The sequence below is a fragment of the Lepidochelys olivacea genome (assembly GCF_965140295.1).
Source record: "Lepidochelys olivacea isolate rLepOli2 genome assembly, chromosome: 24".
NCBI lineage: Eukaryota > Metazoa > Chordata > Testudines > Cheloniidae > Lepidochelys > Lepidochelys olivacea.
In genome coordinates this window covers 19,136,348-19,384,800 of record NC_140434.1, presented here as the reverse complement: position 1 = coordinate 19,384,800, position 248,453 = coordinate 19,136,348, and the positions used below count along the sequence as shown (strand labels likewise).

At 52.6% G+C, this 248,453-nt stretch overlaps 12 protein-coding genes and 1 long non-coding RNA gene across 18 annotated transcripts; 4 read left to right on the top strand and 9 right to left on the bottom strand.

Annotated features, from left to right (window-relative positions):
- Window positions 1-25,278: 25,278 nt before the first annotated feature.
- On the bottom strand, window positions 25,279-97,651 carry LOC311512780. 2 transcript variants are annotated; one of them, XR_014709561.1, is made up of 3 exons: window positions 97,437-97,651; window positions 91,845-91,998; window positions 25,279-27,114 (listed from the first exon to the last, which is right to left on the bottom strand). It is a non-coding gene; the product is annotated as an uncharacterized lncRNA (long non-coding RNA). The 2 variants fall into 2 exon arrangements; XR_014709562.1 differs by lacking the exon at window positions 25,279-27,114 and adding an exon at window positions 46,746-46,894.
- On the top strand, window positions 39,067-40,654 carry LOC311512291 (C-X-C chemokine receptor type 3-like; the record flags this gene model as incomplete). Its single annotated transcript, XM_084613431.1, has 2 exons — window positions 39,067-39,120; window positions 39,557-40,654. The coding sequence occupies 2 exons, from the start codon at window positions 39,067-39,069 to the stop codon at window positions 40,652-40,654; spliced, it is 1,152 nt and encodes a 383-aa protein (XP_084469557.1).
- On the top strand, window positions 50,993-56,364 carry LOC311512799 (C-X-C chemokine receptor type 3-like; the record flags this gene model as incomplete). The annotated part of the gene is made up of 2 exons (XM_084614165.1): window positions 50,993-51,076; window positions 55,297-56,364. The coding sequence occupies 2 exons, from the start codon at window positions 50,993-50,995 to the stop codon at window positions 56,362-56,364; spliced, it is 1,152 nt and encodes a 383-aa protein (XP_084470291.1).
- LOC311512779 (trypsin-2-like) lies at window positions 90,216-97,014 on the top strand. Its single transcript, XM_084614151.1, has 5 exons — window positions 90,216-90,332; window positions 93,888-94,044; window positions 94,182-94,441; window positions 95,379-95,515; window positions 95,689-97,014. The coding sequence occupies exons 1-5, from the start codon at window positions 90,284-90,286 to the stop codon at window positions 95,836-95,838; spliced, it is 753 nt and encodes a 250-aa protein (XP_084470277.1). The 5' UTR covers window positions 90,216-90,283; the 3' UTR covers window positions 95,839-97,014.
- Window positions 97,652-103,251: 5,600 nt separating the features above from the next.
- On the bottom strand, window positions 103,252-108,554 carry LOC311512628 (trypsin-2-like). Its single transcript, XM_084613965.1, has 5 exons — window positions 108,431-108,554; window positions 106,567-106,723; window positions 106,170-106,429; window positions 105,096-105,232; window positions 103,252-104,922 (listed from the first exon to the last, which is right to left on the bottom strand). The coding sequence occupies exons 1-5, from the start codon at window positions 108,477-108,479 to the stop codon at window positions 104,773-104,775; spliced, it is 753 nt and encodes a 250-aa protein (XP_084470091.1). The 5' UTR covers window positions 108,480-108,554; the 3' UTR covers window positions 103,252-104,772.
- A 14,658-nt stretch (window positions 108,555-123,212) lies between these two features.
- Window positions 123,213-126,336, bottom strand: LOC311512435 (serine protease 1-like). The gene is made up of 5 exons (XM_084613642.1): window positions 126,195-126,336; window positions 125,946-126,111; window positions 124,890-125,149; window positions 124,534-124,670; window positions 123,213-123,514 (listed from the first exon to the last, which is right to left on the bottom strand). The coding sequence occupies exons 1-5, from the start codon at window positions 126,232-126,234 to the stop codon at window positions 123,365-123,367; spliced, it is 753 nt and encodes a 250-aa protein (XP_084469768.1). The 5' UTR covers window positions 126,235-126,336; the 3' UTR covers window positions 123,213-123,364.
- A 4,058-nt stretch (window positions 126,337-130,394) lies between these two features.
- APOC2 (apolipoprotein C2) lies at window positions 130,395-136,276 on the bottom strand. Its single transcript, XM_084613885.1, has 5 exons — window positions 136,172-136,276; window positions 135,821-135,871; window positions 134,613-134,678; window positions 132,626-132,755; window positions 130,395-130,650 (listed from the first exon to the last, which is right to left on the bottom strand). Exons 3-5 carry the CDS (start codon window positions 134,671-134,673, stop codon window positions 130,560-130,562), a joined length of 282 nt encoding a protein of 93 aa, XP_084470011.1. The 5' UTR covers window positions 134,674-134,678; window positions 135,821-135,871; window positions 136,172-136,276; the 3' UTR covers window positions 130,395-130,559.
- Window positions 136,277-143,828: 7,552 nt separating this feature from the next.
- APOC1 (apolipoprotein C1) lies at window positions 143,829-147,454 on the bottom strand. The gene is made up of 4 exons (XM_084614173.1): window positions 147,318-147,454; window positions 146,278-146,354; window positions 145,112-145,262; window positions 143,829-144,068 (listed from the first exon to the last, which is right to left on the bottom strand). The coding sequence occupies exons 2-4, from the start codon at window positions 146,330-146,332 to the stop codon at window positions 143,993-143,995; spliced, it is 282 nt and encodes a 93-aa protein (XP_084470299.1). The 5' UTR covers window positions 146,333-146,354; window positions 147,318-147,454; the 3' UTR covers window positions 143,829-143,992.
- A 6,189-nt stretch (window positions 147,455-153,643) lies between these two features.
- LOC311512392 (uncharacterized protein) lies at window positions 153,644-169,710 on the top strand. Its single transcript, XM_084613605.1, has 4 exons — window positions 153,644-153,731; window positions 164,977-165,037; window positions 168,492-168,630; window positions 169,127-169,710. The coding sequence occupies exons 2-4, from the start codon at window positions 164,998-165,000 to the stop codon at window positions 169,605-169,607; spliced, it is 660 nt and encodes a 219-aa protein (XP_084469731.1). The 5' UTR covers window positions 153,644-153,731; window positions 164,977-164,997; the 3' UTR covers window positions 169,608-169,710.
- On the bottom strand, window positions 154,957-158,554 carry APOE (apolipoprotein E). 2 transcript variants are annotated; one of them, XM_084613427.1, is made up of 4 exons: window positions 158,456-158,554; window positions 158,003-158,059; window positions 156,529-156,679; window positions 154,957-156,087 (listed from the first exon to the last, which is right to left on the bottom strand). In XM_084613427.1, the coding sequence occupies exons 2-4, from the start codon at window positions 158,043-158,045 to the stop codon at window positions 155,454-155,456; spliced, it is 828 nt and encodes a 275-aa protein (XP_084469553.1). In that variant the 5' UTR covers window positions 158,046-158,059; window positions 158,456-158,554; the 3' UTR covers window positions 154,957-155,453. The 2 variants fall into 2 exon arrangements, with proteins under 2 accessions (XP_084469553.1, XP_084469552.1); XM_084613426.1 differs by lacking the exons at window positions 158,003-158,059; window positions 158,456-158,554 and having other exon boundaries at window positions 156,529-156,797.
- Window positions 169,711-172,847: 3,137 nt separating the features above from the next.
- LOC311512676 (uncharacterized protein) lies at window positions 172,848-181,863 on the bottom strand (the record flags this gene model as incomplete). The annotated part of the gene is made up of 5 exons (XM_084614021.1): window positions 180,438-181,863; window positions 175,813-175,872; window positions 174,801-174,864; window positions 173,924-174,071; window positions 172,848-173,436 (listed from the first exon to the last, which is right to left on the bottom strand). The coding sequence occupies exons 3-5, from the start codon at window positions 174,841-174,843 to the stop codon at window positions 172,848-172,850; spliced, it is 780 nt and encodes a 259-aa protein (XP_084470147.1). The 5' UTR covers window positions 174,844-174,864; window positions 175,813-175,872; window positions 180,438-181,863.
- A 1,796-nt stretch (window positions 181,864-183,659) lies between these two features.
- Window positions 183,660-190,480, bottom strand: TOMM40 (translocase of outer mitochondrial membrane 40). 2 transcript variants are annotated; one of them, XM_084613101.1, is made up of 10 exons: window positions 190,405-190,480; window positions 188,235-188,445; window positions 187,890-187,957; window positions 186,947-187,039; window positions 186,587-186,688; window positions 185,157-185,262; window positions 184,817-184,939; window positions 184,543-184,619; window positions 184,021-184,123; window positions 183,660-183,936 (listed from the first exon to the last, which is right to left on the bottom strand). In XM_084613101.1, the coding sequence occupies exons 2-10, from the start codon at window positions 188,434-188,436 to the stop codon at window positions 183,797-183,799; spliced, it is 1,014 nt and encodes a 337-aa protein (XP_084469227.1). In that variant the 5' UTR covers window positions 188,437-188,445; window positions 190,405-190,480; the 3' UTR covers window positions 183,660-183,796. The 2 variants fall into 2 exon arrangements, with proteins under 2 accessions (XP_084469227.1, XP_084469226.1); XM_084613100.1 differs by having other exon boundaries at window positions 190,319-190,474.
- Window positions 190,481-192,629: 2,149 nt separating this feature from the next.
- Window positions 192,630-240,219, bottom strand: NECTIN2 (nectin cell adhesion molecule 2). 3 transcript variants are annotated; one of them, XM_084614067.1, is made up of 9 exons: window positions 240,008-240,219; window positions 216,439-216,789; window positions 215,548-215,841; window positions 215,177-215,294; window positions 213,636-213,784; window positions 202,469-202,613; window positions 200,072-200,135; window positions 194,931-195,020; window positions 192,630-194,379 (listed from the first exon to the last, which is right to left on the bottom strand). In XM_084614067.1, the coding sequence occupies exons 1-9, from the start codon at window positions 240,198-240,200 to the stop codon at window positions 194,200-194,202; spliced, it is 1,584 nt and encodes a 527-aa protein (XP_084470193.1). In that variant the 5' UTR covers window positions 240,201-240,219; the 3' UTR covers window positions 192,630-194,199. The 3 variants fall into 3 exon arrangements, with proteins under 3 accessions (XP_084470193.1, XP_084470195.1, XP_084470194.1); XM_084614069.1 differs by lacking the exon at window positions 194,931-195,020; XM_084614068.1 differs by lacking the exons at window positions 192,630-194,379; window positions 194,931-195,020; window positions 200,072-200,135; window positions 202,469-202,613 and adding an exon at window positions 210,729-212,085.
- Window positions 240,220-248,453: the final 8,234 nt, after the last annotated feature.

The window sequence follows — 248,453 nt, the reverse complement described above, 5'->3', positions numbered from 1 at the left end:
CACTAACCCTAAACCCTAACCCTAACCCTAAACCCTAACCCCAACCCTAAACCCTAACTTTAACCCTAACCCTAACCCCTAACCCTAACCCTAAACCCTAACCCCTAACCCTAACCCCCTAACCCTAACCCCTAACCCAAAACCTAACCCTAACCCTACCTGTACCCCTGCCACTACCCCTAACCATACCCCTACCCCTACCCCTAACCCTATCCCTAACCCTAAACCGTAACCCTAACCCTACCTGTACCCCTGCCCCTACCCCTAACCCCTAACCCTAACCCTAAAACCTAACCCTAACCCTAACCCTAACCCTAGCCCTAGCCCTAGGCCTAGCCCTAACCCTAACCCTAAACCGTAACCCTAACCCTAAACCCTAACCCTATCCCTAACCCCTAACCCCCTAAACCCTAAGAAACTTTTTAATAACCTTGTTTTTGCTTTATCTAAAGCAGTGAGTTGGACTGAAGTGTGTGTGTGAATCCTAATTCAACAGCAAAAAGCTGTTGCATATTCCTCTCCAGATTGAAGGAGGGGTGGAGAATTTTTTCAGTTTACACTGTAGAGTTTCCTGTGAAGCGCAAACGGTATAATTCTGGGTTTACACTCCAGAGGGGGTGCATGCCTGAGGAGCTGGGAATCGCCTCCCATACAGGGGCTGAGTGCTTGCTTGTAACGGCAGCTGGGTGTGCCCCTACCTGTATGTATGCTGGTGAAATTGCAGACTGGAGGGTTTTACAGCTTTTCACAGCAGTACAGGGTGAGAGGGAGCCCAGGCTGGTGGGTCAGGGGGCTCAGCGGAATCTGATCTCCAGGTCGCACCCCAGCAGGAACCTGTCACACCTAGCCTAACTCTAAACCATAACCCCAAACCCAGCCCCTCACCCAAACCCCCAACCCTAAACCCCATCCTAACCCCTAAATCCTCACCCTAACCCCCAATGCTCAGCCTACCCTTCACCCTACCCCTTACCGTCACCCTAACCCCTACTTCAACTCTTAACCTTATCACCCTTGTCATCAGATGTTTGGCTGCATTTGTGTGTTCTCCCTGTGTGCTTCCCCAGCTTTGCGCAGACAGCTGGCACAGCAGACACTGAATAAACTGCCCAATGACCACAAGATCCATTAAGGTTCGAAGGCACCCAGACAGATTTACTGTCAACAAAGCACGGGCCTAACTCCCTGGATCAATGTGTACAGTTATACTAGCACATGTATGCCCATGACAATGGACTCAGCTCAGTGAATGGTAGGACTTTCCATTCCCCCCTCGGCTGGCCAAAGACACTTCCTCTGAGATACATCTTTATACAGCAGTACAAACAAGTTAAGTATTGCCTCTGACGTATCAAGGTGCCACCCATTGCCTTGTACACGTTGGTTTGATCAAAACATTTCTATTCATCTTGTTGTCATCCTGACCTTATCTTTAGGATGCTGCCATGGGATAAGAGGGAAGATCCCCTCATGGTTTGGTAACTTATTAAAAAATAGAAAACAAAGGCTAGGAATAAATGGTCAGTTAAGAGAGAGGTAAATAGTGGAATCATAGAATATCAGGGTTGGAAGGGACCTCAGGAGGTCGCCTAGTCCATCCCCCTGCTCAAAGCAGGACCAATCCTCTGCTAAATCATCCCAGCCAGGGCTTTTTCAAGCCTGACCTTAAAAACTTCTAAGGAAGGAGATTTCATCACCTCCCTAGGTAGCCTATTCCAGTGCTTCACCACCCTCCTAGTGAAAAAGCTTTTCCTAATATCCAACCTAAACCTCACCCACTGCAACTTGAGACCATTACTCCTCGTTCTGTCATCCGCTACCACTGAGAACAGTCTAGAGCCATCCTCTTGGGGACCCCCTTTCAGGGAGTTGAAAGCAGCTATCAAATCCCCCCTCATTCTTCTCTTCCGCAGACTAAACAATCCCAGTTCCCTCAGCCTCTCCTCATAAGTCATGTGTTCCAGTCCCCTAATCATTTTCGTTGCCCTCCGCTGGACGTTTTCCAATTTTTCCACATCCTTTTTGTAGTGTGGGGCCCAAAACTGGACACAGTACTCCAGATGAGGCCTCACCAATGTCAAATAGAGGGGAACGATCACGTCCCTCAATCTGCTGGCAATGCCCCTACTTATACAGCCCAAAATGCCATTGGCCTTCTTGGCAACAAGGGCGCACTGTTGACTCGTATCCAGCTTCTCGTCCACTGTAACCCCTAGGTCCTTTTCTGCAGAACTGCTGCCTAGCCATTCGGTCCCTAGTCTGTAGTGGTGCATGGGATTCTTCCGTCCTAAGTGCAGGACTCTGCACTTGTCCTTGTTGAACCTCATCAGATTTCTTTTGGCCCAATCCTCTAATTTGTCTAGGGCCCTCTGTATCCTATCCCTAACCCTCCAGCGTATCTACCTCTCCTCCCAGTTTAGTGACATCTGCAGACTTGCTGAGGGTGCAATCCACGCCATCCTCCAGATCATTTATGAAGATATTGAACAAAACAGGCCTGAGGACCGACCCCTGGGGCACTCCACTTGATACCGGCTGCCAACTAGAAATGGAGCCATTGATCACTCCCCGTTGAGCCCGACAATCTAGCCAGCTTTCTATCCACCTTATCATCCATTCATCCAGCCCATACTTCTTTAACTTACTGGCAAGAATACTGTGGGAGACCGTGTCAAAAGCTTTGCTAAAGTCAAGGAACAACATGTCCACTGCTTTCCCCTCATCCACAGAGTCAGTTATCGCATCATAGAAGGCAATTAGATTAGTCAGGCATGACTTGCCCTTGGTGAATCCATGCTGACTCTTCCTGATCACTTTCCTCTCGGCTAAGTACTTCAGAATTGATTCCTTGAGGATCTGCTCCATGTTTTTTCCACAGACTGAGGTGAGGCTGACTGGCCTGTAGTTCCCAGGATCCTCCTTCTTCCCTTTTTTAAAGATGGGCACTACATTAGCCTTTTTCCAGTCATCCGGGACCTCCCCCGATCGCCATGAGTTTTCAAAGATAATGGCCAATGGCTCTGCAATCAGATCCGCCAACTCCTTTAGCACTCTCGGATGCAGCGCATCTGGCCCCATGGACTTGTGCCTGTCCAGCTTTTCTAAATAGTCCCGAACCACTTTTCTCTCCATAGAGGGCTAGTCACCTCCTCCCCATGCTGTGCTGCCCAGTGCAGTAGTCTGGGAGTTGACCTTGTTTGTGAAGACAGAGGCAAAAAAAGCATTGAGTACATTAGCTTTTTCCACATCCTCTGTCACTAGGTTGTCTCCCTCATTCAGTAAGGGGCCCACACTTTCCTTGACTTTCTTCTTGTTGCTAACATACCTGAAGAAACCCTTCTTGTAACTCTTAACATCTCATGCTAGCTGCAACTCCAGGTGTGATTTGGCCTTCCTGATTTCACTCCTGCATGCCTGAGCAATATTTTTATACTCTTCCCTGGTCGAGGGACGTGATCGTTCCCCTCTATTTGACATTGGTGAGGCCTCATCTGGAGTACTGTGTCCAGTTTTGGGCCCCACACTACAAGAAGGATGTGGAAAAATTGGAAAACGTCCAGCGGAGGGCAACGAAAATGATTAGGGGACTGGAACACATGACTTATGAGGAGAGGCTGAGGGAACTGGGATTGTTTAGTCTGCGGAAGAGAAGAATGAGGGGGGATTTGATAGCTGCTTTCAACTCCCTGAAAGGGGGTCCCCAAGAGGGTGGATCTAGACTGTTCTCAGTGGTAGCGGATGACAGAACGAGGAGTAATGGTCTCAAGTTGCAGTGGGTGAGGTTTAGGTTGGATATTAGGAAAAACTTTTTCACCAGGTGTAGCCAGACAGCCAGCCCCTCCCTCTCAGACCAGCATTGCTGGAAACACAGGAGGAAGCCGGAACAGGGCACTTAACATATATTCCAGCACAGCCTTTGAAGCTGTGAAAGCACAGGTGTGCTGCTACAATGTGCCTCTGGGAACAGATACAAGGATTAAGCTCACAGCAGGCAGAGGCCCTGTGACAGACATGGCTCTTAGCCCCTACTAAATAGCGTGATGCACACACACCAACATCCTAGGTGGGAAAATATTTACCCTGATAAAAGAAGTGTCCAGTAGTCGAAACTTATTGTTTCTCTCCCTTGCAAGTGTAAACTACTCTTGCGAAAGCTGGCGACACCCCGACAGACCAGCCTCAATTTGGCATAAGAAAGGAGAAAGAGAATAAAGGAGTACAGAGGTATAAGTAAGGGACCTACAGCACCATGATTTTTGAGTGCTTTTCACTATCTATCTGCTGGTCAGATAAGTGACAGCCTCCCAAGGCTTCTGCAGCTAAGAGGGTCCCTACGCCTTGTCCCTTATTCGTCTTTCCGCGGAATTGAGTGACCGATCCTGGCTTGGCACCGCTGGAATCGAGAGATGCAAGGAGGGTAAGAAGCACCCACACCTGATCTCCTATCTTTAGTGTACACATATTTTGAAATAGAGCTCTATACTTTGTTTTCTTTCTTTGGGATTGTGGCTTCAGTTTTGTAACTTGTTTGTGTGTGTAACATCTCTACATTTAAATAAGTAGGCACTAGCAATTTTGTAACCACATGATTAGAATCTAGCTTAATAAATTTTGGTAACCATTTGTGCATAAGCCTGACTTGTTTTCTCTGGTTTACTGTAAAGCAGCCAACACAATTAAAGAACCTCAGCCGTTTTGGCTCTAAAGCCTGGCCATTAGGTGAGAGTACTAAGAGCCTAGCGTTGAGTTGTGCCGCCTCCACGGGGCAAACTCTTGGGGCACCTGTCAGTCAATCCTGGCTGCCCGCTGCGAAGGAGCTCTGAGCTCTAGCAGTTAAAGTCACGGATGTGGAGAGGCTCTTAGTGCTGCCATTGGGGCACCTGTCAGTCAGTATTGACTGCCCACTGCGAAGGAGCTCTGAGCTCCAGCAGTTAAAGTCACAGGTGGTTAGGACCTTGGGGCATCCGTCAGCCTAGCCTGGGCTGCCCGCCGCGAAGGGACAGTGCATCCTAGCGGTTAAAGTCACGGATGGTATAAACGGGCATAGCTGGCACCTCACCAAACATCCTTGGCCGTCGGCTAACACCAGGAGGGTGGTGAAGCACTGGAATGGGTTACCTGGGGAGGTGGTGAAATCTCCTTCCTTAGAAGTTTTTAAGGTCAGGCTTGACAAAGCCCTGGCTGGGATGATTTAGCAGGGGATTGGTCCTGCTTTGAGCAGGGGGTTGAACTAGTTGACCTCCTGAGGTCCCTTCCAACCCTGATATTCTACGATTCTATAACTCCAATCCTCACTCTCCTCTAGGTTTAGGGCTGGGGCAGGGTTTAGGGGTAAGGGTTTGTTAAGGTTTAGGAATTAATGTTAGGTTTAGTGTTTTTTAGGCATTAGTAATTAGGGGGTCAGGGTCAGCAGCACATGTTAGTCTCTAAGGTGCCACAAGTACTCCTTTTCTCCTTTTCTTTTTGTGGATACAGACTAACATGGCTGCTACTCTGAAACCTTTAAGAAATAGGCTGATTCTAAGAAGTTATTTGGGTACCTGCTCATCTATTTTGCAGATTAAATTCTCTGAACTACCATCTCTGCTGTCTTACTGCAGTGACACATCAGTTAACCCCTGGGTGTGAGTGTAGCTGAGTACACACAATCCAGAACAGGTTATATAACCTAACTTCCTGAACAAAACAAGCAGATTCTATCTATCAGCAGCAGCACCATGTCACGTGGTTCAGGAATCACCACTGAGCAAGCATAAGGAGAAGTAAAACAGACCCAGCAAATGTGATGCCGCCTTTACTCAAGCAAAGCTGACACAGAAGTCCAAAGTTTTTCTCCCTGGGATGCAATATTGGGACCTTGAAAATAATGGTTTGGGCCACATAACACAATGAGGCAGGCATACTGCAGCCCTAGCATCTATCCCTCAAATGCTGTTTAAAACATGCCACTTGGGGAAAGTTTACCTTTGATTAAGTGTGTTAGAGAGTTAAGCACAGGGAAGGGAGTGGAAGGTTAGAAATCAGATTTGTTTGGGTTGTAAAAATCCCACTGGAATTTATGACTGTGATTGCAATGTTAGTACCAAGGTGCATTTACTGAGCTTGTTATTGATATGTTATTGAGCAGCTCACAGCACGAGTTTGCCTGGGAGTTCGCCTGGAATGAGCCCAGCGAGGCTTACGTCTTGCAAACTGCTCTGAGGAAGCTCATAGTAGGAAGGTGATATGGAAGGGGGGGGTTCAGCTGTTGTGACCTGCACTGGATGTGCCATGTTTGTCTTTCTTCCACAGGACAGAAGCGACTTTGTCTGTACAAAGTGCAAGCTGGTCTCCATATTGGAAGAGAAGATTGAAGGTCTGGAGCAACAGATAACGACCCTGCGTTGCATACGAGAAACTGAGGATTTTCTGGACAAAACTCAGGATAGGCTTCTAGGGGCACAAAGCTCTAAAGATATAGAGCAGGTTGCACAGAGGAGCCAAGAGGCCAGTGAAGAAGCTTGGCAACATGTGACCTCCAGAAGAGGTAAGCGGAATGTCCGGGTTCCAGTAACACAGACACAGGTAACTAACCGCTTTCATGTTCTCTCCACAGGTACTGTTGCGGAGAGTGGACCAGATGATATGTCTGGGGCGAGAAAGCAGAAGGAGACTCCGCTGGTTGGAAGGCATGAGATGCGATGTCCTGAGGTTGGGGGTTCCACGACCACCACTCCCAAGAGGAGAAGGCGGGTGGTAGTGGTCGGGGACTCTCTCCTCCGGGGGACTGAGTCATCTATCTGCCGCCCTGACCAGGAAAACCGAGAAGTCTGCTGCTTGCCAGGGGCTAAGATTCGCGATGTGACGGAGAGACTGCCGAGACTCATCAAGCCCTCGGATCGCTACCCCTTCCTGCTTCTCCACGTGGGCACCAATGATACTGCCAAGAATGACCTTGAGCGGCTCACTGAGGACTACGTGGCTCTGGGAAGAAGGATAAAGGAATTGGAGGCGCAAGTGGTGTTCTCGTCCATCCTCCCCGTGGAAGGAAAAGGCCTGGATAGGGACCGTCGAATCGTGGAAGTCAACGATTGGCTACGCAGGTGGTGTTGGAGAGAAGGCTTTGGATTCTTGGACCATGGGATGGTGTTCCATGAAGGAGGAGTGCTGGGCAGAGACGGGCTCCATCTTACGAAGAGAGGGAAGAGCATCTTTGCCAGCAGGCTGGCTAACCTAGTGAGGAGGGCTTTAAACTAGGTTCACCAGGGGAAGGAGACCAAAGCCCTGAGGTAAGTGGGAAAGCGGGATACCGGGAGGAAGCACAGGCAGGAATGTCTGTGAGGGGAGGGCTCCTGCCTCATACTGAGAATGAGGGGTGATCAGCAGGTTATCTCAAGTGCTTATATACAAATGCACAAAGCCTTGGAAACAAGCAGGGAGAACTGGAGGTCCTGGTGATGTCAAGGAACTATGACGTGATCGGAATAACAGAGACTTGGTGGGATAACTCACATGACTGGAGTACTGTCATGGATGGTTATAAACTGTTCAGGAAGGACAGGCAGGGCAGAAAAGGTGGGGGAGTAGCACTGTATGTAAGGGAGCAGTATGACTGCTCAGAGCTCCGGTACGAAACTGCAGAAAAACCTGAGTGTCTCTGGATTAAGTTTAGAAGTGTGTGCAACAAGAGTGATGTAGTGGTGGGAGTCTGCTATAGACCACCGGACCAGGGGGATGAGGTGGATGAGGCTTTCTTCCGGCAGCTCACGGAAGCTACTAGATCGCATGCCCTGATTCTCATGGGTGACTTTAATTTTCCTGATATCTGCTGGGAGAGCAATACAGCGGTGCATAGACAATCCAGGAAGTTTTTGGAAAGCGTAGGGGACAATTTCCTGGCGCAAGTGCTAGAGGAGCCAACTAGGGGGGGGTGCTTTTCTTGACCTGCTGCTCACAAACCGGGTAGAATTAGTGGGGGAAGCAAAAGTGGATGGGAATCTGGGAGGCAGTGACCATGAGTTGGTTGAGTTCAGGATCCTGACGCAGGGAACAAAGGTAAGCAGCAGGATACGGACCCTGGACTTCAGGAAAGCAGACTTCGACTCCCTCAGGGAACGGATGGCCAGGATCCCCTGGGGGACTAACTTGAAGGGGAAAGGAGTCCAGGAGAGCTGGCTGTATTTCAAGGAATCCCTGTTGAGGTTACAGGGACAAACCATCCCGATGAGTCGAAAGAATAGTAAATATGGCAGGCGACCAACTTGGCTTAATGGTGAAATCCTAGCGGATCTTAAACATAAAAAAGAAGCTTACAAGAAGTGTAAGGTTGGACATATGACCAGGGAAGAGTATAAAAATATTGCTCGGGCATGTAGGAATGTTATCAGGAGGGCCAAATCGCACCTGGAGCTGCAGCTAGCAAGAGATGTCAAGAGTAACAAGAAGGGTTTCTTCAGGTATGTTGGCAACAAGAAGAAAGCCAAGGAATGTGTGGGCCCCTTACTGAATGAGGGAGGCAACCTAGTGACAGAGGATGTGGAAAAAGCTAATGTACTCAATGCTTTTTTTGCCTCTGTTTTCACTAACAAGGTCAGCTCCCAGACTGCTGCGCTGGGCATCACAAAATGCGGAAGAGATGGCCAGCCCTCTGTGGAGATAGAGGCGGTTAGGGACTATTTAGAAAAGCTGGACGTGCACAAGTCCATGGGGCCGGACGAGTTGCATCCGAGAGTGCTGAAGGAATTGGCGGCTGTGATTGCAGAGCCACTGGCCATTATCTTTGAAAACTCGTGGCGAACCGGGGAAGTCCCGGATGACTGGAAAAAAGCTAATGTAGTGCCAATCTTTAAAAAAGGGAAGAAGGAAGATCCTGGGAACTACAGGCCAGTCAGCCTCACCTCAGTCCCTGGAAAAATCATGGAGCAGGTCCTCAAAGAATCAATCCTGAAGCACTTGCATGAGAGGAAAGTGATCAGGAACAGCCAGCATGGATTCACCAAGGGAAGGTCATGCCTGACTAATCTAATCGCCTTTTATGATGAGATTACTGGTTCTGTGGATGAAGGGAAAGCAGTGGATGTATTGTTTCTTGACTTTAGCAAAGCTTTTGACACGGTCTCCCATAGTATTCTTGTCAGCAAGTTAAGGAAGTATGGGCTGGATGAATGCACTATAAGGTGGGTAGAAAGCTGGCTAAATTGTCGGGCTCAACGGGTAGTGATCAATGGCTCCATGTCTAGTTGGCAGCCGGTATCAAGTGGAGTGCCCCAAGGGTCGGTCCTGGGGCCGGTTTTATTCAATATCTTCATAAATGATCTGGAGGATGGTGTAGATTGCACTCTCAGCAAATTTGCGGATGATACTAAACTGGGAGGAGTGGTAGATACGCTGGAGGGGAGGGATAGGATACAGAAGGACCTAGACCAATTGGAAGATTGGGCCAAAAGGAATCTGATGAGGTTCAATAAGGATAAGTGCAGGGTCCTGCACTTAGGACGGAAGAACCCAATGCACCGCTACAGACTAGGGACCGAATGGCTAGGCAGCAGTTCTGCAGAAAAGGACCTAGGGGTGACAGTGGACGAGAAGCTGGATATGAGTCAGCAGTGTGCCCTTGTTGCCAAGAAGGCCAATGGCATTTTGGGATGTATAAGTAGGGGCATAGCGAGCAGATCGAGGGACGTGATCGTTCCCCTCTATTCGACATTGGTGAGGCCTCATCTGGAGTACTGTGTCCAGTTTTGGGCCCCACACTTCAAGAAGGATGTGGATAAATTGGAGAGAGTCCAGCGAAGGGCAACAAAAATGATTAGGGGACTGGAACACATGAGTTATGAGGAGAGGCTGAGGGCTGGGATTGTTTAGCCTGCAGAAGAGAAGAATGAGGGGGGATTTGATAGCTGCTTTCAACTACCTGAAAGGGGGTTCCAAAGAGGATGGCTCTAGACTGTTCTCAATGGTAGCAGATGACAGAACGAGGAGTAATGGTCTCAAGTTGCAGTGGGGGAGGTTTAGATTGGATATTAGGAAAAACTTTTTCACTAAGAGGGTGGTGAAACACTGGAATGCGTTACCTAGGGAGGTGGTAGAATCTCCTTCCTTAGAGGTTTTTAAGGTCAGGCTTGACAAAGCCCTGGCTGGGATGATTTAACTGGGAATTGGTCCTGCTTTGAGCAGGGGGTTGGACTAGATGACCTTCTGGGGTCCCTTCCAACCCTGATATTCTATGATTCTATGATTCTATGACAGGCAGGGCAGAAAAGGTGGGGGAGTAGCCCTGTATGTAAGGGAGCAGTATGACTGCTCAGAGCTCCGGTACGAAACTGCAGAAAAACCTGAGTGTCTCTGGATTAAGTTTAGAAGTGTGTGCAACAAGAGTGATGTAGTGGTGGGAGTCTGCTATAGACCACCGGACCAGGGGGATGAGGTAGATGAGGCTTTCTTCCGGCAGCTCACGGAAGCTACTAGATCGCATGCCCTGATTCTCATGGGTGACTTTAATTTTCCTGATATCTGCTGGGAGAGCAATACAGCGGTGCATAGACAATCCAGGAAGTTTTTGGAAAGCGTAGGGGACAATTTCCTGGTGCAAGTGCTAGAGGAGCCAACTAGGGGGGGCGCTTTTCTTGACCTGCTGCTCACAAACCGGGTAGAATTAGTGGGGGAAGCAAAAGTGGATGGGAATCTGGGAGGCAGTGACCATGAGTTGGTTGAGTTCAGGATCCTGACGCAGGGAACAAAGGTAAGCAGCAGGATACGGACCCTGGACTTCAGGAAAGCAGACTTCGACTCCCTCAGGGAACAGATGGCCAGGATCCCCTGGGGGCCTAACTTGAAGGGGAAAGGAGTCCAGGAGAGCTGGCTGTATTTCAAGGAATCCCTGTTGAGGTTACAGGGACAAACCATCCCGATGAGTCGAAAGAATAGTAAATATGGCAGGCGACCAGCTTGGCTTAATAGTGAAATCCTAGCGGATCTTAAACATAAAAAAGAAGCTTACAAGAAGTGTAAGGTTGGACATATGACCAGGGAAGAGTATAAAAATATTGCTCGGGCATGTAGGAATGATATCAGGAGGGCCAAATCGCACCTGGAGCTGCAGCTAGCAAGAGATGTCAAGAGTAACAAGAAGGGTTTCTTCAGGTATGTTGGCAACAAGAAGAAAGCCAAGGAAAGTGTGGGCCCCTTACTGAATGAGGGAGGCAACCTAGTGACAGAGGATGTGGAAAAAGCTAATGTACTCAATGCTTTTTTTGCCTCTGTCTTCATTAAGAAGGTCAGCTCCCAGACTGCTGCGCTGGGCATCACAAAATGGGGAAGAGATGGCCAGCCCTCTGTGGAGAAAGAGGTGGTTAGGGACTATTTAGAAAAGCTGGACGTGCACAAGTCCATGGGGCCGGACGAGTTGCATCCGAGAGTGCTGAAGGAATTGGCGGCTGTGATTGCAGAGCCATTGGCCATTATCTTTGAAAACTCGTGGCGAACCGGGGAAGTCCCGGATGACTGGAAAAAGGCTAATGTAGTGCCAATCTTTAAAAAAGGGAAGAAGGAGGATCCTGGGAACTACAAGCCAGTCAGCCTCACCTCAGTCCCTGGAAAAATCATGGAGCAGGTCCTCAAAGAATCAATCCTGATGCACTTGCATGAGAGGAAAGTGATCAGGAACAGCCAGCATGGATTCACCAAGGGAAGGTCATGCCTGACTAATCTAATCGCCTTTTATGATGAGATTACTGGTTCTGTGGATGAAGGGAAAGCAGTGGATGTATTGTTTCTTGACTTTAGCAAAGCTTTTGACACGGTCTCCCACAGTATTCTTGTCAGCAAGTTAAGGAAGTATGGGCTGGATGAATGCACTATAAGGTGGGTAGAAAGCTGGCTAGATTGTCGGGCTCAACGGGTAGTGATCAATGGCTCCAAGTCTAGTTGGCAGCCGGTATCAAGTGGAGTGCCCCAAGGGTCGGTCCTGGGGCCGGTTTTTTTCAATATCTTCATAAATGATCTGGAGGATGGTGTGGATTGCACTCTCAGCAAATTTGCAGATGATACTATACTGGGAGGAGTGGTAGATACGCTGGAGGGGAGGGATAGGATACAGAAGGACCTAGACAAATTGGAGGATTGGGCCAAAAGAAATCTGATGAGGTTCAATAAGGATAAGTTCAGGGTCCTGCACTTAGGATGGAAGAATCCAATGCACCGCTACAGACTAGGGACCGAATGGCTAGGCAGCAGTTCTGTGGAAAAGGACCTAGGGGTGACAGTGGACAAGAAGCTGGATATGAGTCAGCAGTGTGCCCTTGTTGCCAAGAAGGCCAATGGCATTTTGGGATGTATAAGTAGGGGCATAGCGAGCAGATCGAGGGACGTGATCGTTCCCCTCTATTCGACATTGGTGAGGCCTCATCTGGAGTACTGTGTCCAGTTTTGGGCCCCACACTACAAGAAGGATGTGGATAAATTGGAGAGAGTCCAGCGAAGGGCAACAAAAATGATTAGGGGTCTAGAACACATGACTTATGAGGAGAGGCTGAGGGAGCTGGGATTGTTTAGCCTGCAGAAGAGAAGAATGAGGGGGGATTTGATAGCTGCTTTCAACTACCTGAAAGGGGGTTCCAAAGAGGATGGCTCTAGACTGTTCTCAATGGTAGCAGATGACAGAACGAGGAGTAATGGTCTCAAGTTGCAGTGGGGGAGGTTTAGATTGGATATTAGGAAAAACTTTTTCACTAGGAGGGTGGTGAAACACTGGAATGCGTTACCTAGGGAGGTGGTAGAATCTCCTTCCTTAGAGGTTTTTAAGGTCAGGCTTGACAAAGCCATGGCTGGGATGGTTTAACTGGGAATTGGTCCTGCTTCGAGCAGGGGGTTGGACTAGATGACCTTCAGCGGTCCCTTCCAACCCTGATATTCTATGATTCTATGTACAACAATGTGCTGCTCTCAGCCCTGGGCTCACCTGCAAGATCATCAGCAGAAACCAGAGCCAGTCAGGAAATGACCATTTCACTATGTGAAAAATAAAGTGAAAAACTTTCACATTTGTCAAAATCCTTTCTCAAAATTTTGGGGATATTCTTCAATTTTCAACAAAAATTTTAAAAATTGATGAAAACAAGAATTTTTGCCACAAACATTTTTCCTTTTATCAAAAAGCCATTTTCTGTCTAAAAGAGTTCTAATGGAGCATTTTTACCCATCTCTAGCATTTGGGCCTTTGGGGAGTATAATATATTACTCAGCAAACTGCCCATCCATGTTAGTAACTGCTTGCTCACACATTCTGTATTGCAATGCAATGTTCTCTTCTTTGATGTCTGTCATTGAAGTGACAATACTACTGACCTGACAGTGAGCATGTTGGGATATTAGTGTAGCTGGGATGTAGCAGTATGACACTAGCAGACTAACCGGATTCATGGTGGGTGTCAGAGGTTTATAATGTTCTTGCATTTTAGTATTTGCATTGTTGTGAAGAACTGGTAAGGTTTGTGGGTGCATGTGGGTAATCTTACTACACATTCCATATAGTGATTATTGCTAACTGACAATAGACCATAATAGACCATGCTTTCTCCTGCCCCAGTGTAAACAGAAACAGTCACCTGAAGCCAGTTGGGAAATTGTCAAACTACATACGTGTTTACCAGCCATTTGTGACTTTGAAAATCTCCCCAACAGGGATATTGCAGCTTTACAACATTGCACCTCAAAGCAGAATTTGGCCGACCATAACAGTGAATCAAACATCCAGGTGCTGCACATATTAAAGCAAAGAGCTGCCCTCCTTCAGATCCTTCCTTAAAACTCTCTTCTGCAAAAACAGCTACAAAACATTCAACCCAGTAAAACAACTGAGGAGCTGAGACCACTGCCCATCATGCTGACCAGTTCCCTTGTGCTCCCCCATCTGTCTGTCTGTATTTATCTGCTGTCTCTTAGATTGAAAGCTTTCTGGGGCAAGGATTGTATTTTTATTCTGTGTTTGGACAGCACCTAGTACAATGGGATCCTGGTCCAGGGCTGGTGCCTCTCGCTATGAAAATAATGAATAATCTTCGAGTATTTACTTATACATCCCAAAGGAACATTCATTAAATGAATCACTGATGTAACAGTCTGCATGTCCTGGCAAAGACTATTCATTCTGTAACCCAGACAAGTCCATCATTCATGTAACTAAAGCTATAGTTAACTTTACTTATCAATTACAAACCTGCTTGAGACAAGAGATTTGAGAGACTCACAGGCCTAGCAGGGATGATGGAGTTTTGTGTCTCCAAGGCAATTCTACACAGAAAACTGAGCATCCAACCCAGTGGTACCATCCCCAGTCTCAGGTTCCCTCAATGCTACCCCTTTGCTAGGCAAAGGGTTCTGGCTGTGTCTGGTCTGCAAGCAAGTGTATTACAAATATTTTATTCACATTTTTGTCTTCCCTGAATCACTAGCAGCAATTTAGAAGAGGGAAGTGGCTAACAGTCCTGGCCTGGTGTTTTTTTATGGTATGCTGGTGTTGCCACAGCTCACTTCTTTGTCATTTAGCAGATAGTGAAACACAAATCACAAACCACAAAGAGGAAAAAACAAAAGCTCAGCAGCCGTGTCTGCACAAAGGTGTGAAAATAATACTAGTAAACCTGCTCTGCAGCTTTCCTGCTGAGTGCGGGCTACTGGAAAGGAGGCCTCAACAGGTGCTAAGATGAGATGATAACAAGCCACATATCGATAAAGTAAAAACATTTCACACTCTGAGGTTAGAGTCAGCGCCTCTGACTCTGCTGCCAGCAGTGTTCCCATTATTAGTGAGTTCTAGCACTGGGAGATGGTGCTTTTTGGCAGTTAAGTAAGGCCAACCCAAGCTCTGTGTCAGGGCTGATCTTAGACACTGTCAACCCGAAACTTACATAGCTACCTCAATACTGATACTGACTCAAGCTACCAGTAGCAGCTGCAACCCTCAAAACTGAAAGGAGTTTATAAAACTCTCCACCATTTTACATCGTGACTGCCCATTTCTTTCTAGGTTTCAGAGTAACAGCCGTGTTAGTCTGTATTCACAAAAAGAAAAGGAGTACTTGTGGAGAAAAGGAGTACTTTCTTTCTAAAAGATCTGCTCTCGCTCAACCACAGTTATTGGGCTGAATGTAGAAATTGCTGGCTGTGATGCTCTGGCCTGGGTTATGATGGTCTACTGATTAGATGGGCAGAATGGTCCCTTCTGGCCTTAAAATCTAGAGGAAATTATTTCTGTAGATTTTTGGTCTACTCCTTTGCCCATGGCCCATCTTTTAGTTTCATTTACTTACTTTCAGACTCTGTAAACCACCAATGCAGTGCAGACTGGATGCCTCTCCCCCACTCAATACAGTGCCATCATTGCCCTCTAGTTTACTGTACTTCCGTCCACATAACACCTCAAGACTGGACATCTTTATAAAAGCATATTGCACCACAGCCACAACCGTGCAGGATGCAGGAATCATTGGGTGAGAGTCACTGGGCTGGGCAATGCATGAAGTCAGGTTAGATGATGCTAATGGTCGCGTCTGGTCTTAATATCTGGTCTTAATATCTATCTTAATATTCCAAACCTGTCTGACTCATTTTGACAGTGGACATTTCCTGAGACACTATTCACATGAAGATTTCTACATTTTGAGACCAGAAGGGATCGTACAACCATCTAGGCTGATCTCCTTTGTAACCCAGGCCAGAGAACCCCACCCAGCACCATCTGCAACCAGTTCAATAATTAATGGTTTAACTCAAACATGTCTTGTAACAAGAGACATCCAATCTGGATTTAGAAACTGAGTGTTGCAGAATCCACTGCTGACCTGGATAATAACTGAAGTGCTTTATTATCCTCCCTGTTAACAATCTGCATTTCATTTCCACTTTCCTCTTTGCTCACTTCAACTCCTGTCTGTGAGGTCTCACACTGCCTTTGTCTACGAGAGTAAAGAGCCCGCTGCTCTCCCCATGTCAGTATAAATGGGGGTAAAGTCAGCTCTGAACCATCTCACTGAAAAACTAGATGATAATCTACTGTCTTATACCTCATCTGTAAATTCCTGGGGCAAGGGCTGTTTTTTAGGAGGGGGAGGAAGTGCATACCATAATAGGGCCCTGACTTCTGTTTGCTGCTGCTAGGTGCTACTATTAGTCAAATTAATAACAACTGGGCTAAGAGGCGTGGTCCCAAGACCTTGAATCATCACTCTCATTATAAGATTTATTACAATCCCAAGAGATGTCTGTAGCATGTTCTCTTCAGTCACTAATGCTTAATTCATACCATTGCCTCTGATTCACTATCCCCGGGCAAGGGACAGAAGTAATAGCAGTTTGGGCCAAGTCCTGCCTTTACAGCACAGCCATGAGACAGTGGAGGCTGGGGGGGAGGGGGCCTGCACCACTCTATGGGAGAAGGCAGGGTTACGGTTAGGGTTAAGGTGGGGGCAGTCCCTGTAGTCAGGAATGTGCAGTGACTGCAAATGTGGCTATGCAAGGCGGAGACAGGCTCAGGAGGGGAGGTGGTAGTGGTGAAGGTTCCTTCCTCCTTCTGCTCCTTCTCCCCACATACTAACTAAAAGCAGCTACACTCCGTCCCCAAACTAGCCTTTGTGCAAGGCTGGACAATGAGGGGAGGCTCCTCATCTATTTGTAAGAGCTGTCTGCAGGCATCTGTGCAGAAGTTTAGGATGAAGATTGGGAAATATCCCCTGGCAGCAAGAGGTATCAGGCTGGCAGCAGGGAGTTCTGGGAGCCTCATTGCTTTGGACACTTGAACAAAGCACTAATAAATCCACATGAAGGAACAAACTTCACTGCTCCCTGGGAGGCTACTTAGAAGGGACCCAACAGCTACCTCCCAAGATCTTGTGCTTCTACAACTCACACAAAATTCAGTCAATCACTCTGCCCCGCCCCTCACATTTCAAACAGAAAGTGCCTTCTGTACCATAGGTAGCTTGCATGTTCCTTAGCCCTGGAAACGCCATCATGACAGCTAGGAAATGCTAACTCTCAAGCAATAGTCATGGTGCCACTGGCTCTGCAGATACCGTCCTGGAAACCTAGTGAACAACTTGTGAATACTTGTGGCACCTTAGAGACTAACAAATTTTCTTTTTGTGAATACAGCCTAACACAGCTGCTACGCTGAAACTTCACTAGAGGGGCTCTTAGAGCGGTGATTTAGTTAGTCACCCAGCAACAATTACGCAGCTGACTAAGGAAGAGAAACCTGTGCTTCACAGAAATGGCATTTCATCTCCCTTCAAATTAAGAGTCTTATCCTGTTGCTAAATTATATAATCAACTGCTTGGCCACACCTTGGTTCGTTATGAAATATATTCAAGAGACCAAATAACCAATGTCAGCCAAGTTTACTGCTTTAAGTCATTAATAATAATAACGTATAGGGAAAAGGTTCAATATGATACCAGTCTCTGAGGAGCTGTCCCGGGCAGCATTGTTACATTCCCCTTACACAGAAGGTGTGGTCCCAAAGTTATGCCCCTAAAGCCATCTGTTTATACCCTACCTGTTTATAAGAACAAGGAATGGTGTAAGTTATCTGAAATTACATTTTACAAATCAGATTTCTACCATGGTGAACACCTTATCACTGTGTTCTGAACATATGCATTCCAAATACCAAGGGGTGTAAGGGTACCTCCTGGGTTTGTATGAAGGTAGAGCAATCCTATGTCTTGTCCTCTTCCTTAGAGACATTCCAGTACTGGCCTGGGAGAAGAATTCCCTAGCTGTTGCGATGATAAAATAATCATATGGCCTAATCCTGACATCTTTCCTATCTACTTCAGATAAAACTTAATTCAGATAATTCAAGGGATTATGGGACACTTATCATAAGTAAACAGGATTATTAATCAAGTTGTAGTCCAGTTTAGGCTCTACAACTGCTATAAGTTGTGATTAATGCTATTTGTACTTAATGCATACTAATATGTATAAGTGTGGATAATACAAATTTTATATAAATATAAATGTGCATTATCCACACCTATACATATTAGCCCCATTGGCCCCAGTACCAGGCCAAGCTGCAAACACCTTCCCCCACCCCAAGCACCGGGCCAGCCCCAGCGCCGGGCCGAGCCGGCAGCCCCCCTTCCTCTGAAGGTCCTCCCCTGCCTGAGCCGCTGCCCCCACCGTCAGCAGTGGGCCGAGCTGCCGGCCCCGCAAGCACCAGGCCGGCCCGGCGCCAGGTCAGACCCTCTCCCACCAGCCCCTCCTGCCCCTGAAGCGCCTCCCCTGGATGAGCTGCTGGCCACCAGTGCTGGGCCAAGCCACCGGCCCCCCGAGCCGCCAGCCCCCCGACCCTGAAGGCCCTCTCCTGGCAGGGCCGCTGCCTCCTCCACCCAGCACCGGGAGCACCCGCTCCTTCCACTCTTGAAGGCCCCACCCACCCCGCCGAGCCGCCAGCCCCAGAGCACCTGGACGAGCCTCCTCACTCCGCCAGCCGCTGGCTCTCCCTGTCCCAAGGAGGAGGGATGTGGCAACCAGCAGGGACCGGGGGGGGGGGGGCGGGGTGGAGTGCAGGAGGCGGTGGGGGTCTTGTGGAAGGGGCGGGGCTACCTTGCCAGCGGCTCAGCGGCAGCACCAGGGAGGGCTAAAGCTAAGCCTTCCCTGGCCTATTATACCCTATTATATAGACATCCCTAGGAAAGACCCAACATGCATTGTATGGAATTCAATTTATGACAAATTTAGGCCCCAATCCTGCAAACAACTGATGCACGTTTCACGTTATGTACACGACCACCATCCACTCCAATAAAATGCACTGGAACATTCATGGGTACAGCAGGGTCTGCAGAATTCATGGCTTTGCCATTCTCCAGACTGACATCTGTCTCTTTAGTCTCTTTTCTCTCTGTGATGGAACATTAGACTGTATTATACGGTTCTGCCACTATGGGGCGCTGTGTAAAATATGCTCAAATAAATTTGTTAGTCTCTAAGGTGCCACAAGTACTCCTTTTCTTTTTGCGAATACAGACTAACACGGCTACTACTCTGAAACCTGTGTAAAATAATGTATTTAAAACTAATTTAGCAATACCTGGCAGAGCACTAAAGGATCTTACAATGAACACATTTGGTGTGTGTATAAGCAACCTCTGTGGCCAGTCCATAGCTGGTACAGCAGTATATGATACGCCAAGACATGATCTATTGTTTTAGCCTCTCTTGCTCAGTGGGGGTCCAGAAGCATGACCCCATTTGGTAAATCTGGGTTTGCCTCTGAGTTTGTCACATCACCTCACACCCCAGAGTTGCCTCTTCTGCCCCTGGCAAAAACGTTCCACCAAGTAGCAGAGAAACCAGCTTAAAGCAAAAGAGTATCTCATTCCCCTCCCAGCCAGGTCAGGAAAAGAGAACAGCTTTGATGATTTAACTGGGAATTGGTCCTGCTTCGAGCAGGGGGTTGGACTAGATGACCTTCAGGGGTCCCTTCCAACCCTGATATTCTATGATTCTATGATTCTATGATTCCCAAGCCTTGGCAGGTCTTGTTCAACCAGGAGCAAAGTTTAATTGTCGTTAAGGTCCAAACTCTGCTCTGGATGAAGTCAGTGGGGTTACAGAGTGGGTGGACTGATTTAAATCACTGATTTTAATCATGCTTTAAATCAGTCAGCTGGAAACTTTGATTTAAATCACGGCATTTAATTTTGTTTTCCATTTGTACTTTTAATTATTTTCCTCAAAAAGTCATTGATTGGTAACCATTAAAATATGTTGATTTCCAAGTAAATATAGCCTTTTCACTAAATTTAATACTTCTTTGGGGCTGATAGTCTAGGCCATACAATGCCCAGGTGAAGTTGCAGGTCTGGCAATAGGGCAGAGAAATAAAGCCAAACCCAGTGTGTTAGATAACCTGGCAGCTGAGGTCTGATGCATGGGACTCCACTGGGTTACATCAGGCCCCTCCCAGCTGTCCCTCCCCACTGTAGGGGGCGTTGCAAAGGATGCTGCATTTTGGCAATCCCCAACCAGCGTAACAGTCCATAGGCTACTCTAGACCAGCAGTTCTCAAACTGGGGTCTGCGGACCCAAGGGTACTCCAGTGGGTCCGCGAGTTGTGTCTGGGGCCACCGGCCCTGCTGATCAACTCCTCCCACTCCCTCCCAGTGCCTCCTGCATACTGTGGAACAGCTGTTCAGTGGCGTACAGGAGGCGCTGGGAGGGAGGGGGAGGAGCAGGGACGGGGCATGCTTGGGGGGGGAGGGGGCAGAAAGAGGCAGGGAAGAGGAGAGGCAGGGGTGAAGCAGAAGCAGGAAAAGGTGGGGCAGGGGTGGGGCCTTGGGGGAAGGGGTGGAGTGGGGGCGAGGCCTGGGGTTGAGTAGGCTTTGAGCACCCCCGGAGAAAATTAGAAGCCGGTTTGGGTGTCCACGAAAAATTTAAAAACAAAATGGGGGTTCTCGGTTTACTAAAATTTGAGAACCACTGCTCTAGACTATACAGGGGCCAAACCTGGGAATGGGGGGGGGGGTGGCTTAAAGCAATATCCTCAGCCTTCTGACTCACCTTCCCAAAGCTCCAGGTCTATCTGTGAAAGCCTCCACGTGAGCCTTAACATAAACCTGGGTGAATGTACTTCTTAAGAAGACTAAATGCCACAGCCTGTGCTACTTGTGGGGATGAACCTTTGCTTCAGTGTTGGGTCATAAACAGCGTTGCTTCCAATGGAAAACCAGGGGGCTGCAGTTGTTACAGAGTACAGGAGCTCGGGGTTATTTTGCACAATACCACTTGCTATATTTGTGCATTTCCAGAGACTCTAGAGCAGGGGTGGACAAACTTTTTGGGCCGAGGGCCACATGTGGGTGGGGAAATTGTATGCAGGGCCAGGGCAGAGGGTTGGGGTGCTGGAGGGAGTGTGGGGTGTGGGAGGGGGGTGCCTTGTGCAGGAATGGGCTCAGGGCAAGGGATTGGGGCAGAGGAGGGGTGCGGGGTGTATGAGGGGGCTCAGGGAAGGGGGTTGGGGTGCAGGAGGGGTGTGGAGTGCAGGAGGGGGCTCAGGGCAGAGGTGCAGGAGGGGTGTGGACTGCAGGAGGGAGCTCAGGGCAGGGGGTTGGGGTGCACAGGGGTGCAGGGTGCAACAGGGGGCTCAGGGCAGGGGGTTGGGAGCCAGGGGGCAAGAGGAGTTTGGGCTCCAGCCCAGCACTGCTTACCTAAAGCAGCTCCAGGGTGGCAGCGGCATGCACCGGGGCCAGGGCAGGCTCCCTGCATTCCTGCCCTGGCCCCACGCCGTGCTGCTCCGGGAAGCAGCAGAACCACATCCCGTGGGGGGCGGTGCCTGGAGGCAAGGGCAACCCACAGAGCCCTCCCCCCCACCCCACCACCACCCCGGGGCCCCAGGGACATGGTACTGGCGCAGGGCCTGCGGCACCACGGGGGGCAATCCTGCAGGCCGGATCCAAACCCTGAGGCAAGCACAGAGCTGTGGATTGTCTGTGATAAATGGCCATGCCCATATTTCCGAGTACACCTCAGCAAGGGGCTTGATGTATAACTAATGTATGGACTGCAGTGATCGCAGAGAGTGTCATTGACCATACTGCTGAGACTTGCTGGGACATTCCTTTGCCTCTCCCTAGCACCTCACCATGCACTGAAAGGAAGGAAATACAGTTCAAAGTCAAAGCCCCATCACAACTGATGCTGCATTTGCATTAAAATTACAACTTCCAGTATTGTATTTTTGCTTCTGATATCCTTCCAAGCACAGGCTCTGATGCAGGCAGACCAGATGGCAGCTCATTCCAAGCCCCCTAGGTCTCAACTGAACAGTGACAAATACAAATCTGGAACCAGTCTGGCTCACCAGTGTGTTAGTATTGTTAAAATAGGTATTAAAGTTATAAAAATGTACTTAGTCTTTAAACTTTATGGAATGCTTGTAAGTAGCGACATGCATTAATCTCATAGACTTTAAGGTCAGCAGGGACCATCATGATCATCTAGTCCATGGGTGGGCAAACTTTTTGGCCAAGGGCCACATCTGGATATGGAAATTGTATGGCGGGCCAGAAATACTCACAAAATTGGGGGTTGGGGAGGGGGTGAGGGCTCCAGCTGGGGCTGCAGGCTTGGGGGTGGGACCAGAAATGAGGAGTTCAGGGTACGGGTGGGGACTCCAGGCTGGGGCAGGGGTGCGGGGGGAGTGAGGGCTTCGGCTAGAGGTGCGAGCTCTGGGTTGGGGCTGGGGATAAGGGATTTCGTGTGCAGGAGGGTGCTCTGGGCTGGGACCAAGGGGTTCGGAGGGTGGGAGGGGGATCAGAGTGTTGGGGTGCAGGAGGAGGTCAGCGGTGCAGGCTCTTTGAGGTGCTTACCTCAAGCAGCTCCCGGAAGCAGCGGCATGTCCCCCCCCTCAGTTCCTATGCAGAGGCACAGTACCGGCCAGGCAACTCTGCACACTGCCCCGCCCCTGCAGCTCCCATTGGCCATGGTTCCCGGCCAATGGGAGCTGTGAGGGCAGTGCTTGGGGCGGGGGCAGCTTGTGGAGCCCCCCGGCTGTCCCTACACGTAGGAGCTGGAGTGGGGACATGGTGCTGCTTCGAGGAGTCATGCGCCATAGTGGGGAAGTTCCAGACCCTGCTCTCCAGTGGAAGCTAGAGGGCTGGATTAAAATGTTTGACAGGCTGGATGTGGCCCACAAGCTGTAGTTTGCCCACCCCTGATCTAATCTGACCTCCTGCATATTGCAGGCCACAGAACCTCACCCTCCCACTCCTGTAATAAAACCATAACCTCTGGCTGAGTTACTGAAGTCCTCAAATCATGATTTAAAGACTCCAAATGACAGAGAATCCACCATTTACACTAATTTAAACCTGCAATTGACCCGTGCCCCATGCTGCAGAGGAAGGTGAAAAAACCCCAGGGTCTCTGCCAATCTGACCTGAGGGAAAATTCCTTCCCAACCCCAAATATGGCAATCAGTTAGACCCTGAGCATGTAGGCAAGACCTACTAGCCAGACACCTGGGGAAAAAATTCTCTGTAGTAACTCAGAGCCCTCCCCATCTAGTGTCCCATCACCAGCCACTGGAGATATTTGCAGCTAGCAATTGTAGGTCAGCTACATGCCATTGTATGCAATCTCATCACACCATCCTCTCCACAAATTTATCAAGCTCAATCTGAAGCCAGTTTTGTTTTTTGCCCCCACTGCTCCCCTTGGGAGGCTGTTCCAGAATTTCACTCCTCTGATGGTTAGAAAGCCAAAACATAGTCCTGGTCTACACTATGAGTTTAGGTAGAATTTAGCAGTGTTAGATCGATTTAACCCTGCACCCATCCACACAACAAAGCCATTTTTGTCGACTTAATGGGCTCTTAAAATCAATTTCTGTACTCCTCCCCTGCGAGGGGATTAGCTCTGAAATCAACATCACCGAGTCAAATTTGGGTTAGTGTGGATGCAATTTGACGGTATTGGCCTCTGGGAGCTATCCCACAGTGCTCCACTGTGACCGTTCTGGACAGCACTCTGAACTCGGATGCACTGGCCAGGTAGATAGGAAAAGCCCAGTGAACTTTTGAATTTAATTTCCTGTTTGGCCAGTGTGGCAAGCTCATCAGCAGAGGTGACCATACAGAGCTCATCAGCAGAGGTGACCATGGAGTCCCAGAATCGCAAAAGAGCTCCAGCATGGACCGAACAGGAGGTACTGGATCTGATCGCTGTACGGGGAGACGAATCCGTTCTATCAGAACTCCGTTCCAAAAGACAAAATTCCAAAATATTTGAAAAACGTCTCCAAGGGCATGAAGGACAGAGACTATCACAGGGACCTGCAGCAGTGCCACGTGAAACTTAAGGAGTGTAGGCAAGCCTACCAAAAAACCCAAGAGGCAAACACCTGCTTGGGGTCAGAGCCCCAAACATATCGCTTCTATGATGAGCTGCATGCAATTCTAGGGGGTGCTCCTACCACTGCCCCACCCCTGTACGTGGACTCCTGCAAGGGGGGAGTCTCACGCAACAGGGATGAGGATTTTGGGGACGAGGAAGATGATGGGGAGGGGGAGGTTGAAGATAGCGCACACCAGGCAAGAGGAGAAACCGTTCTCCCTGACAGCCAGGAACTGTTTATCACCCTGGATCCAATACCCTCCCAAGCTGGGCTCCCGGACCTTGAAGGTGGACCAGGCAGCTCTGGTGAGTGTACCTTTGTAAATATAATACACAGTTTAAAAGCAAGTGTGTTTAATGATTAATTTGCCCTGAAGACTTGGGATGCATTCATGGCCAGTACAGCTACTGGAAAAGTCTGTTAACGTGTCTGGGGATGGGGGCGGAAATCCTCCAGGGACATCTCAATGAAATTATCCTGGAGGTCCTCCCACAGCCTTTGCAAAAGGTTTCTGGGAGGGCAGCCTTATTGTGTCCTCCATGGTAGGACACTTTACCACAGCAGGCCAGTAGCACGTAGTCTGGAATCCTTGCATAAGAAAGCATGGCAGCATGTGGTCCCGGTGTTTGCTGGCATTCTAGCAACATCCATTCTTTATCTCTCTGTGTTATCCTCAGGCAAGTGATATCATTCATGGTCACCTGGTTTAAATGGCCAAGGTGTCTTTTTCAATTTTAATCTCCCTTTTTTTCCTCCCGCAGTTGCAAATGTTTCAACGCTGCGACTAGCATCTCCATCCCAGAGGCTAGTGCAGATAAGAAGGTGAAAAAAACACACTCACGATGAAATATTCTCTGAGCTCATGCTGTCCACACAAACTGAAAGAGCCCAGAAGAATGTGTGGAGGCAGACAATGGCAGAGTCCAGGAAAGAACAAAATGAATGCAAGGACAGGAGGGACGTGTGAGAGGATAGATGGCTGGAGCAACAGAAGAGGTGGCAGCAGCATGATGAAAGCTGCAGGATGCAATGCTGAGGATACTGGAGGATCAAAGTGATATGCTCCAGCGTATGGGTGAGGTTCAGGAAAGGCACAGAGCACCACTGCAGCCCCTGTGTAATCAACTGCCCTCCTCCCCAAGTTCCATAGCCTCCTCACCCAGATGTCCAAGAATGCAGGGGAGTGGGGACCCTCCGGGCACCCAACCACTCCACCCCAGAGGACTGCCCAAGCAACAGAAGGCTGGCATTCAATAAGTTTTGAAGTGTGGCCTTGAACTTTCCTCCTCCCCTCATCCACCATCCCAGCCAGTGCTTCCCTCCTTCTGCACCCCTCCTGGGCTACCTTGGCAGTTATCCCCCTATTTGTGTGACGAATTAATAAAGAATGCATGAATTTGAAACAACAATGACTTTATTGCCTCGGCAAGTGGTGATCGAAGGCGGGAGGGAAGGGCAGTTGGCTTACAGGGAAGTAGAGTGAACCGAGGGGGCAGGTTTTCACCAAGGAGAAACAAACAGAACTGTCACACTGTAGCCTGATCAGCCATAAAACTGGTTTTCAAAGCTTCTCTGATACGCAGCGCACCCTGCTGTGCTCTTCTAACTGCTCTGGTGTCTGGCTGCATGTAATCAGCGGCCAGGCGATTTGCATCAACTTCCCACCCCACTATAAACGTCTTCCCCTTACTCTCACAGATATTGTGGAGCACACAGCAAGCAGTAATAACAATGGGAATATTGGTTTCACTGAGGTCTAACCTAGTCAGTAAACTGCGCCAGTGAGCTTTTAAATGTCCAAATGCACATTCTACCACCATTCTGCACTTGCTCAGCCTACAGATGAACTGCTCCTTACTACTGTCCAGGGTGCCTGTGTATGGCTTCATAAGCCATGGCATTAAGGGGTAGGCTGGGTCCCCAAGGATAACAATAGGCATTTCAACATCCCCAATGGTTATTTTCTGGTCTGGAAAGTAAGTCCCCTGCTGCAGCTGTTCATACAGACCAGAGTTCCTGAAGATACGAGCGTCATGTACCTTTCCCAGCCATCCCATGTTGATGTTGGTGAAATGTCCCTTGTGATCCACCAGTGCTTGCAGCACCTTTGAAAAGTACCCCTTTAGGTTTATGTACTCGCCGGCTTGGTGGTCCGTTCCCAAGATAGGAATATGCATTCTGTCTATCACCCCACCCCAGTTTAGGGAATCCCACTGCAGCAAAGCCATCCACTATGACCTGCACATTTCCCAGAGTCACTACCCTTGATAGCAGCAGCTCAGTGATTGCGTTAGCTACTTGGATCACAGCAGCCCCCACAGTAGATTTGCCCACTCCAAATTGATTCCCGACTGACCGGTAGCTGTCTGGCGTTGCAAGCTTCCAGAGGTCTATCACCACTCGCTCGTGAACTGTGAGGGCTGCTCTCATCTTGGTATTCTTGCATTTCAGGGGGGGGGAAAGCACGTCACAAAGCTCCATGAAAGCGCCCTTACGCATGCGAAAGTTTCGCAGCCACTGGAAATCATCCCAGACCTGCAAAACTATGCGGTCCCACCAGTATGTGCTTGTTTCATGGGCCCAGAATCAGCGTTCCATGGCATGAGCCTGCCCCATTGCCACCAGGATGGCCAAATTGTCGGGGACTGTGCTTTGAGAGAAGTCTGTGTCCATGTCCTCATCACTCTCGTCACCGCGCTGCCAACGTCTCCTCACCTGCTTTTGCAGGTTCTGGTTCTGCATATACTGCATGATAATGCGCGAGGTGTTTACAATGCCCATAACTGCCGCAGTGATCTGAGCAGGCTCCATGCTTGCAGTATGGCGTCTACAGGAGAGCAGGAGAGCAGAGTGACAGTGGTAGTCCAATGACAATGGTTTGCAGACCTACTGCACCGTCTGCTGCCAGGACACAACAGCGGAGCGGGTTGCATGTTTGCCATGTTATGGCGAGACAAGAGCCGCCAAGCAGAGTTGCAGCGGAAGTGGTCCTGCAAGACCACCAGGAGAGCAGGAGAGCACAGTGGCAGTGGAAGCGGTGGCTGACGACCTGCGAGGTGGATTCATGAGAGCAGGAGAGCAGAGCTGCAGCAGAAGCAGGAGCCCATGACAGACAACATGGAGAAATTTGCTATCGAGACAAGAGCAGGAGAGCAGAGTGGCAGTGGAAGTGGTGGTTCGATGACGACAGTTAGCAGTCCTACTGCTCCGTCTGCTGAAAGCAGTATGGCACCTGCGCGGAAAAAAGGCACAAAACAATTGTCTGACGTTGCTTTCACGGAGGGAGGGGCGACTGATGACATGTACCCAAAACCACCTGTGACAATATTTTTGCCCCATCAGGCATTGGGAGCTTGACCCAGAATTCCAATGGGCAGCGGAGACTGCGGGAACTGTGGGATAGCTACCCACAGTGCAACGCTCTGAAAGTGGACGCTAGCCTCGGTACTGTGGATGCACTCTGCCGACTTAATGTGCTTAGTGGGAACACACACAATCAACTGTATAAAATTGCTTTCTAAAAATCGACTTCTATAAATTCAACCTAATTTCGTAGTGTAGACATACCCTTGGTGATGGCCGGTTTATATCCATTTGTTCTTGTGTCCACATTGGCACTTAACTTAAATAACTCCTCTCTGTCCCTGATATTTATCCCTCTGATGTATTTATAGAGAGCAATCATATCTCCCCTCAGCCTTCATTTGATTAGGCTAAACAAGCCAAGCTCTTTGAATCTCCTCTCATAAGGTAGGTTTTCCATTCCTCGGATCATCCTAGTAGCCCTTTCTCTGCACCTGTTCCAGTTTGAATTAATTTTTCTTAAATATGGGAGATCAGAATTGCACACATTATTCCACACGAGGTCTTACCAGAGCCTTGTATAACAGTGCTAACACTTCCCTGTTTCTACTGGAAATACCTCACCTGATGCATCATAGGACTGCATTAGCCTTTTTACACCCCCTCACATTGGTGGCTCAAATACGTTGTGAGGTTGAGCAATGCCCACAGCTGGCCTTTCAGGAGCGACAAAGGGGCAACCATCACTGGCCAGACAGGTACTGATGGCCCATTATGAAGAATCCATTCTCCCACGGGCTCCTTAGAGAGGACATGTACACAATGGGGACTGCCTGACCCCCCACGTCACAACAAGGATCTTTCTAGAAGCTGGAAGAAAGAATAAAAGAGGAACAGTGACATCATCACTTGGCCCCTCTCTCCCCCCCATCTCAACACTTGGAAGATTGTCTGGAAGACAAAGACTTTGAACTAGAGAGATTGGTCCCAGGCTGGAAGGCAGTTCAGCCTAAGGCCCTGTCTACACTGGCAAGTTTCTGCGCAGTAAAGCAGCTTTCAGCACTGTAACTCCCGAGGTGTACACACTGCCAAGCCACTTACTGCGCAGAAACTCCACAGATGCAGTGCCTTAAAATACCACCTCGCTGAGAGGCGTAGAGCTTTCTGCACCGGCGCTACAGTGCTGTGGTGCCAGTGTAGACACCGTGGTGATTACAGTGCTGCGATTGGCCTCCAGGAGGCGTCCCACAATACTTGTTCTCACCTCTCTGGTCATCGGTTTGAACTCTACTGCCCTGCCCTAAGGTGACCAACTGTCAGCCCCACCTCGGACATTCCTTTGCAAATTTGAAAATCCCCTTCCTGTTTGCTTGGTGATGTGTGCAGTGGTCTCAGTGCATCTTTCCAGGTGGCCATGCCTGATCCATGCACCAGGCATTGGAGCAACGCCAAGCTGCTGGATCTCATCGGCATTTGGGGAGAGGAGGCTGTCCAGTCCCAGCCATCGGAATTATGATAGCTATGGACAGATTTCTATATGCATGATAGAAAAGGGCTATGACCGGAACACACTGCAGTGCAGGATCAAACTGAAGGAGCTGCGGAACACCTACCACAAGGTGCGGGAGGCAAACCGCCACTCCAGTGCTGCACCCATGAGCTGCTGGTTCTACAAAGAGCTGGATGAGATACTTGGTGGTGACCCCACCTCCACTGTAAAGGTCCCTGTGGATACTTCGTTGGCACACATGCCAGTCGAGAGTGGACCAAGCCAGGAGGAGGCAATCTTGGATGAAGAGGGGGAGGGGAAACCAGAGAAAGAGGATGATTCAGAGGCCAGAGATGCATGCGGTCAGGAGCTCTTTTCTACCCCGGAGGAGCCTAGCCAACCACAGCAGTTGGATCTTGGCGAAGCGCAAACAGGAGAGGAGGCCCATGGTAAGTGGATCTGATTTTGGGAATTGCTGAAGAGAGTTGTTGGGGGCAGGAGGGTTGCAGAAAGCAGGCTTGTCTCCCACCTCATGCCTAGTTTGAGCAGTGGAACAGGATATTGATACACTCCCTCACTTCATGGGAATCTCCCTCAGAGATCTCCAGGAAACTTTCATGGAGATACTGGGCAATCTGCTGCCGCAGGTTCCTCAGCGGGGCTTTGTTTCTTGACCCATTAACGGTAACTTTCCCACGCCACTGTGATGTCGTGGAGCGGGGCGAGGACCATTGCTGCACACAGGCTAGCCGCATAGGGGCCAGGGCGGAAGCTGCAGGCTTGGAGAAGACCCTCCCTTGATTCCCTGCTCACCGTCAGCAGCGAGATATCTTCCATAATGATCACCTCCTGTGGAAAGTGTGGGGACAGGAATGATTATCAGGCCCACCTTACAGTGCTTGCTCTTCCCAAGTGCCCAAGAGCCATGTGCCCAGTGTACAGCAGGGTCCGGGAACAGTGATTTACCCTGCCCCCGTGGCCACTCACCATTTGGGGGGTCTTGTGGTTTATGTGTGGTTTCCTGAGGTCAGCCAGTTAGTGACAGGTGTGTGAGTACTGGCTGTGTTTTAAAGCACTGAAACAGTGTTGTCTGTGTTGCAAACAATACTGCTTCTGTAAAATGTTGCATTTAAACTTCACAGAGATGACCTTGGGAGCACAACCTCCCTCTTTGTTATCGGCGGCAGAACGGTTGCGAAGAATTAGGAAGCGTCCAAGAAGAACTAAGGAGGACTTTATGCATGAGGTTATGATGCACTCCACCACTGAGAAAAAGGAATTGAAGGAGTGGGGGGACAGCGAGAAGAGGGAACAAAAGGAGAACACGGCACACCAGAAAGAAACCGTGGAGCGGCTCTTAACGGTTATGGAGTGCCAAGCAGACACGCTCCGGGCAATACTAGCTCTTCAAACCAAGAAGCTCTGCACCCACCCTCCCCTGCAGCCACTGTCACAAAACTCTTTCCGATGTGCCCCCCCCACACACACACACAATGCCAACACACTCTTATCAACCTCCTGGCTCTACTCTCTACCTGCAGCATTCCATTCCTCCCTCCTCACAGTCCAGCAGTGTGGACTCCCACTACCCACTGCACTCAGCATCCATCCATCTGCAGTTTGGCCCTGCTGAAGTATAGCACTCGCTGCATTGTACTCCAAGGGAGAAGGTTGGGTATAATCCCTGGACATACACAAATCTATAGCTGTCCTGGGACCCCTCCTCCTCCTGAGACCTTCCATTCCCCCATCCCCCATCCCACTGATGATTTTTTTCGTTTGACTCTCTCCTCTGGTTGTTGTCTTTCAATAAAAGAATTGTGTTCGTTTGAAATCAATCTTTATTCTATTAAGTGAAAGCAAAAAGAGCACTGCAAAGCAACATACAATTATGTTAAGGCCCCTTCTTGCATCATGTGCACCAATCACCTCCTAGCATGACAAGCACTGCAATCCCGAGCATAGCAACAAATATTAGTGGCTTTCAGCTTCAAATTGCTGCCTCAAAGCATCCCTGATCCTTATGGCCCTGTGCTGTGACCCTCTAATAGCCCTGGACTTTGGCTGTTCAAACTCAGCCTCCAGGCACTGAGCATCTGCAGTCCAGCCCTGAGTGAAGCTTTCACCCTTCCCTTAACAAATGTTATGGAGCATACAGCATGCGGCTATATGCATAGGAATATTGTCATCGGCCTTGTCCAGCTTCCCATAGAGGCATCACCAGCGGGCTTTTAAACGGCCAAATGCACACTCCACAGTCATTCCGCACTTGCTCAGCCTGTTGTTGAACCACTCCTTGCTGCTGTCAAGTTGCCCCGTGTATGGCTTCATGAGCCATGGCATTAAGGGGTAGGCGGGGTCTCCCAGGATCACAGTGGGCATTTCGACTTCCCTTACAGTGATCTTCTGGTCCAGGAAGAAAGTCCCTATTTGCAGCTTCTTGAACAGGCCAGTGTTCCGAAAGATGCATGCATCATGCACCTTTCTGGACCAGCCTACATTAATGTCTGTGAAATGCCCAGGGTGATCCACAAGCACCTGGAAAACCATTGAGAAATACCCCTTGCGTTTAATGTACACGGTGGCTAGGTGATCTGGTGCCAGAATTGGAATGTGCGTGCCATCTATCGCCCCTCTGCAGTTAGGGAAACCCATTTGTGCAAAGCCATCCAAAATCTCACGCATGTTGCCCAGAGTCATGGTCTTTTGGAACAGGATTCTATTAATGGCCCTGTACCCTTCCATCAACACGACTCCAACAGTCGACCTTCCCACTCCGAACTGGTTAATGACCGATTGGTAGCAGTCTGGAGTAGCCAGCTTCCAGAATGCAATCAGCACACGCTTCTCCAGCTACAGGGCAGCTCTCATTCTCGTGTCCTTGCGCTGCAGGGCTGGGGCGAGCTCATCACACAGTCCCATGAATGTGGCTTTCCTCAAGTGAAAGTTCTGCAGCCACTGCTCATCATCCCAGACGTGCACCACGATGTGATCCCACCATTCGGTGCTTGTTTCCTGAGCCCAAAAGTGGCACTCCACTGTGGTCAGCACCTCTGTGAATGCCACAAGCATTCTCGTGTTGTAGCTAGTATGCATGGTGAGATCAATGTCTCACTCCTCTTGTCTTTGTAGTTTAAGGAATAACTCCACTGCCACTCGTGACGTGTTGGTCAGTGCGAGCAGCATTCTGGTCAACAGCTTGGGATCCGTTCCTGCAGCCAGAAAGAGGCAGGGCAGGGCGCGCAGTACACAAACCGTTGAAAGATGGCACCAAATGTGGAAGGTTTCAGAGTAACAGCCCTGTTAGTCTGTATCCGCAAAAAGAAAAGGAGTACTTGTGGCACCTTAGAGACTAACCAATTTATTTGAGCATGAGCTTTCGTGAGCTACAGCTCACTTCATCGGATGCATGTGGAAGGAAGCACAGGGATTGCTGGGATGCGAAGCAATGCATCACGGGGCACTTGGACAGGACCCAGGATGCCGCGCGACCCCTTCCGCCTTCCCACGAGTCTTAGCGGCAAAAGAGAAAGAGGTGCTCTGTGGGATATCTGCCCAGAGTGCAGTGCTCCCAATGGCTCCGCAAGTGCCACAAGTCTGAACACGCTATTGCACAGGCAGCTGTCAGTGTGAACACACAACAGCAGTTTTTCTTCGGTGCTCTCTGAGCGGTGCTGCAACTGCCGGCGCTGTAACTTTGCACATGTAGATGTGCCCTAAGTATTGAGATCTGTGAGTTGCCTGTAACATCTTAGGCTGCGAGTTTCTTCTTATTTCTTATGTAACCAACTCTGAACTCTATGCCTGCTATATATAATTGCTTCAAATCCATCTTTCTGTAGTTAATAAATCTGTTTTATATTTTACCTAAAAGAGTGTGTTTTTGTTGAAGTGCTTGGGGAATCTCAGCTGAGGTTAACAAGGACTGTTTTACGTCCACTATTCTTTTGTCAGAGTGGTGAACTAATGAATGAGCTTGCACTGTCCAAGGAAGTCTTGAGCAGTGTAAGACAGTATATTTCTGGGGTGCGAGGCTGGAGACTGGGGGGATTTGCTGGTGCCTCTCTCTGCATGACTAATGAGTGGCTCAGGGAGCATTCATGCAATTTAGCTGGGTGTGGGGCTCCACATGCTGTTGGCTGAGTGATTACAGCACCTGGAGGTAATCTGCTTATCACTGGCATAGCATTGTGTGAGACAAACCAGGCTGGAGAGGTAAGTGAGCACAGTAGTCCAACAGTTCCAGGTTGTACCCCGGGGATCCGGTCACAGCCACAGTAGGTGTTATCTCCTGCTCAACTAAAGAAATCCCATCAACAAACAAACAATTGTGGAACATCAGAGGACAAAAGACTTTGTCAACTGCTCTCTTTCCCCTGGGCCCCATGAGAGGAGATGCGCAACTGAATTCCTCCCAACTGTTGAATTTGCAACTTGAAGCAGAATTGGGGGGAAGGAACAAAAAACCCTAAACAAGGAGAAACTATACCTTTTATGGTGCTTGGACTCTGAGGGGCAAGAATTACTAAGCATAAGCAAAAGATCCTTAGGGCTTGGCCCGGTTAACCCTAAAAGACATATAAAGCTTGCTTATCAAAGAAGCTTCTATTACTTTTTGAAACTTAAGATTGGAATCTTGGCATATATATACACTTGTATATGGGTGGGTTTCTAGACTAGGAAGGGACACTTCTGGGGGCCAGCAGACATGTCAAGTCTCACATTTTGGGTGAGTCTCCCTCATTAGCACGCTATCTCACTCTCATACACATTCCTAAGCTTCTCTCACTCATTTTGAGAAAACATATAAAGTTTTAAAATATTTTTACTCAGGTGCTGAAATAGACAACAATATATCCAGGGCCTCACCCATGGGGCTTAGAGCTTGGAAAGCCGCTTCCCAAGCTTTTGTTCTGTGGTACCCATGGAGATTACAGGCCCGCATTCTATATGCTCATGATAGATATGAGGGCTTTTTTTGTGTGTGTCTGAATACTTGACAGTCAAAAAAAATATGAGTTTGCTTGATTGAAAGTTTGCAGGTTCTGCAAAATACAGTTCAAAATTAGAACCATACTGGACAAATTCATGGCCCTTCATTGTCCGGATAGCAGACATGACTTCTTCTTTCAAATATATGCTGTGTTGTTGGGAGCTGTCCTAGTTTGCTTTGCATAGAGAATTCTCACATGCCCTAGACTTTAGACTGAATTAGGACATTTAAGTGTTGCATATGCAATATTAAGCAGTGTACATTTTAAAACAAACTATTAAGTGCTGGTTGGATTAAATACCTGGACTACTGGATGTCACCAAGGACCAAAGAGGAGAGACCCTGTGTTAAGCAATGACTAACACACCACCTGGAAAGTCTCACTCTTTGGCCTTGAATCTCACTCTTTGGGTCTGTAAATTTTACTTTTGAGGATGGCCAACCCTTGGAATCTCTGGGCCAGTGCAATTGGAATTTACATGGGCTGCTGTCCATCTTATTCCTCTGTGGTGGAGAGAAAGCCCCCATGCTTCTTGACCATCAATCCAGCAATCTTTCCGAGCACTACAAATGCTATGTCCAGCACCAACTACCCAAGAGCTTGAAAGCACTTTAGCAATGCTAACAATCCACCCTGGCAGTTCTTATCCCAGGCATGCTATGGCACAAGGAGCAGCGGCCCATCTCAGCCAGGGTATGCATCACAGAGCAGGGCAGAAACCCCAGCTCTCTGGATGGTCACTTCTGAGCTCGTCTACATCTGTCACTGAACAGCAGAGACACTGAGAATGAGTATGCTGCTTCCTTCCAGACACTCCGAGAAAAAGAGACTGTGTCACTCAAACTTCAAACCACAGATACTTGAAGTCTACGCAGAATCAAAGACCACTTCAGTTCTCTCAGGAGCCCGACACATCCAGCACTTTATGCTAGGAAGGTGCCACATCCCCAACTATGACTGACTGGGTGAGTTTCCATTTGATAAAATCATTGGGAAGGTCTTTATTTTATTTACAAAAGGGGGGAGGGGGACAGGGGGCAATTTAAAATTGAAAGGAATTTGGAGGGGCTTGTACTAGGGGAGACACTTGTGTCAGAAATGTTGTGTTATGTCAAGTTATCAGTAAGATTCATTCAAAAAAGGCTAATTACAAAAGTGAAAACTTATATTTAAAATCCTTATCTTCAGATAAATAACAAAATATAAGCACCTAGAGTAGATAATCTAATCTAACCTAATCAAGATTTGATTACACAGACGGGTCAATTAAGTGTTGGAATTAACTTTTGAATATATCCCAAATTAAGGTTATTACAAAAGTGAATGAAATCCTTTAAAACCATGCATCCTTGGCGTGGTTGGAAATATTAACATTCATATATAGAAGAAAAATGTTCTTAATTCATTTCATTCTTCTAAACATTAATTTTGAGCTACTGATATATCTGAACAGAGAAGTTAAAGTTAAAGAAAGGCATAAATGGGAGAAAAAGCAAAGATTTTAACCCCATTTTTCACTGACTTGTGAGAAAGTTTCCTTTCAGGCTGAAATTTTCTATGCTTGTTGTCAGATCAAATTTGGGGTGGTTTTTTGTTTTGTTTTGCTTTTTGAAAGTTTGAGGAAAATCCCTTTGCTGTTTCTGAATTATGAAATGAGAAATTAAATTTCTCAATCCTTCAAAAAATGAATTTAACTCATTCTCTGTACCTCAAAGCAGATGAACCTCTAAAGTTCAACCACAGTAGGTAAAATGACCCCAGTCTAGAAAGGAAATCACTTTAGCTATGGGCAGTTTGAATTGTAGATGTTCGGAACATCTGAAAGTGCCTTAACCAAGCACAAGACACAGCGTCAGTTCGGCTCACCCCTGTGCTGCGAGGCAGCGCAAGGACTGCGCTTGGGGCCACGTACATCCTTGCTGGTAAAGTCAGTGAGACATCCGACTCCGATAGCACTTAGGTGCGTTTGAAAAGCGACAAGTCCAAGGGCACAAAGGGAGGCTGTGTGGCAGAGCTGGGAACTAAACCCCAGGCTAGCATACCAGCACTCCTTGACAGAGTCACCGTGGACAAAAGGGCTTTGGATTCAGCATTCTCTTTCCCATCTTACGGGTCAAACGTATGCGAGGACAGGGCTGGGAGGGGCGCTTGTGCTGTCACCGGCCAGGCTGCAGATGAACCCAGGGCTCTCAATCCGGTACCTTTCAGGAGCACTGTATTTGCATTAGTTCCTGCAGGATGAAATGCCCGCGGCTGCACGAATGCAAAGGCTAAGTGAAGGCTCTCCCATCGCACTGACATAATAATAAACATTAGCTGCTGGGCAGGCACCACGAGCCATGCAAATGAATGACGGTCCCAGTGCCAGCAGAACAACCTGGGCTTTTACATTCCTGCAGCCTCCACCTTGCAGGGTATCTGCCGCAACGTGTCCCCGTGGCGAATTGGCGTCAGACTATTATACCCAGACATGCACATTGCTCTTTAATAGCAATAAAAGCAGGTATTTCTGCAAAGACACACAGCTCTGTGCAACCCAACTCAGGCAGCACCAGCATTCCCGCCAAGCAGGGTATTCCCTCACCGTCTGCTTCCAGCTCATTCTCCCAGGGAATGCTTTGCACACTCGGGGACACTGCGTAAGAGACACGGGCTGTAACCTGGGCTCATTATGAGCCAAGAGAAACTCTCTGGAGTTATAAACACAGCACCCGGGCTTTGGGGTGACCCTGCACACTCATCAGAAAGGAGAGACAGCTAGGACTGAACTCAAACCATGGCGGGGGGAGCAGGACTGAGCAGCATCTCTATGGGGGTGGGGGGCAGTAAAGAGATCTGCTGATTTGGGTCAGGTATCAGGCTGTGTCAAGACAATAATAGTTAATCCAGCCCAGGGATGTTCTGCAGGGTGCCTGGAGGCTTGGGGGTCCTGCAGTTAAAGATAATAGCTCATCCGATGAAGTGAGCTGTAGCTCACGAAAGCTTATGCTCTAATAAATTGGTTAGTCTCTAAGGTGCCACAAGTCCTCCTTTTCTTTTTGCGAATACAGACGAAAACGGCTGTTACTCTGAAACAGCTCATCTTAAGTGATCACTCTCCTTACAGTGTGTATGGTAACACCTCATGTTCTCTATGTATATAAATCTCCCCACTGTATTGTCCATGGAATGCATCCGACGAAGTGAGCTGTAGCTCAGGAAAGCTCATGCTCAAATAAATCGGTTAGTCTCTAAGGTGCCACAAGTCCTCCTTTTCTTTTTGCGAATACAGACTAACACGGCTGCTACTCTGAAACCTGCAGTTAAAGAGGGAATTTGTTGAAGTGTGTGGCGAATAAGGACATTGCCTCTCCCACTGAAACCAAATGTGCAGGGGGGGAAGCATTCAGGGCTCCAAAAAGAAAAGGAGTACTTGTGGCACCTTAGAGACTAACCCATTTATTTGAGCATAAGCTTTCGTGAGCTACAGCTCACTTCATCGGATGCATAAAGTGGAAAATACAGGGAGGAGATTTATATACACACAGAACATGAAGTGAGCTGTAGCTCACGAAAGCTCATGCTCAAATAAATTGGTTAGTCTCTAAGGTGCCACAAGTCCTCCTTTTCTTTTTGCGAATACAGACGAACACGGCTGTTACTCTGAAACCATTCAGGGCTCCGTGTTACTGACATGGGGTGATTTAGAGGGGAATGGAGCTAGAGTTCTGGGATGCAAAGGTCAGTGACAAACAGCACCCTGAAGGAGGAGAGCTTGGCTACAGAGTCCATCCAAGACCTGGTCCCATCATTAATAATCGCTTCCCTCAGTGACTCGGCTTTAAGAGGAAGTGTCATTCTGAGAAGTTAAATCACTGGGATCTGAGCCATCAAAGTCAATGCAGACTTGACTAATCCTGGGGAAGAGCTCAAGGTGCTGGTTTTCACACCATGTGCCAGAGTAGCGACTGCCCAACCTCACCAGCTGAGAGAAAAACAAACATCTGGGGTCAGATTTTCCAAAGTGCTCTGCACGCAGCAGTTCCCAGCGGGGCAAGAGAGCAGCTAGTGGGGTAAGAACTGCCTGGCTCTCACAGGGGCAGGGATGGGAACTCTCCCCAGATCTCAACTGGAGATGAGGCAATGGGAGAGAATTCTGTCCTGCTCTCACTGGGAATGCTGGGTGCTAACATCTCTTTGTGTCTATAGAAAAGAAAATACCACCTCGTTTAGACAAACACAAGGCAACAGCACAGATTATGCCCTCCACTGCCCCTGGGGCACGCATGTGCGTGCATGCATGCGCATAATGCAACCAACTTAAAGTGGGCAGCATTTAGATGCTCCCCAGGGGCTGGTTTTCCATCACCTTTGCAACCGGAATTTCCATTTTGCAGAACCGTCTGACTTTCTGAATCTGAACCAAAAGCTGAAATGTCACCATTTCTTATTAAACAAAAATTTATGAAAAAATCCATTTGGGACCGTCAGCATGGTTTGTATGATATTAACATATTAAATATTATACGCCTATGTAATATTTTAATACAAGAATCAAAACAAAATATTTAGACTTTTTCCTGTCAAAAATAATTCATGGAAATCAACAGGTTCCTGCGACACCTTTAGATTTTAATGAAACTGCATTTTTGACAGCAACCGTTCCATCAGAAAAACACTTTACCCTGTCTCAAGGAACCCATCCAACTCACAGCGACACCACTGGCCAAACTCCCACTGAGAGCAGGACTGGCCCCTGAGTTTACAGCCCCATAACCCTCTCTCCCTGTAACCCTTTCCCCAACCCCCACCCAAGCAATTCTTACCCCCTTCCACACTAGTCACACAATTAGAATTACATTGCTGGCCTCCCCACCCCCTGCAGGCTCTGTGGCCCTGGAAAAATAATAAACACAATAACAACATGTTTCAGAGTAACAGCCGTGTTAGTCTGTATTCGCAGAAAGAAAAGGAGTACTTGTGGCACCTTAGAGACTAACCAATTTATTTGAGCATGAGCTTTCGTGAGCTACAGCTCACTTCATCGGATGCATACTGTGGAAACTGCAGAAGACATTATATACACAGAGACCATGAAACAATACCTCCTCCCACCCCACTCTCCTGCTGGTAATAGCTTATCTAAAGTGATCATCAAGTTGGGCCATTTCCAGCACAAATCCAGGTTTTCTCACCCTCCGCCCCCCCCCACCCACACACACACACAAACTCACTCTCCTGCTGGTAATAGCCCATCCAAAGTGGGCTATTACACAACATGCTTTGTGTCATTACATCCAGCATGTAATTTGAACACCTTACTGGGCACACACCTGAGACTGAATGCAAACATCTCTCTGTGAATAGTTCATTCCCCTAACACTGCAAGTGGGATTCTTACACTGACAGGGGTAATGTTATGGTAGCAGCAAGAGGCCCTGACAGAGATGGGGGCAACCAGGCACTGCACCGAGTGAGATGGTTGCTGCCCCAAAGAACTTACAAGCTTCACAGCAAGGCAGGGAAAGGGCAGTAGGGGAAGCAGAAGCTGACAGAGGGGGATTTGATTTGCCCAAGGTCCAGCAGGAAGTCAATGGCAGACTGGAAATAGAACCCAGGAGTCCTGCTCCCAGTCCACTGTCTGATCAATTGGACGTCATTGCACAGATAATGTTAAGTGGTACTTGTACACCAGGAGCACTGCAGATTTCACTTTTTCCCAGTGTGCCCAGGGAATAAGCTGAGTATCCCAAAGGCTGCAGCCCTAAAGGATCCTACCCCTCGCATACCAGCTGCAGAGAAGAAAGCTGCTGTAGGCAGCCCAAGACACCCCCACCCAGTAACAGAGTAACCAAGGGTGCAGAGTGAGAATAACCCTTTGATTTTCACATGTCCCCTTTGCTGTCTAGATTATCTTCAGTGGAGATGATGTCTCCTACCTGATGGAGAACACCAGCTTCTACCCTGACTACTACAACGAGAGTGACACCTGCTGCTCTGTCCCACCCTGCACCTCCAAGAGTATCCAAGCCTTTGACAGGGTCTTCCTGCCAGTCCTCTACAGCCTGCTGTTCCCGCTGGGGCTATGCGGGAACTGCATGGTGATGGCTGTGCTACTGCAGTGCAAGAGGCCCCTGGCTGGGACCGACATGTTCATCCTCAACCTGGCACTCGCCGACGTACTGCTGGTGGTGACACTCCCCTTCTGGGCAGTGCAGGCTGTGCACGGCTGGGTCTTCAGCACGGGCACCTGCAAGCTGGTCGGCTCCATCTTCAAGATCAATTTCTACTCCAGCATCTTCTTCCTGGTGTGCATCAGCTTCGACCGGTACCTCTCCATCGTCCACGCCGTGCACATGTACAAGAGGAACAAGTCTCATCTGATGGTGGCCAGCTGCCTGGTGGTCTGGGGCGTCTGCATCCTCTTGACCATGCCGGATTTCCTGTACCTGGAAGTCAAGAAGGACTATCGCCTCAACACCACTTTGTGCTCCCACAACTTCTCCATCAACACCTCCCTGTACTGGAAAACGGCCCTGCGCATCTGCTACCACATGTTGGGCTTCTTCCTGCCTCTGGCAGCCATGCTGTACTGCTACACCTGCATTATCCACACTCTGATGCACTCCCAGGGCTTCCACAAGCACAAGGCCATGCGGGTCATCCTGACGGTGGTGGTCGTTTTCTTTTTGTGCTGGACACCCTACCACCTGGCCCTGCTGGCAAACACGCTGATTGACCTGCAGGTGGTGGGGCGGGACTGTGGCAGGGAGGCCAGCCTGGACATCACCATGTCTGTCACTGCCAGCCTAGGCTACTTCCACTGCTGCCTCAACCCCCTGCTCTACGCCTTTCTTGGCATCAAGTTCCGCAACAAGTTCTTGGAGCTGCTGGGCCGCGTGGGCTGTGTGAGCCGCGAGTTCCTGCACAGACACATACAGACACCGAGCCAGCGCAAGGATTCCACCTGGTCGGAGACCACTGAGGCCTCCTACTCAGGGCTCTAGGGGGGAGATGGGGCTGCAAGGGGCGAACCCCTCCCCAAAGGGGTGTGGGGGAGCTGAGGCTGCAAGGGGCAAACAGCTCCCCAAGGGGGCAAGGAAGGGGAGACGGGGCTGCAAGGGGGAAGCCCTTCCCCAAGGGGCAAGGAAGGGGAAAAGGGTGGCAAGGGGTGAAACGCTCCCCCAGGGGCAGGGAAGGGGAGACAAGGAATCACTATAATCATAGCCAGACACAGCCAGACACCTGTGGTTACCCAGCCTCCTGTGCAGCTCACCACAAGCAGGAGTCCAGGAGCTGTGAGACTCAGAATGAGCTGGGAAGAAACGGTAACAGATTTCTGACAGGCTGGTGCAATCGTCGAATCTCTGTGGATCCTAGGTGCAGGTGCCAGAGGTTGTACACGTGGTTTCCAAGCAGGCCATGGGTCCGTTCTTTCCCCTAAGTCAGTTACCAGGTGCCAAGTGCTGAGCCGTTTCAGTCAATGCAGCGAGGCTGCAATTTCAGGGGCTTCAGACCATCATAACAAGAGAGTCTGGAGGTTTCCTACTGAGGACATTAGTCTGACTGGGTCAGACGGGGCCAGGTCCTGCAGCAGGGCAGGCCAATGCTGCAATGTAACAGCCCCGGTACATACTGGCTGCACACAACAAAGGGACTCACCGACCTCCCGCAAAACCAGTGCTTGGATCCAGGGCCGGCTCTAGGCACCAGAAAACCAAGCTCATGCTTGGGGCAGCACTTTTCAAGGGGCAGCACTCTGCTCCCCCCCCCCTTTTTTTTTTTTTTGCTTCGGCGGCACTCCGTTTTATTTTTATTTTTTTTGCGCTTGGGGCAGCAAAAAACCTAGAGCCGGCTCTGCTTGGATCAGAGTCTCTGACTCTCAGCCCAGTGCTCACTCCTCCAACACCCTCCCTGCTCTCTGCACCCCTTATGCTTACAATGATAGCCCCATTATTTTTCTGACTGTAGCATCTAGGAGTTCTAACCATGGACGAGGCCCGCATCAAGCAAGGCACTGTACAAACACAGAAGAAAAACAGCCCCTGCCCCACCGGCCAATCACTTTCCTCTTCCAGTTCAAGTCCTTGCTGAGATACTCACAACCAAACACACACCCAGCCCTACATAACCTCCCCCAAACACACACACTCCTGACAGCCCCCCACCTCCCCCAAACACACGCATCTCCCCCAACTCCCACTGCCCCCAACACACACACCCAAATAACGGCAAGGGGCAATCCCCATGCTGCTTGGTAGGGCGACAGCCCCTGGTGCTTCAGACCCATCCTGTCTGAGAGGGTGAGCTCTGTGGAGCCATAACACTTTCTGCATTTGTGCCCCCCTCCAGCCCCTCAATCAAGGTGTCTTGGCGCAGCCTCCCCAGACTTCTCCGCTTCCAGCAATTGCTCTCCTGCATTAACAGTTCAGCGAAGCTTTTTGCTGCGAGACTAGTCCGTGTTCTCTAGCCAAACTGAGCGGTACTGAGAGAACACCCTGCACCATTCCCTTCTCTGTCCCTCGTCCCATGAGGCAGGGTCACTCTGCTCAGGCCCCTAGCAGTAGAAGCATCGGCTTCTAGCCCAGGCAACAGTGACTTTGCTCCCAGTTCAGACTGTGTTTGTATTTCATTGACAAATGCAAACAGGCTTCAGCCTGTGCTGAGCAAAGGAGCCCCTGCTGGTGACTCCCTCCTGCCCGCCCCTGGGGTGAACAGGGATGATGCTCACTGGCTGTTTGCCCAGTCTTAGGAAGGATACCTATGGGCAGATAAAGATGACTCAGGGCTGCCATTCTGTGCAATCTTCTCCAGCTGTGAGGAAAGGATCCAGGAATGGCAAGTGTCAGGGACTCTGCATCTCTCAGGGATGCGGGAACACTCCAGGAGAAAATGATGCTGCAATAGCATGAACACAGACACATTAGCAATGTAAGGAGATCAGTGGGGTGAAGCAGCATAAGAAACTCCGCAGCCACCCAAAGCCCAGCAGGAGTCCCCTCTCCTACCAGGGGCAATCACTTTATAGTCTAGCGCTTTATAGCATTTGCTCCTGCTTGAAAAGGTTATTTCGTATGACTCTTATGTTGCACTTTCACAGAGGTTTATATTTTCTTGTGCATTTTATTCCTAATAAAAATTAATAACCATTCTCACCTGAGACAGAGATTGTTTGTTTTCTAAAACACATTTACCAACCAACTTGGCTGAGCAATGTAAGGAGCAATGGTCTACAGGTGCTTTCAGGCAGGAAAGAGTGAGTTATCCTGTTTCCCATTTAGGGGTTACACCTCTGTGTGCTGCTGGAATAGAAACAAGAGCTTGCACCTTTACTTTGGCTGGCAGACCTCCCTCCCGTACCGGGTAAGGCCAGGTGACAGAGTGGCTAAAACACTGGCAGCCCCCTGGAGCTGTCTCAACCCACATTCCCAGCAGTGTTATCAGGAACAATGCTGAGCTGTGGTATCAATGGGGGGCAACTTTAGACAAGAAAGTCATAGAGAGAGCAAAAAGAAAAGGAGTACTTGTGGCACCTTAGAGACTAACCAATTTATTTGAGCATAAGCTTTCATGAGCTACAGCTCACTTCATCGGATGCATACTGTGGAAAGTGTAGAAGATCTTTTTATATACACACAAAGCATGAAAAAATACCTCCTCCCACCCCACTCTCCTGCTGGTAATAGCTTATCTAAAGTGATCACTCTCCTTACAATGTGTATGATAATCAAGTTGGGCCATTTCCAGCACAAATCCAGGTTTTCTCTCACACACACACACACCCCCCTGCCTCCCCCCCCACACACAAACCCACTCTTCTGCTGGTAATAGCTTATCTAAAGTGACCACTCTCCTTACAATGTGTATGATAATCAAGGTGGGCCATTTCCAGCACAAATCCAGGATTTAACAAGAACGTCTGAAGAGGGGGGGAGGTAGGAAAAAACAAGGGGAAATAGGTTACCTTGCATAATGACTTGGCCACTCCCAGTCTCTATTCAAGCCTAAGTTAATTGTATCCAATTTGCAAATGAATTCCAATTCAACAGTTTCTCGCTGGAGTCTGGATTTGAAGTTTTTTTGTTGTAATATAGCAACTTTCATGTCTGTAATCGCGTGACCAGAGAGATTGAAGTGTTCTCCAACTGGTTTATGAATGTTATAATTCTTGACATCTGATTTGTGTCCATTTATTCTTTTATGTAGAGACTGTCCAGTTTGACCAATGTACATGGCAGAGGGGCATTGCTGGCACATGATCACATAGATCACATGTGATGGTGTCCCCTGAATAGATATGTGGGCACAGTTGGCACAGTTGGCAACGGGCTTTGTTGCAAGGATAGGTTCCTGGGTTAGTGGTTCTGTTGTGTGGTTTGTGGTTGCTGGTGAGTATTTGCTTCAGGTTGGGGGGCTGTCTGTAGGCAAGGACTGGCCTGTCTCCCAAGCCCCCAACTAAAACCCCTCCAACGCATTATTAAGGATCTACAACCTATCCTGAAGGATGACCCAACACTCTCACAAATCTTGGGAGACAGGCCAGTCCTTGCCTACAGACAGCCCCCCAACCTGAAGCAAATACTCACCAGCAACCACATACCACACAACAGAACCACTAACCCAGGAACCTATCCTTGCAACAAAGCCCGTTGCCAACTGTGCCCACATATCTATTCAGGAGACACCATCACAGGGCCTAATCACATCAGCCACACCATCAGAGGCTCGTTCACCTGCACATCCACCAATGTGATCTATGCCATCATGTGCCAGCAATGCCCCTCTGCCATGTACATTGGTCAAACTGGACAGTCTCTACATAAAAGAATAAATGGACACAAATCAGATGTCAAGAATTATAACATTCATAAACCAGTCGGAGAACACTTCAATCTCTCTGGTCACGCGATTACAGACATGAAAGTTGCTATATTACAACAAAAAAACTTCAAATCCAGACTCCAGCGAGAAACTGTTGAATTGGAATTCATTTGCAAATTGGATACAATTAACTTAGGCTTGAATAGAGACTGGGAGTGGCCAAGTCATTATGCAAGGTAACCTATTTCCCCTTGTTTTTTCCTACCTCCCCCCCCTTCAGACGTTCTTGTTAAATCCTGGATTTGTGCTGGAAATGGCCCACCTTGATTATCATACACATTGTAAGGAGAGTGGTCACTTTAGATAAGCTATTACCAGCAGAAGAGTGGGTTTGTGTGTGGGGGGGAGGCGGGGGGGGGGGGTGAGAAAACCTGGATTTGTGCTGGAAATGGCCCAACTTGATTATCATACACATTGTAAGGAGAGTGATCACTTTAGATAAGCTATTACCAGCAGGAGAGTGGGGTGGGAGGAGGTATTTTTTCATTCTTTGTATGTATATAAAAAGATCTTCTACACTTTCCACAGTATGCATCCGATGAAGTCAGCTGTAGCTCACGAAAGCTTATGCTCAAATAAATTGGTTAGTCTCTAAGGTGCCACAAGTACTCCTTTTCTTTTTGCGAATACAGACTAACATGGCTGTTACTCTGAAACCGGTCATAGAGAGAGCAGTGACCCTGAGCTGCAGCTTGTCTCCCCAGTTCTTCCCCTGCTCAGGAACCAGCACAAACTCTGGCCAGATATTCCTCAATTCCCAAATTGCTCCTGAAGAGAGTCAACAAGAGCCAGGATTAGCCCCAGTGTTAACCCCATTATGGCAGGCAGGGATCAGAGACAGGCCTCCTTTTCCGGGCTACTTTAGCACCATCTTATGGGCCGCATCAGGCACTGCCAGTCCCCAAGCCATATTATCTATCGTGTCTCCTAGGCGCCTGCGGTGCTCTGCAAAAAGAGGAAACCACTGTCCGCTCCAGAGAGGTTTCAGCAGTACATCAGTATGTGCTGCACATGTCAAAGTGCATTACTGACAGGAGTGCCTTGAGACTCAAAACCACAGACGGCCCCAGGGGGAGGAGCCCATCAGGACAGCAGCCGTTTTGGTAGGTAACAGCAGGAACTTTATGGTTTGTTTCAGGTTTTTAATTGAAGTTTTAACAGATTCATTAAAAATGTGAAAATAAACCATGGGCAGCCTGGCTGAGCAGTGCATGCTGGAGCCAACGGCCGGGTCTGTGGGGCAGACAGGGGTCCATGGGCTGTGAGACACGGTGGGGTGAGTGGGGTCTGTAGGGTACAGGACCCAGAAGTGGGTAGGGTGGAAGTGAGGTCCGCAAGGCACAGGATCCAGAGATGAGCATCAGGTGGGAAGCAGGGTCCATGGGGCACAGAACACTGAGACAGGTTGGGGGCAGGGGGAGGGGTCCATATAACATTCTCCCCTGAGCTTTTGACAGTCCCTCTGGGTGACCAGTTTGTGACTTCATAGGAGGGTGGCAGCGCAGCCAGCTGGGGGGCCAAGCTGATGAGACAGGGAGGAGTTTGGGCACACTCTTCCCCACCTTGGTAACATTAACCACATGATCCAGGCCCACCACCCTGGAGTGTGGAATGGGGACCAACAGCCCCTGAGCTCGTGCATCTGCAGGCACAGACAGCAGGCTCCTGACAGCTTTGTACCTTCCCTAGTGGGCAGGACGGTGGCAGAAAGTGACAAGTGAAGCCAGCAAAGACTCAAACATGCTCCAGCACACTATCGCTAAACCGTTCACAAGCGATATTTGCACCTGGAAGCATCCTGAAAACTGATGTAAATGGCTCTTGCTAGCATGCATGAGCTAACTAGCTGACCACGCCAGCCACAACTAGCTGACTGTTCTATAGTTAACTCCCTGCCTGTGTGCCTCACATTTTCCCCCAGAGAACAGTGAGATGGTCACATTGTGACCATGTCGGCATGAACATTTCCTCTCCCACGGTTTAAACCTGTCAACAAAGGACCAAGCCTGGAGTGGGGGGAAGGGAGAGGAGCAGGTTATCACTCCACGTTCTCTTCGGGGTAAACTCTGAAACAGGAACTAGTGGGGAAACAGCAGCAAAGACAGAGAAAAGCCACAATATATCAGCTTGAGGGGAAAGTGAGTGCAGGGCAGAGAAGCGACATCCCATGTAGACTAGGGGCCAGGATTTCACTTACAGGCCAGGGACCTGGATGCAGCCGGCAGCTCACTAGCCACCTGGGACACGTGCAGTACCTGGACGCTACGGGAAGCCTGCGATGGGCCAGCAGGCTACACAGGGCATGGAGATCCTCAGGCTGGTGCCTCGTCCTAATTCCTATGAGTTCCCCTAAGATAAGGTCCAACCTGGAAAAGACGTATGTACATGAGCAGCGTCCCCAAAGGAAACCATCCTGACAAACTCACTGCAACTGCCTCATGTGTGAGCAGCATCCTCAATGGGCCATTTCTGCCCAGCCTGCCACCTCCGTGGTGGGGCTCTTCCCACTCAACCTACCATGTCCCAAACAGGGCCTTTCCACTGATCCCAACATGGCCTTGATGACACATGAGCAGCATCCCCAATGGGGCCTTCCCACCAATCCCAGCACATCCCCAACTACTCGCCAGCAGCATCCCCAAGGGGGCCTTCTTGCTTAACCCAACACATCCCTAATGGGCTCTTCACACTGAATCTAACACACTCACTATGATGTGCAAGCAGTATCCCCAGTGGGCTTTCCCACCAAACCCAGCGATGCACACAAGTAACAATATTCACATGCACAAACCTTTGCAAGCTCTTTGGGGCAGGGACTGTCTCACTCTGTGTCTGTGCAGCACCCAGCACAACGGGACCCCAATCTGTGCTGGAGCCCACACAACAATCTGCAATGCCCTCCTCCCCCATCTCAGTGTTTGTACGGTGCCTGGCACAATGTGGGCCCGATCTCACCAGGGGTTTCTGCAGCACTCAGTGCAATTTCCCCTTCCCCACTTCAATCTCAGCATCTATGTGGTGCCCAATGCAGTAGGGGGTCCTGGTACTGGGTTGGTACTGGGACCCTCGAGGCACTTCCATAACCCAAATTATTAAATCCCAAATCGATCCAGCCCTGGATCTACCCAGCCTAGCGCTGCATTGTCCCACAGGGAGGAAAGTGGATCTGTGCACAGCAAGGATGATGTGCCTTCCAGGGACATGCTGACAAGGAGGGTGCGCTCAGGGCTGATTGCTTGTAAAACAAAAGCAAACCACAGTTTCGGAATTAGTGCTGCTCGGTGTTCAGGCTGGCATTTTTGACAATTACACTGACACACACTGAGGCAAAGCCAAGTTCAGTCAGTGGTGAGTGATATTACACTGATGGCTCAGGAATTCCCACCAGCGGCCTTCAGTGGCAGCACGCTGCAAATCCCATTTTGGGACTTGCTCCCTTGCTGACCCACAGAGACCTTCCTACCAAGACTACAAAGAGAAGGATTCTGGGTGGACTCCTCCTGAAGGTCGAAACAGCAGACTGGACTTCTACATAGAGTGCTTCCGCCGACGTGCATGGGCTGAAATTGTGGAAAAGCAGCATCACTTGCCCCATAACCTCAGCCGTGCAGAACACAATGCCATCCACAGCCTCAGAAACAACTCTGACATCATAATCAAAAAGGCTGACAAAGCAGGTGCTGTCGTCATCATGAATAGGTCGAAATATGAACAAGAGGCTGCTCAGCAGCTGTCCAACACCACTTTCTACAAGCCATTACCCTCTGATCCCACTGAGGGTTACCAAAAGAAACTACACCATTTGCTCAAGAAACTCCCTGAAAAAGCACAAGAAGAAATCCGCACAGACACACCCCTGGAACCCCGACCTGGGGTATTCTATCTGCTACCCAAGATCCATAAACCTGGAAATCCTGGATGCCCCATCATCTCAGGCATTGGCACCCTGACAGCAGGATTGTCTGGCTATGTAGACTCCTTCCTCAGGCCCTACGCTATCAGCACTTCTAGCTATCTTCGAGACACCACTGACTTCCTGAGGAAACTACAATCCATCGGTGATCTTCCTGAAAACACCATCCTGGCCACTGTGGATGTAGAAGCCCTCTACACCAACATTCCACACAAAGATGGACTACAAGCCGTCAAGAACACTATCCCCGATAATGTCACAGCAAACCTGGTAGCTGAACTTTCTGACTTTGTCCTCACCCATAACTATTTCACATTTGGGGACAATGTATACCTTCAAATCAGCAGCACTGCTATGGGTACCCGCATGGTCCCACAGTATGCCAATATTTTTATGACTGACTTAGAACAACACTTCCTCAGCTCTCGTCCCCTAATGCCCCTACTCTACTTGTGCTACATTGATGACATCTTCATCATCTGGACCCATGGAAAAGAAGCCCTTGAGGAATTCCACCATGATTTCAACAATTTCCATCCCACCATCAACCTCAACCTGGACCAGTCCACACAAGAGATCCACTTCCTGGACACTACGATGCTAATAAGCGATGGTCACATAAACACCACCCTATACCGGAAACCTACTGACCGCTATTCCTACCTACATGCCTTCAGCTTTCATCCAGACCACACCACACGATCCACTGTCTACAGCCAAGCTCTATGATACAACCGTATTTGCTCCAACCCCAAAGACAGAGACAAACACCTACAAGATCTCTATCAAGCGTTCTTACAACTACAATACCCACCTGCTGAAGTGAAGAAACAGATTGACAGAGCCCGAAGAGTTCCCAGAAGTCACCTACTACAGGACAGGCCCAACAAAGAAAATAACAGAATGCCACTAGCCATCACCTTCAGCCCCCAACTAAAACCTCTCCAACGCATCATCAAGGATCTACAAGCTATCCTGAAGGACGACCCATCAGTCTCACAGATCTTGGGAGACAGGCCAGTCCTTGCTTACAGACAGCCCCCCAACCTGAAGCAAATACTCACCAGCAACCACACACCACACAACAGAACCACTAACCCAGGAACCTATCCTTGCAACAAAGCCCGTTGCCAACTGTGTCCACATATCTATTCAGGGGACACCATCTTAGGGCCTAATCACATCAGCCACACTATCAGAGGCTCGTTCACCTGCACATCTACTAATGTGATATATGCCATCATGTGCCAGCAATGCCCCTCTGCCATGTACATTGGTCAAACCGGACAGTCTCTACGTCAAAGAATAAATGGACACAAATCGACGTCAAGAATTATAACATTCAAAAACCAGTCGGAGAACACTTCAGTCTCTTTGGTCACTCGATTACAGACCTAAAAGTGGCAGTTCTTCAACAACAAAACTTCAAAAACAGACTCCAACGAGAGACTGCTGAATTAGAATTAATTTGCAAACTGGATACAATTAACTTAGGCTTGAATAAAGACTGTGAGTGGATGGGTCATTACACAAAGTAAAACTATTTCCCCATGTTTATTATCCCCACACGCCCCCTCCCCCCCCAGTTCCTCACACATGCTTGTCAACTGCTGGACATGGCCCACCTTGATTATCACTACAAAAGGTTCCCCCCACCCCCCGCTCTCCTACTGGTAATAGCTCACCTTAAGTGATCACTCTTGTTACAGTGTGTATGGTAACACCCATTGTTTCATGTTCTCTATGTATATAAATCTCCCCACTGTATTTTCCACTTAATGCATCCGATGAAGTGAGCTGTAGCTCACAAATGCTTATGCTCAAATAAATGTGTTAGTCTCTAAGGTGCCACAAGTCCTCCTTTTCTTTTTGCTATTGAATGATCATCAGTAAGGTCAAGTCTTTCCTTATGTGCCCTAAAGACAGCCAGGTGGCCCATACCTCTAGCTCCACAGCCCTGCAATGGAGGCGTCTGCCCCATTCAGACAAGAAAACAAACAACTGCTGGCAGCACATCGGAAATGCACATCATCAGGAATCACAGCTGCAGCTCCCATTCCCACCAGAGCAGCAGGGCTCCCAGAGTGCATCAAACTGCACAAAGGGCTGCTTTTTGGGGAGAACAGGTTATAGTCTGTTGTTCAACGCATGCCACCTCCAAGCACAGACACCCCAGATCAAATCTTTCCTCCCTCTCCACCTAGCACAGCCTCGCAAATTAAAGCTTTCCTGTCCCTCTTCCCTTCCTCCAAAACAGTCATGGGGCATCCAGGACTCTGGGAGTCAACCTCACCCACATGGACTAGAGATTTAATCATTTACCAGACACACAGACTCTGGTGAAAGTTGTGGGGAACAGAAGGCATTCCCTAAAATCTTTGCAACAGGGGGGCTCTGCTAGTCTGCACCCAGCCTCATGGTTCTACCTATCAGTAGTTTCTTTCCCTAACACAAACAGTTCTTTCATCACCGGAAGCTTTTCTATTAGCTACAAGATTACTTGCTGGACAGTTCTGCTTTTTGCTATGGGTCTCACCTTTAGTTTCAGTGCATGGTCAGGGAGGGTCTGGCCAGCAGCAGAATCAAGTCCATTGGAAACATGGGTCTCACCACAGTGTATGATGATTTCTCTGAGGTAAGTGTCTTCCAGAGCTCAATTTACTGTCTATAAATTTGTCACAAGCTGCGGGTCTGTAACAGAATGTACCCCACGCCCGTGCCCTATACACTATTGTAATAATATGTGTACAAGGTATGTCTTGTAAGATATCATTTGAAAACTCATAATTTGCTGGTCAATATTATCCTGATAAAATGTATGTGGCAACCTTGGATGTGAAGTTATACGATTTCGCTGTATGATATTATTAACACGTGTACCAAACTGAGGTTTGTCTCAAACAAAGGAATGTGTCCTGTGCTTAATTTGCATATAAGCAGTAAACAGAGTCATCAAGCACAAAGGGAGACAAAGGGAGTTCAAGCAGTTGGGAAAACCAGCAGGGAACATCCTTACATATGGGCACGCTCTTCTGAATCTCAGCTGGAAATGTTTTCCAAGAGGAAGGCTGACACTTTAAAAAGGGGGACAAACACCACAAAAAACCTCCTCCTCCCTCTCTCTCTGTCCATCGATTCATTGCACAAGAAGGGACAAAGGAAGAAGCCATTAAACAGAAGAAGGGGTCCTGGTCCAAGAAGTTTGGTCAGTAAGAGTGTTGAGGATATGTGGTGAGAAAAACTTTGCTTTGAATTTAACATAGTTTGTTACGTGAGGCACCAGTTGCATTTTTTATCTTTATTTTTCTTGTAACCATTTCTGACTTTTATGCCTCATGACTTGTATTCACTTACAATCTCTCTCTTTACAGTTAATAAATTTATTTTACTGATTTATTGAATCCTGTGGCTGTAAATGGAAGTGTCTGAAGAACTCTGAAATAATATGCTGGCATATGATTATATTAAAGAAATAAAAGACTTAACATACTTGCATTGTCCAGGAGAGGGCTGAGCAGTACAGGACCAAGATTTCTAGAGAAAAATCTGAGAGTGGGTTGGGATCTGGTACTATAACCAAGGCTGGTGAGAGCCCGGGGTGGTTGGCTGACTGCAGCACGCACAGACATAGCTGGGAGTGACTTGCAGGTTGGAGGCTGTTTGTGAGCAGTCCGGGCTGGAGGCTACAGCAACCAAGCAATGTAAAGGGCACCATAGGTCAGAGGGCAGGGGTGACACAGCTATTCATTGGTCTGAATTGTACAGGGTCACTGGGAGAAAGAATGCTGGAATCCTAATGTATCATTTCTGAACCAGGGGGGTTAATGGCATTAGTAATGGCCATTCACCCAGGAAGTCAGACGGTGTCATCGGTGTGATGGCCACGGAGGCCAGACTCTGACCGGGGGCATGGGGGGCTTGTATTAGACACATTTGCCCCAGTGTGATATTTAACCTTTGGGGAATGCTAATTGAGCTGACCGGCAGTTTGGGGGCTGGCTTCCAGGCTAAATTCTTCAAACCTGACCCTAGTGTGTTTAATAGTAAGTGAAGACACGTTCCTGCTGCGCAGTGAGTGAGACTGATCATTACTCATTTGAAGCTGATAAAGGTAGCCTTGGGGCCTTGGAGGGTAGGGATAGGATACAGAGGGACCTAGACAAATTAGAGGATTGGACCAAAAGAAATCTGATGAGGTTCAACAAGGACAAGTGCAGAGTCCTGCACTTAGGACAGAAGAATCCCATGCACCGTTACAGACTAGGGACCGAATGGCTAGGCAGCAGTTCTGCAGAAAAGGACCTAGAGGGTTACAGTGGACGCAAAGCTGGATATGAGTCAACAGTGTGCCATTGTTGCCAAGAAGGCCAGTGGCATTTTGGGCTGTATAAGTAGGAGCATTGCCAGTAGATTGAGTGGTGTGATCATTCCCCTCTATTTGGCATTGGTGAGGCCTCATCTGGAGTACTGTGTCCAGTTTTGGGCCCCACACTACAAGAAGGATGTGGAAAAATTGGAAAGAGTCCAGCAGAGGGCAACAAAAATTATTAGGGGACGGGAACACATGATTTATGAGGAGAGACTGCGGGAACTGGGATTATTTAGTCTGCAGAAGAGAAGAATGAGGGGGGATTTGATAGCTGCTTTCAACTACCTGAAAGGGGGTTCCCAAGAGGATGGATCTAGACTGCTCTCAGTGGTAGCAGATGACAGAACAAGGAGTAATGGTCTCAAGTTGCAGTGGGGGAGGTTTAGGTTGGATATTAGGAAAAGCTTTTTCACTAGGAGGGTGGTGAAGCACTGGAATGCGTTACCTAGGGTGGTGGTGGAATCTCCTTCCTTAGAGGTTTTTAAGGCCTGGCTTGACAAAGCCCTGGCTGGGATGATTTAGTTGGGGATTGGTCCTGCTTTGAGCAGGGGGTTGGACTAGATGACCTCCTGAGGTCCCTTCCAACCCTGATATTCTATGATTCTATGATTTATGGCCCATCACTTACAGCCAGAATGAGAAGGCAACAGATGTGCACTGAAAAGCCAAAATGACTGTGCAACGCTCCAGAGATGTTTTAAACAGGACAGTAACTGAAACACACCGATCTTTCACATTTAAAGCAGCAAGAACGAAGGGCAGATGTATCCTATAGGGGCCCTACCATAATACCAGCAGCATATGCCCCATAGGTAAAACTTTCGCCAACACCTGAGTGATTTACGAACCAAAGTGCTGTTTTCAAGGGTCTCAAATCCCCACATCTCTTGAAAATGGGATTTAGGAGGCTAAGGCACTGGAACTTCTGAAACTTCTACCCATCGTCCATTTCCATTTCTGTGGGTGTGGCCTCAACAGGGCCTGTCATAAATATAAAGGGAAGGGTAAACCCCTTTGAAATCCTTCCTGGCCAGGGGAAAGCTCCTCTCACCTGTAAAGGGTTAAGAAGCTAAAGGTAACCTCACTGGCACCTGACCAAAATGACCAATGAGGAGACAAGATACTTTCAAAAGCTGGGAGGAGGGAGAGAAACAAAGGGTCTGTGTGTCTGTCTATATGCTGGTCTTTACCGGGGATAGACCAGGAATGGAGTCTTAGAACTTTTAGTAAGTAATCTAGCTAGGTATGTGTTAGATTATGATTTCTTTAAATGGCTGAGAAAAGAATTGTGCTGAATAGAATAACTGTTTCTGTCTGTGTATCTTTTTTGTAACTTAAGGTTTTGCCTAGAGGGGTTCTCTATGTTTTTGAATCTAAATTACCCTGCAAGATATCTACCATCCTGATTTTACAGGGGGGATTTCTTCATTTCTATTTACTTCTATTTTTATTAAAAGTCTTCTTGTAAGAAACTGAATGCTTTTTCATTGTTCTTAGATCCAAGGGTTTGGGTCTGTGGTCACCTATGCAAATTGGTGAGGCTTTTTATCCAACATTTCCCAGGAAAGGGGGGGTGCAAGTGTTGGGAGGATTGTTCATTGTTCTTAAGATCCAAGGGTCTGGGTCTGTAGTCACCTATGCAAATTGGTGAGGCTTTTTATCCAACATTTCCCAGGAAGTGGGGTGCAAGGTTTTGGGAAGTATTTTGGGGGGAAGGACGCGTCCAAACAGCTCTTCCCCAGTAACCAGTATTAGTTTGGTGGTGGTAGCGGCCAGTCCAAGGACAACGGGTGGAATATTTTGTACCTTGGGGAAGTTTTGACCTAAACTGGTAAAGATAAGCTTAGGAGGTTTTTCATGCAGGTCCCCACATCTGTACCCTAGAGTTCAGAGTGGGGGAGGAACCTTGACAGGGCCCATGCAAGGCCTGGGGCCCCATTGTGCTGGGGGCTGTACAGGAGTCCCTGCTAGGGTGACCAGATAGCAAGGGTGAAAAATCAGGACAGGGGCTGGGGGATAATAGGCACCTATATAAGAAAAAGCCCCAAATACCAGGACTGTCCCTATAAAATCGGGACATCTGGTCACCCTAGTCCCTGCTCGCAAATACTGAGGTAACAGATCGGGAAGGCCAAGGGAACAAGAAGACTATCATGATGTTTGATTACTAATGCTGCCAGCTGCCCCCATGCCACAACCAGGTGCAAATCATTATTATTCAGCCCACTCTCCAGCATCCGCCTCCCATGGCGAGCACATAGGAAAAAATAAAAGCTGTCCACAGAGAGCCCCACCCCACATGGCTCAGCAAGGCTTGGCAGGCGATGTCACCGGTATGTCTGTCATTCCCCTCTAATTCCCCCTTCTGGGTTATGCTGGTGTCAGCCTAGGCGCCCCTGCCTGGCACAGTCACAAAGGCTACGGATGGCACGGGCGACTCTCTCTGGCATCCCCTCTAAGCCCTCCTCTCTGTCTCTCCCTCCCAGGACTACACCAGCTACCCAGACATCAGTGAGGACACTGCCCCCTGCAGGCTGGATGCGGTCGGTGCGTTTGGACGGTACTTCATCCCCCCTGTCTTCGCCGTGGTCTTTGTGGTGGGGCTGGCGGGGAATGGGCTGGTGTTGGTGCTGCTGGGGCGGCGACGATGCCCCTGGCACCTGGCGGACAGGTATCTCTTCCAGCTGGCGCTGGCTGACATACTGCTGGTGCTGGGGCTCCCCTTCTGGGCTACGCAGTTTGCCCATGGCTGGGTGTTTGGGGAGGTGCTCTGCAAACTGGTGGGGGCGCTGTCGACTGTGAACAGCTACAGCAGCATCCTGCTCCTCGCTGGCATCAGCATCAACCGGTATCTGGCCATTGTGCATGCCATGCAGCTGTTCCGGCGTCTGCGAGCCCTGCACCTGCACCTGGCCTGCGCCCTCCTCTGGGCCATCTGCCTGGCCCTCTCCGTCCCGGAGCTGTACTTCCGCACTGTGCCCTTCCAGCCCCAGGGCCGTGCCTCCATCTGCCACCGGGGCTTCAGAGCTCATGAAGCCCAGGCCTGGCGGGTGGGGCTATGCCTCACCTCCTTCTTCCTAGGCTTCCTGTTGCCGCTGCTGGTGATGCTCTTCTGCTATGGCCGCATTTTCTGCACACTGGATCGGGCACAGCTGCTGGCCAGGCACCGCCCACTGCGGCTGGTGCTGCTGCTGCTGGCACTCTTTGTGCTTTGCTGGACCCCCTTCCACGTCTTCCTGCTGCTGGACAGTCTGCAACGCCTGGGCTATGTTGGCCGCCACTGCGCCCTGGAGCGGGTGTTGGACTTCGGGCTGCTGGTGACTGAGGTGCTTGGCCTGCTGCACTGCTGCCTTAACCCCCTGGTGTATGCCTTTGCTGGTGTCAAGTTCCGCAGGGAGCTCTCCCAGCTGTGCTGGAAGGGACCGCGCCACAGCCAGGGCTCGAGCCAAAGACAGATCCTCTCCATCCGGGAGCAGAGCCACCATAGAGGGGGAACGTCAGTGCACAGCACCCCAGAGGGGGACACAGACCATGACTACTCAGTCATGCTGTGAGAGTGGCTGAGGACAGTGCGCGCCCTGCTCCAAAAGGCTGGGACAGGGCCTCTCTGCTCAGGATCATACCGATCAGGGGCACCAGTGAGGACACTGCACACCCCGTGCATTGCACCCAGTCCAGACTCCCATCCCTCCCTCCCCCAGGGACACTGGAACTGGCTCCTGCACAGAGAGACCCTTTCATCTGTGGTTCCCACCCCACACCAGCCCCTTACAAGAAAGGATGAGGGGTGTTGCAACAGCCCCAGCTGGTTACAAAATGCCGAGGATGTAACATCCTGCCCTGCTGCACATTTGACTGGGAGCAACTGGGATCTACCCTCCAGGGTTCATCTGTCTGTCTGGGCTCCAAGCTGAGTCCCGGGGCCAAGGCCCCAAGCACAAACAGACACCGAACCACCAGCTCCACCCGCAGGGTGCTTGCATGGAGAGCTCTGGAGTCAGCTGCCGAAAGAGCTACCCCTTGGAGAACATGGCTCCTTTCAGCTCAGAGACCAAGCCAGTAAGGGCCCTGCCACTCTAGGTGCAGCATTTCATAACTGAACAGTGAGATCATTTATCCTCAACCCTTAAAGGCTAAAAGCCCTATAGAACAAAAACACAGGAAAGTACAGGGGTAATTCCTCTGTTTTGCCTGCAATCAGCAAGGATATTTGTAAAAGGAAGGGATATTTTAAGCAATAATCTGCCACCCCAAAAGGGGTAGAAAAATGTTCTTTTTGTCTTTCAGAACTTCAGGAAAAGCTGGTACCATCTGAAGAGCAACCCGGAATACCAAGAATCTACCTTCACGACAAAAATTGTGTTTTGTGTTTTAAGTTTTGTCTTGTGTTGTTTGTCTTGTTGCTAGCATTATTGTGTATTGTGTTACAAAAAAAACCAAACCCTACTGCATTAGGCAGAAAAGGATTAATAAGCATTTTAACTGTATTTACAGAAACCAGTGTTGCAGAATGGCGGAGGTCAAGGAATGCCAGTCTATTAATAGGGTTTTGGAGCAGAGATTATGAATACTGTAGACCTGGTGGTAATTAAGAATAAGTTAAGTTCCTTGTCACAACTGCAAGATAGTCTCATTCACAAGCAGGCAGATACTACTGTGGACTTGGTACAAATAGAGCTAGGAAACCTAAAACCAACACGGAATATATGGTGGTGGTTGAACACCACCACGTGGCTGCTGTATAAACAACAACTAGAATTAGGGAATAAAACTGCCTTAGCTGTAGGATGTACTGAGACACAAATTCTTAGTTTAGCATCACTTGAACATGAAATGTTTTGAGTAATATCTGGGAATGTTAGGGTATTAACACATCTTTTAAAACAACGGAATAGGTCCTAGTTCAACACCTACGAATATGAATGGATGCAATATGTTTCCAGCATGTTTAAGCCTGATTTGCTATTAGGTGAAATTATTGTTAAAATTGCTCACCGACAGTCTGTGGAGACAGAAATATGGAAAGTGAGCCCACTCCCAAAACTGACCATAGGATCCTTTTGGTTACCCCGGGTTATGAGTCAGTGGGCTGGGAAAGAGGAGAAATTATTGTATACCCAAGGGTGTACGGAGTGGAGCCCTCAGAAATGGGTGTGCTTTTCCCTACCTGTCACCACAGAACCATGTAGTAGGGATACATCCTTGGGAACACGTGTGTGGGATGAACTAGAAAATGTTATGCGTGCTTTGTACAACGGACATTGTGTATGTGTTACATCCCGGGAAACAGTATTTTGGGAAGAGGCAAGTATCAGCCAACCCCCAGTGGATGAATATAGATGTAATGCCAGCGTATTATATACTAGCAATCACATGTACAATTTACCAAAGATAGAAAAAGCACAGAGCACTATAACTGCTACCCTGGTTAATTTCTCTGTTACCCTTGGTCTGGACTCGCACGATTTAATTGATCACTTGTTGTCAGAAACCAAGGTGACTCCGTTTTTACAACAGACACAGAGGGTATGTCTACAATACAAAATTGGGATATAGGGAAGCGTGTCATTCAAATATTACATGCAAATGGACACATGCTAAAAATTGCTAGGTCTGAAAAAGAACGAACAGCCTATCATTGGTATGATGTTTTTACAGGCTGGTCCCCGACTTCTAAGGGCATATTGTTTATCATGTTTCACCCATTGCTAGTTGTGTTAATATTGTCCTGTGTTTGCTTGCTAGGAGTGTGTTGTATGTGCTGTTGGACAAAAAGAATGTTTGTTAAATTACAAGCTCAAATGGCCTCTCAGTATATTGCTATGAAACAGTTGTATAAAATAAGACCCACTTAAGAATTGTTCTTGAGGGGTCAAAAGGGAGATATGTAGTAGTAGGATTTTATGTTTGTATTTTGTATAATTTAGAATAAAGGATAAAGAATAATAATGTAGCATGCATTAAATGTATTGATGTATGATTTGATCATATTCTGCCAACCACCCTTTCTGAAAGCAGAAATGAATGGCCTAGTGTGCCATTGGTAAAGATGCATCAGCCAGAATCTTGTGTCTGAAGCTGATTTCAAGGCAGTGACAGACCTTTAGAGTCACCATTTTGTTGTAGGTTTAGCATTTTTGAAGTAAATAAAAGAATGTAATGATTGTTTTCTTTTGCATTGCAACTTGATGTTCCTGTTCAAATGCTTTGTGTAAAATCAATCCTGTTTTGTGTGTGAATGAGGAATGTGTATGTTAGAAGATAAGTGTGAAGGCCATCACCGGATGTAAAGGCGACAGGAGATTGCAACATGCCCCTATTGAGATGTCAGAGGATGGCAGATTGACAACTCTAAAAGATGTGGCAGGCACCCATCAATGGGGACAAGATAGCTGTGATCAAAACTAGCATGGGGTAACTCCCTGAGAGACTGATGAAAGAACAAGATAAAGGATGAGAAAAACAATTTAAGAAAACAAGCACTCCAGCAATTGGTTACAGCATGACGGTGCAAAACTCATGGGTCCCAATGAAGGAAAATCACAATATAAACAGGGGGCCTTGCCATGAAACGTTGGTTTCATCCTGCCAAGACTTCCCCGGAGCATCTTGTTGTGACCGACGGAACCCGGCTCCTCCCTACCCGTGATCAATCTAGCTGGCCACTAGATTGATCCGGACTCTGGACTGGTAACTATAACATCAACTGGCAGGACAGTGTGTGTGTGTGTGATTGAATGCATATGCTAATTGTTGTATCTCCAATAATCGGGGCGTGTTGCCTTTTCCCCTCAAAAAGATCCCGTGTGTTTCTTATAAGCATAACATTTTTGGTGGAGAATTGCAAAAGGGGGAAGACATGCACTGTGATTGTTGAAAATATTGCTAAAAGGTATACCATATGTATAAAGTGATTGATCATTCAGGTGTGCACACTCCTGGTCGTAGAAGTGCCGGGCAATAGGGGGAGGATTAGATTCCTTGCTCCTACCCGTCTATCAGGGAAAAATTGCATAGGTGAATATACCCTCGGTCGTAGCAGGATTGAGCCCAAAAGGTACGGGACTTAGCTTTCCCCCCCTCCAGCTCTGTCAGGCAGAGTTTTTAGTGGGTATAGACTTTTTGTGTTTTGTAAATCCCAGCACAAAGTGTGGGCAAATTAGGAGTAGATTTCTGTAAGACCTCACTCTGAAGGATATAGGAGTGTGGGATATTGTTGTGATTTCACAATTTTAAGAAAAATGTTTAAGAAAAGGGACTAGGAGGGGTGGGGGCTAGTTGAGGAGCCCACCTTCCTTGCTAAATGGTTAGTGGGACAAAGCCAGTGCCCACAGGAAGGGACAGTTCAGCGAGGAAAGCAGGATCGGGCCCAAACAAGTAGGCAGGCAACAGATAAAGAGATTGGAAAACTGGTTGGGAGCCTTGAGGGACATAGTGGCAGGAGTAAAGGAAGCAGTAAGCACAGGCAAGGGGATTTCAGATCCCTGGGACAATACGTGGAATGGTAAAATCTGAGATGATGAAGGTGTCATTTTGGGAGATAAGCAAGTGATTTAAGGAAAGAGAGTGAGAAGTTAACTCTGCAGAGGCTGGAGAGAATTAAGCAGCTCAATGTTGTAAAAATGTTAAAAAGGAAAAGTGTTATAGAAAGATAATTCTTGGTTTCTTTGCAGCCATTCTGAAGGAAAAATGTCTGTAAATAAATGAGGCAAAGAGAGAGTCTGATTTAAATCATTTGACTATGAACAATTTAGTCAAATTCGCTAAAAGAACATAAGAGGCTTCTATTGGAACTTACCTGCCCCCAAATGTATACAAATGTAATCTACGTACAGCTGTGTAAAAATTAAAGCAGAGCAAGGGATGTTAAGAAAAAAAGAATGTGTGTATAAATATATTGTGTAAATATCTGGAGTGTTTATAACCTAATCCAACACTCCTGGTTTCCCCTTAAAGACTAACAGATTTATTTTGGCATAAGCTTTTGTGGGTAAAAAACCCACTTCTTCAGAAGCAGGAAGTGAAAATTACAGATGCAGGCATTATTATATTGACACATGAAGACAAGGAAGTTTCCTAACAAATGGAGAACCAGTGTTGGCTAACACTGTTTCTCCACTTGTTAGGTAACTCCCTTCTCTTCATGTGTCCAACACTGGTTTTCCGCTTGTTAGGTAACTCCCTTCTCTTCATGTGTCAGTATAATAATAATAAGGTGCCACCGGACTCCTCGTTGTTTTTGTGGATACAGACTAACATGGCTACCTCCTGATACTTGACTCCTGGTTTGTAAAACTCTTGTTTTGTAGGTTTAAGATAAATTGGTTTTGTTTTGTTTTTAAATAACACCACTAAAATCCATTTGAATCTTTCATTCAAAGTTGCAAAACTGAGTAATGCTTTTTGCCAGACACAGGTAACGAGTGTTGTTTGGCTTTGGTATTTAGCATTTAACCCTTAAGGTACCTTAGCCCTGGTCTACACTAGGACTTTAGGTCGAATTTAGCAGCGTTAAATCGATGTAAACCTGCACCCGTCCACACGATGAAGCCCTTTATTTCGACTTAACAGGCTCTTAAAATCGATTTCCTTACTCCACCCCTGACAAGTGGATTAGCGCTTAAATCGGCCTTGCCGGGTCGAATTTGGGGTACTGTGGACACAATTCGACGGTACTGGCCTCCAGGAGCTATCCCAGAGTGCTCCATTGTGACCACTCTGGACAGCACTCTCAACTCAGATGCACTGGCCAGGTAGACAGGAAAAGAACCGCGAATTTTTGAATCTCATTTCCCGTTTGGCCAGTGTGGCAAGCTGCAGGTGACCATGATGGAGTCCCAGAATCACAAAAGAGCTCCAGCATGGAGTGAACGGGAGGTACGGGATCTGATCAGTGTATGGGGAGAGGAATCCGTGCTATCAGAACTCTGTTTCAGTTTTCAAAATGCCAAAACCTTTGTCAAAATCTCCCAGGGCATGAAGGACAGAGGCCATAACAGGGACCCGAAGCAGTGCCGTGTGAAACTTAAGGAGCTGAGGCAAGCCTACCAGAAAACCAGAGAGGCAAATGGCCGCTCCAGGTCAGAGCCCCAAACATGCCGCTTCTATGATGAGCTGCATGCCATTTTAGGGGGTTCAGCCACCACTACCCCAGCCGTGTTGTTTGACTCCTTCAATGGAGATGGAGGCAACACGGAAGCAGGTTTTGGGGACGAAGAAGATGATGATGATGATGATGATGATGAGGTTGTAGATAGCTCACAGCAAGCAAGCGGAGAAACCGGTTTTCCCGACAGCCAGGAACTGTTTCTCACCCTGGACCTGGAGCCAGTACCCCCCGAATCCACCCAAGGCTGCCTCCTGGACGCGGTAGGTGGAGAAGGGACCTCCGGTGAGTGTACCTTTTAAAATACTATACATGGTTTAAAAGCAAGCATGTGAAAGGATTCATTTGCCCTGGCATTCGTGGCTCTCCTGGATGTACTCCCAAAGCCTTTGCAAAAGGGTTCTGGGGAGGGCAGCCTTATTGCGTCCTTCATGGTAGGACACTTTACCACTCCAGGCCAGTAACATACTCGGGAATCATTGTACAACAAAGCATTGCAGTGTATGTTTGCTGGCATTCAAAGAACATCCATTCTTTATCTCTCTGTGTTATCCTCAGGAGAGTGAGATATCATTCATGGTCACCTGGTTGAAATAGGGTGCTTTTCTTCAGGGGACACTCAGAGGAGCCCATTCCTGCTGGGCTGTTTGCCTGTGGCTGAACAGAAATGTTCCCCGCTGTTAGCCACAGTGAGGGGGGAAGGTTGAGGGGGTAGCCACGCGGTGAGGGGAGGCAAAATGCGACCTTGTAACGAAAGCACATGTGCTACGTATGTAATGTTAACAGCAAGGTTTACCCTGAAAGACTGTAGCGACTGTTTTATAAAATGTGTCTTTTTAAATACCGCTGTCCCTTTTTTTTTTCTCCACCAGCTGCATGTGTTTCAATGATCACAGGATCTTCTCCTTCCCAGAGGCTAGTGAAGCTTAGAAAGAAAAAAAAACGCACTCGCGATGAAATGTTCTCCGAGCTCATGCTGTCCTCCCACACTGACAGAGCACAGATGAATGCGTGGAGGCAAATAATGTCAGAGTGCAGGAAAGCACAAAATGACCGGGAGGAGAGGTGGCGGGCTGAAGAGAGTAAGTGGCGGGCTGAAGACAGGGCTGAAGCTCAAATGTGGCGGCAGCGTGATGAAAGGAGGCAGGATTCAATGCTGAGGCTGCTGGAGGATCAAACCAGTATGCTCCAGTGTATGGTTGAGCTGCAGCAAAGGCAGCTGGAGCACAGACTGCCACTACAGCCCCTATGTAACCAACTGCCCTCCTCCCCAAGTTCCATAGCCTCCACACCCAGATGCCCAAGAACGCGGTGGGGGGGCCACCAGCCAACCAGCCACTCCACCACAGAGGATTGCCCCAAAAAAAAGAAGGCTGGCATTTAATAAATTTTAAAGTTGTAAACTTTTAAAGTGCTGTGTGGCATTTTCCTTCCCTCCTCCACCACCTCTCCTGGGCTACCTTGGTAGTCATCCCCCTATTTGTGTGATGAATGAATAAAGAATGCATGAATGTGAAGCAACAATGACTTTATTGCCTCTGCAAGCGGTGATCGAAGGGAGGAGGGGAGGGTGGTTCGCTTACAGGGAAGTAGAGTGAACCAAGGGGTGGGGGGTTTCATCAAGGAGAAACAAAGAGAACTTTCACACCGTAGCCTGGCCAGTCATGAAACTGGTTTTCAAAGCTTCTCTGATGCGTACCGCGCCCTCCTGTGCTCTTCTAACCGCCCTGGTGTCTGGCTGCGCGTAACCAGCAGCCAGGCGATTTGCCTCAACCTCCCACCCCGCCATAAATGTCTCCCCCTTACTCTCACAGATATTGTGGAGCGCACAGCAAGCAGTAATAACAGTGGGAATATTGGTTTCGCTGAGGTCTAAGCGAGTCAGTAAACTGCACCAGCACACCTTTAAATGGTACCAGTACTGTACTGTCTGCTGCCAGAAGGCAAGGGGTTGCTGCTGCTGTGTAGCAATGCCGTACCGCGTCTGCCAGCACCCAGGAGACATACGGTGACAGTGAGCTGAGCGGGCTCCATGCTTGCCGTGGTATGGCGTCTGCACAGGTAACTCAGGAAAAAAGGCGCGAAACGGTTGTCTGCCCTTACTTTCACGGAGGGAGGGAGGGAACGGGGGCCTGACGATATGTACCCAGAACCACCCGCGACAATGTTTTAGCCCCATCAGAGTGCTCCATTGTGACTGCTCTGGACAGCACTCTCAACTCAGATGCACGATTGTTTGCAGTTGCTCTGACGCAGGGAGGGGCGACTAATGACACGGCTTACAGGCTTGGCTTCAGGGAGCTAAAATCAACAAAGGGGGTGGCTTTACATCAATGAGTATTTCAGGCAGGACTTCACGGAGGGTTCCAATAAGAAATGGTACACCTAAGTTATTGTTCTTATTGGAACAAGGAGGTTAGTCTGGCCTCTGATTGATACATGGCTAGATTTACCTCGCTGCACCTTCTCTGTGAGTGACTGCAGTGTGACCCAGAGGAATGAGTCCCCTAGACGGGGGGCAGCTTTGCAAATGAGTACAAAACAAATTTGGTCTATTTCTTGTTTTGATCCACTCCATCTATCTTTTACATCTTTGGCTGGCAGCAGACGGTGCAGAAGGACTGCATGCCATCCACATCTCATGGCTGCCCGGCAGAAGATGATGCAATAGGACTGCTAGCAATCCATATCGCCTGCCTGCTCACCATAAGATGGTTCAATAGGACTGACTGCAGGACTAAAGAGAGTGACTTGATCAAGTCACTCCAACTTTAGTTCCTGCGCCCATGTCTGCCCAGGCGCTCCTGATCGACCTCACACAGGCGACCAGGAGCACCTCGGACATGACAATGACGGCTACCAGTCCTATTGCACTGTCTGCTGCCACAAGGCAAGGGGTTGCTGCTGCTGTGTAGCAATGCAGTACCATGTCTGCCAGCACCCAGGAGACATACGGTGACAATGAGCTGAGCGGGCTCCATGCTTGCCGTGGTATGGCGTCTGCACAGGTAACTCAGAAAAAAAGGCGCGAAACGATTGTCTGCCCTTGCTTTCATGAAGGGAGGGAGGGAACGGGGGCCTGACGATATGTACCCAGAACCACCCGTGACAATGTTTTTTGCCCCATCAGGCATTGGGATCTCAACCCAAAATTCCAATTGGCAGCAGAGACTGCGGGAACTGTGGGATAGCTCCGGAAGTCGACTCCGGAAGTCGACGCTAGCCTCGGTACTGTGGAAGCACTCCGCTAAGTTAATGCACTTAATGCACTTAGAGCATTTTCTGTGGGGACACACACACTCGAATATAGAAAACCGATTTCTAAAAAACCGAATTCTATAAATTCGACCTAATTTCGTAGTGTAGACATACCCTTACTGCTTTATAAGTTCAATATCTTTTTAAAGACCAAAGCCATGGCTGCAGCAAGGCAGTCAAAACCAGGAGAATGGGAAGAGATTCTGGATTTGTTTTTTGGTAACAAAATAGCAGATAAGAGTGTAGTAAAAAAATAAGAAATTAAAAAAAAAAAAGACAGTGCCCCACACTGAGCCTTAAGGTGGCTCTGTGTAATCAAACTGTCACTTTAATAAGGGTACATAAAAACTCTGTGAGCACAAAAGAAACAGCTACTCCCTATATAAAAATTTATATGGCTAATCTTATAGAAGTTAAACTATGGAAGCAATGTGCATTTTCCCCAAAACGTGTGCAGTGTATATTGTAGAAGGGGTAAAAGAAATGTGAAAACATACCATACTACTTAATTAAAATCCTATTAGGGATCCAAAGGGAGACACAATAGGTTGTGTTTTCTTTTTCAAATCGCTGTATGTTTTGGAAGCAGAAGTTAAAAGTGGAAAGAAATCAAAACTCTGTTGGAAGTTACTTGTGTCCCTTTTAAGACAGAGTCTCTGAGGTGCTGATGGCTTTGGATTGAAAAGTAAGCCAGAAAGCCTCTGTGTTAATGCAAATTACCTAACTGATACAGGAAGAAAAGAACTGCCCATAAATGGCAGCACAAAGGAGTCAAACTAAAGAATAAGAGAGGGACAGGTTAACCCTAAGTAGAAAACATATACTAATTTTTGTGTGTATGAAGTGCTGAAATCTGAAGACAGGTACAAAAGGGGTCTGTTTATATGCATGACACCCCTACCTTTTAATTCACCTAAACCCCAAGGATATAATTAAATTTAAAAGCCTGTACAAGGAATTTCAAGAGAACACTGAACACACTGGCCTCAAAAACAAATTTTCTAAATAAAAAACATGGGATAACAAGATACTTTTAATAGATTTGATGTTAATATTAAGTTTATCCCAATGTTTAATGTTACCTTTAAGGTCATATGGTAATGATGCTTCTCAGCTATTACCTGTGAATAAACTTAAAGCTTAGCACAGCAGAAAAAAAAAGCATTACAAACTTGGTCTTCTGTATAAAAAAGGGAAATTGAGGCACAATCTCAAACACTAATGAAAAAAGTTTTGGCACTAATTCAGGAAACAGGGTTTAAAGTCGCCTTAGATAAGGCTCAGTTGGTGCTACCTCAGGCTACATACCTTGGCATAGTCGCTGGACAAGAAGGGAGACAGGTAGATCAGAGGAAGGTAAGGGCACTGGTAGAAATGCTGGCCCTTACCGTCACCCATTCTTTAAGAGTACTGTTAGGAGGATTCAATTTTCTTAGACCACACATTTATAAATATGCTGAAATAACTCACCCATTGTGGAAACTGCTAAAGAAAAAGACAGAATGGGAAGGGGGGAAAGGGCAGGACTCCGCTTTAACCCTGTTAAACAAAAGGTTCTCACAGCCCCAGCCCTGTGTTTCCCTGATGAATCTCAGCCTTTTGTTATTCGTTTGGCAGCCAGTAATATGGCCTTCACTGCCACACTGTTACAAAATAATGAAGAGGGAAAGCTAGTGCCAGTAGCAAATGAATCCAGGAAATTACAAGGAGCAGAAATAAATTTTGATCCCTGTGAATGTGAGTGTCTAGCAGCTATCTAGGCAGTACAATCTTTTGAGCCCCTCAAAGGAATGGCCCCTATTACTATCCAAAGCACCCACACTCCTCTCAAGTACATTTTGTCAGGGAGATTAATGGGAGGTAAAGCCTCAAACACCCGAACCGCTCAATGAATGCTTATTTTAGTTAACATAGGGGTGACCACAGAAAGAGTGTCCAAGCCAGACATGCTAACACATGCCCTTATTGAAAAAGGAAACTGACATGAATGTCCAGAGGTCACTCTGGAGCAAAGAATTGCCTTGGTAGAGGCACCCCCACTGGAAGAATTAAATACCATGGGTCAAGAAAAGCACATCTGATTTACTGATGGGAATGCAATGGGAGTAAAAGGGAAAAGATGTGTAAAATACGCTGCTGTTAACTTACAAGAGGAAGTCATTCAGGGACATTTAGACCATGGATCGGCTCAGCATGCCAAGCTCCATGCAATTTATCAGGTTTTAAGGCAATACGAAAATTCCCCACGGCCCATGTATATTTATGCTGACAGTGATTTTTGTGTGAAGGGGATACAGTTTTGGATACATGATTGATATCGGAACAAGTGGAAAGCAGAAGATGGAAAGGATATTGCATATTCAGAGGAATGGAAATGGATTTACCAGTGGGTAACAAAGAAGGTGCGACATGTAAAGGCACACAATAAAGGAACGGGTATGGAGGCCACCTGGAATAACCGGGTGAATACAATAGCCCGACAGCATGACATAGCAGTTGTAACCAGAGGTCAGAAAGGAAAATCTGTGCTGACACATCTGAGCCAACAGATGGCACTACAACCCACCCTAACCGAGTTCCAGGAATAATAGAAAGACGGAAGTTACTTCACGTAGCCCATCCGTTGATGCATGAAGGAGTGGTAGGGACTTTAAGAAGGCTAAAGCAAGTAGCAGAATGGGAGTGTATGGAAGATGATGTTAAAATATGGGTGCGAAATTGTGTGCGGTGCGCTCAGGACAAGGCTCATCCTCCACACTGAGAACCCATGATGCACCAACAAAGGCTTGGGCTGTGGCACAAGGTTCAAATTGATTTTACTGATAGGAATAAGGAAGGATTCCAGTATTTATTGGTGATAATTGATTTCTTTTCAGGATGGGTGGAGGCAGTTCCTACTAAAGATAATAGCACCAGGGTAGTGGCCAAAAAGTTTTTTAATGAGGTAGTATATAGATATGGCACCCCTGAAATAATAGATTCTGACAATGGGGGAGCCTTTGTAGGAGAAATTTTTACAGCAATGATACAAGCCTTGGGAATTAAACAAAAGCTCCATATACCATACCGGCCTCAGTCCCCAGGCCAAGTTGAGTGGATGAACCGCGCTATTAAGGAAGCTCTCCGGAAGGTAGTAAATCACACCGGGAAAGACTGGCTGAATAAACTGCCTCTGATTTTGGCTGCCATCCGCAGCAGTAATAGACTAAGAACAAAAATTCAACCCTTCCAAATTCGGTTTGGACATCCAATGCGCCTAATGATTGATCCTAGTTACCTGGTACAGGGTCAAGAAGAGAGCTCTAATATAACCCATTTGTTAGTCTCTAGGGTGCCATAAGTACTCCTTTTCTTTTTGCAGACACAGACTAACACGGCTGCTACTCTGAAACCCAGCATGATTATTTTCAATGGTTCAAACAGTTACAAGAAGATAAAACCACCCTCCAGTATCAGGTTAATCAGGCCATCGATCACATGAACAACAAAATTCAGAAACAAAGGCCCACAAAGGCAGCCCTGTGGGAAACAGGGGACCAAGTCATGTACCTTAACATGGGGAAAAGGGACAGCTCACTGGAATCAAAGTGGATAGGTTCTTACTCCATAGTGGACCACCTTAGCCCACTGGTATACCGCACTGAAAAAGATGGAAAACTGAAATGGGTACATATTTCACAAATTGAGCTGTTTACATAAATAATGATGTTTGGATTCTTTGCAGAAAAGGACATCCCAGAACCTGCGCACGAGGTGCTGCTATAACCTCCATAAGTCTAATCCACAGAGAATGAGACTCCAGTGTAAGGTCTGGCTTTACCTGCTTCTGGGAACTTTTAGTTGGGGCCAGGTGACACCTTCTGCCTGGGAAACTGGACAAAGGCTGGAGGAAGAGCTGGGAAGTGTGGTTGGGTGAGACGGTGGGAGGGGGTTTCAATTTTTGAGCTGGCTGGGGAAACAGAGGGAGGTCCAGCACCGGGGTCTGGGCTCCCTGCCACCCAAGATGGACCGGACTGAGGGGTCCTGGTTTCTGTACCTACAAGCTCTGTTTTGGGCTGTGTTCCTGTCGTCTAATAAACCTTCTGTTTTACTCACTGGCTGAAAGTCTCAGTGAATAGCAGGAAGTGGGGGGTGCAGGGCCCTGACTCCCCCACACTCCGTGACAACTGGTGGGAGAGATGGGATGTACTGCACCCCGTGGATGGCACTTCCTGCTGTAAGTGACTGGGGAGCAGTAAAATGAAGGGGTATTAACGAGGACCAGGTGTGCTGAAGGCTCAGAGAGGAGCAGTTTCGAGGGAAGGAGAAGCTACTCTTAACCCCTGGGAGGGTGTGACCAACAAGAAGGACTGTTGAAGTAACAGGGTCCCCCAGGGATTGCGGTGAGCAGTTCCAGGGTGGAGGAGTCTGCAGCTTGACCCTGGGAGAGAGAAGGACTGTTGCAGGAACGGGGTCCCCCTGGTGACCAGGGGCAGAGGAGTCTGCGGCTTGACCCTGGGAGAGAGGTGGTGACCTGGATAAGGGCTGGCACAATAGGGGTTTTTCCTGGAAACCATGGGGAGCTGAGAGCACACAGGCCTGTGACTCCACAGCCACTTGGGAACAGCGAGAAGATGTATAACCATCACCTTCAGAGGGACCTGGTCGAGCCATGCAAGCAGAGAGGCCTGGGCTTTGGGAAGCTCACCAAAGAACAGCTGATTGCCCAGCTGGAGGAGGAAGATCGCGCAGAAGAGCCAATCCCTGTCTCTGAGGGGAGCAGCCCGACAGATGCAGCGTGGGCACTGGTGTCTGTCCCGGCTGGGAGGGGTCAGACTGCTGCCGAGAGTGCTCCAAGGGCCCTCCTACCTATGGCTATGGGAGGGGCTGGAAGGAGCCTGGTGAACCCCAGGGGCACCATGACCCTTGTGGCCAGCTCCTTACTGGACCCTTACGGCGGAGCTCCCCATTCCTGGAGCTGAGGTGGCTGGAATGGGAGAGGGAGATAAAACTGAAAGAGCTGGAAGATCAGGAGAAACAGCGGCAGCATGAACTGGAGTTGGCAAGGCTGAGGAGCAGAGAGCCCCCTGCTGCGTTGAGTGAGGGGGGGACCCTCATTGTAGTGCCAATCTTTAAAAAAGGGAAGAAGGAGGATCCTGGGAACTACAGGCCAGTCAGCCTCACTTCAGTCCCTGGAAAAATCATGGAGCAGGTCCTCAAAGAATCAATCCTGAAGCACTTGCATGAGAGGAAAGTGATCAGGAACAGCCAGCATGGATTCACCAAGGGAAGGTCATGCCTGACTAATCTAATCGCCTTTTATGATGAGATTACTGGTTCTGTGGATGAAGGGAAAGCAGTGGATGTATTGTTTCTTGACTTTAGCAAAGCTTTTGACACGGTCTCCCACAGTATTCTTGTCAGCAAGTTAAGGAAGTATGGGCTGGATGAATGCACTACAAGGTGGGTAGAAAGCTGGCTAGATTGTCGGGCTCAACGGGTAGTGATCAATGGCTCCATATCTAGTTGGCAGCCAGTATCAAGTGGAGTACTCCAGGGGTCGGTCCTGGGGCCAGTTTTGTTCAATATCTTCATAAATGATCTGGAGGATGGTGTGGATTGCACTCTCAGCAAATTTGCGGATGATACTAAACTGGGAGGAGTGGTAGATATGCTGGAGGGGAGGGATAGGATACAGAAAGACCTAGACAAATTGGAGGATTGGGCCAAAAGAAATCTGATGAGGTTCAATAAGGATAAGTGCAGGGTCCTGCACTTAGGACGGAAGAACCCAATGCACCGCTACAGACTAGGGACCGAATGGCTAGGCAGCAGTTCTGCGGGAAAGGACCTAGGGGTGACAGTGGACGAGAAGCTGGATATGAGTCAGCAGTGTGCCCTTGTTGCCAAGAAGGCCAATGGCATTTTGGGATGTATAAGTAGGGGCATAGCGAGCAGATCGAGGGACGTGATCGTCCCCCTCTATTCGACATTGGTGAGGCCTCATCTGGAGTACTGTGTCCAGTTTTGGGCCCCACACTTCAAGAAGGATGTGGATAAATTGGAGAGAGTCCAGCGAAGGGCAACAAAAATTATTAGGGGACTGGAACACATGAGTTATGAGGAGAGGCTGAGGGAGCTGGGATTGTTTAGCCTGCAGAAGAGAAGAATGAGGGGGGATTTGATAGCTGCTTTCAACTACCTGAAAGGGGGTTCCAAAGAGGATGGCTCTAGACTGTTCTCAATGGTAGCAGATGACAGAACGAGGAGTAATGGTCTCAAGTTGCAGTGGGGGAGGTTTAGATTGGATATTAGGAAAAACTTTTTCACTAGGAGGGTGGTGAAACACTGGAATGCGTTACCTAGGGAGGTGGTAGAATCTCCTTCCTTAGAGGTTTTTAAGGTCAGGCTTGACAAAGCCCTGGCTGGGATGATTTAACTGGGAATTGGTCCTGCTTTGAGCAGGGGGTTGGACTAGATGACCTTCTGGGGTCCCTTCCAACCCTGATATTCTATGATTCTATGATTCTATGATTCTATGACCCAGGACAGCATGGAGCTTTGATAAGCGCATCCTGTCCAAGTTTAAGGAAGGGGAGGACATAGATGAATTCCTGATTGCCTTTGAGAAGGCCTGTGAGCTGCACAGGTTTGACCCTGCAGACAGGCTCTGGTTTCTCACCCCCTTACTGGACCCCAAAGCCATAGGGATATACAGCCAAATGGAAGGGGTGGAGGCAGGGGACTATGAACTGTTCCAAAAGGCCCTGTTACACAAATTTGGGATGACTCCCGAGGCATACCGGAAAGAGCTCCGGAGTCAGCGTAAAACCCCTGAGGTCATATATCTGGAACTGATCCTCTGAATGGAGGGTTATGTCCACAAGTGGGCGGATGGGGCCCAGACTAAGGAAGACATGGTTAAACTGATTGTACTGGAGCACCTGTATGAACACTGCCCATCCGACTTGAGGCTGTGGTTGGTGGACAAAAAGCCAGAGGACCTGCAGAGCGCAGGTCTGGCTGATGAGTTTGTGGACAGCCGGTCAGGAGGTGGAAAGGAGGAGTCCCAAAAGAATAAGCCCACCATGATGCAAAGAAAGAAACACCCTGGGACCCCCCAAAGGGGGAATGTGGAGAATCGCCTCCCAAAGGGAACAACCGGCATCAGAACCAACTGCCCGGCTCGAGAGGACCAATGGGTCATGCGCTGCTATTACTGTGGCCAAAGAGGCCACATATGGACCCAATGCCCCAAGCTCAAGGACAGACTGAGCAAACCGAACCAGCACAGGGTTAACTGGGTAGGGACCCAGCTGGAGAAGGGGCAGGCTTCCCAGGAAGAAGGGGCTGGTCCAACTGCTCAGGAGGGAGGAGTTCCCCAGGCCAGCTCCTGTGGGGGGCTGGATGGTCCGGACTCAAGCTTCTCAGTTTACTGGGTGGGTATAGGGCTGTCCCTGTGGAGCGAGTGCCTTGTTCCCCTGGAGGTGGATGGGAGGAAGGTGAATGGATACTGGGATACAGGTGCAGAGGAGACGCTCCCGGCCTGAGGTGGTGGCCCCAGATCGGGTGGTGCCCAACACCTACCTGACCCTGACGGGTGTGGGTGGGACCCCATTCAAGATGCCCGTGGCAAGGGTACATCTGAAATGGGGAGCCAAGGAGGGCCCGTTGATGGGGGGCAACCTAGAGGACTGGCCAAGCAACCCCCAGAACACCCTAGTTGTGACCCAGAGCCAGCAAGGGCACTAGGCCCTGACATCGGGGAGAGTACCTCACAGGAGGTACAGGACCCTACCCCAGTGGGGAGAGAGTGCCCAGGGACAAGGCTCAGAGGGGTGACGCCTTCCCCAACTGCCAAGTTCCAGGCCGAGTTTCAGAAAGACCCCTCTTTGTGGAAGCTCAGGGACCTGGCTGGCCTCAGTGCGGCACAGACCCTAGGGAAAGGCTGCCAAGAGAGGTTCCTGTGGGAGAAGGGGTTCCTGTACCAAGAATGGGCTCCCCCAGGGGAAGTGGAGTCGTGTGGGATCAGGAGGCAGCTGGTGGTCCCCCAGAAGTATCACCCAAAACTACTGTACCTAGCCCATGACATCCCCCTCTCAGGGCACCAGGGAATCCGGTGCACCTGGCAGAGGCTGCTACAGAACTTTTACTGACCTGGGGTCTTTACTATTCTCGAACAGTATTGCTGATCCTGTGCCCCCTGTCAGAGGGTGGGGAAGGCCCGGGACAAGGGAAAAGCGGCTTTGAAACCTTTGCCCATCATAGAGGAGCCTTTCCAGAAGGTGGCTATGGACATCGTGGGGCCTCTCAGAAAGACGACCCGGTCGGGGAAAAAATACATTCTGGGAGTGGTAGATTTCGCTACCCACTACCCCAAGGCAGTGGCCTTGTCTTCTATCGAAGCAGACACCGTGGCAGATGCACTGCTGACGATTTTCAGCCGAGTGGGGTACCCCAAGAACGTCTTGACAGACCAAGGCTCCAACTTCATGTTGGCCCTGCTCCGGTGCTTGTGGGAGAAATGTGGGGTCCGGCACAACTGGGCCTCAGCTTATCACCCCCAGTCCAATGGGCTGGTGGAGAGGTTCAATGGAACTCTAAAGATGATGTTGAAAACCTCTATGAGCCAGCACGTGCAGGATTGGGACAAGTATTTACCTCACCTGCTGTTTGCGTACAGGGAGGTGCCCCAGGAGTCTACCGGGTTTTCGCCTTTTGAACTGTTATATGGAAGAAGGATAAGGGGGCCCTTGGACCTGATGAGAGATGAATGGGAGGGCAAGGCCTTTCCCGATGAAGAATCAGTGATGGAGTATGTCTTGACCTTCGAAGAAAGACTTGCTGAGCTCATGGGCTTAGCCAAGGAGAATCTGGCCAGAGCCCAGAGGAAGCAGAAGGTCTGGTATGACCTCACAGTGCAGGCCCACGCCTACGCCACCGGAGACCAGGTGATGGTTCTCATCCCCATGAGAAGAAACAAACTACAAGCCGCCTGGGAAGGCCCTTTCAAGGTTGTCAAGCAACTAAGTGAGGTAAACTATGTGGTGGAGCTGTCTAAGCAGGCACACCACCACCGGGTGTACCATGTTAATATGATGAAGCCATATTATGACAGGGGGAATATGGTGTTGGCTGTGTGTGGACATTGGGAGGAGCAGGGACATAACCCTTTAGTAGATCTATTCCCTGAGACAGGAGCTGGCTCCTCCCTGGAACCAATTCTTCTCTCTGATCAGCCCAGCCCAGCCCTGCCGAGCAAGCTGAGGTCAGGGGGGTGCTGCATCCGTAGCGACAGCTGTTTTCCAACCAGCCTGGACTCACTAATCTGACTGTTCACTGGGTGGAGACAGGGTCGCACCCATCTATAAGATGCTCCTCCTTTCAAGTCACGGGGAAACTGCTCAGGACCTGGAAAGAGAGGTCCGTGACATGCTGGCTTTGGGGGTGATCCAGCCATCTTCCAGACCTTGGGCCTCGCCTGTGGTGCTGGCCCAAAAAGAACGGGTCGATCCAGTTGTGTGTGGACTATTGGAAGCTTAATGCCATCTCCGTGTCTGATGCCTACCCCATGCCCAGGCCTGACGAGCTCCTAGAGAAGCTGGGAGGAGCTTGGTACCTTACCACCATGGACCCTACAAAGGGCTACTGGCAAGTGCCGCTGGATGCAGATGCCCGGCTGAAATCGGCCTTTATCACCCCTCTGGGGCTCTATGAGTTTCTGACCCGGCCTTTCAGCCTCAAGGGGGCACCAGCCACCTTCCAGTGCCTGGTGAATCAGCTCCTGAGGGGGATGGAGAGTTTTGCCGTGGCGTATATTGATGACATCTGTGTCTTTAGCCAGACCTGGGAGGACCACGTGTCCCAGGTTAGACAAGTGCTGGACCGGCTCCAGGGGGCTGGGCTGACTGTAAAAGCAGAGAAGTGCAAGGTGGGGATGGCGGAAGTATCTTACCTGGGCCACCGGGTGGGGAACGGCTGCCTAAAGCCAGAACCAGCCAAGGTGGAGGCGATCAGAGACTGGCCCGCTCCCCACACCAAAAAGCACAACCAAGCCCTTTTTGGGATGGCTGGGTATTATCGAAGATTTGTGCCACACTTTAGCTCCATAGCTGCCCCCAACACTGAGCTATGTGTAACCCTTCTGCCCGTCAGAGTTGGCAGCAACAAGGGCCAGGTTCAGTATCTAGGGGATCCATTCCAATAACACAATGCAAAACTGGCTCGAGCCCCCACCCAGTGACCTGGGACAACTATATACCACCCCTGCTGGGCGCCTCTAAGAGGCAATACTTCCCCTCTCGCAAGCACAGTCTGAGAGTAGCAAAAGCCTTTTAATAACAGAGAGAAACAATGTGGCATTTTGTTGGGGAAACACCACCAACAGGATTCATAACACAACCCATGAGCAAAACCCATCCCAAGCAAATTGGGCTGTGTCCTTTCCCTTTGGTTCTTGAGTCCAGCAACCCAAAAGTCACCCAAAGTCCCAAAAGTCCAACAACCCAGAAGTTTCTGCCCCTGGTCAGTGCAGCCCCAGAGTTCGAAAGTTTATCTGCAGAGTTTTACCTCCCAACCTGGGTGGAAATGGGAGGGTTAAGGGGCACCTTACGGCTCTGCTCCGCTCCACCAGCCGTCCCACAAATCGCTCTGCTCTGCCAGCCCCCACCCATGAGCTGCTCCAGCCACACCGCTCTGCCAGCCATCCCGCAGCAAGTCCCACAAACTGCTGCTCCGCAATATATCTTCAGGCTCCCCCAGTACTTAACACAACACTCAGTGATCTTAACTCTTAGTAATTTAGGTCTTTTGCAATTTCAGCTTGTAGTAGGGGACCCTCAGTGCTGGTACACCATTGGCTCAAAGTGAATTCAGCTCAGCAACCTGTAACTAGACTCCTAATGGAATCAAAATTAGCTCTGACATTCCACAGTAGAGGAAGAAAGTGCAATTAACATGTATAGCCCTCACCAGGGGCCCATACCACCAGGTATTCTATCCCCAGCCTCTCTCCAGTCACTGAGTTTGGAACCCATATCCCTTGCCTAGCAAGTGCTCCTGAGAAGATGGCGAGTCCCTCCATCATAACAAAAGGCCAAGTACAGTTCCACTGTCCTTGATTCACATAATCAGGATAATAATTTATTCTTCCTGCCCCAATAACAGAGAAACTGGGGATCCCACAGCAGCCAAAGTGACCATTTGGGCAGCCATGGCTCATGCTAGGAGGGGTGGGTGTGCCTATGCAAATGAGATCAGCCCCTGAAGTTCTTTTCCACAACTTGCCACACCTCACAACCAGATGTCAGGGTGGAGCTCATCCTGACTCAGCTTACATATGGAAGAAAGGGAAGCAAGACAAGGTGGTCTGGACCGAGCAGTGCCAGAGGGCTCTCTGTGCGCTGAAGGAGGCTCTGGTCAGTGCCCCAGGTCTGATAAATCCAGACTTTGACAAGCCCTTTATGGTGTTCACTGATGCCTCAGACACGGGGCTGGGTGCGGTGTTAATGCAGGCTGATGAAAAGGGGGAGAGACACCCCATCGTGTACTTGAGCAAGAAGTTGTTACCTTGGGAGCAAAACTATGGAGCCATCAAGAAGGAGTGCCTGCCTATGGTATGGGCCCTTCAGAAACTAGAGCCCTATCTCTTCGGGCGACACTTCACCGTCTACACCAACCACTCTCCCCTGACCTGGCTGCACCAGATGAAAGGAGCCAACGCCAAGCTCTTGAGGTGGAGCCTGCTCCTGCAGGATTACGACATGGACGTGGTCCACGTGAAGGGAAGTGCCAACGTGATAGCGGATGCGCTGTCCCGGAGAGGGGGCCCCGAACTTCCCCAGGTCACTGGTTAGATTGTCTCTGCTCAGTTCAGTCTCGAAGGGAGGAGAGATGGGACGCAGCAGGGAGTGGGGAGTACTGACCTGGTAATGTTGTGTGGGAGTTTTACTGGTACTGTCTGCAGTGGTGGTGGGATATCAGGGTGTGACTTCACTTGAGGAATGATCAGAGGTGAAAGTAAGCCGGTATGCCCCAGTACAGCGTACTGGCAAGAGCTGGTGTGCCATACTGGGGCAGCCCAGCTTCCCCAGGGGGCAATTTAAAGGGCCTGGGGCTCCCAGCAGTGCCCCTCTGCTGGAGCCCTGGGCTAGCAGCTGTGGGGCTCCGGCGGCTATTTAAAGGGCCTGGGGCTCCCCTGCTTCTACCACCCCAGCCCTTTAAATAGCTGCCGGAGCCCCGCCACCGCTACTCCAGGGCTCCGGGGGCTACTTAAAGGGCCGGGGCTCCAGCTGCCTCTGACGCCCCGGTCCTTTAAATAGCCCCCGGAGCCCCAGGCTGCTGCTGCTACTCCAGTGGGGGAGGGGGAAAGGAGGAAGAGGAGATGGGGGGGGCACTTACCTTACAGGGTGGGCTGGGGCTGGCTCTGACCCCCTCAGCCCCGCCCTTCCGCCCTAGGCCCTGCACCTTCCGGGGGCCAGCGCTGGCCCCAGTGTACCGGTAAGTCACTCGACTTACTTTCACCCCTGGGGATGATACTTGAGCCTGTTACCTCAGCCCAGGAGGGGGCTGGGGCCAGGTGACACCTTCTGCCCGGGAAGCTGGACAAAGGCTGGAGGAGGAGCTGGGCTGTGGTGGGGTGAGACGGCGGGAGGGGGTTTCAGTTTTCGAGCTGGCTGGTGAAACAGCGGGTGGTCCAGCACCGGGGTCTGGGCTCCCTGCCCCCTAAGATGGACAGGACAGAGGGGTCCTGGTTTCTGTACCTACAAGAACCTGTTTGTACTTGGTTTGGGCTGTGTTCCTGTCATCCAATAAACCTCTGTTTTACTGGCTGGCTGAGAGTCTCAGTGAATCGCAGGAAGTGGGGGGTGCAGGGTGTGACATCCTCCTCATCCCCCAACCCCCCATCCCATCCCACCAATCTACCTATCCCTCTCCTCATCCCCCCCGCCCCCATCCCTTCCCACCCATCTATCCTGCCTCCTCAAGCCACCATCCCCCATCTCTTCCCACCAACCTGCCTATCCCCCTCCTCCTCCCCCCAATCTTCCCATCCCTCCACACAGACATTATGACCACCCCTCTCCCCAGACACACATCCCTCCAACCCAAGCACCCCTCCACACACATGCAGCTCCTCCATCCCACCCCATCCACCCAAATCCCCTCTTCCATACCTCCATACACACGGGGTCAGATGCAGAGAAGGTGTGTGTGTGTGGGGGGGGGAATAGGAAGGTCTGTTGCTCCACACTCAGCTGGGACAAGTGGCCCCTTGCCAGCACATCCTGCTCTCCCAGCAGTCCAGCTCCTGTCTCCTAGCCCATGAGGAGGAGGGGCACAGACTGAAAGCCTGTCCCTCACTGCCAATAGCACCACTAGTTAAACACTAGGAAAGATGGACTGTAATTCACTGCTGGGACAGCTCTGCCCAAGGCAGCAGGAGAGTACAGGGCTCAGGTTACTGTACCATCGGAATGGCTGACTTTCCGAGTCTGGGGTCGGGGCCTGTCATAAATATAAAGGGAAGGGTAAACCCCTTTGAAATCCCTCCTGGCCAGGGGAAAGCTCCTCTCACCTGTAAAGGGTTAAGAAGCTAAAGGTAACCTTGCTGGCACCTGACCAAAATGACCAATGAGGAGACAAGATACTTTCAAAAGCTGGGAGGAGGGAGAGAAACAAAGGGTCTGTGTCTGTCTGTAGTCGTCTTGGCCGGGGACAGAACAGGAATGGAGTCTTAGAACTTTTAGTAAGTAATCTAGCTAGGTATGTGTTAGATTATGATTTCTTTAAATGGCTGAGAAAAGAATTGTGCTGAATAGAATAACTATTTCTGTCTGTGTATCTTTTTTGTAACTTAAGGTTTTGCCTAGAGGGGTTCTCTATGTTTTTGAATCTAATTACCCTGTAAGATATCTACCATCCTGATTTTACAGGGGGGATTTCTTTATTTCTATTTACTTCTATTTTTTATTAAAAGTCTTCTTGTAAAACACTGAATGTTTTTTCATTGTTTTCAGATCCAAGGGTTTGGGTCTGTGGTCACCTATGCAAATTGGTGAGGCTTTTTACCAAACCTAGTCCAGGAAGTGGGGTGCAAGGTTTTGGGAAGTATTTTGGGGGGAAGGACACGTCCAAACAGCTCTTCCCCAGTAACCAGTATTAGTTTGGTGGTGGTAGCGGCCAGTCCAAGGATAACGGGGGGAATATTTTGTACCTTGGGGAAGTTTTGACCTAAGCTGGTAAAGATAAGCTTAGGAGGTTTTTCATGCAGGTCCCCACATCTGTACCCTCGAGTTCAGAGTGGGGGAGGAACCGTGACATGGTGGCACAGTGGTGGGATTAACCTGAAATCATTTTGAGATCCAGTTGAGATTTTTTGAACTAGAAATACAGATTTTAAAAAGGAATTTTTAGGAAGTCCAGAAAGCAGCTTTGAAACTGAAAGCAGCTTGGTTTCTCTCTGCTTTGTGGCCAAGCAGAGACAAAAGGGGATTATCTTGTGAATTGCAGGTTTTCTTTGCCTGGAGGCAGGGTACTTAACTCCTGCAGGGAAATTCACAGTCTTCCAACCCAGAGGTTTTTTTTTTCTTTTCTTCCTAAAAGTAAATAGGGGGTGTGTGCTCTACCCATTTGCCTGGAGACAAAAGTGGCAGGGTTTTTTTTAGGATTTTGATTTTTTTTTGTTTTACAAGGAGCACAGGTTTGAAAAGAAATTTTTTTTTTCTTTGGGCTGGGTAAGCAGGTTTCCAAGTAGTTGGAGGTTTTTTGCTTTAATTTGGGCCCAGAGCAGAGACAAGGGAATTGTCTTTTTCTGTAGGCTGACAATCACTATCAGAGAATAGGTATTCTATTCCAGCACAGCAAAATTTTACAGCCAAGTTTTGTTTGTTTATTTCTAAACCTCGGGTGTAAAGTTAGTTAAAAACAGAGAGGTTAGAATGGCCAAATCCTCGGCTCGACTACAGCTGGAATTAGCCAAATTTCAGGCTGAGGAAAAACAAAGGGAACATGAAAGACAGATAGAACTCATGCGGCTGGAGAAGGAGGTACAGGAGGCTGCCCACAAGAGGGAAATGGAGGCAAGGAAGCATGTGGAGGAGATGGAGAGGATAAAGGCCCAGCAGAATATACCAACAAACCCTAGCAATCCTTCTCCAGGTACCACTTCCCATCCCAGAAAGTTCCCCACCTACAAGGCAGGTGATGATACTGAGGCCTTCTTAGAAAACTTCGAAAGGGCCTGCCTTGGGTACAACATCTCTACTGACCAATCCATGGTAGAGCTGAGGCCGCCGCTCAGTGGACCCTTAGCTGAGGTGGCAGCTGAAATGCCTAAAGAACATATGAACAAGTATGAACTGTTTAAATCCAAGGCGAGAGTCAGAATGGGGATAACACCCGAGCAGTCTCGTCGGAGGTTCCGAGCCCTAAGGTGGAAACCAGACATGTCATTTACCCGACATGCCTACCACATTGTGAAACATTGGGATGCCTGGATATCAGGAGCAAGTGTTGAATCTCCAGTAAATTTGCCCTTCCTAATGCAAATGGAACAATTCCTAGAGGGTGTTCCTGAGGAAATAGAAAGATACATCCTAGATGGGAAACCCAAAACTGTAATCGAGGCAGGAGAGATTGGAGCCAGATGGGTGGAGGTGGCAAAGAAGAAGAAAACTGGTCGCAGTTGGAGCGGAGACCAGAAGGGACCACCCCAGACCACACCCTATTACCGGGGGCCGCCCAAAGCCCCACCTACCTTCCAAAGAACCCTCCAGACCCCTTATCGTCCCACCACCCTGTTCTCCAGCAACCCACCTCGCCCCGGTGACCCGTCAGCTGGACGATGTTTTAAATGTAACGAGCTGGGGCATGTAAAGGCCAACTGCCCCAAGAACCCCAACAGATTACAGTTCATTGCACCGGACTCACACCAGAGGTCCACAGGCCCAGATACCCTTGGAGCGGAGGGAAACTGTGAGTGTGGGCGGGAAGAAGGTCACCGCGTGGAGGGACACCGGAGCACAAGTGTCAGCTATCCATGCTTCCTTAGTGGACCCCAATTTAATCAACCCAGAGATCCAAGTGACGATTCAACCCTTCAAGTCCAACTCTTTCAATTTGCCTACAGCCAAGTTGCCTGTCCAGTACAAGGGCTGGTCAGGAATGTGGACTTTTGCAGTCTATGATGATTATCCCATCCCCATGCTGTTGGGGGAAGACTTGGCCAATCACGTGAAGCAGGCCAAGAGGGTGGGAACGGTTACCCGCAGCCAGGCTAAACAAGCCGTGGGGCCTAGCTCTGTTCCGGAAACTTCTATCAGGGCCCGGTCAGAGGTGATGGACCCGGACCCCAGGCCAATGTCTGCAACAGCAGTAGTGGATCCAGTCCCAGAGACCCAGACGGAACCAGTCCCAGAACCGGAACCAGCCAAACAACCAACACCAGACCCTGTGCCAGCACTGAATCCAGTACTTGCAACCTCAACACCAGAGGGCCCCACTGAACCTGAACTGGCAGCAGCCGATAACCCTACACAAGAGGCTCAGCCGGAGCCTGAATCCCAACATAGTGCACCAGCGGAGAGCGGTTCACAGTCAACAGAAACAGCTCCATCCCCTATATCGCTTCCAGAGGGACCAAGCCTATGTCCCCAATCCAATGAGGAACTGATGTCTCCAGCATCAAGGGAACAGTTCCAGACCGAACAGGAAGCAGATGAAAGCCTCCAGAGAGCGTGGACGGCGGCACGGAGCAACCCACCGCCTCTCAGCTCTTCTAATCGATCCAGAGAATTAAAGGTTTGTCAGTTTACAGCCCAGGGAGGAGACGACGCTGAGTGGCCTGAAGGTGTCTATTACGAAGGGAAATGTGCTGGTGGTGTGGAAGAGGTGAACCTCTCCATGACCCTTGGGCGTATGCAGCGACAGCAGATCCAGGAGCTGTGCACTAGCTACGCGCCAACGTTCTCAGCCACCCCAGGACTGACTGAACGGGCATACCACTCCATTGACACAGGTAATGCTCACCCAATTAGGGTCCACCCTTACCGGGTGTCTCCTCAAGCTAAAACTGCTATAGAACGGGAGATCCAGGATATGTTACAGATGGGTGTAATCCGCCCCTCTGAAAGTGCATAGGCATCTCCAGTGGTTCTAGTTCCCAAACCAGATGGGGAAATACGTTTTTGCGTGGACTACCGTAAGCTAAATGCTGTAACTCGCCCAGACAACTATCCAATGCCACGCACTGATGAACTATTAGAGAAACTGGGACGGGCCCAGTTCATCTCTACCTTGGACTTAACCAAGGGGTACTGGCAGGTACCGCTAGATGAATCTGCCAAGGAAAGGTCAGCCTTCATCACACATCTCGGGCTGTATGAATTTAATGTACTCCCTTTCGGGCTGCGAAATGCACCCGCCACTTTCCAAAGACTTGTAGATGGTCTCCTAGCGGGATTAGGAGAATATGCAGTCACCTACCTTGACGATGTGGCCATATTTTCGGATTCCTGGGCAGACCACCTGGAACATCTACAAAAAGTCCTTGAGCGCATAAGGGAGGCAGGACTAACTGTTAAGGCTAAGAAGTGTCAAATAGGCCTAAACAGAGTGACTTACCTTGGACACCAGGTGGGTCAAGGAACTATCAACCCCCTACAGGCCAAAGTGGATGCTATCCAAAAGTGGCCTGTCCCAAAGTCAAAGAAACAGGTTCAATCCTTCTTAGGCTTGGCCGGTTATTACAGACGATTTGTACCGCACTACAGCCAAATCGCTGCCCCACTGACAGACCTAACCAAAAAGAAACAGCCAAATGCTGTTCAGTGGACCGGAAAGTGTCAGAAGGCCTTTAACCAGCTTAAAGCGACACTCATGTCTGACCCTGTACTAAGGGCCCCAGACTTTGACAAACCGTTCCTAGTAACCACAGATGCATCCGAGCGTGGTGTGGGAGCAGTTTTAATGCAGAAAGGACCTGATCAAGAATTCCACCCTGTAGTGTTTCTCAGCAAAAAACTGTCTGAGAGGGAAAGCAACTGGTCAGTCACTGAAAAAGAATGTTATGCCATTGTCTACGCTCTGGAAAAGCTATGCCCATATGTTTGGGGAAGACGTTTCCACCTGCAAACCGACCATGCTGCACTAAAGTGGCTTCACACCGTCAAAGAAACTAACAAAAAACTTCTTCGGTGGAGTTTAGCTCTCCAAGATTTTGATTTCGACATCCAACACATCTCAGGAGCTTCTAACAAAGTGGCTGATGCACTCTCCCGTGAAAGTTTCCCAGAATCAACTGGTTAAAATCGTCCTTGAGATGTGGAAAATATTGTTGGTCTTTATGTACTTGGTAGTATATTTAGAGATGCATGTGTCTTATTAACTCTGTTTTCCTAGAGCTCCAGGAAAAAATCCCAGCCAGTGTTTCACCCTAGCTGAGATTTGGGGGGCGTGTCATAAATATAAAGGGAAGGGTAAACCCTTTTGAAATCCCTCCTGGCCAGGGGAAAGCTCCTCTCACCTGTAAAGGGTTAAGAAGCTAAAGGTAACCTTGCTGGCACCTGACCAAAATGACCAATGAGGAGACAAGATACTTTCAAAAGCTGGGAGGAGGGAGAGAAACAAAGGGTCTGTGTCTGTCTGTAGTCGTCTTGGCCGGGGACAGAACAGGAATGGAGTCTTAGAACTTTTAGTAAGTAATCTAGCTAGGTATGTGTTAGATTATGATTTCTTTAAATGGCTGAGAAAAGAATTGTGCTGAATAGAATAACTATTTCTGTCTGTGTATCTTTTTTGTAACTTAAGGTTTTGCCTAGAGGGGTTCTCTATGTTTTTGAATCTAATTACCCTGTAAGATATCTACCATCCTGATTTTACAGGGGGGATTTCTTTATTTCTATTTACTTCTATTTTTTATTAAAAGTCTTCTTGTAAAACACTGAATGTTTTTTCATTGTTTTCAGATCCAAGGGTTTGGGTCTGTGGTCACCTATGCAAATTGGTGAGGCTTTTTACCAAACCTTGTCCAGGAAGTGGGGTGCAAGGTTTTGGGAAGTATTTTGGGGGGAAGGACGCGTCCAAACAGCTCTTCCCCAGTAACCAGTATTAGTTTGGTGGTGGTAGCGGCCAGTCCAAGGATAACGGGGGGAATATTTTGTACCTTGGGGAAGTTTTGACCTAAGCTGGTAAAGATAAGCTTAGGAGGTTTTTCATGCAGGTCCCCACATCTGTACCCTAGAGTTCAGAGTGGGGGAGGAACCGTGACAGGGCCCCATCACTCCCCTTGCTGTACACACCGGAGACAGACCCTGGGCCAGAGCTCACAGTCTAAGCAGCCAGCCAGTAAGGAGCTTCCTTTGCTCTGTAGCCCTGTCTGTACTGGAGAAGAGCCAAGGTCCCCAATGGCCCAGTGCAGGCACAGCCTTGGCAAGACCTCCTACAGGAAGGGAGCCATCAGGCAACAACCCTGCCATTCTCACAACTTCCTCCAGGTGCACACTGCATTCCTCTCTCAAAGCTTATTGGGATTTGCCAGGACAGGGGTGTTAGGGGGCTTATTCCTTCACCCACTTACTTCCCTGGTCCTTCTCGCATGAACAGAGAGCAACAATACCCGAAGTCCAAAGGTGCAAACAATTCGATGTTTATTGGGGTGAACTTCCAGCAAGCATGATTCCAGTTTCCTTCCTAAGTATCCTCCTTCCCAGCTCTGACACCACAGAGCCTTACACCTGTGTCCCTGTTCCCATTCCTACCCTTAGCCAAACATGATTCCAACTTCCTTACTCCCATTCCCTGTTCCCATTTCCCCCTTTAGCAAAACATTATTCCAATTTTCTTACCCCCATTCCCTGTTCCCATCTCACACACCCACATGCCCATGCCCACCCCCACCCACACCCACATCACTTCCTCATTGACTACAGATTATATAGTAAAACTTGAGTTCTGCTTAGCTATACCTTAACCAATCATTTTCCTGAAATTTAACTAACCAATCCTAACATATTGTAACATGATTATGTAACCAATTATATCCCACCACCTTAATTAGTTTACACCTAGCAAAATTAATTATACAGCAGACAGGAACAATCACAGAACCAGACAGAGATTATACAGACAAACAACAGCAAAGTGGGAACTATAATGACAAGACAATACAGAAGTGAGGATTTCACATCCCAGCTATTGATAAGTGAGTTCTTGCCAGACAGGATGCTATCAAACTAAGCTTCCTTTTACATTTTCTAGGAGGTGATAGGAATACAATCCTGTCCTGATAGTGCCTAACAGCCCAATAGCACCTTATTTCAATGTGACTAGTTTGGAATGTGAGGATGTGACCGTTCGCTTCCCAGCTTATGGCTGCCTCTGCTGCTTAGCCAAAGGCCTTAGCCTAAGAACAGGGCCACAAACTGTCACAGTAAGAGAAGGCCCTTACACCAGCAGACAGTGATTTTGATTCTTTCTTTTATACCTCTATCACTAGCCAAGTGATAAGAATACACCTAAATTCTTAGAGTACAGGCCTTTACAGACAGGCCTGAATATCTATATCCTAACAAGGGGGCTTAACAGAGACCTGTCACAGTCGATAGCATGGGGTCTTCAGCAACCACAGAATCGACGGCCAGGGCCCACACTGACTGCAACGGGAGAGTGCCCCCATTCACATCCCCACCTTGTTCCCTGCCCTACAGCGCCTCCTACTGCCATGATGGGGTACTGGGGCCAGCACTGACTGTGAGGTGAAAGTGCCCCTATTCCCATCCCCACCTTGCTCTGTGCAATACAGCACCCCCTAGTGCCAAAACCGGGTACTGGGGCCAGCACTGACTGAATGGGGACAGCACCCCCTAAGAGACCCCAACCCACTGACTGTAACACAGCAACCCCTAACAGTGCACTTGGGCATTGACTGCAAGGGAAGAGCATCTCTACTGAGCTCCCATCCCACTCCCTGTAGCAACCTGGGTTTTTACTATGGCCAACTGTTAGGAATGGGACCCTGAAGTCCAGACACCTGCCATTGGACCGCTCCTATGGTGCATATTGACGTGTCTACTACTAGAAAAATAAATCTGACTAAGAATCAGAAATAAACAAGTCAGTCATACTTTAGCACATGATTCATTGCAAGGTAAGGTAAAGCGCTCTGGGCGGCTTTATTGTGGTACAAAGTGCAAGTGTAGCCAAGCCTGTAGATTCTGTGAGTGAACAGTCTGTGTCTCAGGTTCAGAGGGAAGACTGGGTAGATGGCAGGTCTACTCTCACCTCTAGACACTTTGGATATGACTTGTAGTCTCTCAGTGAACTTAACATCTAATTCTGTGTGGAAGCAGAGGTTGGTAAGGGAAGGACAACAGTTGTTAGTGAAAATGGATGGTATCTCTTTAAGACAGAGTCCAGCCTTGGAATCAGTAGCAGTTAAGGATCTGAAAACTGGTGAACTGGCTCCTGTCTGGTAATGCAAATTACTTGACTGACTGGGAGAAGACTTGCTAATAGCTAGTTTCAGAGTAGCAGCCCTGTTAGTCTGTATCCGCAAAAAGAAAAGGAGGACTTGTGGCACCTTAGAGACTAACACATTTATTTGAGCATGAGCTTTCGTGAGCTTCAGCTCACTTCATCGGATGCATGCAGCGGAAAGGAGATTCTCCACTACATGCATCTGATGAAGTGAGCTGTAGCTCACAAAAGCTTATGCTCAAATAAATCTGTTAGTCTCTAAGGTACTACAAGTCCTCCTTTTCTTTTTGCTAATAGCTGTTAGCATAGACGGCACACCCAATCAGCCAGTGAATTCTGTTAAGCAAGAGAAATCAGGGTTTGATCCTTCAGGACAGGAAGGAAAGAGAGACCTTAATTTTGCAAAGGGAAGCCACAGGCTAACCCTAAAAGGCCCAAACCTCAATGGTATTGAGCCAAAGGTGTGGCATGACAAAAATGATTGTAAATGGACACTTGCAATGAATTTCTTGTTATTGCTAATGGTAATTCTTGTAACTAATGTGTTGCTATTACCAAAAACTGTAAAAATGTGCAATGTGCCCAATCTTTTGGAAAATCCCTTGAATATGTTAAAAGCTATACATAAGATCACACTTTATGTAAAAGGCCTTGTTATGCTGATGTTGCACAGTTAATGCCTGTGAACAGTCTTGGAACTGATGTGCTGTATGAAAGGGGAAACTAAGGCACACTACCAAATTGCTTTCATGGCTAAATGCCAAGATTTCTATACCATGGACAACATCAATGTCTACATTGACTTGATGTTAATTGGGTTTCAAACATTTGCCAGAGCTTGTATGGATAAAGTAGCTATGTTCTTGAGCTCTTGGCAAGATCACGTGAGACATACAGGAACTACGCTGCAAGAGCAGATCCAATCCACTATTGTTCTCACCAAGTTTTACCTTGAGTTTGTAAAGAGATTCATTCATGTTATAGAACATGACTTTGATAAACCATTTCTGTTATACACTGGTACGGCTTCTAACCCAATACTAACTGTAGTAAGACAGAACCAAGGATGGGGAGCTCTTGGGATGCAGTCAGTGATGTTTGTGTCATCCCTTCCTGCATCAATTTTGCTTTGGGGGTGTGACATTATTGACATAATCTGGGACCGTATAGAACATTGTTGCAACTAAGGTCCTGTAGTGGCACCAAATCTTGTATAAAAGGGGTCAAATAAGGTATCTAAGACAAGGTTTTGGTTTGCTGGTTAGGATTATGCTGTCTATATGTGTGTATCATTTTTGTAGTTAAAGTTATGAATATTGGCTCTATACTGTCTGTATTTCAAACTTATGCTATGCTTCTGAGTGACACCCCAGACAAGTTGGTGTCAGCTCTGCCTAGCCTGCTGGATGGCCCATTAAGGACCATCAGCTATACCACTGACCCACTGAGAGAAGGCAGATAGGCCTTGTGACTCAGCAAAGTATGCAGGGACTTGCCCATGTGACTCCAAACTCCATTTTGCTGTAATTTTCCACAGTAAGAACAAAGAGGTGTTCTTACACCTGGAAAAGATGATAAAAGGCTGATGCCTTATCTCCATCTGGTCTTCAATCCTGCTTCTTACCTCTGGAGGGACTTTGCTACAAACAGAACCTCTAAACAAAGGACTGATGACCCATCCCAGTTGTGGATGCACTCCAGAGACTTGATTTGAACCTGCCGTTTATTCCATCACTGGTGCAAGCCTGAACCAAGAACTTTGCCATTACTGGTCATGACCCGGTTATGTAATTGATTCCATTTAACCAATTCTTGCTCTCATCTATATCTTTTTACTTTTATGAATAAACCTTTAGATTCTAAAGGATTGGCGTGATTTGTGGGTAAGATCTGATTTGTATATTGACCTGGGTCTGGGGCTTGGGTCTTTGGGATCGAGAGAACCTTTTTTCTTTTACTGGGGTGTAGGTTTTCATCACCATTTGTCCCCATAATGAGTGGCACTGGTGGGGATACTGGGAAACTGGAGTGTCGAAGGGAATTGCTTGTGTGACTTGTGGTTAGCCAGTGGGGTGAGACCAAAGTCTGCTCTGTTTGGCTGGTTTGGTTTGCCTTAGAGGTGGAAAAACCCCAGCCTTGGGCTGTAACTGCCCTGCTTGAATCATAGAATATCAGGGGTGGAAGGGACCTCAGGAGGTCATCCAGTCCAACCCCCTGCTCAAAGCAGGACCAATCCCCAGTTTTTGGCCCAGATCCCTAAATGGCCCCCTTGAGGATTGAACTCACAACCCTGTGTTCAGCAGGCCAATGCTCAAACCACTGAGCTATGCCTCCCCGCAATTTGTCCTGCATTGGCACTCTCAGTTGGATCCCATCAGAACCAGCATCATTACAACTGGCTACCACAGTAAACAGAGGGAGCCCCTGTGCAATAGCATGTGTGGAAAAGCCTGGTGGCCTTAGCTGGGCTGATCTGGAGCTAAGCTGTGAGCTAGGCCTCTCTGAGCAAAGGCTACTCTCCTGTTGCTTTTTTAGCCAATGATGCCGCCCCCCAGCCTCTGACCAATCCCAGGAGCACACGAAGCGCTTCAGCAACTCAGGTCAGTCTAACTTCAATATCTGGGCAGACAGGGGAACAAGGATTAGGAAATCCATTGGAAAGCCTCTAGAGAATATCAGGGTGATAAGCAATAGCCAACCGCTTCATCGGAGGTTTTAAGACCAGGCTGGACAAACATTTGCCAAGGAGATCTTGATACGCTTAATCCTGCCAGCGTGGGGGATGGCCTGGCTCAGTCGTTCTCAACCAGGGGTACCTGTATCAATGTGGGTACCCCCAGAGGTCTTCCAGGGGGTACATCAACTCATCTAGATTACAACAGGCTACACATAAAGCACTAGTGAAGTCAGCACAAATGACAATTCCATACAGATGCTACATATATAACCACATTAGACACTGAAATGTGAGTATGTTGGATCATATTAAAGAAGTTCTGTATTAAAATCACAAATGAGTTTGATTCCCCATAGTTCAAATTCCAGGGTATTACTAATTAAGAGGTCTCTTGGTTTTTGGTGCTGTTTCTCTCCCTCTATGTGTGAAACTTGCAAGCTGCTAACTGTGTTAGTACATTCTAAGACAGAGTCTGTTCTCAAAGCAGTTCACAGAGAGAGAGACTCAAAACAATACTCTAACAACAGAAACAGCACCCAGAGACTTCCCGCCCTTTTGTTGTATTAACAATTGTCATTAAAATAGAGATAGAGGATGTATGTGGATGGATGCTTGGTGTGGATAATAACTGAATGATCAGGGAGGTGCCAGCCTAAGAATCCAGTGTCCATCGGCTGAAGAAGGCGTCAAGTGGAAATAACCAGAGCCCCCCCTCCCGCCCCCGGAGGGCAGACTGGAATCCACCCAACAGCCTCAAGAATGGGAGAACCAAAGAACAAGATAACATCTTGGAGCCGTCAGGAATGTGCTATCTGCTGATTGATTCAGCAACAGCATGATGAAGCAATTCCCATAGACTGGCATAGGAAGAAATTCCTATAAAAATAGACTCTAAAAAGTGAGAACTTTGGGGTCTGATTCTGCAAACCAACTTCCAGGAGCATCAGATGAGCATCTGACAAGGCCCTGCTCCCTCCTCATGTCCAGGCCACCTGGCCAGTGGCTTGGCATGAGCAACTCTAAGGCTGGTAACTATGATAACAACCTTGCAGAACCTGTGTGTGTGTGTGTGTGTGTGTTTGTATGAATGAATGTGAGAATAAATTTGAGATTGAATGGAATGTTATAGCTATAACTAACTGCTTACTATGATTCTTTCTGTATTCACAATAAATGTGGTATTTTGCCTTTTTCCTTTTAATAAGATCCTGCTGGTTTTTATTTTATTGGTACAACAAGTACAATATTTATATTCCAACTGATTTATTTTATATGATAAAAATGAGAAAGTGGCCATCTTTCAGTACCAGGGAGCTGTGACACTTTTGCATTTTTATGTCTGATTTTGTAAGCAAGTAGTGAAACCTGGGAGGCACACAAGACAAATCAGACGCAAATAAGACCCCTGACAGGGGTACAGGAGTCTCGGAAGGTTGAGAGTTACATGGCTAGATGACCTCGAGGTCCCTTTCCACCCTACCTTTCTAGGAGATGTCTGTGTGTGGTTCTTGCCCCTATCTCTCTGTGCGATAGCTGAAACCACACTGAGATCTGCATACTCAGTTACGCAAGAACAGCAGTGATACAGGAAAGCAAACAGCATAAGCAAGGAAATAGCATGGCCTAGAGCAGCGGTTCTCAAACTTCATGGCACAATGACCCCTTTCTGACAACAAAAATTACTACACAGCCCCATGAGGTGGGGGGACCAAAGCCTGAGCCTGCCTGAGCCCCACTGCCCTGGGTGGGAGGGCCAGAATGGAATCCCAAGGGCTTCAGCCCCAGGCAGGGGGCTTGTAACCTGAGCCCTGCAGCCCTTGGCTGAAGGCTTTTGCCCTGGGCGGTGGTGCTTGGGCTTTGGCCCCAGCATGTCTAAGCCAGCCCTGGCCACCCCATTAAAATAGGGTCGCAACCCACATTGGAATCCCAACCCACCGTTTGAGACCCGCTGGCCTAGAGCAGTGACTTTCGCACTTTAGCAAGCACAAAACCAGCGCAACGTGTCTCAGCACCAAAATGGTACCTCCCGTAGCACAGCGCCCCCTAATGCCGTGCCAGGGTCCTGCGGTCAGCCCTAGCCGCAAGGGGAGAGCGTCCCCGACTCAGACCCACCTTACTCCCTGCAGTACAGCACCCCTGAGCTCTGGGTGGGGGAATGGGGTCGGCTCCATGAGGAGAGAGTGCCCCCCTATTGAGCTCCCACCACCCCCTAGCACTGAACTGGGGCATTAGTATCAGCACTGACTGTGAGAGGAGAGAGCCCCCCTACTGAGGTCCCATCCCACTCCCTGAAGACAGCTGTTAAGAGAGGTCTCTGGAACGCCTGCCATTGTACTGCACTTATGGTGCATATTGAGGGGTCTGGTATTAGAAGAATCAATCTGGCTAAGAATCAGAAATAAAGACGTCAGTTGTATTTTAAGGCATTATTCATTGCCCTATCAGTGGCTCATGTGAAAGCTGCATCTGCTGCCCACATGGAGAAATCCCCAGCAAGCAGATTAGGAATAAACTTTCCATAACAGCACCCCTATAAATACCTGAGGGCTGGGGCTTGTTCTTTCATGTCCAACAGCCTGGATAGAAGTATGACAATGTGGCTCGTACTGGCGTTGCTTGCGGTGGCAGGTAATTATCTTGTGTGCAGCCAGGCTAGCTTGTGGAGCTCGGTAGTGACGAGGGGCCAGGACCTAGCTGCAAAATCAGAGTGAAATTAAACAGGCTCCAGCTAAGGGTTAGAATGAAACAAAGTGTAATTTCTGCAGGAGCTAGTGCATTAGTAAAGGAGCAGCTGAAACCTCTGGGTTTGCCTGGGCATCTCTGCATTAGGGGTGGATGAAGGGCCAGGTCCTCTGCTGTGTCCTGGCTCTGCCCAGCAGGAGTGGAGGCGTGTGTTGATTAATATATCCTGGGCTAGTGTTTATATATCTCACATTATCAATAGGAATATATCAGTAAGTATTAAGCACATAAGAATAATATAACAGTAGTTACATAGCCTAGAGTGGCCTATGCTTGTTATAGAACCCTACTCACTTATGCTGAGTGTCCCATAACCTCTTGCATTTACTAAAGAAAGTTTTGGCTTAAGCAAATAAGGAAGCTGTCAAGCCCAGGACAGATGACAGCTTTACCATAGCACCAGATAGGGAGTTGCTCTTACAGGCCTATACTGGAATGTCCCTAAGGAAAAGGACAAGACATGATCGTTCTACCCTCGCTCAGACCCAGGAGGTGCCTTCATGCCCTTTGTTCCCTGGAATGCAAGTCTTCAGAACAAACCTGATACGGGTAGGACATGGTACCAGGACAACAAGGTAGAAAGCTGATTAGTTAAATCTAGCTTCAGATTACATACACAGCACCTTGTACTTGTAAACAGGCAGGACATAAAAAGATGGCTTTAGGGGCGTAACTTTGTGAGCATACCTTCTGTGTCAGGTAAATGTAACAATGCTGAATGAGACAGCTTCCTGGAGACTGGTATTGTATAGAACCTTTTCCCTGCACTTTCTTATTATTGGCTTTCAGCAATAAACCTCACTGATCCTGGTTATTTGGTCACTTGAATCTACCTCATAACAAACCGAAGTGTAGTCAAGCAACTGCCTATGCAATTTAACAATCAATGCAGATAAATGGGAACAGAGCAGTGGCCCATTGCCGCACAGGAGAGGGCCCTGTCTATCTAACAGTGGTATTTAAAATGACTGTTACCAAAATAAGGCCCCTAATCCAGCAACATATACTGCGCAAACCCAATGGGCTGACTCACCTGAGTAAGGTCATATGTATGTACGAGTGTTTGCAGGATTGGGGCCTAAGCAATGAATCCCACAAGCCAAATGGGCATCCTAGACTCACACGTGCGCAGTCTGTGCCACCTTGCCAGTGCTCACAAGAGTTTAAAGCTCCTGACAACAGACACCTTCCCTCCCCTGCAGATTGTAAACAAGGCCCTTTATCTCTCTAAGAGTTTATCCCAATGATGTTGGAGGGTCATTTTCAATGTCTAAAATGTTCCCATGTCACTGATCATGGCAGAGACTGGTGCAAAAGCCTGGGTTCTATTCACCCTGTATGGGATTTATTCACCTTCTGCATTTTGCTCGTCTCAGGCAAGTGGAACAAGGCTCAGCAGTTTCATTACCTGGCTTCTGTCCGCATGAGTCAAGGCTCTTGTGGTGTGTTTCCAACACAGCAAGAAAATGTAAAAAACCCAAGGAGAGACAGCAGCAGTCCCCCGATCCCACAGTCTGACCTGTATGGAGAGCACTAGCCCATTGGAGTCCCACTGAGAGAACATCTGCGTGGATCCCACTGCACGAGTAGGCCCATGGGCCCATTAAAGCAACACTCCTGGTTTTAGGTTCTCTAAAGTCCTCCACGTACAAAATTCACACCTGAAGGATTCGACACACTAACAGCATCCACCCTGGTCAGCGCCAGAGCCCACCACCAGCTCGTCAGACCCAAAGCGGGGACAGGAACAAGAGTCCAGAGCTTTCCCAGCCCCGCTGCATGCATTGCCGCTTCATTACAAATGTCACCCATGTAATCCAGTGAACGCTTTCTCCCCACAGCTGCTGCACCACACGGAGGAGACAAGATTGTCGGGGGATACGAGTGCACCCCCCATTCACAGCCCTGGCAGGTCTCCCTTAATGTCGGGTACCATTTCTGTGGTGGATCCCTCATTACGGACCAGTGGGTGGTGTCAGCTGCCCACTGCTGGTACTAGTAAGTGAGGAACTCAGCGTCTGTGTGTGCGTGTCACTGTGTCTTCATTGCAGTACCAGGGGGGTGGGAGCAGGCTGAGATTACAGGGGCTGGTGGGTCCTGTCCAGAGGGGCTCTGAGCCACCGTTTGTTTCCCAGCCCCAACTCCATGCAGGTGATCCTGGGAGACCACAACATCCAGGTCTTTGAACATACCGAGCACCTGATGCGCATTGAGACCATCGTGTGGCACCCCAGCTATGACTACCAGACAATGGACCACGACATCATGCTCATCAAGTTGGCCCACCCTGTCCAGACTGACGCCTACGTCCAGCCCGTTCCCCTGCCGACCGCCTGCCCAGCTGCTGGCACTTCCTGTGTGGTGTCGGGATGGGGCAATATCCTCAGTGACGGTGGTGAGTTTAGCCCTCTCTCTGTCTCAGGAGCTCCCAGGCTGCTCAACACCATCATCTGCTGATAACACGGCCCACAATGTGCCAGGCATTTGTGGACGTCCCTGCCCAGAGAACTCCTAGTCCAAGCACAGACACGGAGAGGCAGGGTTGGGGGGAGGTACAGCAAACAGGGATTTTATACAAGTGGGACACCCTGACCTGGCCTGCCAAACCGCACTGGAGCCCCCTTCCACAACCCTAGTGATGAGCTCTGAGCCCATCTCTGTGCACCCTCCACCCTGTATTGACACTGCCCGGACCTGGCCAGCTGGCACAGCCCAGAGGTTAGTGTCCACTGAGGCTGGCTGTGAACTGGTGCCTCGAACGGCGACAGGTGCATGGAGTTAGCACAAGGCACTTGTTCACATACCTGAGAAAACAAAGGCCGGATACAAGGTGATGGGTATTGCCAACAGTAACTAAACCATCCTCACATGTGCCCCTTCCCCACCCCACAGGGAGCCCAACCCCATTTTACAGAGGGGGAACTAAGCCAGAGCTCCTCCAGAGCTGTGGAAATAGCCCAGGAGTCCTGACTCCCCTGCTCCACACACACCCTACTCTAACCCACTAGCCCCTATTCCTCCTTCAGAGCCAGGATAGGACCCAGGAGTCCCAGCTCCCGGCCCCCCCGCTCTAATCCACTAGACCCCACACCCTCCCAGAGTTGGGGAGGAAACCCAGGAGTCCTGACTCCCACGCCCACCCTGCTCTAACCCACTAGCCCCTACTCCCCTCCCAGAGCCAGGGAGAGAATCCAGGCACGCTCACACCCACTTTCACATTCAGAGTATTCTGCCTCCCTGACTAGTGTTCAGGATAGCGATTTTATCCCTCCAGGATGCAGCATGGGAAGGAGGAGAATGCCTAGTGCTAACAATTCCCCTCTACCTTTCAGTGTTCAGCCCATACAACCTGCAGTGCGTCAACATCCCCATCCTCAGCAACGCAGAGTGCGAGGGCTCCTACCCTGGGATGATCACCAACACCATGCTGTGCGCTGGCTACCTGGAGGGAGGCAAGGATGCATGCCAGGTGAGGGCTAATGGCCACGGCCCTGTCAGGCTGTTAGAGAGACTCTAGCCCTCCTGCCAGCAAACAGGGGGAAGGACCTGGGGACTGCATGCAGTATAATGGACTGGGGAGGTACGGTGACTTTAACCGTCTCTTAATTTGCTGGCATCTCCTTCCTCTCAACTTACACACAGGGAGACTCTGGTGGTCCACTGGTCTGCAACGGGGAGCTGCAGGGCATTGTGTCCTGGGGGATCGGCTGTGCCCAGAAGGACCAACCCGGTGTCTACACCAAAGTCTGCTCCCTGCTGCCCTGGATCGAGAGTACCATGGCTGCCAACTAGTTCAGACAGAATGCTTCACGTCTGGGAACATGTACGCTCCCACCGCTCCACTGGACCCAGACGAGGGGAAGAGGGAGGGCATCTCAGTGTGGGTTGGTGCACTACCACTGTAATGCATAGCCAGAGCGAGTGCAAGAGGTGGCAATAAATCCAGCTGACCCCACAAGTTATTCCTGTTTGTGTTGTGCTCTGGGTCCTGACGATTACAGGCTCAGCTAATTAATAATAATTAACATAGCAACTAGCCGTTTTAAGGCCAGAAGAGACCTAGTCCGATCCCCGGAACAGCACAAGCCAGAGAATCTTTCCCAGCGACTCCTGCACTATAGGGAAATGTTCTGCCCTCTTTGTGCCCCCTTTTTATTCAGTGCTTCTCAAACAGTCCCCGAACCTGCAATCAGATCCGAAGGCACAGAAGGTCACCAGGGCCTGACGACACAGATCCCGCTGCACACTCAGTGCCACGCAGTCACATCAGTAACTCACCCAGCGCCGCATGTTTGCACTTTCTGTAGTAAAGGGCACGGGTTTAAAAGTGTGCTGGGGCTGGGTGCTAGGCGCCGACCCCCACCCCCAGACACTGCACACATATACCCTGAGAGGTAAGTTTCAGAGTGGTCCTTGTGGCACCTTAGAGACTAACAAATTTATTTGGGCAGAAGTTAAGTTCCTCTCCGCCAGCCCCCATCAGAGTATTAAGGCTTTCAAGACAGATTGTGGAAACACAGGAAAGGCACATAGTGGGGTTGGGTGTTTCCGTGCAGTGCACAACAGTACAATTTTGGGTTTACACTCCCGAGGGGGTGTGCACTTGAGTACTAGGCAATTCCCGAGCTGAGTCTTCCCACGCAGAGCTGATTTCAGTGTCTGTGTCTTTCTGCAGCTGGGTGTGTCCCTACCTGTGTGTGTGCTGGAGGAGGCTTGAGGGCCTGGCTCAGCAGGAAAGGGTGAGGGAGCCGAGGCTGGTGGAACAGGCGGGCTCAGACGTATCCCAGTATATCAGGTAGCACCCTGGAAGGTGGGGGGCTACCCGTCACAACAACAGCATAAGAATGGCCATAATGGGTGTGACCATGCCTCAGTGGGTCACAACTGAGGATGCCAAATTCAGGACGAACTGCTGAGAAATAGGGCAGATACACCCCAAGACTGGTGGCTATTCCCCCATAGGATATACCAAACCAACAACAAAAGTAAACTTCTGTTTCACCAAATGGGCTAACAAGAAGTAATAAAACCAGATTCCTTGGGCATCCCAGTCCTTGTATTAGCACTGAAAACACTGGATTTAAAGGTGAGTGGTTCCTTACAACCAGTTTCATCAATTAAAGGTTCCTCTGATCCCAAAGGACCAGCCACACACTCAGGTCAATATATAACTTAGATCTTACCCAAAAATCATGCTGATGCCAATTCTTTAGTATCTAAAACTAAAGGTTCATTCATAAAACGAAAGAAAGAAAGAAAGAAAGAAAGAAAGAAAGAAAGAAAGAAAGAAAGAAAGAAAGAAAGAAAGAAAGAAAGAAAGAAAGAAAGAAAGAAAGAAAGAAAGAAAGAAAGATGAGAGTTAAAATTGGTTAAAGGAATCAAATACATACAGTAATTGCAAAGTTCTTGGTTCAGGCTTGTAGCAGTGACGGAATAAACTGCTGGCTTAGGTCAAGTCTCTGGCTGATTCCAAATCATTGGAAGGTCCTCAGTCCATTGGTTAGAATGCTCCCATTAGTATAAATTCATAACCCAGGGGCTGGAGCAGGATAGAGGCAAAATGGAGGGGTTTCCAGGCCATTTATATCCTCTGCCATGTGGAGGGAAACACACTGTTTCAAAACAAAAACCTCAGCATTGCTAGTGGAGAATCACAGGTGACCAGATAGTGTTTTGAGTCACATGGACAAGTCACATGTTCATGCCCAGTTTTGCTCAGTCATTGCAGGAAACCATTACCTATACTTCAAGGATTTGGTTTTAAAGCAATTTCAAATTACATCTGAAACGTACAGAGTAAACTTTTGAACCCTTAAGAGAGGGCCTGGACTAAGTAATGTGGCTTATCTAAACCAGATGAAGGATCGGTTAGATAAATGGATCCAAGGAAGGGGTGTCACTAGCTTTAACGGAATGTGTGATTTGCTAGCTCAGGAGCAATTCCTGAATATGTCCAAGGAGAAAAAAAACAACAGACAGACAGAGAGAGCCTTTGTTTCTCCCCCCCTCCAGCTTTGAAAGTATCTTGTCTCTTCATTGGTCATTTTGGTCAGGTGCCAGTGAGGTTATCCTAGCTTCTTAACCCTTTACAGGTGAAAGGGCTTTTCCTCCGGCCAGGAGGGATTTTAAAGGTGTTTACCCTTCCCTTTATATTTATGACACGCCCCCCCAAATCACAGATAGGGTGAAACGCTGGCTGGGATTTCTTCCTGGAGCTCTAGGAAAAAACAGAGTGAATAAGACACATGCACCTCTAAATATACTACCAAGTATATAAAGACTAACAATATTTTCCACATCTCAAGGATGATTTTAACCAGTTGATTCTGTGAAACTTTCACGGGAGAGTGCATCAGCCACTTTGTTAGATGCTCCTGAGATGTGTTGGATGTTGAAATCAAAATCTTGGAGAGCTAAACTCCACCGAATAAGTTTTTTGTTATTTCCCGTGGCGGTATGAAGTCACTGTAGCGCAGTATGGTTGGTTTGCAGGTGGAAACGCCGTCCCCAAACATGTGGGCGTAGCTTTTCTGGGGCCCTTAGTACAGGGTCAGACATGAGTGTCGCTTTAAGCTGGTTAAAAGCCTTCTGACACTCTTCGGCCCACTGAACGGCATTTGGCTGTTTCTTTTTGGTTAGGTCTGTCAGTGCGGCGGCGATTTGGCTGTATTGCGGTACAAATCGTCTGTAATAACCAGCCAAGCCTAAGAAGGATTGCACCTGTTTCTTTGACTTTGGGACAGGCCACTTTTGTATAGCATCCACTTTGGCCTGTAGGGGGTTGATAGTTCTTTGACCCACCTGGTGTCCAAGGTAAATCACTCTGTTTAGGCCTATTTGACACTTCTTAGCCTTAACAGTTAGTCCTGCCTCCCTTATGCGCTCAAAGACTTTTTGTAGATGTTCCAGGTGTTCTGCCCAGGAAACCGAAAATATGGCCACATCGTCAAGGTAGGTGACTGCATCTCCTAATCATAGAATCATCATAGAATCATAGAATATCAGGGTTGGAAGGGCCCTCAGGAGGTCATCTAGTCCAACCCCCTGCTCAAAAGCAGGACCCATACCCAATTAAATCATCCCAGCCAGGGCTTTGTCAAGCCTGACCTTAAAAACTTCTAAGGAAGGAGATTCCACCACCTCCCTAGGCAATGCATTCCAGTGTTTCACCACCCTCCTAGTGAAAAAGTTTTTCCTAATATCCAACCTAAACCTCCCCCACTGCAACTTGAGACCATTACTCCTTGTCCTGTCCTCTTCCACCACTGAGAATAGTCTAGAACCATCCTCTCTGGAACTACCTCTCAGGTAGTTGAAAGCAGCTATCAAATCCCCCCTCATTCTTCTCTTCTGCAGACTAAACATCCCCAGTTCCCTCAGCATCTCCTCATAACTCATGTGTTCCAGACCCCTAATCATTTTTGTTGCCCTTCGTTGGACTCTCTCCAATTTATCCACATCCTTCTTGTAGTGTGGGGCCCAAAACTGGACACAGTACTCCAGATGAGGCCTCACCAATGTCGAATAGAGGGGGATGATCACGTCCCTCAATCTGCTCACTATGCCTCTACTTATACATCCCAAAATGCCATTGGCCTTCTTGGCAACAAGGGCACACTGCTGGCTCATATCCAGCTTCTCGTCCACTGTCACCCCTAGGTCCTTTTCCGCAGAACTGCTGCCTAGCCATTCGGTCCCTAGTCTGTAGCTGTGTATTGGGTTCTTCAGTCCTAAGTGCAGGACCCTGCACTTATCCTTATTGAACCTCATCAGATTTCTTTTGGCCCAATCCTCCAATTTGTCTAGGTCCCTCTGTATCCTATCCCTCCCCTCCAGCGTATCTACCACTCCTCCCAGTTTAGTATCATCCACAAATTTGCTGAGAGTGCAATCCACACCATCCTCCAGATCATTTATGAAGATATTGAACAAAACTGGCCCCAGGACCGACCCCTGGGGCACTCCACTTGACACCGGCTGCCAACTAGACATGGAGCCATTGATCACTACCCATTGAGCCTGACAATCTAGCCAACTTTCTACCCACCTTATAGTGCAAAACCTTATAGTATAATCCCACTAGGAGACCATCTACAAGTCTTTGGAAGGTGGTGGGTGCATTCCACAGCCCGAAAGGGAAGACATTAAATTCATACAGCCCGACATGTGTGGTGAAGGCTGACCTTTCCTTGGCAGATTCATCTAGCGGTACCTGCTAGTACCCCTTGGTTAAGTCCAAGGTAGAGAGGAACTGGGCCCGTCCCAGTTTCTCTAATAGTTCATCTGTGCGTGGCATTGGATAGTTGTCTGGGCGAGTTACAGCATTTAGCTTACGGTAGTCCACGCAAAAAGGTATCTCCCCATCTGGTTTGGGAACCAGAATCACTAGAGATGCCCATGCACTGCCAGAGGGGCGGATTACTCCCATCTGTAACATATCCTGGATCTTCCGTTCTATAGCAGTTTTAGCTTGAGGAGACACCCGGTAAGGTTGGACTTTAATTGGGTGAGCATTACCTGTGTCAATGGAGTGGTATGCCCATTCAGTCAGTCCTGGGGCAGCTGAGAATGTCGGCACGTAGCTAGTGCACAGCTCCTGGATCTGCTGTCGCTGCATATGCCCAAGAGTCATGGAGAGGTTCACCTCTTCCATGCCACTAGCACTTTTCCCTTCGTAGTAGACACCTTCAGGCCGCTCAGCATCGTCTCCTCCCTGGGCTGTAAATTGACAAACCTTTAATTCTCTGGAATAAAAGGGCTTTAGAGAATTACTATGGTACACCTTAGGCTTTCGGTTGGAGGTGGGGAATGCTATGAGACAATTAACAGCTCCCAGGCGCTCCTGGACCATGAATGGCCCTTCCCACAACGCTTCCGTTTTTGGACCTGGAGCGCCTTTAAGACCATGACCTGGTCCCCTACTTTGAAGGAACACTTTCTGGCATGTTTATCATACCAGGTTTTTTTTTCTTTTTGAGCATCCTGTAGGTTTTCTTTAGCAAGGGCTAGAGAGGTTCGGAGGGTGTTTTGTAGGTTGGTTACAAAGTCCAGAATGTTAGTTCCTGGAGAAGGTGTAAATCACTCCCGTTGCTGCTTCACCAACTGTAATGGCCCCTTAACCTCGTGGCCATATACAAGTTCAAATGGTGAAAACCCTAAACTGGGATGTGGTACAGCTCTGTAGGCAAAGAGCAACTGCTGCAACACTAGGTCCCAATCATTGGAGTGCTCATTTATGAATTTACATATCATGGCCCCCAAAGTTCCATTAAACTTCTCCACCATGCCATTTGTTTGATGGTGGTAAGGAGTGCAAACCAAGTGATTTACCCCATGAGCTTCCCAAAGGCTTTCCATAGTTCCTGCCAGGAAATTAATCCCTGCATCTGTGAGGATGTCAGAGGGCCAACCTACCCTGGCAAAAATGTCTGCTAGTGCCTGGCACACACTTTTAGCCCTGGTGTTGCTTAGAGCTACTGCTTCCGGCTATCGGGTGGCAAAATCCGTGAAAGTCAGTATGTACTGCTTTCCTCTGGGTGGTCTTTTTCGGAAAAGGACCCAGAATATCCACAGCTACTCTCTGAAATGGAACTTCAATGATGGGGAGTGGCTGGAGAGGGGCTTTGACCTGGTCTTGGGGTTTTCCCACTTTTTGGCATACCTCACAAGACTGGACATAGGTAAAAACATCCTTGCCCATTCCCTCCCAGTGGAATGACCTCCCCAACTGGTCTTTGGTCCTGTTCACCCCAGCATGGCTACTAGGATGATCGCGGGCTAAGCTCAAGAGCTTGACCCTGTACTTAGTTGGAACTACCAACTGTCTCTGAGGATGCCAGTCATAGAATCATAGAATCATAGAATAGTCTTCCTGGTGTCCACCAGAAAGAGTTTCCTTGTATAAAATTCCTCTTTCTACAACAAACATGGATCGATTAGAAGAGCTGAGAGGCGGTGCGTTGCTCCATGCCGCCGTCCAAGCTCTCTGGAGGCTTTCCTCTGCTTCCTGTTTGGTCTGGAACTGTTCCCTTGATGCTGGAGACATCAGTTCCTCATTGGATTGTGGACCGAAGCTTGGTCCCTCTGGAAGTGATGTAGGGGATGGGGCTGTTTCCGTTGACTGTGAACCGCTCTCCGTTGGGGCACTATGTTGGGGTTCAGGCTCCGGCTGAGCCTCTTGTGTAAGGTTATGGGCTGCTGCCGGTTCAGGTTCGGTGGGGCCGTCTGGTGTTGGGGTTGCAAGTACTGGATTCAGTGCGGTCAATGTGTCTGGTGCTAGTTGTTCCGCCGGTTCCAGTTCTGGCTCTGTCTGGGTCTCTGGGACTGGATCCACTACTGCTGTTGCAGACATTGGCCTGGGGTCCGGGTCCATCACCTCTGACCAGGTCCTGGTAGAAGTTGCCAGAACAGAGCTAGGCGTCACGGCTGGTTTAGCCTGGCTGCGGGTGACCATTCCCACCCTCTTGGCTAGCTTCACATGATTGGCCAAGTCTTCCCCCAACAGCATGGGGATAGGATAATCATCATAGACTGCAAAAGTCCACGTTCCTGCTCTGGCCCCAAAGCAGAGAAAAAAACTCCAACTGCTTCCAGTTGGAAACCTGCTTTCCAGCAGCCCAAAGGAAAAAAAATTCCCTTTTAAAATCTGTGTTTCTGGTACAAAAAATCTCAAATTGATCTCAAAATGATTTCAAGTTAATCCCACCACTCTGCCACCATGTCAAGGTTCCTTCCCCACTCTGAACCATAGGGTACAGATGTGGGGACCTGCATGAAAACCTCCTAAGCTTACTTTTACCAGCTTAGGTTAAACTTCCCCAAGGTACAAACTATTTTAGCTTTTGCCCTTGGACTTTCACTGTCACCACCAAACGTCTAACCGGGTTTATTATTGGGAAAGAGTCATTTGGAAACGTCTTTCCCCTCAAAATCCTCACCAAAACCTTGCCCCCCCTTCCTGGGGAAGGTTTGATAAAAATCCTCACCAATTTGCATAGGTGACCACAGACCCAAACCCTTGGATCTTAAGAACAATAAGAAAAGCATTCAGTGTCTTACAAGAAGAATTTTAATAGAAGAAAAAGTAAAAAGAATCACCTCTGTAAAATCAGGATGGTAAATACCTTACAGGGTAATTAGATTCAAAACATAGAGAATCCCTCTAGGCAAAACCTTAAGTTACAAAAAGACACAAAGACAGGAATATCCATTCCATTCAGCACAGTTTATTTCTCAGCCATTTAAAGAAATCATAATCTAACGCATACCTAGATAGATTACTTACTAAATTGTAAGACTCCATTCCTGTTCTGTCCCCAGCAAAAGCATCACACAGACAGACACAGACCCTTTGTTTTTCTCCCTCCTCCCAGCTTTGGAAAGTATCTTGTCTCCTTATTGGTCATTTTGGTCAAGTGCCAGCGAGGTTATCCTAGCCACTTAACCCTTTACAGGGGTGAAAGGGTTTTTCCTCTGGCCAGGAGGGATTTTAAAGGTGTTTACCCTTCCCTTTATATTTATGACAGAAGTTTACTTTTGTTGCTGGTTTGGTATATCCTATGGGGGAATAGCCACCAGTCTTGGGGTGTATCTGCCCTATTTCTCAGCAGTTCGTCCTGAATTTGGCATCCTCAGTTGTGACCCACTGAGGCATGGTCACACCCATTATGGCCATTCTTATGCTGTTGTTGTGACGGGTAGCCCCCCACCTTCCAGGGTGCTACCTGATATACTGGGATACATCTGAGCCCGCCTGTTCCACCAGCCTCGGCTCCCTCACCCTTTCCTGCTGAGCCAGGCCCTCAAGCCTCCTCCAGCACACACACAGGTAGGGACACACCCAGCTGCAGAAAGACACAGACACTGAAATCAGCTCTGCGTGGGAAGACTCAGCTCGGGAATTGCCTAGTACTCAAGTGCACACCCCCTCGGGAGTGTAAACCCAAAATTGTACTGTTGTGCACTGCACGGAAACACCCAACCCCACTATGTGCCTTTCCTGTGTTTCCACAATCTGTCTTGAAAGCCTTAATACTCTGATGGGGGCTGGCGGAGAGGAACTTAACTTCTGCCCAAATAAATTTGTTAGTCTCTAAGGTGCCACAAGGACCACTCTGAAACTTACCTCTCAGGGTATATGTGTGCAGTGTCTGGGGGTGGGGGTCGGCGCCTAGCACCCAGCCCCAGCACACTTTTAAACCCGTGCCCTTTACTACAGAAAGTGCAAACATGCGGCGCTGGGTGAGTTACTGATGTGACTGCGTGGCACTGAGTGTGCAGCGGGATCTGTGTCGTCAGGCCCTGGTGACCTTCTGTGCCTTCGGATCTGATTGCAGGTTCGGGGACTGTTTGAGAAGCACTGAATAAAAAGGGGGCACAAAGAGGGCAGAACATTTCCCTATAGTGCAGGAGTCGCTGGGAAAGATTCTCTGGCTTGTGCTGTTCCGGGGATCGGACTAGGTCTCTTCTGGCCTTAAAACGGCTAGTTGCTATGTTAATTATTATTAATTAGCTGAGCCTGTAATCGTCAGGACCCAGAGCACAACACAAACAGGAATAACTTGTGGGGTCAGCTGGATTTATTGCCACCTCTTGCACTCGCTCTGGCTATGCATTACAGTGGTAGTGCACCAACCCACACTGAGATGCCCTCCCTCTTCCCCTCGTCTGGGTCCAGTGGAGCGGTGGGAGCGTACATGTTCCCAGACGTGAAGCATTCTGTCTGAACTAGTTGGCAGCCATGGTACTCTCGATCCAGGGCAGCAGGGAGCAGACTTTGGTGTAGACACCGGGTTGGTCCTTCTGGGCACAGCCGATCCCCCAGGACACAATGCCCTGCAGCTCCCCGTTGCAGACCAGTGGACCACCAGAGTCTCCCTGTGTGTAAGTTGAGAGGAAGGAGATGCCAGCAAATTAAGAGACGGTTAAAGTCACCGTACCTCCCCAGTCCATTATACTGCATGCAGTCCCCAGGTCCTTCCCCCTGTTTGCTGGCAGGAGGGCTAGAGTCTCTCTAACAGCCTGACAGGGCCATGGCCATTAGCCCTCACCTGGCATGCATCCTTGCCTCCCTCCAGGTAGCCAGCGCACAGCATGGTGTTGGTGATCATCCCAGGGTAGGAGCCCTCACACTCTGCGTTGCTGAGGATGGGGATGTTGACGCACTGCAGGTTGTATGGGCTGAACACTGAAAGGTAGTGGGGAATTGTTAGCACTAGGCATTCTCCTCCTTCCCATGCTGCATCCTGGAGGGATAAAATCGCTATCCTGAACACTAGTCAGGGAGGCAGAATACTCTGAATGTGAAAGTGGGTGTGAGCGTGCCTGGATTCTCTCCCTGGCTCTGGGAGGGGAGTAGGGGCTAGTGGGTTAGAGCAGGGTGGGCGTGGGAGTCAGGACTCCTGGGTTTCCTCCCCAACTCTGGGAGGGTGTGGGGTCTAGTGGATTAGAGCGGGGGGGCCGGGAGCTGGGACTCCTGGGTCCTATCCTGGCTCTGAAGGAGGAATAGGGGCTAGTGGGTTAGAGTAGGGTGTGTGTGGAGCAGGGGAGTCAGGACTCCTGGGCTATTTCCACAGCTCTGGAGGAGCTCTGGCTTAGTTCCCCCTCTGTAAAATGGGGTTGGGCTCCCTGTGGGGTGGGGAAGGGGCACATGTGAGGATGGTTTAGTTACTGTTGGCAATACCCATCACCTTGTATCCGGCCTTTGTTTTCTCAGGTATGTGAACAAGTGCCTTGTGCTAACTCCATGCACCTGTCGCCGTTCGAGGCACCAGTTCACAGCCAGCCTCAGTGGACACTAACCTCTGGGCTGTGCCAGCTGGCCAGGTCCGGGCAGTGTCAATACAGGGTGGAGGGTGCACAGAGATGGGCTCAGAGCTCATCACTAGGGTTGTGGAAGGGGGCTCCAGTGCGGTTTGGCAGGCCAGGTCAGGGTGCCCCACTTGTATAAAATCCCTGTTTGCTGTACCTCCCCCCAACCCTGCCTCTCCGTGTCTGTGCTTGGACTAGGAGTTCTCTGGGCAGGGACGTCCACAAATGCCTGGCACATTGTGGGCCGTGTTATCAGCAGATGATGGTGTTGAGCAGCCTGGGAGCTCCTGAGACAGAGAGAGGGCTAAACTCACCACCGTCACTGAGGATATTGCCCCATCCCGACACCACACAGGAAGCGCCAGCAGCTGGGCAGGCGGTCGGCAGGGGAACGGGCTGGACGTAGGCGTCAGTCTGGACAGGGTGGGCCAACTTGATGAGCATGATGTCGTGGTCCATTGTCTGGTAGTCATAGCTGGGGTGCCACACGATGGTCTCAATGCGCATCAGGTGCTCGGTATGTTCAAAGACCTGGATGTTGTGGTCTCCCAGGATCACCTGCATGGAGTTGGGGCTGGGAAACAAACGGTGGCTCAGAGCCCCTCTGGACAGGCCCTACCAGCCCCTGTAATCTCAGCCTGCTCCCACCCCCCTGGTACTGCAATGAAGACACAGTGACACGCACACACAGACGCTGAGTTCCTCACTTACTAGTACCAGCAGTGGGCAGCTGACACCACCCACTGGTCCGTAATGAGGGATCCACCACAGAAATGGTACCCGACATTAAGGGAGACCTGCCAGGGCTGTGAATGGGGGGTGCACTCGTATCCCCCGACAATCTTGTCTCCTCCGTGTGGTGCAGCAGCTGTAGGGAGAAAGCGTTCACTGGATTACATGGGTGACATTTGTAATGAAGCTGCAATGCATGCAGCGGGGCTGGGAAAGCTCTGGACTCTTCTTCCTGTCCCCACTTAGGGTCTGACGAGCTGGTGATGGGCTCTGGTGCTGACCAGGGTGGATGCTCTTAGTGTGTTGGACATGAAAGAACAAGCCCCAGCCCTCAGGTATTTATAGGGGTGCTGTTATGGAAAGTTTATTCCTAATCTGCTTGCTGGGGATTTCTCCATGTGGGCAGCAGATGCAGCTTTCACATGAGCCACTGATAGGGCAATGAATAATGCCTTAAAATACAACTGACGTCTTTATTTCTGATTCTTAGCCAGATTGATTCTTCTAATACCAGACCCCTCAATATGCACCATAAGTGCAGTACAATGGCAGGCGTTCCAGAGACCTCTCTTAACAGCTGTCTTCAGGGAGTGGGATGGGACCTCAGTAGGGGGGCTCTCTCCTCTCACAGTCAGTGCTGATACTAATGCCCCAGTTCAGTGCTAGGGGGTGGTGGGAGCTCAATAGGGGGGCACTCTCTCCTCATGGAGCCGACCCCATTCCCCCACCCAGAGCTCAGGGGTGCTGTACTGCAGGGAGTAAGGTGGGTCTGAGTCGGGGACGCTCTCCCCTTGCGGCTAGGGCTGACCGCAGGACCCTGGCACGGCATTAGGGGGCGCTGTGCTACGGGAGGTACCATTTTGGTGCTGAGACACGTTGCGCTGGTTTTGTGCTTGCTAAAGTGCGAAAGTCACTGCTCTAGGCCAGCGGGTCTCAAACGGTGGGTTGGGATTCCAATGTGGGTTGCGACCCTATTTTAATGGGGTGGCCAGGGCTGGCTTAGACATGCTGGGGCCAAAGCCCAAGCACCACCGCCCAGGGCAAAAGCCTTCAGCCAAGGGCTGCAGGGCTCAGGTTACAAGCCCCCTGCCTGGGGCTGAAGCCCTTGGGATTCCATTCTGGCCCTCCCACCCAGGGCAGTGGGGCTCAGGCAGGCTCAGGCTTTGGTCCCCCCACCTCATGGGGCTGTGTAGTAATTTTTGTTGTCAGAAAGGGGTCATTGTGCCATGAAGTTTGAGAACCGCTGCTCTAGGCCATGCTATTTCCTTGCTTATGCTGTTTGCTTTCCTGTATCACTGCTGTTCTTGCGTAACTGAGTATGCAGATCTCAGTGTGGTTTCAGCTATCGCACAGAGAGATAGGGGCAAGAACCACACACAGACATCTCCTAGAAAGGTAGGGTGGAAAGGGACCTCGAGGTCATCTAGCCATGTAACTCTCAACCTTCCGAGACTCCTGTACCCCTGTCAGGGGTCTTATTTGCGTCTGATTTGTCTTGTGTGCCTCCCAGGTTTCACTACTTGCTTACAAAATCAGACATAAAAATGCAAAAGTGTCACAGCTCCCTGGTACTGAAAGATGGCCACTTTCTCATTTTTATCATATAAAATAAATCAGTTGGAATATAAATATTGTACTTGTTGTACCAATAAAATAAAAACCAGCAGGATCTTATTAAAAGGAAAAAGGCAAAATACCACATTTATTGTGAATACAGAAAGAATCATAGTAAGCAGTTAGTTATAGCTATAACATTCCATTCAATCTCAAATTTATTCTCACATTCATTCATACAAACACACACACACACACACAGGTTCTGCAAGGTTGTTATCATAGTTACCAGCCTTAGAGTTGCTCATGCCAAGCCACTGGCCAGGTGGCCTGGACATGAGGAGGGAGCAGGGCCTTGTCAGATGCTCATCTGATGCTCCTGGAAGTTGGTTTGCAGAATCAGACCCCAAAGTTCTCACTTTTTAGAGTCTATTTTTATAGGAATTTCTTCCTATGCCAGTCTATGGGAATTGCTTCATCATGCTGTTGCTGAATCAATCAGCAGATAGCACATTCCTGACGGCTCCAAGATGTTATCTTGTTCTTTGGTTCTCCCATTCTTGAGGCTGTTGGGTGGATTCCAGTCTGCCCTCCGGGGGCGGGAGGGGGGGCTCTGGTTATTTCCACTTGACGCCTTCTTCAGCCGATGGACACTGGATTCTTAGGCTGGCACCTCCCTGATCATTCAGTTATTATCCACACCAAGCATCCATCCACATACATCCTCTATCTCTATTTTAATGACAATTGTTAATACAACAAAAGGGCGGGAAGTCTCTGGGTGCTGTTTCTGTTGTTAGAGTATTGTTTTGAGTCTCTCTCTCTGTGAACTGCTTTGAGAACAGACTCTGTCTTAGAATGTACTAACACAGTTAGCAGCTTGCAAGTTTCACACATAGAGGGAGAGAAACAGCACCAAAAACCAAGAGACCTCTTAATTAGTAATACCCTGGAATTTGAACTATGGGGAATCAAACTCATTTGTGATTTTAATACAGAACTTCTTTAATATGATCCAACATACTCACATTTCAGTGTCTAATGTGGTTATATATGTAGCATCTGTATGGAATTGTCATTTGTGCTGACTTCACTAGTGCTTTATGTGTAGCCTGTTGTAATCTAGATGAGTTGATGTACCCCCTGGAAGACCTCTGGGGGTACCCACATTGATACAGGTACCCCTGGTTGAGAACGACTGAGCCAGGCCATCCCCCACGCTGGCAGGATTAAGCGTATCAAGATCTCCTTGGCAAATGTTTGTCCAGCCTGGTCTTAAAACCTCCGATGAAGCGGTTGGCTATTGCTTATCACCCTGATATTCTCTAGAGGCTTTCCAATGGATTTCCTAATCCTTGTTCCCCTGTCTGCCCAGATATTGAAGTTAGACTGACCTGAGTTGCTGAAGCGCTTCGTGTGCTCCTGGGATTGGTCAGAGGCTGGGGGGCGGCATCATTGGCTAAAAAAGCAACAGGAGAGTAGCCTTTGCTCAGAGAGGCCTAGCTCACAGCTTAGCTCCAGATCAGCCCAGCTAAGGCCACCAGGCTTTTCCACACATGCTATTGCACAGGGGCTCCCTCTGTTTACTGTGGTAGCCAGTTGTAATGATGCTGGTTCTGATGGGATCCAACTGAGAGTGCCAATGCAGGACAAATTGCGGGGAGGCATAGCTCAGTGGTTTGAGCATTGGCCTGCTGAACACAGGGTTGTGAGTTCAATCCTCAAGGGGGCCATTTAGGGATCTGGGCCAAAAACTGGGGATTGGTCCTGCTTTGAGCAGGGGGTTGGACTGGATGACCTCCTGAGGTCCCTTCCACCCCTGATATTCTATGATTCAAGCAGGGCAGTTACAGCCCAAGGCTGGGGTTTTTCCACCTCTAAGGCAAACCAAACCAGCCAAACAGAGCAGACTTTGGTCTCACCCCACTGGCTAACCACAAGTCACACAAGCAATTCCCTTCGACACTCCAGTTTCCCAGTATCCCCACCAGTGCCACTCATTATGGGGACAAATGGTGATGAAAACCTACACCCCAGTAAAAGAAAAAAGGTTCTCTCGATCCCAAAGACCCAAGCCCCAGACCCAGGTCAATATACAAATCAGATCTTACCCACAAATCACGCCAATCCTTTAGAATCTAAAGGTTTATTCATAAAAGTAAAAAGATATAGATGAGAGCAAGAATTGGTTAAATGGAATCAATTACATAACCGGGTCATGACCAGTAATGGCAAAGTTCTTGGTTCAGGCTTGCACCAGTGATGGAATAAACGGCAGGTTCAAATCAAGTCTCTGGAGTGCATCCACAACTGGGATGGGTCATCAGTCCTTTGTTTAGAGGTTCTGTTTGTAGCAAAGTCCCTCCAGAGGTAAGAAGCAGGATTGAAGACCAGATGGAGATAAGGCATCAGCCTTTTATCATCTTTTCCAGGTGTAAGAACACCTCTTTGTTCTTACTGTGGAAAATTACAGCAAAATGGAGTTTGGAGTCACATGGGCAAGTCCCTGCATACTTTGCTGAGTCACAAGGCCTATCTGCCTTCTCTCAGTGGGTCAGTGGTATAGCTGATGGTCCTTAATGGGCCATCCAGCAGGCTAGGCAGAGCTGACACCAACTTGTCTGGGGTGTCACTCAGAAGCATAGCATAAGTTTGAAATACAGACAGTATAGAGCCAATATTCATAACTTTAACTACAAAAATGATACACACATATAGACAGCATAATCCTAACCAGCAAACCAAAACCTTGTCTTAGATACCTTATTTGACCCCTTTTATACAAGATTTGGTGCCACTACAGGACCTTAGTTGCAACAATGTTCTATACGGTCCCAGATTATGTCAATAATGTCACACCCCCAAAGCAAAATTGATGCAGGAAGGGATGACACAAACATCACTGACTGCATCCCAAGAGCTCCCCATCCTTGGTTCTGTCTTACTACAGTTAGTATTGGGTTAGAAGCCGTACCAGTGTATAACAGAAATGGTTTATCAAAGTCATGTTCTATAACATGAATGAATCTCTTTACAAACTCAAGGTAAAACTTGGTGAGAACAATAGTGGATTGGATCTGCTCTTGCAGCGTAGTTCCTGTATGTCTCACGTGATCTTGCCAAGAGCTCAAGAACATAGCTACTTTATCCATACAAGCTCTGGCAAATGTTTGAAACCCAATTAACATCAAGTCAATGTAGACATTGATGTTGTCCATGGTATAGAAATCTTGGCATTTAGCCATGAAAGCAATTTGGTAGTGTGCCTTAGTTTCCCCTTTCATACAGCACATCAGTTCCAAGACTGTTCACAGGCATTAACTGTGCAACATCAGCATAACAAGGCCTTTTACATAAAGTGTGATCTTATGTATAGCTTTTAACATATTCAAGGGATTTTCCAAAAGATTGGGCACATTGCACATTTTTACAGTTTTTGGTAATAGCAACACATTAGTTACAAGAATTACCATTAGCAATAACAAGAAATTCATTGCAAGTGTCCATTTACAATCATTTTTGTCATGCCACACCTTTGGCTCAATACCATTGAGGTTTGGGCCTTTTAGGGTTAGCCTGTGGCTTCCCTTTGCAAAATTAAGGTCTCTCTTTCCTTCCTGTCCTGAAGGATCAAACCCTGATTTCTCTTGCTTAACAGAATTCACTGGCTGATTGGGTGTGCCGTCTATGCTAACAGCTATTAGCAAAAAGAAAAGGAGGACTTGTAGTACCTTAGAGACTAACAGATTTATTTGAGCATAAGCTTTTGTGAGCTACAGCTCACTTCATCAGATGCATGTAGTGGAGAATCTCCTTTCCGCTGCATGCATCCGATGAAGTGAGCTGAAGCTCACGAAAGCTCATGCTCAAATAAATGTGTTAGTCTCTAAGGTGCCACAAGTCCTCCTTTTCTTTTTGCGGATACAGACTAACAGGGCTGCTACTCTGAAACTAGCTATTAGCAAGTCTTCTCCCAGTCAGTCAAGTAATTTGCATTACCAGACAGGAGCCAGTTCACCAGTTTTCAGATCCTTAACTGCTACTGATTCCAAGGCTGGACTCTGTCTTAAAGAGATACCATCCATTTTCACTAACAACTGTTGTCCTTCCCTTACCAACCTCTGCTTCCACACAGAATTAGATGTTAAGTTCACTGAGAGACTACAAGTCATATCCAAAGTGTCTAGAGGTGAGAGTAGACCTGCCATCTACCCAGTCTTCCCTCTGAACCTGAGACACAGACTGTTCACTCACAGAATCTACAGGCTTGGCTACACTTGCACTTTGTACCACAATAAAGCCGCCCAGAGCGCTTTACCTTACTCCCCGTCCACATTGGCAAGGCACGTAGAGCGCTCGGATTCCATGGCTGGAGCGCTCCTGGTACTCCACCTCGGCGAGAGGGATAATGGCTGTTGCGTATTGGCTGAGACACCCCAGAGTCAGTGTGAAAGAGAAGTTACTGCGCTGTGATTGACCTCCATAAACGTCCCATAATCCCCTTAAACCAAGTGGTCACTCTTCCCTTTGTGGTGAAACCAATGCAGAAGTGCGTTTCAAAGCTCTGTTTCAGACAGTGGCTGCTTATCTGATCGGACAAACATTTACTGTTTGCTTTGAGTGAGTGAGTGAGAAGCGGGGAGGGGGGGGGGCTGAACTTACAAGACAGCGTGCTGACACCCTCTCAGCACACCAAAACCCACTCTCTCCCCCCCACACATTCACACAACACACTCCACCCCACCCCCCTCATTTGAAAAGCACATTGCAGCCACTTGAAAGCTGGGATAGCTGCCCATAATGCACCGCTCCCAATGCCACTGCAAGTGCTGCAAATGTGGTCATGCCAGTGCGCTTGAAACTGTTAGTGTGGACAGTCTGCAGCGCTTTCCCTACTGCGCTCTACGAAGGCTGGTTTAACCCAAAGCGTTCTACAGCTGCAAGTGTAGCCCCAGCCTATATGGAGACATTCCTCTCTCAACAACCTGTCTCCCCAACAAGCTGGCCAAACACAGCCACTTCGTCATAGGGCTGTTTAAATTCCTTAACAGCTTTTACTCCATCTGAGACCTTTTCAAAGCTATCCACACACTGGATCTTTCAAAAGGAAAGTCAGTGGATCCATTCACAACAGAAAATTTCTGGCTGTTAGGGACTGAAACTTCCTTGATTAAATCACTTTCACACCCTCCAGTTGCAGTAAACTGCTTGCAAAGATTACCATGAGGATTCCTTTCCTTAGGGGCTTTTCTGTGCAACAATTTACCCTTACCCTCTTCTGCCCTTACCCTCTTCACCTAGGGCTTGCTCGAAAGGAACACTTTCCTGAGCAAAAACAGACTCTTTCTGGGTCTCACATACATCCAGCATCACCGCTGGCTCATCAAGCGGATTCCTACACAATCCCCTTTCAGGCAAATTTATAGACTTCCTAGATAAAAGGTTATAAACATTCTCCTTCCCTTTGCCACACACAAGTTCAGGAATCTTTTTCTTCTTGCTACAAGTTTCCACACCATCAGTAGGTGACACAATCAAATAACCTTTATGCTCTCCTTGTGCCCTGGCTAGGATATCACCCTGATTAGACAGAGTTGCTACACCGATTCAGAGTAACTGCTGTGTTAGTCTGTATTTGCAAAAAGAAAAGGAGTACTTGTGGCACCTTAGAGACTAACCAATTTATTTGAGCATAAGCTTTCGTGAGCTACAGCTCACTTCATCACTGTAGCTCACGAAAGCTTATGCTCAAATAAATTGGTTAGTCTCTAAGGTGCCACAAGTACTCCTTTTCTTTTTGCGAATGCAGACAAACACGGCTGTTACTCTAAAAGGGGAAATAGGTTACCTTGCATAATGACTTGGCCACTCCCAGTCTCTATTCAAGCCTAAGTTAATTGTATCCAATTTGCAAATGAATTCCAATTCAACAGTTTCTCGCTGGAGTCTGGATTTGAAGTTTTTCTGTTGTAATATCGCAACTTTCATGTCTGTAATCGCGTGACCAGAGAGATTGAAGTGTTCTCCGACTGGTTTATGAATGTTATAATTCTTGACATCTGATTTGGGTCCATTTATTCTTTTACGTAGAGACTGTCCAGTTTGACCAATGTACATGACAGAGGGGCATTGCTGGCACACGATGGCATAGATCATGTTGGTGGATGTGCAGGTGAACGAGCCTCTGATCATGTGGCTGATGTTATTAGGCCCTGTGATGGTGTCCCCTGAATAGATATGTGGGCATAGTTGGCAACGGGCTTTGTTGCAAGGATAGGTTCCTGGGTTAGTGGTTCTGTTGTGTGGTATGTGGTTGCTGGTGAGTATTTGGTTCAGGTTGGGGGGCTGTCTGTTATGGGTAAGGACAAAGTCACAAAGTTCAGCCACCAGGTTAGCCGTGACATTATCGGGGATAGTGTTCTTGACGGCTTGTAGTCCATCTTTGTGTGGAATGTTGGTGTAGAGGGCTTCTACACCACGGCTAACCTGGTGGCTGAACTTTGTGACTTTGTCCGTACTCATAACTATTTTACATTTGGGGACAATGTATACCTTCAGATCAGCGGCACTGCTATGGGTACCCACATGGCCCCACAGTATGCCAACATTTTTATGGCTGACTTAGAACAACGCTTCCTCAGCTCTTGTCCCCTAACGCCCCTACTCTACTTGTGCTATATTGATGACATCTTCATCATCTGGACCCATGGAGAAGAAGCCCTTGAGGATTCCACCATGATTTCAACAATTTCCATCCCACCATCAACCTCAGCCTGGTCCAGTCCACACAAGAGATTCACTTCCTGGACACTACAGTGCTAATAAACGATGGTCACATAAACACCACCCTATACCGGAAATCTACTGACCGCTATTCCTACCTACATGCCTCCAGCTTTCACCCTGACCACACCACACGATCCATCGTCTACAGCCAAGCTCTGCGATACAACCGCATTTGCTCCAACCTCTCAGACAGAGACAAACACCTACAAGATCTCTATCAAGCATTCTTACAACTACAGTACCCACCTGCGGAAGTGAAGAAACAGATTGATAGAGCCAGAAGAGTTCCCAGAAGTCATCTACTACAGGACAGGCCTAACAAAGAAAATAACAGAACGCCACTAGCCGTCACCTTCAGCCCCCAACTAAAACCCCTCCAACGCATTATTAAGGATCTACAACCTATCCTGAAGGATGACCCAACACTCTCACAAATCTTGGGAGACAGGCCAGTCCTTGCCTACAGACAGCCCCCATCCTGAAGCAAATACTCACCAGCAACCACATACCACACAACAGAACCACTAACCCAGGAACCTATCCTTGCAACAAAGCCCGTTGCCAACTGTGCCCACATATCTATTCAGAGGACACCATCACAGGGCCTAATAACATCAGCCACACTATCAGAGGCTCATTCACCTGCACATCCACCAATGTGATCTATGCCATCATGTGCCAGCAATGCCCATCTGCCATGTACATTGGTCAAACTGGACAGTCTCTACATAAAAGAATAAATGGACCCAAATCAGATGTCAAGAATTATAACATTCATAAACCAGTCGGAGAACACTTCAATCTCTCTGGTCACGCGATTACAGACATGAAAGTTGCTATATTACAACAAAAAAACTTCAAATCCAGACTCCAGCGAGAAACTGTTGAATTGGAATTCATTTGCAAATTGGATACAATTAACCTAGGCTTGAATAGAGACTGGGAGTGGCTAAGTCATTATGCAAGGTAACCTATTTCCCCTTGTTTTTTCCTACCCCCCCCCCCAAGACGTTCTTGTTAAACCCTGCATTTGTGCTGGAAATGGCCCACCTTGATTATCATACACATTGTAAGGAGAGTGGTCACTTTAGATAAGCTATTACCAGCTGGAGAGTGGGTTTGTGGGAAGGTGGGGGGGTGAGAAAACCTGGATTTGTGCTGGAAATGGCCCAACTTGATTATCATACACATTGTAAGGAGAGTGATCACTTTAGATAAGCTATTACCAGCAGGAGAGTGGGGTGGGGGAGGTATTTTTTCATGCTTTGTGTGTATAAAAAGATCTTCTATACTTTCCACAGTATGCATCCGATGAAGTGAGCTGTAGCTCACGAAAGCTTATGCTCAAATAAATTGGTTAGTCTCTAAGGTGCCACAAGTACTCCTTTTCTAGTTGCTACACCCTTTCCCAGCCACACACTAGCAACAGGCAAAATACAAGGACCAGCATTGTCTGGTCTCTGGGATTTTGCATAGACACTAACTGGATGCAACCTAGTTACAGTGTCATTCTTCCTACCACAGACAAACTTAGGACCATTCCCTTCCTGGGCTTTTGTTGAATTCAGAACCAACTCTGAGACAACTGCACTATTCTCAACCATCACAGGCTGAAAGACACCTTCTGTCTGCTCCACAGACAAAGAAGAGCCAGAGACACATTCTCCTTTACCAGACACACAGCTTGGGATCTCATTTCCCTGGTCCCAGCCCTGTGTGACAACAGACAACTGCTTGGAGACTGGAGAAGCTCCCTCCATAGGCAAGTCAATACCCCTAACAGACACAGGCACATTTCTTTCACTGTTACAATTCTCCACCCAGGTAACCGATAAGCAACAGGGACACTCATCTTCCACTGTCCTTGCCTTCCCCAACTGCTGACTAGACAAAGCCATCAGCTCACAAGGCTGCCTAGGCTCATCCAGACTTTCCTTACCAGGCACATTGCCACTCCCCACAGATAAACTGCTGCTCTTCTCACTACCCTGAGCTACTCCCAGCAAATCACAGTTACCCTTTCCAGATTCACTTTTACAAACTGTACTAGCCAACAATCCAACACCCATCAAAAATCTACCCTTTCCTTTCTCAGTTAGGGCTTTAACCTGACCATCCACTTTAATCTGCTCCTGAGAAACACTGTCCTGACCAATGAGTTCTTTCTGTGCTTGATCTAATTCCAGATTCACTTCGGAGACATTAGACAGACATTCAGAAACTTCATTCACAGACAAACTGATCTTTTCCTCAGACAAACATTTGGAGAAACCCTCCCCAGGCAAATCATTGCCCATAATAGACACAGGTTTAAGATCATTCCTTTCCTGTGACTGGCTACCTGGACTGAACAAAGCTTTAATATTTTCCCCAATCAAAAGATCCTTAGGCAATAACTTCCTTACACCAGCTATAACTTCATGCTTAGTACCATTCCATTCAAGGTGGATTCTGGCTAAAGGCACATTTACAGTAAACTCACAGAGGACAACAACATTCACACTCTGATTTGGTAAGTAATCTTCCTCTTTGACGAGATCTGCTTTAACAATAATGATGTTAGAAGCCATAATTTGCCCTAAATAGATTTTACCATTAACTTTTACACTCTCTATGAAGTTTCCACTACCACTTCCATACAGAGCATTGGCACAATTTATGGGGACACCCTCTACTGAACTCACAGTAACAGCATTTACATAAAAGGTGGCAGTGTTGGGGTACATTTGGTTACACCCAGACAACTGCTCAGAGTTATACAACATACCAACATTGTTCTATACTGGACTTTCAAGAGGATACAATTTCTGCTGTTCTTCCCTTGCTTTTTTGACTTGGAGTTGAAATCTTTCCTCTTTTGCCTTAGCTTCTAGTTCCTGCAATCTATTTTCTGCCAGTCTTTGTTCATGGTCAAGTTGCAGTTTACTTGCTGCCTTTTGCATTCCAATTGCTTCTGCAGCTTCTGTAGCATCAGGTGAGAGCTGTGCTCCTGCCTCTGATCACTGGCCATTAACAGATTTCTCAGTTCTTGATTTGTAGCTTTCTTTCTAAAACTTATCCCCTTTTCTGAACACAGATCTTCCAGGGCATTTTTGCCAACGCCCTTATATGCTCTTTGCTCACCCATTGCAACTGCTCTTTAACCAACCAAACTCTCAATACCAAAATTTCACTAGTTACTAACCCTGGTCCCTAAGTGTCTGCTAATAACCCGAGTCCCTGGGCCTTGGTTACCATGGCCTGTGGCCCTGCCGAATCCTGGGGCTGACACTTGAGTACTAAACTGGGGCCAATTGCTGTCGAGGGGAGGCTCACCATGCTCTCACCTGGGTGTGAGGAGCAGAGGTGCTGGATCTGTGGGTGCCTCACTGGGTCTGCCAGCTTCTGAGCGTGCCCTCCTGCTGCCCTAGCTCCATGGGCCCCATCAGCATCGCTGAGGAGTGGGGGTAGTAGGGTTAGCCTGTAGAGCCTGTTGCTGTTGCATGTGAGGTCTGCGGATGCTTGAGGGGTGAAGAGCTGCATCATGCTCTCTGGGTATTTCCTCACTCCTGTGCTTCCCCCTCAATAGCTGGCTGCTCCCAGCCAGGTTGCCTCATTCCCATCTCCCTCTCACCCAGCAGTGGGAAGAACCCAGCCCCGCTGGGATTCTCAGGCTCGTTGTGAACCTGTCTCCTCCCCCAAATGCAGTGAGCACTGGGTCTGGCTCTGAGGCCAGTGCATGAGAGCGCAGAGGGAAGTAACCTCTCGGCTGTTTCACCCCAGGATGAGGGCATGTGGCAGCTGGCTGGTTTCTCAGGGTTACCGAGGAGGAGCCAGAGGGGGGACTACACCAAGGCCAGTCAGCTCTGTGTTCTTGGGGAACGAGAGCGCAGTATCCAGCCTGTCTGACTCATGAAGGACACCCCCTCCCCAGCCTCTGCTTGAACCAAAACTGATCAGAGAAAAGACTTGCAGAGGGCAGTGAAGGGCGGTGGGAGACACACCTAGACTCCTCCTGACAAGGGTGATAGGATTAAGGCAACTCCCCTAGCCTCATCTGCATCAAAGATGGGACAGAGAGGCATCTCCATTAGCATACAGAATGGAGAACAGAGATTCCAAGCCAAGAACTGCACTGAACTCTGGGACCAGAAAAGCAGGGAAGCACTGCATCATGGGGATCTCTGCTTCAGATGTTAATGAACTGCTCAGCAGTTATCAGACCAATGAATCCTTGATTGATATCCAAAATACTGAAGCTGCCTAATTGCATTGTGAGCTCCCTGGAAGGAACACCACCCATAGCCAAGAGTGACCAGCTCCTATTGTCTAGCCTAAAGAAAACCCTTGAGTCATCAGTTTACCCATAAACAAATCTAGTGTTTTGTTTGTTTGTTAGTGTTAGTTAATGGAGAACAGAGATTCCAAGCCAAGAACTGCACTGAACTCTGGGACCAGAAAAGCAGGGAAGCACTGCATCATGGGGATCTCTGCTTCAGATGTTAATGAACCTACCCCTACTCAGCAGTTATCAGACCAATGAATCCTTGATTGATATCCAAAATACTGAAGCTGCCTAATTGCATTGTGAGCTCCCTGGAAGGAACACCACCCATAGCCAAGAGTGACCAGCTCCTATTGTCTAGCCTAAAGAAAACCCTTGAGTCATCAGTTTACCCATAAACAAATCTAGTGTTCTCCCTTGAACCGTTGTTGTTTCCCTACAAAAAACCCTATCCACTCTCAAGTAAGTGTTCTGATGCATGGACCCAAACTCTGTATCAGTTCCACTGGGATTTCATCTTCTCCTGACTGATTGTACTCGGGCCTCTGCCTGTCTCCAGCACTCAGGACCCTGAGCTACCACCATCACCTGGGAACCCTGACCAGTTCAAGCTTCATGGAGTGGTGAGATCCCTCTCTTTCTCTCTCTCTCTGTTTTCTTTTCTACCTCAGGTATAACTTTCTAACCCTGACTTGTTTGATCAGGTATAGATTTCTATATATGACTTTTGTAACCTTTAATAATGTAACTGTTCTGTTTGTTTAGGCTCTCCTTGTTTAGTTATCACTATTATTCAATAAATAACTTTTATTGTTAAGCTGGTTGCGTCTCTCTCTCTCTCTCTGAACTTTACTCTTTTGTGTTTTTTAGCTTCCCCATTTACTCTGCTGCAATGCTTCTCTTACCTAAGCTAAAGATCCCTGTAGAGCCCAAAAATACTGTGGGGTTTGCTCATCAAGTGGGTTACTACCAGTACAATTGTAACGTGAAAGTTGGGATAGGGACATACTGAACCTGTGACATATGAGGGTGGCAGCTTGGAAGTCCTGCTCAACCCAGCCCATTGAGTCCAGGGACATATAAGGGGTCAGCTTGAAAGTGCTGATTGACCTATTGCACTCAGATTTGGGGTGTCCGTGTGAGTGTAGGAACCCAGCCCTAGGTCCTGCAGAATAGCTCCGTTCGGGGGACTTGCAGAAGGGAGTAGAGCTCCATACGCAAACACAGGTGACACAAGCAGTACATTAATAGAATTACAGAACACCCCCCACCCCAGAAGAGTAACCCTAGTAAATAAGCATACCCCAAAGTAACAGGCAAATCTGGTAACAGTCTCCCTCTTACCCAGCAGTGGGAAGAACCCAGCCCTGCTGGGATTCTCAGGCTGGTTGTGAACCTGTCCCCTCCCCCAAATGTAGTGAGCACTGAGTCTGACTCTGAGGTCAGTGCATGAGAGTGCAGAGGGAAGTAACCCCTCAGGATGAGGGCATGTGGCAGCTGGCTGGTTTCTCAGGGTTACCGAGGAGGTGCCAGAGGGGGGACTGCACCAAGGTAACCATCTGCTGAGAGCTTCTCCATGGAATAAACCCAACCTGCCCAGCCTCTTTGATGCCAGCCAATCTTCCTGGCCCTCAGCCTGCTCCACAGCCCAGCTACTATCTTTGACCCCCCCAGGGGATGGAGGGGGGCAGAGGATTGGGGGGAAGCTGCAGTGGAGACAGGCTAAGAGGCAGAGAGCCTGGTGTGTGATTGGAGCAGGATGTGGATGAGATGTGAGCGGGGAGAGGGGGAGGATTCTGTCTTGTTGCAGAGGAAGAAGGTGAAATTCCCATAGGGGGGAGGATCTATGGACTGATGCTGTGGGCATCGCCCCCCAGCATAACTAACGTGCTCAGGTTCAGATGCACCTGTGCAGCCACTCTGGCTCCCCTAGACTTGTTGGGCCATACTCCATGTGGACATGGGGCAAATTCAGACTGGGAATCGCGATGCCCATGTGTTCATAGGACACCTTGCATGGCTGCAGAGCCATTTATTTTCAGGTGCTTTGCACTAGGGCCAAGAAGACCTAGCCTGGGGACAAGGCCCTGCTGTGCCAGCCCCTGCTGTATGATAACAAGGTAGTCCCTGCCCTGAGAGCTCACAGTCTGCATGTGAATACTCATGGAGCACTCAGCCAGGAGCTGTAGCTGGGGGAAGGCCACCTTTCACAGCTGCTGCGGTTCTGTGGCATGGGACTTCACACCTCCACCGGGGGTCTCCACTCCTCCACACACCTCCCCTCTTGAATGCACCTGTCCCCAGTGTGACGTTGTACTCTATATGATTTTATGAAAATATGCTGATGAGTGTGACTATAATGTAACTAAAATATGCTCCATGCAAAAGGTCTCTTGCAAGATATCATTACAAAGCTTATAATCTACTGAGTGTAGTCATCGTATTTGTATAAATGGATCACTCTTGTATCTGAAACTAGAAATATGAAATGTAACTCTGAGGGCCTATTGTAATTACGCAAAATGTGGGCCATTCATGGTGGTTTGGAATCTTGATGGCTCCCAGCAGCCAGGACAATTGACTGTGGATGGCTCTGTTTGCAGGCAGGCCTTCCTGTGAGTCAGACTGGGAGGGATGAAGGCTTGGGGTCTTACAGTGACATGTGACCATGTCACCTGAATTGGAATCCATCGTTAACCTGGTGCTTTTCCATTGAGAAGGAGGCATGGGAACCCAGAGGGACAAAGGATTTCCGCCTTGTGCAAAAGATATATAAGTGGGTGGAACAGACCAAAGGGGAGCCATCATGAGGAATCCCCTAGCTCCCACCTGGACTGGAACAAGGGCTGTACCAGGGGAAAGGATTGTGCCCAGACTAGGAAGGTGTCCAGTCTGTGAAAGAAACTTATTGACACATCTCTACGGGTGAGATTTTATCTGTATTCAGTTTTATTACTGTACTAGACTTAGACTTGTGTGTTTTATTTTATTTTGCTTGGTAATTCACTTTGTTCTGTCTGTTACTACTTGGAACCATTTAAATCCTACTTTCTGTAGTTAATAAAATCACTTTTTACTTATTAATTAACCCAGAGTTAATTAAGGGGGCATACAGCTGTGCATCTCTCTCTGTCAGTGTTATAGAGGGTGTATAAGCTTTATACAGGGTAAAATGGATTTATTTAGGGTTTGGACCCCATTGGGAGTTGGGCATCTGAGTGTTAAAGACAGGCACACTTCTGTGAGCTGCTTTCAGTTAAGCCTGCAGCTGTTAGGGGACGTGGTTCAGACCTGGGTTGGGTTTGCAGCAGGCTAGCGGGTCTGGCTCAAACCAGGCAGGGCACTGAAGTCCTAAGCTGACAGGGCAGGAAAGCAGGAGCAGAAGTAGTATCGGCACATCAATTGGCAGCCTCCAAGGGGGTTTCTGTGATCCAACCCATCACACCCGGTTGCCATCTGTGGTGACTGATATTTGTAAAATGCTTTTACAACACTTGCCCTGCAAGGAAGAGCTGGTGACTCCTCGAGGAAATGGGACAGAACCCAGGAGTCCTGTCAAAACCCAGGCAAAAATCTTACTGAAGTGGATGAGATTCTCAGTGACTTCCACACTAGGGACATGCTATAGATTGCCAGCCTCCTAGGCTGTTCCCCATGAGTCCCAGCCCCTCACCCCATACAATGCAGCAGGGGCATCTGCTGGGACTACAGCTATCTGCAGCCAATTCGTAGCTCAGACTTCCTGGGTGCCCTTGGGCAAGTCACTGAATCTCTCTGCAGCTCAATTCCCCAGCTATAGAATGGGGACCTGGCTTTGTCAGTTTCATCTGGAAGCTCTTTTGGGCTGGGTGTGTCACTCGCTGTGTGCTGTGCAGCACCAAGCCCAGCAGCGGCCTCCTGAGCTTGCTGTCATAATATTCATCTAATTATAACTATATCAGTATGGGATTCAAGCGCTGATCTGGGCTAAAAATGCCAAGTATTCAGCAGGATGTAGGAACTGAGTTTTATTGATGGGATTTCAGACCCGCATTTGATGCGTCTCTCCTAAGCTTCTTGTGTCTTCCTTACTGGGTTTCTTGGCATCACGGCAGGCCCCCTATTTTACTGAGAAGGTTTCAATCACTTTTATCCAGGCAGCAGGCAAAGCGGGACAGGGGAGGTCTGAACATGTCAGTTGTTGGCAATGACCTCCTCAATCCAGGACACGTAGTTACACACTGTGGTATAGACACCAGGGTAGTTCTTCTGGGCACACCCGTCGCCCCAGGACACCACCCCCGTCAGCTCTCCATTACAGACCACTGGCCCACCAGAGTCTCCCTGCAGGGAACAAAGAGTTGTGCAGGTCTCTTCATGGCATTAGAATCTGGCAAGAGAACTGTGCCCAAGCAAGTTGGAGTCACCGCCTAGGGCTGGATGTGGCTGTCAGCCCAGGTCCAGGTGATGTTGATAACAGTGGAAAGACCTGCCCATCCCAGGCCCCCCATCCGTCTCCCTCACACATGCCCTCGCTGGGACATCCCAGCACCAGTGAAGTGCTAGGGTGGGAAGTGCCAGACCACATCACAGGAACCTACAGAGTCAAAGCAGCTTAGGAGACTGAATCAACTTGCCTGAGGCACAGGGGCCAGTGCACAGCCCAGGGGCTGTGTACATTAGGGGGATAGTTAGTCGGAGCTCTTTGGTGCCTAGGTCCTGGGCTGGAGCAGAATTTCAGGGCTTTGCCTAGAAACTGTAGGTCAGATATTGCTATTGGTGTGGATTTATTGTCTAGCAAGTGGTAGTGACCTCTCTCTGCAGAGCTGCAAGCTGGGGTAAGGTGTCCTCTTTGGAACGGACATAACCTCCTATGCATATTCATGCACATACACATTACTGTGCATGCATTAACACCCCCTTCTGCAGGCACTACTAATACATATATGTATCCTAGCACCAGACACACCAACACACACCGCCTTCTGTAAACAGTGATGTGTACAAACCCCTTGACTTACACACCTATCTGCACAAACGCACATATTGCATATTCCTCTGCACACATGAACACCCTATGACTCACGTGCACCCACACACACAGACACCTGGCTGCACTGAGAGGAAATATCCCAGAAACGTGCAAGTGCACCCCATAATGACGCCAATGACATCATGATCACCCAATCCTGACTTCCCCAGGACACATGCCTAGAGGTCATCATCCTTGTACTTGCAAATCCCAAGCATAGTGATTTCTTGCCATGTACTGAGGAAACAGCATTCGCTTTGAACCCCAGTGTAGCTGAATGAAAGGCAACCTCCTCACACACCCCAAACCTAACCAGCCACTCCCTCCATACCTGGCAAGAGTCCTTGCCCCCCTCTAGGTAGCCAGCACAGAACATGTTTGTGGTGATGCGACCGGGGTAGGCGGCACGACAGGCAGAGTCAGAGAGGATGGGCACATTCAGACACTGTAGGGCATCCGGGTACTGAACTGGGGAGGAGAGAGTATGGGGATAAATGGGGATCTAATGGCACAGACTATTCAAAGGCAGAGAAGCACCCTTCAGATGGGGCCTGATTCCCCCATCACCCATGCCAGTGTAAATCAGGAGTAACCCCATTGGAGACGGTGTAAGTCAGGATTATTGCTGATGGCCCCCTCCCCCTTGCAGATGTTCCCTGAGCTGAAGTTGTCTCCACTGTATCTTACCCCCAGACGTGAGGAGATTCCCCCAGCCAGAGACCAGGCACTGCTTCCCTGGCACAGGGCAGCTGCTGGAGATGGGGATGGGCTGCACGTAGGCACTGAACCGGGCCGGTTGGGCTAGCTTCACCAGCATGATGTCATTATTCATGGTGTATTGGTTGTACTTGGGGAATGGGAAGGCTTTGGCCACCTGGATATGCTGCTCAGTGCCCTCGTCTGCACTGGTGTCATGCTCCCCGAGATGAGCCACCAGGGTCCTGGGCCTGCAGGGAACAGCCACAGAGTATAGAAATGCAGGGCTGGGAGAGATCTCGAGAAGTCATCACATCCTGCCCCCCTGCACCAAGGCAAGACCAAGTAACCCTAGACCAGCCCTGACACATGTTTGTTCCTCCTGTTCTTAAACCTTCCAGTGATGGGAACTCCACACCATCCCTTGGAGCCTGTTTCAATGCCTAACTACTCCGAGAGTTAGAAGGTTTTCATAATATCTAAGATAAGTCTGCCTTGCTGCTGATTACACCCATTGCTTCTTGTCCTACCTTCAGTGGACAGGGAAAACAACTCATCACTGGCTTCTTTATAACACCCCTTTTCATATTTGAAGACTGTTATCAGGCTCCTCCCTTAGACTTCTTTTCTCAAACCTAAACATGCCCAGTTGTTTTACCCTGTCCTCAGAAGTCAGGTTTTCTAAATCTTTGATCATTTTTGTTGCTGTCCTCTGGACTCTCTCCAGCTTGTCCACATCTTTCCTAAAGTGTGGCACACAGCTTTGGACCTATTACATTAGCTGAGGCCTCCCCAGGTCCAAGTCAAGTGGCCCATGACCTCCTTTGTCTGATATGCAACACTCCTGCTAATACACCCTAGAATTATATTAGCCTTTTTTGCAACTGCATTACAGTGTTTCCCATGGTTCAGTTGCTTGGGAAATACAACCTAGGCCCCCATGTAACACCCACAAGGCCTGGGTCCCACCGAGATTCGCTTCATCCCTACAGGGGCCTGTGCCTTGTGCTAGGACAGGGATGAATTCTCCTGAACTGCTCGACTCACGTTCTGTAGCAATGAGCTGCCGAGATGATCCACCACTCATTGATGAGAGACCCCCCGCACCAGCGATAGTTTGAGCCATACGTGAAATAGACCTGCCAGGGCTGGGAGTGGGGCGAGCATTCATATCCATTTATTATCTTATCATCATCCTCCAGCTTTGAGGCAGCTGAAAGGCAAACAGGATGATGGGAATTAGCCTGGGGGGGTTAGAACAGGGAGAAAGGAGAGGCCAGTGGGGAGAGCAGTTACCTGTGGCACTCAGCAGAAGAGCGAACAAGAAGATCTCCATGGTGCCAGGCTGAGTTGGACACAAGGAGGGGGTGGGTTTATACAAGCTGAACTGTTCACATGATCCAACAGCTGTCAGTGAGTAGGGACTGAATTTAGAAACAAAACCACATCTGTCTCCCCAGGTAAATAATTGTCTGCTTCACCTGCTGCATTCCCTTGGGGGGGGGTTGCTGCAGAGGAGGGAACAGGGGCTAAAAATAGTTCAGGGCACAACCTGCTTCCTATGCCATTTGGGTGAAATTTGCCCAGTGCAACTCAACCTTCAGCATGGGCTGGAAGTGATAAATAGGCATTGGGCATGTCAAATCCACCAGCCCAAGGCTCGGCAGCCCACATAAGGCCTCCAAATAGTGGGCTTCCATGGGAATGAATGGTGAGGAAATGCAGGGCTTTTTTATTAATGTGCTGGACTGGGACTCAGGGCTCCTGGGTAGAGCTGGTCAGGAATTTTCCAATTCAACTTTTGTTGTTGTTGGAAAATGTTGATTGATCAAAACAGTAACTGTTTGTGAAACAGTGTCGGGTTTGATGGAATACTCACTGTGACGGGTTCAGTCACAGAGACTCCCTTGGGACTGTCACCTGATGTGCTGAAACTACCTCTGAGCCCATCTTCCCTGCCAGCTTGGGACTCCAGAACCCTGCCTTGTTGAGCCAGACTTAGTAGCCTGCTGCAACACAGACCCAGGGTCTGAACCAAGCCTGCAAAGCTGCAGGCTCAACTGAAAACAGCTCAGCAAGTGCTCCTGTCTCCAGCACCCAGACACCCAGGTCGCAATGGGATCCAAACCCCAAATAAATCTGTTTTACTCTGTATAAAACGTATACAGGGTAAACTCATACATTGTCTGCCCTCTATGACACTGATAGAGAGAGATGCACAGCTGTTTGCTCCCCCAGGTATTAATCACTTACTCTGGGTTAATTAATAAACAAAAGCGATTTTATTAAGTATAAAAAGTAGGATTTAAGTGGTTTCAAGTAATAACAGACGGAACAAAGTAAGTTACCAAGCAAAATAAAACAAAACCCACAAGTCTAAGCCTAATACGTTAAGAAAATGAATACAGGTAAATCTCATCCTCAGAGATGTTCCAATAAGCTTCTTTCACAAACTAGACTCCTTCCTAGTCTGAGCCCAATCCTTTCTCCTGGTACAGTCCTTGTTAGTTCCAGCTCAGGGGGTAACTAGGGGATTTCTCATGACTGGCAGACCCCTTTGTTCTGTTCCACCCCCTTTTATAGCTTTGGCACAAGGCGGGAATCTTTTGTCTCTCTGGGTCCCCACCCCTCCTTCTAAATGGAAAAGCACCAGGTTTAAGATGGATTCCAGTACCAGGTGACATGGTTACATGTCCTGTGAGACCCCTAGTCTCCTTGCTTCCCGGGCTGATAGGCATGTACTCCTGAAGGTTTGTAAGTAAACAGAGCCATTTACAGGTGATTGATTCTGAAGCACCCTTAATGGCTCCCACTTAACATGTTTACATCAGTAATATATCAGGTTTCAGAGTAACAGCCCTGTTAGTCTCCTAACTCCAGACATAGAAATAATACATGCAAACAAATGGGATGAACACATCTGAGGAAAAAGAAAAGGAGGACTTGTGGCACCTTAGAGACTAACCAATTTATTAGAGCATAAGCTTTCGTGAGCTACAGCTCACTTCCTCAGATGCATATCATGGCAGTTTCCACGATATGCATCCGATGAAGTGAGCTGTAGCTCACGAAAGCTTATGCTCTAATAAATTGGTTAGTCTCTAAGGTGCCACAAGTCCTCCTTTTCTTTTTGCGAATACAGACTAACACGGCTGCTACTCTGAAACACATCTGAGGAAGTGAGCTGTAGCTCACGAAAGCTTATGCTCTAATAAATTGGTTAGTCTCTAAGGTGCCACAAGTCCTCCTTTTCTTTTTGCGAATACAGACTAACACGGCTGCTACTCTGAAACACATCTGAGGAAGTGAGCTGTAGCTCACGAAAGCTTATGCTCTAATAAATTGGTTAGTCTCTAAGGTGCCACAAGTCCTCCTTTTCTTTTTGCGAATACAGACTAACACGGCTGCTACTCTGAAACTCAGTAGATGATAAGCTTTGTAATGATGCCTTACAAGAGACCTTTGCATAAAGTATATTCCAGTTACATCATATTCACACTTATAAACATATTTTTCTAAAGCATAAGGAGTGCAATGTCACACTCAACTTGAAACATTTTTGGTTAAAACAATTTCAGAACTGTAGATCCAGTAAGTTTCAGCATTTTGAGTCAAACTAACTTTTTGTTTTAAAGTGTTGGTACATTTGCACTAAAAAAGAGAAATGAAAATAAGGTAAATTGAAACACAATGTTCTGAATTTACTAAAACAAAATCTTTGACCTGAACCAAAAATTATTTCTGATTTTTGGTTCACAAAAATGTTTAAGATTTTGACTTTTCATCCCAATTTGAGATCGGAGAGAAAATATGAATGTTGAAACTTCTCCTGAGCTGGGTGGGAATCAGTTTTCTGCCCAGCCCCACTCCAGAGTTTGATCCTGGTTCTGCCACAGACTCAATGAATCATAGAATCATAGAATATCAGGGTTGGAAGGGACCTCAGGAGGTCATCTAGTCCAACCCCCTGCTCAAAGCAGGACCAATCCCCAATTAAATCATCCCAGCCAGGGCTTTGTCAAGCCTGACCTTTAAAACTTCTAAGGAAGGAGATTCTACCACCTCCCTAGGTAATGCATTCCAGTGTTTCACCACCCTCCTAGTGAAAAAGTTTTTCCTAATATCCAACCTAAACCTCCCCCACTGCAACTTGAGACCATTACTCCTTGTCCCGTCCTCTTCAGACTCCAGTTATACCGACTTCAGACTGGAGTTATACTCCAGTCCAGACTCCAGCGAGAAACTGCTGAATTGGAATTCATTTGCAAATTGGATACTATTAATTTAGGCTTAAATAGAGACTGGGAGTGGCTAAGTCATTATGCAAGGTAGCCTATTTCCCCTTGTTCCCCCCCCCCCCCGACATTCTGGTTAAACTTGGATTTAAACTTGGAGAGTGGTCAGTTTGGATGAGCAATTGCCAGCAGGAGAGTGAGTTTGTTTGTGTGTGTGTGTCCCCGGAGGAAAAAAAAGGGGGTGGGGGGGTGAGAAAGCCTGGATTTGTGCTGGACATGGCCCACCTTGATTATCATGCACATTGTAGGGAGAGTGGTCACTTTGGATGAGCTATTACCAGCAGGAGAGTGAGTTTGTGTGTGTGTTTTTTGGAGGGGGGGTGAGGGGGTGAGAGAACCTGGATTTGTGCAGGAAATGGCCCACCTTGATTATCATGCACATTGTGTAGAGAGTTGTCACTTTGGATGGGCTATTACCAGCAGGAGAGTGAGTTTGTGTGTGGGGTGGTGGAGGGTGAGAAAACCTGGATTTGTGCTGGAAATGGCCCAACTTGATGATCACTTTAGATAAGCTATTACCAGCAGGACAGTGGGGTGGGAGAAGGTATTGTTTTATGATCTCTGTGTGTATATAAAGTCTGCTGCAGTTTCCACGGTATGCATCCGATGAAGTGAGCTGTAGCTCACGAAAGCTCATGCTCAGATAAATTGGTTAGTCTCTAAGGTGCCACAAGTACTCCTTTTCTTTTTGTGCCTTTGCAGTTTTAGCACTGATCACTCAACCCTTTAATGTAACAGATGGGTCCACCCCAAATCCCTCAGTGGCAGCTAGCTTCAAACAGGGAGGAAACTTAGAGCTAGAACAAGTTTGCAGTATGGCCTTTTCCACTCCCAGCTCTTGGAGGGAGTGGGGTCCAGTGAGTCGGAACAGGAGGGGGCTGGGAGGTAGGATGCCTGGGTTCTATGCCTGATGCTTGGGTGGAGTGGGTTCTAACGATTAGAGTGAAGGGGGCTGGGAGCCAGGACGCCTGGGTCCTATTCTCAACTTGGTGGACAATGAGTGGGGGAGTTAGGATTTGTGAGTTCTGTTCCTCCTCTGCACTTTACTCCTTCTCAGGTACCCTCGCTGTGCCTCAGTTTCCTCCCAATATCTGAAGACAGGAATAATGGGATGGGAGGTGCAGTTATAATTGAGACTCTGAGTGAGCCCCATATACACCAAGTTCTGTGTCACTCACAGATCCACACACACAGCAGTGAATGGAGCAAGGCAAAAGGGAATTTGCTTTATTGACTCGGTAAGCAGAAAAGTGTCAGCACATAAACAAATATGAACACAGAGGAACCCGCTCGCTATCCTTGCCGGCTTGTCACTGTAGGAATGGTAGCGGGGAGGGGATGGGGATGGGGTGGACAGCAGCCTATGTTACTGCTCCCCATGCCACCAATGGTAAACCTGGTCCTTCAGGATTTCTGTGTAGGTCCCTGCAGCCGATGTGGTTTTTTCATAGATGTCCCTGGGAAGGAAAGTGAAGAGGAGGAGGAGACGCCACGTGAGAGGGCTGGTCCCCCCCTGGTCCCTGCAGGATGGTCTGCACTGTCAGCATTGTTATTAAATACAGTCCATGGTTAGAGTAAAACCAGCACCAAATCCAGCCATGGAGCCCTGAAAATTGCTGACACATGGGCCCTGCTTCCTATGCACCCTAGGGCCCTTTCATGCCATTCGGGCAGCATAGAGGGGCTTCAGATAGGTGGAGACAACTGCCTGTTAATGCCCCCTGCTCAGAGGACCTTCCCAAATAGGATAGAATGCCATGTTGGAGCCACAGCATCCATCTCTGCTTCCCAGGGCCGAGAGAGCCATGAGAAGTAGAGCATAAGAACAGCCACACTGGGTCAGAGCAAAGGTCCATCTAACCCAGTATCCTGTCTTCTGATAGTGGCCAATGCCAGGTGCCCCAGAGGGAATGAACAGAACAGGTAATCATCAAGTGATCCATCCCCTGTTACCCATTTACAGCTTCTAGCAAACAGCGGTTAGGGATACCATCCCTGCCCATCCTGGCTAATAGCCATTGATGGATCTATCCTCCATGAACTTGTCTAGTTCTTTTTTTAACCTTGTTATAGTCTTGGCCTTCACAACCTTCTCTGGCAGGGAGTTCCACAGGCTGACTGCGCGTTGTGTAAAAAAATACTTCCTTTTGTTTGTTTTAAACCTGCTGCCTATTAATTTCATTTGGTGACCCCTAGTTCTTGTGTTATGAGAAGGAGTAAATAACAATTCCTTATATACTTTCTCCACACCAGTCATGAGTTTATAGACCTCTATCATATTCCACCCTTAGTCATCTTTTCCAAGCTGAAAAGTCCCAGTCTTATTAATCTCTCCTCTTATGGCAGCCATTCCATGCCTTTAATCATTTTTGTTATCCTTTTCTGAACATTTTCCAATTCCAATATATCTTTTTTGAGACCGGGCGACCACATCTGCACGCAGTATTCAAGATGTGGGTGTACCATGGATTTATACAAAGGCAATATATTTTCTGTCTTATTATCTATCCCTTTCTTAATGATTCCCAACATTCTGTTAGCTTTTTGACTGCCGCTGCACATTGGGTGGATGTTTTCAGAGAACTATCCACAGTAACTCTAAGATCTCTTTCTCGCGTGGTAATAGCTAATTTAGACCCCATCATTTTATATGTATAGTTGGGATGATGTTTTCCAATGTGCATTACTTTGCACAGATCAACATTGAATTTCATCTGCCATTTTGTTGCCCAATCACCCAGTTTTGTGAGATCCTTTTGTGGCTCTTCGCAGTCTGTTTGGGACTTAACTATCTTGAGTAGTTTTGTATCATCTGCATATATTAAAGCAGCCACACCAGGACCTGAGCTGGACCCGGCAGAGTTTCAAACTTCAGGAACCACAAAGGCAGCTTTAACCTGCCTGCCAGAGAGCCTGGCCCAGTCACAGGAAAGAAGTGATTGAGAATCAGCCCTCAGGAATGGGGAGGGGCTGTTAGGTCACAACTAGTGCATGCTCTTTGCCTTTGTGTGCACCCAGGATTGTAACCACATGGGACTCTCCAGGGCTTTGTGGCACCGACAGAGCAAACCCTCTGTCTGTGGGGAGCCAGAGACCACCACCTCCCAAACCACTCCCTCTGGGGGGGTGTCTGTTCCCAGTAATGCTGCCTGGAAACACTGGCCCGCTGGTGGCTTCCTCCAGATTTAATCTCTGTTTGTGTAACACTGACAGAACCTTGTTGTCAGCGGGCGGGATCGAACTGGGACCTATGGAGTTTAGTGCATGAGTCTCTATCTACCACATGAGCTAAAAGACAACTGGCTCTTAGCTAAGGCTGTAGAGCAGACTCATTTTATCTCTCTCTCTAAGTGGTCTTGGTGCCACTATATGGGACAGAACATCACACCCAGGAGGGGTGTGGGTTACACTTGCACTCTGCCTTCCCCTTACCAAGATTTGACACTGTCCAGCCAGCCCTGGACCACTGAATTCAGCCGTTCCCAGTAACTCTTGGCAACCTCCTGGATCTGGGAGAATGAGTCCTGAGCCTCTCGCTTCTGCAGCCGATAACTGGCAGCCTCTGCAGAGACAGAAAATGGGGCTCAGGTCTCTCTAGGGGAGGAGGGGCCATGCCCAGGAAGGTAGCTGTTTTTACACTGGTATTGGAAAGACAGGAGACAAACATTGGCCAAACTGGACAGTCTCTACATAAAAGAATAAATGGACACAAATCAGACATCAGGAATAGAAACATACAAAAGCCAGTAGGAGAACACTTCTATCTTCCTGGACATTCAATAACAGGTTTAAAAGTAGCCATCCTTCAACAAAGAAACTTCAAAAACAGACTGCAAAGAGAAACTACCAAGCTACAATTCATTTACAAACTTAACACCATTAATTTGGGTTTGAATAGGGACTGAGAGTGGCTGGCTCACTACAAAAGCAATTTTCCCTCTCGTGGTATTGACACCTCCTCATCAATTATTGGGAGTGGACCACATCCACCTTGATTGAATTGGCCTTGTCAGCACTGGTTCTCCTTCTCTTCATGTGTCAGTATATTTATGCCTGTATCTGTAATTTTCACTCCATGCCTCTGAAGAAGTGGGGTTTTTTTACCCACGAAAGCTTATGCCCAAACAAATCTGTTAGTCTTTAAGGTGCCACTGGACTCCTCGTTGTTTTTGTGGATACAGACTAACACGGCTACCCCTCTGATACAGGAGACAAACTGGAAAAGCTGAATCCTCGTGATCCCTTGATGTGCAAAGCACCTGTCACAAATATCCCAGTACCATTCTTGCACCTCGCAAGATGCTGTTCATGCACCAACACGCAACAGCAAACACTGGCTGGATGGGGGTTTGTGTTTAATGCAGAAGGGAAATCAGCCTAGTTCCGGCCGGACAGATGAAAGCCTCCACTTCTGGTGTGTGAGTGACATGCTAAACACAAGCGAGGAGAGGCAGCCATTGCTCAGATGCACCACAGAATCTAACACAATGTTTATCAGCGGGTGGGTTGCAAGCCCCAGAAGGGTCTTGGCAGGCAAATGAGGGGGGTTGTGGGACATTGAAAATTGTATTATAATTCTAAATTGTGTTGTAGAGCGGAACAATTGTATCACAATTCTAAAGCAAAGAAAATAGCATTTCCAGAATAACTTTATGCTTGCCAAAACTGTCTAGATGTGTAAGATCAAATGAGCCATAGTATTCTACAAGCTTAACACTGTTATCATTATTTACTCCCACTTTTGTACCCGTAGGGGATCACTTTTATTTTGAATAAGGGGTCACTGCTGAGGAAAGGCTGAGAGATGCTGCTCTGACAGACTCCCAGGATGAGAGCAGACCAGTGCTTTAGGGCAACTCATTCTGCGGCTAGCAGAGAACTGGCATTTGTTTGCATGAAAAAATTTGATTCAAATTTTTTCTTTACGTTCATTCTCCAGTTTCTCATTTTTTAACTGTAACTTTGTTGTTATTGGTTTTTGGCTTCCAGTTGTTAGGGACCAAAAAATGTTCAGTTTTGGGCAAAAATCCAAGAAATGTCATTGAAAGTGGACATTTCCTTAGAAATTTCTGTTCTAGCGAAAAAAACGTTTTGGGAAAATTTTTTGAAGAAAACCATGAAGAGGAAGTCTAGGGCTGAGCAGCCCATAACTCCAGGGAAAGCTGAGGGAGCGCCAGGAGCTCAGCAGCTCTGAAAATCAGGCCCTAAAATCAGCAGCCACTTTGGCAAATATTGGGCTGCGTCCTCAGGTTTCCCCTGGGCCTGGATACAACCCCTAGACAGGAAATGGGGAGAAGGAAGAGTAACGTGCTCTGGAGTAGGGGAACTCAAGGAGACATCATCTCTCTCGACATCATCAGGAGGAGTTTAACCTGCATCTCCGGCTTCAGGGAATCTACCACACGCCAGCATCTCTTACCGGTGCAGAGAAACAGCAGCAGGATGAAGGCCACTGCAATTTTCAGATCCATCTGCCCCATATTTGCTGGAAAATAAAACCCTCAGGTTAATGCCACTTTCTCCCTCTGCACTGGGTGTGTGTGCAGAAAGTCAGAGTGGACATTGCTGAGCCTAGTCCCTTCCTCCCACCCTCACTTATTGCACCGGGGCCGAGCTCACACCAGTGGACATCAAGAATGGCAAGCTCCCACCCAGCCCACACCCCAGGCCCACAAAACTGGCTCAGGATTGTTCCCTACAGCATAGTTCCTGGAACACTGTTGGGATTCCCCACCTGAGTCACATCGATCCAGCCCAGCCTCCTACCTCTATCAGCAACACACGCCAGGTGGGCATCCCCACCTGACTCTGTGAGAGAGGGAGTGGCTCATGCCCCATAGCAGGGCAGTGCCAAACCTCCCATTTTTTAAATCCTTATCACAGCTCTGGATATTCATGTTCTCCATAGGAACGTCCCATCCCTGTCAGAATCCTGCTGAGCTCTTGTCCTCAGTGCCCTCTTGTGGCAGGGAGTTCCACAGGCTGATTGTGCACCCAGTATTTCCCTGTCTCATAGAGTTTAAGGCCAAAAGAGTCCAATAGATCATCCAGTCTGAACTCCTGTATAGCACGCTCCATTCAGTTTAATCCAGACACTCGTCTATTGAGTCCAGAGACTTTAGTTAAACCAAAGCATCTCAGTCCTCAGGAGACTAAACTGTTGTGTATTCAAGGCAGTGACCAGGAGAGACCAAGGTGCCAGCATCTTCCTGGGAGCTGATTCCCTGTGCTGCCCTGCACCCAGTCCTGCCATTTGCACCTACAAAGTGGATGGGAACCCTGCTAAATTGGGATGGGAGCTTTGCACACACTCTTTCCACACATGTAAAACACAACACAGGGCATGGGATGCAGATTCAGACATTCATTGATTTGAAATCAGCAGGGAGTCTGGCCTCCTGCATAACCCCAGCCAGAAGCCCTCCCAGTGACTCGTGTATCCTCCTGGCCTTGGGTAAGCCAGAGTGATGAGATGTCTGTGCTCTGTTCACAGACATCAAGGGAGGGGGATCCCCACATCTGTCCCCAGTCCCTCTCACTGTATGGTTACTGGCCTGAATGTATCTAGCTTCCAATTCCATTGGGCTGGCAGAGGGATCCAGGTCTTGGGGTGACTAGGGACCATACCTGTTGTAGAGAGCGTGGCTCCTTCCTGAGACTCGAGCAAGGCACAGAAACCTACAAACCAAATAAAACATGTACAGCTGGTAAAGGAGAAACAGAACCTTGGGCTCGCAGGCCAGGGAAGTCAAGCAAACCCCTTGGGGCTTCGTGCTCCTAGGAAAATCCCCTGTCGGGCCCTAGGCTCCCAGCCGTGGCTTTTCCAGGTCAGGATGCAGAGATACAGGGGGAGATATCAATCCAGAGAGGGCAGCCCATGTGAGGTTGCTCCAGCCCCCAGGCACTCTTGGAGCCAGAGCATTACGGTCCAGGCTGAGAGGCAGGCAGGCTGTGTGACCCCATAGGAGAGGTACTCACGGGTGACTGGAGGCTGCTGCTCACTCTGGCTCCAAGGTTCTGGCTAGCTCATTTATAGAGTGTTTGTGAAAACTCTTAACCCCCCTTTCCCAAAAGCGGATCCACCAATGACACAACCTCACCATCCCAGGTCAAACTCCAAGCAAACACAGCCAGGCCTGGCCCTTTGACCTGAGAGCAACTGATTGACCAATGCCACACAACCCCCCCACCACCCTATGTCCCTAGGAGTGGGACTGAGTCAGAATTATACTGACTCAGTGAGTGGGGAAATTCAGCCTCACGGAAACCCCCCACCACTCAGCAGGCAGCCTGTGGGATCTGCCCCTCCCTTACTCCCCCCAGATCCATCACCCTACTTCCCCACCGGCTCAGCCTGCCTTTCCCCTGCACCTTGCCTCCCCCCAAGACCCTACTCTTGGCCCCCTCAGTGAAACATCAGAGATACCTCCCAGGCCCTTCAGTGGAAGCACAGTGTTTTCTACACTCTCCTGGAGGGGGCTCTGAGCCTGGGGCTCAGTGTTGTCCAGAGCCCCCCAAAGCCAGCCTGGCTCAAACAGAGCAGATTCCAGCCCCAGAGACTGCAGCTCAAGGATGACCCAGCCAGGCCTTCCATTGTGAAATTCGCCCTGGTTCAAGGGGGCAGCCTAGGCCACAATTAACTCCCATATGGTCTAGGAAACCCTTATGTCCCACTTCAGCCCCATGTGCTTGGCCTCTGCCCTGGGTGGGGTGGCCTCATCCCCTCCTGCTGAGTGATGCTGAGGCTATTTGGTTTCCACACCTCTTCCCCCAAGCCTCATCCCATTAGGGGATTTCCCTGGCATGGACATTATGGACGTGCAGATGCCGCTTGTGTGGACAGATGGGCTAAACAGCCAGCGTGCTCTTGGTGACTTACGGCACGTCTTCACTGGCAACATTAAAGTGCTGCCGTGGCAGCACTTTAACGTGGCTTGTGTAGTCGTGGCAGAGCGCTGGGATAGAAAAAAACCACCTCCAGCACGCCCAGCTCCCAGCGCTGGGGCACTGTCTACGCGGGCACTTTACAGCGCCGAAACTTGCAGCGCTCAGGGGGGTGTTTTTTCACTCCCCTGAGTGAGAAAGTTGCAGCGCTGTAAAGTGCCCATGTGTACAAGGCCTTAGTAACGCATCCCTCCTCACAGCATGGGCTGGCAGTCAAGACTCCTGGGTTCTATCCCCAGCTGTGGGAGAGGAGGGGGGTCTAGTGGGTTAGAGTGGGCAGGGGGTGTCCTGGCTCACTGTGTGACCTTGAGAGAGACAGGGCAGGTGAGGTAAGTGATCTGTGAAAGCTCAAAAGCTTCTCTCTTTCACCAACAGAAGTTGGTCCAATAAAAGCCTCTACCTCACCCACCCGGTGTCTCTAATATTCTCGACCAACATGGCTATAGCAACGTTGCATGACCCTAAGAGAGTCATTCCAGCTTCCTGTTTCTCAGGGTCCCTGTGAAATTACACTCCAGCCAGAAAGGCTTCAAAGATGCTGAGCATGCGCACTATTTTTAAAGGACACCTTTGCCCATCAAGGCTCTGGGCTTTTCCTTGAGTCAGGTAGACCTACCCATGGGAGCGCTAGCCTAGCTAGCATCAGCTACAATGGTCGTCACGCTGCAGTGAGGGGCTTCAGCGTGAGCTGCCGGGTGTAGGCTGCAGCCCGAGGTTTCTAGCTCACACAGCTGCTTCTTCAGTGCGAGTTTAGCTGGGCCAGCTGGACGAAAGCTAGTGCGGGTAGCGCTACCGGAGTGGCAGTAACACCTCTGAGTGTAGTGTAGACATTCCCCAAAACTCGTAGCCAGAGCCTGGGCGACACAGAGCAACAGGAGGGCCCAGGCGGGGCTGCGGAGGCCCATCATGCCAGAGGCAAAGCTGTAGAGAAGAGGGGGTGTCCTGGAACCTTCAGACTCTTCCCCAGCTTCTAAACCTGGAATACTAATAATCGTGCAACACAAACACTCTGGGGGCCAGATCAGTGTCAATAGACAGTGCGGGGGACATGGATCAGAGAAGGCACCAATGCCACCGGAAGGGTGGGGGCATGGAAAGGTACAGCTTAAAGGGAATGATGCATCCACACACACCTCCACCTCCCATCTACCTATCTACCTATCTCGCTAGCTACCTCTCTCTCTCTGGCTGCCTTGCACCATATTATCAGATATCTGCCCAGGAAGAGGCTTTGTTTCCCCCTCCCCATTGAGAATTACAGGGAATCCCCCATTGATCTGCCCTTGTTAAGAACAGTGGGTGCTCCTGGTAACTGCCCCTTTTACTGCTTCCCAGCTGCTGCCAGCCATGTGCAGAGCCAGAGTTTGTGTTAAGAAAGGGGGTGATAAGCAGCTAGTCTCCCTTCTGTGTCCCTGTCATGTTGCTGTATCGCCTTATGCCTCCAGTGCCTTCCTCTTATGCCTCTCCTCCAAAGAGCCCCAGGGCCATCGTCTCAATGGACACTACTCCACTGAAGCCAGGAGCCCAGCAAACAGGAAGGGTGATAATGATACTGATCTCCTTTGTAAAGCACAGTGAGATTTACTGGTGAAAAGTGCCACAGAACGGCAAGGTATTATTGGTCTCTCTCTCCCCCTGCACAGCTGTTCCTCCCGCCATCCCATCTAGAGCTTCCCATATGCAAGGGGCTCTCACTCATCAACAATCCCTGTGCTGCATACAAGAGTGCCTTCTCGCACAAACACTGTCAGGGTTCACACTCCCACCACCCCCTTCCCACAGCTCCCTTCTGTAGCCAAAGGGGCAATTCAACACAGCGTGCTCAGTACAGCCCAATTCCTGTTATTTGCGTTGCCCGTGTGCGAAGGAGTGGCAGTCATGGGCCAGGATGCCCTACACACCCAGACCAGGATGACAGCCCAGTCCCAAAGAGGGGACAATCTATCCGCTGCTCTGAGCCTTTCTCTGCACACACACACCACTTTAACTCTGCCTGTATATTGAAAGTGGTACAACACACAGCCCTGCCGTGGAGGCAGGTCTAGCAGCATAAAGGAGCCTGTATGGCTGCTCCCTTATGAAACGGGAATAAGCCAAACCAGGACAGGCACCATTATAGCGATATAACTGCACCCACATGCGGGGTTGTACTGGTGTAACTATCTCATTAAAAACCCCAAATTAAAGCTACTAGTGCAGAACCTGTGTGTGGAACAGGCACTCCAAGCAGAGACACTGAGGTCAGCTGCTCTCTGACAGGCTGCTGACATCTGGGGGGTCCAAAGGGCTGTTTATTTAAGTATCCCAAAGAATAAGGTTGCTGGGAGCTAAACTCCTGCTCCCAAGGTCACTTTGCTCAGAGCTTTTGCAATATTTGCTCCTGGTAATTTATCAACCAGCTTTTCTGGATCAGTTTAAAACACAATCACATGGGTCACAAAAAGAAAAGGAGGCCGAAATTGGTTAATCTCTAAGGTGCCACAAGTCCTCCTTTTCTTTTTGCGAATACAGACGAACACGGCTGTTACTCTGAAACGGGTCACAAAATGATTTTCAGCAGCTGAGGAGCTGACCCTCCCAAAGGAGCCCTGTGATCATCTCCGCAGACCTGCCTAACCCAGGCCACCCCCAGTGACTTGTGGTTAGGGGTGCCAACACTGTATTGCCAAAATCAGGGACTGTTTTCTTAGCCCCCCTCCCCGCACTCCTCCTGATATTGTTATCATCATTGTTATTATAAATAGTAATACTAAGTACGGCTCGCCTCCATTCGCCGGGGTGTTTCTTGCTGCTTTTTGCAGCACCCAGCAACTCCCGATCTTGTTGGACAGAGATGAAGAAATAAGGGCTGCCTCTTGAAATGAGGGAGTGTTGGCAGCCCAGCTTGGGGGTGAACTGAGGCTGCTGCAAAGTGCAAACCCAAACTCGCTTCCCCGCAGTCAGTGCACGCAGCAGGCAATGGAGACGAGACGTTGGTGCTGGATCTAAGGGCTTGTCTACACTTACAGAGCTGCAGCTGCACACCTGCACTGCTGTTGCTCTTAGCCGCTTCTGTGCGACCTACACCAGCGGGCGAGCGTCTCCTGGCGACGCAGGTACCCCACCTCCCAGGACAGGAGAACCCCTCCTGTTGATAGAGTCTACAGCGAGGGTTAGGCCAGTCTAGCCATGTGATGTGGCTCACAAGTTTGTAGTGCAGATTGAGGCTAAGAAAGACCTCTTTCCCACCCCGTCTTGATTTAAAGTGACACCCCGAGAGAGGTTGTTCCAGCGGCTATTCCCTCACGCTGTTACAAATCCCTGCTTTGTTTCCAGTTTGAAATTTTCTCACCTTGACTCTCGGCCATTAGATCTTGTTCTGCCTTTGTTGGTGAGTTTAGAGAGCCCCCTAGTGTCCAGGCTCTGCCTTTTGTGTCAGTATTTATTGGGTTAAAGATTTTATGGTGCGATTCACATACAGTAACTCCTAGTTCTGCTCCTGAAAAATGCTACTTTAAGCGAAACAATGTTAAGCGAATCCGATTTCCCCACAAGAATTCATGTAAATGTGGGGGTTTAGGGTCCAGGGAAAACATTTTAAAGAAAACCGGTATGTTGGCCCTAGAATGCTAAAGGCCCTTTTTCCTACAAGCTGGGAAGGGGTTACTTCAGGTCAGTTAGGGACACCTGAGTCCAATTAAGGGCGGCCTGAAACCTGTTAAAACCTCTTTCCGGAGGGAGGGAGAGAGACAAACTGCACAAGGCTGGAGGCAGCAGGGAGATAAGCTTCTCCAGTGTGAGAGACTGTGCCCTTCCCCATAGGGGAGACACCCAAAACCCAGTGCCTGTTTAGGGGAAGGACTGATACCCCGGGGCCAGTGACAGGAGAACACCTGCCCCAGTTAGGGAGCCAGGGAAAGGTATTCCCCTTTTGTTTCAGTGCATTATAGACTTTTCCCCTTTGTTTGGTAGAGGAGCACTCCTCAGGCCTGCCCCAGGGCCTACCGGGAAGGCTCTGAGAAACAAACCCCGAAGAGGGAAGATAGACACGCTCCAGAGTGGGGCTGATTTACCTCAGGCCCTGTCCCTGCCAGAGGAGGGAGCGCTAAGTCTGACAAGGCAGAAGGGGTGAAATATATATATATATATATATATATATACAGTGTACATTTTAAACAAACAATACTGTACACAGCAATAAGAAAAGGAGGACTTGTGGCACCTTAGAGACTAACCCATTTATTTGAGCATAAGCTTTCGTGAGCTACAGCTCACTTCATCGGATGCATCACACACAGCAATGAGGATTGTGAAGCTTGGTTGAGGTGGAGGAGTCAGAGGGTGGGCTATTTCCCAGGGGGAATGCCTTGCTGCTAAATGATGAACTAGCACTTGGCTGAGCCCTCAAGGGTTAACATGTTGTTGAATGGGGGGGAGGAGACACAAATGGCAGAGAGAGACAGTGGGGGGCGGGGATGGACACACAGTGTGTGTGTGTGTGAGAGAGAGAGGGGGGGGGAGTACACTGACCCCACTCTAAGTACGCTGCCTTTTTAAGTAGATCAGCAAGTTGAGACAGCTGCTGCTGCCCGCAAAGCACCCTCCAGTCTGAGCCTTGTCCTGTCCCCGCCCCTGGTCTGTGGAGATGAGGTACAGGAGTGGGGGCAGGAGCAGGGGGAGGGGGACACCCTGACATTAGCACCCCTCTTCTCTCCCTCCCCCCGCACAGCAAGCAGGAGGCTCCCAGAAGCAGCTCCAAGGCAGAGGGCAGGAGCAGCACACCTGAACTGCCGGCAATTGCAAGCCTGCTGGGCGGCTGCTGCATAGGGAACTTGGGGGAGCGGGGAGCTGACAGGGGGACTGCCGGCCCACCCTGGTTCCAAGCCCCCACCAGCTCGCTCCAAGGGGCTGCTCTTCCTGCAAGCAGTGAACAGAGCAGGCCACTGCCAAACAATGTTATAAGGGAGCGTTGCGCAACTTTAAAAGAGCATGTTCCCTAATTGCTCAGCAACCAAACAAGGTTAACCAGGACAACGTTAAATGAAGAGTTACTGTGTACACCCCAACCCTCACCACTTTCGCCTAAATGTCTGTCTTTAGAAAAATAACCCTCTGGCTTGATTAATAAATACTGAGCCCAAAGGGACCATCAGATCATCTAGTCTGACTTCCTGCATAACACAGGCCACAAAAAAGAAAAGGAGGACTTGTGGCACCTTAGAGACTAACCAATTTATTTGAGCATAAGCTTTCGTGAGCTACAGCTCACTTCATCATTACAGCATTCACTGGAAAATACAGTGAGGAGAAAGCTGCCCCCAGTTACCCCTGTGCTGAGCCCAATAACTCGCATTGGACTAAAGCATCTACCAGCAAGGGATGGAGAATCCACCACTTCCCTTGGGAGTTTGTGCCAAAGGTTAACTACCTTCACTGTTCAAATTTGCACCTGGTTTCTAATTTAAATGTGTCTGCCTTTAACTTCCAGCTGCTGGGTCTTTTTCTGCCTTTCTCTGCTGGATAAAAGAGATCTTTAATACCTGCTATTTTCTCAGCCTCTGTGAATGTGCTTTTATACCTTGATCAAGTCACCCCTTGCTAGTCTTTTTAATCAGTGAAACAGATTGGCCCCCTTCAGTTGCTCCCTGTGAGGCTTTTTTTCAAGGAACAGTTTTGTGTATTTGGATAATTTTTGCAGCTATTTTTTGCACCCTCTACAGTTTTTCTGCATCCTTTACAAAATGTGGCTACCAGAGCTGGAGAACGGTGGCCACACATGTATATGGATCCATGCTATATATGTGCAGAACTATATACACAGCACATGAGATACAAGGTTGTAACAGTGACAGGGAGGTGCAAGAAAGGTCCCAAACCCTCTGCTGTGTCCTGCAGTTAGAATCCTGGTCTCAGGCCCAGAGAGGTGACAAACTGGAGGGAATTCAGAGCAATGGCACAGAAATCACTGGGCTTGGTTAGCAGAGACTGAAAGGCAAAACCTGCTCAGTTTGGATAAGGGACAGGTAAGGAGCAGGGGAGCTCACATGAGAGGCCATGTGAACTGCATGAACACCAGGTACCACCGAATGATTTCAGGTGATCCATGGGACAAGCGGGAGGGGGCACTGAGAATATCAGGACGGAAAAAGCAAAGTGAGACTGAGAAAATTTTGCAAAAAGAAAAGGAGTACTTGTGGCACCTTAGAGACTAACCAATTTATTAGAGCATAAGCTTTCGTGAGCTACAGCTCACTTCATCAGATGCATATCGTGGAAACTGCTGCAGACTTTATATATACACAGAGAATATGAACCAATACCTCCTCCCACCCCACTGTCCTGCTGGAGAGTGAATTTGTGTCGGGGGGTGGAGGGTGAGAAAACCTGGATTTGTGCTGGAAATGGCCCACCTGATGATCACTTTAGATAAGCTATTACCAGCAGGACAGTGGGGTGGGAGGAGGTATTGGTTCATATTCTCTGTGTATATATAAAGTCTGCAGCAGTTTCCACGATATGCATCTGATGAAGTGAGCTGTAGCTCACGAAAGCTTATGCTCTAATAAATTGGTTAGTCTCTAAGGTGCCACAAGTACTCCTTTTCTTTTTGCAAATACAGACTAACACGGCTGTTACTCTGAAACCTGAGAAAATTTTGAGGCCTCTCCCTAATGAGCATGTTCTGTGCAGGAATGACCAAGCAACCCCTGGATACAAATCCAGCACTAAGGCAATGAGCATTTATTCATGGCTACAAAAAAAGCAATAAAAAACAGGAACGTGGGTGCCAACCCTGGGTTCCCCTCCCAGCATGATCTCTTCAAGGAGACCAGTACCCCAGGAATTGCCTGTGAGCTCTGCAGAAAAAATCCCTTCTCAGTCAGATCTGTCCCTGGAAAACTTCTCATTGAACTTCTCCTTCATCTTCTGGAATTGCTCAGAGAACCAGTTCCTGTGAGACAAGGGAAGGCAGAGGCAACATCAGCCAGTGTATTAGGATCCTGCATTTCCTCACCCCCCACTTCCACAGATGCTACTATGGGAATGACTGAGAGGTTTGTAAAGGGGATGGCTGAGAATCCCTGGGCTTTGCCCTTGTGAACAGTGCAAAGCTGCCCTGATTTTTGACACTACCGTCTAGGAGCAGTTAACAGAGCCAGCATCCCTCTGGGGACAGAGCCTGGTAGATGCTGGCAAATCTCAGCAGCCACCTGGTCGTTATAGTTAATTACAGATAATTACAGTGATTTTGACACATGACTAAGGAATGGGTGTTTCCTTTCAAGTGTAGCCGCCTCTCCTGAGAGCTGTGAGGATAATGAGGCCAGCTCAGTCCCAACTGTGAACTAAATTGTACTAGTTTATCTGCTGCGCCTCTCAGCCAGCTGGATTTCGCCACACTTCCCAATCATGGGATTGCTTCACGATACATTATTCATATTTCAGTAGTGACCTAGCTCAGAGGCCCCATAGTGCCACCAAGTGCTGCACAGACCCTGACCAAGGTCAAGCTTCCATCCTGCCAGCACCGCACCGGCCCTGACTGAGGTCTGGTGCTCCTTTGCCAGGTGCAGCGCACACAGAGTGAGCGCCAGTCCCTGCCTGAGCTCCGAGAGGGGGGATCTGTCCCAAGCGTGACCAGCGCAGTGACATCTGCCTGAGTCTGCAGAAAGCCTGCAGGGGATCTCACTGAGGAGTTAACTCTGATGCTCAGCAGTGCTAATTTAAATGTCAACATCATTTACAATGTCAACTGTCCTGTGAGACCAGAGCAGGGGGGTCATGGCACTGCACAATTGGCTGGAGCTGATTGTGTGGGTGGGCTGGGAAGAGCATTTCCTGCAGCACCTCCCCCTCCCCCCAGTACAAACTCTTCCTGCAGCCTCCCAGCCAAGCCTGGAACAGGCCCCACCTCTGCTTAGCTCCAGGTGACAGTGGCAGTGTCACTGGTTTCTGCAGGAGCCCTGCCGCCACACCGAGGCCCCTGTGACTCACCGGGTCTTTTCGCTCAGCTCGCTGTGATGCAGTTCTTGGAAGGCAGCTTTGGTTCTATCTGCAATGCTGTCAGCAAAGGCCTGCAGCCTGTTCTGGAAGTTCTCAAACTTTTCGGACAGGGTTGGCTCTGTCGGTTGAGCCTGAGCGGAGTCTGAAAGGGAGACGGAGAATGCCTACAGCCTAAACTCGACTCACCACACCCGTGCAGTGTGCCAGGGCGTGTGTTTGTGAGCGTGCTCGTGCAATGTGCTGGAGGAGGAGGGGTGTTTGTGTGTGTGCCCATGTGGGCAAGGTGCCAGGGGGGGTGTGCACGTACGTGGTCAGCTCTTTGTGTCAGTCTAGTGCCCAGCACGGTGGGGCCCTGATCTCGTCATTCTGTGCCTTGGGGGTGTTTCCCCATAGTCTCTGAAACACGCTTGTCACGGGGTGAATTCTCAGCCCTTTTCACAGTTAGCTTTTCTGCTTCTGGTACCTGGCTCTGGAGCCCCTGGGAGACTTTGTGTTGCTTGAGGTTAATGACCCTTGATCCCCTTTAAATGCCAGACCACCCATCGCGCTCCCTCAGCCCTGCCCACCCCAGACTCCACACAGATGCTGGGGTGGTTGGAGCTGGGTTGCTGAATAGCAGCCTGTGGAGATTTTAGCTTTTTTCAGAAGTCTCAGGGCTACTGTTTGGTTCTGGCAGCTCAGAGATGTAATTTGCTTCAGATGTGGAGCTGCTCCTGTTTGTGGTTTTACACACACGGGGCACATTGCACACCTCCACGCACACCCTGGCACGTTGCATGCACGTGCACACACACATGGCACACTGCAGGTGCAAAACGCATGGCCCTGGTTTCAATGAGCCCCACTGTTGCTGACAAGATCCCCGGCATCCCTGAGCCACAGAGTTATTTATAATCTCTACTGAGGTGTTGCTAGGGCAGCTGTTGGTCCCATGGGGGCGGGCGCTGCATGAACACGCAGCAAAGATCAGTGCTGCCCACCATGGGCGAGGCAGAGACTGGATAGACTGGTCTGACATGCTCCCTGCTCCTCTCTCACCCTGGCCCACACCCTTCCCCTGGCTCTCTCCCTCCCCTCTCACACGCACAATCTCCTCCCCCAGGCTCTGAGACCCTCATTGACCCAGCTCTGTTTCCTTGAGGAATCGGGGCTCTTACCTGCCAGGACCGTCAGAGCCACGAGGATCAGAGAAATGGACACTGCAGGCCGCATGGTCACTGGACTTGGTGTGTCCCTGTGCAGAGGGGGGGAGGATGTGACCTCGAGACTGGTCCCAAATGCACTGACCTACCCTGGGGAAGGGACCTAGCCAGTGCCTCTGGCTGCTGATTACACGGCCCTCGCCGAGACACCCACCCAACCCCACATGGACCCCACTTCCTCCCCTGATCCTGCAGTGCCCCCCTGCACAGACACCCCTGCAGCCCCACATGGACCCCTCTGCCTCGCCCCACACAGACCCCACTCCTCCCCTGATCCTGCAGTGCCCCCCCCACAGACCTGCCTCAACCCCACACGGACCCCACTACCTCCCCCCACACAGACCCCACTCCTCCCCTGATCCTGCAGTGCCCCCCGCACAGACCTGCCTCAACCCCACACGGGCCCCACTACCTCCCCCCACACAGACCCCACTCCTCCCCTGATCCTGCAGTGCCCCCCCACACAGACCTGCCTCAACCCCACATGGGCCCCACTGCCTCCCCTGAACCTGAATTGGTCCCATCTCCCCCGGATAGACACCCCCCCCAAATCGCACATGGACCCCAACTGCCTCCCTCTACTCCCACATTATCATGCCCCCCACAAACACCTCCATGAACCCCACACATCCCACAAACCTCCTCTCCTCCCCCCTTGGTTCTCTCTGCACAGTGCCCTGTTCCCCACAAGAATCTCTGTCTCTCCCCGCTCATTCCCCGCCCCACACATACCCCACAGGGTCCCTATTTGCCCCATATCCTCTGGGGAGGTCAAGTTAATGCCAGAGGGAAGTGGGTTCTTCCACTCAGGGAGTTACAGCCCCAAGCCTGCAGTCCGCTCAAATGCATCCCCCAGACCCCTCTACCCGTCCTCACTCCACTGAGCTCCCTGCCTTCCCCACCAGGTCCCCCATCTTGGCGAACGAGCCCCCATTCCTCTCTTTGTACACCCCTCCAGTCCCACTGCCTCCACACGCCACCCTAGCCCCACTCACTGCAGCTGGAATTAAGCAATCTCCGGAGCTGGGATGCAGCTTCCCGAGCTCCAGCTCCCTATAAACCATCCTGCCTCCGTCATCCGCCCCCTCTGCCTGGTGGGGGGGAACCTGACCCCTCCCTCCCTGCTCTTCCAAGGCCTCTTAATTATTAGTCTGTGCCATGGGGAAATGAAAACCCAGCTGGGGAGCAACCAGGGGTGGGGGAAGAGCTGTTATTACAAATCAAGGAGCTCATGGCCATGCCTAAGGACCCCCGACACCAGGGCCCCGTTGTGCTGAGCGCTGCACAAACAGCGTGGGGGACAGGGCCTGCCAGACAGCCCCAGCCCGTGACCAAAGTACTGGCCACAAATGGCATGTTCATGGTGTCTAGTCTTGGCTGGGTTTAGTAGGAGGAGATCAGCTAAATGAGAAGAAAAGGGAAGGGGGTGAGGGGGAAAAGGCAGGGGCGGTGAGGGGCAGGGGTGGAGTGAAGATGGGAAAGGGGGGTGGGGGTGGAGCAAACAGACAATCAGCATGGGGCGGGGAAGGGCCAGTGTGTCCCTCCAGTGCCTAGTTTGGGGCACAGACCAAGCTACCCCCTCCCCCCAGGTGCAGCAGGGTGGGGGGGGTCACACCCAGTGTGTCAGCTGGGATTCCCTGTTAGTATCCTCCAGAAGCGTTTATTTAGCTGGGGGGGCTTACACTAGTGCCCTTGGGGATCGCCAGCCCCACGTAGGCTAATCGCATTCGCCGGACCCCGGAGAAACAGGAGCTCAGCTGAAAAATCATGAAGCTGTAAACCCCAATACCTGTTGGGCTCTGCTCCATTATTGTCTCTGTGTTGTCTTGTGCTCGCCCCCCCCCGGTGGTGTCTCTCCTCTGATACTTGGACTGTAAGCTCCGTGGGGCAGGGACCAGCTCTTTGCTCTGGCTGTGCAGCACGTGACACAGTGGGGTACTAGGGTGCCTGAGCTTTGTGGTAATAAAAATAATGATAATATTGTGCCTTTGCCCCATGGGAAGCACCAGCCTCTTCCTAGTGGGGTGGGGGTGGGCTGAGATGGGCCAGACAAAATTGGGGAGCTGTACCTCTCCTTGCCATGAGGCCCCATCCCTCTCCGTGGCCCCGCCCCCTGACCAGCTCAGAGGCCAGAGTGCTGGCTGCTTGCAACCAGTAAAAGCTGCCCAGGCAGAGGGACCTGTCTTCGGGGCCAGCAGAGTCCTGGGGAGCAGTGACCACAGGGGGAGGGTCCCAGGAACCTGGGCCAGAGCGGGTCAGTCCAGTTTGTGGAAAGCCCCAGACCCTCCTGCCCTGGACAGCATGCCCTGGTGGGTGGGGACACAGGCTACCTCGGGCTAACTTCTCTGCTGCTGCTGGAACTGGGTGCCCAGTCAGCAGCCCCTGCTCTCGCTGCTGTGCCTTCAGAGCTATATCCCCTCTGCCCCCAGCACTGCCTCCTGCTTTGCCCTCTGGTATCTGAGCCTGTACTGATACTTTTCTCCAAAGCCAGGGGGCCAGAAATGTACTGGATTTGTTTAAATTAAAGCCAAGAATCTCCCATACATCACAGGACTCCAGGAGCTGGAGATGTAAGAAAACACACCAAATGATGCAAGCTCAGGAGTCATTTCAGTTCAGCTTCATCCATATTTTTACCACCTTAAACAAACCTACGGAAAACCACAGCTTCAGTGAAACTGATGCCACTTCTGCAGAGAGAGATGGACACAGACAGACAGGCACAGCGGGGAGGTTAAAGAAAGTCAGTCAGGCCAGGATAAAAGAAAAAGTGCAGTGGGAGGGAGGGAAAGGGGCTTTAGGGGGCAGGGGCTGGGATGGTCCCCTACAGTCTGTTCCTCCCCGGAGGTTAGGGGGGCTCATCCCCTACAGTCCATGCATGCCCTGGGGGGGCTGTTATTATCATCAAGGGTTGATGCCCACCTACAGGGACATCCCCTCTAGTCTACCCACCCACCCCCTAGGGTGACGAGATGTCCCGATTTTATAGGGACAGTCCCAATTTTTGGGTCTTTTTCTTATATAGGCTCCTATTACCCCCCCCACCCCCGTCCTGATTTTTCACATTTGCTGTGTGGTCACCCTACCACCCCCAGGGGCAGAGGGCCAGGCAGTGACTGACCCAGCCGGCCCCACCTGCAGATGCTGTCTCTGAGCCAAGGCCTGTGGACTTGGAGGTTTCCCGGACCCTTTGGGGACAGGCCTAGACCCATTTGGCCAGAGTTGCACTAAGAGCGTTCAGTGCCTGTCGCTGCCAGGAGCCCTGTGAACTGAGCCAGGCTCCTGCTGGTTTGGCCTGCGTCTGCCCTGGGCAACCTGGTTTAGGAGTGGAGGTGGTTTGGCTGGAGAGGCTGCTGGAAAACTCCATTGTCAGCGGGCCCAGCATAGCCGGAGTGATGGGTCTCCTGACACTTCCCACGGGCAAGTGATTCCCTGCACTCACAGCCCCCCCAGATCTGGGGCTCCCAGCCCTTCCCCCAGGAGGGGATTTCCCACCCTCCCCCAGCCCACAGAGCCCTAGCCCTCCTCCCTGGGAGTGGACTCCCCTAGTGTTGCCAACCCTCCAGGAATTGTCGTGGAGGTTATAGGAATTAAAGCTTAATCTTTAATTAAAGATTAGGAGTACTTGGGTCACCTTAGAGACTAACCAATTTATTTGAGCCTAAGCTTTCGTGAGCTACAGCTCACTTCATCGGATGCATACTGTGGAAACTGCAGAAGATCTTTATATACACAGAGACCATGAACCAATACCTCCTCCCACCCCACGCTCCTGCTGGGAATAGCTTATCCAAAGGGATCACTCTCCTTACAATAAGAAAAGGAGGACTTGTGGCACCTTAGAGACTAACCAATTTATTAGAGCATAAGCTTTCGTGAGCTACAGCTCACTTCCTCAGATGCATATCGTGGAAACTGCAGCAGGCTTTATATATACACAGAGAATATGAAACAATACCTATTCCCACCCCACTGTCCTGCGCTATTACCAGCAGGACAGTGGGGTGGGAGGAGGTATTGTTTCATATTCTCTGTGTATATATAAAGCCTGCTGCAGTTTCCACGATATGCATCTGAGGAAGTGAGCTGTAGCTCACGAAAGCTTATGCTCTAATAAATTGGTTAGTCTCTAAGGTGCCACAAGTCCTCCTTTTCTTTTTGCGAATACAGACTAACACGGCTGCTACTCTGAAACCTCTCCTTACAATGTGTATGATAATCAAGGTGGGCCATTTCCAGCACAAATCCAGAGTTTAACAAGAACGTCTGGGGGGGGGGGTAGGAAAAAACAAGGGGAAATAGGTTACCTTGCATAATGACTTAGCCACTCCCAGTCTCTATTCAAGCCTAAGTTAATTGTATCCAATTTGCAAATGAATTCCAATTCAACAGTTTCTCGCTGGAATCCAGACTCCAAACAAAACTGGCAACCCTAGGATCAACCCCCCACCTCGCCCCCTCCTCCATCTCTCCCCCCCTCAGCACCCACTGTTAGGACTTGTTTCCCAACACCTTTCCCAAAGGAACTTCTTTTTTGTCTCCTCTGCAGCTGCCTCTCCCTCCCCCTTCCCCTTCCTCCCCCTCAGGCATTTGCAGTGTTCAGCCCCTCCACACCAGGGGAAATTCCTGTGGCCAGGAAAAGGAAATGCAGCCCATGCGGAGCCCGAGTCCTTCCCCCACTGGCCAGTTCCCCACCCCAGGAGATGCCAGCTCCATCACTGACTCCGCGCAACTCCACTGGGGTAGGCCCAGCCCCAGTTGGGCTCCCCAGGCTGGAGGCAGCACAAAGGGGTCCCTGTGGGGCCTGGCTGGGAGGAGCCCTGCCAGAGCTGGAGGTTATCTGCCTTCACTGCTCTGACGCTCAGTTCATCCCCCCGCAGTCGCACACGCTCTTCTCCAGGCTGCTTGAGCTCTGCCTGCTAGGAACCGCTCCTGGCAGGGTCTGTATCGCCGGCTCCTTCTTCTCTTATAAGCAGCCTGCATTGAGAAATGCTTTGTTTTTGCTGAGAAACCCAATTCTTTTTTCAGCTTGAGGTTTCGGATTGTGAAAGCTCAGGCCGCGGCTGAGTCATTCACAAGCCAAACCCCAGCGCTGGCTGCAAAACAAAGTCAGGTGGCCCCAGCACATTCCAAAGGCTTGGCCTAGAAATGCCCCAGATGTGCCCGAGCGCCAAACCCACAGCCCTGGGCTACAGCAAGGGTTGGGTGCTCATGTAACCTACACACCTCCTGGGTGTGGCATTGTCCCCCATCTAGCGGCACTGAGACCACTTAGAGAAAGAGAGAGAAAATGAGACTGCTAGTTCCTGCTGTAGAGACTCATGCACTGAGGTCCCAGGTTCGATCCTGCCTGCCAACAACCGGGGTCTGTCAGCATTACACTCACAGAGCCTGAGCGTAAGCCCAGATGGGACCATTCTATCCAGTCTAAAACAGGCCACATTCTTTCACCCAGTTCCCCCTACACTGAACCCAGTACAGTGCATCTCTTCCAGACAGTGGCAGCAGGTGTCCCAGGCCCTGCATGTCAGATTATTAGTGGACAGAAAGCTGTGACATGGAACCTGGATACAGTTTAAGTTGAACCGGCTTTGTTTACCCACCTACAGCTAGTCCTGGAACAGTGGTGGGCAAACAATACGTAGGGAAAGCCTTTCTCCCAGGAATCACCACCAGTTCCCATGGCGCCACTCTGCCTTGCACAACTCCCTGGCTCCCAAAGCTGCCTCTATGCAGAATTTGCATAGTCCCAAACTAACAGCCACACGGCATATCTTCCCAAGAGTCAAAACTTGCTCCGACACTCAGCACTTGGAAGCGTGTGTGTGTGACAGTGGACCCTGGTGATGCCTCTCCCTTAGCAAAATATCAGCCACTGTGAATTAGCTGTTTGTGAGGTGGCTTTGCAGCTGCTGAGAACAGGGGAAGATAAAAGCCTGTGCCCAGCTCCCTGCCCCACTGTGTGGTTGCTCACACCAGAAAAAGGAAGTGCATCCACTTTTCTCTAATGTAAACTGAGGCCTATGCTGCCTAGCTAGCCCCTGTTCTGAAAGTACAAACAACGAGGAGTCCTTGTGGTTTTACTGATACAGACTAACACAGCTACCCCTCTGAAACCTGTTCTGAAGATGTCACTTCTGTCCAGTCTTCTCTGCCAGGGCACAGTGAGTGCAAAGCACCAGCAGGTGAGACCAGCAGCAATAGCCAGTGGTGTGAGTCACTGTGGATGGTGCAGAGGGCAATGGCAAATTGTGCCTGAGGGAGGGCATGGGGGGGGCAGGAAAGGCATCAGGCTGCTGTCTGCATGGAGCCACAGCTGCCTCGCACAACCTGCAATGGGGCTTGGGCGGTCACGCCAGAATCAGCAGAGACATTTCACCCCCAACTTGTATGTGGAGCCCAGAAATGAGAGGGTCTGTTTACACAGGGACCCCCTCCCCCAGCACTGAGATGAAGCCTAGGGCATGGGGGCTGTTTATCCAGGGTCCCCTCTTCTGGCACTAAAATGCAGCTGCCTCTTGGGTGGGGCATGGGGGGCTGTTTATACAGGTTTCAGAGTAACAGCCGTGTTAGTCTGTATTCGCAAAAAGAAAAGGAGTACTTGTGGCACCTTAGAGACTAACCAATTTATTTGAGCATAAGCTTTCGTGAGCTACAGCTCATTTCATCTGAAGTGAGCTGTAGCTCACGAAAGCTCATGCTCAAATAAATTGGTTAGTCTCTAAGGTGCCACAAGTACTCCTTTTTTTTTTTTTTGTTTATACAGGGTCTTCTTGTCCTGAGCGGAGTTGCAGCTGCCTGTGGGGTGGGGCAGGGCACGGGGGGGGGGGCCTGTTTATACAGGGTCCCGTTGTCCTGAGCTGCCTGTGGGGAGGGGTGTGGGGCTGTTTAACAGTACAGAACACCAGCCCTTCGGGAGACAATGTGAACTTAAACCCAGCTGAAACTGGAGGCAGAATGGAATTCCTGAATTAGGGCCAGATTGTCAAAGGCACTCGGCACCCCACTGGCTCACATTTGCATGCCCAAATGACATGAGCTTAGCTGGAATAAAAAGGCTAATAAAGGCCGCTGCTCTCCTAGAAAGTGTGGGCTGAAATGCTGGGGCAGGAGCGGAACTTTGGTTTGCCAGAGGAAGTTTCCCCAGTGCTTAGAAAAGTTGTGGTTGTGATGAAGCCAATATAAATGTGTGTTGAACAGTCACAGCTTGGGCTGAGAGGCCCACAGGCAGCTGTGCTCCAGGGCACAGTGGGGGATGTTTATAACCTACATGTGCTCGTTCCCTGGGTCTCTGGCATCACAAAAACAGCTGGTTTGTTTGCTATTACAGTAAAGGGAGAAGGAACCTTTTTGACTTCCACCCCACACCCCAGAGAAACCATCCATGGAGCAGACCTGCTGCGGTGGAGGTAGGCGGGGGGGGGAATGTGTTCTCCAGTGGGGCAGGAGCAGAGCTGGGGAAGTCCTTTGAAACACAATGGACCAAATTTCATGCTGATGTAACTCCCCCGGAGCCAATGGTGAGAGACTTTACCCAACAGACTTGGTTGTGAGTGTTTAGGGAGGGATCAGGGTGGGGCTGGTTAGCAGCATTTCCCACTGAAGGTGCTGGAAGATAAGCATCTGGGGCAAGTCAGAACCCAGATGGCCCCAAGCTAAGGGCCGTGTCTGTGAATGGGGGGTTGGGAGCATCTGTTGGGATCCCGAACACTGCTGGGAGGGGGGATTCAGGGGAAAGCAGCAGTGAGTGTTGGCAGGTAGGCTGGGGGTTTGGCCCTGCCCTGCTGCAGCACCAGTATCTGCTGAACGCCTCAGATTAGTTGAACTAATACCATGTTTGCAGCGGATTGATAGATTCTAAGGCCAGGTGGGACCATTCTGTTCATCTAGTCTGACCCCTTGCATAGCACAGGCCACTGACCTCTCCCACAATGATTCCCGGAGAAGAGCTATTAGAAAAACATCTTTGTTTAAAAATTGCCAGTGATGGAGAATCCACCACGACCCTTGGTAAATTGTTCCAGTGGTTTATTACTGTCAGCAGTAAAAAATTTGCACTTTATTTCCTGTCTGAAGTTATCGAGCTTCAGCTTCCAGCCACTGGAGTGTGTGAGACCTGAGGAGCCCGTTATGAAATAGTACGTACAGGCGGGGATCAAGTCACCCCTTAACCTTCTGTTTGTTATGCTAAATAGCTTGAGCTCTCTGAGTCTATCACTACAAGACAGGTTTGCTAATTCTTTAATCATTCTCATGGCTCTTCTCTGAACCCTCCCCAGTTTATCAGTATCCTCCTTGCATTGTGGGCCCCAGAACTGCACACAGTATTCCAGCAGCGATCAGACCTGTGCCAAATACAGAGGTAAAATAACCTCTTTACACTCCTGCTGCCGTGCTCACATCCATATGCCAGCCTGGACAGTAGACGGCAGCAAGGGGCCCAGATCGGTCGATTCTGAATGGAGCAGTGCAATATGGGATAGCAGTGGGAGGACTTCTTGCACCTGTGGCCCACGGAGCAGTGCCAGTTGACCAGGATCTGGCCCCCCTGGAGCTACGGCTGATTTACTGCAGCTGGGGATCTGAATGTGTGTGTCTCATAAATTTAGGTCATAAAGAAGAAAAGGCCCCGAGTATCTTGTGCCCAAAGCAAGAATTTATTTAGTTACAGGTGAAAGCACTGGTGAACACAGGAGATCTAACAGTGGGGATGGGATGGGGCATCAGATTCAGCTGTGGTTAGAGAGGGGAGAATGGGATGGGCAGAGGTTATCCCCTCTCAGGTCTCCAGGACCTGCACAAACGCAGCTCAAGGCCAGATTCATGGTTGCCCTGAGTCTCGTGGCTTCATTTCCACCAGTCCCAAGTGTGAATGCAGGGTCGGAGTGGCAATGTCTATGCACTGGGGTTCATGCACAGGGGCAATGAAGAACTGGGCCCCTGCAGGAGGTCTGGAGCAGGCTTAGCAGGTGAAGTGACTCATGCCTGTTTGCTCCGGGAGCCACACACCTCCGCAGCTAGCTTGGTATCAGTGGGCAGGGCTGTACTGTGGGGGACCTGGGAATGCAGGCCCCTGGATTGCCAGGGCTCTGGGCTGTTGGGGGGCCACAGCGTGGGGTGAGCAGAGGCTGTTACAGCTGGAGTTTCCCTTGCAGCTTCTCCACCAGGGCCTGTAACTGGGCACTGACATCCTGCAGGAAGGGTGCAAACCACTGGCGGACCTGCTCAGCAGCCTGGTCTAGGGAGCCCCGCACCTCCTCAGCCTTCTCCTGCAGGTGCCCCTGCAGCTCCTGGGCCCGGGTGCCCAGGCTGTCGCGCACCTTCTGGCTCTGCTCACCCATGGCCTGGCTCAGGGCTCCCAGACGCTGCTGTCCCTTGTCACGGATGCTGTCGATTAGGGGCTGCAGGCCCTGGCGCACGGCGTCCACCCGCTGGTCGGTGCGGGCCTGCACCTCGCTGGCATAGGCGGCCATCTTGCGGCGCAGCTCCTCAGCATCTTTGCCCAGACGCTTGCGCAGCTTGCGCAGGTACATGCCAACTCGGGCCCGCACCTCCTCCAGGTTTTGGTCGAACATCAAGCGCACGTCGCCCGCGTACTGCACCACTCGGCCCTTGGCCTCCTCCATGTCGGCCCGCAGCTTCCCTGCCAGCGCCGCTACCTCGCTGCCCAGGCGCTGCTGGGCCTCCTGGGCGTAGGGGCCAAACCGGGCCCGCAGCTCTTCTGTGTACACCCCCACTTCAGCCATGGTGTCGGTGATCAGCCCGCTGGGGAGGGACCAGGGAGTCAGAGCTGGGGCGCCTTGGCTTGCACCACCCCTCTCCCCCAGCCACGATATCTGTGATGCGCCCATGCAGGGCTGTGGTGACACCCATCCAAACCCCACTCTTCAACAGGGCTCTGAGGGCTCCCCAAGGATCCCACATCACCCCCTCTGTGCCCCCGGTTGTGGCCCTTGGCTGGGCATCCCCCCATATGCTCCTCTAGGAATGCTCCCAACCCACCATTACCGCAAAGCGGCAGCAACACCCACAGGCGTGGTGTGCACCAGCCAAACACGGTGCTTCTCAGCACAGCCTGGCACCCAGCACTTCGCCAAAGCCCGGCATTTTTCCCAGCAGAGATCTCGCCCTTTCCAGGGGGACACAGGCCCCCGCAGCTTTGTGTCCTTGCCCCACCCATCAACACTGAGCCGCAGGGTCACTCACTCCAGTTCCTTGCTGAGCTGGGAGCTCTTGATCTGGGCGGTCACATTGTCTGCGGCATGTCCCACCTTGGAAAGGTAGTTCCAGAAGACCTTCACAGCCTCTTCCCACTTAGTCTTGGGCTCATCCTGGACAAGCGGGTTGGCCTGGCAGCCTGGAGGGGCAGAGTTTGCAGGTAAAGAGTCGAGTCTGACCTCCTGTGTAACCCAGGCCATTGCGGCCCTGGAGCCACACAGGGGGTCAGACCCGGTGCCCATCTAGCCCAGTGTCATATCCCTGGCCGGCCCTGCACAGATTGATTGAGATCAGGGCCCCGTCATGCCTGGCGCTGCACAGACCCCCACCAAGATCGGGGGCCCCGTCATGCCGGGCGCTGCACAGACCCCCACCAAGATCGGGGGCCCCGTCATGCCGGGCGCTGCACAGACCCCCACCAAGATCGGGGGCCCCGTCATGCCTGGCACTGCACAGACCCCCACCAAGATCGGGGGCCCCGTCATGCCGGGCGCTGCACAGACCCCCACCGAGATCAGGGGCCTCGTTGTGCCAGGCATTGTACAAAACACACAGTAGGAGACAGTCCCTCCCCAAAAGGGTTTACCAGTCGAAAGAGACCAGACAAGTTGTGTGAGGTTGTCTTCACAGCAAAAGGTGGTGTTTTTGCAGTGCAATAACTAACACAAATGAGAGGTTTCAGAGTAACAGCCGTATTCGCAAAAAGAAAAGGAGGACTTGTGGCACCTTAGAGACTAACCAATTTATTTGAGCATGAGCTTTCGTGAGCTTATGCTCAAATAAATTGGTTAGTCTCTAAGGTGCCACAAGTCCTCCTTTTCTTATTGCTAACACAAATGAGGGATCACCAGCCTGCTGTACGATCCTGTTGGAGACAAGGCACCTGGACTGTTTGCCGGAAGGTAGCTAGGCAGGTCAGCGCTGCACCCTGCTGCTGATTGACTTCATGGTAAAATTACAGTCTTAGCTTGGCCTTTACTGCGTGGTGGTGACAGTTGGTAGTAATAGCTAACATGGGTTGGTTCTCCCATTGGAAAAAACACCTGCTTTTGACAGTGAAGGCAAAGCCTAAGTGACTCATCCAGGGTCATGGGCAAGTCAGTAGCAGAGCTAGGGATAGAACCCAGGACTCCTGGCTTCCAGCACTAACCCACCAGACCCCACTCCCCTCCCAATGCTAGGGATAGAACCCAGGAGTCCCCAGGCAGGACCCCTACCCACTGCGTCACATCCGATGCAGGGAGCTGTAGCTCACGGAAGCTCATGCTCAAATCAGTTGGTTAGTCTCTAAGGTGCCACAAGTCCTCCTCTTCTTTTTTTGGGTCACATTGCTGATTTACACCATGGTGCGTGAAAAGGGAACCAGTCCCCATGACTCCAATGAGGTTACTCCTGATCAACACCAGAAGGGGAGTTTCCAACCCTGCCCTGATGGGGGAGATGAACTGAACGAGCCATTTACCTGCCAGCAGGGTTGCCCCCAGCAGCACAATCCAAAACTTCATGGCTGCAGCTTTGCCTGCAGAGAGAGAAGGAAGGGGCTGGGGTGAATGAGCGCAAGGAGGGTGGGACATAACACCCCCCATGGGTTCCCCCACAGGGGATACAAGCTAGGGCGCACAGCATGTAGGAAGCCAGGTCCAACCACCCCTGTCCTAAGGAAAGCCCTTGCCCCTCTGGGCTGCATCCACTCTACCCCTAATCCTGCCCCTCAGCCATCCCCTCTGGGCTGCTGCCCATCATCCTCCCACTCCTCTGGGCTGCCTCCTGCCTGCCCGAAGCCTGTACGTTTCCAGCCTCTTGGAGGCTGCAACCCCCAGCCCCTCCCACCTCTACTACTGCCCCACACCCTCTCCTCTGGCCTGCAGCACCCCATTACTTCTTAGGGTGTATCTCCATTGCCCCCTGCCCTCACCTCTGCTGGGCTTCTAGTCCTGGGCTGTAAAGTGCCACCAGCCCCACTCGCTGCCTTAAATACCCACGGGGCGGGGGGAGGACAGAGCCAGCGCAAACTCGCCAATGCAGCTGGAGGGGGCGAAGGTTACTCCCCTCCACCCCCCCACCCCCGCATGGGGCCGGACAGCTTCCCCTTTGGAGAAAGTGTTAACCTTCTGCTTGCCGGGGAGGAGAGGGAGACAGACACAATCTCTTCCCCTTGCCCTGCGCAGTCTGCCCCACCCCACTGGGTCTAGGACCCTGTCTCCCCCGGCGATCGGACGCTGCACAGGGAGGTGGACAGAAGGGAAAGGAGAGAGGGCCCCCCACTCTCAGGGACAGACACCGGGGGCACTAGCCCCCTCTGCATTTTTGTCCTGTTTTCAAAGGAGAATACAAAGCGTCCAAGTGTCACAGGCTGGGGCAGGGGGACTTGAGACTTTTTCTTGGGGGGGGGTGCTGAGATCTGGGGCTGAGGCTGTGGGGAGGGAGGGGTGTTGAGACCTCGTGCTGGGTATGTGTTTGTTAGTGTGTATGGGGATGTGCTGAGACCTTGTACTGGGGGGTGCAGAGACCTTGTGCCCACGCTGAAACCTTGTGCCCTGTATGGGGGGGAGGTGCCGAGACCTTATACCAGGTGTGTGGGGGGGGGGCGTGCTGAGACCTCATGCTGGTTGTGGGGGGCACTGAGACCTCATGCTGGCTGTGGGGGGGGGGGGCGATTTATGAAATCTCAAGAAAAGCCAGAGTCTGTGATGATGCTGCTGTTTGGGAGATCTGCTCCCCTCCCTGCCCCCCCCGTGCATCTTCCTGCTCCAGCAAAGAGAGAGGACGCTGCTCCAGGTGGGGGCTCCAGTCCTTTGGGAAGAGTTGGACAAACTGGGTCGCCTGAGGCCCCAGAAGACTGGGTGCTTTCTGGGTTGGTCACCACACGCACTGCTCCTGCCAGAGTCCCTCGTAGGGTGGGGTCCTGGTCAGCTCATTAGCATGCATGTAGGTTCTTTGTTTTTTTCTGTTATGCTTTTACCTTAAGACGAACGTTGACTGCTTACAAAGAGCTGGGTGGCACCATGGTCTGCAGGGATCCCTGTGCTACCGGGCTCTGAAGGGAAAGCAAGCAGGCGTGCTGGGAAATGGGAGTGAAGGCAGGGAGGTGTGCAGCCTGGGAATCTCCATCTCAGAGGGCAAGTGAGGTGGGTCTCCATCCAGAATGGCAACGGCCAGGACATCCAATTGCAGTTGCCCTGAACTGTGACAGAGAGTGCCCTTCCCCCCACCCCCTCCTGCCATACTGGGGTCAGCACTGACTGAGACGGGCGAGCACCCCCTCCCGAGCCGCCACCCGGCTCCGACAGCACAGTGGCCCGTGGTGCCACGCTGGAGCGTCCGAACCAACACTGACTGCCCGGGAAGAGCGACCCACTCCCTGAGCGTGTCTCCCATCCAAACGCTGACCCAAGGTAACCCTGCGTAGCACTGCGAGCCAGGTTCAGGGTGATGCTGTCACGGTACATGGTGACATTGGCAAAATGACTTCAGGGTTTGTTTTTCCAAACAGATAAACAGAAAATTGGTTTCCAGACCCACCTGGCTGGGACCTGCCCTGCGGCTGTAATTATATATTAGAAACTTATTTGCATAACAAAGGCTGACTCTGTATTAAACACTGTTGGTTTCTGGATTAGAGGTTTGTGCAGAGCCTGGAATAACACAGTTGAACATGCCTCTTCCTTTCCATGAGGGATTATTACGTGCTGTATCAGGCGGTCTGGAATCAGGCTCCGTCGCCAGATGCCCCAACTTGGCACCCTCCCGGTTTGCTGGGAAGGAAAACTACAGGCCAGTAAATGTCTCCAGCTGCAAAGTGGGGAGGGAAGGTCCCTGAGGCTACAGTTTACTGTCAGTACCGCCCTGTGGCCTAGGCCTTATCTGCTGCCAGTTGACCTCTGCACGGAGCCTCAGCGCTGTTGTGTCAGCAGAGGACTCTGCTTCTGATCATAGATCACTGGGCTCCAACCTCTGTGCATTCCTCTGTGGTGTGGAGCCAGGATTTCCAGCCCGTTTCTGCCCCTGCAGCTCTTTCACTTGAACTCCTGACCCCTTTCCAGTCCCCCTTGTTAAACTGCATTCCTCGATCCAGCTGCAGCTTCATCTCCTTCCCACATTCCCCATCCCACTTAGGATTCCCCACCTGACTGCAAATCCTCTGCTAGTGTCAACAGTCCCCCTTCCCTGGCATCATGGGTTCCCTGTGCCCAAGTGGAGAGGAGAGAAGACAATAAATAACCAGAGAATGTGTTTTGTAGCATGTTTCACCCACAGATCTGGAAGGGGCGGGCAGTTGGCATCACCACCCCCATTTTAAAAGGGTGGGTCTGTTGAGTGGCAGACAGGTGATATGACTCGCTCAGTCACACAGCAGCCAGATTCCCAAGTCTCCCCTGCTTCCTGCCCAGAACCAGAGGCAGAACCCAGGAATCCTGGCTCCCATCCCTATCCCTACTGTAACGCACTAGACCCCATGCTCCTCCCAGAGCCAGGGACAGAACCCAGGAGTCCTGACTGCCAGTCACCAGCCCTCATTCTAACCCACTAGCCCCGCATGCCCCTCCCAGAGTTAGGAGCCCTGACTCCCGGCATCTTGTGCCAGGTTCTGCAAAGACACACAGGGGACATCTACACTGCAGCTGGGACGGAGGAGGCTTCCCAGTACAAAGACAGACAGACACTAGCTCTGCTGGAGCTAGTGCACCAAAAATAGCCTTGTGGGCACTGTGGCACAGACAGTGGCTTGGGCTAGCTACCCAAGAACCAGCCTCCTGATCCCCTGGGTACATTATATGGGTGGCTAGCCTGAGCCGCTGCGTCTGCTGCAAGTGAGTTAGTTTGAGCACAGTGAGCAGGTGTCTGGCTACCCATGCTGGGAAGCACTCTCCCAGCTGCAGTGTAGGCACACCGAGGCTCCCTGGGCCCTGCCTAAAAGAGTTTAAAATCCCAACAGAGGGAGGCGAAACAGGCCCAGGAAGGGGAAAGGACTAGCAGGTCAGTGGCAAAGCTGGGTAATAGGTCTTCTGGCTCCAAGGCTGGTGCCCAACCTATTGCCTCTACATCAAGTTTTCTGAGGTTCCCCATTCCGAAGTCCAGACACTTGTGGGGCCTGAGCCCAGGTTTCTGCCCTGGGTTCCAAGCTGGAGGCAGTTTGGGAGAACCCGTAGCGGAGATCCGCAGTCCCAGTAAACAAGTCAGCAAGGATGATTCATAGTGAGAGAGCGATCATGAGACCTGATCAGAGCTGGGAGGGAGAGGGGCCTGCAGGGAGGCCGCCAGCAGCATGTGCATTGCATTAGTGTTTGCCTCATGTTATTATCCTTATATTTCTGTGTTACTGGTTGTGCAGGAGCCCCAGCCATGTGGCAGGCACCACAGTACAGACACAGAACAGGATAGTCCCTGAGCCAGTGGAAAGGGGCTGCAAGAGGGGCAACAGAGAGCCAGCGACAGTCACCTTAGAATCATAGAATAGCAGGGTTGGAAGGGACCTCAAGAGGTCATCTATTCCAACCCCCTGCTCAAAGCAGGACCAATCCCCAACTAAATCATCCCAGCCAGGGCTTTGTCAAGCCTGACCTTAAAAACCGCTAAGGAAGGAGATTCCACCACCTCCCTAGGTAACGCATTCCAGTGCTTCACCACCCTCCTAGTGAAAAAGTTTTTCCTAATATCCAACCTAAACCTCCCCCACTGCAACTTGAGACCATTACTCCTTGTTCTGTCATCTGCTACCACTGAGAGCAGTCTAGATCCATCCTCTTGGGAACCCCCTTTCAGGTAGTTGAAAGCAGCTATCAAATCCCCCCTCATTCTTCTCTTCTGCAGACTAAATAATCCCAGTTCCCTCAGCCTCTCCTCATAAATCATGTGCTCCAGCCCCCTAATCATTTTTGTTGCCCTCCGCTGGACTCTTTTCAATTTTTCCACATCCTTCTTGTAGTGTGGGGCCCAAAACTGGACACAGTACTCCAGATGAGGCCTCACCAATGCCAAATAGAGGGGAATGATAATGCCCCTCGATCTGCTGGCAGTGCTCCTACTTATACAGCCCAAAATGCTGTTAGCCTTCTTGGCAACAAGGGCACACTGTTGACACATATCCAGCTTCTAGTCCACTGTAACCCCTAGGTCCTCTTCTGCAGAACTGCTGCCTAGCCGCTCAATCCCTAGCCTGTAGCAGTGCATGGGATTCTTCCGTCCTAAGTGCAAGACTCTGCACTTGTCCTTGTTGAACCTCATCAGATTCCTTTGGGCCCAGTCCTCAAATTTGTCTAGGTCCCTCTGTACCCTATCCCTACCCTCCAGCGTATCTACCTCTCCTCCCAGTTTAGTATCATCTGCAAACTTGCTGAGGGTGCAGTCCACGCCATCCTCCAGATCATTAATGAAGATATTGAACAAAACCGGCCCGAGGACCGACCCTTGGGGCACTCCGCTTGATACCGGCTGCCAACTAGACATGGAGCCATTGATCACTACCCACTGAGCCCGACAATCTAGCCAGCTTTCTATCCACCTTATAGTCCATTCATCCAGCCCATACTTCTTTAACTTGCTGACACGAATACTGAGACAGTATCAAAAGCTTTGCTAAAGTCAAGGAATAACATGTCCACTGCTTTCCCCGCATCCACTGAGCCAGTTATCTCATCATAGAAGGCAATGAAGTTAGTCAGGCATGACTTGCCCTTGGTGAATCCATGCTGACTGTTCCTGATCACTTTCCACTCCTCTAAGTGCTTCAGAATTGATTCCTTGAGGACCTGCTCCATGATTTTTCCAGGGACTGAGGTGAGGCTGACTGGCCTGTAGTTCCCAGGATCCTCCTTCTTCCCTTTTTTAAAGATGGGCACTACATTAGCCTTTTTCCAGTCATCCGGGACTTCCCCCGATTGCCATGAGTTTTCAAAGATAATGGCCAATGGCTCTGCAATCACAGCCGCCAACTCCTTTAGCACCCCCCGATGCACCGCATCCAGCCCCATGGACTTGTGCTCGTCCAGCTTTTCTAAATAGTCCTGAACCACTTCTTTCTCCACAGAGGGCTGGTCACCTCCTCCACATGCTGTCCTGCCCAGTGCAGTAGTCTGGGAGCTGACCTTGTTCGTGAAGACAGAGGCAAAAAAGCATTGAGTACATTAGCTTTTTCCACATCCTCTGTCACTAGGTTGCCTCCGCCATTCAGTAAGGGGCCCACACTTCTCTTGACCTTCTTCTTGTTGCTAACATACCTCCTGTATCAGAGTAGCAGCCGTGTTAGTCTGTATTCGCAAAAAGAAAAGGAGGACTTGTGGCACCTTAGAGACTAACCCATTTATCTGAGCATGAGCTTTCGTGAGCTACAGCTAGTTCCTTGGTGAAAGTTCCTCACGAAAGCTTATGCTCAAATAAATGGGTTAGTCTCTGAGGTGCCCCAAGTCCTCCTGTTCTTTTTGCGGACACAGACGAACGCGGCTGCTCCTCTGAACCCTGTGCTTGGTATTGTTATGCTGAGAGGGACTGGGGACTGTACAGTCACAGACCTCTGAGACTGGGTGTGAATACAGCTTCCGTTAATATAACTGTCAGGATACATTAATTACACCTAAAACTCCCTAGAGAGTTTGAAACTGGATGGGGGAAGGGCCGTTTGCCGAGCCCTGGTCCACATGCTGAATTTATGTTAGTCTAATTACGACACTCAGGGGTGTGGAAAACCTGAACGATGCAGTTATACTGCCCGAACTCCAGTCGATGGGAGGGCTTCTCCTGTGGACAGAGCTACTGGCTCTCGGGGAGGTGGAGTACCTACACAGGTGGGAGAAGGGCTGCCACCGACAGACATAGTGTCTTCCCTTCGTGCTTCAGCGGCGTAGCTGCAGGGCTTGAAGGGCAGACAAGCGCTGAGTATCGTTTGGGGTTGTCATTCCTCCTGCTAGTGCTAGTTTGCAGAAACAGGACTTTGGACACCCTGTGAATAAACAAGGCTGCACTCAAGACAATACGGGACTCCGTCATGAATTTGTACTCCCAGCTGGGACATCGCTAGGGCCCCAAACTTGAATTAGCTGTTTGGGTCAGAGGTGTAACACTACCAGAGAGAAGAGAAGCCAGCAAAGAGAGGAGAGATAGCCCATTGTTTTGGCCAAAAGAACATGATCGTTGCAGCAGGCAGCATTCTGAATGGATACGAGTGGGGCCAGACTGCAGTTGTCAGGCCAGAGAGAAGGCTGCAACTACGGGGATGGAAAGAAACAGTCTCAGGCCAGGGCTTTCCGGGCAGCACCAACCCGGGCAGTTTTATTTCGGGGGCTGGGAGCCCAAAGCCAGACCCCCCAGCACTGGACTGTAGACAAAGCTCATGCCCAGGTGCTGAGGTTAATGAGTGACAGGAGGAGGAATGGGTGACAAGGCTGTTACCCCATCCACTCCCCCTTGGGTCTAACTTATCTCTTTCCTCCATCCTGCCAGGTTCGCCAGGAAACTCTGAGCATGAAGCTTCTCATTGCTGTCCTGTCCCTGGCTGTGCTAGGTGAGTGTGTCTCGGTGCAGCCTCACACCTGTCCCATTGGGCGCTGGCTGACAGTGTGTGTGGAGAATCCCTCTGCCTGGAAGCCAGGTCTTTTGGGCACCCTCTCCCACAGGAATCAGCTTTGACTTTTCAAGTGGAAACCACTAAAGTATCTGATAGAGACCCAGTCACAGGAGCAGGGGAAAGGGGAGGGAATGCAGCTTGGATTGCGGGGGGGAGGGGGGGAGAGCAGGAAACATGAATTAAAAACAGTGTAACGGACTGAGCCTTTCCCAGCTCTGGGAACACCCTGCTTTGCTAAGCATTCAGCTGGGCGCTCTGTTCCCTGGGTCCTGACTCATTCAACCAGGCAGAGCTCCTGCTGGGGAGTCTCAGGAGTTATCTACATGGGATGTTTCTGGCACTTGTCTAACCCTTTAGTGTGTAAAAGAGTTTTCATCCGGTGTAAGACACATCCAGATCAGAACTGTGGTGTGCCTCACGGGTGTGAACGCTGGCTGACTGGAACACTGGGAGGGCAGCGGAGAAATCGCCCCACCCTCCACCCCCCAGTGTAAACACTTTGCACTGGTGTAAAAAGGATATTGGAGAATCAGTGGGAGCTCAAGGACAGGCAACGAGAGAGAGCCAGGGTCTGGGAAAAAGCCCTGGGCGGAGAGGATAAAAACACTGGGCCTGTTGTCTAAAAAGGAGACAGATAAAAGGGATGTGATAAACGCATTGTTCCCCTCTCCAACGGGCAGCCAATATCTCTTGGCAAGGCCCCAAATCGATGGTAAGAGTCAGGTCTCATTTTTGGTATAAGCCTATTGATTTACAGAGAATGGGCACAGAATTCCTTTTCCCTGAACACAGCAGGAACATACAAGAGCCGGCGGTTTCCTTTTCCAGAAATCCAAGCTTGCCTCTCCACCAGCTGTGTGCTCCAAAGAGCCCTAGCTCTGCTCCCTCCCAGGCCAATGCTAACAAAAACGTCTCTCCCTGTCTGATGGCTTTGTGCCTTTGATACACAGACATACACAGCTGCTGCCAACCAGTGCTCCATCCCCTGCATTTGCTAGTCACTAGGGAAACCCCTTGGCCCATACAGCCATTCTGCTCAGGCCTTGCCCTGCTGATGAGTGCCGTGGGCAGTGGCTTCTCTGGTATCAGTTCTCACGACAAAAAGGGGTATTTAGTTGCTCTTTCTGTCAGCCTGAATGAATCAGACAAATGAACTTGGGAAGGCACCTCAGGAGTTCATCTAGTACAGCCCCCTGTGCTGAGGCAACTCCAAGTAAACCTAGAGCTCGCCAGTGCTAAGTAGAGTGGAACAGTTAACTCCGGTGTCTTACATAGCACACTCCTACTAATACACTCCAGAATGATATAAATCTTTTTTGCAGCTGCATTGCACTGTTGGCTCATATTCAATTTGTGACCCACTCTAACCCGCAGAGCCTTTTCAGCCGTACTACCACCTAGCCAGTTATTCCCCATTTTGTTGTTGTTCATTTCACTTTTCCTTCCTAAATTAAGTACTTTGCACTTGCCTTTATTGAATTTAATCTTGATAAATTGGAGAATTGGCCAGAAATCAACAAGGTCGTTTTGAATTCTAATCCTGTCCTCCGAAGTGCTTGCAACCCCTCCCAGCTTGGTGTCATCTGCAAGTGTTTACGCAGATTACCCACTCCATTCTCCAAGTCATTAATGACAATATTAGCGAGTACTGAATGCAGGACAGAACCCTATGGGACCCCATTAGATACCCCCCTCCAGTTTGACAAGTGCAACACTGATAACCACCCTTTGAGGGTGATTCTTTCAGCCACTTTTGCACTTATAGTAATTTCCTTTAGACCAGGGGGTCTCAAACTGGGGGTCGGGAGGCCTCAGGGGGTCGCAAGGTTATTACAGGGTGGGGTCGCGAGCTGTCAGCCACCACCCCACACCCCGCTTTGCCTCCAGCATTTATAATGGTGTTAAATATATTTAAAAGTGTTTTTCATTTATAAGGGGGGGTCACACTCAGAGGCTTGCTGTGTGAAAGGGGTCACCAGTACAAAAGTTTGAGAACCACTGATATAGACCACACTTCCCTGGTTTGCTTCTGAGAATGTCACATGGGACTGTATCAAAAACCCTACCCAAAAAATCAAGCTATAATCACATCTACAGCTTCCTCTCTGGCCACTAGCCCAGTAACCCTGAAAAAGAAGGAACTGTCTGGGCATGATTTCCTCTTGGCAAATCTTGTTGGCTACCCCTTAGAACAGTGCTTCTCAAGGTCTTTTTTTCACGGACCACTTGACATTTGCTGAGGATCTCGGTGGACCACTTAATGATCTTTCCAAATGTTGTTTGAACCATTAGCTAACTATTAGTGGATAAAAGCACTATATTAAAAAAACGCTTAATAATTAATGTTTTTTTGTTTTACAAATAAAAGCACGCAACTCATATTTTAATATCAGTAGTCTTACCTTTCTAATGCGATGGATGTGCCCTCTCTGCCCTTCCGTGGCAGCGCCCAAGTTGGGGCTGGAAGCAGGGGGGGTCTCTTCCTCTCTCCCTAGCTGTGGCTGACCCCAGGCTGGGTCTGGGAAGGAGGGGGTCTCTCCTCCACCACAGCAGCCACACAGCTGAGGCTGGGAAGGAGGGCTGTCTCTCCCTGGCAGCTGCAGCTCTGGAGCTGGGGAAAGTCGCCTCTTTCTCTGGTCGCCGCAGCCCTGCACATCCCAAATTCCTCCCAACCCCTCTTCTCACCCCACTGCCCCCTCCCACCTACCCCCTCATCCCCCCAAGGCCACCCCCTCACCTTACATGTGCATCTTCTCCAGGGTCCAGGCACCTAATTAGTGGAGCTCGCGGACCACTGGTGCTCCACGGACCACAGTTTGAGAACCTCTGCCTTAGAAGCCTGTTATTCTCTCGGTGCTCAGCAGGGTGAAGGGTGCTCAGGGAACTCATCTCCAATAAGCAGGATTCACAGATGCATTTCTGTGGATAATGGGAGTATCCAGAATGACCATAGTTAGAGACTTAGGAGGCGCATAAACCCAGCTGCCCCAGTGCTAACTATTGGGGTGATGAGGAAAAATACCCACATCTGCTACAGCAGGGTTCTTGCACATTCCCCTGAGCCACTGAGTGCCAGCTTCTAGATATTTGCCTTGACAAACCATGGGGCTGATCCAGTCTGCCAATCCCAGTGTCCCAATGCCTTATCAGAAGCCTGTGGCAAAGTGGGATAGAAGCCAGGAGTCCGGGCTCCCAGCCCCTCTGCAGTAACCCCTAGACCCCATATCCCTCCCAGAGCTGGTTGGAACCTAGGAGTCCTGAGCCACATCCCAGTGCAGTTACCACGTGCCCCTCCTTCCAGGGAGAGGTAGCTCAGTGGGTCTCTCCAGGCCAGGGCAGCCCTGGGGCCTTCAGTGACACTGTCTCACTGGGGATCCCTTTCCTTTCCCAGGCTTCCAGGCCTCTCCCCTCAGCGAGAAACCCAGGCCAAAGTTGGACCAGGTCGCAGATGCCATCCCACACTACCTGGAGCAACTTATCACAACGATCGTGGAGCTGATCCAGAAATCTGAGCTGGGCCAGGAGATCGAGTGAGGCACCTGCCCTGACTTGGAGGCAGGGTTTGGGAGCACCCCCATCCATGCCAGGGACCCAGAGCAGAGGGGTTAGAGTCACATCCCTGACTGCAGGACCCACACCTCTGCTTCTGGGCCTAGCAAGCCCCACCAGCTCAGCAGGGATTGGCCTGGCCAACCCTAGGGATGCTGGGGATTCAGCTGCGGGTGCTTGTTCTCCCAGTCAGAATTGCATCCATGTTTGGCATGGCAGGGCCCGATGCCCCTGGGACAACCAGTGCCCTTGACCTGGGGGCTGGGGCTGGATCAAAGCCAGCAACACTGGGGGGTGGAGGCCCCATATCACATTCCCAACCCCCATGAACCAGCTAGTCCTCCTGCCCTGGGGCCACATTCCCCTCCCTGACACCCCCCTCCCCTCCCCACTCCAGCCAATCCTTCTGCCTTGGGGTCAGACAGAGCCAGCAGCCCAGAGGGTGAGTCACTCTAAGCTGCTTCCCTTTCTTTGCAGGCAGTGGAGGCTCGCCAGGAAAATTGAGAACTTCTTTGATGACCTAGAACGTAAGGTGCCCCCCAAGGCCCAGGAGCAGCTGAGGAACCTGAGCAGGCGTGTAGACGCGCTGGTGGAGGTAAGCGTGGCAGAGCTGCGGGAACTGGAGAGGAAGATGCAGCCTTACAAGAAGCAGCTGCATGCTGTCCTGGTGTCCTACACTGAGGGGCTGCTGGAGATGGCGGAGCAGTACAGCAAGACCCTGCTTGGTCGCCAGGCGTACAGCTTCATCCCGTCTAGGGTGGAGCTACAGGAGAAGCTGGGCTCCTATGTCCAGGAGCTGGGGCTGCAGGAGTTCCAGCATGGCCTGGCAGCCTACGCCAGCAACCTGCACCAGAAGCTCAGCCCCTATGCTGAGGACTTGCATGGCTGGCTGAACTCCCACTGGGACGCCTTCATGCAATGTTTCAGTGAGGAGACCGGTGGAGGTGCAGCATCATAGGCCCTGTCCATACCTGGAACCCAAGGCTGTAAGGAACCCCAGAGCAGGCTCCCTGCCCCATACCGCTGTCCATCACTCAATAAACCAGCTGCTTGATCATGCAGTGATTTGTGGTCCTGCTGCATCTCTGGGGAAGGGGGCTTGGGGTGTCAATGCCCCAACAGGACAGGAGGTCACCAGGCCTGTAGAGGGTCATGGCCCCAATTACCCACTCCCCACAAACTGCTCAACCTCCCCCCAATACCCCCCTAAACCATTCCCCCTTAAACATGCCCCACCCCATGCCCCCATTAAACTGCCCCACCCCAGTGCATCCCCCAGCTTACATTCTAAACTGCTCTCGCTCCCTATCTTCCCCTACCCTGCACCACCCTGGCCCACGGGCATGGGAACTAAGGGTGCAGGGCATGCTGCAGCACCCCCAGGTTTTGCATGGGGTCCCAGCCACTGGCCGCACACCCAGGGCTCTGCTCCCAGACCCAGCTGTGGTCCCAGCTTCAGCCCCCTGCCCCTCCCGGAGCCACAGCCTGGTCCTGGCCCCAGCTCGGGGGAGAGGGGACACGGCCAGAGGTAAGGGGGGAGCCCACTGGCTTTCAGCATCCCTACTGTAAGAAGTGTTCCAGGGCCACCATGTCATGTTCTGCACAGAGCTGTAGCAACAAGTCCCATGCTCTCTCACCTTCAGTAACATCCCTACCGCCCCCCGCCCCCGGTGAGATGTTGGCATTCAGAGGCAAAATAAGGCCTCGTAGCCCCTGTGACAGGATGCGTGAGAACAGGTGAGTCCTTGCTCCGCTCACTCCAGGGTTAACTAGCCCCCCTTGAGAAGGCTGGTGGAGGGAATTAGACGCTCAGGATGACTGGGCCAAGAAGGTGGCAGGATCAGCGCTAGTCAACCCAGTGACGCGACAGAGGCCTCAAGGGAGGGAGCCCTCTGCTCCCTCAGGTCCTGGGGAGAGGGCCAAGAAGGGCGCTTGGTGCTCTGTCTGGGCTGTCGCGAGGATAGTGGGAGAACTGGAGGAGGGCACTTAAACTGAAGGGGGTAGTGAAGGCACAACCCCGGGCATCCGCACAGTGTCCCACAGAGGAGCCACGTCCTGTGACGCCCCTTCCCCAGCCTCCATCCCCTGCCCTTGGGCAGGCTTGGCAGGGGCGCTCTGTGATGGAGCAGGGAGTGGGTCAGATTGACCTGGGGATGTCGCAGGGGAGTTTTACTGGGACTGTCTGCATGGGGAATGGGATAGCAGGGGGTGTCACCTGAGCCAGGAGGGGGCTGGGGCCAGGTGACACCTTCTGCCCAGGAAGCTGGACAAAGGCTGGAGGAGGAGCCGGGGGGAGGCTGGGGGAGTCTGCTGGAGGGGGTTTTGAGTTGGAAGCTGGCTGGGGAAACGGAGGGAGCCCCAAGGCTGGGGTCTAAGCTCCCTGCCCCCCAGAAGGACCTGTCTGAGGGGTCCTGGTTGTACCAACAAGCTGTTTGGGACTGTGTTCCTGTCGTCCAATAAACCTTCCGTTTTACTGGCTGGCTGAGAGTCCCGGTGAATCGCAGGAAGAGCGGGGTGCAGGGCCCTGACTCCCCCACACTCCGTGACACACTCTCAGGATGTGAAAGGTGCCATATTCCCTCCCCCGCGTCAGCCAATTCCCCCATGCTCCCAACAGCTCGGCGCCAGCGTCACCTCGAGGGAAGAGGCCCCATGTCCCGTTCCCTGCCCTTGGGCTGGATCAGAGCTGGTGCCCCCAGAGGACAAAGGTCTGTGCCCCACTCCCCAGCCCACCTATGCCACTGGCAGCAATGAGGCCCCCCACCCCGAAAGATGCCTCAGAAGAGCAGTCACTGTTCGCAGGGAAACCTCGCCCCTTGCCCCACTAACCTTGGATTTGCGAAGTTGAAGAAAAAAATGTCACGACAAAGTAGCCCGACACTTGCCTGTGGCAGCAAAAGGATGCTGCGCACACCCGTGCGGGAGCAGGACAACCAACAGCACCTAGTCACCGTGGTGCCTTAAATAAAGGTCCAGACAGCCCTCGGCACCCGCTGCTCCCTGGTAAACCTTGTGGTGTCTGATGTGCCCAACAGCCAGCCAGCCTCCCTCCTGCACCCCAGTTCCCTGCCCCAGCCCTGAGCCCCCTCTCAGAGCCTGCACCCCGCACCCCCAACCCTCTCCCCCAGCCCTGAGCCCCCTCCAGCACCAAAGCTCCCTCCCAGAGCTTGCACCCCGCAACCCCTCCTGCAGCCTTACCCCCTGCCACAGGCTCAGCCCAGCGGCCCTTCCACACGCCGAACCCCTTGACCCCAGCCCAGATCCAGGGCAGGGCAGGGCAAGGGTGTTTGAGTTTCTGTGATTAGACAGTTGGCAACCCTAGCCCCAATGCAGTGCCAGGGGGTCTGTGTTGCAGAGTGGGCTGTATGTGGGAGGGGGCTCAGTATGGAGTGCTCCCCCGAATGCAGTGCTGGGGTGTACATGTGGGGGGCTCAGTAGGAGACACTTCCTCCCCCGTACAGGCAGAGATGGCCCCAGTGCAGTGCCAGGGGTCTGTGCTGCAGAACAGTGGCGGGGTTTCTTACGGGGGGCGCCCCACACACAGGCAGTGACAGCCCCAGTGGGCCTGCGCTGCAGACAGCATGGTGAGGAAAGTTTGTGGGTAACACTGGCCAGAGCTGTTTATCGGGAGGTCACAGCAGCGCAGGGATAGAGCAAGTCCTAGGGGAAAGGTTTAAGGGGAGAGTTTCAAAGTGGGGAGAGTTTCGAAGGGGAAAGGCCCCCCGCCCAGGAGACAGCCCTATGTCCCCATCACATGCCCATGATCATCCCCCTGGCTTGCACCCCACGCGTGGCTTGGCTAAGAGCCTGTTCTCCCTCACTGACCGGGGCTGCACGACCCCAGCCCCACGGGGCAGCGAGCGGGGTTATAAAGGCTGCTCCCCTCCCCCAGGGAGGCAGCAGCAGTGCACAGGGTGATTAATTAGCAGGTGGTTTACTGAGCCCCTGGGAGGTTGTTGCAGACACAGGGAGTGACTAGGGGTGATGGGATGGGGAACCTGGGCATGTCAGAGGCCCTTAGAGAAGAGGTTGTCCCTGCTCAAGCACCTGTGACCCCTGAAGGCTCCGTGCATGGATGGAGTCTGTGCTCCCATCCCCCAGTCCCATGGGCTCCATGGATGGATGGGGTCGGTGTCTCACCCCCGGCCTGCCCGCCCGCCCGGCTCTGGGTTCCCCTCTCCCCACCAGCGCAGGCCCCTCACTGCAAGTGCTGCAGGAAGGAGGCCCAGAGGGAGCCCAGCCGCCCCTGCAGGTCCTCGGCGTAGGGGTGCAGGTTGCGACGGACGTGCTGCACGCCATGGCTCAGGCTCCCCTGCAGCTTCTGCAGGTAGGGCTCCAGCCCCTGCTGGAAATCCTGCACGGGCTGCTGCAGCCGCTCGCTCAGCTCCTGGGCGAAGGGACCCAGCTGGCTTCGCAGCTTCTCCACGCTCTGCTGCAGCCGCTCGCTCAGCTCCTGGGCGAAGGGACCCAGCTGGCTTCGCAGCTTCTCCACGCTCTGCTGCAGCCGCTCGCTCAGCTCCTGGGTGCCAGCCGCCACGCTGTGGTGCAGGGTCTCAGCACGCTGCTCTGCCTGCTCCAGCAGCCCCTCGGCGTAGGGCGCCGGCCCAGCCTGCAAGTCCTCCACGCTCCACTGCCCCTTCCGCTGCAGCTCCCCTGCAATCTTCTGCACCAGCTGCTCTGTGCCCTTGCTCGGCTTGGCCGCCAGCTCCTGGGCCACAAGGGGCAGCTGCTTCTGCAGCTCTGTGCCATAGGTGTTGGCAGCCGCCAGGCTGTAGCTGATGCAGCTGCTGTGGGGACAGGTGAACAGATGAGAAGGGAATGGGGGATGTGGGGCCTCTGCTGCTAGGGGGCTCCGGGTCCAATCCGGCCCCAGGCGGGGGGGGGGCCTGGCTGGCTCAGAGGGGTGGGGAATGAGACACGGGGCCCTTCCCCTCTATGGGGCTCTGGGTCCGATCCGGCCCCAGGCAGGGGGGCCTGGCTGGCTCAGAGGAGTTGCCGGGTGGGGACATGGGATACGGGGCCCTGTCATCCTGGACATGGGCTCAGTTCTGACTCAGAGAGCAGAGCAGCTGAATACCCAGTGCCCTGGGGGTCTCCTAGCCAGGCTCGATCCCGGTGAGGGCCAGGGGTTTGCTGAGCCCAGAAGCCAAGGTGTGGGGGCTGCAGTCAAGGGGCAACTAACCTCCCCGATCCGCTCTGGGTCCATGGGGAGGATGGGAGGCTCCCAGCCCTCAAGATAGGGCCCCCGCCCCACAATCAGTGCCAGTTTCTCACTTGATCTCCTGGCCCAGCTCAGATTTACGGATCAGTTCCATGGTTTTCTCGGTGGAACTGGTGGCTTTGGCCACATACTCCCAGAAGCCTTTGCGGACCTGCTCCAGCCTTGGTGTGGGCTCATCGCTGAGGAGAGAGGCCTGGCTGCCTATGGGGTGACAGAAATCCCCAGCAAGACCCTGTCACTAGAGGCCGCAGACCCCGCCCTGGAGAGACTCCAAGAAGGGACTCGACAGAGCTCCCTTTCTCTGGAAGGAGGGGCTGGTGTTACAACTCTGGCCTGGGGCTCAGGATTCCTGGGGCCAATGCCAGGCTCTGCAATCGACTCCCTGTGTGGCTTTATGAGAGTCACTTTAGGAAATTTTCAGGTTCCTAAATTGGAAATAAGGAGCCCCCACTGTGCCAGGCACTGCCCAGACCCCAACCAAGCCTGGGGTTTCCCACTGTGCCGGATGCTGCCCCGACCCCAACCAAGCCTCGGGCTTCCCACTGTGCCGGATGCTGAACACACACACAGTGAGAGACGGCCCCTGCCCTGAAGAGCTGCCCTAATAGAGAAAGGCAGGATTAGTCTCCATATTTTACAGATGGGAGCTGAGGTCCAGAGAGATTCAGGGGCATCTCCAGGGCTACCCAGGGAATCTGCAGCAGAGCAGGGAACTGAACCAAGAAGTCCTGAGCCCCAGCCCAGCGTATTTACCACAAGTCTCAGCTCCCCCTTGTAACGCTGCCAATTCTCTACCTGCGTGCATGTGTGTTCTAGGTGTGTCTGTGGGCTCGAGGCCGCTGTGCACCTAAGTGTACGGTCCCAGGCAGAGGATCCCTCATGGGGCTTCCCCAGTGGGGCAGGGGCAGGCCTGCACCAAGATGCACTCACCTGCCAGGATAGCCAGCGTCAGGATGAGGGTGAAAAGCTTCATGCTGGGAGCTTCCCTGACACCCTGGTGCGATGGAGGAAAGAGGCTTAGAGCAGAGCGGGAGCAGACTGGGATGGGGGTTCTTAGGCCCTGCCACCAGCACCTCTTGTCATGCATTAATCCTCGCACTGTCCCCCGTGTCACCAGGTCACGAGCTTTTTCTGCCATCCTAGTCCAGTGCTGGAGACAATTGCGAGGAACCCCTGGCTGCAGACCCCAGGCTCTGGCAGGAGGGGGAACAGTCAGTCCCAGGGGGCTGGTGGGCAGTTCATAATTGAACCGAAAGCTGTGCAGCCTTGATTAGAATCATTGGGGGGTTAATTGATCGTAGCTGGGTTTAGACACTGGCGGGGGAGGGGGGGTGTCTTTCAAAAGTGTTGCTTTAAAATCTTTCTAGGGGCCTTCTCCCACCCAGCAGCTCCTTGTAAATCTGGGGTTACAAGGACCCAGAGGGAACCAACCCCCCTGCCTGGGGGTGAAAGCAGCTCTCTCTTCGCTGGGGCTTGCCTTGGGCACTACTGTGTTTTGACATATGGGGGATATGTTAAAATCAAAACCGTTTACACCTGTGCAAAGGGCAAAATGATGTGACCTGGGATGGCAGCATTCTGCCCTGATGCAAACAACAGTGCGTGGTGAACTGGACACTCAGACGCCAGGATGCCCAGAAACACAGCCCCCGATTAGGCACCAAAATAAGCGTCCGGCGTTTCAGAAGGGCCCATAGCATGCCAGGGCTGAGCAGTTTGGGATCTGCAGCCCCTTGTATTGCCCGTGCTGAAGAACAGGGTGGCTCTGCCCGGCCAGCCTGAGCCCCAGCTTGAGGTTGGAGGGATCCACCCCACCACCAGGAGCCGTTCTCTGCACAAACCAACAGCATTTATATCCTGCCTGAGTCCAGCAGCGACTCCATGAGACCTGCACCAAGCAGACAAGCTGCTTATTCCCTCTCCAAGCTGTGGCTGGCCTTACCTTGCTCTGCCAGCTGATAGGTCTCTGTCTTCTCCAGTAGGCCCTCCTGCCACACTGCTCCTGGTATTTATAACCCAGGGACAGGCAATAACCACAGAGAATTCCCTCTTATCTCCTCCCAAGGCCTGGCCAGCCCCAGTGACACCATCCCTCCTGGCACAGGGCTGCAGGGGCAGTCAGTCAGAGGAGAGTGCTAAGGCGTGGAGCATATCTTTGCTAGGTTTCAGAGTAACAGCCGTGTTAGTCTGTATTCGCAAAAAGAAAAGGAGTACTTGTGGCACCTTAGAGAATAAATTGGTTAGTCTCTAAGGTGCCACAAGTACTCCTTTTCTTTTTGCTAGGTTTGTAATCCAGGGCGACATCCTTGGAGCTCCGTCCTGCTCCCAGACTGAGCCTAGCCTGGCTGTGGGAGTAGAGCAGCTGCCCCCAGCCAATTCATCCTGGGCCAGAGTCTCTGCTGGTGTAAACTGGCGCAGCTCTACTGAGGTCAAATGTCCATCCAGAGAGAATGGGAATGACAGATCTTAAAGTACCATCATGCTTAAACCCACTGGTTCCCACTCCCAGCCCAGAGCCAGGCTGAGAACCCAGGAGTCCTGGCTCCCAACCCCACCCCGCAGTAACCACTACATTCCATCAGCTGGTCTCAGGGTTGCATGGGGGCAGAGGGGGGGAGAAGAATCGTCACACATTGGGGGCAGACTCCTAGCCTTTCCCATTGGCTTGTCATGCCCTGATATCCCCCTCCCACCCCAGCCAGCTCACCACCGCTCCCCTTCCCTCTCCTTCCTCACTCCACCCTCACCCCACCGGGGGAACCTTATCACAAAGTGTCCTTTGGTTCCCTCTGGGCCCATCCACATCACCCTCCAATGTGGCACTGAAACAGCCTGGCCTGGCCAGAGTCCACTGGGCCCAGCTCAGCCAGTTCACAGGTGGGGCCAGCGCAGTGCCAAGGCTATGACTCTATGGCAGCATCGAGGCACGAAGGAGCAGGAATGGCTTGATCCCGTTCCCCCTCCTCCTGGCCTGTGTCACAGTCTGGCCATGCACAGCGTGTGGGCTGAGGCCCCACCATTTCACTCAATTGCAGACAGGTTGGAGTCCCCCAAGCTCAGGGCCCTGGTACAAGTGTCTCCTCCTTGCCCCCATCAGCTCTGGCCACCCCTCTCCGGCCGCAGCACTGGCCCTGGCTTATCACAAACTGTCTGACCCAGCGCTGAGTCTCACTCAGTGACCCCAGTGGGGCCGGGGCCCAGCCACTCACAATAAGGGCTCAGCACGTTCCATCCCCAGCCTGGAGCAGGGATACAGGGCTTTACCCGCCAGTAACCTCCCCGCACCTCCCACTCAGGTCACGGGGAGTCACAGCTGGGCTATATTCTCTCAGCTCAGTGGGTCAAAGTGCTGGCAGCAGCAGGGAGGAGCAATGCCGACCTGTGATGCGACTGGCTCTGGGGAGCTGAGCCAAGCCAGCAGTACAAGGAGAGAGACAGACATGGGGAGGGGGCGGGCTGCACAGCTGTCCTGTGCCCCTCTCACTTCCCTTTCCCGGCTCCGCCAAGAGGAGCAAGGCTGGCTGGTTACACAACTGGCGACGGGATGTGGTTCCTGGCCGACACGTGGGGTGACTGCTCTCCTGTCAGCATGTTTCTGCACCCCTCCCAGAGGTACTCCCACCTGCTGCCTCCTTGGCCTTCCTGTCTGTGCCAGACAGCCCAGCTGCACTTTGTACAAAGGCAGCTCAGCCTAGCGTGGTACCAGGGCCAGCTGTGGCTTTGCCTGCCGCTGTGAGGGGCTTGGGCCGAGAGCCAGGCCCCTTGGCTGTAATTTAAGCAAACAGGGTTCAAAAAAGAACTAGATAAGCTCATGGAGGACAGGTCCATCAATGGCTATTAGCGAGGATGGGCAGGGATGGTGTCCCCAGCCTCTGTTTGCCAGGAGCTGGAAATGGGCGGTGGGATGATCACTTGGCGATTCCTGGTTCTGTTCACTCCCTCTGGGGCACCTGGCACTGGCCACTGTCGGCAGACAGGACACTAGACTAGATGGACCTTTGCTCTGACCCGGTCTGGCTGCTCTTAGGACAGATGGACCAGAGGGGGTGGCGGGGGGGGGGGGAAATGGAAAAGTGTCTTCTCATAGTTTCACTGTGGAACTCATTGCCAGAGGATGTGATTGAGGCCAAAAGCTTGGCATGCTCCCCAGATGGATGGGCTGGCCAGAGTTAGGCTAGTGCCTTCATTTCGACAGGAATATAGATCTGCCTGATTCCAGGGTCAAGCCAATTTCTAGTGGGGTCAGGATGACACCTGCACTGGGGGCTGAGTATCCCATATAGTGCTTGCAGGGCTCTCACCCTTCTCTGGCACTGGCGGCTCTTGTGGCCAGGCTAGCTGGGTCCTGGCTTCACTTCTCCAGTACTTGGCGTCTTTAAAATGGTGAGGGGGTGCCAGTCACTGAGCTGGCTGCAAGAACAGCTGCAGGGTGAGAAGAAAAGGAGGACTTGTGGCACCTTAGAGACTAACAAATTTATTTGAGCATAAGCTTTTGTGAGCTTCAGCTCACTTCATCTGAAGCATGCAATGGAAAATACAGTGGGGATATTTAGATACACAGAGAACATTAAACAATGGGTGTTACCATACACACTGTAACAAGGGTGATCAAATAAGGTGACCTATTACCAGTAGGAGAGCTGGGGGGGCGGGTGTGGGGGGGAACCTTTTGTAGTGATAATCAAGGTGGGCCATTTCCAGCAGTTGACAAGAACGTGTGAGGAACGGGGTGGGGCGGAATAAACATGGGGAAATAGTTTTACTTTGTGTAATGACCCATCCACCCCCTGTCTTTATTCAAGCCTAAGTTAATTGTATCCAGTTTGCAAATTAATTCCAATTCAGCAGTCTCTCGGAGTCTGGTTTTGAAGTTTTGTTGTTGAAGAATTGCCTTTAGCAAAGCTTTTGATACTGGCTCAGTTTTTGAATGTTATAATTCTTGACATCTGATTTGTGTCCATTTATTCTTTTACGTAGAGACTGTCCGGTTTGACCAGTGTACATGGCAGAGGGGCATTGCTGGCACATATCACATTGGTAGATGTGCAGGTGAACGACCCTCTGATAGTGTGGCTGATGTGATTAGGCCCTACCATCATAGGTTAGGCCCTACCATCATAGGGCCTAATCACATCAGCCACACTATCAGAGGGTCGTTCACCTGCACATCCACCAATGTGATATGTGCCAGCAATGCTCCTCTGCCATGTACACTGGTCAAACCGGACAGTCTCTACGTAAAAGAATAAATGGACACAAATCAGACGTCAAGAATTATAACATTCAAAAACCAGTTGGAGAACACTTCATTCTCTTTGGTCATTCGATTACAGACCTAGAAGTGGCAATTCTTCAACAACAAAACTTCAAAACCAGACTCCAACGAGAGACTGCTGAATTGGAATTAATTTGCAAACTGGATAAAATTAACTTAGGCTTGAATAAAGACAGGAGTGGATGGGTCATTACACAAAGTAAAAGTATTTCCCCATGTTTATTCCGCCCCACCCCACCCCATTCCTCACATGTTCTTGTCAATGGCTAGAAATGGCCCATCTTGATTATCACTACAAAAGGTTCCCCCCTCACACACACACCCCCCAGCTCTCCTGCTGGTAATAGCTCACCTTACCCCATCGCTTTTGTTACAGCTTTCAGAGTAACAGCCGTGTTAGTCTGTATTCGCAAAAAAGAAAAGGAGTACTTGTGGCACCTTAGTTAGTCTCTAAGGTGCCACAAGTACTCCTTTTCTTTTGTTACAGCGTGTATGGTAACATCCATTGTTTCATGTTCTCTGTGTATATAAATCTCTCCACTGTATTTTCCATGGCATGCATCCGATGAAGTGAGCTGAAGCTCACGAAAGGTCATGCTCAAATAAATTTGTTAGTCTCTAAAGTGCCACAAGTATTCCTTTTCTTTCTGTGGATACAGACTAACACGGCTGCTACTCTGAAACCTGCAGGGTTGGAGTTCTGCAGCCTGGGTTAGCCAGTCCTTTCTGGCCGCGACAGCTGGGAATTCCCACATTTTGCTATGCAAAAGGCCGGATTTTAGGTGTGCAGCACCCAACGTGCTGAGAGAGCACTTTGAAAAGTCTGGCCAGACCTCAGGCCCTGTGGGACAGCCCAGTAAAAAGTCGTAACGCCCATTCAACCTAGTCCTGCTGCGGAAGTCCTGCCTTGAGCGACTTGTCGTCGCTGCAGGGCCCGGCAGGGCTGTGTAACTCCCAGGCTGCTCTGTACCCCGAGCCTGACTGCTCCCTGACAGCAGGGGCCCTTCCAAAGCTGGTGAGTAGTCAGACACTGGCATTTGCAGGAGAGTGTATGGAGGGGCTCTTGGGGTGACCACCAATCAGGCCTGACATTGGTCAGGGCCATCCGCTCACACACCATGCCTCCACCTCCATGCCCCTCTGCTCCCAATTCTGGGGTGGGGACAGGCCACATTCTCACCTTATGACAGGAAGGGGAGTTGGAAGCCAGTGGGGGTAGATGCAATCGGAGCACCAGGGCAGGTCTTGGGAATGACTGTACACCAAAGCCCTGCCCTTGTGCTGCCACTTACCCGGCTGCCGAGAGCTACTGGCAGGACGTGCCAGGACTTGGGAGAGGGGGCCTGGAAACCGGGGTCCTGGAAGTTCAAGGCAGCAGCACAGCCTTCCTCACCATTCTGATGGCGTCTCTACACGGCTCCAGGAGCACCACTCCTTGCACAATTCTGGAGGGAGAAGAGGGTGAATCTCTGCTGCCTGCAGCGACCTGTCCCTAATCCCTGTGCTAAGGTGGTACCATTCCTGTGGTAGGAGGACTGCAGCACCCCTATCATTCACTCCAACAGCTGGGTGGGGGAGTCTGAACACCTCATGCCAGGAAAAGGGGTTTGATTAAATAAATTTTTAAAAATTCCTTTTAATAAAATCCTGCTCCTGAGCCCATTGTGCAGGGACCCCAGGCTGCAGGGGCCCTGGTCTCCATGTGGTTCAATCCCCCATCACCAGACTCCACCTTATCCTGTGCACCCCTCCATTCCTAGCACTATCTGATTGTCTACACCACCCATCCAACCCATCAGGCTCCTTCCCTTCCCCTCTCAGGGACAATGTCTGGTCAATGCAGAACTGTGCTAGCCTCAGGAGATGGTGAGAAAGCCCCGTGCTATGGAGCAGCCTGGCCTCGGGACAGACATGGCTGATACAAACCCAGGGCTCAATCCCAAATGGCAGCACGTGACCCTTGCTGGAGGGTGGCTCTTACCTGCCCCAACGGAGCCAAGGGTCAGTGCTTTTCGTTCACTAGCAACAGGTGAATAGCTCGCCCTGCCAAGAACACCTCCCAGCCCCACCACTGGGGTGCACGGTCCCATCACACAAACCCTCTGCTCTCCACATTCCTGTGCACCAGCCCTATTGCCACACAGCCAGTCCAAACAGGTGCATTGACCTGCCAGCACGAGAACCCCTGCATAACCCAGGCAGGGTGCTTCCCGCCCAGCAACGCCAGCACCTGGCCAACCCCACGGGGCTCACGCTCACACGCTGCTCCCATCTGGATTCAGAATCCCCCAACCCCGGTGAATCCGTGCAAGGGTGAATTGCTCTAGCCTCTCTCTCCCAGCTCCAGGCCCTCGCCCTGCCAGCGAGCCTGGACAGCCCTCTGCTGGCCAAACCCCTGGCCTCGCCTCGATTCTAGCCCAGCCTTCTCCTTGCAGAACTCCACAGCCCCTCGCTGGGGGCCGCTGGCCTAGCTCTCAGCTTGTTCGGGGGGGCTCTTCTCCAACCCCTCACTGCTTCAGCCCCACCCTATGGGCAGCATGAGCACCAGAATTGGACATGGTGGCCAGTATCAGTCCCATTGATGCCAGGGTATGTGCGCTCCCAGACAGGTTTCCACAAGGATCCCTGCCGTGGGGCACTGGGGCCAGAAATGCCAGCCTTTGGGCCTCCAAAGAGGACACTGGAGCTGGTCCCCACCCCTTGAGCTTCCTCTCCAACTACCACCCCCTCAGATCTCAATCTCCCCTCCTCCCCCACCCTCCCCCTTCACACTCCCTGACTAGGCTCCCCGCAACCCAGGCTCTCTTTATCACCCCCTGTCCCATCCCCACTTCCCCCTCAGCTCTACTGATTGACAGATCCACTCTCTGCTCCTCCTCAGACCCATTTCCCAAGGGGTTTCGGGGGCTCATACTCAGCAACCCCACCCCCACGGGAGGGAGAGGTCTCCAGCGGTGCTTCACCGCCCCCTTCGTGAGACAGAAGCAGCCGAGGACGGTGCCCAGTGCTGGGGGGTTTATTCAGACAGGACATTTCCAACATCATGGGGGGAGGGGAGGTGTTTTGAGGGTCTCTGTAAAAGATCCTTCAGTTCCCATAACTTATAAACATGATTTACACGCAGAGTCTCTAACGGCGGGGCGGAGGAACCCCCAATCCACCACTCCTCCAGGGGCTGCTGGAACCCCCCAAACCGTTGCTCCTCCAGGTGCTGCTGGGGGGACCCCCCATCCGCTGCTCCTCCTGGTGCTGCTGTGGGGGGGGGCTGCTGGGGATTCTCCCCCCCCCCAATCCACTGCTCCTCCAGGTGCTGCTCGGGGGCTGACAGGACCCCTCCCTCAAAGCGCTGGTCTTCCTCACAGTGCTGCTGGGTGGGGATGGGATGCAGGCAGGGCCCCCCAAACTGCTGCTCCTCCTGCTGGGGCGGGGCTGTGTGTGTGCGCACAGACAGACCCCCAATCCGTAGTGGGTGCAGAGAGCGCTCAATAGGTCCCTTGTGGCTCTTCGGATCAGTGTTGGCTGGGAGGGGAAGGGCCGGGGAGGCCTGAACAGGGGAGCTAGGGTGCAGCAGCCAGAGAGGTTGTGGCCCCATCACCCCAGGGGTAGAGTCTGCCCCACAGCTCTCTGGGGTGTGAGGTATGAGGCTGCAAAGCCACTGGTACCCCAGCGATCCAAGGGCACGAAGGGAGGGGGTGTAATTGGTGCAGAAAGAGAGAGAGAGAGAATCTCCCCACAGCTGCACAGAGATGTGGGGGGTTTGGTGAGGGATCCAGCCCCTCCTGGCAGACAGTTGCAGGGTCAGTGCACCCCCACCAGCTGGGACAATCCATTCCTGAGGGGATCCACCAAGCCCCGATCCCCGCTCAGTGCATCAGGCCAAGCGACCCCACCCCCAGGACGGAGCCAGTCCTTCTCCCATTGCGCCAGAAGTAGGACAGTTCCTGATGTCACAGTGCCGCCTGGTGAGGAAGAATGTCAGCACAGGGTATCAGGCTGAAGAGGGCATTTTACACCCTTGGTGGGGGGTTATCCTGTCACTGGGTTTCCACTCACCCTCCCTACCTGGTGCCCCAGGACAGCCCCCAGCCCCAAATCCAAGCCATGCGAATAGAGGGGACACTAGGTCCCATCCCGGAAGCAGGGAGGGTCACACCTCCACCCCCCCTCAGGGGCTGCTAGGATATAGCGGCCAGGAGAGGCAGGGGGCAGGCCAGACACCTCCTGAGGGGCCCAACAGCCACTGACCCTGCACCAGCCAGCTCTCCATTTTCCAGCAGCCCCTGGGGACAGAGTGTCAAACCTTGTGTCTGGGGCTGAGCAGCCCCCAGTGACCTGTCCTGAGGGGCAGACGAGGTGACTGGAACCCAAATGTGACAGTGCGAGAGCCACCATGCTAAGGGGCTCGCCCTGGGGATCAGACCCCTGGGCTCTGTCAGGACCTACCCCATGGCACCCGCAGTGGCCCTCTGGGGAGCAGCCTGCTCGGGGCAGTGAAGGGGCTGGAGCCCCGCACTCCAGGGCTTAACTGGGCAGCACCAGCGTGGATGGGTGGGGCAAAGGGTCCCAGGGCAGCTCAAACCGCATGGCAGTCTGGGCTGGGGGACACTGGAATTGGGGTGGGGGAGGGCTGGTGAAAGAGGAGGAGAGGGCTCTAGCCAATGGTGAGGCCGAAGCCACACTGGAACTTGTTCTTGCGGTGGTTCAGGAAGGCCCCCATGGCCAGCGTCAGGGGCAGCGGCAGCAGCTTCTTCTCCAACGCGGCGCCCACGATCCAATTACTGTCCACAGAGCCTGCAGCAGACAGCAGGGTTAGTGGCACTTGGAGGGGCTGGGGCGCAGGGCACAGAGGGGAAGGGCGGCCTGGGGCTGCCGTACCTTTGAAGAGCAGGTTGGCCTTGGGCAAGTCAAGCTGGTAGCCAAAGGAGACGCTAGTGTCCTGCATGCGCGTGCTGGCCTCGAACTCCACGCCCACCTGCAGCTGAGGGGAGCGGGGTCAGTCTGGTGAGCAGAGCTGCCAATCGCCCGGTAGGACCCCAGCCCCCAGCTTCCACCCCTGCCAATGTGATCCCACCCTCCCCGAACACTATCCCCGACCACCCACTTACAATGTAATCCCAGTCCCCACCACCCAAACCCAGCCCCCAGCCTTCCCCAATGGGATGGCAGCCTCCAGGTTTGCAGGCAATTGGGACCAGCATATCTGTTCCTGGGGCAGGACACCGCCCACTCCTTCGCCTCTCCAGGCTCTCAGCTGTGCACCCCAGCACATCTCCTGTACATAGCTCGCCACTCACTTCACCTGCCCCTACACCTTGCTCCCAGTCTGGGAGCCAAAGCCCCTGCCCTCATGTCAGAGGGGGAGCCTGAAGGGAATGTGGGCCTCTGAGCGCCACATACCTGGTCATTGGCTTTATGGTAGTAGGTTGCATGGGCCCCGGCTTGCCCCACCGTCAAGGTCCCAATCCAGTTAGGTGCTGTCAGGAGAAGGGAAGAGTGGGTGAGTGTCCGAGTAGGGCCCCCACCAAAGCCCTAAGCTAGGGAAGAGAACCCAGGAGTCTCAACTCCTAGCCCCCCTGCTCTAACCCATTAAACCCCACTCCCCTGCTGCAGCTAGGCATATAACCCAGAAGTCCTGGCTGCTGTCTGTGTCCTGCCCCAGTTCCCTGAGTACCTGTATATTTCCCAGCCAGAGACATGACTGTGCCCTCCTCTCCTGGCCGGCGGTGATAGACCAGCTCGCCGCCCAGCGCCAGGCAGGGTGTGATGCTCTGCAGGTAATGGGCTACCAGGATCCCTGTGAAAAGAGACTGGTCAGCTGGGGCTGGGCCCAGGGGGTTACGAGGAGCAGGGTTCAGACTAGTGGTGATGGTAGGCAGGGGCCAGGTTGCGGAAGTGGAGGTGGCAGGGGCTGGGAATGGAGAAGGGGAGGCTAGGGTCAAGCTGGTGGGGGACTTCAGAGACAGGGTGGAATTTCAGGGCAGGAGCTTCAGAGGTGGGAATGGGGCTTTCACCTGAGCCCACCAGGATGTCGGGGTTTCCCAGCGTCACAGCCGCCGTGAAATCCTCCCCCCGATACTCTCCATCCACCTGCCAGTTCACGAACTTGGACTGCTGCGTCTGGAATGAGAGTGTGGGGACATGGCAAGACTGGGGCGACCTCCAGGGGGCAAACATCCCCCAGAGGCAGATTTACCATGAAACAAACAGTGCGGTGGCTTGGGGCCCCTAAAATGCAGGACAAATCTCGTCTGACAACCTGCCCGAGTCCTGGCTGGCAGCGCAGCAGGGCTCAGGCAGGCTGCCTGCATTCTGTGGCCGGTGGCCCCACGCCGCTCCCAGAAGCAGCTGGCACATCTCTGCGTATCCCTGGCAGGGGGAGGTGGCTCTGCGCCCTGCCCCCGCCCCAGGCAGTGCACAGAGACCCACTGCCCTCCTCCCCCCAAGGGGCGCAGAGACTTGCCAGCAGCAGCACAGCGCTGCCTCCCTCCCTCCACGCCACGCCGCTCCTGGAAGCAGCCGGTATATCCCTGTGGTCCTGGGGTCTGTGTGTGTGGGCGTCTCTGCGCATTGCCCCTGCCCCAAGCGCTGACTCCGCAGCTCCCATTGACTAGGAACTATGGCCAATGGGAGCTGCGGGGGCAGCACCTGCGGGCAGTGGTGCACGAGACCCCCTGCCCCCCCTGCCTAGAAGTCGCTGCCAGAGGGGTGTGCTAGTCGGTTTGGGAGCCGCGCCGCCCCCCGACCCTTTCTGCATCCCAACCCCCTGCCCAGAGCCTGCACTCAGCACCCAAACTCCCTCCCAGAGCCCAATCCCCATGACCCCTCCTGCACCCCAACCAAGATACCTCACTAGTTTCATTTACTTCATATTAGTTATAATATAGGAAAAGGATGAATTAAAAAAAGAATGAAAAATGGGGGGGGGGTGAGAGAGAAGAGAGAATGTTCTTTTTCTTGGCTGGGTCCCAAGGTGGGGCCCCTGAAAATGAAGCTGTGCACAAGGCCCCACTAACTCTAAATCCGCCCCTGACATCCCTGCTACCTTTTACCAGGTAACACCACTACCTTAAACTGTGAAGGAGCAACCACACTGCACTCCCCTCCCCAGCAGAGACTCTGACAGGGGTATACACAGAAGCTCTGATCCCCCCCGCAAAGGGATGAGGGTTGAGAGAAGGACTTGCGGGCGACATACACAGATGCCGACACCCCCACCACCCTGCCCCCTGCAAAGGAGAGGGCTGAGAGAAAGACCTGCGGGGGAAGGGGGTGGGAGAAAAGAATACATTGATGCTCTGACACACGCGCACCCCACGAAGGAGCAGGCTGAGATAAGGACCCACAGGGTGGGGTGGGGGAACACACAGATGCTCTGACACACACACACACAAACACACGTGAAGGGGAGAGCTGAGAGAAGAACCCGCAGTGCACGACATACCTGGAAGGCCACCTTAGAGCGCAGCCGGGTCGAGAGCTGGTGGATGATCTGGGCGTTGAGGCTGCCGCTGTTGTCCATGTCGCCCACCAGCACCGGGAAGGCCTGAAAGGGGCATGAGGGTTGAAATCCAGCCGAGTAACATCCCCTCCCCCATATCAGGGCAACAGCATCCCTCTGCCACACCCCCACCCAGAGAAGCCTGCCTCACCGCAAACTTCCCCACTTTCTGAATTGACAGCTCCAACCTCAATGTCCAGATTAACAACTCTCCCCGCAAACACACACTGCCCCTCTCCCACCATCAGAGGTGACTCCTCAGCGCTGGCTGCCAGCCGGCTAAGTCCACCCCCCGGCACTCACCTCTGTGGGGCTGAGCTGCTTGGTGCCCACGTAGGTGACCCCGAAGTGGTAATTGGAGTCGCCAACAGTGCTGAGGGCAACGCTGTGATTCACCTGGGGAGAGCAAGCAGAGTAAGCAGGGCCCACCAAATCCTGCGTCTCCCACTGGGGAGCCGCGAGCAGGTTTCAGGGTGTCCGCCAAGCAGAGCCGGCATTAGACTTGTTGAGGCCCGGGGCTGAAGCCAAAGCCTGAGCAATTTGGCTGCACGAGGCCCCCTGTGGCTTGGGACCCAGGACAACTGCACTGCTTGTTACCCACAACACTGGCCCTGACTTTTATATGCAGAAAACCAGTTGTGGCACAGACGGGCCATGGAATTTTTATAGCCTGTTGGGGGGATCTCAGAAACAGAAAAGTTGAGAACCCCTACACGAGACGACCCTTGCAGTCCCTTCTAGCCACATGGTTCTATGCCCGCAGCAAGAGGGGAAGGGCAACCCAGGGGCACTGGCATGGGAGACCCAGGTCCAGGTCCCGGTCCCTAAAGTGACTGCATCTCTCTGGGCCTTGGCTCCCATCTCACATGTGGACAGTCACCTTGCCTGTGTCCCAGAAAGCATAGGGATGAATGCATTAGACTGCAAAGAGTCAGATACAGTGGTGATGGGCGTCAGATAAGTATTTCAGACAGAAAGCACCAACCCACAGCCTCACCCAGCCCCATACGCGACACATGGGATCAGGAGGTTCAGGGTCACGTGCCCCCACCACATTTACTGCTTGGCTTGTAGAAAATGCTCAGTAACACTGCTGAAGCCAGCTGCCCTCAATCTGCACACACGCCCCCCCACCCCCCGGCAGGCATGTCTCTGCCCAGCCTGCTCAGCCCCCACATTCCCCCTGGGCTACAACCTCACACCACTCCACCCCGAACCCTGCCTCACCAGAGGGCATAGCCCTTACCTGGAAATGGTTGCTAAGACCTTTATTCACTGTCAGTTTCACACCCTCCATCTGGATAGGGAACAATTCTGGGGAAGAGACAGCAACAGTCAGCACTGAGCCCATCCAACCCAGCATGCGTTCACCCCATGGGCCCCTCCAGCCTGTTGGTAACTCCATTCCCCCAATCAGACCCCTGGGCTGTCCAGCCTGGTACCCCGCTCCCCCAGGGACCTGTCCACCTGGCTGTGTACTGAGGTTCCCCCTTGCTGTGCTCCCAACCTCTGCACTGGGGGTGACATTCTTTGAAGGTGCCAGGACTGAGGTGGGGGGGGGGTGTATGGACAATGGGTGCTAGGCTTTCACCTTTGCACTTGCGGTGACATTCCTCAAAGGTGCCAGGATTGGGCAGCCGATCCCCCTTCTCCTCCAGCCGCTCCTGCGCAGGGGGGCCCAGCCCACTGACGGGGGGCATGGTGAAGCCAGGCGGCACTGACACTAGGCCAGAGCCAGGACTCGGCATGGTGGGGGAGGGTGTGGGGGAGCTGGCAGCCAGGACGTTACCCATGGTGGGGGGCTGTGGAGAGCAGAACAGATAGCAGTGTTGAGAAGGGGTGGGCGGCTCCAGATACCTCCCAATATACCCCCCATGCCCTGAATATCCCACAATCCATACCACCCCATCTATCCAGGATATGCACCCCACACGGATACCTCCCACAGGCTGCCCTGATACTGGTCTCCAACAGACCCCAAATATCCCCAGGTCCATCTGTCCCCCCGTCTTCCAGTGACCCCCACCCTCCAATACTCCCTCCTGAGTCCGACAACCTCAATAACCCCCCCCACAACAGGATCCACCTGCCTGCAATACCGCCAAGCTCCAAGTACATCTGCCACAATGCCCCTCTTGACACTGGCTCCCCACAGCTCACTTAATGCACCCTACCCCGAGTGGGGTCTGACTATTACAACACCCCAATTCCCCTGATGGGTGTATCTACCCCACTAACAACCCATCCCTTCTGATACCCCCTCGTGTACTCCAAGAGCTACCTGCCCCCCCAGACACCTGCCACTGCCAGGGTCCACCTGCCTCAACAGTGACCCCACCAGCCCAGCACCCCTCAATCCCACCCGTCCCCATGCCCCTGATACCGCCCCCCCACACAAACACCCATCGACCCCCACCCCGACCCCCCCACACACCCCCATCGAGCCCCCTGGCCCGACCCCCCCCCACACACCTGACGCCCCCACACCCCCACCGACCCCCCCGCCCCGATCCCCCCCACACCCCCCACCCCCCCGATCCCCTCCACACCCTCTCACCGACCCCCCCGCCCCAATCCCCCCCACACACACCCCTGCCCCCGCCCCGCCCTGATCTCCCCCCACCGACCCCCCCGCCCCGATCCCCCCCACACCCCCATGCCCCCCACACCCGCACCGACCCCCCGCCCCGACCCCCGCCACACCCCCCCACCAACCCCCCGCCCAGCCCCGATCCCCCCACACCCCCCAATGACCCCCCTGCCCCGTCCCGATCCCCCCACCGACCCCCCCGCCCCGATCCCCCCACACCCCCGCCCCGATGCCCCCCACACCCCCACCGACCCCCCCGCCCCGATCCCCCCCCACACCCCGCCCCCCCGACCCCCCCCACACCCTCTCACCGACCCCCCCGCCCCAATCCCCCCACACACACACCCCTGCCCCCGCCCCGATCTCCCCCCACCGACCCCCCCCACACCCCCGCCCCGATGCCCCCCACACCCCCACCGACCCCCCGCCCCGACCCCCGCCCCGATCCCCCCGCCACACCCCCCCACCGACCCCCCCGCCCCGATCCCCCCACACACACCCCTGCCCCCTGCCCCGATCTCCCCCCACACTCCCCCACCGACCCCCCCGCCCCAATCCCCACACACACACACCCCTGCCCCCCCGCCCCGATCTCCCCCCACACCCTCCCACCGACCCCCCCGCCCCAATGCCCCCACACACACACCCCTGCCTCCCCGCCCCGCCCTCCCCCCACACTCCCCCACCGACCCCCCCGCCCCGATCCCCCCCCCACACCCCTGCCCCCCCGCCCCGATCTCCCCCCACACTCCCCCACCGACCCCCCCGCCCCGATCCCCCCCCCACACACCCCTGCCCCCCCGCCCCGATCTCCCCCCACACTCCCCCACCGACCCCCCCGCCCCGATCCCCCCCCCCACACCCCTGCCCCCCCGCCCCGATCTCCCCCCACACTCCCCCACCGACCCCCCCGCCCTGATCCCCCCACACACACACACCCCTGCCCCCCCGCCCCGATCCCCCCCCCACACACCCCTGCCCCCCCGCCCCGATCTCCCCCCACACTCCCCCACCGACCCCCCCGCCCCGATCCCCCCACACACACACCCCTGCCCCCCCGCCCCGCCCCGATCCCCCTCCGGTACCTTCCCGGGGGCCACCTATCGCGCCACCGCCCCTCCAGCGCCCGCCTGTCCCGATACCCGCCAGTCCCGCCTGGCCCCAGACTCACGAGGCGGCGGCGGCAGCAGCGGCAGCCGGAGCCGGGAGACACCCGAACCCGCCTGCACCGCAGCCTCAGCTCCGCCCCCTCCACGCCGCCATTGGCCAGCGCCGACCTAGACTCCGCCCCTTCCGCCTCTATCGCGTATATCCATTGGCTAAGGGTAGAGAAAGCTCCGCCTACTTCCGGGGTTCCCTGACCTCATGGGCTGTTGCCCCTCCATGTCCCGCCTGTTCCGGCGTATGGCGGATCGTCATTGGGTAGAGTCTCCACGGACCCCGCCCCTATGAGCCATCGCTATTGGACAGACCTGCGTATGACCCGCCCCTCTCCGCGATACCACATCTATTGGCCACTGTGTCACCGTGCCTCGCCCCTTTCCCATGCCGCCTTCCCGTTGGCCGGAGGCGAGGCCAGGCCCAGGAGCTGCTCCTGATTGGCCGCCCTACCAGGGGCGGGGCCCGAGGGCAGAAAGTTTGGTTGCACGGTGCGGCCGCAAGGTCAGAGCTGTGGCATGGTCCCGGCATGCACCGCGGCAGCCATAGAGTCTGCGGGGGCGCGCGTGCGGGGGCGTCGCCATTTTGGAGGCGGAGCCAGATACCAGCCCCGCCCCCCGAGGGTGGGGTTTCCAGCCCCGCCCCCCATACCTGGGGGGGGAACCTGAGCGAGGGAACCTGCCGGGGCCTGGATCCCAGTGTCCGCCCCAGAGGCTGGCGGTGTCCAGGCTCCCCCTCAGCGGATGTCAGTTTCTTGCCCCCCCCAGCGCGTGGCAGCGCCCAGTCCCCCCCCCCGGACCTCAGTTTCTTGCCCCCCCCACAGAAAATGTCAGTGCCCAGTCCCCCCCCATGTCAGTTTCTTGCCCCCCCAAAAATGTCAGTGCCCAGCCCCACCCCCAGCGCGTGGCAGCGCCCAATCCCCCCCCCGGACGTCAGTTTCTTCTCCCCCTCCCGAAAATGTCAGTGCCCAGCCCCCCCCCCAGCGCATGGCAGCGCCCAATCCCCCCCCCGGACGTCAGTTTCTTCTCCCCCTCCCGAAAATGTCAGTGCCCAGCCCCCCCCCCAGCGCATGGCAGCGCCCAATCCCCCCCCCGGACGTCAGTTTCTTCTCCCCCTCCCGAAAATGTCAGTGCCCAGCCCCCCCCCAGCGCATGGCAGCGCCCAGTCCCCCCCATGTCAGTTTCTTGCCCCCCCAAAATGTCAGTGCCCAGCCCCACCCCCAGCGCGTGGCAGCGCCCAATCCCCCCCCGGACGTCAGTTTCTTCTCCCCCTCCCGAAAATGTCAGTGCCCAGCCCCCCCCCCAGCGCATGGCAGCGCCCAATCCCCCCCCCGGACGTCAGTTTCTTCTCCCCCTCCCGAAAATGTCAGTGCCCAGCCCCCCCCCCAGCGCATGGCAGCGCCCAATCCCCCCCCCGGACGTCAGTTTCTTCTCCCCCTCCCGAAAATGTCAGTGCCCAGCCCCCCCCCAGCGCATGGCAGCGCCCAGTCCCCCCCATGTCAGTTTCTTGCCCCCCCAAAATGTCAGTGCCCAGCCCCACCCCCAGCGCGTGGCAGCGCCCAATCCCCCCCCGGACGTCAGTTTCTTCTCCCCCTCCCGAAAATGTCAGTGCCCAGCCCCCCCCCCAGCGCGTGGCAGCGCCCAATCCCCCCCCCCGGACGTCAGTTTCTTCTCCCCCTCCCGAAAATGTCAGTGCCCAGCCCCCCCCCAGCGCATGGCAGCGCCCAATCCCCCCCCCGGACGTCAGTTTCTTCTCCCCCTCCCGAAAATGTCAGTGCCCAGCCCCCCCCCAGCGCATGGCAGCGCCCAGTCCTCCCCATGTCAGTTTCTTGCCCCCCCAAAATGTCAGTGCCCAGCCCCACCCCCAGCCCATGGCAGCGCCCAGACCCCCCCCCCCGGACGTCAGTTTCTTGCTCCCCCTCCCAAAAATGTCAGTGCCCAGCCCCACCCCCAGCACGTGGCAGCGCCCAGACCCCCCCCGGATGTCAGTTTCTTGCCCCCCCCCAGCGCGTGGCAGCGCCCAGACACCCCCGGATGTCAGTTTCTTGCCCCCCCCCAGCGCGTGGCAGCCTCCAGCCCCGGCACAGGTAATTCCTGGCCGGTGCTGGGCCTGAGCCTTGCCCCCGCCCCCCCCCCGCCACGGATGGCAGTTTCAAGGCCCTCCCCACTGCCCTCCCCCACTCCCAAAGCAGCAGCTCTTGCAGCTGTTCCCATCCCCAGAGGGAGACATGCCACCAGCTCTGGTTTAGAAACATTTATTTTAAGAAACAGAAAATACAAAAAACAAATCCCCAACCCAGACCCAGTCGCTCAGTGGCAGGTCCGAAGGCACCAGGGCAGCAGCTAAAGCCCCAGACCCAGTCGCTCAGGAGCGGGTCCGAAGGCACCAGGGCAGCAGCTAAAGCCCCAGACCCAGTCGCTCAGTGGCGGGTCCGAAGGCACCAGGGCAGCAGCTAAAGCCCCAGACCCAGTCGCTCAGTGGCAGGTCCGAAGGCACCAGGGCAGCAGCTAAAGCCCCAGACCCAGTCGCTCAGTAGTGGTTCCGAAGGCACTAATCACCCTGTTCACTCAGGATGTCTGCAAAGGCACAAAGAGAAGTTGCTAACCCCCCATCTTTAATTTGACACCGGTGGGGAGGGAGAAAGAAGCAGCAGCAGCGGTGGATTTATTTAGAGACCAATCAAGTTAGTAACACAAAAAAACCCTTCACATTCTCAGATACCCCATGGAAGGTGGTTGTACAGCGGGGACCAGGGCAGGGCCCAGAAGCAGGAGGGAGGAGGGATGAGGGATTGATGGCAGGGCCCCCGACCCAGCTGGGCTGGGGAGTCGCTGAGGCAGGGATCCTGTCTGAGCCAATGATGAAATGCAAGTAGAGAATCCAGGCTGGGGTTGCACCCTCCCCACACTTGCTCCTTGCAATAGGGCAGCTCCTTGTAGTAGTGAATGGGCTGACCCACCGGTGTGTGGACAAGGAACCAGCCCCACAGCGAGAAAGGGAGCACTCCCTATTCCCCCAGCCTCTCACCCATCCCCACTCACACAACCCCACCCACTAGCGGCAGCAGCAGGGAGCCGCTCCTACAGTAACTAAAGTCACCCTCGTGCCAGGCCAGGGGAAGATGCTGCCTCCCGCCCTGTCATGACTCCAACAGAAGGCAAGGAGAGACTGTTCCCCTGGCATGGAGAGGGGGAGGATGAGTTCTGACCTTTGGCAAATCCAGACTTCTAGCACTGAGGCCTCCAGGCCCCAACACCCTGCTCCCCCCCTCAAGCCAGACCCCCCCAGACCTGCTGAGGGCTGCAGCCTCACTGACCCCACTGGGAGCAGACAGGACAGGAGCCCAGTTGGGGTTGTGAGCCAGGCACCAGTGTCAGTCCAGGGAGCCGTGGGCAGAGTCAGGTGTCTGCCTAGAAAGTCAAGGGGGGCCCCCTGTGTCCGTCTGGGTGGGGGTAATCTCAGACATACAGGGCTCAGGGAGCAGTGGGGGTGGAGATTCCGGAGAGTCATGTGTCTGTCCGAGACTGGGGATCCCAGGGAGCTGTGGGGGTGGGGAAGGAAGCCATGTGTCTGTCTGAGCTGGGGGATCCCAGGGAGTGGTGGGGGTGGGACTAATAGATTTCAAGGCCAGAAGGGCCCATTGGGATCATCTAGCCTGATGTCCCATATAACAGGCCAGAGAACTTCCCCAAAACCCCAGGGAGCACCTCGGTTGGGGTCTCATGTACAGGGCCGGGGGAGCTGCAGGGAGTGGGGAAGGGAGCTGTCTGTCTATCCAGGGAGACACGAGTCCATCTGTGCCAAGCTGTCAGACGTATAAGGCCCGGGACATAATGAAGCCCTGCTCGGGGACACCCTCCCCTGAGGCGAAGGACAGGGCGTCATAGATTGGGTTGATCTGGTCCAGGTATTCGTCCTCCAGGCTGGGCCCCATCGTTGCTGGCTCCTTGTCCTCCAACGTAGGCAGCTCGTGGTACCGTGGTAGGTCCTGCAAGGAGATGGATGGACAGATGGGGTGGGCAGCAAGGTCACCGACCCCTAGGGGATCCTCTGTGCTCACAGAAAGACAGATGGACTAGTGGGTTAGAGCAGTGAGGGCTGGGAGCCAGGACTCCTGGGTTCTATGCCTAGCTGTGGGACAGGAATGGGGTCTAGTGGGTTAAAGTAGAGAGCCTGGGAGCTAGGACTCTGGGATTCTATCCCTGACTCTTGGAGGAGAGTGGAGTCTTGTGGTTAGAGCAGCGGTGGGGGGTGTCTAGGAGTCAGGACTCCTGAGTTCTATCCCCAGCGCTGGGAGGGAGTGGGGTCTGGTGGGTTAGAGCAGTGGGGGCTGGGAGCCAGGACTCCTGGGTTATGTCCTCAGCTCTCAAAGGGGAGAGGGGTGTTTTGGTTAGACCTGGGGCAGGGGTTCCCAGAGGAGTTTCTGATCTGTCCTGGATGTTCTTATCAGGGATAATCCTAGTTGAGAGGATTGGGCACCTGATCCCCCTGCCCAAGACCCTGCCCCCTCGCATCCCCTCCCTCCCCCGCAGTAATTACCGGCTCTTGGGGATCCACTGCAATGCTGGGCTCGAAGTAGGCAGCTTTCAGTGGGATATTCTCAACCTCAACCTCGGGGGGATTAGAGACCTGGAACGAACCAGCACATGAAAGGGAAGAGGATCTTTCCAAGCAGGCTGGCTAACCTAGTGAGGAGGGCTTTAAACTAGGTTCACTGGGGGAAGGAGACGAAAGCCCTGAGGTAAGTGGGGAAATGGGATACCGGGAGGAAGCACGAGCAGGAGCACGCGAGAGGGCAGGGCTCCTGCCTCATACTGAGAAAGAGGGAGGATCAGCGAGTTATCTCAAGTGCCTTTACACAAATGCAAGAAGCCTGGGAAACAAGCAGGGAGAACTGGAAGTCCTGGCACAGTCAAGGAATTATGATGTGATTGGAATAACAGAGACTTGGTGGGATAACTCACATGACTCTCGGAGTACTGTCATGGATGGATATAAACTGGAAAGGAAGGACAGGCAGGGCAGAAAAGGTGGGGGAGTTGCACTGTATGTAAGGAAGCAGTATGACTGCTCAGAGCTCCGGTATGAAACTGCAGAAAAACCTAAGAGTCTCTGGATTAAGTTTAGAAGTGTGAGCAACAAGGGTGATGTCGTGGTGGGAGTCTGCTATAGACCACCGGACCAGGGGGATGAGGTGGACGAGGCTTTCTTCTGGCAACTCACGGAAGTTACTAGATCGCAGGCCCTGGTTCTCATGGGAGACTTCAATCACCCTGATATCTGCTGGGAGAGCAATACAGTGGTGCACAGACAATCCAGGAAGTTTTTGGAAAGTGTAGGGGATAATTTCCTGGTGCAAGTGCCGGAGGAACCAACTAGGGGCAGAGCTCTTCTTGACCTGCTGCTCACAAACCGGGAAGAATTAGTAGGGGAAACTAAAGCGGATGGGAACCTGGGAAGCAGTGACCATGAGATGGTCGAGTTCAGGATCCTGACAAAGTGAAGAAAGGAGAGCAGCAGAATATGGACCCTGGACTTCAGAAAAGCAGACTTTGACTCCCTCCGGGAACTGATGGGTAGGATCCCCTGGGAGAATAACAGGAGGGGGAAAGGAGTCCAGGAGAGCTGGCTGTATTTTAAAGAATCCTTATTGAGGTTACAGGAACAAACCATCCCGATGTGTAGAAAGAATAGTAAATATGACAGGCGACCAGCTTGGCTTAACAGTGAAATGGCCCACCTTGATTATCATACACATTGTAAGGAGAGTGGTCACTTTAGATAAGCTATTACCAGCAGGAGAGTGGGTTTGTGTGTGTGTGTGGCGGGGGGGTGTGAGAAAACCTGGATTTGTGCTGGAAATGGCCCAACTTGATTATCATACACATTGTAAGGAGAGTGATCACTTTAGATAAGCTATTAGCAGCAGGAGAGTGGGGTGGGAGGAGGTATTTTTTCATGCTTTGTGTGTATATAAAAAGATCTTCTACACTTTCCACAGTATGCATCCAATGAAGTGAACTGTAGCTCACGAAAGCTTATGCTCAAATAAATTGGTTAGTTTCTAAGGTGCCACAAGTACTCCTTTTCTTTTTGCGAATATAGACTAACACGGCTGTTACTCTGAAACCAGTGAAATCCTTGCTGATCTTAAACACAAAAAAGAAGCTCACAAGAAGTGGAAGATTGGACAAATGACCAGGGAAGAGTATAAAAATGTTGCTCGGGCTTGCAGGAGTGAAATCAGGAAGGCCAAATCACACCTGGAGTTGCAGCTAGCAAGAGATGTTAAGAGTAACCAGATGGGTTTCTTCAGGTATGTTGGCAACAAGAAGAAAGTCAAGGAAAGTGTGGGCCTCTTACTGAATGAGGGAGACAACCTAGTGACAGAGGATGTGAAAAAAGCTAATGTACTCAATGCTTTTTTTGCCTCTGTCTTTGACCATGGGATGGTGTTCCATGAAGGAGGAGTGCTGGGCAGAGACGGGCTCCACCTTACGAAGAGAGGGAAGAGCATCTTTGCGAGGAGGCTGGCTAACCTAGTGAGGAGGGCTTTAAACTAGGTTCACCGGGGGAAGGAGACCAAAGCCCTGAGGTAAGTGGGAAAGCGGGATACCGGGAGGAAGCACAGGCAGGAATGTCTGTGAGGGGAGGGCTCCTGCCTCATACTGAGAATGAGGGGTGATCAGCAGGTTATCTCAAGTGCCTATATACAAATGCACAAAGCCTTGGAAACAAGCAGGGAGAACTGGAGGTCCTGGTGATGTCAAGGAACTATGACGTGATTGGAATAACAGAGACTTGGTGGGATAACTCACATGACTGGAGTACTGTCATGGATGGATATAAACTGTTCAGGAAGGACAGGCAGGGCAGAAAAGTGGGGGAGTAGCACTGTATGTAAGGGAGCAGTATGACTGCTCAGAGCTCCGGTACGAAACTGCAGAAAAACCTGAGTGTCTCTGGATTAAGTTTAGAAGTGTGAGCAACAAGAGTGATGTAGTGGTGGGAGTCTGCTATAGACCACCAGACCAGGGGGATGAGGTGGACGAGGCTTTCTTCTGGCAGCTCGCAGAAGCTACTAGATCGCACGCCCTGGTTCTCATGGGTGACTTTAATTTTCCTGATATCTGCTGGGAGAGCAATACAGCAGTGCATAGACAATCCAGGAAGTTTTTGGAAAGCGTAGGGGACAATTTCCTGGTGCAAGTGCTAAAGGAGCCAACTGGGGGAGGGGGGGGGAGCTTTTCTTGACCTGCTGCTCACAAACTGGGAAGAATTAATGGGGGAAGCAAAAGTGGATGGGAATCTGGGAGGCAGTGACCATGAGTTGGTTGAGTTCAGGATCCTGACACAGGGAAGAAAGGTAAGCAGCAGGATACGGACCCTGGACTTCAGGAAAGCAGACTTCGACTCCCTCAAAGAACGGATGGGTAGGATACCCTGGGGGACTAACATGAAGGGGAAAGGAGTCCAGGAGAGTTGGCTGTATTTCAAGGAATCCCTGTTGAGGTTACAGGGACAAACCATCCCGATGTGTCGAAAGAATAGTAAATATGGCAGGCAACCAGCTTGGCTTAACGGTGAAATCCTAGCGGATCTTAAACATAAAAAAGAAGCTCACAAGAAGTAGAAGGTTGGACATATGACCAGGGAAGAGTATAAAAATATTGCTCGAGCATGTAGGAATGAAATCAGGAGGGCCAAATCGCACCTGGAGCTGCAGCTAGCGAGAGATGTCAAGAGTAACAAGAAGAGTTTCTTCAGGTATGTTGGCAACAAGAAGAAAGCCAAGGAATGTGTGGGCCCCTTAATGAATGAGGGAGGCAACCTAGTGACAGAGGATGTGGAAAAAGCTAATGTACTCAATGCTTTTTTTGCCTCTGTCTTCACGAACAAGGTCAGCTCCCAGAGTGCTGCGCTGGGCATCACAACATGGGGAATAGATGGCCAGCCCTCTGTGGAGAAAGAGGTGGTTAGGGACTATTTAGAAAAGCTGGACGTGCACAAGTCCATGGGGCCGGACGAGTTGCATCCAAGAGTGCTAAAGGAATTGGCGGCTGTGATTGCAGAGCCATTGGCCATTATCTTTGAAAACTCGTGGCGAACGGGGGAAGTCCCGGATGACTGGAAAAAGGCTAATGTAGTACCAATCTTTAAAAAAGGGAAGAAGGAGGATCCTGGGAACTACAGGCCAGTCAGCCTCACCTCAGTCCCTGGAAAAATCATGGAGCAGGTCCTCAAAGAATCAATCCTGAAGCACTTACATGAGAGGAAAGTGATCAGGAACAGCCAGCATGGATTCACCAAGGGAAGGTCATGCCTGACTAATCTAATCGCCTTCTATGATGAGATTACTGGTTCTGTGGATGAAGGGAAAGCAGTGGATGTATTGTTTCTTGACTTTAGCAAAGCTTTTGACACGGTCTCCCACAGTATTCATGTCAGCAAGTTAAAGAAGTATGGGCTGGATGAATGCACTATAAAGTGGGTAGAAAGTTGGCTAGATTGTCGGGCTCAATGGGTAGTGATCAATGGCTCCATGTCTAGTTGGCAGCTGGTGTCAAGTGGAGTGCCCCAGGGGTTGGTTCTGGGGCCGGTTTTGTTCAATATCTTCATAAATGATCTGGAGGATGGTGTGGATTGCACCCTCAGCAAATTTGCAAACAATACTAAACTGGGAGGAGTGGTAGATACGCTGGAGGGCAGGGATAGGATACAGAGGGACCTAGACAAATTGGAGGATTGGGCTGAAAGAAATCTGATGAGGTTCAACAAGGATAAGTGCAGGGTTCTGCACTTAGGATGGAAGAATCCAATGCACCGCTACAGACTAGGGACCGAATGGCTCAGCAGCAGTTCTGCGGAAAAGGACCTAGGGGTGACAGTGGACGAGAAGCTGGATATGAGTCAGCAGTGTGCCCTTGTTGCCAAGAAGGCCAATGGCATTTTGGGATGTATAACTAGGGGCATAGCGAGCAGATCGAGGGACGTGATCGTCCCCCTCTATTCGACATTGGTGAGGCCTCATCTGGAGGACTGTGTCCAGTTTTGGGCCCCACACTACAAGAAGGATGTGGAAAAATTGGAGAGAGTCCAGCGAAGGGCAACAAAAATGATTAGGGGACTGGAACACATGACTTGTGAGGAGAGACTGAGGGAACTGGGGATGTTTAGCCTGCAGAAGAGAAGAATGAGGGGGGATTTGATAGCTGCTTTCAACTACCTGAAAGAGGGTTCCAGAGAGGATGGACCTAGACTATTCTCAGTGGTAGAAGAGGACAGGACAAGGAGTAATGGTCTCAAATTGCAGTGGGGGAGGTTTAGGTTGGATATTAGGAAAAACTTTTTCACTAGGAGGGTGGTGAAACACTGGAATGCGTTACCTAGGGAGATGGTAGAATCTCCTTCCTTAGAAGTTTTTAAGGTCAGGCTTGACAAAGCCCTGGCTGGGATGATTTAATTGGGGATTGGTCCTGCTTTGAGCAGGGGGTTGGACTAGATGACCTCCTGAGGTCCTTTCCAACCCTGATATTCTATGATTCTATGACCCGGCCAGAGCCAGCAATGTGCTGAGCTGCTCATCTGAGCCAGGGAGAGAACCCAGGAGTCCTGGCTCCTTGCTCCCCGCTAGATACATCCCCCCTGCCCCCTGGAGGTAGTAGAGATGTGGCACCTACCAGCTCAGGGTCCTCAATCTTCTTCTGGGGAGGGGGCGGCTTGTATGCTGGGGGCCCATCCAGGCTAGGGGGCAGGGAAGTTGAAGGCAGAGAGGTTATTGTGGGTGGGGGCAAGGAGGAGAAAGCATGTCCCTGACCCCCTACCCAAATCGTCTTCCAGACCCTCATCACCCTTCCCCCACACTGACCCTCTCCCCTTCCTCACTTCCTCCTCCTTCACCCCTCAGAACCCCCAAACCCCCTCCATACCTCTGACCCCTAGATTCCATCCCCCAAGCTCTGATTCTTGGATGCTCTCCGAGCCCCCTCCCCTGATCTTCCTGCCCAAACCCCGACCCCTGCACACCCAGACACCGCTCTGTTCCCCAAACCCTGACCCCTGTGCTCTCAGACACCGCCTTGTTCCCTGACCCCCCAAACCCTGACCCCTGCGCTCCAGGTACTGCCCTGTTCCCTGACCCCTGCACCCCCAAACACTGTCCTATTCCATGAATGCCAACCCCTCTACCCCCAGACACTGCCCTGTTCCCCAAACCCCTACCCCTGGACCCCCAGGAACCACCATTTCCGAAAACCTGACCCCTGTACACCCAGACACCGCCCTGTTCCCCCCCAGACACTGCCGTGTTCCCCGAATGCTGACCCCTGCGCATCCAGACACCGCCCTGTTCCCTGAACCCCAACCCTTGCACCCCAGACCCTGCCCTGTTCCCCGAACACTGACCCATGGGTCCCCACAGTGCCCTATTCCCCAAACCCTGTGCCCCCAGACACTACTCTGTTCCCCGAACCCCCACATCCCGACGCCTACGACCCATACAGTGTCCTGTTCCACAAACCCCAATCCCTGTGCCCCCTGGTACTGCCCTGTTCCCTGAACCTTGACCCCTGCGCCCCAGACACCACCCTCTTCCCCAAATCCTGCACCCCCACGCACCGCCCTGTTTCCCTGTTCCCCGAACCGTGAGCCCCCAGGCACCGCCCTGTTCCCCGAACCCCGACCTCTGCGCCCCCAGCTCCACCCTTTTTCCCAAACCCCGACCCCTGTGCCCCCAGACACCGCCCTGTTCCCCAAACCTCAACCCCTGTGCCCCCAGAAACCACCTTTTTTCCCAACCTCTGCGCCCCCAGGCACTGCCCTGTTCCATGAACCCTGACCCCTCCGCCCCCAGACACTGCCTGGCTCCACCCTGTTCCACAAACCCCGACACCTGCGCCCCCAAGCTCCACCCTGTTCCCCGAACCCCAACCCCTGAACTCCCAGACACTGCCCTGTTCCACGAACCCCGACCCCTGCGCCCCCAGACACTGCCCTGTTTCCTGAACCCTGTGCCCGCAGACACTGCCCTGTTCCCCAAACTATGACCCCTCCACCCCCAGGCTCCACCCTGTTCCCCGAATCCCAACCCCTGAACTCCCAGACACTGCCCTGTTCCACGAACCCCGACCCCTGCACCCCCAGACACTGCCCTGTTTCCCAACCCTTGTGCCCCCAGACACTGCCCTGTTCCTTGAACCCTGACCCCTGTGCCCCCAGGCACCGCACTGTTCCCCGATCCCTGCACCCCCAGGCACCGTGCTATTCTCCAAACCCTGACCCCTGCACCCCCAGGCACCGCACTGTTCCCCGACCCCTGCACCCCCAGGCACCGCGCTATTCTCCAAACCCCGATCCCTGCACCCCCAGGCTCCACCCTGTTCCCCGAATCCCAACCCCTGAACTCCCAGACACTGCCCTGTTCCACAAACCCCGACCCCTGCACCCCCAGACACTGCCCTGTTTCACAACCCTTGTGCCCCCAGACACTGCCCTGTTCCTTGAACCCCGACCCCTGCACCCCCAGGCACCACGCTTTTCTCCAAACCCCGACCCCTGCACCCCCAGGCACCGCACTGTTCCCTGATCCCTGCGCCCCTGGGCACCGCGCTTTTCTCCAAACCCCGACCCCTGCACCCCCAGGCACCGCACTGTTCCCCGATCCCTGCGCCCCTGGGCACCACGCTATTCTCCAAACCCCGACCCCTGCACCCCCAGGCACCGCAGTGTTCCCCGATCCCTGCGCCCCTGGGCACCGCGCTTTTCTCCAAACCCTGACCCCTGCACCCCCAGGCACCGCACTGTTCCCCGACCCCTGGGCCCCCAGGCACCGCGCTTTTCTCCAAACCCCGACCCCTGCACCCCCAGGCACCGCACTGTTCCCCGATCCCTGCGCCCCTGGGCACCGCGCTATTCTCCAAACCCCGACCCCTGCACCCCCAGGCACCGCAGTGTTCCCCGATCCCTGCGCCCCTGGGCACCGCGCTTTTCTCCAAACCCCGACCCCTGCACTCCCAGGCACCGCACTGTTCCCCGATCCCTGCGCCCCTGGGCACCGCGCTTTTCTCCGAGTCGCTCACTCGTCGTTGTCCTGCTCTGTGCGATTCTTCTGCTGCTGGCGGAAAATCAGGACCCCAGTGGCCACCACGGCCACGGCCACGATGGCAGCAATGATGCCACCGATGATGCCCCCTGTGCTGCCCGCGCCATCCATGTTGGGCTGGGCTAGGAAAGAGAGGAAGGGGGGCGTGAATGGATGAGGGGCAATGCCACAGGGGAAGGGCTGTCACCCCCTGGCCTCTCTGTGGCCACCCAGGACGTCCCGTGGGCACAGAGGAACCTTCCTCAGGATCTTGCATCCCCTCCATAGCCCCAGCATCACAGACCTGCCCCCGCCCCAGCCTCACCCACCCTCCAGTCCCCCCGTCCTTCCACTTTACCCCTCACTCTAATCCATCCCTCAGGCCAGCCCTAACCCCTGACCCGTTCCCCTTGTGCCCTATTGGGATTGGGCCAGGCACCCCCCAGACCCCCTGGGGTCCCAGCTGCTCACTCTGGCCCAGCCCTCAGGAGCCCACCAGGTGGCGCTGCCAGGCTGAGCTATCCAGGGGGCAGCAAGTTTGTGGGCCCAGCACCAGGTCCTGGACCAGCTGGGACCCCACCAAAGGAGCTGACCCCAGCCAGCCTGGCTCCGCTCCCCACGCTCCCTCCACCCCCATGCTACACTGAGTGTGGCTGCAGGGGGAGGGGGAGGGTTCATTGCATGAGAGTGAGCAGGCATGGCTCTGGGGAGCGGGGGGCGGGGGGGTGCAGAACTCCTGGGTCCCATTACCAGCTCTGAGAAGGGAGTGGGGGGGTCTAGTGGGTTAGAGCAGGGGGAGGGGGGCTGGGAGCACTGTTCCCTCTAAGCTCTGTGCATGTGTGCGCACCCACAGATCCTGAACCCCATGCACATGCTGAAACACTGCGCGCACAAAAATTTGCACAGAAGAAATTTTTTGCACACGCTGCCTGTCAAAAATTAGAGGGAACATTGGCCAGGAGCCACGACTCCTGGGTTCTGTTCCTGAGCACAAGGCTTGGGGGGGTGCAGAAAAGCTCCCACCTCCCAGTTCTCGAGATGGAGCATTGGTCCTGCCCTATAGATGTGAGCGTCAGTTCCCACCTCCCCAGAAAGCCACACTGTACTTGCAGGTGTGTGAGGAGCTCGCTCTCCCTTCTCTGCCAGCCAGTGCATCCAGCCTGCAAACTCCCCTTCCCCCTGCTCTCCGGGGAGAACCCAGAATTACACACAGTCCCATGCATTATGCACAAGCAACTGGGAATGCTGCCAGGCCGTTTCATTTTAGCTTGGGGGTGGGGGCTGGGGGCTTTCAAGTTGCCGTGTTGCAGAAACCCCCATGGAGCCAGAGATCTCAGCACCAGCAGGGACAGGCTGGTCTGGGCCTGGCCTCTCCCCATCCAGCAACCTGGCGTCAGGCTCCCTTAGCGAAACAGGATGCCCCGGAAACCCTGCAGTTATGGGGGGTCCCTGGCCATGGGGAAAGCCCCTCCTAATTCTCACCAGGTGAGAGCTGGCCCATGGCCCAAAGCAGAGGGTTTAACATGCACTTGTAACTGTAAGTCTGCTGGTTTGCGTCAATGGAGTCTCCTCCTATGCCGGGGAGGGGAGGTAGAGCGTAAGCAACTGGGCTGGGTCTCAGGACTCCTGGGTGCTGTTCCCAGCTGTCGCTGACTCCCCGGCTAACCTTGGGCCAGTCCCCACCTCTCTCTGGAGCCGGTTCTCAGCTGGGAAACGGGGATAAGAGCTCGAGCTCTGGCTGTCTTCCCTACTTTGACCGGGAGCAATTCAGTACCCAGCCTGACGGAGCCCCCGTCTCAGCTGGGGTCTGTGCAGTGCCTGGCACCACGTGAGGCCCCCACACTTGAGCCTCTCGAGCCTCCCGCGTAAGAACAACACTCTCCACATGTTACAGACAGGTTTCAGAGTAGCAGCCGCGTTAGTCTGTATCCGCAGAAAGAAAAGGAGGACTTGTGGCACCTTAGAGACTCACAAAATTATTTGAGCATAAGCTTTCGTGAGCTACAGCTCGCTTCATCGGATGCACGCAAAGCTTATGCTCAGATAAATTTGTTAGTCTCTGAGGTGCCACAAGTCCTCCTTTTCATGTTACAGATAGTGGCCAAGATTTCCAAAAGTGCCTGGTAATTTTGGGCACCCACCTCAACACTCCTGAAAAGGGAGCCTTGTTTTTCACAGGGCAGATGCTCAGCACTTAGCACCTCTCCCCTCCCAGAGCCAGGATAGAACCCAGGAGGTCCCAGGAGGTCCTGGCTCGCAGCCCCCTCCTCGGCTGTAACCACTAGCCCCCCACTGCTGAGGGTACAGCCAGGTCGCTGCTGAGACACTGGGGGGAAGGCAGCAGTACAGCCTTTGGGGCCTGTGCTGGGCTGGCAGCAGGTGACTCATGGGATCCGAAACCCATCAGCTCTCACAGGGGGAGGGGCTGTCTCAGGGTTCCCCCTCCCCCGCCACTGATGTGGGGGGAAATCAGAGCCAAGTTTCACTGTGTGCAGGAGATGAAATACCAAAGCAATGAAACACTCACACAGGGCCCCCCCATCACCTCCTCCCATCTCCAGAGCTGGGAATGCAGCAGTCCCCTTATCTTATCACGCTGCCTGGCCCGTGGGAACAAAGTCCGACTCCTCCACTGCGCCTGCAGCCAGCCCCCCATCCCCCGAGCCTGCAGTCCCCGCATAGCTCCCATCCCCCCACGGCCCCCCTTCTCGCACCACCCCCATCCTGCCTGCAGACAAGCACTGGCTCTTCCCCCCAAGCATCAGTGTGTGTCCCCCCCCATGGGCTCCAGTTTCACCTTCAGCCTTCGGGTGTGCCCAGCTCTCATCCGCCTCTCACCTCCTGCCCCCAAAGGTGCCATGGGCCTGGGACCCCACAGCCCAGACCCTTGGCCTCCCCAGCTCCTTCCCAGGCTGTGGGGCCCTGAGACTCCCCAGCTGTGAAACCCCCCCCCCCATCCCTCCACTCCCCATCTCCCTCCTTGGCTCTGTGGCTCTGAGACTCCCCCAGCTGTGAACCCCTAGTCCTCCAGCTCCCCAGCTCCCCCCAGGTTCTGGGGCCCTGAGACACCCAGCTGTGAACTCCAGCAGACACCCCCCAACTGTGAACCCCTGGTCCCCCAGCTCCCCCCTGGGCTCTGGGGCCCCAAGACCCCCCAGCTGTGAACCCCCCATTCCTATCTCCCAGGCTCGGGGGCCCAGAGTCCCCTCCCAGCTGAGACCCCCCAGCTGTGAACCCCCAGCCCCCTCCTGGGCTGTGGGGCCCCAAAACTCCCCCAACTGAGACCCCCAACTTTGAGAACCTGAGTCCCACAGCTTGCAGGCCCTGAGACTGGGGGCTCAGGTGACACTTCCCTGAGGGGCACATTACCGGAGGCCACAGGCGCTGGGCAGGGAGGGTGATAGGATGCCAGGCTAGTGACCCCCTCCCAAAGGGAAGGCAGGATGGTCCAATGGTTAGGCCCTTGCCTAGGACTCAGGAACCCTGAGTTCCATCCCCTGCTCTCCCCAGCCTTCATGTGCCTAGGAGGGTAAGTCCCATAGGGTGGGCCCATGGGGCAAAGCCCCTGCAGTGGCGAGTCTCCGAGCTAGAGAGCTGGGGGCTTACGCTCTGTATGGTGACAGCCCCTGCAGGGGGGCGCAGTATAGCAAAGTGCATTGAGATCCCTGGCTGACACCACAGGTGAAAAACCCTCCCACCGTCCCCTCTCTTGGCAGGAAACAGCCCGGGTGTGTGTGGGGGGGAAATGGTGTTTCCCCTAGAAATGTTTGGATGAAACTGAAATAGGACGCAGGGCTTTGGCTTGGTGTTTCTCCCTTTGCATAAACAGAAAAACAACCCTGTTCCGTGTGACTCAGCATTCACAGACACTGGGGAAGAGCCTCGAAGCTCGACAGGAACTCGCTCCTGGTCAGCCCCCCCGCGGTTTGCTAGAGGTGGATCCCAAAGGGTCCACACATTATTGAACCATCTGCTGATCCTTCAGCAGCTGAGCAATTGCTACAGGCGGCTGCAGAATCCAACAGCTCCCTGCTAACTCCACAGCCCCTCGGAGAGATGGGCCGAGGCGGGGGGAAGTCCCATAACCCCCCAGCTCCCGGAGTCACAGGCTGATGGGATAGGAGGGGCTCGGCTTGCGCATTTTACAAAAGGGAAGTTCTAGCCTGCGGCTTTTTGGGAGAAAAGTTACACGACATGGATTGTGACCCCTACAGGCTCAGACAGACGCTAGAGAGAGGTCACAGAGCAGGAGCCCCCCGCGCCAGGCGCTGCACAAACACAGACGGGCTACACGTGTCTCTAACCTCCAGGCATTCTCCCAGCAACCCCTTGCCATCGAGCCCTGGGAAAATCCCTGCTTCTCCCTGCAGCCCCACTTCCCTGCCAGGAATAAACACGGGCTATTTATACACCACACAGCCACTTAGAACTATGCCCGCAGCTCAGGCGAGCTGCAGAGAGGAAATCACAGGACTTCCAGGAACGGGCAGAGACGGGGGTGGGGGAGTTTGGGGGATGGCGTCACGCACCGGTGCTTGAGGACTTGCCCTTTCACTTCTGCCTTCACCCCAAGGGATTCCCCTTGCGCTGCAGAGAGCCACAGGAACGGAGCTGAGCACAGTCCCGGCATCCAACTGGCATCCCCTCTGCCCTACAGCAACCGCTGCCTACCATGAACCCCAACCCCAGAGACCCCCTGCGTACCATGCACCCCACCAACCCCACAGAGACCCCCTGCCTACCATGCACCCCACCAGCCCCACAGAGACCCCCCTGCCTACCATGCACCCCCAGCCCCACAGAGACCCCCTGCCTACCATGCACCCCACCAACCCCACAGAGACCCTCTGCCTAGCATGCACCCCACTAACCCAAGACTCCCTGCCTAACGTGCACCCCACCAGCCCCACAGAGACCCCCTGCCTAGCAAGCATCCCTCCTGTTGGCATGACCTCATCCCTCACAGAAGTCCCCTACCTGGCATACACCCCATCCCTGCACCCTGCCTGGCATGCCCTCACCCAGCCTGCACCCACCCCCCAGGGTGTGACCAGCCCATCCCCCCAAACCTAGAGCCCAGCCCAGGGCTGGGAGAGAGGCAGATGCTATTTTTAACTCAGGCAGCTTCATCCTCAGCTCAGCGGCTGCAAAGGAAGCCAGGGCCAGTCCCTTGCGGGGAGGATGGGGGGGCATGGGGGAGCTGCACTTGTGTAAAAGGGGAATAGCCCCAGAACTGCTGCTTCAGCTCCCAGCCCTTGGCAACGTCAAACCCCATGTGGAACAGGCTCCGGGGGGCGGACGACAACACGTGAGGGGTCACCGTGTATCCAGCCCCCCAGCACAGGGGTCTCCCATGCGGCAGATCCTGCCGTGTCTGTGGTGCCCGGGGGGCAATGGCATCATCTCCCCCAGCACCAACATCCCTGCTGCCTGCCCCACGCCAGCCCTGGCTCCAGCTGTTGAGAGCTCTGGCTGCTCCACAGTGGTCCCTAAACAGCCCAGGGGAGGGCACGTGCATGTGGGGGGGGGCTCACCCAGGTATCCTTGGCCAGAGCAGGCCCCCCCCTCCCCGTGCTGGGCAGTTGGGAGGGATTCAGTTAATTGGTCTTTAGCGGCCTACAAAAGCTGCCCTCAGACCCCCGCCCCATGCTATACTTGGGGCTGCAGCAGGGCAAGAAATGGGTGCCCCAACCCCCTGCCATGATTCAGCAAGACTGAGGCTCCTGCTGGGGATGGGGTCCCTGTCTGGGCACCCCCCAACGCCTCGCTTAGCCAAGGGGACGCTCAGCAAGATCATCAGGCAGCAGATTCCCAACGGATGAGAGGAAGCGACTCCCCCCCAAGGCAAGTGAGCCATTGGCACCCCGTGCTACCGGACATGGGGAGTCACCCAGGGAGAGAACACCAGCAACTGCTGACAAGTCGTGCACCCCAGTGCGGGTATGACACCGATCTCTAGGAGGGTCAGGATGAGACCTGCCTGAGGGGTGGGGGGAGTGGCCAATTGTCACGGAGTGTGGGGGAGTCCAGGCCCTGCACCCCTCTTCCTGGGATCCACTGAGACTCTCAGCCAGCCAGTAAAACAGAAGGTTTATTGGACAACAGGAACACAGTCCAAAACAGAGCTTGTGGGTACAACCAGGACCCCTCAATCACGTCCTTCTGGGGGAGCAGGGAGCTTAGACCCCAGCCCTGGGGTTCCCTGTGTTCCTCCACCCAGCCCCAAACTGAAAACTAAACCCACCCAGCCGGTTCCCTGCTGCAGTCTCCGTCCACATTCCTGGGCAGAGGTGTCATCTCCCCCTCCGGGCTCAGGTGACAGGCTCTCAGGTCTCCCCTCCCCAGGGCACATTCCCAGGTCAACACTCCCCCCTGGGTCACATCCTCACACCAGTCACCACCTTGCAGGGCTCTCTCACCTCCCCTCTGACACACAGCACTGGATGGGAGACAGGATGCTGGGCTAGATGGGCCCTCACCTGGCAACTCCTAGATGCCAAGCCTCAGCTAAAAGGCAGTGGATCCGACCCTGGGCTGGGGAGATGGCAGCCGGGCTCGGGGGTGGGTCCCAGGCCTTCCCAGAGCTACTGCCCAGTCCCAGCAAGTGTGGAACAGCTGCGAGCACTTCAAAGCTGGGAGCTGCCGGGTCAGGGCCAGGTCGGCCAAAAACCAACCGCAGGACTGCTGAACTGACACCACAAGCTCCCAAGGGGCATGGGGGCTGGAGGGGGCTGCCCCAGGCCTGCAAAGCCATGGGGAGACAAGTCCCACAACAGATCACAGAGCCCGGGTCTCCCCAGCGCCTCCAACCTGGGCAGGCGGCTCTGGCAGAGAATTAGGGGGATCCCAGCAGTGGGGGAGGTGGGTGGCACAGGGGAAAGGGGGGGGAATTCTGGGGAGAGGAGCAGCAGAGAATCAGGGAGGGGCCCTCGCAGGGAGGAGTGGGAGGAGGAGCCCCAATACAGAACCCCGGAGAGCAAGTCAGTCTGGGGCCCCCTTACTGGTTTCCCAGCTCCCCCACCCCTGACATCTGGCCCCAGCTCCTCTCAGCGTGGCCTGTGCACGAACCGTACACCACATTTCACACCTGAGCGGATGCTGCTTGTGGTGACAGGGGCCCGAAACCGCAGACACCTGCGGCGACACTCACAGGCCTCCCCAGTCCCCAACCAGGGGCAATGGGCCCCCAGCCCTCCAGGCTGACCCTTCCCCTGTCAGATGGGCTCCCGCCCAACCTGGAATCTAGGAAGGCGCAATGGGGCACGAGACAAACGGCAGAACCTGCGGTGCCGACAGAGCCGGGCGACCCCCCCGAGCCTGCCACCAACCTGGGCAGCTACTAATAAAATGGACGTTTTCCAACTCAAACCTGGACCCGCCCCAGAGCAGGCTGGGTTTGGGGAGCAGGTCCAACTGATGCTTTCTGTCGCCCCAGACACTGCACATGAGCCGGCGGGTCTGATGTTCCCACGCCCCCCCCCGGGATTTTTAGTTTTCTGTTGATTAAAATGGAAATTTCTGTGACCACAAAACGAAAAGCACCAGCCGTTTCGGTTGGAAAGTTTGGGTTTTTTCCTGCCCACAGAAGTCGTTTCTGCCCATCTCTAGATAGTTGGCGATTCACTGTCCCCGCACACACACCCTTCTATACCCCTCCAGCGCAATGCCCCATAGACGCCCCTCACCCTGCTAACAATGCATTTCCAGTGTGCCCCCGGCCGGCTCCCTCCCACGCACACCCTGCAGTAATACAGGTGAGTGGGGGGAGGGCGTATGTGCCCCCAGCACACCCTCCTTAGCGCTGCGCATCCCCCCAGTATGCAATCCTTGGTGCTCCGCGCCCCCCCCAGCATGCCCCCCCCCAGACACCATGCACCTTCTCCAGCATGTCCTCCTTAGCGCCGTGCACCCCCCCAGCACACCCACCTCGGCATCATGTGCCCTACCCCCCCAGGACACCCACCTTGACACCACACGCCCCCCAAGCACACCCGCCTTGGCGCCCCATGACCCACCTTGGCACAGCACCCCCCTCCCACCAGCACGCCCTCCTTGGCACTATGCCCCCCCCAGCACGCCCTCCTTGACCCTGTACACAGCTGCCCTCCCAAACACACCTGCCTTCATGCACGTGCCCCTGCCCTCCCAATAATGCAGACTCTTCCTCCCGCCACCTGCGCAGCCCTTCATGCTCCCCCCAGCAATACTCTTTTCAGACCCTCTTTCCCCCCAGCAATGAGAAGAGACGGGGCTGGGCCTGGGGTCCAAGGAGACTTTATTACACACAAAATGGAGACAGACTGTTCCGGTGCCATAGCAACCAACACACTATGAAAATAACCTCTCTAGGGAGCTCGGGGCCCCAGGATATTTACACTGAGGGGGCGGAGGAGCTGGCCCGTAAGACACAGCATGGGGGGGGGGGCGTAAACAGAGTGTCACACACAGACACTAGGAGACAAGGGAGAAACAATGCTCCCTAGGGCAGAAGTATACTGGGCGCCCCGGGGCCATCCGCCCCCAAAGCTGGGCAGGTCACAGACATAGGGTGCACCTCGGGGAAGCCCCCCAAACTGAGATGGGGTCACACAGACTTTCCCGCTCTCATTCCAGGTGGGGCAGAATCAGGCAAATCACATCTTGAATCGAGGGAGCTGCGTGGGCCATCTTTTAAAGAGGGAGGGGGATCTGTGTTCCCCCATTTTCAGCGAGGCTGGGGGACCCCAGCACAGCCCCCGTCCCGTCCCCCATCGTCCCCCCCCCCCGACCTCCGAGGCTGACGCCTGGCTCGGGAACTACTCTAGTGTACAAAAAAAGAGGCATCAGCACGAACCTTCCTGTTGGGAGGGGGGCTCATCTCCCCATCCTGCCCCCCTTCCCAGCACTTGGGGGTCCCCAGCCCCATGTGTTCACCCAGAGCAGAGCATCCCCATCCCACCACATGGGTGTCAATGGAGCCTCTCCCCCAACACAAGGGTGCATCTCCCCCCACCTGGCCAGGCAGCCAAGACCCGCCTCCTGCCTGGGGCTTGGCCCCCAGGAGTTTCCGCAGCCCCCTGAGTTAATCCGTCTCTGCTCCCCAGAGTCTCTCGTCCTCTCCCGCGAGGGCTTCACCCCCCTTTGTCTCGGCTTCCCCGCAGGGCAGGGCAGGGCAGAGCAGTCACACGTAGACAGCCGTCTTGGAGATGATGGACCCGTCGTGCTGCGACTCCATGTCGTCGTCCTCGTAGCCGCTCGGAGCGCTGTGCCCGGGGTGGGCGCTGAGCCGCAACATGGGCCCCACCTCGTCAAGCCGCTCCTCCTCCTCCTCCTCCTCCTCCTCATGCCGCTGGCCGGGGTAGCCATAGGGGCCGGGCTGCTCCCCGGGGGCCCCCTCGCCTGGTGCGGCCTTGAGGGGCCGGTCCAGCTCCGAGTCGGGGCGGTAGGTGAAGTTGTGGGGCGCCCCATTGCCGTAGACGTGGGTGGTGGGGTCATAGGCACCCTTGACAGGGGGGCGGGCACGGCGCCGGCGGAGCAGGAAGAATACCAGAGCCCCCAGCAGGGCGAGCGCCAGGATGCCCCCGACGAGGCCCCCAGCCACGGCTCCGGCACTGCTCTGCAGCCTCGTGGGGTGCTCTGGAGTAGAGAAAAGACGGGGCAGGGGGTCACTCTCCAAGCTTCGGGGGATGGAGCCGTGGGGGGAGGGCCGGGGTCGTGGCGACCCCTTGGTCATCTGACGCACGCTTCCATGCAGAGCCGGGTCCTCCTGGGGCCGAGACGGGGTCTCCCCTCCCTTCCCCGCTCTGCCCAGTGCCCCCAAATCTCACACCCCACCTGGACCCACAATGCACCTGGGCCCCTGCATGCCCATTCCAACAAGGCACCCAGCTGTGGGCACATGCCTCACCCCCTGCCCTACCCCTCCAATGCACCTGGGCCCCGCATGCCCATCCCCCTCAACACATCTGGCTGTTGGCACATGCCCCACCCCCACCCCACCGGGCTGTTGGCACACACCAAGCCCCCTGCCGCATAATGCACCTGGCTGTGGACACATGCCTCACCCCCATAATGCACCGGGCTAGTCGCACACACCAAGCCCCCTGTCTCCCTCTCCACAATGCACCCGGCAGTTGGCACACACCAAGCCGCCTGCCCCCCCGTGCATCCGGCTAACGGCACATCGCCTGCCCCACAATGCACCTGGTTATTGGTATATGCCCCACACACTCCCCCACAACGCAGCTGGTTTGCCCTGCCCTCCCACAATGCACTTGGGTATTAACTGACCCCCCCACCCTGACCCCCATATTAATGTTCACACATGCTGCAAGGCCTACAAAGCCTGGCTGCTGCAGGAGCCTCGCACCTGTGTGCAGATCCTGAGAGCAGAGAATTATTGGCACATGACAGTCACAGGCATCCCCATCCCCGCAATGCTGCCCAGTCACCACCAGAGCAGTAACAGTGGGAGTCCTGACGCCAGCCCAGCCCAGCCCCCTCCTTAACCCACCAGACCCCCCCTCCTACTCCTAAGAACCAGGGAGAGAACCCAGGAGTCCTGAGACCAGACCAGCCCCGATTGACTAGGAAAAGCTGAAGCTGCGGGAGATTACCCCAGCTCCCGGACTGCAGGACCCCTGGGGAGGTGGGGGAATGGGAGGGGGAAGTGCCTGCAGCTTCCAGCAGGGGTGTGGGAGAGCCCACCACACCTCCAGAAAAGGCAATGAGATGTAACACATTCCCGGAGCAGCTTCCACCAGCTAGGCAGGGCCTCTGCCCCCCGTCCCTCACTCAGAGGGCACAGGCTCCAGAAGGATCCAGAGCAATGCCTTGGGGAGAGGCAATGAAGCGGCCGGGGGGATGAGGGGGGAAGGGGTAGGAGCCAACAACATTTGCAAGGACCCCCTCTCGTCCCAGGAGAGGCCCCTTCGCCTCCCAGGGGATGACACAGACACCCCTCCCCCACTCCTGAGAGCCCCACCCCCTGGAACTTCCAATATCCCCGCATGAGATCGCGCCACCTTCCCCTGGGAGCCCCCCCAGCACACAGACCCCCCCAGCCCTGGATGAGCCTCCCACCCCCACCCTGCGCTCCTCCAGCCCTTTGAACAGACCCTGGACCCAGATCACACACGGGACACCCCCCATTCTCAGCCACCAGGGAAGGACCCCCGCGCACTCACCTCGCACCAGGATGATCTGCTCGACCCGTGTCGTCCCCACGCTATTAGTGACCTGGCAGATGAAGGTCGTGTTCACCGCCACGTCCACCGACTGCACCAGCAGCCGGTCGCCCTGTACCTGCACTGTGGGGGGCAGCGGCCCGCTGGGGCTGGGGGAAGGGAGGGGAGAGGCTGGTTAGAGACCAGGGCAGGGGGACCCGACTCCCAGCATACCCACCCCACGCCCTTCTCAGACCTGGGGTTTGACCTGGCTCCCAGCCCCATCCCATGATCTACACACTAGACCCCATGTCCCTCCCAGAGCTGGGACAGAACCCAGGACTCCTGGCTCCCAGGCCCCACCCAGCATTTAAAGCAGGACAACCCCCAACACACTTGCTGCTGACACACTATGGGGAGTGGGGGGCAGAGGGAGACCCAGGCAGCAGTGGGCAGCCACTGGGACAACGGTTCCGAGCTCTGTGCCAGGGGCTGGGTGGGGCCCCCCAGGTAACCCCTCCGATGCTCAAAGTAAGCATGGCTGCCACACTGCCCAAAGCACACTGACCCCCACCCCCCAGCCGCAGTCCTCCCCGGCACAGGGCTCTCCTTTCAGCCCGGCTGCCGAGTGACCAACAGCTGGCTGCCCTGCTCCTAGCAGGGTCTGGGGGTGCGGGGGTGCAGCTGTTCCTCCCGGGTGGGAAAGATGAACTGGTTCAGACCATCAGCCTCCCGGGCCTTGCAGAAGCGGGGACAGAATGAGACAGCCCCCTCCCAGCCAACCGAGTCTCCCACAGGGACAGGCCACCCTGAGGTGAGGAGCCCGCCTACAGAGAGTGCCCGGGGCCCCTCACTAGCCTGGCTCTGGGGAGTTTGGGGCCCTGCTAACCAGCAGAACAGGACCTGAGGCCCTTCACAACCTAGAAAAACAGGTTTGGGAGCTGGTTTATGTTTTCATTTCCTCCTCCCCATGGGAGCAGCACCATGAGCCAGGACCTGCCACCCCTCCTGTAAATGTAATCCCTTTGTCCCCTGGAACACCCCTTCTCCCATGAGAGGCACAGAACCCAGGAGTCCTGGCTCCCAGCCCTGCAGCTTTAACCCTCTAGACCTCACTCCCCTCCCAGAGCCAAGGACCCTCTCTCCCTGCCGTAACCCCAGAGCAGCCTGCACCCCAAACCCCTCATCCCCGGCCCCATCCCAGAGCCTGCACTCCCAGCCGGAGCCCCAGCCCTGAACCCTCATCCCTGGCCCAACCACAGAGTCCCCTCCCACACTCCAAACCCCTCGGCCCCACTCCCACCACATGAATTTTGTTTTGTGCATGTGCACATGGGTGGGAAAAATGAGAGGGAACACTGCCTCCCAGCCCCCCCTGCTCTAACCCACTAGGCCCCACTTGCCTCCCAGAGCCAGGGATACAACCCAGGAGTCCTGGCTCCCAGCCCCACAGCTCTAACGCACTAGATCCCAATCTAGGAGTCAGCCAGTGTGTTTCGGGGGTGGGGAGGGGGGGCCTAACAGCAGCATCTCCTCCCCCATGGGCCTGTGCAGGGACTCACGTGCTCCAGGAGTAATGGGTGGGTTTGGGGTTCCCTTTGGCCACACATCTCAGCACGGCCTCATTCCGGCTCACATACCAGTTGTCATCATAGCCCTCGATGGTGACTTGCGGGGGGTCTGTGGAGAAAGCAGAGGGGCCAGTCAGACCCTACCGCCTGCCTTTGGGGCCCAAGCTATCCTTGTCCCAGAGACAGAGAACCCAGGAGTCCTGGCCCCCAGCCCCTCCCCACCTTCTAACCCACTAGATCCCACTCCCGCACCAGGGACAGGAAAGAACCCAGGAGTCCTGGCTCCCAGGCCCTCTGCTCTAGCCCCCACTCCCCTCCCAGAGCCACGGATGGGACCCAGGAGCCCCGGGCCCCGCACTCACACAGCACGGACAGCGTGACAGGTATGTTCTCTGGCTCCGTCAGTGTCCTCTGGCTGATGACGCAGGTGATTTGCTCCTGGTCTGCCACCGCCGTGGGCACCATGTTGAACTGGCTGGTGACAGTGACGGTGCCGTCTCCGTTGGCCACCTCGGAGGCATTGAAATTGCCGGGAAGGGTGGCGATCCAGGTGATGCGGGCAGGGGGTTTGCCATTGGCTGAGGTGCAGACGGCCACCGGGATCATGGCGTTACCCGCCACCACCTTCCGCGACTCCGCCGTGTTGGTGGGCCTGGCTGGGGGGACCAGAGGGCAGGGTTAGCCAGTGGCGTTCCCCAGGCTCCTCCAGCCAAGATCGGGGGCGCCGTCGCGCCAGGCACTGTGCAGAGATTGGACTTGGCCAAGCTCCGTGGGAGCTGACCCAGGAGTCCCGAGTCCCAGCTCCCCGGACTCATCTCGCCAAGATCCTGTCGCTGAAAGTCCCGTTCCCAGCAGCTGCCCAACGAGATCTTCTCCCAGGGCGACCTGGTAGCCGTGCCTAACTATGCTTTCCCCATCGTTAATTAAACCAATTAGCACAGGCAGTTCTGCCCATGTCAGACACAGGAACGAGGAACCCCAAGGCACCGATTTCACCACTTCCCCTGCCCTGGGAGTGGCGCAGGCTGCATCTGATCCCAGGGGCATCCCACAGACCATTCCCTAAGAAGATGGGACCTGCAGGCCAAACCATCAGCCCCACACCCCCCCTAGAAGGGAAGGCCTGTATCTCATTCCCCCACCCCCACCCCAGCCAGTCCCATGCCCTTGGGTGGGATTGGCACACCCTAGAAGGGAAGGCCCCATGTGACATTCCCCCCCAACCAGTTCCCTGCCTGGGGCGCCCCCCTCACCCAGGATGCTGAGTGTGGTGACCCCATCCTCGTTGCCATGAGGGTAGGTGGCGAATTCGCAGATGTAGGTGCCCTCGTCGCCCATGCGCAGGGGCTGGATGATCAGCGTGGCGTCCTGCAGGGAGACGTTCAGAAACCGGATTCTGCCGCTGTTGTCCAAGGGGAAGTTGGGCTTGTGGTCCGGGAGGTAGACAGCCACGTTCTGCTTCTTGCCCCCCATCTCCTTCATCCAGGTAACCTGGCTGACCTTGACGTCGGAGCTGGTTGTGGGGAAGAGGCATTGCAGCGTGGCCTCATCGCCCACATAGCCCGTGACCTCATTCCGGACCTTCACCCGCTGGGTCAGCACCACTGTGGGGGGAAGAGACAGAGCCAGTTAGTGGGACAGGGACAGCCACTAGACCCAATGCCACTCACAGAGTTGGGATGGAACCCAGGAGTCTGCTCTCCCAGACCCTCCTGCTTTGACCCGCTGGACCCCACTCCCCTCCCAGAGCTAGAAACGAGGACTCCTGGCTCCCAGCCCCCCTGTTCTGACCACTAAACGCCACTCCCCTCTCAGAGCCAGAACAGAACCCAGGAGTCCTGGTTCCCCGCCCCTCTGCTCTGACCACTAAACCCCACTCCCCTCACAGAGCCAGGAAGAGAACCCAGCCCTCCAGCTCTAACCACTAGACCCCACGTCCTTCCCAGAGCCAGGAGAGATCCAAGACAGATCCAAATGTCGTGATTCACAGCCTAGAGAGAGACTGAGCTGATTAGTGATTGTAGGGGGAGAACAAGAGAGACACACCCCCATGAGTATCCCACACTGAGCTCCAAGCCCCTGCAGCCCAGAGATGGCCAGCTCCTCACTAGGGATGCCCCTCTGACAGGGAAACGTGGAAGGCTGGGAGCCTGAACCCCAGAGAGTTACAGATGGGTTTGGGGGGATAATTCCGATAGGAGCCATTTAAGTTGCAGGTGTTATTCTGGGGGTCTGACTAGATGATCTAATGGTCTCTCCACCTATGGACCTGCTTTTCCTGCCTGCCCGGGACCCTTGTACCCACAGATCCAGGGCGATTCAGGTCAGAAGGGACTGTTCGTGCTTGCAGTCTGACCTGCTGTATAGCACAGGCCAGGGAATTCAACGCAGTCCCCCTGCACAAACCCGCCTCTCAGCGAGAGCCCACCACTTCCCATGGGAGTCCCTCCCAATCCACTCAGAACTGATGCCTTGTTTCCAGTTGTACCATGTCTGGCTTTACTGTCCCATCACTGGCTCCTGTTCTGCTTCTCTGCTCGGTTCAGAGAGCCTTTCAGCGCCTGGGACAGTCACCTCCTCAGGGGCGTTGGAGCAGCGTGTAGAGGGGCGTGCCAAGAGCCACTGAACCAAACTGTAAACTCTGCATGTGATGGAAACCACTTCGACCCCCCGACCCCTGCACCTCGTGACCCTTGTGAGACACTAGCCAGACCGAGCACGCTCAGTCTCGCTCCAAGGCATTTTCTCCAGCCCTCAGATCATTTCTGCAGCTCTTCTCTGCCCACGGGTTTAACTCTATGGGTTTGGGGCACGCAGAGCCCTGTACGAACGCGCCTGTTCCTGGGTCGTTTGCCCAAGTAACAACGCCTGGGCAAGGGCTGCACAGTGAATTGCTCCGATAGAACTGAATGCTGCAGCTTTGTAACCGGTCCAACTGCATGCTTAGACCTAAGCCCACCTCCAGCCAACCCAGTGTGTCCATTTACACCAGTTACCTGAATCCCTTTAAACCCAGACCTTAAAGAGGTGCAGCTCTGCATATAGACAAGGCCAAGGGACAACTGGGGCCGGTTCAGAAAAGGGAAAAGCTAGGCTGCATACCATGGAAAAATATCACAACAGAGAGATGGATCAGGCTGGAGAATTGTCTCCCCAAAGGAAGAGCTGGGAGCCCCAACATTGGGCAAGGGGTCCCTGTATAAATAGCCCCACGCCCCATCCCATCAGGGATGCACCAGATGAAGATCTCTTCCGCCGTGCTGCCATGAATTCGTAAAAGAGCAAGCGTGCAGTTTAAAGCACTGTCACCCTCCCGCGCCCCAATCCAGAGCGAGGGAGAATCGGGCAGAGGCTGCCAGCCGTGGGACATGGGAAGGTTTCTAGCCCAGCCAGCTGAATGCTGCTACAGGTGCTGATCAAACGCACTCCATTTAACAGGCCCCCTTGCACCCGATTTGTTCATCCCGCTAACCGGAGACAGCGCTGCTCTCCCAAGGAGAACCATGCAGGGTCTGGGAGCCTCCCCCGGCCATCTGTCTGTCCAATGTGCCATTGTATTCCAGCACAGACAGACTGACTCGTTCTATCCACAGCCCCAGACCGGCATGCACAGATACACGCCCATCCAACTCTCTCACACAAAGGCTTCCACCTCTCCCTGTACAGTCACTAATCTGAAATTTTCGTGACTCAGGGCCACATAAGACCCATTGTTTTTGTTTCTTAAACTCTTCCTCCCCCCACCCCGATTTGGCTGGTTTTGCCTTCTGCTTTTTGAGCTGTTTTCTTGTCTCCTGACACCCCACCCTGCCAGCCAGGAGAGCCAGAATGGACTTTTTCCAAACAAAAGCGGCAAGTCTCAAATAAATCACATGATCCTGGGAGCTGGGTCTTTATGAGGAAACATCAGACAGCACAAGAGTCATGACAACAGCAGCACAAGTCAGGCAGAGCGCTGGATCTCCCCAGCCCCGCCCCCAGTGTGCATCTCCACACCGTGTCTCCATGCGGACATCCCTGCTCCCCCCCTTACCTGCATGGCTGTATCCATACAGACGGCGTGTTTATACATACAGGGATGCAGGCTGAAGGCACAGTGCATTTTCAGGCTGCTGAAGCCGGTCCGGCTCGGACTTCGCTATCTGAGCCACTTCCATTGATTCGGCTTCACCCTCCCGTGCCCAAGACATTTACCCGATTTCATGAACCCCCAGCCAGGGGGACACGCGCTGCAAATCGGGAGCTGCCTGCTTCCAGTTAAGCAGGTAAGAGCCTTGGGTCTGAGGTCAGAGGGCCCCGACAAAGATTAGCCCCAAAGGCCCCCAGCTGCAGCAGTACCAGTCCCCCGGGGCCCAGGACCACTCACAGCCGCCTCCCTTCAGCTGAAGACGTGCACCTCTGCGGGTGTCCTGGTGGTTTGGATTTGCCCCAAAGCTGCAGCTTATCTCCTCGCACCAGTCCTGACTCCTGTTCCAAATGCAGACAGCGGTACAGGGCCTGCCAGCCACCACCTCCCTCACACACACCCCATCCCAGACCACTGCAAGAGTTAGAATACCCCACGGATAAGAACAGCCCCGTGCCTCACTCCCTGAGCCAGCCAGTCCCCCACCCCGGGAAAGGCCCTGAATCCCATTCCCCACCCCACTCTGAGCCAGCCCACCCCCTGGCTGCTGCTCCCAGATGGGAATTCCCCCTTAGTATGACTCTCATACACACAGCCCCACCTATCCCATAGCTGGGCCTGCATCTGAGAGATCACGGCCACCACCCCAACCTGGCCCACAGCTCCACAGGAACTGGCCAACATCGTGTACTACAGCCCTGCGCCAGTCCCAGGCCTGGTGCCGTCAATGGCAGCAGCTCCCCGTTGGCCCCGGGGGGGGGGGGGGAACCAAACACTGTCGCTAATAAATGCTTCGTATGTATCTCAGAAAACACCTGTTACTCACCAGACACAGCTGGTAAATGACTCACCACCATCACATAGTGAGTTGGCAGCAAAGCTACCAATGGAACATAGGAGTCCTGGCTCCCAGCCCCCTGCTCTAACCACTAGACACTGCTCCACTCCCAGAGCTGGGATAGAACCCAGGAGTCCTGGCTCCCAGTCCAGCCCCCTTAAGAACTGGCCCATTCTCCTCCTCCAGCAGAGCTGCAAGCCTGTGTCCATCCAGGCTGGGGGCACACAAAGCATGGTATCTGGGCAGAGATTTGGGGGACATGGATGCAAATCCAGCCCACGCACACAAAGGCCCCATGTCCCCTGCTACAGAGATGAGGATAGCAGACGGCTCAGAGCAATGCAGCCCAGTTCTCCCCGCATTTCCAGGCTGCTGGGTAAGATGCCACCTCCTCTGCTTCACAGACAGTAACCTACTGTCCCTGCCACAGCTGCCTTCCTGTCTGGCTGGGAGGACATGCGACACTGTTTCCTGCACACACACCCAGAGATACACCCAGACAATGCAGAAAAGGGAAAGCAACATGCCTGGGTCAGCAGAGAGTAAAGGACAGAGGGATTGGAGCTGGGGAGGCTTCCACGCACTGAACAGGGACGGGGAGAGAATTGGTCATACTTTAATCACTGTGGCTGGCCTGGCTCAGCACACTACAGCCTGGATAGAACATAGAATCATAGAATATCAGGGTTAGGAGGGACCTCAGGAGGTCATCCAGTCCAACCCCCTGCTCAAAGCAGGACCGATTCCCGACTAAATCATCCCAGCCAGGGCTTTGTCATGCCTGACCTTAAAAACCTTCTAGGGAAGGAGATTCCACCACCTCCCTAGGTAACGCATTCCAGTGTTTCACCACCCTCCTAGTGAAAAAGCTTTTCCTAATATCCAACCTAAATCTCCCCCACTGCAACTTGAGACCATTACTCCTTGTTCTGTCATCTGCTACCACTGAGAACAGTCTAGAGCCATCCTCTTTGGAACCCCCTTTCAGGTAGTTGAAAGCAGCTATCAAATCCCCCCTCATTCTTCTCTTCTGCAGGCTAAACATCCCCAGTTCCCTCAGCCTCTCCTCATAAGTCATGTGTTCCAGTCCCCTAATAATTTTTGTTTCCCTCCGCTGGACTCTTTCCAATTTTTCCACATCCTTCTTGTAGTGTGGGGCCCAAAACTGGACACAGTCCTCCAGATGAGGCCTCACCAACGTCGAATAGAGGGGAATGATCACGTCCCTCGATCTGCTGGCAATGCCCCTACTTATACATCCCAAAATGCCATTGGCCTTCTTGGCAACAAGGGCACACTGTTGACTCATATCCAGCTTCTCGTCCACTGTAACCCCTAGGTCCTTTTCTGCAGAACTGCTGCCGAGTCATTTGGTTCCTAGTCTGTAGTGGTGCATTGGATTCTTCCGTCCTAAGTGCAGGACTCTGCACTTGTCCTTGTTGAACCTCATCAGATTTCTTTTGGCCCAATCCTCCAATTTGTCTAGGTCCCTCTGAACCCAGGAGTCCTGCTCCCAGTCACCCCCCCAGTCCAATAGGCCTCACTCCCCTCCCAGAGCTGAGATAGAACCCAGGAGTCCTGGCTCCCAGCCACCCACCCTCCGGCTCTAACCACTAGACCCCACTCTTCTCCCAGGGCCCCTGTCTCAGGCTGGCTGTGGGATACACTACTTTCCCTTGTGGCTCCCTCCTCCGCTAGCTCTGCCGAACCAGAACCTTTTGAGCTGCAATTTCCCCTCTTCAGCCCCTCCAAAGAAAACCCGGGTTGTAAACTGTGACTCAGGACACCTGGGTTCACTTCCCAGCCCTGCTGCTGGCTCCCTGTGTGACCAGGGCCAGTTCCTGCGTCGCCCAGAACCAAACTCCCCAGCTGCAACGTGGGGAGATGATCCTGCCTTTGGCCACTTAGACGGCTAACATTTTGGGCCAAGGATTGCGCCCAGCTCTGTGTCTGCACAGCACCACGCCTGACTGGGGGGGCCCTTGCAATCTCAGCCTGCGGGCCAGCACCCAGCACAATGGGGGAGCCCCTGATATGGCTGGGGGCAGCTGCAGGCATCCGGCACAATGTGGGGGGACTCGTTTTGATCTCGGCTAGTGGGAGCCTATACAGCGCCCAACAGGACTGCCCCCCTGCCCCCAATCACGCCCAGCCCCTCCACTGCATTTTGGCTGGGAGGGCGAGGTCTGTGCAGCACCCAGCATGAGGGGGGAGTGGGGCCCCTCAGCCCTGTGTAACAAACAAACCCTAATTGCACCATCCCTGCGCTCCACTTAGATCAGTTTGATAAACGAGAGAGGAAAAGGCTCCAGGCAGATTTTTTGCCTGATGATTTTGCTGCAGAAGAAAAGGGTTTTTTTGTTCCCAGCCAGCTAAGGGATCTTTGCGAGAGAGAAAGACACACACAAAGGACAGACGGCCACAGGGCCGAGACACACAAAGGACAGACCGCCAATGGGACAGACACACAGACTGTTTCACTTTTTAAAAATAGCCATAGCTGCTGAGGGACTAGCCTGGCAAATGCACCCATCCCCAAACCCCTCTCCACTCCGGCTTTCAGAGCCCTCTCTTAGGATTTGTCCCGCAGTGAGGACCATTATCCCAGCGAGCCAGGCATGCAGACCCCCTACCCGTAATGGGAAGCGACAGAGCCCTCTCGAGCTGTGCGCCACAGTCAGTCTAATTCTAAGAGCGTGAATGAAGCGGCCCCTAATTTAATAAGAAACCAGATCGAGCGTGAGGCGGGAGCATTAAAAATTCAGTTTTACATGAGGGGAAAAACAAAAACCTGAAACCGAAAAGGAGGCGGCGGAGGGTAATTGCAGAGCTGCATTATATCCTCCATTGCTCGGGGAAGCTCCCAGAGACCCGACTGAGCTGAGATCAACCTGGACTTAGTAGGGGGCTTGGTTATCCCCTTTTTCCTAGCTTTATAATTACAGTCTCTAACCCAAATCCCCCTCTTTTCCCTTCTCAAATCTACATTGCTAACTAGCACTGTTGTGTTGCTGTTAAATGGGCCCCACAGCCCAGAGGTGCATCTCAGAGCCAGGTAAGAGAGCCCTGTAAAAACAGCCCCCGTGCGCCACCCCACCCCAGAAGCAGCCACATCTCAGCACAGCAGGTACAAGGTAAACACAAGCAGCTGGTATTGCCAGCCTGGACCACACCCCCAAGCTGTGGTGCTAAGAGGCACCTGTTCCTCATCAGGAACATTTTGGGAGGGGGCAGCAAACAGAGAAGGGGGACCAGGATTGTGTCTGACTCTCCCTCTCCCTGCCTCCAGCTGAGTCAACAGGACCAGACAGCAGCAGCGGGGCTGCAAATGCACAAGCGTCTCCAGCTGGACCAGCCTGGCAGCCACCACGATTCCCGCACCAGCTTCACGCACCCAGATAAGATTCCCACCACTGCGGGTGAGCCAGGGAGGGGGCTAGCGGCCCCCCGCCACCTCCCCCCATGCTGCTTCAGTCAGCTCTGTGGACAATGCTGGCTCCGCGTCGCAACGGGGTGGGGCGGGGCGATCTACAGGCTCCAGCAGCGGTAAGAAGCAAGTTACATGTAAAATCACCTTCCCACTGGGCAGTTCAGGTGCCAGGTGCCAGTCTTGGCCGGGGGGAGGAGACAAGGCCCTGAAGTGCTGGGTGCTCCAGTGTGAGGCAGGGGCATGGGGTGGGACAGCAGCCAGATGGAAACACGCATTGGGAAGAGAGGATGACAAGACACCCCAATGCATAGATGGGGGAGGAGACGCTCCGGCCATTGTTAGGGGCTCGGAGCCAGGACTCCTGGGTTCTATCCCTGACTCTGGGAGGGGAATGGGGTTTAGTGGGTTAGAGCAGGTGTGGTTGGAAGCCAGGACTCCTGGGTTCTATCCCAGCTTTGGGAGGGGAATGGGGTTTAGTGGGTTAGAGCAGGTGTGGTTGGAAGCCAGGACTCCTGGGTTCTATCCCTGACTCTGGGAGGGGAATGGGGTTTAGTGGGTTAGAGCAGGTGTGGTTGGAAGCCAGGACTCCTGGGTTCTATCCCTGACTCTGGGAGGGGAATGGGGTTTAGTGGGTTAGAGCAGGTGTGGTTGGAAGCCAGGACTCCTGGGTTCTATCCCAGCTTTGGGAGGAGAATGGGGTTTAGTGGGTTAGAGCAGGTGTGGTTGGAAGCCAGGACTCCTGGGTTCTATCCCAGCTTTGGGAGGGGAATGGGGTTTAGTGGGTTAGAGCAGGTGTGGTTGGAAGCCAGGACTCCTGGGTTCTATCCCTGACTCTGGGAGGGGAATGGGGTTTAGTGGGTTAGAGCAGGTGTGGTTGGAAGCCAGGACTCCTGGGTTCTATCCCAGCTTTGGGAGGAGCACCATTCCAATAGCTCTAGCTACAAGAATGGATGGGGGCCCAGTTAACCTAGTTTGCCCTCTTGGCTGGCGTCACACAGCAGGTCAGACAAGATATTCACAACAGTCCCTTTTGGCTTGGACAATCTATGAATAACCCAGGCCAGGGAACGACACTCGGCAATTCACCCTTTGCAGCTGAGCGTTAACACAGGGATGACACTAACGTCCACTGAGGCCCTCAGGACTGCGGGGCAGGGACTGTCTCATGTGTTTCTCCCCCCAAATACAGCCTCTGGCACTACTGCAAAGGGTGAGCAGCCCGCACAGGAAACAGCAGCGAGAGGGGCCCAGACACAGGAGCCTTTCACATTCCCAGCTCTGCTGCGATGCAGGGAACCAAACACGAGACTTGCAGCATCCATGGGCTGGCAGGAGGCAGGTTCCAGTTCCCTGGTCAGCAGCCATATCAAGGGAGTGATTTCTGATCCGGGATGGGGGCAAGGAGTCACCCCAAAGGGCTCTGGGGGAGCTGAGCACATTCCCCGGCCTCAACTGTGCTCAGACAACATTTAGCCTGGTCTGCACATTTAGCCTGGTCTGCATGCACCTCGTAGCCATGGCTATACAAAGGACACACTAATCCTTAATGAATACAGATTTAATGCCAGTTATCCTCAGGGATCGGCCCTGGGTCCAGTTCTGTTCAATATCTTCCTCAATCATTTAGATAATGGCATAGCGAGTACACTTATAACATTTGCTGACGATATCAAACTGGGAGGGGTTGCAAGTGCTTTCGAGGATAGGATTAAAATTCAAAATGATATGGACAAACCGGAGAAATGGTCTGAAGTAAATAGGTTAAAATTAAATAAGGACAAATGTAAAGTACTCCATTTAGGAAGGAACAACTAGTTGCACACACACTAAATGGGAAATGACTGCCCAGGAAGGAGTATTGCAGAAAGGGATCTGGGGGTCATAGTGGATCACAAGCTAAATATGAGTAAATTGTGTAACTGTTGCATAAAAAGCAAACATCATTCTGAGATGTCTTAGCAGGAGTGTTGTAAACAAGACAAGAAGTAATTCTTCCGCTCTACTGATTAGGCCTCAACTGGAGCATTGTGTCCAGTTCTGGGCGCCACATTTCAGGAAAGATCTGGACAAATTGGAGAAAGTCCAGAGAAGAGCAACAAAAATGATTAAAGGTCTGGAAAACATGACCTATGAGGGAAGACTGAAAAAATTGGATTTGTTTAGTCTGAAGAGACGAGACGACTCAGAGGGGACACGGTAACAGTTTTCAAGTACATAAAAGGTTGTTACAAGGAGGAGGGAGAAAAAATATTCTCCATAACCTCTGAGGCTAGGACAAGAAGCAATGGGCTTAAATTGAAGCAAGGGAGGTTGAGGTTGGATATTAGGAAAAACTTCCTAAGTGTCAGAATGGTTAAGCACTGGAATAAATTGCCCAGGGCGGTTGTGGGATCTCCATCATTGGAGATTTTTAAGATCAGGTTAGACAGACACCTCTCAGGGATGATCTAGAGAATACCTCATCCTGCCTTGAATGCAGGGGGCTGGACTAGAGGACCTTCTTGAGGTCCCTTCCAGTCCTATGATTCTGATTGCTAGAGGCCCCAACAGAAATCAGGACTCCTGCCCCCCGAGACCGAGGTCAGAAGTCCCCATCATACTGGGTGCTGCAGACACGGGAAGAGACTCCCAGAACGTCCAGTCTCAACAGACCAAGGCAGGATCATTATCCTGCATTACCGATGGGAACGGAGGGCTGCAGTGACTCTCCCAAGGTCATCCAGCGAGTCTGGCAGCGCTGGGAAGAGAACCCAGGTGTGACACGTCTCATGCCAGCTCTTTAACAAGGCCACTCTGCCCAGGCTCCGATCAGGGCCTGAGGAGCCAGCTGATCCTGGTGCATGTTTGCTGTCTGGGGAAGGGAGAGGCAGCGGATCAAAGCAACCCACACTGATTATGACCGACCACTTCTTAACCTTCCCCTGGAGACGCTGAATGCAGGGAGGGGCACGGGCAAAGGCCGCTTTCCCAGCCCCCGAATCAATCTTCTCTTCTCCGAGCCCTTCCCACTTTGTTTACAGCACCAGAACCGGACGCAGTATCCAGTGACGGCCTCACCCATGTTGTACATAGAGATAACACCTCCACCCTGCTCTGGCTTGCTATTCTCCTGCCCAGACACCCCAGGGACCCATTCACTCCCCCTTAGCGACAGCATCGGCTGCCAGCTCATGCCCAGATGACCCTCTGTCACGGAGTGTGGGGGAGTCCAGGCCCTGCACCCCTCTTCCTGGGATCCACTGAGACTCTCAGCCAGCCAGTAAAACAGAAGGTTTATTGGACCACAGGAACACAGTCCAAAAACAGAGCTTGTGGGTACAACCAGGACCCCTCAATCACGACCTTCTGGGGGAGCAGGGAGCTTAGACCCCAGCCCTGGGGTTCCCTGTGTTCCTCTCCCCAGCCCCAAACTGAAACTAAAAACTCACCCAGCAGGTTCCCTGCTGCAGCCCCTGTTCACATTCCTGGGCAGAGGTGTTACCTCCCCCTCCCCCTCCCCCTCCTGGCTCAGGTGACAGGTTCTCAGGTCTCCCATCCCCAGGGCACATTCCCAGGTCAACACTCCCCCCTCCCTGCTGAGTCACATCGTCACATCTCTCCCCCCTTCGAGACTGAACTGAGCGGGGTCACGCTGACCAGTGACCTGGGGAAGTTCGGGGCCCCCTCTCCGGGACAGCGCATCCGCTATCAGGTTGGCACTTCCCTTCACGTGGACCACGTCCATGTCGTAATCCTGCAGGAGCAGGCTCCATCTCAGGAGTTTGGCGTTGGCTCCTTTCATCTGGTGCAGCCAGGTCAGGGGAGAGTGGTCGGTGTAGACGGTGAAGTGTCGCCCGAAGAGATAGGGTTCTAGTTTCTTGAGGGCCCACACCATGGCCAGGCACTCCTTCTCGACGGCCGCGTAATGTTGCTCCCGGGGTAGCAACTTCTTGCTCAGGTACACGATGGGGTGTCTCTCCCCCTTTTCATCCTCCTGCATTAACACCGCCCCCAGTCCCGTGTCTGAGGCGTCGGTGAACACCACAAAGGGCTTGTCAAAGTCTGGGTTTGCCAGAACTGGGCCACTGACCAGAGCCTTCTTCAGCGCCCGGAAAGCCACCTGGCACTGCTCGGTCCAGACCACCTTGTCTGGCTTCCCCTTCTTGCATAGCTCCGTGATGGGGGTGGCGATGGCGCTAAAGTGGGGCACAAATCTTCGGTAGTATCCTGCCATCCCAATAAAGGCTTGGACCTGCTTTTTGGTGTGGGGAGCGGGCCAGTCTCTGATCACCTCCACCTTGGCTGGTTCTGGCTTTAGGCGGCCGCTCCCCACCCGATGGCCCAGGTAAGATACTTCCGCCATCCCCACCTTGCACTTCTCCGCTTTTACAGTCAGCCCAGCCCCCTGGAGTCGGTCCAGCACTTGTCTAATCTGGGACACGTGGTCCTCCCAGGTCTGGCTAAAGACACAGATGTCATCAATATACGCCACGGCAAAACTCTCCATCCCCCTCAGGAGCTGGTCCACCAGGCGCTGGAAAGTGGCCGGCGCTCCCTTGAGGCCGAAAGGCAGGGTCAGGAACTCATAGAGCCCCAGAGGGGTGATAAAGGCCGATTTCAGTCGGGCATCTGCATCCAGCGGCACTTGCCAGTAGCCCTTTGTAAGGTCCATGGTGGTAAGGTACCGAGCTCCTCCCAGCTTGTCTAGGAGCTCGTCCGGCCTGGGCATGGGGTAGGCATCAGATACAGTGATGGCATTGAGCTTCCGATAGTCCACACAGAACCGGACCGACCCGTCCTTTTTGGGGACCAGCACCACCGGCGAGGCCCAAGGGCTGGCAGATGGCTGGATCACCCCCAAAGCCAGCATGTCCCGGACCTCTCTTTCCAGGTCCTGAGCAGTTTTCCCTGTGACTCGGAAGGGGGAGCATCTTATCGGCGGGTGCGACCCTGTCTGCACCCGGTGGACAGTCAGATTAGTGCGTCCAGGCTGGTTGGAAAACAGCTGTCGGTACGGATGCAGCACCTCCCTGACCTCAGCTTGCTGGGCAGGGGTTAGCTGATCCGAGAGGGGAATTGTTTCCAGGGGGAAACCAGCTCTGGTCCCAGGGAATAGATCTACTAAAGGGTCATCTCCCTGCTCTTCCCACTGTCCACACACGGCCAACACCACATTCCCCCTGGCATAATATGGCTTCATCATATTCACATGGTACACCCGGCGGTGGTGCGCCCGGTTTGACAGCTCCACCACATAGTTTACCTCATTGAGCTGCTTGACGACCTTGAAAGGGCCCTCCCAGGCGGCCTGTAGTTTGTTCTTTCTCACTGGGATGAGAACCATCACCTGATCCCTGGTGGCGTAGGCACGGGCCCGTGCCGTGCGGTCATACCAGACCTTCTGCTTCCTCTGGGCTCTGGCCAGATTCTCCCTGGCCAGGCCCATGAGTTCAGCCAGTCTCTCTCGGAAGATCAGGACATACTCCACCACTGACTCTCCATCGGGAGTGGCCTTCCCCTCCCACTCGTCTCTCATCAGGTCCAGGGGGCCCCTCACCCTCCTTCCATATAACAGTTCGAAAGGCGAAAATCCGGTCGACTCCTGGGGCACCTCCCTGTACGCGAACAGCAGGTGAGGTAAGTACTTGTCCCAATCCTGCGGGTGCTGGTTCATAAAGGTTTTCAGCATCATCTTTAGCGTCCCGTTAAACCTCTCCACCAGCCCGTTGGACTGGGGGTGATAAGCTGAGGCCCAGTCGTGCCGGACCCCACATTTCTCCCACAAGCACCGGAGCAGGGCCGACATGAAGTTGGAGCCTTGGTCTGTCAAGACTTCCTTGGGGAACCCCACTCGGCTGAAAATGGTCAGGAGCGCATCGGCCACGGTGTCGGCTTCAATGGAAGCTAAGGGCACTGCCTCGGGGTAGCGGGTGGCAAAATCTACCACCACCAGAATGTATTTCTTCCCCGACCGGGTCGTCTTGCTGAGAGGCCCCACGATGTCCATGGCCACCTTCTGGAAAGGCTCCTCTATGATGGGCAAAGGTCTCAAAGCCGCTTTCCCCTTGTCCCGGGCCTTCCCCACCCTCTGACAGGGGTCACAGGATCGGCAATACTGCCGGACCGTGGTAAAGACCCCGGGCCAGTAAAAGTTCTGTAGCAACCTCTGCCGGGTGCGCCGGATTCCCTGGTGCCCTGCGAGGGGGATGTCATGGGCCAGGTACAGGAGCCTGCGGCGATACTTCTGGGGGACCACCAGCTGCCTCCTGATCCCACAGGACTCTACTTCCCTTGTGGGAGCCCATTCTCGGTACAGGAACCCCTTCTCCCACAGGAACCTCTCCTGGCAGCCTCTCCTCATGGTCCGTACCACACTGAGGTCGGCCAGGTCCCTGAGCTTCCGCAAGGAGGGATCTTTCCTCAACTCGGCCTGGAACTCAGCGGCTGGGGAAGGGATGGGGCCCGGTTCCCTCTCGCTGGCCAGGTCCGAGGCCTCCGCCTCTCTGAGCCGTGCCCCTCGGCCCTCCCTCCCCACCAGGGTAGGGTCCTGCGCCTCCGGTGTGATACCCTCCCCGAGGTCAGGGCGCAGTGCCCCTCGCCGGCTCTGGCTACGCGTCACAACCAGGGTGGCCTGGGGCTTGCTTGGCCAGTCCTCTAGGTCTCCCCCCATCAAAACTTCAGTGGGCAAATGGTGGTGTACCCCCACATCCTTGGGGCCCTCCTTGGCCCCCCATTTCAGGTGTACCCTTGCCACGGGCACCTTAAATGGGGTCCCGCCCACCCCTGTCAGGGTCAGATAGGTGTTGGGCACCACCCGATCTGGGGCCACCACCTCGGGCCGGGCCAGCGTCACCTCCGCGCCCGTATCCCAGTATCCATTGACCTTCCTCCCATCCACCTCCAGGGGAACAAGGCACTCTCTCCGGAGGGACAGCCCCGCGCCCACCCTGTAAACTGAGCACCCTGAGTCCAGAGCCTCCAGCCCTCTGGTGGAGCTGGCCTGGGGTACTCTTCCCTCCGGGGCAGGTGGTAAACTGGTAGGCCCCCTTTCCTGGGTCGTCTGCCCCTCGTCCAGCTGGGTCCCTACCCAGTTAACCCTGGGTAGGTTGGGTCTGCTCAGTTTGTCCCTGAGCCCGGGGCACTGGGACCGTACGTGGCCTCTCTGGCCACAGTGATAGCAGCTCAGGTCACGTTGGTCCCCTCGAGCGGGTCAGAGGGGCCCGACGCCAGGCGTTCCCCGTGGGAGGGGGTTCTCCCTATTTCCCCGCTGGGAGGTCCCGTGGTGACTCTCTCTCTGCATCGGGGGGGGCCTGTTCTTTTGGGGCTCCTCCCGGCTACCCCCTGACCGACTGTTCACAAACTCGTCGGCCAGCTGCCCTGCGTGCTGGGGGTTCTCGAGCTTTTTGTCCACCAGCCACAGCCTCAGGTCGGAAGGGCACTGATCATACAGTTGCTCCAGTACGATTAGGTCCAGCAGGTCCTCTTTAGCTCGGGCCCCAGCTGTCCACTTGCGGGCATACCCCTGCATCCGGTTGGCCAGTTGTAGGTAGGTGACCTCAGGCGTTTTACGCTGACTCCGGAACCTTCTCCGGTACATCTCGGGGGTCAGCCCAAACTCACGGAGCAGGGCCTGTTTGAACAGTTCGTAGTCCCCTGCCTCCGCCCCTGTCATTCGGCTGTACACCTCCACGGCTTTGGGGTCCAGTAAGGGGGTGAGAAACTGGAGCCTGTCTGCAGGGTCAACCCTGTGCAGCTCACAGGCATTCTCAAAGGCCGTCAGGAAGCTATCTATGTCCTCCCCCTCCTTCCGCTGGGCCAGGAGCCACTTATCAAAGCTCCTTGCAGTCTTGGGTCCCCCCGCACTCACCGCAGCCGCAGCCGGGGCCCCACTGCTCCTCAGCCTGGCCAGCTCCAGTTCATGCTGTCTTTGTTTCTCCTTCTCCTGACGCTCATGTTGACGTTGTTTCTCCTTCTCCTCCTGCTCATGTTGACGTTGTTTTTCATGATCCTCCAGCTCCCTCATTTTCATCTCCCTCTCCCATTCCAGCCGCCTCCGCTCCAGGGATGGGGAGCTCCGCCGGGAGGATCCCCTGCTGGGTGCCGGGGTCAGGGTGCCCTCGGTATTCGCTGGGCTTCCCCCAACCCCTCCCCCAGGCCCAGGTAGGAAGGGTCTCGGGATGTCCTCAGCAGCAGTCTGACCCCTCCCAGCCCGGTCAGGCCCCAGGGCCCACGCTGCGTCTGCCGGGCGGCTTCCCTCAGGGACAGGGATCGGGTCATCCAAGCGATCCCTCTCCTCCAGCTGGGCAATCAGCTGTTCCTTGGTGGACCTCCCGATGCGCAGCCCCCTCTGCCTGCACAGCTCCACCAGGTCGCTCTTCAGGCGTTTAGCGTACATCTCCCTGCTGGCCCCTCGCAGGCCGGGCAGCTTCCCACGGTTTCCAGGAAAAGCCCCTCGTGTGCCAGTCTTTCTTGAGGTCACCGACTCTTTGCCAGGGTCGAGCTGCAGACTCCTCCGCCCCTGGGACCGCTCGCTGCAATCCCCCGGGGGACCCTGTTACTGCAAAAGTCTTTCTCTCTGGTCACACATTCCCAGGGGTTAACCGCCCCCCGAAACCGTCTCTCTCTGAATCTTCAGCACGCCTGGTCCCCGTCAATTCCCCTTCGTTTTACTGCTCCCCAGTCACTTACTGCAGGAAGCGCCGTTCACGGGGTGCAGTAGATCCCACCGCTGCCACCAGTTGTCACGGAGTGTGGGGGAGTCCAGGCCCTGCACCCCTCTTCCTGGGATCCACTGAGACTCTCAGCCAGCCAGTAAAACAGAAGGTTTATTGGACCACAGGAACACAGTCCAAAAACAGAGCTTGTGGGTACAACCAGGACCCCTCAATCACGACCTTCTGGGGGAGCAGGGAGCTTAGACCCCAGCCCTGGGGTTCCCTGTGTTCCTCTCCCCAGCCCCAAACTGAAACTAAAAACTCACCCAGCAGGTTCCCTGCTGCAGCCCCTGTTCACATTCCTGGGCAGAGGTGTTACCTCCCCCTCCCCCTCCCGGCTCAGGTGACAGGTTCTCAGGTCTCCCATCCCCAGGGCACATTCCCAGGTCAACACTCCCCCCTCCCTGCTGAGTCACATCGTCACACCCTCGAAACCTTTCCAGGATACAAGCCACCAGCGTAAGCCAGATTCTTTACATCCAACAGGTAGGGAAACCATGCGAGACAGCAACGGTCATTTTTCTAGATGTTAAGGCCAGAGGGGCCATTCCCCATCCCCAGAGGGGACATCGCAGGCCAGCAAGTTTCACCCAGTGACCCTGCACTGAGCCCAATCACCTGCATTTGGCAAAAGCCCCTTCCAGAAAGGCCCCCGCTCTGGGTCCGAGATGGAGCCACGGCCCTCGGGAGTTTGTTCCCCTAGTGACCCCCTCAATGTCAGACTGCTGCCTCCTGTCGCAGCTGGGATTTGTCTGGTGGCAGCTGCCAGCCCCGGCTCCTCTGCCTTCCTTTGCTAGCTCCGTGGCTGCAGCTCGCAGGATTTCTCCCCGGGATGGCGCTCAAACCCCATAACCAAGTCAGCTCTCAACCAGATTGCACTGCGTCCATCTCTCCCCATCAGACCTTTTTCTCCAGCCTTAGATCGTTTCTGGGGCTCGTCTCTGCCCCCTCTTCAGCTTTTCCACAGGCGCCCCCAGAACGGGACGCAGAATTCCAGGATCCGTCTCACCAAGACAGAGGTAAAATCACCTCCCTGCTCATACACCTGAGGACTGTGACTTGCCCATGGCCACCCAGTGGCCCAAAGCTGGGAGAGAACCCAGGAGTTTTGGCTCCCAACTCTAAACCACGAGACCCCACTCCCCTCCCAGAGCTGGGAGAGAACCCAGGAGTCCTGGCTCCCAACTCCCCCACCCCTAACCACTAGACCTAGGGTGATCAGATGTCCCGATTTTATAGGGACAGTCCCGATATTCTGGGCTTTGTCTTATATAGGCACCTATTACCCACCACCCCGTCCCAATTTTTCACGCTATCTGCTCACCCTAACTGGACCCCACTCCCCTCCCAGAGCTGGGAGAGAACCCAGCTGAACCCAGGGTCTGAACCATAAAGGCCATCCAATCCGGAGCACAACGGGCAGGAGAAGAGTCTGCAGCCCTGGGGAATCCGGGAAGGGGACGATGGGGTGTGTGTGCCAGGCCAATCAATATGGTTTAATAAATATAACCCACAAGATGCAGCAAGCAGCCCCTGGGGCGGGGGTAATTTAGATTCTCCCTCGTTTTTTAAACACATGCAAATGATGGGGGAGGGGAGAAGTAGGTCACCCACCAGGAGGCTGCCCTGCATGGTGAGGGCGGGGCAGTGCTGTTTGATGTAGTCACAGCAGGCAGACAAAGCGGTTTCAGTGGAAGGGGCCTGGCAGCAGACATCCACTCCCCTATCTGCCTGGTGCCAGACCGCGGACAGGGCGGGGGAGAGAACTAACCCCTGGAAGGCAGGCCAGAGGGTGCGGGGCGGGGGCAGGTGATAGGCTGGGAGAAGGCACAGCTGCCTGCAGGTCAGCAGGGGGACACAGGAGCCCCTGAGAGAGTAACCGAAGGGGGGGCTCCCTGCAATCTCCCCACGACTGCAGCCCCCACCTGGCAGACCTGTCCCTGCTCCCTGAGTCCCTTCCCTGGGAAGCCAGTCACAGCCCTGCCACCCCAAGGCCAGCACTGGAGGATCAACGAGACGCAACTCTGCACTTCAGAGAGGCAGATGCCCAACGACAAGGGGAGGGCGGGTATCCCCGTTTTACAGACAGGAAACCGAGGGACAAGCAGGAAGGACACTTGGCTAATCTTACAATGCCAGAGCCGGGGACAGAACCCAGGAGTCCTGGCTCCCAGCCCCCCTGCTCTAACCACAAGACCGCACTCCCCCTGAGCTTGGGTTAGAATCCGGGAGTCCTGGCTCAGCACTGTAGCTGCAGAGGACAGAGCAGTCTCTCCTCACATTATGCCGCCACATCCCTCGCCGTGCAGCTGCAATGAGCCCCCATCTCAGCCCAAGAGTCACTTCCAGGAAGGCAGCATCACAGCTGCGGCGCAGGGTGGGGGTTGCACGTCTGCCAGGATTACGCTCCCTGTCCCGCAGGGCCCGGGGGGACACCCCAGTTCAGGGAGATCTCTACGAGCAGAGACAGCGCTTCACAGCTCATCTCTTCAGTTCGTTACTGAGAAGCCCCTTCCTCCTCCCTTCCCCCACTGCCAGACACAGCAAACAGGGCTACAACACAGCCCCTGCTCTAAACACCAACCCATTGAGAGAACCCAGGAGTCCGGGCTCCCAGCCCCCATTCCCCACTAATGCAGGAGGTGGCCTCAGGAATGTTGGGCATTGGAGACAAAGGCAGGGCGGAGCTGGGAGTAAGGCTGGAACAGAGAGGCGGGAGTGGGAGGGGGGTGCAGAGACAGGGCACAGCACAGCACAGCGGGGACTACGGAGTGGGTTGTTCCCAGGGACAGACAGTACTGGGATGCAGCTGCTCCCTGCAGCCTCTCCCACTCCCTTCGGCCAGTGCAAACAAAGTCAATGGGCTTTGCATTGGCTGCTTGTCCCAATGCAGCAGGGCCCCAGTGCAAAGGGGTCAGTGCAGGCAACGTCTCTGCCATGGCCCCCCAGCCTCCAGCACCGTCCCTGGCAACAGTGGTCTCTTTGGTGTCTGGCTTCTAACTATTGGTACAGTCTGGGCCGTGAAATACCAGCTCTGTACCAGCCAGCCGCTGCCTTTTCCTGGGCCTCCGATCCCAGCGGTAGCGAGGGGAGGGCGATCCCCTCTGGCTATTCAGACTGAGCTCTTTGGGTAGGGACCATCCCCCGGGACCCCTGCAGCTCCCGGCACGATGGGGGTGGACAGGTGCCGTCACAATACAAATGACGCCAGGCTCACCGGCTCTGCCCAAGGACAGGCTCCCGTAGGCGAGGTGCTAACCTGGGGCTCAGGACGCCTGGGTTCTAGTCTCAGCTCCTTGTACATGTCACTGAATCTCCCTGTGCCTCTGTTTCCCCATCTGTGGATTGGGGCAGTTCCCAACCTCACAGAGGCGCAGGGAGGCCAGCCAAGTCCACTGATCTTTGCAAGCTCCTGGATGCTTAAGGCTCAAATCCCACCCAGTGGACAGGACCCCGGGATTCACTCCAGCTCAAAATGGGGGTGAGCTGCTGTACAGCCGGAACATGCCACAGACGTTTGCCCCGTCACCAAGGCAGGAGGAGGCAAAGGTGCAGTGCTGGGGGAAACCGGGACCTCGGCCTGATGGGGACTCTGACCCAGCCTGCACTGGGGGCGGGGGTGTCGCCATGCCATTCCTGCAGCTCTAGGGCCAGCTGCAAGTTTTCTCCCATTGAAATGGGATTTTTGCAAACCCAACTTTGTCGAAACCCAGAAGCTGCCCAGTGCGATGTCTGGGTTTGACCAATTCCTCTCGACTTTTGGTGAAAATAGATTAAAAAAACCTGATTTTCAAAAAGCCCCATTCTCTTTAACCCTCCCGCAAAGCCTTTCCCAAGGAAAAGAGCTACTTTTGGGATGAGCTCTAGTGTTGGCACCAGTGCAGACAGACAGACAGACACACGCACCCAGAACAGAGGGGGTGGACGGGTGTGATTCATGGAGCAGGATGAATCGGAGCATCCGGGGGTTTCCCAGGGCCACGTGGCCAGCAGGAGAGGAAGGGGTTAATGCTCCCAGGCTGGGCCCTGAGCCTGCCTTTCTGTGTGTCTGGCTCAGCCAGGGTGTGCTGGGCTCAAGGGGAGTGGACAGGGGAGGGGAGTGGGGCTGCTGGGGTTCTCAATGACCGAGGCACCCAATGACAAGCTGGCACACAGGGCTCAGCGTGGCTCAGGTTTGGCCCAGCTGCCCCCATCATGGTGCCAAACCCGTGCCGTGCTGCAACCAGGCCCAGCAGGTCAAAAGCCCAGACTGGCAGTGGGGCCCAGCCCTCTGAGCCATTGGAGCAGCTGCTGCCTGGTGGGTACGGAGGGGTGGGGGGAACTCTTTCTTGCACCCCCCCCCATCCCACCTGGCTGGCCTCCTTTTCCAGCTCTCCCCTCCACACAAGGGCTGTGTTTCCCTCCCCAACGGGATGGGGCCTTCATGGGACACCAAACTCCAAAGGAGAGTGCAGCAAAAGCAGTTTGGGAACCTGTGGGCTAGAGCGCACTTGGCCCCCCTGAAGCAGGCAGACCTGCACTCCCTAAGCACAGGGTGCCCAATACACACCCTACATTCCTACACACCCTCCTCCTGACACAACCTGTATCCCTACAGCAAAGCTGTACACGCAGTGACTGCAAGTTGCCAGTAGGACCTGTGCCCGCAGAATGTTCCCTAAGCACACCGCACGCACTCTGCCTTTCTCAGCAGGATATTTTACATCTAGAGCACCTGGGTGTACCGCGAAAGGCCCCCACCCTCCTGCAGAACCGCCCCTCACAGAGGGTATGCCTAATGTCCCTAGACAGGGCCCGTACAGGCCCCCAACCCAGCAGCCTGCCACCAGACCAGGGAGACAGGCAGCCAGCTGGGGGCCCTCTCTCCGCTATACCCGCCTCAGGGCAATAGTCGCACTGGGCTGAAGCCAAGCGCATGCAGGTGCAGCAGAAAGGAGCCGCGTGCGTGTAGGGTCCATTTTAACATCCCCTGTATACACAGGGGCAGTGCATGTGATGGGGACATCACACATTTCAGCCCCAGAGTCCATCAAATTTGGCTTCCCCTCCCTTTCAACGATTGAAGTCATTTCCATCAGCAGTGAGGGAGCAGAGGTCACACTGACGCCAGGACCGGCTGCACTGCATGTCTCCCGCAAGAATAGCTGGGATGCTCAGAGCAGCCAAGCGGGGTCAGACCAATGCACAGATGCTGGAACTGGAGGTGCTGGAGAACAGTCAGGAGTTTTCATTCCACAAAGCCAGGATGGGCAGGGTTGGTGTCCCTAGCCTCAGTTTGTCAGCAGCTAGGAATGGGCAACGGGGGATGGATCACTGGATGATTCCCTGTTCTGTTCATTCCCTCTGGGGCACCTGGCACTGGCCACTGTCTGAAGACAGGATACTGGATGGGATGGACCTTTGATCTGACCCACTATAGCAGTTCTTATGTTCTAAAGCATTTTCCAACCAAGCTAAAATTCCAGTTTCCTGGGGTGTATGGTTTTGGGGGGGGGGGGTTGTTTTGCTGTTTTCCCTCCAGGTCAACCCAGAAAAATCCAAAACATGAAAATTTTCAATCCATTTTGTCAAAAACCCACAAAGAAAATGAAGTTTTCCCAGGAGTTCCCGTTTCCCTTGAAAAGCCAGGGGGCTGATTAGACTAAGAAAAAAAGACTTCAGAGGCAAGATTTGTTTGTAGCTAAAATGGCAGAGCAGCCCATAGGAAATAAGGACAGGGCTGTGCTCGGCCATTATATGGCCTCCTTTGCTGTCTTAGCAGAGCTTCCCACAACATCTACCCCCCACTCCTATGAGCTAGGGGCAAGAGCACCTCCTCATGTTGCAGGTTGGGAACCAAGACCCGGGCGTGGGGTGCATCGACACAGCAACTGGGTGTGACTACCGCACACACCAGCATAGCTTGCCCTGAGCTAGCGGCAGCCCGGACTAAACCCCCGCGTACAATCACACCCAGGACAGGGACCCCTTCACATCCCTGAGCGGCACGGCTGTGCTGGCAGATGTCTGTGGTGTTCGCAAACACACACACGCACGCGCACACCTGGTCTCCGCTAGAAGCCAGTAGTGCGATAGATCCCAAGGCCAGAAGGGCCCTTGGGATCATCTGGCCTGACCTCCTGGATGACACAGGTCAGAGACCTGCCCCACAATCGTTCCTATTGGAGTCCAGGCATTTTTTAACCCATCTAGATTTAAGAATTGCCACCTTGATTTAAAAACCCGCCATACCTCTTGGTGAATTGCTCCAGCCAAGGGTTAGTTTCCTTTTCTGCCTGCCCCAGATGAACAGGTTCACCTTATTTCCAGTCTGAATCGTTACATGGGGGTGAGGCCTACCAAGGACAGTGAGACCAGGATAAAGGTGGCACCCACAGAGCTCACTTTGCTTCGCACAACAGGAAGTGGTGATACCCGCTATAACTGAACTCCCATTCGCGCTGCAGGCTCCAGAGGGGTGGGGCACTGGTTCTGGGGTCCTAGCCAGCTGGACTGCAGGGTCCCATTGCTCAGCGGGACAGGAACCAAGCTCTACCCAGAACGTGGGGCCCACCCAGAGCAGGACTGGGCCAAGGAGTCGCCGATCCTGGTGCCATGTTAGCGACAGAGGCGAAACCTTCTAGTATGGACAAGGCCTGTGTCACAGGGGGCAGAACAACAGAACCCAGGTGTCCGAGCACCAGCTGGAGCATGGGGGAGGGGCCGGCGTCAGGGTTAGGGGCCTTCCGCTAGCCTAGTTAGCCTAGTGTTTACACGGAGCTGAAAGCAGAGTGAGTTTAGCGGAGTCGCTCCCAGTCTCGGTTTCAGAGACCTCGGAGTAGGAGTTCACTTTCCCCCGAGATCCACAGTTTCTGCGATACCTTTCTCCTGCGCCAACGCCCCAGGCTCTCCTGGGATCCGGTGACTTCACACAGCTGTTCCCACGGGCCCCACGCTCCGGACGCAAGGCAGAGCCGGCCCCCTGCGCCATCAGCCGCTGTCCTGCCCCGGGGCTGCGAGCCCTTTTCACAGCTCCCAAGGGTCGTGGGGCGGGACGCGATGTCCCAACAGCCCCACGCCGGGACAATGGGGGGCCAGGACCCCACCCGCTCGCTCCAGTGTGGGGAGCCGCCGGGGTAAAAGAGGTTCCCCCCGCGGGCTGAAATTCCCCACATTCCTTCGGGCAGAGGGGGGGCAATAGGCACTGACCCCCCCCTTCAGCTGAGCAGAGTCCGAAGGCTACGCCCCCGCCTCCCGGCGCCCAGCCAGAGAAACAGGTTCCCTGAACCTCGCCATCTTGGGAACAGAGAAAGTTTATCCAGGGAGAGGGCAGATGCCAAGGGCCGGAGTTCGGGGGTGGGGGCAAGACCGAGGGGGGCGCGGGACAGGGGGGAGGTGGCAGAACTGGGGGGGCATCGGGGGCGAGTGAGGGGGGCGAAGGCGGGATGGGGATGCAAGGGGTTAGGAGGGATCGGGAGGGGGGACGCAGGAGGGACCAGGGGAACTGGGGGCGCAGGGGGGATTGGGGAGGTCTGGAGGGGGATGGGGCGCAGGGGAGATCGGGGGTCTGGAGGGATCGGGGGGCTATGGGGGGATCGGGGGGGACACAGGATGGGGGGCGCAGGGGGGACTGGCGAGGTCTGGAGGGGGATGGGGCGCAGGGGAGGATCGGGGGGTCTGGAGGGACCGGAGGGCGCAGAAGGGGTCTGACGCGGGATGGGGGACGCAGGAGGGATCGGGGGGATGCCTCCCTTACCGCTCAGCAGGCACCAGAAGACGAGGCTGCGGGGCGCGCCCATGGGACGCAGGGGGCCCCGCTGGGCTCGACCCCGGCTCGGTGTCCGGCCGCGTCCCTCTGTCCGGCCGGCGCCGCTGTGTCCGTCCTGCCCCGCACCGCTGCCCCGGTCTCCTCGGCGCCCGCCTGCCAGAGCCCAGCCCAGCCCAGTCATGCGCCTGGCCCGGCCCGGCCCGGCCCCAGCGCTAGCCCCGCCCCGCCCCGCCCCGTCCCCACCCGGCACCCCGCCCCCGGGCCGGCTCCCCCCACCCAGCCTGCGGACTCGGGGGGCTCCGGCCCGCGCGCGCCCCCAGCCCTTAGCAACCGGGGCTCAGTCCCCCCTGCCCCAGCCCGGCACTCAGCGCCTCAGCCCCCCCGGGCACGGACCCTCCCCCCAGCCCTCAGGTGGGGATCCCCAGGCGGGGGCACCTCGGGGCTCAGGCGCCTCCCGGCCCCTAAAGCCCCCTCCACGGTCAGACCTGGACCCAAGCCCGCCGCGGCGGAGTCGCAGTCCAGGGCACAGCAGGGTGTCCGCACCCCAGACCCCCGGCAGGGGCCGAGAACGGACCCCCACAGGGTCTGGGGTGCAGCCATGTCCTGCCTGCACCCCCTGTGGACCCCGCAAGTCCGGCAGGGCCAGGAGCCCCCCGGCGGCCGGGATAATGATCAGCGGTGATGGGTTTATAGAGGGGGGGCTGGTTCCTCAAGGCCCCAGCACCCCACACCTGGCCTGAGCAGGAAGGGGCTCTATCAGGCTAAAGGAAAGAACCCAGGAGCCCTGGCTCCCAGACCCCTCCCACTCTAACCACTAGACCCCCCTGTCCCTCCCAGAGCTGGGGATAGAGCCTAGGAGTCCTGGCTCCCGGACACCCCCACCATACCCACTCCCCTCCCAGAGCCAGGGAAAGAACCCAGGAGTCCTGGGGTCAGGGGAGTGATGCCCACCCTAGCAGAGACTGGAGAAGCGTGGCTTCTCCTTGCACATCCCACTGAATGCAATTGGTTACCTTTCTTGGGAGACCTACATCCCAATATCCCAGACCCCCACCTGCCCCTTGATCAGGTGCCCGCTGAGTCAGCAGCTGTCTCAGGGTAACTTGCCCAATCCCTGATTCCTGCTCCGCTGTTAGGGAACAGGGTGGTGATAGAGAAAAGCCCCACATCCCTTCCCCACACCCCTGAACCAGCCAACAGTCCTGCCCTGAGGCCAGATCAGAGTCAGTGCCGCCTGGGGAAAAGGCCCCACCTGGGGCTGGATCTGAGGCAGGGCCAGGGCTTTGTACCTCCTCAGCAGAAAGGCTGCCCTGATGGGTCAGGCCCCAAGCTGGCACCCTGGACCTCTGGGTTCGATTCCCAGCTCTGCTGGTGACTCCCTGGGTGCCCGTAGGCCAGTCCCTGCTGCTCTCCGGGCCTCTGCTCCCAGCTGGAGAGCGATCCTGCCTTTGGCTTTTAGACTGTGAGCCCATCTCATCTCCCTGTGTGTCTGCAGCCCCTGGGCGACAGGGGACCGGATCTCGGCTGGGGTCTGTGCAGCACCGAGCACCCTGGGGACCCCCCTCTCAGGGGGTAGGTGCCACCCCCAGCACAAGGGGGGGCCCAAACTCAGGGGGGGTCTGTGCAATGATCAGCACAACACAGGCCCCCATCTCCGTGGGGGGGTGGCAGCACTGTCCTAGGCGTGCCCCCTTGTGGCACAAGGTGACCCTGCAGGGCTCCTGCCGTCAGTTCCCTCCCGATTGTCCCGCTAACTCGCTGACAGCCAGAAGCACTTGGGACAATATCCCCCCTTCTTGGGGGTGGATTTATTCTGTCTCAGTACAGCCCAGCACGGCCTGTCAGGCCCCAACCCTCTTGGGCTGCTACTTCACCCTGGTTTCCAGCTCCTGGGTCCCTCTGCTCCAGGGAGCTCAGCCAGCCCAAAACAGCCCCCAACCTCGCTGGAGAGATTTTCCTACCAACCTCCTGCCTCGTCCTTGGACTTGCACCCCCACCCTGCAGTTCAGGGCACCGCAGCCCTCCTCCATGGGGCTTGGTATGATGCAGCTGGGGTCCCTCCACAGCTATCTGCCTGCGCTCATCCCCTAGGCGGGGCCTAAAGCACGGTTTTCACTTTGTCCGGGGTAGCTCCTAACTGACACCTGGCACCATTCCCCAGCTGGGCAGCTGCTCCCTTGAACAGCTGCTCCTTAAAGGGATGGCTGGCCCCGGCCTCCCTCCTCCTTAAAGGGGGCAGGTGTCACGGAGTCCCTGGGTGTTGCTCTGGAACTGCTCCCTATGAAGCCAGTCAGGACACTGGAGAAGTCTCCTTTCTGTGAGCAGACTGTCTGCAGGGCAAAAAGCTCACACGGCTTCCACCTTCCTGGGTCTGACCTCGGAGCATTCAGCATCCTCTGCCCCTCCGTGCACTTCCCACAGCGAGTCCGCCCAGACGGGCTCCTGGGGAAGACAGAGGGTCCTGCCCCCCAACTCCGCAGTCAGACGTGACTCTCAGCCAGCCAGTGAAACAGAAGGTTTATTAGACGACAGGAACATGGTCTAACACAGAGCTTGTAGGTGCAGAGAACAGGATCCCTGAGCTGGGTCCATTTTGGGGGGCAGTGAGCCAGACAACCACGTCTGCACTTCACTCCATGTCCCCAGCCAGCCCCAAACTGAAATTCTCTCCTGCTCCTCCTCCTCTGGGCTTTGTCCCTTTCCCGGGCCAGGAGGTCACCTGATTCCTTTGTTCTCCAACCCTTTAGCTCTCACCTTGCAGGGGGGAAGGGCCCAGGCCATCAGTGGCCAGGAAACAGGGTGTCGGCCATTCTCTGTGTCCAGACCCCTGCACACACCTGCCCTCTAGGGCTCTGCAACGATCATACACCCTTATCCCACCACCTAGATACTTAAGAACTGCATAGGAGAAACTGAGGCACCCCCCACACTATTCAGAGGAAACATTAAGAACAGTCCCACTTCGTCACATCACTCCCCCCTTCGAGACCAAACTGAGCGGGGTCACTTTAGCCGGTGACCTGGGGAAGTTCGAACCCACCAACATTCCCATGGATGCCCCAGCATCTCTCCCGTTCCTTGGTGGGAATTACACCAGGCCCTTCCATTTCACACCCTCCCTTAGGTCGGAGGTGGTCGATAGCACTCGCAGGCCACATGTGGGAAGGTTTATGCGGCCCGTGCCCTTTTGCCACCCCAAAACCCCTGGGGGTCACACTGGGATCAGGTCTTCCCCCAGCGATCCAGTCTGGAGGCCTGCAATTCAGGCTCTCTTGGTTACACCATTTTGTGTACTTAATACTCCTCATTGTGTGTTATTTCTGTGGGACTCACTTCAGTCACTTGTTTGCATGGATTTCGTTAGCAGCTTCTTTCTCCTTTAGTGGAAGTGGCTTGTACTTGATGGAGGTGTGTGGAAGGTGGGAAGACCTGGGCCACATACTGTTCACTTACAGAACTAGCATTGAGACATTCCTTTCTCAACAACCTTGTCTCCCCAATAAGCTGGCCAAACACAGCCACTTGGCTATAGGACTGTTTAACTTTCTTAACAGCTTTCACTTCATCTGAGACCTTCTCAAAGCTCTCCACATTGGATCCTTCAACAGGAAAGTCAGTGGATCCATTCACAACAGAAAATTTCTGGCTGTTAGGAACTCAAACTTTCTTGATTAATTTCAGAGTAACAGCCATGTTAGTCTGTATTCGCAGAAAGAAAAGGAGTACTTGTGGCACCTTAGAGACTAACCAATTTATTTGAGCATGAGCTTTCATGAGCTACAGCTAGTTCCTTGGTGAAAGTTCCTCACGAAAGCTTATACTCAAATAAATTGGTTAGTCTCTAAGGTGCCACAAGTCCTCCTTTTCTTTTTTCTTGATTAAATCACTTTCACACCCTTCAGTTGCAGTAAACTGCTTGCAAAGACTCCATGAGGATTCCTTTCCCTAGGGCTTTTCTATGCAACAATTCACCCCTCCCAGAAATTCTGCCCTTAGCCTCTTCACCTAGGGCTTGCTCTAGAGGAACACTTTCCTGAGCAACAACAGACTCTTTCTGGGTCTCCCTTACATCCAGAATTACCTCTGGCCCATCCGGTGGATTCCTACACAATCCCCTTTCAGGCAAACTCACAGACTTCCTAGATAAAAGGTTAGAAGCATTCTCCTTTCCTTTGCCACACACAAGTTCAGGAATCTTTTCCTTCTTGCTACAGGTTTCCACACCCTCAGTAGGTAACACAATCACATCACCTTCATGTTCTCCTTGTGCCCTGGCTAGGATCTCACCCTGATTAGTCAGAGTTGCTGCACCCTTTCCCAACAACACACTAGCAACAGGCAAAATACAAACACCAGAATTGTCTGGTCTCTGGGATTTTACATAGACCCTAACTGGATGCAACCTAGTTACAGGGCCATTCTCCCGAACAGACACAAACTTAGGACCCTTCCCTTTCTGGGCTTTAGCTGAATCCAGAACAAACTCTGAGACAACTACACAACCCTCAACCATCACAGGCTGAAAGGCCCCTTCTGTCTGCTCCACAGACAAAGAAGAGCCGGACACACTTTCTCCTTTCCCAGACGCACAGCTTGGGATCTCATTCCCCTGGTCCCAGCACACAAGGCTGGTCACAGACAACTGCTTGGAGATCAGGGTAGCTCCCTCCATAGGCAAGTCAATACCCCTGACAGACACAGGCACGTTTCCTTCACTGTCACACTTCTCCACACAGGTAACAGGTAAGGTCCAGGGACACTCATCTTCCACTCTCCTCGCCTTCCCACCCTGCTGATGAGACAAAGCCATCACCTCACAAGGCTGCCTAGGCTCATCCAAACTTTCTTTACCAAGTCAGACGTGTTTCAGAGTAGCAATCGTGTTAGTCTGTATTCGCAAAACGAAAAGGAGTACTTGTGGCACCTTAGAGACTTAGATCCATCCGATGAAGTGAGCTGTAGCTCACGAAAGCTTATGCTCAAATAAATTGGTTAGTCTCTAAGGTGCCACAAGTCCTCCTTTTCTTTTTGCAAGTCACACGTGACTCTCAGCCAGACAGTAAAACAGAAGGTTTATTAGGAACATGGTCTAACACAGAGCTTGTAGGTGCAGAGAACAGGACCCCTCAGCTGGGTCCATTTTGGGGGAAGTGAGCCGGACAACCACGTCTGCACTTCACGTCCCCAGCCAGCCCCAAACTGAAACTCTCTTCAGCCCCTCCTCCTCTGGGCTTTGTCCCTTTCCGGAGCCAGGAGGTCACCTGATTCCTTTGTTCTCCAACCCTTTGGCTCTCACCTTGCAGGGGGGAAGGGCCCAGGCCATCAGTTGCCAGGAAACAGGGTGTCGGCCATTCTCTGTGTCCAGACCCCTGCACACACCTGCCCTCTAGGGTTCTGCAATGATCACACACCCTTACCCCACCCCCTAGATACTTAAGAACTGCCTAGGGGAAACTGAGGCACCCCCACAATATTCAGAGGAAACATTAAGAAGAGTCCCGCTTCGTCACAGGGGCTGGGGTCTCTTTAGCATCACAGGCCAACACAGAGGCAGACAGAGGCAGACTGGGGGACCCTTCTCCACAGGGAGTGGGGTTCCCGGGGGGGCAGCTGCTCCGTAGGGAAGCTCTGCCCATCTCACCGAGATGTGGCCCCTTATTCCCAGCCAGACTCTCTGGCTGCAGCTCCCAGTTCTGTCTTGCCCTGTGACATTCAAGAGCATCTGTTTGCAAAACCTCTCCCATGTTGGTCCTTATAGGTAGACCCAGGAGCCTCTCCCCAGCTCACTAGACCAAGAGTGCCCAGTGCTGGCGGAGAGACGAAGCAGGTGTGCTGGAGACGCTGGGGCTTTGGGACCAGTTAGAGAAGGGCTCCTGCTGCAGGCAAGTGTCTTCCCCTGCATCATCAGGGTAATTATCCCTGGCACCCGCTGCTCCGGTCGGCTTCCATGTTGGGATCAGCGCTCACAGAACCCGCCACTGTCTCAAAGCAAATGCAACATAGACACGCTGCCACTGGGTTAACAGAGGCAGCTCGACCAGGATGCACACGGATTTAGTGGCAGAACCAGGGATAAAATTCAGGATTAGAGGCTCCTAGTCCTGAGCCTTCACCCCAATACTGGGCGCAACTTGCAGAGGTGCTGGGCTCCTGCTGACCCCACCAACCCCTTTGGGAAAACGACCCGAAGGGGACTTTCCCGGCAGCTCCATCCCTGCGCAATTCTTGGACTGGCCACGTGGTGACGCTGCCGCCTGTGATGAAAGGACGGAGGGGCAGCATCCCAGCTCGGCCCTGCAAGAGCAGCGGGTGCTGCTGGGCCCCTGGATCTAACACGTGTGTGTGTGTGTGTGTGTGTGTGTGTGTGTGTGTGTGTGTGTGTGTGTGTGTGTGTGTGTGTGTGTGTGTGTGTGTGTGTGTGTGTGTGTGTGTTAATGGGCACACCAGTGCTGGTTGGCCCTGGGTCAGCATTTCCCCTTTCAGCCTGCTGAGAGCCTGAGGCCCATCTGTGCCTGGCTCCTGTTTCCTCGCTTTGTTCCTGATTCCTGTGTCCTGGCCCCGGCCACCAGTTCCTGCCGACCAACTCTGGCTCGATCCCTCAGGCCCAGCCTAACCATTGGACCTGCAGCCTACGTCCTGACACGCAGCTACACAACACAACACACCCTCTGCTGCACAAGGGCCACAGCCTCCTGGACACACAACTACCCACAACACTCCCATGCAGAACAGCTTATGTACGCACTCACACTAGCCCCTACACTTTCACACACTCATTCACACTTGTGAACACTTGTTTGTGGACACACACGAGTGTGCATCCTGCACACATGGATTTGTGAATGCACAGACACTCACCCACCCCTCATGTTTACCTGCCTGGTGTCTCTCTCACTCCATCACACACGCGCACACGCCTACAAGCCAAAGCACACACCGCCAGGTTCAGCCGGCTCAGATTACAGCCTCCCTGAAACAAAGGGCTCCCAGACCAGAGGGAGTGGATCCAGGGAAGGGGGGCAGGGTGGGCTGGGGCACCCTAGGGGGCTGCTCCCATGATGCTCAGCACCCCGCTCCAGGTTGGGGGGCCTGGTGGGATGTCTCTAATGCAGCAGACTCGTGATTTGCAGTGAGCTTGGGGCTGCTGCCAGCCCAGGCTGACATGAATTCCCAGCTCCGGGCTGGCAGCCCAGCCCAGCCCCCCCACCCCCTGGCTCCGGCCCAGGACTGCAGAGAGCAGGCAGAGAGGTGGAAACGCACATCCGGGCCCAGCCAGGGCATCAGCTCCCCAGCCCAGCCAGTGCCCCCATCCTCCCAGCATCCTGGGGCCAGATCGACGCTGGTACCCCTAGGAGCAAGGCCCCATATCCCATTCTCCGTCCCCTCCTTTTGCGCACGCATGACACACTCACTGCCACCAATCCTGCAGGGCCTTCCCCCCAGTCAGGTGTGACCTTTGATCCAGGTCTGGGGATTGCCCCCAGATCCTGAGACAGGAACGTGGAATGTGCAGCCTCTGAAACGGGAAGGTGAGGGACAGGTGGTAGCAGGTTGAGAGCAGAGAGGTCAGGCCCTGGGATGGAAGTGGTCTTGGATGGATGGGAGTGGGGAGCCAGGACTCCAGGGTTCTGTCCCTGGCGGTGGGAGGGGAGTGGGGTTCACTGGGTTAGAGGACGGGGGGAGCTGGGACCTGGGAGCCAGGACTCCTGGGTTCTGTCCCTGGCTCTGGGAGGGGAGTGGGGTTCAGTGGGTTAGAGGACGGGGGGGGAGCTGGGCCCTGGGAGCCAGGACTCCTGGGTCTGTCCCTGGCTCTGGGAGGGGAGTGGGGTTCAGTGGGTTAGAGGAGGGGGGAGCTGGGAGCCAGGACTCCTAGGTTCTGTCCCTGGCTCTGGGAGGGGAGTGGGGTTCAGTGGGTTAGAGGAGGGGGGAGCTGGGAGCCAGGACTCCTAGGTTCTGTCCCTGGCTCTGGGAGGGGAGTGGGGTTCAGTGGGTTAGAGGAGGGGGGAGCTGGGAGCCAGGACTCCTAGGTTCTGTCCCTGGCTCTGGGAGGGGAGTGGGGTTCAGTGGGTTAGAGGAGGGGGGAGCTGGGAGCCAGGACTCCTAGGTTCTGTCCCTGGCTCTGGGAGGGGAGTGGGGTTCAGTGGGTTAGAGGAGGGGGGAGCTGGGAGCCAGGACTCCTAGGTTCTGTCCCTGGCTCTGGGAGGGGAGTGGGGTTCAGTGGGTTAGAGGAGGGGGGAGCTGGGAGCCAGGACTCCTAGGTTCTGTCCCTGGCTCTGGGAGGGGAGTGGGGTTCAGTGGGTTAGAGGAGGGGGGAGCTGGGAGCCAGGACTCCTAGGTTCTGTCCCTGGCTCTGGGAGGGGAGTGGGGTTCAGTGGGTTAGAGGAGGGGGGAGCTGGGAGCCAGGACTCCTAGGTTCTGTCCCTGGCTCTGGGAG

Coding starts and splice junctions, on each gene's coding strand:
- APOC1 (XM_084614173.1), bottom strand. CDS start 146,332: ATGCGGCCTGCAGTGTCCATTTCTCTGATCCTCGTGGCTCTGACGGTC. Junction 145,263..146,277: donor GGCTCTGACGGTCCTGGCAG/GTAAGAGCCCCG, acceptor TCTCCCTTTCAG/ACTCCGCTCAGGCTCAACCG. Junction 144,069..145,111: donor GAGCTGAGCGAAAAGACCCG/GTGAGTCACAGG, acceptor CTTGTCTCACAG/GAACTGGTTCTCTGAGCAAT.
- TOMM40 (XM_084613101.1), bottom strand. CDS start 188,436: ATGGGTAACGTCCTGGCTGCCAGCTCCCCCACACCCTCCCCCACCATG. Junction 186,689..186,946: donor AGCAGCTCAGCCCCACAGAG/GTGAGTGCCGGG, acceptor TGCCCCTTTCAG/GCCTTCCCGGTGCTGGTGGG. Junction 184,940..185,156: donor CGACATCCTGGTGGGCTCAG/GTGAAAGCCCCA, acceptor CTCTTTTCACAG/GGATCCTGGTAGCCCATTAC.
- LOC311512392 (XM_084613605.1), top strand. CDS start 164,998: ATGAAGCTTCTCATTGCTGTCCTGTCCCTGGCTGTGCTAG. Junction 165,038..168,491: donor CCTGTCCCTGGCTGTGCTAG/GTGAGTGTGTCT, acceptor TTCCTTTCCCAG/GCTTCCAGGCCTCTCCCCTC. Junction 168,631..169,126: donor GAGCTGGGCCAGGAGATCGA/GTGAGGCACCTG, acceptor CTTTCTTTGCAG/GCAGTGGAGGCTCGCCAGGA.
- NECTIN2 (XM_084614067.1), bottom strand. CDS start 240,200: ATGACTGGGCTGGGCTGGGCTCTGGCAGGCGGGCGCCGAGGAGACCGG. Junction 213,785..215,176: donor ACCCATTACTCCTGGAGCAC/GTGAGTCCCTGC, acceptor CCCTTCCCCCAG/CCCCAGCGGGCCGCTGCCCC. Junction 202,614..213,635: donor GCAGATCATCCTGGTGCGAG/GTGAGTGCGCGG, acceptor TCTCTTTCCTAG/CCCAGCCCAACATGGATGGC.
- LOC311512435 (XM_084613642.1), bottom strand. CDS start 126,234: ATGGAGATCTTCTTGTTCGCTCTTCTGCTGAGTGCCACAG. Junction 125,150..125,945: donor GCAGCTCATTGCTACAGAAC/GTGAGTCGAGCA, acceptor TGTTCCCTGCAG/GCCCAGGACCCTGGTGGCTC. Junction 123,515..124,533: donor GGGGCAAGGACTCTTGCCAG/GTATGGAGGGAG, acceptor TGTTCCCTGCAG/GGAGACTCTGGTGGGCCAGT.
- APOC2 (XM_084613885.1), bottom strand. CDS start 134,673: ATGGGGCAGATGGATCTGAAAATTGCAGTGGCCTTCATCCTGCTGCTG. Junction 132,756..134,612: donor GCTGCTGTTTCTCTGCACCG/GTAAGAGATGCT, acceptor CTGTCTCTGCAG/AGGCTGCCAGTTATCGGCTG. Junction 130,651..132,625: donor CTGGACAGTGTCAAATCTTG/GTAAGGGGAAGG, acceptor TTTCCTTCCCAG/GGACATCTATGAAAAAACCA.
- APOE (XM_084613426.1), bottom strand. CDS start 156,782: ATGGGCACCGGGTCTGACCCCCTGTGTGGCTCCAGGGCCGCAATGGCC. Junction 156,088..156,528: donor CAGCTCAGCAAGGAACTGGA/GTGAGTGACCCT, acceptor GTCCCTCCCCAG/CGGGCTGATCACCGACACCA.
- LOC311512779 (XM_084614151.1), top strand. CDS start 90,284: ATGTCCAGGCCACCTGGCCAGTGGCTTGGCATGAGCAACTCTAAGGCT. Junction 94,045..94,181: donor GCTGCCCACTGCTGGTACTA/GTAAGTGAGGAA, acceptor TTTGTTTCCCAG/CCCCAACTCCATGCAGGTGA. Junction 95,516..95,688: donor GAGGCAAGGATGCATGCCAG/GTGAGGGCTAAT, acceptor ACTTACACACAG/GGAGACTCTGGTGGTCCACT.
- LOC311512628 (XM_084613965.1), bottom strand. CDS start 108,479: ATGTCCAGGCCACCTGGCCAGTGGCTTGGCATGAGCAACTCTAAGGCT. Junction 106,430..106,566: donor GCTGCCCACTGCTGGTACTA/GTAAGTGAGGAA, acceptor TTTGTTTCCCAG/CCCCAACTCCATGCAGGTGA. Junction 105,233..106,169: donor CAATATCCTCAGTGACGGTG/GTGAGTTTAGCC, acceptor ACTACCTTTCAG/TGTTCAGCCCATACAACCTG.